Genomic DNA, 288,358 nt, shown 5'->3' on the forward strand with positions numbered 1-288,358 from the left:
ATGATTAAAAGGGGGCAGGGTAGATACCCCCTGACCCCCTAGGTTTTCTGAGGGGGGCCTAGAAGGGCCCTGAAGGGCAAAAAACGTTTTTTAAAAAAAAAAATTCGCGGGTTAAGCGCTGCATGCGTTCCCGTGTACCCTGAGCATACCACAGGGGAAAAATTTGAAAAAAATTATGTAAAATAAGAATTTGGAGTGCTTAGAAGTAGGGTAGCTCTAAAAAGAGCTGTTGTGTTATGTGGGTGATTTAAGTACCTACAAGTAGGTACTGATGCAGATTCTAAAATTCAACAGAAAGACTCTGTTCTCCTCATCTGAGAAATGTACAACGTCTCCTCTGTAGATATCTTACATGTTGTAACGCAAGTTATTGTGGTATTTGGAACGCATACTTTAGTCTCTCAGGAAAGCAGAAACAGATCCTTTTGGGACCCCCTGATAAGGTCTGGGGGGTCAGGGGCACTCTACCCTGCCCCCTTTTCACGTTCTTAACTATTACATGTCACTCTCTTCTGAAACTACACAAAATGGCGGTGATAGGGTGCATCAGAGACAGACAGTGAGAGAAAGGAGGCAGGAGATGAAGAAGAGATGTCAAATATACATTGGAGAAAATATAGTGGGAGAAGGGAAGTAAATATGAGTAAACTTACTATGTAACATAAAAATGTTGCACTCTATACTATAAGTCTCACTTTATACTACAATCACTTCGCTACTATCTCATAAATTAGAAATAAAAATGAATAATATCTCAAACAATTTTTAATTTCTAAATATTAATTTATTGTTCTAAATGTTCATAATTTAAAAGAATTTGTAACATGTCCTCATCAGGAATTTCCTCTTCAATCACATCATCAGGAATCTCCTCATGAAAAGTCTGCAATGATGATTCTTGGAACTCTATGGTCTCCAAACATTCGATAAATTCGCCGTCAAGAGACTGATCCCAAAAATCACTCATGTCATCTCCTCCAAGAGAAAATATTTCATTATTGGTGCTGTCAATATCCGGGACATTTAGAATCTCAATAAATGTAGTGGAAAATTCTAAAGAAATTTCAACGGTCTCTTCATTGTGATCCATTTTATTTTGAAATTTCTTGCTGTAAATTGCAGAAAAAAATAATCACTTTCATTTATCGTTTTTAGTAATACATAATATAAAACTAGCTTTATCAAGTATTTAGTTCTTTAAAATTAATATGCACAATTTAAAAAAATATATTATAACTATATCAGTAGAGTTAGGGCATTGTAGGGGTCAAGTTGACAAAGGTACTTCTGAGTTTTTAACAGTGAAGTTTTCTTTGGGCAGTGTATAGTATCAGGCAGGAACTTGAAATATAAAGCACTGCATGTGATGAAGCCTATCTCAATCCATAACTATAACAGAAGGACTGTAAATAACTAAGAGAAATCATTTTTCAAATTATCTTAGTGTACAACATAGTTCCCCTTACAAATTAACAACTCACCTTTTTGAAAGTAGGAGAAGAGCTAGTACTGTGTAAATCTTACACCTGAAATTGAACACCAAAAATTCCTCACAAATGTACCTCAGACAGTAGTATCACAAAATAACCGTGTTTTCCTCTCATTTTAGATATATACATAACCAATCAAACTTCATCACACACAAATTCAAAACCAAAGTAACATTTTAATTGGTTCTAAATTTCAACACTTTCAAATGTGTTTTCCTCATACAATTTTCCATAAGACATTAAGACACGGCTACAGCCCGACTGTCTGAACGGAATTACAGCAAACTTTGCAAAATTGTAGGGACTGGTACACAGAAGTGCCTTTAACATATTTGTTTAAAATTGCTCCAGTGGTTTTTATGAAATGTAACTTAAAAAAACACATATATATCTATATGCGCGCTGCGAGCGCTTACAGGTACGCGTACCGGTGAGCGCACCCGGCGTGCCACGGAAGTGCGCGAGCGGAAAGCTGATTGGCTCTCGGGAGTCTGTCAACATTCCAAACAGTCCGGAGAGTCCGCCATCTTGTGTCTCGGTAGAATCGAGACACAAGAGGTGTTAAAAAAAGGGGGGAAATGATTAAAAGGGGGTAGGGTAGACACCCCTTGACCCCCTAGGTTTTCTGAGGGGGGCCTAGAAGGACCCTGAAGGGCAATACAACTTTTTTTTGTTGTTGTAATTTTCGCGGGGTAAGCGCTGGGTGCGTTCCCATGTACGCTTCCCGGTACGCGTACCCTGACCACACAACGGGGAAAAACAGTGAAAAAAAATAGAGTAAAAAAATCATTTAGAGTGCTTAGAGGTAGGGTAGCTCTGAAAAGAGCTGTTGTGTTATGTGGGGGTTTTTTGTACCTACAAGTAGGTACCGATGCAGAGTCTAAAATTCAAGAGAAAGACTCTATTCCCCTCATCTGTAAAATGTACACCATCTCTACTATGGATGCCTTGCATGTTGTAACGCAAGTTGTGGTATGTGGAACCCATACCATAGTCTCTGAGGAAAGCAGAAATGAATTTATTCACATGTTTCCTTGCTTTCTCAATCTGTGGACCAGTTCCATTTTTGCCTTTGGAATATATTAGAATATACCAAGGCAGTTTTTGGAAAAAGTGACATCAATTGCCCAAAGATGTCCTTTAAAAGCATTTCCAGACCTACCCCAGTCAAAGTGCCCAGGTAATTTCCACCATAGTACACAATTAAGAGGTCAGGGTGTGGTAGATGCATAAAGAATTTTACCAATGGTATCAATTGGTGACATCTCAATCCTCTTTGGCCAATCCACATAATATCCACATTTGGTAAATTAAGGTTGTGAATACCTCTGTTAGCTGCATATTTTTCACTCCATTGAACAAAGCTATGACCCACAATCCAGACTTTAGGCATCTTCAATGTAGATGTGGCTGTATTCAGATGAGTTGTGGAAATGAAATGGCAGTTTGAAAGTAGGAGTTATGAAAAAAAGTGGTTGAGATTCAGTGTACTTGAAAGAGAAGAAATGATTGGTGATTTTCGAAATTCTCCACTGAAAATTAGGGTGCATGCTTTTGTTTTTTGAAATAAGTAATTCTAAAGGTTGAGAAAAAGTCATTGAAAGAAACATTGCACATGATTAGCTAGTATATTGAGAGGTGAAACACCCTTGCTGGATTCATTTGCAACATAGTATTATGAACTTTTCACCTGTGTGCTGAGTTTGGTGGGAGTTACCATGGTAACGGGCTGAATGAGCACTGGGGGGATGGGTGAATATTATGTGCGTTTGAAAGTGTTGAAATGTAGAACCAATTAAAATGTCAGTTTGGTTTTGAAATAGTGTGGGAAGAATTTTTATTGGTTAACTCCAGGGATATGTGTGGAGAATTACAGGGAATCAGGGCCATTTCTGGTTGCAGTGTTTGAGGTGCATTTCAGAGATTCTGCTTAAGAAAATCTGGTGTGTGTGACTGACACTGTTCTAAATCTTCTAAAGCATTTTTAAAGGTGAGTTATGATTCATTTAATATAGATAGACTGCTGTATGCACTATGGGGAAGATTAAGAAGCATCTTGGGCTTGTTCATTCTTGCATTGTGTCTCATGTTTCTATGTAATGCTGGCAAAAAAATAAATGGTGCATATTGGAAATATATTTTGGAAATGAGTCAGGTTTCTGCCTTGTAATGTAGTGATTATTTAAATGGGATGTGCTCTGTGTGTAAAACGATTTAATATGCTACATGTTTTTTGATGAAATGTGAGATGTGATTCATGGTGAGATGGTATGAGCACAGACACACATATTGCATGCAGACACAGACATGGTAGATTACATGTAACATCCTGGTCACGTGCCTAAGATCACACTGTGAGTCAAGCTTGATTTTAAATGAATCTGGATGAATAATTTGCTTAGTTGATGTGTTTAAAAATATGGGAATGCATGTATTCTTGAAGTCAGTTAGGCTTTAGGATATGTAGTAGTAGAGAATCATAGGCAGCATGTCTGTTAGGCCTCTTACTTCACAAATAGGCTCTAAACTGTGCAATAAAGATCCAGGGTGTGCTGTGGAAATGAAAAAGGAATGTAATGTCTTGCTTATATATATGTGGTCTGTTTTTTGCCAGTAGAGACAATGAAATAGTATGAGCAGAGACACACACATTGCATGCAGAGACAGACATGGTAGATTACATGTAACATCCTGGTCATGTGCCTAAGATCACACTGTGAGTCAAGCTTGATTTTAAATTAATCTGGATGAATAATTTGATTAGTTGATGTGTTTAAAAATATGGGAATACATGTATTCTTGAAGTCAGTTAGGCTTTAGGATATGTAGTAGTAGAGAATCTTAGGCAGCATGTCTGTTAGGCCTCTTACTTCACAAATAGGCTCTAAACTGTGCAATAAAGATGCAGGGTGTGCTGTTGAAATGAAAAAGGAATGTTATGTCTTGCTTATATATATGTGGTCTATTTTTTGTCAGTAGAGACAGTGAAATAGTATGAGCAGAGACACACATATTGCATGCAGAGACAGACATGGTAGATTACATGTAACATCCTGGTCATGTGCCTAAGATCACACTGTGAGTCAAGCTTGATTTTAAATGAATCTGGATGTATAATTTTCTTAGTTGATGTGTTTAAAACATGGGAATGCATGTATTCTAGAAGTCAGTTAGGCTTTAGGATATGTTGTAGTAGAGAATCTTAGGCAGCATGTATGTTAGGCCTCTTACTTCACAAATAGGCTCTAAGCTGTGCAATAAAGATGCAGGGTGTGCTGTTGAAATGAAAAAGGAATGGTATGTCTTGCTTATATATATGTGGTCTGTTTTTTGCCAGTAGAGACAGTGAAATAGTATGAGCAGAGATACACATATTGGATGCAGAGACAGACATGGTAGATTACATGTAACATCCTGGTCAACTGCCTAAGATCACACTGTGAGTCAAGCTTGATTTTAAATGAATCTGGGTGAATAATTTGCTTAGTTGATGTGTTTAAAAATATGGGAATACATGTATTCTTGAAGTTAGTTAGGCTTTAGGATATGTACTAGTAGAGAATCTTAGGCAGCATATCTGTTAGGCCTCTTACTTCACAAATAGGCTCTAAACTGTGCAAGAAAGATCCAAGGTGTGCTGTTGAAATGAAAAAGGAATGTTATGTCTTGCTTATATATATGTGGTCTGTTTTTTGCCAGTAGAGACAGTGAAATAGTATGAGCAGAGACACACATATTGCATGCAGAGACAGACATGGTAGATTACATGTAACATCCTGGTTATGTGCCTACGATCACACTGTGAGTCAAGCTTGATTTTAAATGAATCTGGATGAATAATTTGCTTAGTTGATGTGTTTAAAAATATGGGAATACATGTATTCTTAAAGTCAGTTAGGCTTTAGGATATGTAGAAGTAGAGAATCTTAGGCAGCATGTCTGTTAGGCCTCTTACTTCACAAATAGGCTCTAAGCTGTGTAATAAAGATGCAGGGTGTGCTGTTGAAATGAAAAATAAATGTTATGTCTTGCTTATATATATGGGGTCTGTTTTTTGCCAGTAGAGACAGTGAAATAGTATGAGCAGAGACACACATATTGGATGCAGAGACAGACATGGTAGATTACATGTAACATCCTGGTCAACTGCCTAAGATCACACTGTGAGTCAAGCATGATTTTAAATGAATCTGGATGAATAATTTGCTTAGTTGATGTGTTTAAAAATATGGGAATACATGTATTCTTGAAGTCAGTTAGGCTTTAGGATATGTTATAGTAGAGAATCTTAGGCAGCATGTCTGTTAGGCCTCTTACTTCACAAATAGGCTCTAAGCTGTGCAATAAAGATGCAGGGTGTGCTGTTGAAATGAAAAAGGAATGTTATGTCTTGCTTATATATATGTGGTCTGTTTTTTGCCAGTAGAGACCATAAAATAGTATGAGCAGAGATACACACATTGCATGCATAGACAGACATGGTAGATTACATGTAACATCCTGGTCATGTGCCTAAGATCACACTGTAAGTCAAGCTTGATTTTAAATGAATCTGGATGAATAATTTGCTTAGTTGATGTGTTTAAAAATATGGGAATACATGTATTCTTGAAGTAAGTTAGGCTTTAGGATATGTAGTAGTAGGGAATCATAGGTAGTATGTCTGTTAGGCCTCTTACTACACAAATAGGCTCTAAGCTGTGAAATAAAGATGCAGAGTGTGCTGTTGAAATGAAAAAGGAATGTTATGTCTTGCTTATATATATATGGTCTGTTTTTTGCCAGTAGAGACAGTGAAATAGTATGAGCAGAGACACACATATTGCATGCAGAGACAGACATGGTAGATTACATGTAACATCCTGGTCATGTGCCTAAGATCACACTGTGAGGCAAGCTTGATTTTAAACGAATCTGGATGAATAATTTGAATAGTTGATGTGTTTAAAAATATGGAAATACATGTATTCTTGAAGTCAGTTAGGCTTTAGGATATGTACTAGTAGGGAATCTTAGGCAGCATGTCTGTTAGGCCTCTTACTTCACAAATAGGCTCTAAGCTGTGCAATAAAGATCCAGGGTGTGCCGTTGAAATGAAAAAGGAATGTTATGTCTTGCTTATATATATATGTGGTCTGTTTTTTGCCAGTAGAGACAGTGAAATAGTATGAGCAGAGACACACATATTGCATGCAGAGACAGACATGTTAGATTACATGTAACACCCTGGTCATGTGCCTAAGATCACACTGTGAGTCAAGCTTAATTTTAAATGAATCTGGATGAATAATTTGCTTAGTTGATGTGTTTAAAAATATGGGAATACATGTATTCTTGAAGTAAGTTAGGCTTTAGGATATGTAGTAGTAGAGAATCTTAGGTAGCATGTCTGTTAGGCCTCTTACTTCACAAATAGGCTCTAAGCTGTGCAATAAAGATGCAGGGTGTGCTGTTGAAATGAAAAAAGAATGTTATGTCTTGCTTATATATATGTGGTCTGTTTTTGTCAGTAGAGACAGTGAAATAGTATGAGCCGAGACACACATATTGCATGCAGAGACAGACATGGTAGATTACATGTAACATCCTGGTCATGTGCCTAAGATCACATTGTGAGTCAAGCTTGATTTTAAATGTATCTGGATGAATAATTTGCTAAGTTGATCTGTTTAAAAATATGGGAATACATGTATTCTTGAAGTCAGTTAGGCTTTAGGATATGTACTAGTAAAGAATCTTAGGCAGCATGTCTGTTGGACCTCTTACTTCACAAATAGGTTCTAAGCTGTGCAATAAACAAGATCCAGGGTGTGCCGTTGAAATGAAAAAGGAATGTTATGTCCTGCTTATATATATGTGGTCTGTTTTTTGCCAGTAGAGACAGTGAAATAGTATGAGCAGAGACACACATATTTCATGCAGAGGCAGACATGGTAGATTACATGTAACATCCTGGTCATGTGCGTAAGATCACACTGTGAGTCAAGCTTGATTTTAAATGAATCTGGGTGAATAGTTTGCTTAGTTGATGTGTTTAAAAATATGGGAATACATGTATTCTTGAAGTCAGTTAGGCTTTAGGATATGTAGTAGTAGAGAATCTTAGGCAGCGTGTCTGTTAGGCCTCTTACTTCCCAAATAGGCTCTAAGCTGTGCAATAAAGATCCAGGGTGTGCTGTTGAAATGAAAAAGGAATGTTATGTCTTGCTTATATATATGTGGTCTGTTTTTTGCCAGTAGAGACAGTGAAATAGTATGAGCAGAGAGACACATATTGCATGCAGAGACAGACATGGTAGATTACATGTAACATCCTGGGCATGTGCCTAAGATCACACTGTGAGTCAAGCTTGATTTTAAATGAATCTGGGTGAATAATTTGCTAAGTTGATGTGTTTAAAAATATGGGAATACATGTATTCTTGAAGTCAGTTAGGCTTTAGAATATGTACTAGTAGAGAATCTTAGGCAGCATGTCTGTTGGACCTCTTACTTCACAAATAGGCTCTAAGCTGTGCAATAAACAAGATCCAGGGTGTGCCGTTGAAATGAAAAAGGAATGTTATGTCTTGCTTATATATATGTGGTCTGTTTTTGCCAGTAGAGACAGTGAAATAGTATGAGCAGAGACACACATATTGCATGCAGAGACAGACATGGTAGATTACATGTAACATCCTGGGCATGTGCCTAAGATCACACTGTGAGTCAAGCTTGATTTTAAATGAATCTGGGTGAATAATTTGCTTAGTTGATGTGTTTAAAAATATGGGAATACATGTATTCTTGCAGTCAGTTAGGCTTTAGGATATGTACTAGTAGAGAATCTTAGGCAGCATGTCTGTTAGGCCTCTTAGTTCACAAATAGGCTCTAAGCTGTGCAATAAAGATCCAGGGTGTGCTGTTGAAATGAAAAAGAAATGTTATGTCTTGCTTATATATATACGGTCTGTTTTTTGCCAATAGAGACTGTGAGATAGTATGAGCACAAAGACACATGGTGGATGCAGAGACAGACATGGTAGATTACATGTAACATCCTGGTCATGTGCCTAAGATCACACTGTGAGTCAAGCTTGATTTTATATGAATCTGGCTGAATAATTTGCTTAGTTGATGTGTTTAAAAATATGGGAATACATGTATTCTTGAAGTCAGTTAGGCTTTAGGATATGTACTAGTAGATGAGAGTTAGAGAGATGGGGCAGGCACTGAGTGAGATGCAAACTGTGAGCAGACACAGGTGACAGTATTGAAAAATGTGAAAATATAATTCCTCATTTCATACAGACACTCAGTGTGATCCTTGTAATAAAAAAGCCATACATTTTACGAAATTACACACAGAAAGAGAGAGATGGGGCATGCACAGAGTGAGATGACACACAGGCACAGAGTGAGGTGAGACACAGGCACAAAGTACCCTTTAACCTTAGAGATGCAAACTGTGAGCAGACACAGGTGACATTATTGACAAATGTGAAAATATAATCCCTTATTTCATACAGACACTCAGTGTGATCCGTGTCAAAAATGTTAAAGCCATACTTTTTACCATAAAACATTTACCAGAGTGAGATGAGACACACGCAAACAGACAAATGTCACACACAAAGAGAGAGAGATGGGGCAGGCACAGAGTGAGATGACACACAGGCACAGAGTGAGGTGAGACACAGGCACAGAGTACCCTTTAAGCTTAGAGGTGCAAACTGTGAGCAGACACAGGTGACATTATTGACAAATGTGAAAATATAATTCCTTATTTCATACAGACACTCAGTGTGATCCTTTTCAAAAATGTTAAAGCCATACTTTTTACCATAAAACATTTACCAGAGTGAGATGAGACACACGCAAACAGACAAATTACACACACAAAGAGAGAGATGGGGCAGGCACAGAGTGAGATGATACACAGGCACAGAGTTAGATGAGACACAGGCTCAGAGTGAGATGAGACACAGGCACAGAGTGAGATGAGGCACAGGCATAGAGTGAGATGAGACACGCAAAGAGAGAAATGACACACACAAAGAGAGATGGGGCAGGCACAGACTGAGATCAGACACAGGCACAGAGTGAGATGAGACACAGGCACAGAGTGACATGAGACACAGGCACAGAGTGAGATGGTGCAGACAGAGAGTGAGATTAATAATGAAACTGTACTGCACTGTTGCTGTGACACACTTGCTGTGGTATAAACTTACTTATGTTGTAAACTAATGTTTATATTGTTTACTTATTGTAATTGCTATGTAGTATGTTTGTAGTGGTCTATAATATGTTATTTTTTCTTTACCACAGATTGTAATCATCTATAGAAAGATAAAAGAACATGCCGACGAAGGAAAGACGACAAAAAATATATAAACATGATTTATGGTCCAAGAAAACACAAATAGAAGATTCATCCAAAACACAATCTTCAGTAAAAAAAAAGAATGCTCCTGGTAAGCAAACAAAGGAGTTTTTAAGGAAATTAATGAAATGTAAAAAAAAAGATGTTCTTTCAAAGAAAAAAACCCATCTCCAAATACAAAAAAAAACTGTGCCCCTCAAAAAATGTTAGACCTGTAGAAGGTGATAATATTCTCTATAGCAATAGACGGAGAAATCAATTTATTAACATTTGTAGACGAATGTTTTATAACAGAATTGTTTTAAAAGCATAGTGAAGATTGTGGATCAGGCATTTAAAATGAAAAACAAATGATATGGCTTAGTAATCAATAGAATTCGTACACTAGATAAGGTAATCAATGTTTTCAAATCAAAATGTAAGTGGAAAAGAGTAATTAATCGGACTAATTTTTGTGATTTTTTTCTGGAGAATGAAAGCATAGTTCAAGTTGTGAGCCATTTTTTAATGAAGAAAGTTACTTTCAGGATAATGATTTGGTGCATGCAGTTGACACCAGTGGTCGAGCATATGAGGTGAAGGACGGTTGTACGGTTGAAAAAGAAAAAATTGTGACTAGAAATGCAGAAGAGGTGTTAGCTGATGAAGTTTTAGGGAGATGTCCTAAGGCTCCAGTGTATACTTGGAATTGTAGTAGTATTTGTAGTGTGTGACATGATTCAATTGATTTTTTTCTCAATTTCTTACGGACATATGCTAAGAAAAGTCTAAAACAAAAGATGAAGATTTTGCAAGAGTTAGATCCTTGTATAGTGAGAGAAAAAACAGGTTTGCATGGGCATTCACTGGCTTGTCTTTCAAGAAAAGTATATCAGAGTGTTTTTCACTATTTTAGGATGTTAGCAGTGCATCATAATAAAGTGAGGAAATTAGTGAGAAGGTTGTATTATGCAAAAAGTCCAGCACTTAAGCTAAAACAGTTAAACAGTGCTCTTTTGCATGGAACTGAATTAAATGTGAAGAACTTTTGTGAAGAAATTGAGTTTTGTTACTTTGGTGAAAAAGAGGACAGTGCAGAAACTGATACAGTAATAGAAGGTAATGTGGAAGAGAATGTACAGTTTTAAAGTACAGAAACATTTGAACATGAAATTACAAAGTTTAAGGTCAATTCAAGTGAAAGGCCTATTTTTTCTTGTGCGTGTTGTCGACGAACTCATTATAAGAATCAGACTAGATTAGTTGATTTATATGTAAAAAGTGAAATGGAAAATAATGATGAGTGGAAGGATTTTGCAACTTATTTGTTGGTAGAAACGTGTTTTGATTTGGGTTCTGATCATCGTATTTGTAAATATTGTTATAATAAATTAAATGAAAACAGAATGCCTGCTAGAGCTGTTCATAATAATCTGGAGTTGGTAGACATTCCTTCTGAATTGATGGATTTAAATACCTATGAGTCTATTCTGATTCAATGTGTGCATCCTTTTCAGGCTATTGTTCGCATGGAGCCTAAGACAGGGAAATTGCCTCCTTCAGATTTACAGAGAGGATTAAAGGGAAGAGTTGTTTATTTGCCTCTAGATTTTAAGAAAAATATTGATACAATTGGTGTAGAAAAAGTAGAAGAGGAACCTCTGGTTATTCTAGTTAATGGTGTTCCAACAAAGAGTAAAAAAATCTGGCAAGAATTAGTGGATGTTAGGAAAGTCAAAAAGGCAACGTACTATTTGGTAAAAAATAATCACTACTACAAAAATTTATATGTTGGAGAAGAGGAAACAACTGTAGAAGAGGACAGTGATTTCTCAGCTGGGCAAATTGAAAAAGTTGATGTCCCTAGAAGTGAAGAAATGTATGAACATTATAGTGTTCATCCATTGCATTCCAAAGATGTAATGGGGAATGCTATTGACGTGTTTCAAATGAAAGAAGCAAAAGGAAGTCCCATTAGTGTATGGGAAGAAAGTTTGGAAGCTCGTTGTTTTCCACAGTTATTTCCAACAGGTCAAGGTGGACGATATGACGACCGACCTGTTCAAATTCCTGCATCTGAATACCGGACTTTTAGATTATATGCAGAAGATCCAAGGTTTCGTCAATGCATTCCATATTTGTTTCATCTACTGTTTGAGAGTGACTTGTCTGGACTTTCTTATGCAGTGAACCATATACTGAAAAGTGGAGTACATCTGCAAAATGTTTCGGCAAGGGACTTTATGGATAAAGTCAAACTGCAAGACAGTGTTTTGGAATCTCAGCTAATTAATCTCATGGCATGTCAGCGTGGTACTAACGAGTATTGGTACCGTCGTCATGGGGAATTGAAATGTATGCTAAGAAACTTAGGAACTCCTACATGGTTCCTCACTCTTAGCTGTGCTGAGTATGCTTGGGAAGACTTACTTCAATTTCTACGAGAGGCAAATAAAAACATTGAAAATATTGAATACAAGACACCTGGAGAACTATGCTCTTTGTATCCAGTTAATGTATGCAGGTATTTCAATCATAGGTTTGAAGCTATGATGTCTTTTATCACAAACAAAAAAAATCCTCCGCTTGGAGAGGTTTTGGATTTCTTTTGGAGAAAGGAGTATCAAGCAAGAGTTGCTCCTCACATACATATGCTGCTATGGATTAAAGATGCACCCAAATTTGGAACAGATTCGGATGAGAAAGTGATGAGTTTCATTGAACAGTATTCTACATGTGCTGTTCTGAAAAGTACGGAAGAAAACAATCTAAGACATCAAGTTTTACGCTTTCAAACCCATCGTTGTGGAAAATACTGTCGTCGAAAATACAAATCCAAGGACAAGTTCTACACAAAATGTCGTTTTGCATTTCCACGTCCAGTAACATCGAAAGGAAGAGTGAACAATTTTATGTCTTCTCTGCGACATACTGTGACAAGAAAATCACCGAAAAATACATACAACCTAAGAAGAAATGAAGAGTCCAAATACATAAATGACTACAACCCAGTCATTTTGTCCATGTGGAATGCTAACATGGATATTCAATATGTTGCTGACAACTCTATTGCTGTGGCTCGATATGTGACGTCTTACATCACAAAATCAGAAAAGACGGAACTGAAGGAAATGTTGGAGGAAATTTCACATAAAAAGAGTCTAAGTAAGAAATTATACAGTTACAGTCTGAAGATGTTGACGCATCGAGAAATTGGAGCATATGAATTTTCTGATTGGTTATCATCAGCAAGTCTATATGCCAAATCTAGAACAATCATTTGGGTGAGTCTAGGTCTTGCTGCAACACGAAACCGAGTTTTGAAATCTGTACAAGAAATAGAGTATTTGTCGGAGAAAGAACTAAACAGTACAGATATTTTGAAGACAAACATGTTGGATACATACTATCCAAATAGAAGTAGTCATCTTGAGAACGTTTGTCTCAATGAAGTTCTGCAAACCTATACTTTTAAGAGGAACATCACAGAAGATATCAATAAAGGTGTATATGCTGTAATTGGATGTGAAGGCTGTCTGGTGAAACAAAGAAAAGGCCATTTGATTAATCATCGAAAATTGAGTTGTGAATCTCCTGACAAAAGGGAATTTTACTATTTAGCTCTGTTGCAACTCTTTAAGCCATGGCGTACAGAAGAAGAACTACTTGGAGATTTTCTCAGTTATGAAGATTTGTTCAATGCAACCAAGGATACCATAGAATGTCCTGTTTTTTCAAATTATCTGCAATTGTTGAACGAGGAAATACAGCAAGAAGCTACAATTGCAGCAGAGATTGCTAGAGACAGTTCTCAAGACAGTCAGAGTTCTGCTTCATTGAGTCAGGATCCACTAGGAGGACCAATTATCCAAAATGAAGCTGCCACTGCCATGGATGAAGTGGAAAGAGCCAGGGAACAAGCTCAGGAGGATGTGGTTAACTTAGAACATTTGGAAAAAGAACTAAACGTTGAGCAGAGACAAATATATGACGAAGTCACAGAACAGATTGAGCATGGTTTATGTCATGAGAAAAAAGAATGCTCATGTACATCATGTATACCTGTCCGACTGTACGTGAGTGGAGAAGCAGGAACTGGAAAAAGTTTTCTGATTAAAGCAATTGCAACTTATCTGCAGAAAAGAACGGAGTCATCGCTGTCTTGTGTTGTTACCGCTCCAACTGGGCTGGCAGCACATAACATTAAAGGGATTACTTTATATTGTTTATTGATGCTGCCAGTAGAGCATGATAATACATTACAATACCACAAGCTATCTGGAGAAGCTTGTGGTGAAGTTTCAAGAGTCCTAAGGAAAATGAAACTTCTTATCATTGATGAGGTAAGCATGAAATCAAATGTAATGCTTGCTTTTGTGCATTTAAGAAGGCAAGAAATTCTTAAAACAGAATATGATGTGTTATTTGAAGGCAAACACATCATTGTTTTTGGAGATCTACTGCAGCTAACTCCAGTGAAAGGACAACCAGTGTTTAAAATGCTTACGCAGGAATATACCAGGAAGTGCTTAGGAAGCATGGGAAATGTTAACATATGGTTAAATTTCAAATATGCAGAACTGCTTCAAAATATGCGACAGGCAAAGGATGAAGATTACAAAAATATTCTACAAGATGTAAGAATTGGAAAAGTAAGTGAGCATGGCAAAGAAGCTTTACATGCACGATTAATTTCAAATTTGTTTCCAAACGAAAACATTCTCCCCGAGAATATTTTTAAGAAAATTCCTGAAAACAAATCTGTCATATGCTTGATGCCAACTCTGCAAGAATGTTCAATCTTCAACAACAAAATCTTAAAGTTAGAAAATCAAGAGATTGTGAAACTGGAAGCTATTGATAAAATAGAGCATGAAGGAGCAACTATTATTTTGTCAGAAAATTTGAAATCAAAATTGGATTCTTTAGAGAAGACAATATCTAAAACTGCTGGTTTGGAAAAGACTCTGTATGCATCTTTAAATTGTCATATAATTTTACGATGGAATTTAGATGTGGAAAGAGGTTTAGTAAATGGAGCAATGGGTCATGTTGTGTATTTTGTGAATTACCGAAATAGAGATGAAATTGAATTTATAAAAAATTTAATTTGATGGTATTGAAGAAGTACAACAAATCAGTCGTTGTTCTGCTCGATTTTTGCTTGTGAAAGATGTATATGTCCGCCGAAAACAGTTTCCTGTTTCTTTGGCATATGCGGTGACTATTCATAAATCTCAAGGTTTAAGTGTAGATAGTACTTTGGTGAATATTGGAAGTTCTGTGTTCAAGGATGGTATGGCATATGTTGCTTTATCTCGAGTCAGAAGTTTATCTGGATTGTACTTGATTGATTTTGATGAGACAAAGATTAGTGCAGATCTAAATTGTGTAAAAGAATATAATAGATTAAGAAGAGAGTATGCTCCAAATTTACCTCAATATCCTCTATTTGAAAAGTGTGTAGTAGGCCGAAAAAGAAGAAATGAGAAAAATTGTAGTGACGTTATAGCAAAAAGAAAATAAGTAGATGAACCAGTAATTGTAAGCAGAAAGGAAAATGATTCAGTTAAAGATGTTGTTGGAAACAGTTCTGGTGTCAACTGCTATGCTAATGTAGTGGTTAATGTTTTTTTTTTCTTCAAACCGTACAAGAACAGATTGTTGAAAATCGTGATCAAAGATTTTGTTGTTTGTTGAATTCTGTGTTTGAGAAATGTGGCAGTGATAGAACAAAAATACAAAGTGTTTCTGAAATTCAAAATGTTTTAGACATATGTTCTGGTCTAAATCAATTTTCACAGAATATTCAGCAAGATTGTCAGGAATTTCTAATGTATATGCTTGTTGTATTACAAGATGAAGGTGTAGATGTAGAAAATCTTTTTGGCCTTTCTTATGAATGGCAGCATAACTGCGACAATTGTTCCTTTTCAAGTACTACTACAATAGACACTGAAATATTTATATATTTGACTTTACCAGACTGCAAATCAGTGTCTTTTAATAATCTAGTTAGAGAAGCAAATCAAAACATGGTCTGTACTCAATGTAAATCTGCAATGCTATCAACATTATTTATACAAAGATATGTTTTTTTTGTTTTTGTTTTTTTGTTGTCCTCATACATGCCACCAGATAAACTCTAGATGGGAGCGCCTCATGCCTCTCACACTGTTGATCTTGTTACCGCCCTGAAATCAGTGTGCTATACACAGGCCTCTCCCAGAGGTAGGCTGCTTCCTTGTCCAACTCCCAACCCCTCCAATGTAGCGCCCTGGGCCTAGGAGGACAGGACCTGCAAACCTCTGGCATATTCATTGGACCACCCTTAGCTCTTCGACCAGGCCACCAGTGCCGACCAGACCCTTTCTGTACTCTCCACCTGACATACCATGTCCAGTTTGCTGACCAGCATGATATTTCTTAAACAGTCAGCGAACCTAGGTGGGGCCTTCGACTTCCATTCCCAACATATCTCTCTCCTAGCTAAGACTATGACATAGAATATAAATTGCGAAGAGAAATTGTTGATGTTATAACCTGATGGTAAGCCAAAAAACACTAGCCTAGAGGAACACGTAATAGTAGTTAATAAAACATTTTCCAGAAAGCCCACCACCTCCTCCCAATAGTCAAGAATCTCTGGGCATTCTAAGAACATGTGTCTATCGTCCACTGCCGATAGTTTACATCGAGGGCAACAGTAAATATCCAGCGTTATTTTGGATAGTTTAGCAGGGGTCCAGTATACCCTATAGGCAGTAAACAGATGATTTCTTCTCAGATTAGCCGGTTTTATTAGCCTCTGAGACATAGTAAATGAGTCTATCCAAATCTTCTACGTTTCCTCCATACTATCTGATAAGACAGTGCCCCAAAGGCTAGCCAACTCAGAGTTTAACAATCCTGTACTCTTCGTTAGTGCCCTATACCAAATCGAGACCTCTCGTTTCCAAACTCCTTCTCGGCAGACCAAATCTAGGATCTCAACATCAGGCTCTAACTCCATCGCCTGCCTTGACCACCAGGCGGAGAGTTGGTAAAACTTGAATCTTGTCAAAGACCCATCTGTCAAAGATGACAGAGAGTCCCAATCCAAAAGACCCGAGTTACCCCAGAGATCGCCCCATCTCTTCAGCCCTGCTGTTTTTAAGGGCAGAGACAGGTGATCCAGCAAGCACTCCGGGGTGCCCGGGGAATCCCAGATTGGGGCATGAGTATTACAATATGGAATCCCCAGGGCTCTCCGGATATATACCCAGTTCTTCAACGCTGTTTGAAGGATCTTAAGTCGGACTTTTTTATAAAATTTCTGGTCGCCGAATTTAAAAAGAAAAGACTCCTGGCCCAGTGGTTGATTATACAACAATGCCTGGAAGAGGCGGCCCTGTGATGAGGCATCCAATTTATTGGCTAATAGCCTAAAGCCTAAAGTTTTTAAAATGAAAAGCATGACAATATAAAAGTAAATCTGGTAGAGCCAGACCACCTATTCTCAACCCTCTCCTTAATTTCTTCCAGGCTATCCTGGGAGATTTAGAAGTCCAAATAAAAGAACCGATCTTCCCTTGAAGGCTCATAATATCTTTCTGGGAAAAGTATGACGAGATGGTATTGTATAAGAACGTTAATTTGGGAAGAATTGACATCTTGATGAGGATGACTCGTCCATAAATATTAAGTGGCAGATTTTCCCATCTTGTTAGTGTTTTAGAAATTTCTTTCGCGACTATCTGCCAACTAGATTTCGAAATATCCTTCAGCTCTTGAGTTAGCTGAATTCCCAAGTATCTCATTTTATGTTTAGCACCCTGAATAACCGAACTATTATTCCACCCCATTATTTCAGTCTTTTCCTTGTTAATTTGATAACCGGAAAACTTTCCAAATTCCTCAGCTACTTGAAATAACCTAGGAATAGCCTCCTCATGATTAGCAGTATATAGGAGGAGGTCGTCTGCATATAGAACAGTCTTAAGCTCCAGGTCCGCCATTTTAAAAGGTAAAATTATCTGATCCTCCCTGATTGCGTAAACAAAAGGTTCAATATAAATATCAAACAAAAGGGGAGACAAGGGACAGCACTGCCTAGTACCACGGGAAATTTTAAACCAATCCGACAGGCCTCCATTAACCAGGACTTTTGCTTGTGGGTTCTGATAGAGTGACGTAATACCTTCTATAAAAACAGAAGGGAAACCAAACCCCGCCATAGCGGCCCAAAGGTATGACCAGTTTACCTGGTCAAAGGCTTTGGCCGCATCGATCGCTATTATGGCCAGTGGCTGCCCATTATCCTCCGCAAAATCAATTGCTCCTATTGCCTGGAATGTTAGTTCATTTCGCTGCCTCCCCGGGATAAACCCTCTTTGATCTGGGTGAATAATTGATTTTATAATTTTTGCGAGTCGTGCAGCCAATATCCCAGAATAGACCTTCAGGTCTGAGGTCAAAAGAGAAATAGGCCTATAAGATTCTATTCTCTTCAGGTCTTTATTAGGCTTCCCTATCAGAGTAATCGTAGCTTCAGACCAAGAGGGGGGAATACTATGGCCGTGAATCAACAGATGATTAAAAAGAGTGGTAAGCACCGGTACCAACACCTCTAAACATTCTGTATATACCTCAATTGGTAGACCGTCAGGGCCTGCAGCTTTTCCAATACTCATTTTCTTGAGTTGAACTCTTACTTCCCCCTCCATAATCTCGCTTGCCAGAAAATTCCTATCGATCTCAGACATTTGAGGTAGATTCCTCCGAGACAGCCAGGCTTGGGCCTCCTCTAACTCCAAGGTCATATCTTCCTGATATAGAGCTTTCATGAACCCCCTAGCTTCCTCCCTAATGGCCCCATCCTCCATAATTGAGATTCCTGACTCCCTGTGAATTTAGATTTTAATGTTATTCCTAGACCTCTCTTCTCTAGCCTTCCATGCCAGTAGGGCCCCACATTTCTCTCCATACTCAAAATTTCTCAATTTGCTAGTCTCCCACCTTTCCTTATTAATCTTTTCATCTGCTACTTTGAGTGACAATTGTAAATCCAAAAGTTCCTTCTCTAACTCCGGAATCCTTCCCCTGTCAAAAACCGTCGCTAACTGCAGCTCAGAGTCCTTTTCTGTTATTGCTTTCAAGTCATCTAATTGTTTGTTTATGATAGATTTCCTCTTGTGTGCCATTAAGGAACTCAGCAACCCCTGTAAAAAAGCTTTGAACGATTCCCAATCAGTCTGAAGGGTAGAGGAGCCAATATTGAAAGAAAACAATTCAATAACCTTATCTTTTACTTCTACCAAAACACTGTCTTCCAGGAGCAACGTCCTATCTAATGTCCACCTCCTATCTATGGGTCTTGAACTCAATGTAATGACTAGTTCAACAACAGAGTGATCTGATATACCAACCGGAGTATGAGAGACAGAAATAAGGTCCGAAAGCAGATATTGATCTATTAGGAAATAGTCTATTCTCGAATACTGTTTATATTTTTTACTATAAAAAGAATAGACTCTAGTGGAGCCATATTTAGATCTCCATACATCCAACAAATTAAATCTTTCATAATGAATCCCAAGGCCGAGATAGATTTAGTGGGAGCTTGATACTTCACCTTAGAGGTTCTATCTAGCATATTATCAAAAACTAAGTTGAAATCACCCCCCAAGATCACAGGAGCGGAGGTCTCCAATAGAGCTGCCACCAATTTCAACAAGGGGCCAGGGTTATCATCATTAGGACCATGATACACAGCATAGGTATAATGAATACCACAAACGGAGAGGGCTGCCACAAGCCACCTACCTGTCTGATCAGTATCCCATCTTAACAGCCTTATCCCCCTATTTGCCCTGGTAATTATTGCCACCCCTCTTGAAACCCCCTTCTGTCTGGAACACAAAATTTCCTGCACCCACCCCAACTTCCCAAAAAGCATCTTACAGGCACTCAACTCTAGATGTGTTTCTTGTAGTAATATAATGTGAGTGTCTGAATTCTTTAAAAAATCGCAGACCCTAGCTTGTTTTCTCCTTTCTCCTATTCCATTCAAATTCCAAGAGAGGGATTTTATGGCTATTGACCTACTCATGGCCAGGCTCCACCTTTCTGCCCATCCCGAGTATTAAATTAAAAAAATCTTTTTTTTTCCACGTATGAGGAATTTTTTCTTTTTCTTCTACCCCCCCAGTGACCCCCCATATTCCCACCCCTGAGGAACCCCCATCATACCTGGCGATAAACCGCCTTTGGAGCCCGAGGAGGGCTACTCATGACTGAATAATCCTATTGCTCAGTAGTATAATATTGTGACTCCAAAATTATTGCATTTCAATATCTCTCTTTTTTTCCCCGTAAATTACTTCATATTTCTTTTCTCCCTTTTGTTCGTTCATTTTTTAACACTTCTCTCCTCCCCCCTCAACCCATATTTACAGCAACCACCCTAAGTGCTATCCCTAATAATCTCCAAATGTTTCACTCATATATATATATATATATAGAAAAAACACCATTCCACCCAGGGCCAGCGAACTCACGGCGAGTGCAACCGAAAAGCGGAGGTGGAACCGCTTTAAAGATCAAAACACAGGGCAAATTCAGTTCACACTCGGGGCATTAGTGGGCTTTGTCATATCCGCAGACGCGTTTCTGGCTTCTGCCTTCATCAGCGCGGAAAAGCCATTGATGATTGGCCACAGTCTTTTAAACAGTCCTGCCATTTAATAGGTGTATCCTTGGCCAATGAGTGGCCAGCAATGAGGCATCTTCATTCCCGTTGTTTCTTGCCAATCACAATGTTCATGGCGCACCCATCGTTAAAATTAAATGACAGCTGCATTTCCTGTAGTCCTGTGTCCCCTCGCCTGCCGCTCCACACCTGTGAGTGCCCCACGTATTAGAGAGACACTCCTGCTTTGTATAAGCAATGACCTCACTCGGTCGACAGCATCTGTTAGCGGCGTTTCCGTCAGCCCAGATTAACAGAAAAAAAAACATTCCACCCAGGGCCAGCCAAACTCACAGCGGGTGCAACCGAAAAGCGGACGTGGAACCGCTTTAAAGATCAATAAACACAGGGCAACTTCGGTGCACACTCGGGGCATTAGTGGGCTTTGTCATATCCGCAGACACATTTCTGGCTCCTGCCTTCATCCACTCCTCTTTCCTCAACCTCACTGCCCTTCTCTCACCCTCCCTCACCTCCCTTCCCTTATTCCACTTCCCTCACTTATCCTCATTCCCCATCCTTAACTCCCCTTACCCTCACTGTCCTCCTACAGTCACCTTTTCCCAGTTCCTCTGCTTCACTCCCCTTCCCCTTCTTTCCTTCCTTTGCTCCCTCAGTAATTCCCCTTCTCTCACTCACCTTACTCCACTTTACTCACTCCTTCTCTCATTCTCTCTGTCCTCTCACTTCATCACTCCTCTTCCCTCACTCCCTCTTTGTTACCCTCACTTCCTCTATCTCCTCACTCTCTCACGCCCCTTCACTCACTCTCCCTCGCCTTCCATCCCTCATTGTCGTGAATGCACCCTCACTCACTCCCCCTTTCCTGTCACTTACTCCCCTTTCCTTACTTCCCTTTCCTCCATTAGTTATGATAACTCACATTCCTGTAGTATCTTACTCACCTTCAGTTCATTTTTCTCTCCCTCTCTTGCTCTCTGTCACTGAATCTATCCGACTCATTATCCTCTTAGGAATTTGCTCTCCCTCTATTTTTTCTCCTCTCTCTGTTCTTCAGTATTCCTTTGTTTCTCTTTCTGTGTCCTTCACTCCTACTTTATCTCTAAGTATCTTTTTTATGACTTTTAATCTCCTGCCTTGTCTCTTGCATTTTGAAATATAAATATTAAAAATTATAAGTAATTTTTTTTCCTTTTCCACAGATATTAAATGTATTAAACATATGTCATTAAGTTTACATTACTTATAAGGTAAGTTTGACAAACAAAATTTACTTTCTCATGACTCTTTTCCTTAACCTCAGTACTCTTCTCTCACCCATCCTAACCCCCGTTCCCTTACTCCACTTTCCTTACTTATCCTCATTCCCCATGTTCACTCCCCTTCCCCTCACTCACCTCCTACACTCACCTTCTTTTAGTCCCCCTGCTTCACTTCCCTTCCCCTCTCTTCCCTTCCTTTGCTCCCTCAGTCATTCCCATTCCCTCACTCACCTTACTCCACTTAACTGACTCCTTCTCTCACTCCCACTGTCCTCTCACATCCTCACTCCCCTTCTCTCACTTTCTCTTTCTTAGCCTCACTCTCTCCATCCTCTCACTCTCTCACTCCTCTTCCGTCACGCTCACTGCCTATAACTCAGCCACACTCCCTTACTTATCTTTCTTTGCTCAGTCCCTTTTTGTCACTCTTTTCTTCACTCCCTCTATCACCTCACTCCCTCACTCCCCTTGTCTTACCCTCACTCACTTTTATCCACCCTTTTTCACCCCTCTTTACTCACGCTCTCTGCTGTTCTCTCACCCCTGTTCCCTTACTCTGGGACCTTCACTACCTCTCATTCCCCATCCTTTTCTCCCCTTCCTTTCACTTTCATCCCCCCATTCACCTTCTCTCAGTACCTATGCTTCAGTCTTCTTCCCCTCTATTCCCTTACTTCGCTCACTCACTCATTCCCCTTTCCTCACTCACCTTACTCCACTTCACTCACTATTTCTCTCACTCCCTCTGTCCTGTCACATCCTCATTCTCCTTCCCTCACTCCCTCTCTCTTAGCTTCACTACCTCCGTCCCCTCGCTCTCTCACTCCTCTTCCGTCACGCTTACTCCCTATAACTCACCTACACTCCCTCACTTACCTTTCTATGCTCCCTCATTCAGTCCCCTTCTCTCACTCTTTCCTTCACTCCCTCTGTCTCCTCACTCCCTCACTCCCCTTGTCTCACGCTCACTTGCCTTTATCCACCCTCTATTACCCCTCTTTACTCACCCTCACTGCCCTTCTCTCACTCTCCTTCACCCCCGTTCCCTTACTCCACTTCCCTCACTACCTCTCATGCCCCATTCCTTCACTCCCCTTCCCCTCTCTCCCCTCCACAACTTACCAGCTCTCAGTCACTCTACTACACTCCCCTTCTCCTTCTTTCTATCTTTTGCTCCCTCAGTAATTCCCCTTCCCCCAGTCACCTTACTCAACTTCATTCACTACTTTTCTCACTCCCTCTGTCCTCTCAGATCCTCACTCCCCTTCCCTCACTCTCTCACTCTTACTCTCTCTCCCTCCATCCCCTCACTTTGTCACTCCCCCTTCCCTCACACTCACTCCCTTTAACTCACAAACAGTCCCTTGTTTATCTTTCTATGCTCCCTTACTTAGTCTCCTTCTTTCACTCCTTCCTTTAGTACCTCTATGTCCTCACTCCCTCACTCCCCTTGTCTTATGTTCACTCGCTTTATCCACCCTCTATCACTCCTCTTTCCTCAACCTCACTGCTCTTCTCTCACTCTCCCTCACCCCCGTTCCCTTACTCCACTTCCCTCACTTATCCTCATTCCCCATCCTTAACTCCCCTTACCCTCACTGTCCTCCTACAGTCACATTTTCCCAGTTCCTCTGCTTCATTCCCCTTCCCCTTCTTTCCTTGCTTTGCTCCCTCAGTAATTCCCCTTCTTTCAGTCACCTTACTCCACTTTACTCACTCCTTCTCTCATTCCCTCTGTCCTCTCACTTCTTCACTCCTCTTCCCTCACTCCCTCTCTGTTACCCTCACTCCCATTGTCCCCTCACTCTCTCACGCCCCTTCACTCACTCTCACTCACCTTCCATCCCTCATTGTCGTGAATGCACCCTCACTCACTCCCCCTTCTCTCTCACTCACTCCCCTTTCCTTACTCCGCTTTCCTCATTTAGTTTTGCTAACTCACATTCCTTTAGTATCTTACTCACCTTCAGTTCATTTCTCTCTCCCTCTCTTCCTCTCTGTCACTGAATCTATCCACCTCATTATCCTCTTAGTAATTTGCTCACCCTCTACTTCTTTTTCCCTCTCTCTGTCCTTCACCATTCCTTTGTTTCCCTTTCTGTGTCCTTCACTCCTACTTTATCTCCGAGTACCCTTTTTTGACTTTTAATCTCCTGCCTTGAAATATATATTATAAAAATTATAACTTATTTTTTTTCCTCTTCCACAGATATTACATTTAGTAAACATATGTAATTAAGTGTACATTTCTTATAAGGTAAGTTTGACAAACAAAATTTAGTTTCTCATCACTCTTTTCCTTAACCTCACTACTCTTCTCTCACCCTCCCTCACACCGGTTCCCTTACTCCACTTCCCTCATTTATTCTCATTCCCCATGTTTACACCCCTTTCCCTCACTCCCCTCCCACACTCAACTTTTTTCAGTCCCCCTGCTTTACTTCCCTTCCACTCTTTTCCCTTCCCTCACTCACCTTACTCCACTTCACTCACTCGTTCTCTCACTCCCTCTGTCCTCTCACTTCTTCACTCCCCTTTCCTCACTCCCTCTCTCTTAGCCTCACTCTCTCTGTCCCCTCTCTCTCTTACTCCTCTTCCATCACGTTCACTTCCTTTAACTCACCCACACTCCCTCACTTACCTTTCTATGCTCCCTCACTCAGTCCCCTTCTCTCACTCTTTTCTTCATTCCCTCTGTCTCCTCACTCCCTCATTCCCCTTGTCTCACGCTCACTTGCCTTTATCTACCACTCTTTCCTCAACCTCATTGCTCTTCTCTCACCCTCCCTCAGCCCCGTTCTCTTACTCCGCTTCCCTCATTTATCCTCATTCCCCATGTTTACTCACCTTCCCCTCACTCCCCTCCCACACTCGCTTTCTTTCAGTCCCCCTTCTTCACTTCCCTTCCACTCTCTTCCCTTCCTTCGCTCATTCACTCATTTCCCTTCCCTTACTCGCATTACTCCACTTCACTCACTCCTTCTCACATTCCCTCTGTCCTCTCACTTCTTCACTGCTCTCCTCTCACTCCGTCTGTCTTACCCTCACTCCCTCTGTCCCCTCACTCTCACTTCCCTTCAATCACCCTCACTCATCTTCAAACCCTCACTGTCATCAACTCACTCTCACTCACTCCACCTTCCTTCTCCCTCACTTCCCTTGCCTTACTCTCACTACCCTTACTTTATCCTCCCTCACCCTCTTTCCCTCAATATCAATCCCCTTTTTTCACCTTGACTCATTTCTTTCCGTAACTCCCTGTCACTCTCCTTCGTTCACTCCACTTCGACTCACTCTTGTTTACAACTCACCTTTTCTCACTCTTCTTCTGTCACTTGTTCCATCTGTCACTTTCTCCCCTTCATTCACTCATTTCATTCATTCATTTATTCAGTACACATTCTCTGAAAAAAAGAATTGCAAATTATGTAAACAATATAGCTCTTTTTGGAGAATTGGAGTTAGTTCTGAAAATAACTTTTTTGTCCTTCTTTTTAAAAAAAAATTCTACTTTTTTATAACAATTTTATATTTTTTTTGTATTTTTTTCAGGGGAAAAACAAAACCAGGGTTTCCAAAACTGCTCAACAGGAGCAAAAAAAGGGGAAAAATTAGGGCTGGGGAGGGCAGCGGTGTTCCTCTCTCCTCTGAGCAATCAGTTCAATGCTCTTATCCCCATAACAGAGCAGTTCATCGCAGTCCATGCATAGAATTTTGATGCGTGCAAAGACCGGCTGCACGTTCGGGATCATTCTTCCACCTTGTCTTCCCGAAGCTGTTGCTCCACCAGTCGAGGTGCTGGCCCCACCTCTTGGTGCATTGCGTGCCAGGTCCCTGACACTCTCCCTGGAAAAGTTGTTCGGGTGTCTTCTCTGCACATGCCTAATTAAAGTGGCATTTCCAAAACTATATTTTTTATTAGGATTGCCACGTGATAAGGTGGTGCCACAAATTTTGCAGCACACCTTTGCTGCATTCACCTTTTTTTGTCCTTCGGGGAAGGTAAAACAACTTCCAAATGAAGTGTTCTTTCACTTTCCTGGTAGGAGGATCCTCAGGCAGGAATTCCTCTTCAGAATCAGAGGAAGTGTTGTGAAAATCAGCCATCTCTCCAAAATTAGATGCAGAAGCAGGCAAGAGGTGTTCTCTAAGCAATTGCAAAGAGGTAGTGAGGGATATGGGTGGGGACTTTCAATATTTGTGGAAAAAAAACTTTTATGAACCAATGAAAAGTGTTATTTTAAGGTCACATGACTTGACGCGCTTACGCTACGCGCTCCGTAGCGCTTCCGGGGGTGCTTACGCGGCATGTATGTAGGCGCTTCCGGGGGGCGCTTACATGGCCCGTCTAAAGGACGTTTTGCTAGATTTTCGGAAATGCGTTTAAAGTTAAAATATGGTTATTTAAAATCAAAAATACTACTTTTATGAGTATGCCACTGAATGTCTTGCATTATTATTTACTTTAAATACATACTTATATTTTTTTCCGCTCACGGGAATAGCGCTAATGCTACGTTTTAGGGTGCGCATACCCTAAGCCCTCCGGGGTTAAAAAATAAAAAAAATTAAAATACAGGAAAAATACATTGAATAATTAATGTTTGAAAAATATACATTATTTAAATAATTATATAAAAATCATAATAATTAATGGCAATAAAAAATACCTATTAAAAAAACCCTGAGCGCTCCGGGGTTAAAAAATAAAAAATAAAAAAAACAGCAAAAATACATTGAATAATTAATGTTTGAAAAATATACATTATTTAAATAATTATATAAAAATTATAATAATTAATAGCAATAAAAAATAGCTATTAAAAAAACGTAATAATTCACTTTAAAACCATAGGTTACAAACTCGTTATAGTTAGGAATTAGCTTTTAAAAAACCTTTGAAATTCACTGAAAAAATCATAGGTTTCACACCAGTTATAGTTAGCTGAACATTTCACTCATACAAAACCATTGAAATTCCCTAGTTATAGTTAGTTGGACTCACTATAACTCACGCGCCCGCAATCCACTGCTGATGATGTCACATATTACATCATTAATGACATGGTCAGTGACATCACTGATGACATCACTGATTACATCTCAAATGACATCACTGATGACATCACTGATGACATCATCCATGTGATAATACGATGCACCTCCTCACACTCTAATCTAACCTTTGATACACCCAGTGTTAAATACTAACTACCATTGCTGAAACCATTGACACACCAATACCAGTAACTACATACGCACTCACTGATTCCTAGGTCTACACACACATCCACTCATTCACCCATACAATCACTCATACATACAGACACTCATCAATACAACACTATCATATGCACTCATACACCTATACAGACACTCACACACTGCCACTCACCCATGGAGTTACTCACACACCTAGTCAGTCATGCAAAGAATCAATCACACTCCCATTTCCTCATCTGTACAGTTATACAGTCAACACCTAAAAAAAAAACATATAATAAAACATACTGACTCTCTTATAGAATCACTGATACAAGTACACATTGATCCATACAGCCACTCACACAATCACTGGCTCTCATGTACAGTCATTTATATATGCCAACTCTCACAAGCACTGTGTTTTACATATGTACTTACTTGGACATGTAGCACTGAGATATCCATTCACTCACCCACACAGCCATGCACACAGTCAACCACCCATACAGCTGTTTCCACATGCACTCTTGAACCCATACACCTAGTGAATCAACTGGTCACACATCTATGCACAGAGTCACACACCTCACACCCACCCACACACACACACTCAGACTCACATATTAATACTTGCACAACCAATCAATAACCCATATAGACCACTCATATAGCTATTGATCAACACATGCAGCAGCTTACACAACAACAGACATACTGATGCACACATTCAGACAGTTTAGTCACTAACCCATGCATTCAGTAAGACACATTTAATCACTCACTCATGCAGTCAGTCACGCACCAACTAAATCCTTCATCCAGACACTTATACACCCACTCATTCTTGAATATGTAAAACATATTTAAACTTTACAGAAACACAGTCACTGGATGATGTCACCAGTGATGTCACTGACCATGTCATGAATGATGTACTATGTGACATCATCAGCAGTGGATTTCGGGCGCGCGAGTTATAGTGAGTCCAACTAAATATAACATGGGAATTTCAATGGTTTTGTATGAGTGAAATGTTCAGCTAACTATAACTGGTGTGAAACCTATGTTTTTTTCAGTGAATATATGTATATATGTATAGATAGATATAGACAGATATATATAGATATATACACCTACATATATATTCACTTAAATAACCAAAGGTTACAGGGTCATTATAGTTAGGAAGTATTAGAATTAAAGAAACCATAGAAAGTCACAGAAAAAAACAAAGTTTACACAGACGTTATAGTTAGGCTCAAATTTCACTCGTACAAAACCATAGAAAACCACTATTTATAGCCCAAAGCTAACTATAACTTACGCCCCCACATATAGCATCTCTCTAACCTTTTTGTTTTTTAAATGAAATTCAAAGGTTTTTCAAATTCTATTTCCTAACTATATATTGTAACCGTTTTTTGTGGCTTTCTATGGCTTTTTTACTAGTAGTTGCATTTGTGGTGGGGAAAGAGGACAGGGCCTCTGACCATCTTTCAGGCATCCCCCTGTGTGGGACTTATTGGAGGTACCAGGAGGGCTTCTTGGCCCCCAAGGTCCCTCAGCATCCAAGAGGACTTCAACATCCAACCAGTAGTGTGTCAGGAGGCATGTTTTCAGAGTGGTGGAGAAAGGGGGCATGACCCCAAAAGACCTTTTAATAATCCCACTGAGAAGGTAACAGGAGTGGTTGTTTGCCCCCAAGGATCCTCAGCAGCCAAGGGGACTTCTTCTCCAACTAGTAGTGCACCAGGAGAACAGTTTGCAGAGCGGTAGAGAAAAGGAATGTGGATTCCAAAGACCTCTCAGCAATCTTTCTGTGTGGGACTTATTGGAGGTACAAGAAGTGGGTTAATGGCCCCCAAGGACACCCAGCATCCAAGAGGACTTCATCCCTCAACCAGTAGTGCACCAGGGGCCGCATTACAATTAGTGCACTGGGGGTACAACAGGCGTTTGTGCCCACTTTACGGGCCCCAGAGGCACTTTGGTATTATAGAAGGGAAAGCAGACGCTTCTGCGTCCCCTTCTATAATACCGATAGCACTGGCACTCTTAAGTGCCAGCGCTATCAACAGATGGTGTTCCCTCATTTACATAGATGCGTGCCCTATGCAAATGAGAGAATTCCTTTGACTGTGCACCCGCGACATGCTACAAACATGAAAGAAGCCCTCAGGATGTGCACTGGCAGTGCACCATTTAAAAGGTGGTGCACTGCCTGAGAGCAGCCCTCTGCAGGGGCTAATGGGGGTCCCATGGACCCCCCAGACATCCCCTTGCAGGCGTTACTGCATCCGCCTGCAAGGGGATCTCTAAACCCCTTTGTAAGTGCAGGCGGTTGCTTCCTGCACTGTGGAAACACAGTTCGCTGCTGCCCTGGGGGCAGAGGATTAACCATAATAGGGCGCAAACAATGCCAATACATAATACGGCACCAGGAGGTGCATTTACATAATGGTGGGGAAAGTGGGGGCGGGCCTCCCATGACCTCTCAGCAATCTCACTATGTGTAACTTACTTGAGGTAACAGGAGGGGTAGTTGGCCCCAAGGACGCTCCGATCACTTGTCAGGCTGGCTTTTAAAAAAAACATTGTTGTATTATATGGGGAGGTGAGCCACGTGGGCCACCTTCCTTGGGACCCCATTCCCAGGGTCCAGACCTTTTTGAAAAGAGAGAGATGGGTCGCATGGACCCTATCACCCGGGCCCAGACTTCATTCTGGGTGCCCTGGTCCCATCCAGATGCAAAAATAACAGTTGATGGACAAAATGCAGAACAATGTCATACATTCACCCCAGTACAGAGATCTGGGCCTAAATCCATCGTTTTTTTGCACTCCACACCACCCCAGTTCAGACATGGCCATATGCAAATCAGCCTTGACCCTGTGCCTCATGGGAACAGTCCAGCCCGAACTGCCAAGCCATGTCTTCCCTGGACCGGAATCAAGCATCCTAGGACCGGTTTCTGGCTATCAGCCGTCTTCAGCCAGGATAGCTTGACTCCAGTGGTGTGGAGAGCATGGGACTCACGTCTGAGCATACCCATCACACTTGGGGTGACAAATGCAAAAATAACAGTTAATGGACAGAATGCAGAACAATGTCATACATTCACCCCAGTACAGAGATCTGGGCCTAAATCCATCTTTTTGTTGCACTCCACACCACCCTAGGTCAGACATGGCCATATGCACATCAGCCTTGACCCTGTGCCTCATGGGAACAGTCCAGCCCGAACTGCCAAGCCATGTCTTCCCTGGACCGGAATCAAGCATCCTAGGACTGGTTTCTGGCCATCAGCCGTCTTCAGCCAGGATAGCTTTACTCCAGTGGTGTGGAGAGCAAGGGACTCACGTCTGAGCATACCCATCCCACTTGGGGTGACAAATGCAAAAATAACAGTTGATGGACAGAATGCAGAACAATGTCATACATTCACCCCAGTATAGAGATCTGGGCCTAAATCCATCGTTTTTTTGCACTCCACACCACCCCAGTTCAGACATGGCCATATGCAAATCAGCCTTGAACCTGTGCCTCATGGGAACAGTCCAGCCCGAACTGCCAAGCCATGTCTTCCCTGGACCGGAATCAAGCATCCTAGGACCGGTTTCTGGCTATCAGCCATCTTCAGCCAGGATAGCTTGACTCCAGTGGTGTGGAGAGCATGGGACTCACGTCTGAGCATACCCATCCCACTTGGGGTGACAAATGCAAAAATAACAGATGATGGACAGAATGCAGAACAATGTCATACATTCACCCCAGTACAGAGATCTGGGCCTAAATCCATCGTTTTTTTGCACTCCACACCACCCCAGTTCAGACATGGCCATATGCAAATCAGCCTTGAACCTGTGCCTCATGGGAACAGTCCAGCCCGAACTGCCAAGCCATGTCTTCCCTGGACCGGAATCAAGCATCCTAGGACCGGTTTCTGGCTATCAGCAGTCTTCAGCCAGAATAGCTTGACTCCAGTGGTGTGGAGAGCATGGGACTCACGTCTGAGCATACCCATCCAACTTGGGGTGACAAATGCAAAAATAACAGTTGATGGACAGAATGCAGAACAATGTCATACATTCACCCCAGTACAGAGATCTGGGCCTAAATCCATAGTTTTTTTGCACTCCACATCACCCCAGTTCAGACATGGCCCTATGCAAATCAGCCTTGACCCTGTGCCTCATGGGAACAGTCCAGCCCGAACTGCCAAGCCATGTCTTCCCTGGACCGGAATCAAGCATCCTAGGACCGGTTTCTGGCTATCAGCCGTCTTCAGCCAGGATATCTTGACTCCAGTGGTGTGGAGAGCATGGGACTCACGTCTGAGCATACCCATCCCACTTGGGGTGACAAATGCAAAAATAACAGTTGATGGACAGAATGCAGAACAATGTCATACATTCACCCCAGTACAGAGATCTGGGCCTAAATCCATCGTTTTTGTTGCACTCCACACCACCCCAGTTCAGACATGGCCATATGCAAATCAGCCTTGACCCTGTGCCTCATGGGAACAGTCCAGCCCGAACTGCCAAGCCATGTCTTCCCTGGACCAGAATCAAGCATCCTAGGACCGGTTTCTGGCTATCAGCCGTCTTCAGCCAGGATAGCTTGACTCCAGTGGTGTGGAGAGCATGGGACTCACGTCTGAGCATACCCATCCCACTTGGGGTGACAAATGCAAAAAGGGCACCCAGTGACTTTCGTGGGGACCGTGAGGGGAGTCTGAAGGCCATGCGGACCATTCCAGCTCCCTGCCTCCCGCCGGAGCCGGCATTGTTTTCACACATAGAGAGGAACTGGAAAGGCAGCTGCTTGTGAGTGAAAGCAATGCTGGACTTGGTGGGAGCAGTAAAGCTCTTGCAAAGCCACAGCAAACAGCTATGTTCTAGGGGTGGGAACCCTGGGTCACAGTAGGAGCTCATCCTGGGAGCTGGTGGTCCCAGGGTCATCTGTGGCTCCCCTCCTTTATTCTTCAAAGGCCATCCCCGGGGCGGTGGCAGTCCCCAGTGCTGAGAACAGGGAAGTGGTAGTGGCCAGAGCCTGGGGGGTCCCTGAGGCCCACTACAAATGTATTATAGCCCAGGGGAGGTGGTGGTCCTGGGGCCAGGGTGTGTGTGAGACACCCTCCCATAACAATGCATTAGTTGCCCAAGAGAGGCCCCCTTGATTTGTTTTTGGAAAATGGCCAGGGGAGGTGGTGGTTCCTGGGGCAATAATAAGCCCCAGGATGTGGGGCCCTCCTTTATTTTAAAAATGCACCCAGGACCTGGCCCACGCTGTGGCCAATTACTAACAAAGCACAAAAGCCTACGCTTTTTTTTATTTTTATTATTCGACGTGAGCCAGGAATCCAATGCTGCTCCTGCTGATCATTTAACAAAAAAAAGCTTCTTTGACCATGCAGGGTTCCTGTGGGACCCCCCAAAAGGCTTAGGGGTCGGAGTATTCCGAACCTCCCCCCTTTTCTTTTTATTAAATTTTTTCTGCTACATTTTTGGCTGCCAACACACCCTGGTTTGAAGTGTTGCCAGCCATTCAGATCTCAGCACAAGATCAGGAGAAGCTGCAGAACCTCCGTGTCCCTATATATACAATTGAGAATTTCTTTTAATAACTTTGCAACTACTGAATGGATTAACACCAACTCACAAAAATGCACTTCTCTTAACCAACATCTACCTTTCTGCCAAATTTGGTGTAATTCCGTTCTGCAGTTTGGACTGTATCATTTAGCACAGAAAGTACAAAGTTCCCCAAGAATGTCTAGAAACGGAGAAATAAAGGGAAAAGGGGGAAAGAGTGTGCAACCTAGAGTGGGTAGAGTCAGGGAGCGAAGGGCTCCCTTATTAGAACTCAGAGGCCTCACACACCCAGCGAGCTAGATGTCATGCTTCATCATTGGCCTCTTGCTCCTCGACAGGCTGGCGCTGCAATGCCTGACGGGCGCCACAAGGGCGCTCTTTGTCGGAGATCTTCAGTTCAAGCCAACGGTTGAGTGCATGTGAGGGGGAGAAATAAGAGTGTAGTCTAGTGGGGAATGTGAGATAAAAAAAGGTGAATCAATTCACAAAGATTTTTATTGGCGTGACTGATTCCCTTGAATAAAAGGTGGGAGGGGAGATAGAGGCTGTAACGGGCACAGGGAAACTACCTCGACCCTCAAATCAGGTCGACATGTTTCTTGCTTAATAACGCAATTCTTCAGGACCTAAAACAGTAAGTACTACACAGTGAACAATATACAAGTGAAAAAGGTGAAAAAGAAGCGATACAACCTCTCAGGGTCTGTACAGGGGCAGGCCAAGAGGTTCTGCATTGAAGGGTAAACCTATAAAAAAAGGGATATGAGAAGATTGACCACAAGGTTCATACTGGCACCATCAACTCATCCAGAGGTAGGTCACACTTAAATCTTTCTTGTGAAAATATATACACACTCCAAAGGGGGATTAAAAAGCAGAGTCCCTATCAGAAAATAGGGCCTTCGCAGGATAAATTGTAAAATTAACGACGATGGCAACAACACAAACAACTGAATATAGGCTGATGCTTACCCTAATGGAAGTCCCTAGTGGGCCTCGCAGTTTGTTCCCGTGGGGCAGCACAAGAGGGAAAGTACCCTGAGGGGGAACAATAATCAAAAAAACTAAAACACAAACACACTGGTTCAAGGTAGTTATTTAAAGGAATGAGAGGGCCAGTGTGCATGATACGGCTGTGGGAGCTCCACATTATCGGGTGGTCAGGCGGAGGCACCGCCAAAGACCGGTGCCCGACATCCGGGGCATTCAGAGCCAGGTACCAGCCCACTAGACCCCCCTGGGGTGAAGGAAGCGTGCAGTGCGGCCCCAAATATCGGTATGCACGCAACAAGGGCACGCCACCATGGCAACCGTGTCCACCGAGAGCAGTGTACCCAAGGGCTGTCGGTCCGTAACCATCGAGAAGCACATACTAGAGTGCCCCCGGCGTACAACCTCATCCCGGCCGCACGCACCCACCCAGTCCGGAGCGGGTCAGCGAGACCAGGGCATCTGCTCTAAAGACTCGCCAAACATCGTAAACACCGACTAGTGGTCCGTGTCGGCCAGTACCAACGATAAACATTAGCTCCCGTTGGGGGAAGGCATGGAGCAAGCAGTGTACTCTTACCTGTTGGCAGTGCAGCCCATGGCTTGCAAACCTACCCACACGCGAAACGCTCGAACTCAGGCGCGGAACAGCTGGTCACGGCAGTGCCGGTGTGTCAGGGTTATATGCTGTCCGACACTCCACTTCGGCGGCCAGGCGGGGAGGGCGTGGTTTGGAAAACAGGCTAACTGCGCACGCGTGGACAGAGTACACACGCATGGACCATCCCAGAGATGTATCATAGCGGCCATCTTGGAGTGGGGGAAGTAACCCTCCAGGAAAGGCAATGTTGGCAGCAATGACGTACCAGGTCAAGCAAAGAATGAGCGCACAAAGATAAGAGTGCGTTACACGCAAAATCGGAGCGTAGGTGTCAACCGGAGAATGTATAGGGATCTGGTCTGACAAGGCACGCATAGGCAAAGACTGACAATGAGGGCTAGCACTGGAAGGGATCACAGCGGCCATCTTGGAAAGGTGGAAATAGCGTACCAAATAGAGCAATGGAAATGGCACTGACGCTGCAGGGCAAGGAAAATCAAATTACACAGAATTTCGAGCGTACAGTCACCCCTAATTCAGGAGTGAGTGTAATCCAAATCATGATGGGGTAAACAGAGACGGGTCAGTGTTGATTGGTGGTGATGTCTCAGGGGTATCATCACTGTCAATCTGGAGACCCGGAAGGCGCGGGGGGGGAATTGGGGTTATGGGTTGCCAGTGGAGGGTAGTGAGGCAATCATCCCTAGTTAGTCAGGGATGCCCATGGGACCGAGTCGTTAAGGCCAAGGGTGTCTAACTGTAAGCGGTGGACCCACCGTTGCTCAATTCTGAACAGTGCTTGTTGTGTAATCGAGGGGTGTGATTCAAGTACCACCCACTTGATACTGTCAGCATGATGGTTGTGTTGCAAGTAATGATCATAAAGGCGTGTATGTGTTTTGGAACACCGGATGTTGCTCTTATGTTCCATTATCCTTAGCTTGACCTGTCTCATCGTCATGCCAACATACTGTTTACCACAGGGGCAGATGAGCATGTAGATGCAACGGAGACTGTTGCAGTTTGTATGCCTGTTTAGGTGCCAGGTGAAAGTGTCAGACAGTTTTATGTCTTTGCATTGGATTGTCTGAGGACACACAACACATCCCCCACATTGGTAGTGGCCCACCACCGGTGGTAGATTCCAGAGAGTGTTTTGACCGGTGGGGGTTCGTTTTTTGGGGCGTGTGTGGATGAGGGCATCTTTGAGATTAGATGTACGTTTGAAGGCAAAACGGGGTCGTGGGATGTCTAACTCCCCTGTGTTCAATAACCCCCAGTGCCTGTTCACAGTTTTTTTGAAGAAGGTCGAATTCTTTGTAAAGCAGGTCACACAGGTAATCAAATTGTCGTGTTCTTTTGGGTGTGTTTCTAGCAATGCCTCTCTGGGATTGTTAAGCGCCCTTTTGCGTGAGTTCCGAATGAGCTTGGTGGGGTAACCTCTATCCTGGAGTTTGTGCTGAAGTAGGACAGATTCCTTATTGTAGTTGGTACTAGTGGTACAATTTCTACGTATCCTAAGGAACTGTCCAAAGGGGAGGTTATCTTTTAGGGCCTTAGGGTGGTGGCTGCTGTATAAAAGAAGACTGTTTTTATCCGTCTCTTTTCGGTACAAGCTGGTACTCAGTCCCTCTTGGTTCAGACTGATCGTCAGGTCTAGAAAAGGTATAGTAGTGTCTGAAATCGTTCCTGTGAATTTCAGGAAAGTGTTCTGTAGATTAATCCAAGAGCAGAAGGCATCACATCTTTCACGATCCCCCGCCACAGGACAAGTATATCATCGATATACCTGCGCCAGAGAATGATATTCTCAGAAAACGGGTTGAGGTCTGATCTAATGATGTTATCCTCAAAAGTGGCCATGTAGATGCATGCTAAGCTGGGGGCAAAGGTAGAACCCATTGATGTCCCACGGATTTGGTGGTATAGCTGGGACCCATATTGGAAGAAATTCTCCGTAAGGGCTATACTAGCACAGGCCATGATGAAAGGGATGGGTGTCGGCGAAGTCCACTCTGCCATCCGGAGTGTGTCCTCCACTGCATCAAGGGTTGCCTGTTGGGAAATGTTTGTGTAGAGGGCCTCGACATCCAATGTGAGGAGGAGGTCGACGCCCTCTTCCCCCTTAATAGATTCAATCAGACATAGTACATCCCTAGTGTCCTGCAAGTAGGATGGGATTCTCTTTACCAGTGGTTGGAAGAATACATCGCAAAACTTTGAAAGGGGTTCCAAGAGTGAGCCAATGCCAGATACAATAGGCCTACCCGGGACCGGTGTTGTTCCCTTGTGTATTTTGGGTAGGGTGTAGAAGTAAGGGATGATAGGGTCAGTAGTCAGTAGAAATTCTGCCTCCTTTTTACTTATCCACTCGTTGGCCTCTCCTTCCATAATCAAACTAGTGATCATGGTAGTGAGTCTAGGAGTTGGGTCTATGGGTAGTGGCCTATAATGATTAGTGTTTGCCAGTTGTCGTTTACACTCTATATCATAAGCAGTGGCGTCCTGGATTACTGTGGCTCCCCCTTTGTCCGCCTGTTTAATGACAATCGTGTTGTCATTACCAAGGGATTTCACAGCCATGCTCTCCGCGTGGCTAAGGTTGTTGAAGCTACTCAGGTTGGGTTTAGCCTCAAGAGACTTAAGGACCGCTTTTTCAAAGACCAGAACTTCAGGAGGGACCATACCATCAGTTGGTGTGAATTTGGATGGTCTATGTAGTCCTGTGTCAATTGTTTCTTGGTCTGGTTTGTCATTGAAAAAGGAACGGAGTCGTACCTTTCTGAAGAGTTGCTTGACCTCACACATTTCCTGGAATTTATCTGGGATGGGGGTTGGGACAAAGCCCAACCCTTTATCCAGCACTCTGATCTCAACGGGTGTGAGGGCTCTAGTAGACAGATTAACTATCAGGCTCTCTTCCCTCTGGTTGTGCTCCTGGTCTCTACAGATGTTGATGCTGTCGACTGATCCTGACTGACTGTATCATTGTCTAAAGTGCCTATAGAAATTAACATGGGGAAACGTGTTTTTGGACCCACCTTTTTCTTGCCCTCCACTTGATGGATCACCCCTAAACTTTCAATACAGCAGCTGAAGTGAGTGCAAAACTACCTCAATCAGGATGAGGAGCTCTATGCACATTTGGGCTAAAACTTCAATTGTCTCCCGCTATTGAACACATTTGTTGTGTCCACCCTCTTCCCCTATGTCCTCTCACCAGGGTCTCCTCCCCTCCTCCAGCTGTTTTCACAATCAGGCAGATATCTGTTAATTTTCTGCTACTTGATATTGTCTTTTAAATGAAAATTATTTGTCCCCTTCAGAGTACAACCCACATTGTGTTGATCCTTTCTTCTTAGCAGCCTCCCTGCTATTAAGTCCAAAAGTACATACTTCATTGCAAATTCAGTTGCTGTTTTTTATAGCTTATTCTCTGGAGAGTAATTGACAAGTGGCCGTTCAGGTCACCGTTATGTTGTTATGTGCACTGTTTGCTGGCTTGAGGGCACCTCAGTTTTGGGGTCTCTTGACCAGGATGAATTCTATATATTTAGATCCAGCAATTGGGGCAGTCTGCTCAGGAATGAGCATTTATAAGTCACTTAACTTTGTACACAGTACAGATATGGGCTATGTGTAGTATGCAATACACCCAAATGTATTATAATTCATTTCATGGGCATTTGCTATGACACATTGATGAGAATAGAATGTTGTGTGTCACTTCAGCCGATTTAGGAATGAGGGTATGTCTTCGGTAATTTCTGAACTGGAGACACTTAGGAATATTCTATGATTATTTTATCATTTATAATTTATTTTCTGATGTTGATGCATTTGATCATCATTTTCACATATTGTTATTTTTCACAAAATAATTTTTAGAATTAGTCTTTCTTCTTGATTGAAATACATGCAGGCAATGCACTATAAAATGTATTCGCACAAGGGGTACTTTGTTTTTCTATGGTAAGTTGGGCACAATTCAACACTATTTTTTATGATTTGATAAAAACCAGAGTGGTCGAAACGCATTAGCTACAATATGGGCATATTTCAAACAGACCCTACCTGCCACGAGGGTCAACGCCGGGTGCTGGGTGTGCTACGCCGTTAGTCTTCTCCCGCCGCCGGTATCACCATCAAGCCGGAGCGAGGTGGGGAGGAACTACGGCTCCCAGCGACCCCTGCGTCTGAATCCAGACGCCCACTTCCTGGTCAGCGCGCCCGGAGGCGCATAAAGACTCGTGGCTCCCTCCGCATCGCGGACGCGCGCGGACAGCGCCGGGCGGAGCCCGGGCAGAGGGCGGGCCGTTTAAGGCCGTCCAAGGACGACCAGGGACGGGACGGGCCACGTCCTTAACATCATGGGTAAGCGCAAACATGTGCCATCTGAGGTAGGCGAGGTGAAAGCAAAGGTGCCCAAGTATACTACCAGCATCCTCACGTACCTGACTTCGACAGTTGACAAACTAACTACACAAATTGCAGAGTTAGAGCGTGAGCTGGGTTTGGTTACTTCACCACTGAGCCCTGATACACCAAATACTTCCACCATTAACTGCATTCCGCTGGAACCCAGGGTGCTTATTGAGTCCTGCAGACCCTCCTGGTCACAATCCCCTACTGTCCTCCCGACCCCGGCTCAATCTGAAACAGTGATACCGTCCATACCGGTGGCTACGGGTGATGTTGGAAGTACACTACAGGGTCAGTCTGGGGCTCAACGTGCAATGTATGTGACTGAGGAGGGAATCTCGTCCTTATTAGAGAAACTGTTCTCAGATAAACTTGAATCTGCCCTAATCCAGATCGCCACTGACATTACGGACACTTTGAAAGATTGTGTCAAGGACCTTTTGGCGAAATGTGAGCGCATTAATGATGTTTTAAATACCCGGGCCCTCTCTCCATCTTTACCTCCGGTGTTATGCTCAACAGCTGCGCAGGTTCCTGCCCCCAAGGTTGCTGGCCCACCTACCGCAACACCCATTATGGCTACTAGAGTGGCCATTGACAATCCTGCTTTAAACAATGGAAAAGTCGACAAGGGTATATACATTCCCCCTGCTCATCCCTGCTTTTTAACATCTTTATGGCCCCCCTTGCAGAGGTTGCGGAGTTGTTTGGCGCCCAGATCGTGTCTTATGCTGATGACACCCAGCTCTTGTTCACTCAGAATAAGAACGAGGTGTTTGATGGGACCCGCATCAGAGGCTGCTTAGAGGCAGTCTTTGATTGGTTCAGGAGGCATGGCCTGAAATGCAACTCCGATAAATCGGAGCTGCTCTTTTTCGGGTGTGTCTCCGAACCAAACTGGAAGAACTGGTGGCCTCAGGATCTTTTTCCCCCTGCCAATGCCAGTACCAAGGCTAAAAACCTTGGTATTATTGTTGACAACGAGTTGACTTTTGGACCTCAAATAGCCTGTCTTGCAGGGAAGTGCTTTGGTATCCTACGGATGCTTAGGAAATTCCTCCCTTTGGTTTCTGTGAATCATCGAAGGGTTATTGTCCAGGCATTGGTAGGGTCGCGCCTGGACTATGTTAATGTCCTTTATTTAGGTCTTCCTAAGTATCTTGTAAGAAGACTTCAGGTCGTGCAAAACTCAGCTGCTCGGGCCATTTATGGTCTACCTAGACGAGCTAGTGCTTCCAATCTGCTGAAGGAATTGCATTGGCTTCCTATAGCCAAAAGGGTGCTGTTTAAAAGCCTGACGCTTACCTATAAGGCCCTCCATGATTTGGGCCCTAGGTATATTAGAAAGCGCCTTGCTTTGTACCAACCGAGCAGAGCTCTTCGCTCCGCCTCCTTGTCTACAATGCGCGTTCCATCCATCAAACGAGCCAGACAAGGGGGGCGTTCGTTTCATTACCTGGCCCCACGTGCTTGGAATGAACTTCCAATTGCTCTTAGACAGGCCCCTAGTCTGTTGTCTTTTAGAAAGGCATTAAAAACATGGCTTTTTATTTAGGAATCGTGTTGTCTTTTATTTTCAGTTATGTTTCCTTTCCATTAAAGGTCCTCTTCGCCAAAGCGCCGGGACACTCCATTGTGAGTAGCCGTTGCGCTATAGAAGAGCCAATTAACATAACATAACATAACATAACATAACATTCCCACGCGGAAGGATGCACCTAGTGTAACCCCATTTGTTAGATCTAGAGGTACTCAGGGGGAGCGGATGGGAAGGGTGCCACCAGTAAATCTGCCTCCTGATGCTACACCTTTTGTAGCAATTCTGGTTAATGTGCCTAAACTTGCTGTTGGGGAGATAGAACATCATGCCACCCTTCTTAAACATGTAAAAAACTGGTGTAATGCGAACTGCACGGGTGAAGGCGACATCGCAAATAACATTGTGACAGGTAGAAGGGTCAACTGGGTGGGTTCAACCGTGAAAGAAGTAGCAGGAGACTGTGTAATAGTGAATTTTAAATCTAGAAATGTCTCTAGCCGCCTGTTTTGGGATAGTTCCCCTTTGGACCCAGCAGGTAAGAGTGTTCGGGCGATGCCCCTTGGTTTTTTTTATCCACGTGTTTTCAGGTCAGGTGGAGGAGATAATACTATTCCCCATCATAGTGCAAATGTGTGGGATAAAAACAAATATATTTTGCCGTTGCAAACTAGCCAATGGGTGACAACACAACCAAGGGTAGGTGGTTCGGCAAATTCTGTAAGGAACACTTCTACTACAGACTTAGTTGTTTCAAATAGGTTTGCGGCTCTAGCCAATGATATTGATATTGACTGACTAGGGCACGAACATATAAGCTTGATCGCCCCTTGTAATGAAATTGTTCCTATAAATGCTTCATGCAACACAGAATGCGCTCCTGCAGATGACCCTTTAGATTTGGCCAGGGGGAACATCAGGCTACTTTCCTGGAACATTGCGGGCCTACGGGCAAAGCAGGTGGATACACTTTGGCTACAAAAGATCAAAGAACATGACATAGTGGCCCTACAGGAAACTTGGGCAAGGGACAATGCTTTCTGGGTGGATGGCTATAAATCGCAGAGTTCCTTGGCGGGTAGGGACAGAGGGGGTCTGTTGTTTTTAGTTTCAGTCAAACTGGTAGGTACTGTTAAGGAAATCCCCAGTTTCTCACATTATTTCCAGTTGGTGGAAATCCTCCTGGCAGATAATAATAAATTAGTATTAATAAACTGCTATAATTCCATACAGGGGGGTCCCGCTAATTTTGTTCTAGAAGGATTGTCTTCTTTTTTAAATAATTATATGTCAAAACAAACCACTTTTGTTCAATTTATATTGATGGGAGATTTTAATGTTCATCTGTGTGGGCTACATTGTCATATTGAGGATGATACGGGCCCAGATCATACAACTTTGCCACATTTCGAGCATAGCCCAAAGGGTGTGGCAATGGAAAATGTGTTATCCTCCAACGACTTATTTGAACCTGGGTTTGCAGACTTGAAGGATCGTGTGGCCACATATAATGCAAGGGGGAGTGAATCGATCATCGATTACATTTTTCTGTCCCCGGGTCTCCTCCGTTATGTTTTGTTTTATAATGCCATTGTAAGTGGGTTTAGTGACCACAACCCGGTGTCGCTAGTCTTAGACGTTTCCTTTGGCCTGAGTAAAGTGGCCTTGAGGGCCACCGCTATAACAGATGTAAGGAGTAAGGACCAAGGAAGGCGTCTTAAATGGTGCAAAGTCTGCCCGGAGGACTTTTTAGGCTTAATTGAGCAAAATATGGCCATTGAACTTGCAACATGTAGGGATTTAGATAGGGGGGGGAAGGAGGTGGTTAGCGCCTTTGAGGCTATTTGTTCTCAGAGTGGAAGAAGAGTTAACAGCCAGACCAAGGAGGGGACCAGCCCCAGCTTTTGGCTGGTTCGATCATACTTGTTCCAAAGCACACTCAGCTTTGATGAAAGCCCTTAAACATTCTCCCAGAGATAAGCAACTGGTGGCTCAACTGAGGAAAAAATATGCAGTGGCGGTCAAGACCCGGAAAAAGACCATTAAAGAGGAAGCTTGGGACTCTTTGATGGATTCCACCACCCTTAAACAAAGCTCCAAATTCTGGTCCATAATTAATAACCCTTTATTTTCCCAATCAAACAATACAGACCTTGAAGTTAACATCTCTGAAGCAGAGTGGATTAAACACTTTTCTAATATTTATGGGTCAAATGATATGGTTGAGACATTTTCTATGCCTAGTTTCCCAGCCTCCATTCCCAAGCTTAAATTTAGTAAATCTGAAGTGGAGGTTGCAATTAAAGGCTCTGCTGGTAATAAAGCTCCTGGCCCAGACGGGGTTCCTCTCGATCTCTATAAACTCAACCCAGGGATGTGGGCAGAGATTTTAGTCAATGTTTTTAATTGTGTATCTGAGGGGGGATTCCCAAAAACTTGGGCCTGTTCAATAATAGTCCCTATTTTTAAAAAGGGCCAAAGAAGCGATCCTACGTGTTTCCGACCTATATCCTTGTTGGATTCCTCTATGAAGGTCTTGGGCAAAGTTCTATTGGCAAAAATTAGTAACTGGTCCATGGAAAACTCCATTTTAACAGATGCTCAATATGGGTTCCGCTCAGGTAGAGGCACAGAGGACCAATGTCTAAATCTTCACTTGTTAATCTCAAAATATTCTACGGCTAAAAAGGGGGCAATTTTTGTTGCCTTTATCGACCTGTCCACGGCATTTGATTTAGTTAACAGAGCTCGGCTGTGGAACATGCTGTTAAAACTGGGTCTTGATCCGCCTCTTGTGTACTACCTTGCTGAACTTCACAAAGACTTAAAGGCCTCGATTAGAATGGACCAAGAAGGACACCGCACAGCCTGGTTTAAATCATGCAGGGGTGTTCGGCAGGGTTGCATCCTTGCTCCCCTGCTGTTCACTCTTTATATAAACTCATTGGAGAAAAATCTTTTAACTGTCACTTTGGACACACCACGTGCAGGGGATACTCGCATTCCTGTTCTCCTGTACGCGGATGATGCCGCCTTGATAGCCCGGACACACTTAGGACTACAGAGACTTTTAAATGCTTTTAGTGAATTTATGTCTTCTCTTGACTTAGTGGTAAACAACTCCAAATCTCATGTTATGGCTTTTGGGGTTGCGAAAAATAATACCAAACCCTTCTACTCTAATGGTGAAGTTATCACTAATGTCAAAATTTTTACTTATCTTGGTGTAATTTATGATATAAAGGGCAGCTGGGTTCCCCAAATTACAGCCAAAACTAAAGCGGTTAGGAGCTCGGCAAACGCAATTTAAAGTTTCTCCAGGAGACTTGGTTGGAAGCCTACTGGTGCATTATTGAGCCTGTATAGAGCAAAAACTGTGGCAATAGCCAGGTATGGTTCAGGCTTGTGGGGCTATGTTAATAGTGAAACCATTCAAAGGGAGGAGAATAAGTTCCTTCGATCCATACTAGGGCTCCCTCAATCGACAGCCACGTTTTCTATACATCAGGAGCTTGGCCTAGGGTACATTACCGACATTTTTGCAATGGCACCTATTCTTTTATGGATTAGGACCTGGACTAATGTAAACCTAGGTCTAAATCACAAAATATTGATGGACTGTCTACATTTGGACAGATTTAAAGATATTCCTTGGCTGTCTTACATTCATAAGTGTTCTTTGGAACTCAGTCGCCCCGAGATCTTCTCCGTCCCTTTGGGTTTAAAAAAATCTGACCTTGAGTGGGTCAAGCTTAACTTCTCCAAACTGAAAAATTTGGAGAGAGAGGAATGTCAACTCACAAAGCCCACGGTCAGAGCCCACTTTCTGGCCATTACTTGCCTGGCTATACAACCGTATCTTGCCATAGTTAACATCCCTTTTCATAGGTGGCTTCTGGTAAAATTTCGTTTTGACCAGATTTATATGGTTCTTTGTGACAGCCAAGGCTGGTTTAAGCAGGAGGATGCACCTGTGTGCAACTGTGACAATTTTTCTCAGCAAGATAATATGCACCTAATGCTGTTCTGCCATTTTTATATTACGCCAAGACAGAAATACCTGGTGCCTTTATTGAAGGACAAAGCATTCCACCAGGCAAAACCTGCCCTCCTATATCTCCAAATGTTGGATTCACCTCTAGTCATGTTTAGCGTGGCTAATTATCTTGTTGCTGCTGCTAGGATTAGGAGGAGGCGACTGTAAATATATAGTAGGTGGTTCGCTTTATAGGATGGAATACATTTTTTTAACTGTTTTTTTAATTGTTTTTTAATTGTTTTTTAAATTGTGTACATCATTGCTATAACTATTTCTAAATTGTATATATTTTTGCTAATACTTTATGCATTGTACTATGAATCTGAATTGCCCTTTTATATTGATTGTAGTATGCTTTTATGATTTTTAACTAAATCGAATAAAGTGGTTTTTGACTTGACTTACAATATGTAGTGTAGTTCCTATATTCCCAATAGGATCTGCGCATTGGAATAATATATCCTGCAGCTTAGACGTAGGACTTTAGTCGACTAGGTCTCTGCCGAATATATTTGACTTAATTGTGAGAGCTAGCTAGCTCAGAGGTCACTAGAAACTTTCTCGAATAAACAAGAAGGGATTAGTCTCTGACAACCTTATAACATGACAACTTTGTTTCCCCAGAATGAAATGTATCTCTAGAGTTGCGGAAACAATAGACGGCTATTTCACTCAGTCAGATGTGCATGCTTCGTTTCAGCAGAGTTGCTTAGAAATAGAGAGACGGGCGTTTTCGATAAAAGTATTTATTGAACAGTCTTATTTCTTAAGCATAAGAAATGCACTGCTACAATTGAAATGCTAGTTAAGAAGTACAATGCATATAATACGAATAGTATTATAAAATAGTACTGTAAGAGCATGATATGGTTTCTAAGCCATAAACATAGAATACATAAAATGCATAAAATACATATAGTGATAAAATAGTGGCTAAAAGTACTCAACTGGTGCTTCTAAAATATGCCTACCCCGGTGTACCTAACCTAAGTCTAGTACGAGGGAGGAGTAAGTGTGGTGTAGCTTAAGTCTAGAAATTTTCTGCCAAGAATCTGTTCCAAGAATTCTCTAAGGTTCTAATCAGCTCCGTACCTTGCTTTTAGAATGATAGAGGTCTTTTATCTCTCTCTCAGGACTCGATCTCCCAGCAACAAGTGTAGCCTGGAAACACCGGAGCTAAATTTCTCGGCAAGAGAAAAGACAGCATCTTTTCAGTGCGTCAGTTGGAGGGTCGGCTTTCTTCGGCACTTGAAGCAGCAGGGCGTCGGGCAAGTAGTTAGTCGATATGCTCCTAAGCCACCGTGAGTTTGACTAGGCAAATGTAGGCATATTTATACTTTGAAGGTGCCGAGTTTGACGTAAGATGGGACATAATATCGTCACTAGTGCCTCAATTCCTTGAAAACTCCAGGAGTTCTTGGCTAAATTAGTGTTCAAGCAGGGGGAAGTCCCTGGCTGCTGAAGGCTGGTTTTTCCAAGAAATCGTTGTGGATTCTCGGAGTTTAGTGGAAGTAGCCATGCCGTATTTGGGCTGCACAGGCTAAGACTAAATAAGGCAATGATTCCTATGCCTATAAAAGGACTGGGTGAATTATACCTATATATGGGCATGAATCGGGAAAATTACACTAGGGTCCTAGATTCCCACATAACACCCACTCCAAGATTATTAAGTTCAATAACACCTAAGCACTGAACATATCTAAAGCAAAGGTGTTCACAATCCCACCCCAAAATACAAAAATGCATTTGAATAGGCTTGTTCACATAAAATGAATATATACTGTATGCAAAAGGTTATAGGCGTCATCTGAAATCAAGCATAAATCATGAGCATATATTCTCTCATTAAATAAGACGAAAGTACATTCATCAAATGATACCTGAAATCTGTCCCATAGCATACGATTTTAACTGTGTTTGTTTTCGAGGTTGAAACCAAATATTGTCATTTAGGAAGTTCAAACACGAAATCTTGTTCTCTAAGAATAGTTCTACTTTAAGCAGATTACCATGTGCCAAAAAGTTCTATTTTGGAAAAAGTTCAAATTAGTGGATTATTTTGAAAAATGAAGGCCAAATTGCAGAGTTCAGGGAACGCTGTGTGAAATAATCAAAAGTTATTCTCAGGAGTGTCAGGAGAAAACATCAGATCATCTAGGCTCGAAAAGAAACCGTCTACCATGGTAGGTGAAAGTTGAACCACTTCAGTTAGCAGATCGAAAGTGCAGACATGTGGATCATCGCCGTCAGCGTTTGATGCATTGGCAATGTCTGTAGTAGATGGTACCTGTATGCCTGTAGTTTCTCGCATCTCACCCTCAGTTAGACTTGCCGGTGAGACCTCAATGAATGCCGTCATCAGAATTGGCAGCCGTTGGGGGCAACCCTATGCACTATGCATGAGCCGTTACTGGACCTAGCAAAGCGTCAACATCCGATGGCAGCACTGATGGAAGTGTAAGACAAAATGTCCAACACGCATTCCTGTCCGCAAAGCACCCATCGAAGAACAGTTAAGATGCAATCTTGCCAGATTGGTCTGAACGATAGAAACCACGTTGTGTTCAGATCTCCTAAACGAGCCAAGCCAAGAATCTGTAAAATCCTTTCATGATATCTCATTGCAAGGAGGCATTGTTCCATGGTAGTTTCGGTGTTGCTGGTGACCGGACTTGCCATATCAGAGCAGAAGGAATAAAAATAGAATTCCTGCTACTAGTCCCAAGATGAGAGGCAGGCCGCCGAACACAGAGTGCACGAAATTTGGAAAAATGCCGAGGACTGCTTCAAATGGTGTTAACAGTCCCGAAAATATTGTCTTAAATACATGTACGTTGCTGCTGGTATCAGACATGTTTAAGATTTGACTTAACATTTCTGCGAAATGTACTGGGCAGTTTGTTGATAATAATGCATGTATCTCTGCAGAAGACCCTGCTACTTGCAGATCATACGTTTCTGTAGACGAGGTCAGTGGCACATTTTTTTTTTAAAAGAATGGCTTTCATTCTGCTTAAAGTATCAATTCGTATAGAAGAGATATTCAGTGAAGGCCAGAAAGCCGTCTCCCTTCCCGTGCCGTGGGTTGGGAGGCCCCATTAAGAAATCTCGCAAATCATTGCTTTCTTTAAGCCGATAAGTTTGATTGCCACCGTCCAAAAGGTGGTGGGGAAGATGGTGGTAAACAAACTGATGGATTGGGTAGAGGATAATAATGCTCTGTCCCCCTACCAGGCAGGTTTCCGACGGGCGACCAGCACGGTAGATCAAATATTTCGCTTCACCATGTTGAGGTGGGGGACGGTGTTGCTTGGCGAGGGCAGCCTATAAGTCGCTTTTGTCGACTTGCGGGCTGCATTCGACCTGGTCCCACGAAGCAGGTTATGGATAGTCTTGAGCAGAATGGGGGTCCCGCCCGAGTTGCTCACTTTGATCATGCGGTTGCACGAGTGCAACTTTGCCAAAGTCCGGTGGGGGTTGAATGGGGAATCTTCTGTTGACTTCCCGGTCGAACGGGGGGTACGACAGGGATGTGCAATGGCGCCCTTGCTCTTTTCTCTATTTATTAATGGAATTGTGGGTAGGATGCTAGGCGCAAGTGTAGATGCACCTTCGTTAGCGGGCCTCAGGGTCCCGATCCTGATGTTCGCTGACGACACTATAATATTGTCGAAAACCCCGGCTGGATTGCAGCGTGCCCTAAATATATTTGATGTCTTTTGTGGGGAGCATGGCCTTGAAGTTAATGTTGGTAAGACCAAACTGATGGCTTTTTCCCAAAGGCGTAGATCCCGCCCAAGGATATCTCTGAACAACAGTGAGCTTGAGGTAGTCAGTGTTTTCACCTATCTTGGAGTCGAGATATCTAGTAAGCCAAATTGGTCTCACCATATAGGAAAGGCGGTACTGAGGCACCAGCAGGTCTCAGGGGCTCTACTGTTAGAGCAAACAAAATCAAAGACCAAGCCCATAAAACCGGTTCTTCTTGTATATGATGCCAAAGCTATAGGGTCAGCCCTATATGGGGCAGAAGTGTGGGGTTTCGGGAGGCTTCTTCCTCTGCAAATATAAGAGAATAGGTTCTTAAGGGGAATAACGGGGCTTCCCCAGAGCGCGCCATTAATCCCGCTCGTCCTCGATCTAGGGAGTAGATCTGTTAGTGACCGAGCTCGTCTAAGACCTATTCTCTATTGGAGACGCCTGTGGACTACCCCAGAGATTCGGCATTATGCCGACGGGTTTCTAGCCCTAATTAAAGCTGATACCTTTCACAAAATACCATGGCTGAAGAAACTCAGGGCTGCTTTGGGTGAGCTTGGCCTCCCTAATCTCTGGGATAATCCATCTGGGGAAGTATTCCCAAGTAAAAACACTATTAAAACTTTGTATTGGGACTACATAGATGGAAGACTCTGGAGAAGTACAAAATTTGATACAATGGGGGGGGGAGGTTTCTGGAAATTAAAATGAGTCCTATATTAGAACTTTATTGGGACAGTATTACTGTCCCAATGGATAGGAAGTTATTCTTCCAGTTAAGGTCTGGTTCACTTCCCATGAGATCTTTGACGGGTAGATGGCGGAGCTCGAATACCTCATGCTGCCCGGCGTGTGGTGCAACCAATGAAAGTAAAGGCCACTTTTTATTTCTGTGTGAGGCATATGTTATCCCGAGAAGAGTATGGCTGGCCCCAGTTTGCCGAAACCTTGGGGTATCCAGTGGGGTTGAGGGCTTACGAATCATTTGTACCACCACTGATATGCCTATTGTGCTGGGAACATCTAAGTATCTGGGGTGGGCATGGTCCATTAGGCGGAGGGCAATATGTGCTAATCCAAATTGATATTTGTTCTAAAGATCAAACAACCTTTTATTGTTAAAGCTTGCACAATTGTTTTAAATACATTGTATGAATGAAATATTGATTTGAACAAATATGTATTTTTAAATGTACATTTGTGCTTTTATGAGTATATATCTTGAATAAAGCTTTACAAACAAAACAAAAACAAACAAGTAAAGATAAGTATTGTTTAATTTCTGGAAGTGTAGATTTCTGAAGCCACTCAAGGCACAGCTTCCCTACACTGTAAGTGATTACTATCCCTGGATGTTGTCTCTGGGAATATCTTGGATCTGGCTTATTCATTTCGAACCCCTGTGTCTTGTTCAGGAATCTATCTTGACAGTTATTTGTGTCTGTGGGCCATATTAACCATTTTTTCCAATCAGGATTAGTTCTGTTCTGTTTTAAAATATAGGGTACGTCTACCTCCTCCTCTGTAGCATTATCACTGTCAGATGTGGGTTTAGTTATAGACGGTTTATTTAAATCTTTTATCTTAGCTAGGCCAAGACAAGAAGTTTGTTGAACAGTGTCATTTAAAAAACATAATTTGTTCTGGGAAGATGCAGGTTCTAAATAAGGCTTCTATACCTTGTACCTGCCAATCTTTAGTGCCCCAGATTGTTTTTGTCTCAATGTTGTCTTTCCAAAAGTTAAAACCTAATGCAGACAATTGAGCATAAAAGTTTGCAGAATACATTTGTTTAGTATTGGTCAACATTATTTTCATTCCTGTCTTATTTATATTTTTAAAATAAAACGTTTCTGTATTGGTAACATTAAACCCTGAGAAGTACGAAAACTTTTCTTGAAATGTTTTGTAGCTGCCTTTTGGCGGCGTTGGACAATGTTCCCATCGATTGTAATGAAACACATTTCTAGGGCTTGCAGATTTATGCAAATAATGGTGACCATAATGATTAAAACAATACATTTGTTCAAAATCTGATGACCCTTCTAAGTAGTCATGTTCTGTAAATTTAGCTGACATTTCTAAATCTTTCATCATGTTGTTAACAGTCTTAAAGTCCCAATCATCAGAAAATTTACTGGGTGCGACAAAGTCACTCAAAGAAACCTTAAACTGATGTAAAATCTTCAATAATTCCACCGGACCATAGATGTCATAATCAGTTCTGTCCCATGCTATACCCCCATGTATAGGAACGGCTGTCATGTTCACTGCAGACAGGCCTCTTCATTCACAATGAGATGATTTGTAAGGTTTCAGGACCAATTTGATTTTCTTACTTGCTGTGTCCATAGTACTATATTTTCCATCAATGATCCTACCCAAACTCAACACTAGTATGAGCCAGAGCAGGAAGAAAAATATGCCTAATCCAATCCAAAATTCAACCCATGGTGAAACCAGATATGTTTTTCCCAGTAGATGAAGAAGTTCTGTTATTTTTCCTTGAAGTTTGTCTTTGCTGGCTCATCCTCAGGTTCACTGGGATCCTCAGAATAGTTATCGAAGTTGATAAAGTAGCCAGAAGCAATTGCTGGGACTGCAGCAGGATTACTTTTAATCACTGGAGCTGTTTCTTGTTTCACCTTGTTTGTATAGTCAGATGTCACATCTTTATAGACAGGCGTGTCTTGACGAACTGTTATTTGGGTTTCCAGAGGTACAAGTTCCATGGCTTTGTTGCATAGTCCTTCTTTTCTTACTGCAAGTTTATCAAAGGTGATAAGTCTTTCAGTTTGAACCTCTTGGATTGTATGTAGCAAGATTTGGTCGTCTGCTACTTCTCGGGAGTCCACTGGGCCTACTACTTATTATCGACCACATGATTGTGTTTTGACCAGGTCGATGGATACAACTCTGTTCTCCCTTTTACCAGCAAGGGGCGGTAGTAAAACTGATCTTGTTCCGTGGATGGCCAAGATAGGTACTGCTTTTCTGTAAGAAGGCCCAAATTCCTTCTTCACCACGATTCTCTCTTTGACTAGATCCCCAATCTTTGGAATCCAGACAGGCCTTGCTGGGACAGGTGTTTTTTCTTCAGTGGGCGTTTGTTTCTGTATTGTATTACTCAGACTTCTTCTTGTTTCATTTAAGTCCTGTAAACAGTCAAACGATCTTTGACATCAAAGGGTTTTTGTTCCACCACTGAAGTCTGACAATCGAGGCCTTTGATTATCATTCTAGTACCAAACAGTAGTTCATACAGAGTTACTCCACCCAGAGTATTTCTTGGCAGACTGTTAAGACTACGTTGGATACTTATTAGATGTTTGACCCACCCATCACCCGAACCTAATACCTTAGCTGTTATGGATTGCTTTATGTCATGGTTTTTTCTTTCCACTACCGCATTACCCTCAGGATGGAAGGGACTAGAATACCGCAATGCAACGCCCAAGCTAGCCATGGCCTCCTTGTAAGCTCTAGAGCTAAACGCAGGGCCCTGGTCAGAATGCGGCGTGCCAATTGCGTATGTGCCGATAAAGACTCGGAAATCCTTTATAGCAGTTCTGGCGTCAGCCGAGCGCTGGGGCCATATCCAAAAAAATCTTGTCCTAGTAGATGTGGGACTGCATTCATCCATTATGACGTTTGCAGGTAGATAGTCTAATGCAGTTTAGTAATGGTGTCTGGACTGGGCTGGCAACTCTGTAGTCAGGTATCTGGTGGCTTTCGCTGCTGCGATCTCTGTTGCAGTTGGGGCAATAAATTGCGAAGTTGTACACATCAACTTCCAGTCCCGGCCACCAGTACATCTTTTCTAATTCTATTAGAGATTTAAAGATCCCTTGATGTCTCAGACCCTCTCCCATATGTGCTTCGTGTACTAAAGCAGCTCTCCGATTCCTGTTTGGAATTACTCTGTCCCCCACTCCAGGGATTTGAGCAAAAGGAACGGAGGTTGCATCAATTATGTATGTATTACCGAGTGGATAGTTCAGAGGTAAGGCTGCATGATTTCCTTCCGTTGAGGCTTTTACTGCTAATAGCGTTTCACCATCTATTACTCTTTTCGAGCGAGTGATTGTAGCTACGGAAGACGTTTGCACAGCTGCCTTTGCGGCTTCATCAGCCAATGAATCAGTGTATGAATCACGTGAGTCTTTTGTAGTTCTTTCTACTTGTTCCCAAATCGTTTTATGCTTGATTGTGCCACCTTTTGAATTTTTAAAAACTGTTTCGAACCCAGTTCTGCAAGTGTTTGTTGTAAGATTCAATGCAGAAATACGAATCGCACACTATTAGTGTGGGGAATTCGCGATCTGTATTTTCAAGCGCCATCTTGAAAGCCTGTAGTTCAGCTCGCTGAGCTGTACAGTCTCCATGTGATTTAGTTTTAGTGACCCTAGGTCTGAATTTACCTTTGCGCCAACGACCTTTAATGATCGCGCACACAGCACTATAAGCTTGTTTACCCCCAATGGCGGGCTGTGCCGATCCGTCTGTATATAATATACAGCCATAATGTTCCAGAGGCCGAATTTCGGTCGGCAGAGGACATTCTTATTCGTATTGTAGGAATTCTTGTGTCTTCAAATAGGGGTCAAAACGTATTCAACGTCTGTTGCTGCAAGAGAGTTAACCCATTATATCCATCTCGGATGTAAAGCTTTGGCATTTGGAATGCTCGCTTTCCTCACTGCCTCCAAGGCAGGTACAGGTGTAATGATCATTATGCGTTTAACATGCGCAAGAGCAGCTCTCTCTCTTGCTGCTGCAGTTTGAACCGCTGTCAGATTTTTTTCTGTTGAAGTGAATTTCATTCCAGCTTGTGTGTACAAGTGTGATTTGTATGCAATTGGTACCTTTTCTCTTTCTTTAAAGGTCAGGTATGTGAATCCGCATTTCCCTGGGATGACACGAATCACGAGATTGCACGCATTGTTGCGTGTATCTAATTGTGTTTTTGCTAACATGTCTGTTTGTACTGAACGCAAAATTTCTGTATGTTTGTGAGTCCAATTTGTTGGTTTGAAATCAGGTTTGATTAGTTCGTGGAGAGGTTTAACCCTTCCTGCGTAATTTAGAACATAAGTTCTTCCAAAATTCAGGAAACCTAGAATTGACTGTAAGTTTTTCAGCGTCTTTGGAGGTTGGAGCAGCGCACATTTCTCAAGAAAGTTTGCTGCCAGGCTTTTGCCTTCACTAAATTGCATCCTAAGAATAGGACGTTGAGGTGGGCAATTTGTGATTTCTTAAAATTGAATTGGTACCCTACAGAAGTGAACCCAAGTATTATGGTGTTCACTCTTTTCAAGTGCACGTACGCATCATCGTCTGTAAGATATATGTCATCGACATAAGATAATGCCTCACCACTTGTAGTATTTCTGTTACTCTGGCTGAAAATAATCCTGGACTATTCTTGAATCCCTGGGGGAGACGGCAAATTTGTGTTGTGTCCCCAAAATTTAGAAAGCGGTCAAGTGCCGACTTTCTGGTGCAATGTTTTGACAGAAAAATCCATTTGAAATGTCTAATGTGGTTTTATATTTTTTGCACACAATGTTATTCATCAGTGCTGAACTATGTGAATTTTGTACTGGAAAAAGTTTTGCAACAAGAATTTAGGTGTCTGTAATCCAAAACTAGATGATATGAATTGTCTGGCTTGGAGACAGGAAACAAAGGATTGTTCATAGATGAGGTGCATGTTTCAATCACCCCTTGATATTTAAGTTGTTCTAAGATCTCCTCACTTGTTTTTTAGCTTCTTGCTTAACTGGATACTGCCTCTGAGCAGTAGGTTGATGTTTTAACTGGATTTTGTGGTGAGGAGAATTCTCATCCCATCCTACATGATTTTTATATAATGCTGGAGCTTGGGCCACAGCCCATTTCCTGGCATATGTATATTTTTTATGAATTGGAATGTGATTTGAGAAGGCTGGCATAATTATCTCTTCGCCGTGTGGGCACTCACTAACAACTGCAGGTGGCCAGTCTCAGCTAGAAGTATGTCATAACCCTTGGCAAGCTTGTCCCAAAAGAGAGCTTTTATTTTTCTAGTTATGTCTCCCTCCATCCGGAGTGTTACTTCATATAACTTGTGGGGTACACTAACCCTGGTGTCGGCAGTTTCAACTTGAATGCATTCATTCAAGTCCACTGTCTTCAAATGATCCTTCAGGATCTTGCGAACTATGGTTACTTCTGCTGCACTGTCTAGCATTGTCTGAGCCCATTCCCTGTTCTTGAGTTGTGTCCTCAGAATCCTCGGCATGTCTGATCTTTACACCTGCTACCTTCTTCTGGGTGAATTGAGTTTTCTTATTTTTTGGAATGTGCTTTTCGTCTTTGGACTTCACGCGTTCTTCTTTCTGTTCTGACCGTCCTCTTCTTTCTGATTTCTGAAAGGTACGAGAGGAACGTGTATCATTATTTTGATATCTATCAGGTTTTCTTAAAGTATCCCTATTTCTAAGGTTGTACCTCTTTTCAGAGGGCTCCCTTTGGGGAGACCTACCTCCTCGTTGAGGAGATCTTCCTCTGGACTGGGAATGCTTCTCCATAGGAAGCATTTGTTTATTGTTCTCCCTCTTCTTTTTAGGAGTAGTGAGATTACTTTTTATAAAAGTTTTTTCAGGATTCTCTGTTAGTTGTAGTTTTAGTGGTTTCCCACCCAAACTATCTCTACCTAGTTCTTCATAGGATGTTTCAATAATTCTGGTAAGCTCATATGGTTGCTCAGTAATATCTGTTTCTTTTAGTTTCTAGCGGATTGCCACTGATGCTGCTTCACCTTTAATGTTGGCTAATAGTATAGCCGAGACCTGCTTGAAATCTCTCAGTAATTTCATACCTAGATTTAAAGCCGGTTCTGGACCGCATTCATTTTGAATCTGTCTTAGAACATCTGGTATTACCGCAATGGACGGAACACCATGTGTTTTAGTGTAGATTGAAGCAAAGACTGTGCCCCAAGGTCCCAATCATCTATGTGTGGTGCAATCCCCATAGGTAAACAGATTGTCAGAATCCTGTGTTTCTCGTGAGGTGTACTATCAGGAAATACTGCCTCTATTTGAGTAATTTTTTGTGCTAACCAGAACGGAATTTGTTCTCGGTTTGCAGGTAGTTTACAAATGACTGACTGTATAGTCTGTGGTGTGATTTTATTTGTGTTCCCCTGGTGAGGGGTGTGCTGTGGAATTCTTACAGCTGGTTGGACTGTTAATGTCCACATGACATATTGAACCAATTGTCTATGTATTTTAATTAATTGTTTTAGTTGAGCTATCAATTCTGCATCTGACATCCTTTCAATGTCTGGATGTGGTGTATAGCTGGCTAGTACCGGCCATGTTGATCCTGGTCTACCTAGTGGACCGAGCCTGGTAATGTGATTTTGATGTTTTAGGGCACCTTTAAACCAGAGCTGGTGCTCTTGGTAAGTTAATGGAATTTCAACGTCCTCGAAAGGAATGTATTCCGCTGGAGGTTCCTCTGCTTTGTAGTAGTGGAACTCACGTGTTCCTGCATTAGCTGCTGGAAACTGAATCCATGAATAGAATACCTCTGTCTGTCAATACTCATGTGCCTCTATGACAAAGATTACTCTGCCACCTTTTGATGATACTCCATTATTTATGAGTCTGTAAGTTATACTTTTCCTTACACTTACCGGGAGCTGTATAGCATCCGTGTCATTTTCTAAGATAGAAGCGTCATCTAAAGCCGCTTGAGCTGCTGCTGCAGCTCTCTATTTCGGTATCACTATCCGATATTTTAGTCGGCTGAGAGTTTGCAGAACAAGTTTCAAGGAAACAAAGATTAGGTGCACAATATTTTGGAACTCTGTATCCTTCAAAGTTGAACAAACCAAAAACTAATACATAGGATTTTTCGTCCTACTCAGTTTTGGCGGATATTAACCTTTCTCCCACTCCAGATGTCTTTTGGACTGGGCAAATGTAGGCATATTTAAACTTTGAAGGTGCCAAGTTTGACGTAAGATTGGACATAATATGGTCACTAGTGCCTCAATTCCTTGAAAACTCCAGGAGTTCATGGATAAATTAGTATTCAAGCAGCGGGAAGACCCTGACTGCTGAAGGCTGGTTTTTCCAAGAAATCGTTGTGGATTCTCGGAGTTTAGTGGAAGTAGCCATGCCGTATTTGGGCTGCACAGGCTAAGACTAAATAAGGCAATGATTCCTATGCCTATATAAGGACTGGGTGAATTATACCAATATATGGGCATGAATTGGGAAAATTACACTAGGGTCCTAGATTTCCACGTAACACCCACTCCACGATTATTAAGTTCAATAACACCTAAGCACTGAACATATCTAAAGCAAAGTGTTCACAATCCCACCCCAAAATACAAAAATGCATTTGAATAGGCTTGTTCACTTAAAATGAGTATATACTGTATGCAAAAAGTTATAGGCATCATCTGAAATCAATCATTAATCAGGAGCATATATTCTCTCACTAAATAAAATGAAAGTACATTCATCAAATGATGCCGGAAATCTGTCCCATAGCATAAGTTTTTAATTGTGTTTGTTTTCGAGGTTGAAGTCAAATATTGTCATTTAGGAAGTTCAAACATGAAATCTTGTTCTCTAAGAATAGTTCTACTTTAAGCAGATTACCCTGTGCCAAAAAGTTCTATTTTGGAAAAAGTTCAAATTAGTGTATTGTTTTGAAAAATGAAGGCCGAATTGCAGAGTTCAGGGAACGCTGTGTGAAATAATTAAAAGTTATTCTCAGGAGTATCAGGAGAAAACATCAGATCATCTAGGCTCGAAAAGAAACCGTCTACCGTGGTAGGTGAAAGTGGAACCACTTCAGTTAGCAGATCAAAAGTGCAGACATGTGGATCATCACCATCAGCGTTTGATGCATTACAATGTCCATAGTAGATGGTACCTGTATGCCTGTAGTTTCTCGTATCTCACCCTCAGTTAGACTTGCCGGTGAGACCTCAATGAATGCTGTCATCAGAATTGGCAGCCGTTGGGGGCAACACGATGCATGAGCTGTTACTGGACCTAGCAAAGCATCAACATCCGATGGCAGTTCTGATGGAAGTGTAAGACAAATGTCCAACATGCATTCCTGTCCGCAAAGCAGGCATCGAAGAACAGGTAAGATGTAATCTTGCCATATTGGTCTGAACAATAGAAACCACGTTGTGTTCAGAGCTCTTAAACGAGCCAAGCCAAGAATCTGTGAAATCCTTCCACGGTATCTCATTGCAAGGAGGCATTGTTCCATGGTAGTTTTGGTGTTGCTGGTGACCGGGCTTGCCATATCGGAGCAGAAGGAATAAAAAAAGAATTACTGCTACTAGTCCCAAAATGAGAGGCAGGCCGCCAAACACAGAGTGCACGAAATATGGAAAAATGCTGAGGACTGCTTCAAATGGTGTTAACAGTCCCGAAAAAATTGTCTTAAATACATGTGCGATGCGGCTGGTATCAGACATGTTTAAGATTTGACTTAACATTTCTGCGAAATGTACTGGGCAGTTTGTTGATAATAATGCATGTATCTCTGCAGAAGACCTTGCTACTTGCAGATCATACGTTTCTCTAGACGAGGTCAGTGGCACATTTTTTTGTAAAAGAATGGCTTTCATTCTGCTTAAAGTATCAATTTGTATAGAAGAGATATTCAGTGATGGCCATAAAGCCGTCTCCCTTCCCGTCTCACTTTTTGGATACAATACTGGCATACAACAAGTGACTGTGGATGACACAGTTACGAGATAACTTTTTCCTGGCAACATGCCACAACAGCTGTGATCGTTGAGCATAACGTAGCTGCCATTAGATAGCTGCCTGAAAATCGGTACTATCGCTGTGGAGGGCGAACCGTGCAGGTGGCAAGAGAGGTTATTTGCAGAACCGTCGCAGGCTCTGTGCAAATTAATACCCTGGCACAAAAGTGTACCACTCAGTGAGTTTTTACAATTCTTACCACTAAGGAATACTTCATGTCCCCCATTCCAACATCTGTGTGTGTATGGTAAAACCCAGGTCGACTTAATGTATTCTTTACCCAACCTTTCATACAGGCCCGCTGGTACATGCTCCAGACAATACTGAAACAGGAAAGACGTCACTGGTATCGTAATGGTGCCATGAATTATCCATTCAATGACAGGCTTCTCAGAAACTTTTAATTGTAATCTTTTGAGTTTTTCAATGCTCAGCACCGTATAGTCTGCTCCTCTTTGTGCCAAAGAGATTTGTTTATCTGTAAGGTTAAATCCAGCAAACAATGACGTGGTATTGATTAGATGCCATGGCACATAGCCTGAACGCAGATTTTGCAACATCCAGCCTAGCAGCATGATAGAACGTAATTGCGACTGGCCATGTTGCAACATTAACAAGTCTTGTTCTATGATGTCAATGGCAGATGACACGATGCTGTCCAAAGAATAAATTCTGGAGGACAGAGCCGTTAACCCATTGTCCACTACAGAGAGGCTTTTCCTAAATTTATACTATCAATTTCTCGTATTCTTTCTGCAGTTTCCATTTGCGTCACTTTCCATATTTCGTTGTATGCCGCATATATTCCGGAGAATATGAAACGTTTTTTCCGTGGTTTGTGAGGCCCCATTAAGAAATCTCGCAAATCATTCCTTTCTTTAAGTAAAGATAAGTGTTGTTTAATTTCTGGAAGTGTAGATTTCTGAAGCCACTCAAGGCACAGCTTCCCTTCACTGTAAGTGATTACTATCCCTGGATGTTGTCTCTGGGAATATCTTGGATCTGGCCTATTCATTTTGAACCCCTGTGTCTTGTTCAGGAATCTATCTTGACAGTTATTTGTGTCTGTGGGCCAGATTAACCATTTTTTCCAATCAGGATTAGTTCTGTTGTGTTCTAAAATATAGGGTACGTCTACCTCCTCTTCTGTAGCATTATCACTGTCAGATGTGGGTTTAGGAATAGACGGTTTATTTAAATCTTTTATCTTAGCTAGGCCAAGACGAGAAATTTGTTGAACAGTGTCATTTAAAAACATAATTTGTTCTGGGATGATGCAGGCTCTAAATAAGGCTTCTATACCTTGTACCTGCCAATCTTTAGTGCCCCAGATTGTATTTGTCTCAATGTTGTATTTCCAAAAGTTAAAACCTAATGCAGACAATTGAGCATAACAGTTTGCAGAATAAATTTGTTTAGTATTGGTCAACATTATTTTCATTCCTGTCTTACTTATATTTTTTAAATAAAACGTTTCTGGATTGGTAACATTAAACCCTGAGAAGTACGAAAACTTTTCTTGAAATGTTTTGTGGCTGCCTTTTGGCGGCGTTGGACAATGTTCCCATTGATTGTAATGAAACACATTTCTAGGGCTTGTAGATTTATGCAAATAATGGTGACCATAATGATTAAAACAATACATTTGTTCATAATCTGATGACCCTTCTAAGTAGTCATGTTCTGTAAATTTGGCTGACATTTCTAAATCTTTCATCATGTTGTTAACAGTCTTAAAGTCCCAATCATCAGAAAATGTACTGGGTGCGACAAAGTCACTCAAAGAAACCTTAAACTGATGTGAAATCTTCAATAATTCCACCGGACAAAAGATGTCAAAATCAGTTCTGTCCTATGCTATACCCCCAGGTATAGGAACGGCTGTGATGTTCACTGCAGACAGGCCTCTTCTTTCATGATGAGATGATTTGTAAGGTTTCAGGACCAAGTTGATTTTCTTACTTGCTGTGTCGATTAGTACTATATTTTCCATCAATCATCCTTCCCAAGCTCAACACTAGTATGAGCCAGAGCAGGAGGAAAAATATACTTAACCCAATCCAAAATTCAACCCATGGTGAAACCAGATATGTTTTTCCCAGTAGATGAAGGAGTTCTGTTACTTTTTCCTTGAAGTTTGTCTTTGCTGGCTCATCCACAGGTTCACTGGGATCCTCAGAAAAGTTATCGAAGTTGATAAAGTAGCCAGAAGCAGTTCTGTAAATTGTTGGGATTGCATCAGGATTACTTGAAATCACTGGAGATGTTTCTTGTTTCACCATGTTTTTATAGTCAGATGTCACATCATTGTAGACAGGCGTGTCTTGACGAACTGTTATTTGGGTTTCCAGAGGTACAAGTTCCATGGCTTTGTTGCATAGTCCTTCTTTTCTTACTGCAGGTTTATCAACGGTGATAAGTCTTTCAGTTTGAACCTCTTGGATTGTAGCAAGATTTGGTAGTCTGCTACTTCTCGGGAGTCCACTGAGCCTAATACTTATTATCAGCCACATCATTGTGGTTTGACTAGGTCGATGGATACAACTCTGTTCTCCCTTTTACCAGCAAGGGGCGGTAGTAAAACTGATCTTGTTCCGTGGATGGCCAAGACAGGCACTGCTTTTCTGTAAGAAGGCCCAAATTCCTTCTTCACCGCAATTTGTTCTCTGATTAGATCCCCAATCTTTGGAATACAGACAGGCCTTGCTGGGACAGGTGGATTTTCTTGAGTGGGCGTTTGCTTCTGTATTGTATTACTCAGACTTCTTCTTGTTTCATTTAAGTCCTGTAAACAGTCAAACGATCTTTGACATCAGAGGGTTTTTGTTCCACCACTAAAGTCTGACAATCGAGGTCTTCGATTATCATGCTAGTACCAAACATTAGTTCATACGGTGTGACTCCACCCAGAGAATTTCTTGGCAGATTGTTAAGACTACGTTGGACACTTATTAGATGTTTGACCCACCCATCACCCGAACCTAATACCTTAGCTGTTATGGATTGCTTTATGTCACATTTTTTTCTTTCCACTACCGCATTACCCTCAGGATGGAAGGGACTAGAATACCGTAATGCAACGCCCAAGCAAGCCATGGCCTCCTTGTAAGCTCTAGAGCTAAACGCAGGACCCTGGTCAGAATGCAGCGTGCCAATTGCGTATGTGCCGATAAAGACTCGCAAATCCTTTATAACAGTTCTGGCGCCAGCCGAGCGCTGGGGCGATATCCAAATAAATCTTGTCCTAGTTGATGTGGGACTGCATTTGTCCATTTTGATGTTTGCAGGTAGATAGTCTAATGCTGTCTAGTAATGGTATCTGAACTGGGCTGGGTACTCTGTAGTCAGGTATCTGGTGGTTTTCGCTGCTGCGATCTCTGTTTCAGTTATGGCAATAAATTGCGAAGTTGTACACATCAACTCCCAGTCCCGGCCACCAGTACATCTTTTCTAATTCTATTAGAGATTTCAAGATCCCTTGATGTCTCAGACCCTCTCCCATATGTGCTTCGTGTACTAAAGCAGCTCTCCGATTCCTGTTTGGAATTACTCTGTCCCCCACTCCAGGGATTTGAGCAAAAGGAACGGAGGTTGCATCAATTATGTATGTATTACCGAGTGGATAGTTCAGAGGTAACGCTGCATGATTTCCTTCCGTTGAGGCTTTTACTGCTAATAGCGTTTCACCATCTATTACTCTTTTCGAGCAAGTGATTGTAGCTACGGAAGCCGTTTGCACGTTTGCCTGTGCAGCTTCATCAGCCAATGAATTCCCTGCAACGTGAACGCCATCACGCTGATGACTCAGTGTATGAATCACGTGAGTCTTTTGTAGTTCTTTCTGTAAAAATACTACATGTTCCCACCTTGGTTGTTTTAAATGCCTAATAAAGTTGATTATAAAAAAAAAGAACTACTTGTTCCCAAAGCGTTTTATGCTTGATTGTGCCACCTTTTGAATTTTTGAAACTGTTTCGAACCCAATTCTGCAAGTGTTTGTTGTAAGATTCAGCGCAGAAATGCGAATCGCACACTATTAGTGTGGGGAAATCACGATCGGTAGTCTCAAGCACCTTCTTGAAAGCCTGTAGTTCAGCTCGCTGAGCTGTACAGTCTCCGAGTGATTGAGTTTTAGTGATCATAGGTCTGAATTTACCTTCACGCCAATGACCTTTAACGATCGCGCACACAGCACTATAAGCTTGTTTACCCCCAATTGCGGGCTGTGCTAATTCGTCTGTATATATTATACAGCCGTAATGTTCCAGAGGCAGAATTTTGGTCGGCAGAGGACATTCGTATTCGTATTGTAGGAATTCTTGTGTCTTCAAATAGGGGTCAAAAACGTATTTAACGTCTGTTGCAGCAAGAGAGTTAACCCATTGTATCCATCTCAGATGTGAAGCTTTGGCATTTGGAATGCTCGCTTTCATCACTGCCTCTAAGGCAGGTACAGGTGTAACGATCATTATGCGTTTACCCTGCGCGAGAGCTCTCTCTTTTGCTACTGCAGTTTGAACCGCTGTCAGAATTTTTTCTGTTGAAGTGAATTTCATTGCAGCTTGTGTGTACAAGTGTGATTTGTATGCAATTGGTTCCTTTTCTCCTTCATTAAAGGTCAGGTATGTGAATCCGCATTTTACTGGGAACACACAGATCACGAGATTGCACGCATTGTTGCGTGTACCTAATTGTGTTGTTGCTAACATGTCTGTTTGTACTGAACTGAAAATTTCTGTATGTTTCTGAGTCCAATTTGTTGGTTTGAAATCAGGTTTGATTAGTTCGTAGAGAGGTTTAACCCTTTCTGCGTAATTTAGAACATAAGTTCTTCCAAAATTCAGGAAACCTAAAATTGACTGTAAGTTTTTCAGCGTCTTTGGAGGTTGGAGCAGCGCACATTTTTTAAAAAGTTTGCTGCCAGGCTTTTGCCTTCACTTGGCAACTCGCATCCTAAGAATAGGACGTTGAGTTGGGCAATTCGTGATTTCTTAAAATTGAATTTGTACCCTTCAGAAGCAAACCCAAGTATTATGGTGTTCACTCTTTTCAAGTGCACGTCCAAATCATTGTCTGTAAGATATATGTCATCGACATAAGATAATGCCTCATCATCGTACATTTGTAGAATTTCTGTTACTCTGGCTGAAAATAACCCTGGACTATTCTTGAATCCCTGGGGAGACGGCAAAATTGTCGCTGTGTTCCCAAGATTGAGAAAGCGGTCAAGTGCCGACTTTCCGGTGCAATCTTTTGACAGAAAAAACTATTTGAAATGTCTAATGTGGTTTTATATTTTTTGCGCACGATGTTATTCATCAGTGCTGCACTATGTGAATTTTGTACTGCAAAAGTTTTGCAACAAGAGTTTAGGTGTCTGTAATCCAAAACTAGACAATATGAATTGTCTGGCTTGGAGACAGGAAACAAAGGATTGTTCATAGATGAGGTGCATGTTTCAATCACCCCTTGATATTCAAGTTGCTCTAAGATCTCCCTGACTTCTTTTTTAGCTTCTTGCTTGACTGGATACTGCCTCTGAGCAGTAGGTTGATGTTTTAACTGGATTTTGTGGTGAGGAGAAACCTCATCCCATCAGACGTGATTTTTATATAATGCCGGAGCTTGGGCCACTGCCCATTTCCTGGCATATGTATATTTTTTATGAATTGGAATGTGATTTGAGAAGGCTGGCATAATTATCTCTTCGCCGTGTGGGCACTCCCTAATAACTGCAGGTGGCCAGTCTCTTTCAGCTAGAAGTATGTCATAACCCTTGGAAAGCTTGTCCCAAAAGAGAGCTTTTATTTTTCGAGTTATGTCCTCCTCCATCCGGATTGTTACTTCATAAAACTTGTGGGGTACACTAACCCTGGTGTCGGCAGTTTCAACTTGAATGCATTCATTCAAGTCCACTGTCTCCAGATGATCCTTCAGTATCTTGCGAACTATGGTTACTTCTGCTGCGCTGTCTAGCATTGTCTGACCCCATTCCCCGTTCTAGAGTTGTGTCCTCAGAATCCTCAGCATGTCTGATCTTTACACTTGCTACCTTCTTCTTGGTGAATTGAGTTTTCTTATTTTTTGGAACGTGCTGTTCGTCTTTGGACTTCACGCGTTCTTCTTTCTGTTCTGACCGTCCTCTTCTTTCTGACTTCTTCGAGGTAGGAGAGGAACGTGTATCATTATCTTGATATCTATCAGGTTTTCTTAAAGTATCCCTATTTCTGAGGTTCTTTTCAGAGGGCTCCCTTTGGGGAGACCTACCTCCTCATTGAGGAGATCTTCCTCTGGACTGGGAATGCTTCACTCAAGGAAGCATTTGTTTATTGTTCTCCCACTTCTTTTTAGGAGTAGTGAGATTATTTTTTATAAAAGTTTTTCAGGATTCTCTGTTAGTTGTGGTTTTAGTGGTTTCCCACCCAAACTATCTCTACCTAGTTCGCCATAGGATTTTCCAATAATTCTGGCAAGCTCATATGGTTGCTCAGTAATATCTGTTTCTTTTAGTTTCTTGTGGATTGCCACTGATGCTGCTTCACCTTTAATGTTGGCTAATAGTATAGCCGAAACCTGCTTGAAATCTTTCAGTCATTTCATACCTATATTTAAAGCTGGTTCTGGACCATATTCATTTTGAATCTGTCTTAGAACATCTGGTATTACCACCATGGACGGAACACCATATGTTTTAGTGTAGATTGAAGCAAAGACTGTGCCCCAAGTGTCACAATCCTCTATGTGTGGTGCAATCCCCATAGGTAAACAGATTGTCAGAATCCTGTGTTTTTCGTGAGGTTTACTATCAGGAAATACTGCCTCTATTTGAGTAATTTTTTGTGCTAACCAGAACGGAATTTGTTCTCGTTTTGCTGGTAATTTACCAATGACTGACTGTATAGTCTGTGGTGTGATTTTATTTGTGTTCCCCTGGTGAGGGGTGTGCTGTGGAATTCTTACAGCTGGTTGGACTGTTAATGTCCGCATGACATATTGAACCAATTGTCTATGTATTTTAATTAATTGTTTTAGTAGAGCTAACAATTCTGCATCTGACATCCTTTCAATGTCTGGATGTGGTGTATAGCTGGCTAGTACCGGCCATGTTGCTCCTGGTCTACCTAGGGGACTTAGCCTGGTAATGTGATTTTGATGTTTTAGGGTGCCTTTAAACCAGAGCTAATGCTCTTGGTAAGTTAATGGAATTTCAACGTCCTCGAAAGGAACATATTCCGCTGGAGGTTCCTCTGCTTTGTAGTAGTGGAACTCACGTGTTCCTGCATTAGCTGCTGGAAACTGAATCCATGAATAGAATACCTCTGTCTGTCGATACTTATGTGCCTCTATGACAAAGATTACTCTGCCACCTTTTGATGATACTCCATTATTTATGAGTTTGTAAGTTATACTTTTCCTTACACTTACCGGGAACAGTATAGCATCCGTGTAATTTTCTAAGATAGCAGCGTCACCTAAAGCCGCTTGAGTTGCTGCTGCAGCTCTCTCTATTTCGGTATCACTATCCGACATTTTAGTCGGCTGAGAGTTTGCAGAACAAGTTTCAAGGAAACAAAGATTAGGTGGATAAAAAAAAACAATATATATATATATATATATATATATATATATATATTGGGTTTTTTTATCCACCAAATCGTTCACTCGGTGCACACTTTGCACGGTTGGTGCCGGACAGTAGGGATGAACGTCCCCCTACTATTAATTAACCACCAAAAGAAAATAATGTCCGTACTCGCTCAATACAATAAATTGGGTTTATTTCACAAGAGACTCCAGAACAGTCCCCTTCACCTACGCGTTTCGACCGCAGGTCTTGTTCACAGTATTGCCACTAGTCCATTATCTCTTTCTAACTTATATAACTTCCTGTCCATTAGCATGTAATGATGCATTCTGGGTGAGGTAGTTTTTAATAACAATTGGAAACTTAAACGTTTGTTTTGCAGAAAATTCATACACAGTTTATAATTCTTAAGATCACATTAAGGCTAGTTCAAACCTTCCAATTGGTAAGACAGGATCTCTATAACCAATATTCGCCGCTTAACACGATAGGAACATCCTATCAAACCTTTGTAAGGATTTAAAACGACATATCTTCTACAAGTAATACATCCTATTGTTAAGATGTGTATACTATTCATTATAATATTTGTTAAGTGTGGGCTAAGTGCCCTAGAGATTCCTATTTTATACCAACTGGGTTATACTTATCTGTATACTTGGGATAAGTGCCCATAAAGTCTGTAATTTTGACCTTTTTGTTGAAGTTCTGGCTTTAATGGTTTTTCAAGCAATCAATTATAGTCTCAATCATGTCCCTTTCATATTCTATTCACAGGTGGACGTACATTTCTTTGTCCATATTCAATCCCCTCGGCGTCTTGGTTTGAAATCTGATAATCAGGCGTGACTCCAATCGTCTCAATTGTAGTTTTCTGTTCTCTCCTCTTTCATCTGGAGGGACGGTTGCCAAACCGCTATAGCGTGCATCTTTCCATGTTTTTCCTGTATGTTGAGACATATGTTTTGCTATAGCGTAAGGCATGTCACCATTCTGGATAGCCCTGATGTGTTCAAGAATCCTTTTGTTTAAAGGACAGGTTGTCATGCCTATATAGTTTTTTCCGCACGCACATGTCAACATGTATACCACATGCGTAGTTTTGCATGTGATGGTATCCTCAACGTTAAAGATCTTGCCTTGTGGGTCAGTCAGAGATTTAAGAGATTGCCCTATTGTGCATGCCTTACATTGATGGCATTTGTTGAAACCACTTTGCCTTGATGTCAACCAATCCTTTTTCTTTTTTAGTTGGAAATGGCCTCTCACCAGTTTGTCTTGTAATGAGGGTGGTTTCCTAAAAGTCATCAGGGGGTACTCGCCTAATTGTCCACCAATGTCAGGGTCCTTCTTGATGACATTCCAATATTTATTGAGTATTCTTCTGACGTTTTGACTCTCTTTGCTGTATGTTATGATCATCCTGATGGGTTCAGGTTGTGCTTGTGTCTTCTCTACTTCCACTTTATTGATCAAAGTTTCTGTTCTGCTCAATGCTCTGGCCTTAAGTTCGCCTTTTTTTGCATCATTATATTTGTATCCTCTTTTTAGGAATCTGTTGGCAGTTTCTTTGTACTTCCGGTTCATCTCTTTCATGTTAGAGCAGTTTCTTTTCACCCGAATGAACTCCCCATAGGGGATGCTTTTTTTCAAATTTGTGGGATGGAAGCTGTCTCCATGTAGTACACTATTCGTAGCTGTACTTTTGCGGTGGACAGTTGTTTCTATTTGTCCATTGTCCATGTAGACCTTAGTATCTAGAAAAACTATTTCCTTGTCGCTGATGTGAATCTCAGCCCCATTTCATTGTTGTTAAGTACCTCTAGATACTCAGCAAATTCCATGGCTGTTCCGTTCCAGATGAGGAACAAGTCATCGATGAAGCGGAGCCAAAGTATGACCTTAGATGTATAATGGTCATACTCCTCCCTCCAAGCTATTGTTCTTTCCCACCAACCCATTGCTAGGTTGGCGTAGCTTGGGGAAAATGAAACTCCCATGGCGGTTCCGCATCGTTGAGCATAGTATGTTTTGTTGAAGAGAAAGATGTTATTATTAAGACAAAGTTCTGTCATTTCTTTGATCATGCGCCAATGCTGTAATTCTTCAAAGGTTTTTGTTTGAAGAAAAATTCCATAGCTGTTAGACCCATATTGTGAGTTATGGAAGTGTACAAGGACACTACATCAATGGTGGCCAGTTGGTATCCTTCCACCCATGCAATATTCATCAAATTTCGTGAACAAGCCGTAATGGTGAAACGCGTCGTGATTTTTCTCTTGCCATAATAAAAGGATTTCAAGCAAGCGCTGAGTGTCCAGGTGAACTTCTTTACAGGAGAGGTGATTTGGAGTAAATTTCAAGGTCTGCCAGTGACCTACCTGGACCGCTCTTGACAGTTGCTACGCTCGTACTGGTATTGGTGGAGTGATATATATATATATATCATTCGAACTCCCGAGCTCAGCAATGAAGACCGGGCACAGACTCCAAATATTTAGTGCAGTTTATTGAAATCACAGTATGTTCGAGATATATATATATATATATTACCTACTGGCGGTCGCCAGTAGGTATATATAGTTAGGATTTTTTCTCTATGGGATTTTTGAAAATTCTATGTCTAATAACTTTGGCGTTTGTGGACGGAATTGGCTGAAATTTTCAGGAAAATGGAACATTTTGTTTCTGAGCAGCCCCTGAAAATTGGGGGGGGGTTCGTCAAGGGGGGGCCGAGAAAAAAGGGGGGTCCCAAAACGTGTTTTTAACATTGAGTTTTCCATAGGGCGGTTGGCCTCACTTTTAGCCCGAACGGCTGAATGGATTTGCACGAAACTTGGCAAAATTGTAGGGACTGGTAGCCCGATGTGCCTTTGCTAGGTCTCAATATATGTGCTCCAGTGGATTTTGAGAAATTAACGTTCAAAAAAAGATATATATCTGTAACAGCGGACCGGGCAGCGCTCCAGTTCGCGTACTTTTCGCGTTACGGAGCTTTGTGAAGCGAAGCTGATTGGTTCTCCGGCGTCTGTAAACATTCCAAACAGTCCGTAGCGGCCGCCATCTTGTCTCTCGGTAGGATCGAGAGACAAGAGGAGGCCAAAGCGAAGGGGCAAATGACCATAAGGGGGCATAGTAGATCCTCCCTGACCCCCTAGGTTTGATGTGGAGGTTTTAAAAGGGCCCCTCGGGGCAAAAAAAAAAAAATAATAATAATCGAACGGCTGAATGGATTTGCACGAAACTTGGCAAAATTGTAGGGACTGGTAGCCCGATGTGCCTTTGCTAGGTCTCAATATATGTGCTCCAGTGGATTTTGAGAAATTAACGTTCAAAAAAAGATATATATCTGTAACAGCGCTCCGCTTCGCGTACTTTTCGCGTTACGGAGCTTTGCGAAGCTGATTGGTTCTCCGGCGTCTGTAAACATTCCAAACAGTCCGTAGCGGCCGCCATCTTGTCTCTCGGTAGGATCGAGAGTCAAGAGGAGGCCAAAGCGAAGGGGCAAATGACCATAAGGGGGCATAGTAGATCCTCCTTGACCTCTTAGGTTTGATGTGGAGGTTTTAAAAGGGCCCCCGCGGGGCAAAAAAAATAAAAATAATAATAATCGAACGGCTGAATGGATTTGCACGAAAGTTTGCACGAAACTTGGCAAAATTGTAGGGACTGGTAGCCCGATGTGCCTTTGCTAGGTCTCAATATATGTGCTCCAGTGGATTTTGAGAAATTAACGTTAAAAAAAAAGATATATATCTGTAACAGCGCTCCGCTTCGCGGAGATAAAATTATCTCCCTATTACCTAGCTGTTGCTAACACCAGTTAGCGACCGCTAGTAGGAGATAGCGACCATCTTGGGCTCCACTTTGCATGTCAGTGATATTTATCACTAATGACATGCAAAGTGGGCATGCCAAGATGTTAGCGACTGGAAACAGTCGCTAACATCGCTATCTCCAAAAAGTAACACCTGCCCTGAGCAGTTCTTAGCCATGTTATCCAATGGGAGGTGGATAACATGGCTAAGAGCATTAGCTCGGTAATGCATGAATATCGCTGACTTTTCAGCGATATTAATGCATTGCGGTCGTTTTTCATCGCATTTGCGATAAACCTTGATAATAGCAAGGTTTATCTGCGATAATTTCTGGCGATGCTTAGCGGTAAAAAATTCGTTGCTAAGCATCGTTAGGGATAAATATCGCTTAACTTTGGTAATATGCCCGAACGTCTGTTAACGTTCGATTCGAAGGAAATCAGGAAGTGTTGAAAAAACATTGTCTGCGCCATCTTGCCTTTTTTCAAATGCCACACTTTTGTCGTGCACGGCAGCCATTTTAGATGCCTTGACCAGACCCACTCTCTGTACGCTGTCGATCCTTAGCATGGCTCCCCACCCTCGCAAGCATCTCCCCCAGGCACTGGTCACCCCCGCTCTCTGTCTTATGCATGGGTAATAAACCTCCCCCCATCTGCGCTGCTCTTCCCTGAGAATCACACCCTGTGCCCGCCCGACACCTCCCTTTCGCCCTATTCACTACCGCACCCTCTGACACTCCTTTTCCTCTGTGTCCAATTGTCCAGGCCGGTCCTAGGCTATCAGCTAGCCCTGCAGATGTAGTTTATGGCCCCAGCTGTAAAGAATCACCCCTCTTCAAAGGAGTTATAGTAGATCAAGGCCCACACCCGATGAGATCCGTCACAGCACACGCGTTCCTACTATCTGAAAACCATCCTGTATGGTGATTGGGGAGGGGACCGAGCCTGAAGCGGAAGATTCCAGGGATGACTCTTTGTACATCAAAGTTTTTACAATTATGTGTCACATTAAAAATATATAGCACTCCAACAAAGTAGTAAGATTATAAAACTTTAATAACTTGTAAATATATACAACAAAACAAAAACAGTAAAAACAGTTAAAAATTTTTAGGGAAAATGAAGGAAGTAGCGGTCGGCTGTGCGAATAGTCCCAACGTAGCACAACGTCCAGATTTCTGGACGGCACCCAGGTGATGTTGCCTGGGTGCCGCACTGATTTCGGTATCCGGCGTGGGGCGTCGCGGGGGGTGGGTCATCAGTAGCGGTCTGTTGTGCGAATAGTTCCAAGGCAGCAGAACGATGGCACCAAGGTGATGTCCAGTAAGTTGCCGCCCTCCGAATAACGGCGTGGGGCGCCCCGGGGGGGTAGGGGGGGGGGAGGCGGCGTGAACGGGCCTCTCCAGGTGGAGTTTCGTCTGCTGTAGTGGGGCGCCCATTTACCGTTTCAGTTGCCATTCCGTCCGCTTTTGGTCCACTGTGTCAAAAGCCGCAATTCAGCTGAGTTGCGCCCACTCTTGTGGTGCAGCGATAGGCGGCTGTCACAGGACTCTCAAAATGGCGGCAGGCTCTTTCCTTTTTGGGCCTGGTCCACTGAAATGGCCCTGGGACACCTTGGAAATCGCACGCTTGTCTGCTAGGTCTTGGACCCCATTCTCGAAAGCGTCCCCTCCGCCTTGAGGATTCAACAAAAGTTTTGGGGGCCCCCGACTCCTGCAGGCTTCTGGTGGGGAGCGGCTGCCATGATTGCTCGCGGAATGACCACGACGGAGCCACGAGATGGTGGTGCTTTCATGTTGACGCCAGCTTCAGTCTGAAACATCCAGAAACAAGGTGGGGCTTTCATCGTTTGGGGAAAAAAAAAGTTTTCATCCAATGAAAAGTGTTGTTTTTAGGTCATATGATCAAGCCTTCCATCATTAGGAAACCAAAAGTAAAATGAACCAATGAAAAGTTTTATAAACAAGTCACATGACCTGTTATGCGGCATAGGGTATAAAATGCGGAGAAAATACGTTGGCACGTGAGGCGGCGTCAGTAGCGGAACGATGTGCGAATAGGCCGAAGGCAGCACAACGCGCCAAGATCCGGATGGCACCGAGGTGGTGTCTAGTAAGTTGCCGCACTGGTGTGGCCATCCTACAATGCTGAAAGTCGGCGTGGGGCGCCCCGTTGGCCAGTGAGATGGCGTCAGTAGCACACCGATGTGCGAATGGGGCCAAAGGCAGCGCAACAATATTTTCTGAATAGAAGACACCACAAGGCGCTGAGATGCCAAGATCCGGATGGCACCGAGGTGGTGTCTAGTAAGTTGCCGCACTGGTGTGGCCATCCTACAATGGTAAAAGTCTGCGATGGGCCCCCCGTTGGCCTGTGAGATGGCGTCAGTAGCGGACCGATGTGCGAATGGGGCCAAAGGCAGCGCAACAATATTTTCCGAATAGAAGACACCACTAGGCGCTGAGATGCCAAGATCCGGATGGCACCGAGGTGGTGTCTAGTAAGTTGCCGCACTGGTGTGGCCATCCTACAATGCTGAAAGTCGGCGTGGGGCGCCCCGTTGGCCTGTGAGATGGCGTCAGTAGCGGACCGATGTGCGAATGGGGCCAAAGGCAGCGCAACAATATTTTCTGAATAGAAGACACCACAAGGCGCTGAGATGCCAAGATCCGGATGGCACCGAGGTGGTGTCTAGCAAGTTGCCGCACTGGTGTGGCCATCCTACAATGCTGAAAGTCGGCGTGGGGCGCCCCGTTGGCCTGTGAGGTGGCGTCAGTAGCGGACCGATGTGCGAATGGGGCCAAAGGCAGCGAACAATATTTTCTGAATAGAAGACACCACAAGGCGCTGAGATTCGGTTAGCACCGAGGTGGTGTCTAGCAAGCTATGCAGCTGAGTTGCGTGCGCACTTGCGGCGAATAGGTCGAAGGCAGCACAACAATGTTTTCTGAATAGGAGACACCACAAGGCGCTGAGATTCGGTTACCACCGAGGTGGTGTCTAGCAAGTTGCTGCACTGGTGTGGCCATCCTACAATACTGCTCCGAATAACGTCGTGGGGTGCCCGAAGGGGGGGGGGGAGGCGGCGTGAACGGGCCTTCCCAGGTGGAGGCTCGTCTGCTGTAGTGGGGCGCCCCTTTACCGTTTCAGTTGCCATTCAGCTGAGTTTCGGCCGCTCTTGATGCTACAGCGACAGGCGGCTGCAACAGGACTCTCAAAATGGCGGCCTGTTCTTTGGATTTGGGCCTGGTCCACTAAAATGGCCCTGGGACACCTTAGAACTCGGACGCTTGAATTTTTTTTCCTTTCCTCTACATGCAAAAAAAGGTAAATGCCCGGTACGTTACACGCTTCATCTGCCACGATGTACTCTCCAGAGGAACCGAAAAAATATATAGTTATGGTAACTATACCATGCATCGTCATATGGAGAGGTGGCACCGATTAATTATAGTGCTGCATAAAAGAGAGATTTGGAGAAGAACCCCCGACCTGCCAGTACATTCATCAAAGAAGTGGCACTGACAGCATCAGAGGCAAGGGAAACGGTCCCAAATATTTAGAAGAAGTTTGGAAAGATTAAAATGACATGTTTAGATTGTGGCAAATTAATTTCATGTGGACAGATGAGTGTTACTCTAATAAATACAGCATATGAACATCATCATAGTCGATGGTTGGTAGAGACATTTTGACTATATCCTGGACCTGCCCGTCCTCGCCCAAAATGGCGCCGGAATAAATGGGACTCGTAACTCCTTGTTGTGTACTGGTTGCAGAACCTTGAAATCACGAGATACGTATGCAGTTTTGAAGCACATGGCGGACGGGGACGAGAATAGATTGAATATTTCGACATCTCTATTGATATTAAGTTGTGATGTGTTATTGATTACTGTACTATTGAAAGTTCGAATTAACGTCACCCATGGTACTTGCCCGCAAATGTATATCTAGATAATTTTATTGTAACTGGCCCTGTCGTATTTTAATTATAAAATGTACGTCCACCGATTCCGCAACTGTTAGACACCTCAGTTCTTGCAACCTAATGGCCCGCCCGTAACGTTCCTCTACAGTGTAAATGTCTCCTCATCATATACGATTACAGTTTGCTCCGTGGCCGGCGCACGTGGTTATAGGCCCGTATTTGTATACTGACATTTTCACAATAAAGGTTTTTAAAAGAAAACATGGTAGTAGTATTTACATTGGTAACGTTTTTAATAATAGTCACTGTTTTAGAATCAGTAAAAGGCAAGTAAAATAAAGCAGACCAATTACATGAAGGGTAAAAGGTATAATACGCAGGAACGCAGTAAAGATAAATGGTCAAGGGCTATTGTGTTTTCTACTCCTGCAACATAAAGTGAACGATAAGAATCTCATATTCAAGCGTATCGGCGACTAAGACAGCAGGTCGACCCTCTTTTGCTCAACGGCTCCGTCATGGGACGAAGAAACGCCCTTTTTCTCGAAAAAAGAATATATTTTACTTGCAGGACAGTTGTAAATTTTCCGGGAAAGTACATTAGCCTGGAACATTATAACATATATGTTTAAGAAAAAATAATGTTTGGAAGTAATAAAAAGCGTAATTTTTAGGTCATATGACCAAGCCTTTCATCATTAGAATAAGAAAAGTAAAATGAACCAATGAAAAGTTTTATTAACAAGTCACATGACCTGTTATGCTTACGTTACGCGCTGCGCGTCGCGCCCCGGATCACTTCCGGATGCGCTAACGCGGCGCGTCATATGACGCATTACGCGACAACGCAGGTCCAGAATATAGTCGAAATGTCTCCACCAACCAGCGGTCGGAACACAACCCTTTTCAGCAGGCTAAATAGTTCTGTTAAATGACAACAGAAGGGACAGGCAACAAGAACCATCAGTCAAAGAGGGGAGGGCTAGTTCTTCTCTACCGGGTTACGTTGGGGCGCTACCGGAACTGATCGAATTGGTAGTCTACAGTGTTTCTGGATGTTTCAGACTGAAGCTGGGGTTAGCATGAGAGCACCACCATTTCGTAGCTCCGTCGTGGCCATTCCGCGAGCAATCATAGCAGCCGCTCTTTATCGTTATTTTGGGCGGGGTGGGTGGCGGAGTCGAGCTGTATTGCAGCCATCATGGTGTGGAGTTTAGTTCATCTCACTAGTTTCGTATTTGTCATGAGGGGTTGTTCCTAATGTTTCTATTTTAGCGAGGTCAAAAAGAGATCCCATTAGTGGCCTACTGATTTTGCTCGATTCCTTATGTTTTTTTACACGATTTTTCGTTATCTGCAAAGACTAAACAGAGTATTGCGACTCTGTGTTTGTTTGTAAATAGAGAATGAACCAAAGAGAACCAATTCTAAAACAGTAAATGCTTGGATAACAATCAATCAAATGGAGAGAGAAGCAGGCACGACGTATTACAACGGGGGCAAAGGCCTGCGTTAACTACCTTTCACTATCTGCAAAGAGAGAATACTCCTAATAGAAATGAGGGGGGGGGGGCAGCATTCAAAGCAGATCAGTGTGCATAAACACAAAAATGTTTTTACTTACCACGTATTTGACATTCGACAGCTTATGATATTTGCTATTAAAAAACCATTGAAATTCACTGAAAAAACCATAGGTTATAGACCATATATAGTTAGGAATTAGCATTTACAAAACCTTGAAAATTCACTGAAAAAACCATAGGTTATAGACCATATATAGTTAGGAATTAGCATTTACAAAACCTTGAAAATTCACTGAAAAAACCATAGGTTATAGACCATATATAGTTAGGAATTAGCATTTAAAAAACCTTATTTTACTCACACAAAACCATTGAAATTCCATATATAGTTAGTTGCACTAACTATATATCGCGCACCCGCAATCCACTGCTGATGATGTCACATATTACATCATTCATGACATGGTCAGTGACATCACTGATGACATCGGGCTTCGTCAATTTGTGCCACAAATTGACGAAGCCCGATGGCGAAACGCGTCTTGTTGCTGTGAGCGTTCCAACAATAAACATCTTGGTTGGAACCACCCCTGCGTGTGCTGCATTCCTTTTGGAGTTAATATCCTTTGGATTTTGGAGCTTTAAATATATGTATATATATATATATATATATATATATATATATATATATGTATATATATATATATATTCAATCACCTCCTGGAAATTCTGAGCATAGAGAAAGAACCAGAGGGTTTATTAGGCACAAGGAATACTACCCAACGTGTTTCGAAGTCCGCCGACTTCTTGCTCACGGGTTATATATATATAAATTCCCACCAAAGTTTGGCTGATCCCAAGCCTCCAAATCTGGTTCCCCTCTGGATGTATGCCCACTTAGGATCCTCAAACAGTGCCGAGATATTTTATTGCCTCCACTGGCTGATATTATGAACAAAGCCATGAGGGATGGCATCTTTCCCACCCAGTGGAAAAACGCGGTGGTAAAACCTCTACTAACTGAATTTACGATCTTACTGAAAAAATACAAATCCTCTATTTTAGAGGCAAAATCATCATACTTCTCCAGCAAAATTTTGGAGTCGGCTTCCAAAGCAAAAGACATCTTCGCGATTGTTAATGAGCTCTCCCTCCCTGATCGCGTCACTCTCCCCTCCATTCCTACTCAAGCTTTGTGTGATGAGCTCAATGCCTTTTTCCAGGACAAAATTTCCATGATTAAAAATAATATTCCCTCTCCCTCCTTGCCCCAGTCATTTTCACTACCTCCCGCAAACTCCCAGCAATTTAATACCTTCCCCCCCATTTCCATCACTGAATTTCACAGCCTCTTGCACAAAGTCAGTTCCGGGTCTCCCAACGACTGCTGCCCTCCTCACATTCTTAAAGAAATTTTTCTGACTTGCCCTGATCCTGCTTTGGCTCTTCTCAACACCTCATTAGCCACTGTAGTAGTCCCAGAATCCTTCAAGCAGGCTGTAGTGCTACCCATTTTAAAAAAGGCAAATGTAGACCCCTCAGTCTTGAGTAATTTCAGACCCATCTCTCTCCTTCCCTATTTGGGAAAGATTTTAGAGACTTATGTAACTCGGTGTCTGAGTACCTTCATCAAGAGCTCATCTTTCCTGGATCCCCTAAGGGCTGGCTTCCGCCCCCTCCACTCCACTGAGGCGGTTATTGCGGCAGTCATGGACACCTTAAGAACAGGAGCGGCAATAACATCTCTCAAGCCCTCGTCCTGTTGGATTTGTCGGCGGCTTTTGACACGGTCGATCACACTATATTGATCGACCGTGTCACTAATGCCGGCATCCAGGGCGTTGTTCTTGACTGGCTCCGATCCTTTCTAGACGGTCGCTCTCAGGCAGTCCACCTTTCTATCTTTTCTGCTTCTCCTTCTTCCCTCTCTTGTGGTGTCCCTCAGGGTTCGGCTCTATCTCCACTTCTTTTTAATTTATATATGCAACCCCTTATGGTCTCTCTTCGTCACTCCCACTATCTATAACTACGCAGACGATCTGCAGCTGATTTTTCCGTTGGACACTTCCTCCTCTTCCTGCACCAATTTTCAAACCACCATGTTATATATCTCTGATTGGATGGCCCACAGCCAGCTCAAGTTAAACCCATCCAAGACGGAACTCGTCCTGGTGGGTGGACCGACCAATCCGTGGGATGACAACTTTTGGCCCTCCTCTCTTGGCGCCCCTCCTTGCCCTGTCAGCTCTGTGAAAAGCCTCGGAGTTGTCATCTCTGGTGATCTATCTATGAAACCGCAGATCTCGGCAGTAACATCATCCTGCTTCTTCCATCTGCGCAGGATCCGCAAGATCTGTCGATTTCTCACCAGAGAGGCACTCATTCTAGTCATCTTGGCCTTAGTCATCTCCAGGGTTGACTTTGCAAATATCTTATATGTGTGGATTCCTGGCTACCAGCTCCAGAGACTCCAAATGATCCAGAATCAGGCTGCCCGTTTGGTGTTCCACCAGCCCAAACACCAGCATGTTTCACCTTTGCTGAGGAGCCTCCACTGGCTTCCAGTGGCCAAACGGTGCACCTTTAAACTCGGCTGTACCATCTTCAAAGCTCTCCACAATCGGGCGCCCGCCTTTATTTCTTCCAAGTTAAGGCGGTATTTACCAACTCGCCACTTGCGCTCCTCTGCCGACAATCTTCTGTGCATTCCCCACAACCATCGCAAGAAACATGGTGGTATGCGTTTTTCCTTTTTAGGCCCTTCTTTTTGGAATTCTCTCCCTGCCCCTTTTCATCACTGCCCCTCTTATGAGTTCTTTCGTAAGTCATTAAAAACGTTCCTTTTTAAAGCTGCCTTTGAGTAACCACTTACCCTTGCCCGTTGTGTTTGTCATGAGCGCCAAGAAACCGTTCGGTGTACGTGCACGTTATAAGACTTTTTAACATAACATAACATAACATACTAAAAAAGGCCTCTCTGGATCCCGCAGTTTTAAAAAATGTCCGGCCTATTTCTCTCCTCCCGGCCCCTGCAAAGATGCTTGAAGCACATCTTAATAAGCATCTTGCTGCATATATAGAGAACTCGGGTTGCCTCGACTCCTCCCAGCATGGATTCAGGAGGGAACATAGCACCGAGTCCGCCCTCACTATCATGCTAGATAACATCCGCACACGTGTTGATGGAGGTCAGACCACCCTCCTGATCCTTCTAGATCTGACGGCGGCCTTTGATACCCTATCTCCCTCAGTATTAACATCACGGCTGAGGGAGGTCGGGGTACGGGGGGCAGCCTTAGATCTACTCACTTCCTTCCTCAACCATCGAGTGCAAAGAGTAAAGCTGGGGGAGTATCTATCTCCATCCCTGCCTGTGCAATGTGGGGTCCCTCAGGGATCGGCTTTGAGTCCGACCCTATTCAACATCTACGTGACCCCACTTGCCAGGCTAATTAAATCATTTGGGATGGAGATAGTGTCTTATGCCGATGACACCCAGATCCTCGTCTCTCTCTCCCAATCAGGTGTCCCAATTGCCGCCAATTTTAGATCTTGTATGGAGGCAGTCGGGCAATGGATGATTTATAATTCATTAAAACTGAATGGAGAGAAGACGGAGGTGATGGTATTTGGAGGAAAAGAGGACGTCTGGTCATCTAGCTGGTGGCCAGATTCTTTAGGAGCTTGCCCCACCCCCACTTCTTCGGCTAAAAACCTAGGGGTCATGATTGACCCGGCTCTCTCTGGACAAACAGGTCAACCGAACCATCTCTACGTGTTGGGGCATCATTTATATTCTCAGGAGGATCAGACACTATCTATCCTTGCAGGCAAGGAAACAGATTGCTGTTGCCCTGATTGGCTTCCGGCTGGACTACTGCATTGCGCTGTATGTGGGACTGAATAAGAGTCTACTGCAGCGCTTGCAGGTAGTCCAGAATGCCACTGCTAGGTTTGTCCTAGACCTCCCCAAACGAGCCTCAGCCACAGCGGCTAGAAAGCTGCTACACTGGCTTCCTGTGGAGGACCGCATCCGCTTCAAGACCCTGTGTATGATCTATAGGGCACTAGCCAAGAACAGTCCCACCGGCATGGGATCCATTTTGTCTCGCTACACCCCCGTCAGGAACCTACGCTCCTCGAGTGGGCTTCTTCTGTCAGTCCCCCGTATTAGGAGAACTAGATGGGGGGATAGAGCTTTCTCTACCTTAGGGCCCAAGTGGTGCAACTCCCTCCCTGTCGAACTAAGATCCCTACCCACTATCCAGGCCTTTAGAAAGGCCCTTAAGACCCATCTTTTCGTACAGGCCTATGTGTAATGGATGATATGATCTGATTTGTGATATATGTTGTTAGGCGCCTTGATGCCTTCGGGTTATTGTTTTGCGCAATATAAATTTTATTTCAATTCAATTCAATTCAATTCCAAATCGACGGGCTCACGGCTGGGGTAGCCACCCCCTGTATTCTCCGCACACTGTTACCAATGTAGAACTCCTTTCATCCAAAGCGATTCAAAACAATGGAGCCGCGGCCACAAGTATTCAGTGCAAGTTTATTCTGGCATGATGTCCTACGTGTTTCGGAGTTTCAATCACTCCTTCTTCATGGGCAACAAACAGTGTTAAAGTGAAAACTAATAAAGTGTATAATCACGTGCTCATGGACATAGACAACATACTTCCTCACAGGAAATTGTCTGCGTGTTTGTCTCAATAAAGATTACATAAAAGCTAAACATAAGCATCAAGAGCGTAATAATCCTGACAGTTATGTAGCAATACATGATTTTCAATGAACAAACCACAGAGTGACATAAGCTTTGTTTTCAGACATGTTTGTATTACAACTTTCAGCGGACATGAAGCACCACTTATAAATCAAAGCCATGACTGGATGCCAGTGCATTTCAGGATCATTGTAAATGATATTGCTAAAAAATATAATTTCAAAATTGAAACTTGATACTAATTCGTCAAAAGGTGGAGGCGCGAAGCCATGACTGGCAAAAGAAAAATACGCCTGTTGGGCTGCTTAGTCTCTTGAGCCACCTGCTCGAATACTGATTGTCTTGCTAAATAGAGCAAGTGATTCGTTTGATAAGGCAAATTATTCGTTTAGTTTCCACATTAATAAACAATAGTAATATAGTCCATAAAGCCCTATATAAATCATCATGCATAATAAACTCATGGTAAATTCCAAGTTTCAAAAAAATATATATCACAAAGTCATGCAGCCCTAGTGGGCTAGTATCTAGTCGTGTGCCTATAAGACCAAGTCACACTGAATTCCATGTCGTTATGAAGCCCAAGTGGGCAATCTTGTCTATCAGTTCTGTTAGTGTGCAGAATATCCAATAGTCACCTCAATTTCTAAGGACTTGTACATATTCCTTATATCTGTAAAAAATCAGAGACGAAAAAGTGAGTTAAAAACCATTACGGTGACTAAGTGTACAAAAATTGCATTGATAACACCCGATCTAAAAAACAACATCAGTACGGATATTAAACTCTCAATACAGCTATTGGAAAACTAGGTATATAAATGAGCAGACAATTCCTCGTCCTTATTAAGTCCATTAGGGGCCATGGTATTAAATCTAATAATGAACTTAGACTCCAAACATCTTATTTCTGCTAGTCTATTTCCTCCTCTGATATTAGGAAGAATGCAATCAATCACTGCAAATTTGACCAAATTGGGATTGCTTTTGTGGAACTCTTGGAAATGTCTAGCCACTGGATAATTTTTATCATTCTTGTTGATGGCTCGCAAGTGTTCAAACACTCTTTTCTTGTCCTTGTGAATAGTACTACCAATGTAGTACTTCTCACATGGGCATTTTAGTGTGTATATGGCAAATTCAGTGTTGCAACTTGTGTGTTTTTCTATGCTGAATGGCTCTTCTTGATTATTGAACCTAATGGATTTTAAATTGCTGCTGTATTTACAGGCTTTGCACTGATTGCAAATGTAAAACCCTTTAACATCATTCAATCTTTTGTGACTTTGGATTACATTACTGCATAGATGGTCACGTAAAGATCTGGGTTTGCGGAAGGTTAAAGATGGAGATTGTCCCACATGTTCCCTAAGGTCCTCATCGGTTTTTAGCACCTCCCAAAATTTCTTCAAGCTCTTTCTGACTTGCCAAGCATGAGTATTATACTTGGTAATGAATCTGATCGGTGCATTGGTTTCAAACTCATCATTGTTTTTTTTGGGACACATGAGGTCGTTGCGTTTAAGAGTGTCAATTTTATTACTTGATTCCCTGACAAGTTTGTCACTGTATCGTCTGGCCAAAAATATTTCTGTCATAATCAATTTTTCAGATTCATATTTGTCGTCAGTACTACAGTACCTGCGTGCACGCAAGAACTCCCCGTAGGGGATACGGCGTATTAAACTCTTAGGATGACAACTGTTTGCGTGCAGCAAACTATTGCCTGCTGTCGTTTTCCGATACAGGGAACTGCAGATTTTGTTATTTATGATCTCTAGTTTACAGATATGTAAACTTGAGATTCAAATCATTAGCGTTGAGGGGTTGACAACAATTCATGTGCCTGTTTTTCTGTACCTTTCCATATACAGAAAATATCGTCTATGCACCTGAGCCAGAGGACGGCGTGGTCTATGTACTGTTGGGATTTGTACATAACCTGCTCCTCCCACCAGTCGAGGTAAAGACCTGCAAAACTGGGGGCAAAACAGGTTCCCATCGCCGTCCCCTGGATCTGTTGGTAGATGACTTTATCGAAAAGGAAAAAATTGTTAACTAGACATAGTTGAACCATGTCTAGTAACATTTCGGTGTGAAGAAATGAAGAGAGCGATCTTTGTTTAAAAAATGTACGACAAGCTTGGATTCCTAACTCTTGAGGAATGCATGTGTATAAGCTGCATACATCTAAACCTATGAGTAGATAGTCTTCATTCCATGTGATTTGATCAATATGTCTTAAAAAATCACCAGTATCTTTTACAAACAAAGGAATAGCTTGAACAAAGGGTTGCATGAAAAAATCAACATACTTGGAAGTATTTTCAAGAGCGCTGCCAGATAAGGAGACTATCGGTCTCCCTGGTGGTTTAGTGGCATTCTTACGGAGTTTGGGGAGCAAGTACAGCACCGGTAACTTAGGATTTAAAAATTAGTATTCATCCTTACTTAAGAGGCCTTTCGACTTCCACCCTACCAATTGATTGGAAATCAAAGTCACGGTCATACTCATTTTTAGAAGATATCCGATATCTTTTATTATCCGACATTAAAAGATATCGGATATCTTCTAAAAAACATTCTAATTTAAAATCCATTAGGTTCAATAATCAAGGAAAGCCATTCAGCATGGAAAAACACACAAGTTGCAACACTGAATTTGCCATATACACACTAAAATGCCCATGTGAGAAGTACTACATTGGCGTTTTCTGCTTTCTGTTTGTGTGACCAAGGGCAAGTGGTGCCCAAAACGCGTGACTAGGAAGCAAGAATAAAAATGTAAACTTGCCTGCAGTTCCAGTGGCTCGTCATTCTTTTTCGTCACAGAAGCAGTGGGAACCAAGTGCTGCGAGTATACGAGGGATCGTGTGGAGTATATATATATACTAGCAGCCCGTCCCGATGTTGTCCGGGTATGAATTGCTGCCGGCTCCTGTAGGATTTCGTTTTGATAGCATTTCTTATCTGTGGCAGGCCTGTGAAACGCTCCGATTCACAGTGCACTGCTGATGCACTTAAGAGTGCACGTTCAATAGTGTGTGAACTCGAGTTTCCCTACTTTATTTTTCCTTGCAATATTATATAGCGCGAACTAGACAACATGGCATGAGCACAATTTACATCACAGAAGAACACATTCATTTGTGGTAGGCACGGGGAGACAAAGCGATTTGCCTGGAATCACAGGATGTTGAGCTGATTCGAACGTAGCTCCCCAACTCTAAAGTTCACAATTCTAGAACTTGTGGTGGGAGGTGTGTCTAAAAGTGTATGTCGGTGCTGGCCATCAATGAGAGAGACCTGTGCATTTTTCAAATCGCTGGTGAAAAAATATGAGTATGTTGCTGGAGATGTGGCCCGCCGTGCCACCAATGTACTAACTGGGGTAGGGTAAACACCCATTATTCCGCAACTTTCTTTCGCCTTATCCATCACTCCGCATACTTTCTTTTTTTTTTTTTTTTGTTCAGCTTGAGACCAAAGTTTGTTAACTGTCATACAAACCCCCCAAAAAATATTATGGCATCCTTAAAGAATATAAAGAATAAGCATATTTACAGTATAAACAATATGCAACATAGCAAACAGAACAGAGTCAACAAATTCATGGCGTTCAGTTATGCAACCAATGTGTAAATGGAGCCCATATTTTCAACCCCCTCTCTCTCCTCCTCTTCCCCCCTCTTTGAAACACCGGTGATTCCAAATACTGAAGAGCAAGAATCCTTGCTCTCGAATTAAAAAAAGTTGGGGCACTCCGCATACTTTCATTACGAAAGTACCATGACTCCGCAATGTCATTATAACGCATGGCATTACATTTTATATGCTTTTACCACGCATACATTTACAACGAAATCCGTTGTAAATGCATGAATGATAGAAGCATGTTTTTTTTTAATGTTTGGATAAAGTAAGTATGGGTATAGGGGTATATGTTTTGGGGTACTGAGGCATATGTTTTAGGGTGTTTGGGTATTTTAAGGGTTCAGATATAGTTTTGGGTTATGGGGTACAGGGGTAGTTTTAGGGTTTAGGGATAGGTATGGGTTTTGGGGTACAGGGGTATTTTTAGAGTTCAGGGCTAGGTTTGGGTTTTGGGGTATAGGGGTATTTTTAGGGTTCAGGGGTAGGTTTGGATTTTGGGGTACAGGGGTATGTTAAGGGTTCAGGGCTAGGTTTGGGTTTTGGGGTACAGGGGTATTTTTAGGGTTCAGGGCTAGGTTTGGGTTTTGGGGTACAGGGGTATTTTAAGGTTCAGGGGTAGGTTTGGGTTTTGGGGTACAGGGTTATTTTTATGGTTCAGGGCTAGGTTTGGGTTTGGGGGTACAGGGGTATTTTTAGGGTTCAGGGGTAGGTTTGGGTTTTGGGGTACGAGGAATTTTAAGGGTTCAGGGCTAGGTTTGGGTTTTGGGGTACAGGGGTATTTTAGGGTTCAGGGATTTGTGTTTTGGGGTACAGGGGTATTTTTAGGGTTCAGGGCTAGGTTTGGGTTTTGGGGTACAGGGGTATTTTTAGGGTTCAGGGGTAGGTTTGGGTTTTGAGGTACAGGGGTATTTATAGGGTTCAGGGCTGGGTTTGGGTTTTGGGGTACAGGGGTATTTTTAGGGTTAAGATGGGTTAGTGTTTAAGGGTGTTGGGATATTTTAAGGAGTAAGGGTAAGTGATGTCATTTGAGATGTCATCAGTGATGTCACTGACCATGTCATGAATTATCTAATATGTGACATCATCAGCAGTGGATTGCGGGTGCGCGAAATATAGTTAGTACAACTAACTATATAGGAGCAATTTCAATGGTTTTGTATAAGTAAAATTTCCAGCTAACTATACCACCACTAAAACTTATAGTTTTTTGAGTGAATTTCAAAGGTTTTTTAAAAGCTAATTCCTAACTATATAACTTCTGAAACCTATGGTTTTTTCAGTGAATTTCAAAGGTTTTTTAAATGCTAATTCCTAACTATATAAGGCCTGAAACCTATGTTTTTTTCAGTGAATATATGTATATATATATATATATATATATATATATATATATATATATATATATATATATACTAGCAGCCCGTCCGGACGTTGTCCGGGAGCAACAGGCTTCCCCGGCCCCCACCCGCCCCGACATTGTCCAGCAGCCCGGCCCCCGCCCGGCCCGTCGCCCGCCTGCCCCGACCCCCGCCTTCCCCGACATGGGCCCCTTACCTCAGCCGCCACTCCTCCCGCCTGTCCGCTGCTGATATACTGCTTTAAATATGTCTGTTCTTCTTTAAAGAGGTGTACAGCTGACCAATCCGTTCTACAGAGTGTACATTGGCTGGGAAAGCTTACATCATAGCTATTGTTTTTGGCCTAGAGGTGTGTTAATGATTGCTGTTTCGCCATAAAAACACGGGATCATTCTCTTTTCTCCTGCAACCCGGGCCCCCGCCCAGCCCGTCCCCCGCCTGCCCCGACATGGGTCCCCTTACCTCGGCCGCCGCTCCTAACGGCTGTCCGCTGGTCACACCGCCGCTGGCCTGTCCGCTGCTCCTCACATCAGCGCTCCTCCCCCGCGCCATGTCCGCCGCTCCTCGTCGCGCTCCTGGACGCCGCTCCTCCCCGCGCTCCTGACGTGAGCACACACGTCGCGGCCGGCGCTACTTCGGAGGGACAACTTTTTTTTTACTGTAAATTTTTTAAATAACGTTTTTTTTTGTAATTTATATAGCCTATAACCATCTACACACCCTGACGATTCCAACGGTGTATCGGGTGTGTGGATTGGCGCTGTGGTTCCCGAGTTTACCCGCCTCAAAGGCTGAAAGTTCTTCCTTTATAATAGTAGTATAGATATATATATATATATATATATATATATATATATATATATATATATATATATATATATATATATATATTACCTACTGGCTGTCACCAGTAGGTAGTTATAGTTAGGACCTATTATCCATAGGAAAAGCATTTTTTGATTTGCCAATAACTTTGATGCCGTGTAGCGAATCTTCGTGAAATTGTCAAAACTGCTCCTGTCCTGAAAGTTTCGGGGTGATTTGTCAAGCGGGCCGAGAACAGAGGGGGGTCCCAAAGCACGTTTTCCCCATGTTAATTTCCATAGGAATTTTTGGAACAGGTTACAGCCTGAACTGCTGAATGGAATTACTCCAAACTGGGCAAAAAGGTAGCTCTTGGTTCAGAAAGCGCCATTTTATTAAATGGTATAAATCCATTCAGTAGTCCCTGAGTAATTAAAAAAAGAAAGGTTTTGATATCTGAGCACCGAGGAGGAGTTGTGACTCCTCCTGAGCACGTGCTGACTTCTGATTGGCTGCCAACACTCCAAACCAGGAAGTGTTGGCAGCCATCTTGTGAATCAGTAACCAAGTCACAAGAAAACAGTGATAAAAACATTAAAAAACATGAAAAGGGGGCAGGATAGAAACACAGGGTTCCCCAGGGCTCAGAAAACATTTTTTCTAAAGATCTACAGAATTCGTGCTGGGTGGGCAAATCCTACAGAGAAAATTTTAAAAACCAAAGCGCGGGCTCCCACGATTCATTATTGTTAAGCCCATGGGTGGGCCAGGTCCGGGGAGCATGCCCAAATGTTATAGAAGCCGCGTTTGCAGCGTGGTGTAAAAAGTGGCATGTCCTCGGAACACCTCTCTGCAACGCAGCTCTGTGGCGCTTACTGGAGGGAGCTGGTGGGCTAGTTGGCCCCCAGGGACCCTCAGGATTCAAGGGGACTTAATCCCCATTCACTCATTCACTGTATGGGTGAATGAGTGGATGTGTGTGTAGACCTAAGAATCAGTGACTGGGTATGTAGTAACTGGTATTGGTGTGTTTATGGTTTCGAAAAGGTTAGTCTGTATTTTAGAGTAGGTGTATCAAAGCTTGTATTAGATTGTGAGGAGGTGCACAGATTATCATGTGTATGATGTCATCAGTGATGTCATTTGAGATGTCATCAGTGATGTCACTGGCCATGTCATGAATGATGTAACATGTGACGTCATCAGCAGTGCATTGCAGGGGCACGAGTTTTAGTTAGCTCAACTAACTATAACGGCTGAATTTCTCTGGTTTTGTATGAGTTAAATATCCAACTAACTGTAACGTCTCTGAAACCTGTGGTTTTTTCAGTAAACACACATATATATGTACATATATATATACACATACATACATACATATAACATAGATGTACGTGTGTAAATATTTATATGTATAGATATATGTATAATTGTATGTATGTATATATATATATATATATATTTATTTAGATAGATAGACAGATATGTACACTGAAAAAACAAAGGTTAAAGGTACTATTTTAAACAATCAAAACCACTTAAATTCACCATTTATCATTATCTCAAGTAACCTTAACTTGTGGCCTGTAGTAACTATAACTTGCATCTCACCATGCACAGTGTTGCTATCAATGATGTCAGTATTGCTAGCAATGATGTCATGGAACATGTCATGAGTGATGTAATAGGTGAGGTAATGAACAGTGCATGAAGAGGACATGAGCTATGGTTCCTTGAGATAACTATAACTGGTTCATTCAAATGGTTTTGATCTTTTAAAACAGTACACCTAACTATAACGCCCTTGAACCTTTGTTTTTATTTGTGCATTTCTACATATAACTCTCACTTTACTTTGATTTTTTTCAGTAAATTTCTATCTTTATTAATGTGTCTGAGATTAGTTTGGTCAATAAACATTTCAATAAAGCATTTACAGTTGAAAAAAGCATTAAACAGGTGTCAGTACTTTTTAACACTTCTCAGCCCACATAATTCAAACATAGAACGAACCTCAAGGAATTCTTGCATTCGGAAATGGAAAACCAAAAGCTCCAGCTATAGAAATTCTTAAAAATATGAATAACTTTTCCTGGTGTCATATTTTGTAGGTCAAGGGAAACATAGGGTTATTTTTAAAACAATATTTGTGGGTGGGCTGCTGCACTTCCTGCAGCTCCATAAAATACTTAAAAAACATGTGATGCCCTTTCTCAGATTGGGAGGTTTCACCAGCAACAACATATATGTAAATTAGCCCAGGAATGTCCTTAAGGGATGCTTTTTGCTAGGAGCAATGAATAATAAATGAGAAGTTCCGGACGCTCATTTAATATTCACTATTTAATCTTTTTGTTTATTATGTCTTGGTCCACCTCAGAATATTCACAGATTTCATTTTCATTGGGGGTTTTGGAGGGAGCCCCAGGATCTCCATTGCCCACCGGGGTCCCTGCAAGTGGCCCCATTTCATGGGGCTGTGCATGAACTGGTATCACTTATTGGTTTTTTTGTTTTTTATCTACCTTTTTATGTTGGAGGCTGCAGAGGAGGACCTTGGACCCCACAGCTCCACCGGTTCACCTGCCAGCACCCATCCCAGGTGCAGTGGGAGCCACCATTGCTCCCCCGGACAGCAGCAGCTTTTCTTTTTGCCTCGACCATGAAGGAGCAATTCTGTTTCCCTGCCCATGAGAGTGCAAGCTGGGAGAAACTATTATGCTCCCACCCAACAAGAGCAGCTTTCTGCTCCCACCAGGTGGAAGCCCATGTATCTTCTGTGCCACTACTTTCACAGGCAGAGAAGCTATTGTGTTCCGGGGGATGGGTCCCCAGATTACCATGACGGAGCCAGCCCCGGGTATTGGGTCCCAGGGTTGGCTCCTCCATTAGGGCAGAGGAGCATCGCCTCACTGCTTTCTCGCAGTGCGAGAAGCAGAAACATAAAATAGTATTTTAAAAAGCAGAACGGTTTTCCATGGTTGGGGATGGGTGGATTGGGTGACTTGTCCAGTGCTGTGGTACCTGACTGTTTGGTCGGCCCTCTGGGGCAGACCAAACCAGTCATGCCCGGTCTTCATTTTCTCTATGTAGGCTGCATGCAGCCTACATAGAGAAAATGGCCTCCCTACAGGTGCCCGGCTGGGCGCCGTCTGCAACAATCACAATGCTACCTTTGCAGCGCTGTGCTTGACTTAGGGGAGAGGAGGGAGGATGCCTGCTTTATGTTCTCCTGAAGCAGCAGGAAAACTTGGGACCCGGCCGGAAGTGGAGGCAGCGCGAGACCGGGTGAGGTACGTGTTTAAAAAATGTTTTAATACCCACCACTCCCACACCCTCCGGCTCAAACCCCCGTGCGATCCCCCCACCCACCCACCTGCAAGTCGTGCGAGCCACGTCTGTTGGGTCCGAAGGTCCATAGTATGATTTGTGGGGTTGCGCTCAGTTTGATAGAAGGTATCTATTTGCACTCAGTTTGATACAAGGTATCCATTTACATTACTCATGTTCACTAGAGGGAGACACTTTTTCCAAATCAAGGGTGATAGAAATGCGTGATTTCTGTGAAGCCATTGATTTTTATTGCATACTGAGGGTTAAAGTCTAACAGAACTTTGAGCCTTCAAAGCCTCCATGCACGTACGAGCTGATATATTTATTTGAAATTAAACGGTTTACACAGCTACTCAAATCACATTCTGTAGTAAAGATCCACGGGAATCTCCCATACTGTTTGTCCTAAATCTTGCGTTTTAGGGGACTTAAAAAGCAGAGAAAAATAGAAAGGAAAATGGACCAAAAAATTGCAACCTTTACTTTCTTAAGTTGCTTAAAATATGGCTGTCGGTGTCGCTGGGTGTTACATTTGTTATTTATTAATGTGGTTATTTATACAAAACCTTTTCAGAGATGCCTTGCAACCCGTGCAGGCATTTTCACAATTTACATCTGCATTAGCAGCTATTGCAAATCATCCAGATACCATAAATGTTTCAGTTTTATATTTAACCAGTGCTTTCCTTTCCTCATCCTCCAGTCCAGGTTCACGCAAAGTCCAAAACATTCTGTCATTGCACATTATAACTATTTAGACACGTAGATTAAACCTTTTTACCCAACTTATTCTGAAAGTTTTTAGCAAAGAATTATCCACTGGGAAGAGTGCGCTGCCGATGGCAAGGCCGTTCACAGAATCAATGCCAGACCGTCTTCAAAAGAGGTTCACACTGTCCCAGCACTACCACCATCATAAAGCTCCATTGTCACTGCCCTACGGATCCTGGAGTAACTGATAGTCGACGGTGCAATATATCCGAGCGTGAGGAATTACTTCATCCTCACGAGCTGCAATCTCCGGATGAAACAAAACAAATTCTGTTTGTTCTTGTGGATTTTGCAGTTCCACTGGGCCTGCACCATCAGAATCCTCGGGCTACTCATAAGGAGAGCTTATAAATGCTTTAACTATCAGGAAACTCTCTCCCCTGTCGTCCATTACACTTCTGATCAAGAATCAAGTTATAATTTGCAATTTGATGAACACGTGTAGAGCAGTAGACGAAGGTGCATTTCAGTATTATGTGTATCAGCTGCTGCATTTCTAGAATATTGGCTGTTGAAAACTTGCTGACCTGCCACAATACTCTGTCCATCATTTACGCTGTGACAGTTACGCATGACGACCAATAAATATAGTACATCATCAAAAAACACATGCTAGCAATTTTTGCGTGTACCATTCCGGCCAGAGGGCCCAAGTATCACCTGTAAACAGAGTTGTAACTATCATCAGTGCAGCAAGTGCAGTAGCACCAGAACCCAGGGGAGTGAGGGGCACACTGCAGTCTAGAGTATGGCTGCATTTTAGAACCCAGCCAAGAGGCAAGGGGCACATGAATCCATTACCCCCTGCTCACCTATCCAGCTGAACCTACACAGGATTATAAGGTAAATTCTGATCACCTCACCTGTTGCCTGATTTAGAGTTTAGTGAACGGGTTACTCTATCACAAGTGTAACAAACATTCTGTCTGCCCCATTGCAAGGGCATGTTATGCTATGGCACATGTAATAAGACGGAATTTCTGAAGCATAAAAACAAACTATATGAAATTATATTGGGTTGTTATGCGCATCTTCCCGGTACAGTTACACTAAAAGCTGTTGCAGTTTATCGCAGTGAGAGATTCGCAAAAAAGGGGCAGGTGCAATGAAGGATTAGCTCTGGGGACAGTGTAGCGCCCAGACACTTAAATACCAGTACTGTGATGTGGAGAAGAGTGTGAGGATGCTTGTATTAAACATGGATGGTAACTTTTACATACATTTTATCGCACAAACATTTTGGAGTGCAGTACAGGTTCTTAGTGCAGGGGACCTCTGCGGTCATTGATGATGAGGTAACCGCTTCGCTTGGGGTTACGGTAGAGTTGCTGCTCATGCTACGAGTTTACAAACTTTAAAATATGATCACTACTTTAATTCCCGGAAATAGGCATCTCACAAATGTGATGATACATAGTATACACTCGAAATACCGTTTGTACATTTGGCCTTTTGGGCAGCATGACAGTGCCTGAAAGCAAACAGTTCAAATATCCGGTCTTGAATGAAATGTTTCCTCCATTTTGTTCAAATGTGGGTGCACTAAAGGGAAACACTTTCTTGATTCACCTCTTCAAGATGGTTTGCTAAGATTAGACTCAGAACGTTTAGGTTTGGTGGAGATGGACTACCAGGGTTGGAATATTGCTGTTGCAAAGCGGGAGGTGTATGGGCACTCTTTGAGGTGTAGTCATTGAAATGAGCTGTTCTGACTTGATTGAATCGTTTGAGGAACACATTGGAAAATTCAAGATTAAAAACACCCAGGGGCCAATTGCTAGTGAATACCTTTACCATAATTTTTATTTTTTAAACGTGAATGCCACTTGCTTTTACTACTGCTTAGCCACCTATCTTAGAAACAAGCTTCAAATTTGCGAAATGATGTTGCAAATTGATACTGGCTTTTAGATATTCAAGCAGTAGCATTATTAGGAATGTGGCAGATTAGTTTGTGGGTTGGCATTGTATAAAATATCCCTAATCAGTGGCACCCTCAAACGTCCAGTCATTTGCGATTTGTTTTTGAGGTTCAATATGGTTTCTTGCTGGTTATAGAGCACAACATGGTTATAGCAAGAATAGAGATTGAGTGCATAGAGGTCCACTTGTACCTCCAATTGCTCTAGCTATGGTGGTGAACGTGGTGAGGTCAGTTAGGGACCAGGATGGATGTCTTCAAACCAGCTACCTGAGAGTCTTTCAGCTCTGGTCCAATCTTTGCATGACCTCAGGAAGAATCCAGAGGCCATGCTGTCTTTCAAATACTTGAGTTAGGCATGTCATTTAGGCTGGTCTGGTGGTGGATAGGAGTGTAGGGTACTAGTGACTTGGCATTTCAGAATACTCAAGGAGGTCGGGGTTGTTGTAGTGCATGGATTTAACTGAGCACTAGTGGATGGTGGTCAGCCATTATTGCAAAAGTATAACCCAATGTCTTCTCCATTAATTTCCGTTAATTCCTTCTCATCCCAAACCCTATTCTACTGCAAAATTCTCCAAATAACCCTTTCTAGACTTTTCCTCTACTCCTCTTTGCATTATCGCATACCTCTTTTACTATTGAGATCTCTCAAACATGCATTTCAAAGTCCTTCCTTCTGATTCTTCTCCCCTCCACCTCCCTTTTACTCATCCCAAACCTCCTAATGCTATGAACTCCCTAAAAAAAAAACCAAAAAACTTTCTTTTCTATCCCTTCACTATCCTTTTCAATCCAACTAACATACTAACATGTCCACCGCTCAAGTTAATTTAACATTTCACAATACTAATTCCCATTAATCCTGTTTGGGTTCAGGAGTAGAATGATAGATCCCAAAAAAGTGCTTTGACTACTCATCAGGGGTAGCAAACACTATATAAATGCAAACCCTTCCCTTTTCTATCCGTCTTCTATCCTTTTTCAATCCAAATAACAAACTCACATGTCCACCGCTCAAATTAATTTCTAATCTCCCTATACAAATCATTTTTGGGTTCAGGAGTAGCGTGCTACTCGCTGAAAAAGTGCTTTGATGCCTCGTATGGGGTAGTAACGCAATATAAATAGAATTACAATCACATTTGAGATGCAGTGCCAGTTTCCAAACACTAAATCAGGCAGTATGTTTTTGGAAAAGGCCATTTCAAAATGACTAAATCATGTAACAAAGTAATCTAGGCCATAATGCTTCATGTAGTATCACTAAGTCCACTGACCTAATCTTCTAAACAATCCTTTCCTCTCTCATATCTAGGCAAGGATAATAAATGCAGCGGACTTCTGAGTCTCTAATGTTTTCTCTGAAAATTACAATTTTGATTTCAGAAAGTGGATTTTTTTATTGTTAGGCGCAGAGAAACTCATCTTATGAACATTGGAAATTAAATGACAGACCACTAATGTGAGGAGGAAAGGTTTTGCTTTCCTATGCAAGGCAGAAATATAAGAATTTATCTGCATCAGCTAAAATGGAATATCAGAAATTACTATGCATGCTTTTACCACACAAGTAATACAATACATTGACCTTTACAATGCATTGTGTTACTTTGTGGAACTTTAGTTCACAATTTTTTGATTTTATATATGTGTGTGAGTGTCTGTGTGGAGGGGTGGGTTTGTGTGTTTGTAATATATATGTAAAACCCAATGGCAGTCATCACTGGGTAATTATAGTTAAGACCATGTTTCCACAGGAAATGTATTTGTTTTGTTTACTAATAACTTTGGTGCAGTTTGATGAAGCTGTATATAACCTTTCCAATCAAATCTGTGCTGTAGAGTGGTGTGTCATACAGTGATGTGTTGTAGAGTGTCTTAGAGTGGAGGTGTGTGGAGTGGAGTGGCATACAGTGGAGTGGCATGCCGTAAAGAGGAGTGGCTTGCTGTAGAGTGGAGTGTTGTGTCCTAGAGTGCAGAAGCATGTTGTGCAGTGGCGCGGAGTGATTTAGAGTGGAGTATCATAGAGTGGAGTGGTGGGTTCTCCAGTGAACTGCCACGTTGTAGAATAGAGTGGTGTATTCTAGAGTATAATGGAGTGGGTGTTGTCTAGTGACATAATTTTCTTTTTAACTTTCAATAGGCATTGCAGTACCTCCTAGATAGTGGTATAAGGGTGAGTAACTGCATATGTGAAAGGTAGTATAGGTGAGTGTTGGAGTATATGAGTGACTGTATGTGTGAGTGCGTGCTTGTGCCACTGACTGTATAGGTGAGTATAGTATCTTTGTGAATAAGTGAGTGGGTGTATACAGAACTGTATATTTGGGCAAGTGGCTGTGTGATTGACTCTATGGGTGAGTGAGCAGGTGTGTGAGTAGCTCTATGGGTGACTGACAGAGTGTGAGTGGCTGTATGTGTCAATGAGAGGATATATGAGTGGATGTATTAGTGAGTGGGTTGGGTTATGAGTGGCTGTATAGGTGACTGAGTAGATGTGTGTGTAAACCTATGAATCAGTGAGTAGGTATATAAGTACTGGTATGGGTGTGTCAATGGTTTTGAGAATGGCAGTGTGTAACTTGGAGTGGCTGTATGAAAGATTGTATTTGGGTGTGAGTGGGTGTGTCAGAGATTCTGTGGATGAAGTAATCAGTGATGCCATCAGTAATGTTGTTTGAGATGTCATCAGTGATGTCACTGACCTTGTCATGAGTGATTTAATATGTGAGGTCATAAGCAGTGCATTGCGGGGGCGTGAGCTATAGTTTGCTCAGCTAACTATACCTGCTGAATTTCTCTGGTTTTGTATGAGTGAAATGTAAACCTAACTGTAACATCCCTGTAACCTTTGTTTTTTTCAGTGAATTTCCAAGGTTTATTTAATTCTATTTCCTATCTATAACATCCTTGTAACCTATGTTTTTTTCAATGAATTTCCAAGGATTTCAAAAGCTAAGTCCTAACTATAACATGCTAGTAACCTTTGGTTTTTCAGTGAATTTCGAGGGTATTTGTTACACTATTTCCCAACTATAACGTCCCTGTATTTTCTTTTCTTTAATTAGATATTGAGGTCCACCACTTATTGTTGTATTTGTCATCTTTTTATTTAAAAAGTACATTAATCATCCTATTTCAAGATATTTTACATTTTTGTGATGATGTTGTGATTGCCAAGGACACACCGTGAATACCTTGTGTTTTTGAAAAAGTGTAAAACACAAATATAGACATAATTTAAACAACGTTTCAGTGTAGCTGTTTAGTAAGATACTGATTTAACTTTCCCTTGTCGAAAAAGCTAGATCAAAAATGCATTTTCCTTCTTCAAAACAACACTGGAACCTGTGACTGCATATAGCACTGTATCAGTAAGTCTCTCATTCACTGTATAAGTATTTCCGTGGAGCTATGATTGGTTGCATCAGTTTATCAATAGTTTTGTAACAAACTGTGTGACTGTCTCAGTGCATCTATGGCTGGGTGCATCAGTGTCTCAATGGGACTGTGATTGTTTGCATGAGTCTCTCAGTCCATCTGCGAGTAAGTGCATGAGTGCCTTTGTGCATTTGAAAGAAAGTATATGACTGTCCGACTGGATCTGTGAGTGGATACATCAGTGTTTAAGTGGGTGTCTGAGTGGGTGAGTAGCTGGGTGCATGACTGTCTGAGTGGGTATGTGAGTGAGTGAATGAGTCTCTCAGTGGGTCAGTGACTGGGAGTGTGAGTGTTTGAGTGATTCTTTGAGTGGGTGCATTGGTCTCTGAGTGGGTGTGTGAGTCTTTGAGTATATATCAATGACTGGGTGCATACTTCTCTCAGTGGGTCTGTGAGTGGGTGTGTGATTGATTGTATGGGTTTGTGAGTATCTGAGTGGGTCTGTGAGTGGATGTACAAGTGTCTGAGTGGATCTGTGAGTGTGTGTATGACTGTCTCAATGGGTCTGTGGGTGAGAGCATAAGTCTCTGAGTGAATGGGTGCATCCATGAGTCTCTGAGTGGGTCTTTGACTAGGAGGGTGAGTGTCTTGGTGGCTCTGTGAGTAGATGCATCTGAGTGGATGAGAGAGTGGGTGTGTGTATATCTGAGTGAGTCTGTGAGTGGATGTGTGAGTGGGTCTGTGAGTACATATATGAGTGGGTCTGTAAGTGGGTTGCATGTGTGCCCAGGTAGGTCTGTGAGTGGGTGTAAGAGTCTCTAAGTGGATATGAAACAGTGTGCATGAGTCTATGAGTGGGTCTCTAAGTAGGTGCCTGAGTCTCTAAGTGGGTCTGTACATGGGTGCATCACTCTCCGAGTAAGTCTGTACGTGGGTGCATGAGTATCTGAGGGGGTATGTGAATTGGTGTATAAGTGTCAGAGTGAGTTTTTGAGTGCATACATGAGTTTGTGACAGTGACCGGCGAGTGTGTACAAATATATATTTGTTTATATTTCCACCAATATTCACTGTGTCACAGTGATATTTGCAATATCCCTGTGATGGTAACCAGAAGTGATGCTGGCGGTCGCGTCATCGTCGTGAATATCGCGCGTGATTAAAATAATCAATTTTGAACACCTAACCTGTGTCATTAATTCCCCAATTTATCAAACATGGGGTTAGAGTATTTCCACCCTGACCCCCTTATCTTAGCTTTTACATAAATGTTCAGCCACAGGAACTGCTGCTAGACAATAAAATGGCATGCACAACTTTCTTTTCAGCTAGCATCCAGCCAATCAGAGCATTCCGGCAGGCACATGCTTTTGCAAATAACCTCAAACACATCGCGATGTAACCCTGATCACTGTGAAACCGCTGCAACTTTATGTTCAGGTTGTTTTCAGCCAATAAGAGCATTCCCACTGGTGCTTGCGTTTGCAGTTCACCTCAAACAAGTCGCAATTTAACTGTGATCAACGCAAAACAGCTGTGAAATAACCCCAGCCAGAGATATCACTATGTTCATAAAAACTACTGAACAGATTTGCACCAAATAACAAAAATCACAATCTGCTCAACAACATCTACGTTTCTGCCAAATTCCATTCAGCGGTTCAGACTGTAGGTTCAACAATGCGTTCCTATAGGAATTACCAATACAAACATACCCCTATTTTGTGCCCCTATTTCTCAGTCCCCACTGCACGGATCACCCTTAAACCTTTCATGACATAAAGAACCTACATTGCCACTTTTTGAGATAACTTCATGAAGATTGGTCAAACGGTGCCAAAGTTATATGCAAGTAAAAAAGTGCTTTTCCTATAAAAACTGGGTTCTAACTATAACTACCTACTGTCAACCGCCAGTAGGTAATACATACATATGTATTATATATGCTACATGCATCAAGCGCTCACCCACGACACCTGGTGAATAGCATACCTTACGGTGAAATGCTTAGAATAAAAAGGGTTTGCAGTACACCAGAAGAACTAGTAACTGCTCAACAAAAAAGCAAAGAGAGATTTTTAGACAGAGGCTATTCCCACCAAATAGTGAATAGAGCCATTGCTAAGACAGAAACCTTTGTAAGAAATGCTTTACTGGCCAAAAGTAACAGAAAGGATTAGGTGAAGAATCCTAATGAGGAAGCAAGAATAGGGGACGATCACAGTTTCCGGTTAATAATAGGTTTCAGCAAACAGCATAAAGAACTTCATAAAATCATCCAAGGGAGCTGGCCTATACTCCTCAATGACCCAGTATTAGGACCCCTGCTACCGCAGAGGGCGTCCATTACTTACAGCAGGGCTCCCTCTATGAGAGATTGTCTGGTGGTATCAGATCCTGAAATTATATCCAATCCTGCCTGGTACCAGAATCTAAAAGGGTTTAGAAAATGCAAAACCTGTAAGGCATGTATCCACGGAACTAACACTACGACATATTCTAGCCCTTTCAGGATTAAACCTTATACAATAATGAAAATGTTAACATGTAAAACAGAATACGCAGTGTACGTCCTAACATGCCCATGTGGGCTAATATATGTGGGCAGTACAACGTTACAAGCCAATGTGCGAATACTCCAACACCTCCGCGCAATTACCAATATGGACAACACCTATCCGGTGGCAAGACATTTTAAGGACTGCCACGGATCAAACAACAAAGGGTTGTCATATTATTTAATTGATACAATCTCCCCAAGCAGACGCGGAGGTAACAGAGAAAGTAAATTACGAAAGTTGGAGACTAGATATATTTTACTATTGGATTCAAAACAGCCACGAGGCTTGAACACAACAGAGGATATGTACACGTGTTTAGAGTAATTACATGTTAACTTTACAAATAAGACTATACTTGGATGTCTAAACGTGATGAAATGAGGATAATATGAACCATTTGTCTAAAGAAACAGCTGTATTTTTTACAAAACAGATATCTTGTAAATATAATTAATTTTTAATAAGGATTTTTTAATATTTATTTATATTTTAAATAAGATATTTATTTCACATATGAATACACTGTAAGAAATTATTCAGTGTAGATGGTCGAATCAATATATGTATTAAACAGGAACCTGTAAAAGCTGGGACATTAGACTATCATGGAATTTTATTCCTCTGCCGTGTTAATCTGATCAGAGTGGCCAAAATGAAAACTAACAGAGTAATCTGAGATGTAAACCATGATATGGGTTTACACAACGAGTCAGGCGATATATACAACGATATTTTGAAAACACTGTACTAATTAAAGTATATGAAAGGTCTTAACAAAATATATATAAAAAAACTTGAATGCACAATGGGTTCGTGAGAACTTAAGAGTCAAAAACATCGAGTTTTAAACACAACAAAAAATATGTATTTTATTTTTCACATATCACTTTAAGCACTTACTACAATTATTTTCAAAAACAATGTTCCGATTTCTTTCACAATTAGAAATGTGTTGATGTATTTTACAAAAACACCATTATGTGCAATAACAGTGTGACCTAACTTAACACTGTATGACCCCTATCACAATTTACTATTATAGTATAAACACAGTTTGATAGATTATCAATATTCCAAATGTGTGAGAAGCCTAGGATCAGTATTTTACTGTGTGAAACATTGATGCTGATTGAAAATTGAACCAGTACCTAAGCTAAAGGCATTTTATATTTTGCAGGGTCATGTGTTATAATGTATTTTACTGTTATATGTATACTTATTTATTTATTTATGGCAAATTTTGCACATAAATAATGTTAAGTTTTGCACACCGCATTGTGGAGAAAGACACGCAAAAGTATGTTTTCCATTGCAATTGAAAATGTTACTCACGTGATACACCTGAAAATGCACTGCCACTTTAAATGTTTCCCAACTGCATAACGAATTGTCGAGTGAACAAGTGGCAAAAGCCGCGAAACGCATCTCTGACCTTTTGGGCAATAAATAATTGAGGCTCTAAGACTGGGTCCGTGTCCTGTTTTGTTGGCGGCATAGCGTGACTGACTACGCGGTGGCTGAGTCGACAGGATTCCCGTGATATATATATATATAGGTTTTTTTTTCACTGGAAAAAATCATACTTGTCAGGGATGTTATAGATAGTTGGACATTTCACTCGTACAAAACCAGAGAAATGTGGTCTTTATAGTTAGTTGAGCTAACTATAACTCACGACCCCCAATGCACTGCTGGTGATGTCACTTATTACATAGCACATGACATGGTCAGTGACATCACTGATGACATGTGGGTATATGACCCACCTTTTAGTGTCTTACTCCTCTCCTGGAATATTGGCATATTTTGGTATCCTTTCTCTGGAGGATTTTTCATAGTGTTTCTGCACTGTTTGCATTGTGTTCTGAACAACTGTAGTGCCCTACATGTTTGCGAAGGCTCACTTCCTCTCCTCGAGCTGCAGATGCCTCCTCCTCCCTCCAGCTTGTTGTCTTGTGCTTTACATCTATACAACCACATTCATTCAGCTTCAGCGTCTATCGTTGCTTACAGCTTGTTTATTAAGGTATTTTGTACAGAATCACAGGGTATTGAGCCAACGTCAAGACTTGCTTTCCTAATGCCCAAGTCAATGTGTGTTTCTTTGGTGCCAGCGTGTATCCCTTACTAAGCGTGTTGACCCCCTTTCGTTTCTTCATATGCAATTGATTTATTTTTTTATGTCCTTTGGTTCGTGTATCAGCATGGCAAACGCTGAAAACACGCCTCTGATGCACTACTGCTTGGGAGATGAAGTCCCCTTGCCTCCTGAGGGCCTCAGAACTAAAGTGTACTTCTTCCATCAACCAGAGGTGCATCTGGAGGTGCGTTTGTAGAGTAGTAAAAAAAATGGGTGTGTGGCCTCCAACAACCTCTTAGCTATCCAGCAGTGTGGAACTTACTGGAGGCAACAGGAGGGGTAGTTGGCCCCTAAGGACCCTCAGGAATAAAGTGGGCTTCATCCCGCAACCAATAGTGCACCAGGAGGAGTGTTTGTAGAATGGTGGAAAAAGGGGGCCTGGCGTCCGACGACCTCTCAACAATCCCACTGTGTAGGACTTACTGGAGGTAACAGGAGGGGTAGTTGGCACCCAAGAACCGTCTGGAGCCAAGTGGATTCCCCAGCCAGCAGTGAACCAGAAGGTGAATTTGCAGAGTGGTGGAGAAAGGGGGCATAGCCTCCATAGAAACCTCAGGAATCCCATTGTGTGGGCCTTACTTGGTCGCCAGATGATGTCATCAGTAATGTCATCAGTGGTGTCCTTTGAGATATCATCAGTGATGTCACTGACCACATCATGAGTGATGTAATTGTGAGGTCATTGCTGGGGCGCCAGTTATAGTTAGTTCAACTACCTATAAGTGCTGAAGCAAACAGCACTCCTGGACATAGCAGGAGCCAGCCTGCCACGAGCAACAGCTGATGCGCCTTACGTGGGCGCTGCCGGAATGGGTGAGCCCGGATTGAAGGTCGTAATATGGTGAATGGAACTGCAAGGTAGCTGTCTGTGAATATGCCTGTGAACAAGGACAATGAGTCCGAAACCGGTCAGGCTGGATGAACTTTGATTCGAAGCCAGTTGCTGTTATCCGTTTCTGGCCTCCATAAAGAGAGGAATACTCACCTGTTTGAGCGTTCTCCCTGCAGGGCAACCTTTTTCTTTCCAAATTAAGCGGCCGGTCCAGTCGTGAGAACGCTCTGCCACGAGCAACAGTGAATCTGATGTGCCTTACGTGGGCGCGGCCGGAATGGGTGAGCCCGGATTGAAGGTCGTAACATGGTAAATGGAACAGCATACCGGGACTTTGAACCACTCCACTGGGGGAAGCGATGTTTTAAATTAATGTTTGAAGTCAAGGCAGTACCCGTTTAAGATGGATTGGACGTTGCAGTACTGCTGATACCATAATGCACTTGCACTAAAGCCTACAGGGGGCGGGACTGATCAAGATTAAAAGCAGGTGTGCCGCAAGGTAGCTGTCTGTGAATATGCCTGTGAACAAGGACGAGGAGTCCGAAACCGGTCAGGCTGGATGAACTTTGATTTGAAGCCAGTTGCTGTTATCCGTTTCTGGCCTCAATAAAGAGAGGAATACTAACCTGTTTGAGCGTTCTCACTGCTGGGCAACCTTTTTCTTTCCAAATTAAGCGGCCGGTCCGGTCACGAGAACGCTCTGCCACGAGCAACAGTGGATCTGATGCGTCTTAGGTGGGCGCGGCCGGAATGGGTGAGCCCGGATTGAAGGTCGTAATATGGTGAATGGAACAGCATACCGGGACTTTGAACCACTCTACTGGGGGATGCGATGTTTTAAATTAATGTTTGAAGTCACGGCAGTACCCGTTTAAGATGGATTGGACGTTGCAGTACTGCTGATACCATAATGCACTTGCACTAAAGCCCAATGGGGGCGGGACTGATCAAGATTAAAAGCAGGTGTGCTGCAAGGTAGCTGTCTGTGAATATGCCTGTGAACAAGGGCGAGGAGTCCGAAACCAGTCAGGCTGGATGAACTTTGATTTGAAGCCGGTTGCTGTTATCCGTTTCTGGCCTTAATAAAGAGAAGAATACTCACCTGTTTGAGCGTTCTCCCTGCAGGGCAACCTTTTTCTTTCCATGTATATATATATATATATATATATATATATATATATATATATATATATACATTACCTACTGGCGGTCGCCAGTAGGAAGTTATAGTTAGGATTGGCTACCATAGGAAATCCGCAACATTCTATTGGGAATAACTCTGCCGCCGCTTGAGGAATTTGTGTGTAATTTTCCAAAGTTTTGGCCAGCTCCGCTCCGCTCCTTCCCTGGAAGTTTCGGGGGGATTAGTGAAGTGGGGGCTGAGAAAAAAGGGGGGTCCCAAAACGTGTTTTCCCCATGTTAATTTCCATAGGACGGTCTGACAAGTCTACAGCCCGAACCGCTGAACGGAATTACGCCAAACTTGGCAAAATTGTAGGGACTGGTACGCAGATGTGCCTTTGCTATATTAGGTGAAAATTGCTCCAGTGTTTTTTTTTTTTAATTAACTTCAAAAACACATATATATCTATAGGTGCGCTCCGAGCGCTCACAGGTGCGCGTACCAGGGAGCGCACCTGGCGCACTACGGGAGTGCGCGAGCGGAAAGCTGATTGGCTGTCGGGTGTTTGTCAACATTCTAAACAGTCCGGAGAGTCCGCCATCTTGTGTCTCGGTAGAATCGAGACACAAGAGGTGAAAAAGAAAGGGGAAAATAACTAAAAGGGGGCAGAGTAGACACCCCCTGACCCCCTAGGTTTTCTGAGGGGGGCCTAGAAGGACCTTGAAGGGCAAAAAAACTTTTTGAGCACCCTGAGCGCACCACGGGGAAAAACAGTGTAAAAAAATTGAGTAAAAAAATAATGTAGAGTGTTTAGAGGTAAGATAGCTCTGAAAAGAGCTGTTGTGTTAAGTGGGTGTTTTTTGTACCTACAAGTAGGTACCAATGCAGAGTCTTATATTCAAGAGGAAAACTCTATTCCCCTCATCTGGAAAATGCACACCATCTCTCCTATAGATGTCTTGCATGTTGTAACGCAAGTTGTTGTGGTAAATGGAACCCATACCATAGTCTCTCAAGTAAGCAGAAACAGATTTATTTACATGTTTCCTTGCTTTCTCAATCTGTGGACAAAATTGGTTGGACCAGTTCCATTTTTGCCTTTGGCATATATTAGAAAATACCAAGGCAGTTTTTGGAAAAAGTGACATCAATTGCCCAAAGATGTCCTTTAAAAGCATTTCCAGACCTACCCCAGTCAAAGTGCCCAAGTCATTTCCACCACAGTGCACAATTATAAGGTCAGAGTATGGTAAATGCATAAAGGATTTTACCAATGGTATCAATTGGTGACTCCTCAATCCTCTCTGTCCAATCGTTTCAATGTCCACATTTGGTAAATCAAGATTGTAAATACCTCTGTTAGCTGCGTAATTTTGACTCCAGTAGACAAAGCTATGACCCACAAACCAGACTTTTGTCATTTTGAAGATAGATGTGCTTCTAGTCAGATGAGTTGTGGAAATGAAATGGCAGTTTGATTATGAAAAAAAGTGCTTGGGAATCAGTGCAGTTGAATAACCAGAAATGATTGGTGCTTTGTTAAAAATCTCCACTGAAAATTAGGGTGCATGCTTTTTTTTTTGTAAGAAGTCATTTCAATGGTTGAGAAAAATTCATTTAAAGAAACATTGCATTTCATTAGCTAGTAGATTGAGAGGTCAAACAGCCTTGAAGGATTGTTTTGCAACTTAGTATGATGAACTTGTGAACTGTGTGCTGGTTTAAGAGGGAGTTACCATGGTTACAGGGTAAATGAGCACTGGGGAGATGGGTGAATGTTATGTGAGTTTCAAAGGCTTGAAATGTGCAACAAATTAAAATGTGCAGTTTGGTTTTGAATTTGTGTGGGAACAGTTTTTATTGGCTATGTACAAGATATGGGTCTGAAATGAGAAATAATCTGTGCCATTATTGAAAGGCTCCAGTGAAGGAAGCATTGTTCAGATATTCTGCTTAAGTATATCTGTTGACTGTGACTGACACTGTTTGACATCTTCCAAAGCATTTTTAAAGGTGAGTAATGATTCTTTTAAAAGGATAGAGAGCTTAAAGATTTTTGACAAGTATCACAGTGAGTGTCTGTTTGAATTAGGGAATTATATTTTTACCTTTTTCCATAATGTTAGCTGTGTGTTTATAAGGTAGACTTATTTATACATTGTTTTTTATGCTTGGATTCAATGCTGGTTTAGAAATTGTGTAATGGTTTCATTGGACTTGTAAATATGCTCCTTTTTTTAAGCGTTTTGTGCAACTTTTAGCATGGATGGAAGCAGTGTATGTATGGAGAGGGATAGGAATAGCAGATAGAAAACCATATGAAATGGTGTGGGAGATGCATAAAGTATTTCAGTAATGGTTTCAATTGAGATGGAATGTAAGATAAAGAGGTGCATATTTACAAGACTCTTGCACAATTTTTGACATGGGTGCAAGCAGAAAATGCATGCAGAATAATAAAATATGCACCCAGACAAGAATATGAAATGCCGTGAGAGATGTTTAAAGCTTTTTTTAAATGGCATAAATTGAGATAGAATATACAAAAAAAGAGAAGCATATTTACAAGCTGCGTGCGAAATCTTTGACATAGCTGTGTGTTTAGAAGGTAGACTTCTTTATAAATTGTTTTTTATGCTTGGATTCAATGCTGGTTTAGAAATTGTGTAATGGTTTCATTGGACTTGTAAATATGCTCCTTTTTTTAAGCGTTTTGTGCAACTTTTAGCATGGGTGGAAGCAGTGAATGTATGGAGAGGGATAGGAATAGCAGGTAGAAAACCATATGTAATGGTGTGGGAGATGCATAAAGTATTTCAGTAATGGTTTCAATTGAGATGGAATATAAGATAAAGAGGTGCATATTTACAAGACTCTTGCGCAATTTTTGACATGGGTGCCAGCAGAAAATGCATGCAGAATAATACAATATGCACCCAGACAAGAATATGAAATGCCGTGAGAGATGTTTAAAGTTTTTTTTTAATTGAGATAGAATATACCTAGATGCGTCACTTTGTAAATATGACTTAACAAGGTGCATTTTTTACACCACTGGTGCGTCACAAAAAGTGACGCACCGGCGGCATAAAAGTGACGCATGGCCTCATAAAAAGAGGCCTTCAGTCTTCTACTCATGCGTCATATTTAATATATGACGCATTATGTCGCAAGGAGTTACAGATACGTCAGTATTTCTGATGTATCTGTAAGCGCAAAAGTGATGTATTGCTGGAGTGTGTCACAAAAGTGATGCAACTCCAGCAATGCATCTTTTCACATGGGGCCAGCCCCATGTGAAAGGGCCTGCGTCAGTCTTACGCCTGCTGTAGTGTGTTTATCTAGGTACCTATATTGATACTCCTATTTCTGACCCTTGTCCGGTTATTAATTCACTAGTGTCCATACAACGGCACAGAAACCCGTCTTCAGATTAGGTCATAGCGCATGCTGTCACATTAAGCAAGCACTATCCCTTCAGCCCCCTAGAGAAGCACACCGAGTTCTCAAAACAAATCAAACCTCCAACAGACCTGGGAAATCCCCGCGACCATTGTTTTGATTTCGCTCGAGAACTCCTGCAAAGAATGTAAGAACGACCAGTCCTTATGACATTCTTGCTGACGTCTTATGTCCATCCTTACGTCAAACACGGCACCTTTCAGGTATAAATATACCGACGTTGCCCTAAGCTAAGACACGGTGGTGATGAGCTTGGAGCAGCGCTACTTGCCGGAGAGCCCAGCTGAAACAGAAAACCCCACGGACGCTGCACCTCCCTTTTGACGCGCTGAGAGAGACGCTGCCTTTTCTCCTGCCGAGAAATCCAGCCTCTGGCGTTTCCAGCCGCCCTCGCGGGTAACTGGGATATCGAGTCCTGAGACAGAGATACCAACCCTCCAGCCTTCCAAATCCCAGGTACGGAACTGACTAACCCCTTACAGAGAATTCTTGAATCAGATTCTTGGCAAAGCAAACTTAACTTAAACTGCTACTTACTTACTCCCTCCCAAGTATTAGACTTAGGTCAGGTACACCGGGGTAGGCGTAGTTAGAAGCACCAGTTGAGTACAATTAGTCAATGTGGTTATGTATGTATATCTTTTATCCATTTTAGTATCATATGGCTAAGAAACCATATAAATGCTTTTACAGTATTATTTTATAATTCTGTTTTTACTGTATGCACTTTACAGTATTGCAATAATAGCGATTCATTTCTCTTGTATGAGAAAAGAGACTGATCAATAAATAACATCTTTTATTGAACCACGCCCATCTCTTATTTCTCTACAAACTGGTGAAACTAAGAATGCACGTACTGACTGAGTAAAATAAGTTGTCTTTTGTTTTCACACGACTCTGGAGATATACTCTTGATTAGGGGAGAGCAAAGTTGTCATGTTCTATGGTTGTCAGAAACTAAATCCCTTCTTGTCTATCCAGGGAGGTTAAACTCCTCCTTGCCTATTCGAGAAAGTTTCTAGTGAACTCTGAGCTAGCTGGCACACATAACTTTATGTCTAATATCGTCAGTAGAAGACCTAGTTAACCACAGTCCTACGTCTATACTATTGAAGATATTATTCCAATGCGCAGAGCCTATTGGGAAAATAGGAACTACACTACATGGCGCCCAACGGTTTGGATAGGCGATAAATCTAACGCAAGACATTAGAGTAACTCAGTCATGCTTTTTCACACAGACCCTTTTTCCCATAAAACTCCAAAGACGTCTGGAGTGGGTGAAAGGTTAAATCCGCCAAACTTAGTAGGAGGAGACTCCTATGTATGGTTTTTGGTTTATTCAACGTTGAAGGATACAGTGTTCAAAATATTGTGCATCTAATCTTTGTTTCCTTGAAAACCTGATCTGCAACAAAAACCCTTCTTGACAGTAAAATGTCAGAAACTGAAGAAGATAGGGAGGCAGCTAGAATAGCAGCTCAACTCCTAGAGGAATCAGAAAAGGGGGTGGTGATGAACAGAGTGCCTGAATTAAGCAGACCACTCTTACCCAGTCCAAAGATCAGGGCTTGATCCATCACCGTTTTTTAGCTCACTGCACCATCCCAGCTCAGAACTTGGCTATATGCAAATTAGTCTGTTCCTGTCCCAGTGCATGATGGGAACAGGGCAAACCAAACTACCAAGCCAATTCTTGTACTGGGAAGGAAACAAGCTTCCGGGGACCGGTTTCTGCCATTTCAGGCGTCGTCGGCCCGGCTTGCTTGAATCCTGATGGTGCAATGAGCAAGGGACTCACATCTGAGTATGCCCTTCCACGCTTATGGTGGACAAAATGATTCAGAAAAGGGGTGGTGATGAACAGAGTGCCTGAATTAAGCAGACCACTCTTACCCAGTCCAAAGATCAGGGCTTGATCCATCACCGTTTTTTAGTTCACTGCACCATCCCAGCTCAGAACTTGGCTATATGCAAATTAGTCTGTTCCTGTCCCAGTGCATGATGGGAACAGGGCAAACCAAACTACCAAGCCAATTCTTGTACTGGGAAGGAAACAAGCTTCCGGGGACCGGTTTCTGCCATTTCAGGCGTCGTCGGCCCGGCTTGCTTGAATCCTGATGGTGCAATGAGCAAGGGACTCACATCTGAGTATGCCCTTCCACGCTTATGGTGGACAAAATGATTCAGAAAAGGGGGTGGTGATGAACAGAGTGCCTGAATTAAGCAGACAACTCTTACCCAGTCCAAAGATCAGGGCTTGATCCATCACCTAGAGGAAGACACAAGTCTCCTGCAAACTGACCCGGGTGAAATACTCATCCCGGTCAGCATAAGAAAAACTATAACTTTAAAACTTATAGAAAATGGACTGACACCAAGAGGTGGTACAGTCATATTCGTAATTGAGGCACACGAATATCGGCAGACAGAGGTATTCTATTCATGGATACATTTTCCAGCAGCAAACGCTGTAACAAAGGAGTTCCATTATTACAAGATAGAGGAACCTCCGGATGAGTACACCCCTTTCGAGGAGGTGGAAATACCACTCAAATACCAAGAGCACCTGCTCTTGTTTTAAGGCGCCATAAAACATAATGATCACATCACCAGGCTCGGTCCACTAGGTAGACCAGGAGCATCGTGGCCGGTTCTAGCCGGATACACACCACATCCAGACATTGAAAAAATGTCAGTAACAGAACTTTTAACACAATTAAAACAACTGATTAAAATACACAGACAACTAGTCCAATATGTAATGCGGACTTCAACAGTCCAACCAGCTATTAAAATTCCACAGCTGACCCCTCATCAGGGGAACACAAATAAAATCACACCACAGAACATACAGTCCTGTCTAGGTAAAATACCCATTAAAAGGGAACAAATTCCATTCTGGTTAGCACAAAAAATCACTCAAATAGAGGCGGTATTTCCAGATACCACACCTGTGGAGAAACACAGAATTCTGACTATCTGTCTCCCAATGGGGATCGCACCACATGTGGAGGACTGTGACACTTGGGGTACAGTCTTTGCTTCCATTTACACAAAAACACATGGTGTTCCGTCCATGGCGGTAATACCAGAAGTGCTAAAACAGATTCAAAATGAATACGGTCCAGAACCTGCTTTAACTCTGGGTATGAAATTACTGAAAGACTTCAAGCAGGTCTCGGCAATATTACTAGCAAACATAAAAGGGGAAGCAGCAAATGTGGCGATCCGCCAAAGATTGAAGGAAACAGATATAGCAGACCAACCATTTGAACTTGCCAGAATCATAGAAAAATCCTATGAAGAACTAGGAAGAGATAGTTTGGGTGGGAAACCAGTGAAACCCCAACTAATAGAAAATCCTGAAAAGGTATTTATTAAAAATAATCTAAACACTTCAAAAAAGAACTGGGATGGAAATAAACAATCCACTCCCAAAGAAAAAAGATTCCAGTCCAGATGAAGGTCTCCTTGGCGGAGAGAAAGATCTCTGGACCAAGGACACAAGTCTCCCCAGAGGGAGCCCTCTGAGAGAAAATACAACCCTAGAAATAGGGATAATTTGAAGAAACCTGATAGATGTCAAGATATTGATACACGTCCCTCTCGATCTTTTCAGACTTCCTCGCAGAAATCGGAAAGAAGAGGACGGTCAGAACACAGGGAAGAGCTCGTCAAGTCCAAAGACAAAGAACCTGCTCATCAAAGTAAAAAGTTACAATTTCCAAAGAAGAAGGTAGCCAGCATTAAAATAATAAAACATGCCGAGGATCCTGAGGACTCAGCTGAAAAACGGAGAGTGGGCTCAGACAATGCTAGACAGCGCAGCAGAAGTGAGCATAGCTCGCAAGATCCTGATGAATCATCTGGAGACAGTGGACACGAATGAATACATTCAAGTAGAAACTGCAGATACCAGAGTTAGCAAACCTCATAAAATATATGAAATAACCTTACGTATAGAGGGAGATAAGACTAGGAAAATAAGGGGTCTATTTTGGGATAATCTGTCCAAGGGCTATGACATCCTTCTAGCTGAAAAAGACTGGCCACCAGAGTTTGTCAGGGAGTGCCCTCATGGCGAAGAAATGATTATGCCTGCCTTCTCAAATCATATTCCAATTCATAAAAAATATACACTTGCAAGAAAGTGGGTAGTAGCCCAGGCTCCTGCATTATATAAAAATCATGTGGGATGGGATGAGGACTCTCCTCCTCACAAAATACAGTTAAAATCTCAACCAACTGCACAGAGGCAGTACCCAATTAAGCAAGAAGCTAAAAAACAGGTCAGGGAGATCTTAGATCAACTTGAATACCAGGGGGTGATTGAAACATGCACCTCACAAATGAACAATCCTTTGTTTCCTGTCTCCAAACCAGATGATTCATATCGTCTAGTTTTGGACTACAGACACCTTAACTCATGCTGCAAAACGTTTGCAGTACAAAACTCACACAGTGCCGCACTAATGAATAGCATAGTGCGCAAAAAATACAAAACAACATTAGACATCTCTAATGGATTCTTTTGTCAAAATATAGCACCTGAAAGCAGATATTTGACCGCTTTCTCAATAAATGGCTCGCAGAAAATTTCTGTCGTTTGCCCCAAGGGTTCAAGAACAGCCCAGGATTATTCTCAGCGAGAGTAACAGAATTACTACAAATATATGATGAGGCATTATCTTATGTCGATGACATCTATCTAACAGACGATGACTTGGATACTCACTTGAAAAGAGTGAACACCATAATACTTGGGTTCGCAGCAGAGGGTTACAAATTCAACTTCAAGAAGTCAAGAATTGCCCATCTGACTGTCCTATTCTTAGGATATGAATTATCAAGTGAAGGCAAAAGCCTGGCTGACGATTTCCTAGAGAAATGTGCTGTAATCCAAGCACCTAGAACACTGAAAAACTTACAATCAATTCTAGGTTTCCTGAATTTCGGAAGAACTTACATTATAAAAGAATCAACTGGACTCAAAAACACACAGAAATTTTGAGATCTTTACAAACAGACATGTTAGTTAAAATAAAACTGCAAACACGCGATAACACACGCAACCTCGTGATTCGAGTCATCCCAGGAAGATGCGGATTCACATACCTAACCTCTAATGAGGGAGAAACGGTACCAATAGCTTACAGATCGCATTTGTACACAAAAGTTGAAATGAAATTCAGCCCAACGGAAAAAAATTCTAACCGCGGTACAGACTGCTGTAGCGAAAGAAAAAAGCCCTGGCACAAGGTAAACGAATAATCATCGTGACACCAATACCAGCCCTGGAGGCGGTAACAAAGGCAAGCATTCCAAATGCTAAAGCACTACATCCGAGATGGATACAGTGGGCTAATTCCCTTGCTGCAACAGACGTGGTATACGAATTTGACCCTAATTTAAAAACACAAGAATTTCTCCAATATGAATTCGAATGTCCTCTGCCGACTGAAATCCTGCCTCTAGAACGCTACGGCTGTATAATATATACGGACGGATCAGCACAGCCCGCAGTTGGGGGTAAACAAGCTTACAGTGCTGCGTGCGCGATTGTTAAAGGTCGCTGGCACGAAGGAAAATTTAAACCACTGGTCACTAAAACGCAATCTTTAGGAGATTGTACAGCTCAGCGAGCTGAACTACTAGCATTTAAGATGGCGCTTGAAAATACCAATCGCGAATTCCCCACACTCATAGTGTGCGATTCATATTATTGCGTTCAGTCTTACAATGAATACTTGCAGATCTGGGTTCAGAACGGTTTTAAAGATGCAAAAGGTGGCACAATCAAGCATAAAACGCTTTGGGAACAAATAGTTCTTTTACAAAAAGAACTACAAAAGACTCACGTGATACATACACTGAGTCATCAACGTGATGGCATTCACGTTGCAGGGAATTCATTGGCTGACGAGGCCGCGAAGGCAGCTGTGCAAACGGCTTCGTAGCTGCCATCACTCGGTCAAAAACAAAAATAGACAGCGAAATATTACAGGCTGTCTGCGCTACGGTAAAAAATGCGATAGAAACACTCCCGAAAGGCTTTCCAGTAAAATACTCATACATAACTGATGCTAATAACGTTCCATTTGCTCGAATCCCTGGAGTGGGGGATAGGGCAATTCCGAACATGGAACATAGGTTAGGACTCATTATAGCGGCACACGAAGGGCTTGCTTCTGTACATGCTGGCGTTTCAGCCACAGTATCATTATTAAAACAAAGATACTGGTGGCCACGAATGAGGAGACAAACTAGGAACTATGTTCTAGAATGTGAAATATGTCAAAGAATGAAGGTATCAACAGTGAAACGACCAGCCCAGACGCCCCTTCTAATCTCAGATAAACCATTAGCCTGTGTTTACCTGGACCACTGCGGTCCCTTACAAAGGGACGGCAACTATAAATATATCATGGTCACAGTGGATTCATGCACGAGATTCATATGGATGTGGCCCCAGCGATCGGCTGACGCCAGAACTGTTATAAAAGATTTGCGAGTCTTTATCGGCACATACGCAATTGGCATGCTACATTCTGACCAGGGTCCTGCGTTTAGCTCTCGGGCTTACAAGGAGGCCATGACCAGCATGGGCATTGCATTGTGGTACTCTTGTCCCTTTCATCCTGAGGGAAACGGAATTGTGGAAAGAAAAAAACGTGACATAAAGCAATCTATAACAGCTAAGGTATTAGGTTCAGGAGCTGGGTGGGTCACACATTTAATAAGTGTCCAACGCAGTCTTAATAATCTGCCAAGAAATTCTCTGAGAGGTCTCAGTCCGTACGAACTATTGTTTGGGACTAGAATGCTAATCCAGGACCTTGATAGTCAAACTTCAGTGGTTAAAGAAATATGCTTTGATATCAAAGATCGTTTGGCTATTTTACAGGACTTAAACAAAAAGAGAAAAGACCTGAGCAACATAAAGTTGTAGCAACAGCCAACAGCCACTGAAGAGAAACCACCTGTCCCAGCAAGGCCTGTCTGGATTCCAAAAATCGGGGATCTGGTCAGGGAAAAGATCGCGGTGAAGAAGGAATTTGGGCCTTCTTACAGAAAAGCAGTTCCTGTCTTGTCTGTCAACGGGACAAGATCAGTAATACTACCGCCCCTTGCTGGTAAAAAGGAGAACCGAGTTGTATCCATCGACCTGGTTAAACCACAATCATGTGGCCAATAACAAGTAGTAGGCCAAGTGGACTCCCAAGAAGTAGTAGAACACCAAAGTTTGCTACAAACACAGAGGTTCAAACTGAAAGACTAATCACAATTGATACACCTACAGTAAAACAACAAGGACTATGCAACAAAGCCATGGAACTTAAACCTCTTGAAACCCAAATTAAAATCTTAAATCAAGAAACACCAGTCTATAATGATGTAACCACAGACTATGCTAATGAAACAAAGAAAATTCCCAAAACGAAAAGGAATCCAGAAGCAATTGAAACAATTGACAGAACAGCATCAGGCTACTTCATCAACTTCGATGATTTTTCTGAGGATCCAAGTGAACCTGAGGAACAGCCAACAACAAACACTTTTAAAGACAAAGCAAAGGAACTCTTTCATCAACTACAAGAAACCTATCTGATTTCTCCATGGATTGAACTTTGGGTGGCACTAGGAGTATTCATCCTCATACTTTGGCTCATCATGGTACTATGCTTGGGACATTTCATTGAGGGAAAATATGTTACAATGGACACAGCAAGTCAGAACATCAACTTGGTCCTGAAACCACACAAGTCTTCACACATAGAGAAAAGAGAACTTTCTACAGTAAACTTCACAGCCAATCCTATACCCGGTGGGGTAGCATGGGACAAAACTGATTATGAAATCTATGGTCCGGTTGAGCTTCTGAAGTATCCTCATCAATTTAAGATTTCATTAAGTGACTTTGTAAAACCAAGCACATTTGCTGATGATTGGGACTTTGAAAGTATTAATAATATGATGTCTGATCTAGTAATGTCAGCTAAATTTACAGAACATGATTATTTGCAAGGTTCATCTAATTACGATCAAATGTTTTGTTATAACCATTATGGTAACCATTATCTGCATAAATCTACTCAACCTAGAAATGTTTTAAAATGTAACCAATCGGAACATTGTGCAACTCCACCAAAAGGCAGTTCAAAGACATATTTTGATAAAGATTCATACTTTTCAGGGTTCAACACAAGTAATGCAGAATCATTTTATTTCAAATTGTTAAATAAGACAGGAGTGAAAACCATGCTTACAAACACAAAATTAATATATTCAGACTCATTCTTTGAAAAAATGAATACATTTGGTTTTGATTTCTGGAACAATAACATTGAAACGAAAACGATCTGGGGCACAAAAGATTGGCAAGTGCAAGGTATTGAATCATTATTTAGAGCCTGCATGATCCCAGAACAAATTATATTTTTGAATGATACAATTCAACAGACATCCTGTCTTGGCCTAGCCAAGATTAAAGACTTAAATAAACCGTCTATTCCAAAACCAACACCTACCAGTAATAGCACTACGGAGGTTGAGATAGACGTATCCCATATTTTAAAACAAAACAGAACACATGCTGATTGGAAAAAATGGTTGATCTGGCCCACAGACACAAATAACTGTCAAGACAGATTCCTGAACAAAATACAGGGGTTCACATTGACCAGGCCAGACCCAAGATACTCCCAGAGACAACATCCAGGGATTGTAACTACTTATAGTGTGGGAAAACTCTGCCTTCAATGGCTACATACATCCACACTGTCAGAAATTAAGCAACACTTAACTTTACTTAAAGAAGGTGCTGACTTGCGTGATTTCATCATGGGACCACGCAAACAGCGTCTAAAACGTTTCATAGCGGCCTCTATATATGCAGCTTACAACGAAGCTTGGAAAGTAACTCAAATTGAGACAGCAGAGAAAATACGGGAAATTGACCGTGTTAATATGGAAAAATCACTTTCTGTTGTAGACAATGGGTTAATGACTCTGTCTTCCAGAATATATTCACTGGACAGTATTGTATCTTCTGCAATCGATATAATAGAACAAGACTTACTGATGTTGCAACACGGTCAGTCTCAATTACGTTCTATTGTACAGCTTGGCTGGACGTTACAAAATCTGCGTTCAGGCTATGTGCCTTGGCGTTTAATCAACACAACGTCACTATTTAATATCTTTAACCTTACTTATAAACAAATCAGTTTGGCACAAAAGGGTGCTGACTATACAATTCTGAGCATTGCAAAACTTGAGAGATTACCATTGACAATGTCAGAACGACCTGTCATTGAATGGATAATACATGGGATAATAAATATTCCGATAACAACTTTCCAGTTTCAATACTGCCAAAAATATATACAGGCAGGCCAGTATGAAAGGTTGGGTAAAGGATACATTAAATCCACATGGAACTTGCCCTATACACACACATGTGTCACTAATAACGGACAGAGTGTATTTCTTAGTGGTAATAATTGTGAAAGATCGCTAAGTGGCATACTTCTGTGTCAGGGTATTAGTTTGCATGGGGCCTGTGAAGGGACTTCAAGTAACCTTTCATGTCACCAGTTAGGCACACCTGCAACACAAATAGAACCATTCTTTAGAAGACTTTCGAACGGGAGTTACATTCTAATTGTAGATCACAGATGTTGTGGCTTGCTGCCAGGAAAACCTTATCTCATAAGCGTGACTTCCAGGGTCATGTGCTGTGAAAGAGTATTGTTCCCGAATGATGCTCCAGACAGGGAGGGAAGGTTATGGCCCAGTTTAAATATCTTCTATTCGAATTGATACTTTAAGCAGAATGAAGACTGTGCTCCTACAGACGCCAACCCAGTTGACGTCATCAAAAGAAACGTATGATCTCCAAGTTGCAAGGACAATGGCAGAGATTCATTCAATGTTATCAACAAATAGCCCCCTACACTTCGCAGAAATGTTGAACGAAATCTTAAATATTTCTGATACAAGTGGTATCGCCAGTGTATTTAAGACAGTTTTTTCAGGCGCTTTAACACCATTCAAAGCGATCCTGGGTATTTTTCCAAATTTCGTCCATTCCATCTTTGGTGGACTTCGTCTCCTGTTGGGACTCGTAGCAGGCATTTTATTCTTGCTACTCTTGCTTAGTTATGGCAAGCCATGTCACAGACAAGACTCCAGCTACAATGGAAGAAACGATCCTACCTATCCGCTACCGGGACCGCATAACTAAAGTCCTTGGCTTAGCCCGGCTTGAGATCTGAATATGACCTGGTTTCTTTCATTCAGACCCATCTGGCAGAATTGTGTTATGCCTGTATTAAGGTGCATGCTATGCGGCGAAGAATGCGTGTTAGACACCTGTCTTACACTACAATCAGACGTACCATTGGATGCAGATACTTTGTTGGGTCCGGTAAAGGCTCATGCATTGTGCTGTCCCCAGCGGCTACCTATCCTGATGACGGCATTCGTGGAAACTTCACCACTGCGATTGAAGGGTAGTGAAGTACAAGATGAAAGCAGCATCGACCAGGTACGACCTTTTGTAAGCAGTTCTGATCAAACCATCAGTGAAAGCAATCATGCGCGTGACTGCATGGTAGCGACATTTTCTAACCTAGTCGAACTCTCACCTGAAGCTGTAGACTGTTTTTTCGAGAATCTATCTGAAATGATGTTTTCACCGGAACAGAGAGAATGATTTTAAACAAACTTGCACACGGCGTTCCCTGAACTCTGAATTTGGCCTTCAGTCTTTTGAAAACAAAGTGACTGTGAACTATTTTTTCTCTTCTCCCCTGAAGAGCAAAAACTTTTTTTCCAAAATTCCAAAATATTTACCTTTTTGGCACTTATCTTCTGCTTAAAGTAAAACTATTCTTAGAGAACAGAACTTCTATTCTTAGGAATACTAGAGTAATTACATTACCTCAACCTCTAGTTTATATTCAATACATTGTGTTTATATGTGATGAGATGGTCTCGCAATTTTTCTTCTGTATCAAGAGCCATTTCATGTGTAATTTCGCAAATCGTTCATGCTGATATAAAATGTGCATCTCCTTATTGAATGATTATACTGCTTGAATGCATACAGTACCTATACTCATTTCGTGCGTTTTGCATACGCCATTCTTCAAAACAACAAAAAAATGTATATGTTTTTTGGGGTGGTCCGGTATACAAATGCACTGTTAGTTATGCTTACTATTGCTTAGGTTAGTAAATATGTACATAATTTCGTGGAGTGGGTGTAGTGTGTTTATCTAGGTACCTATATTGATACTCCTATTTCTGACCCTTGTCCGGTTATTAATTCACTAGTGTCCATACAACGGCACAGAAACCCGTCTTCAGATGAGGTCATAGCGCATGCTGTCACATTAAGCAAGCACTATCCCTTCAGCCCCCTAGAGAAGCACACTGAGTTCTCAAAACAAATCAAACCTCCAACAGACCTGGGAAATCCCCGCGACCATTGTTTTGATTTCGCTCGAGAACTCCTGCAAAGAATGTAAGAACGACCAGTCCTTATGACATTCTTGCTGACGTCTTATGTCCATCCTTACGTCAAACACGGCACCTTTCAGGTATAAATATACCGACGTTGCCCTAAGCTAAGACACGGTGGTGACGAGCTTGGAGCAGCGCTACTTGCCGGAGAGCCCAGCTGAAACAGAAAAGCCCACGGACGCTGCCCCTCCCTTTTGACGCGCTGAGAGAGACGCTGCCTTTTCTCCTGCGGAGAAATCCAGCCTCCGGCGTTTCCAGCCGCCCTCGCGGGTAACTGGGATATCGAGTCCTGAGACAGAGATACCAACCCTCCAGCCTTCCAAATCCCAGGTACGGAACTGACTAACCCCTTACAGAGAATTCTTGAATCAGATTCTTGGCAAAGCAAACTTAACTTAAACTGCTACTTACTTACTCCCTCCCAAGTATTAGGCTTAGGTCAGGTACACCGGGGTAGGCGTAGTTAGAAGCACCAGTTGAGTACGATTAGTCAATGCATATATGTATGTATATCTTTTATCCATTTTAGTATCATATGGCTAAGAAACCATATAAATGCTTTTACAGTATTATTTTATAATTCTGTTTTTACTGTATGCACTTTACTTAACTATAAGTATTGCAATAATAGCGATTCATTTCTCTTGTATGAGAAAAGAGACTGATCAATAAATAACATCTTTTATTGAACCACGCCCATCTCTTATTTCTCTACAAACTGGTGAAACTAAGAATGCACGTACTGACTGAGTAAAATAAGTTGTCTTTTGTTTTCACACGACTCTGGAGATATACTCTTGATTAGGGGAGAGCAAAGTTGTCATGTTCTATGGTTGTCAGAAACTAAATCCCTTCTTGTCTATCCAGGGAGGTTAAACTCCTCCTTGCCTATTCGAGAAAGTTTCTAGTGAACTCTGAGCTAGCTGGCACAGATAACTTTAAGTCTAATATCGTCAGTAGAAGACCTAGTTAACCACAGTCCTACGTCTATACTATTGAAGATATTATTCCAATGCGCAGAGCCTATTTGGAAAATAGGAACTACACTACACTGCTGTGAGGCAGGTGCAAGATTTTGACGCAACGGTGTCCTAAAAGTGACGCAGTGAAATCTCATAGATTTCACTGCGTCACTTCTACAACCCTTTCTTGCGTCAATACGCCCCCTTTGCATACATTACACCTGGTGCAGGTATAATGTGGCGCAGGGGTTTACAAAGTGACGCATCTACCTAGATGCATCACTTTGTAAATATGACTCAACAAGGTGCATTTTTTACACCACTGGTGCGTCACAAAAAGTGACGCACCGGTGGCGTAAAAGTGACGCATGGCCTCATAAATGAGGCCTTCAGTCTTCTACTCTTACTTTTTCTTTCACTTTCTCTGTTTCTTCACTGCCTTACTCACCTTGTCTCACACTCAATTGTCTTTATCCAGTCTGTATCTCCACTCTTTCCTAAACATCACTGCTTTTTTCCTACCCTTCCACACCACTGTTCTTTTACTACATGTTCTTCACTTATCCACATTCCCCATGTTCACTCTGCTTTTCCTCACTCTCCTTCCCCACACTCACCTTCTTTCAGTCCCCCGACTTCACTTCCCTTCCCCTCTCGTCCCTTTCTTTGATTTCTCACTCATTTTCTTCTCTTCTCTCACTGCACTCCACTTCAGTTACTCTTTTTCATTTTTTTAAGAATACAGCACTTTGATGAGAATTGGAGATAGTTCTAAAAAGAACTTTTTTATTTCTTCTTTTTTCTTTTTTTTAACAAAAACAAAAACAGGGAATGGGAAACTGCTCAACAGGAGCAAAAAAAAAATCTAAATTAGGACTGGGGACGGCAGCGGTGGTTGTCTAATGCTCGAACCATGAGCATAACACTTTGTCCCCGTAACAAAGTAGCTGATCACATGTTTTGCATTTAATTACAGCTTGATTAAAAGCAGGCTGAATATTGGGGATCAGCTCTTCTGGTCGCCCCCTCACCGAAGTAGTTGGTCCTCCGGTGGAAGTAGAGGCACCATCCCTGGGAGCCTCTCGTGCCAGAGCCCTGACACTCTCCCGGGCACAGTTCTGGGGTGCCTCCTCTCGACGTGCCGGATCATGGTGGAGTTTCAAAATTAATATTTTTTGGTGGGGTCACCCCGTGACAGGACAGTGTGACAAATCCTGCCTTCCACCTTTGGAGCATTTACTTTTTTTTGATCATCTGGAATAGAAAAAAACTTCCATATGAAGTGTTCTTTTATCCTGGGCTGAGGAACCTCTTCATCAATAAATCCCTCTGTGTCATCTTCGCTGCTGGATGCTCTGGCAGCCATGGTAATCCAAGAAAGATTCGAGATCAAAAAGACAGGTCTTGCAGTCACAAAAGTGAAAGAAGAAGTGAAGGAAATGGGTGGGGATTTCATTGTTTGTAAAAAAAACTGTTAACAACCAATGAAAAGAGTTATTTTAAGGTCACATGACTTGACGCACTTACGCTGCGCGCACCGGAGTGCTTCCGGGGGCGCTTACGCGGCGCGAACGTAGGCGCTTCCGGGGGCGCTTACGCGGAGCGCCTGAGTGACGTTTTGGTAGCTTTACGGAAATGCAAAATCGTTTTCATTTCGTAAATCAAAAATACTGCTTTTATAAGTATGGTACTGAATGTCTTGCATTATTATTTAGTTTTCATACATATTTTATTTTAAGAACGCAGAAATAGCGCTCTCGGTGCGCTCTCGGGAGAGCTTACCGGTGCGGGCACGCTGAGCGCACCAGGAAAAAAAAAAAAAAAAAATATGTGCATTGAACTAATAATTCTTTTTTTTTTTAAATATAATTAATTGTTGTAAAAAACAGCTAATAAAAAAAAAATATCGCAGGTTACAAAGTCGATATACAAAGGAATTAGCTTTTAAAAAAACTATGAAATTCACTGAAAAAACCATAGGTTTCACAAACGTTATAGATAGGAATTAGTTTTTAAAAAACCTTTGAAATTCACTAAAAAAACCACAGGTTTCACAATCGTTATAGTTAGGAATTTTCATTTAAAAAACCTTTGAAATTCACTGAAAAAACCATAGGTTTCACACTCGTTATAGTTAGGAATTAGCATTTAAAAAACCTTAGAAATTCACTGAAAAAAACATAGGTTTCACACCAGTTATAGTTAGCTGAACATTTTACTCATACAAAACCATTGAAATTCCCACGTTATAGTTAGTTGGACTCACTATAACTCGCGCGCCCGCAATCCACTGCTGATGATGTCACATATTACATCATTCATGACATGGTCAGTAACATCACTGATGACATCACTGATGACATCTCAAATGACATCACTGATGACATCACTGATGACATCATCCAGTGTCTATGTGTTTCTGTAAAGTTTAAATTTATTTTACATATTGAAGAATGAGTGGATGTATGAGTGTCTGGATGAAGGATTTAGTAGATGCGTGACTGACTGTATGAGTGACTGATTAAATGTGTCTTACTGAATGCATGGGTTACTGACTAAAGTGTCTGAATGTGTGCATCATTATGTCTGTTGTTGTGTAAGTTGCTGCATGTGTTGATCAGTAGCTATATGAGTGGCTATATGTGTTATTGATTTGTTGCCCAAGTATTTGTATGTGAGGGTGAGTGTGTGTGGAGGTGGCTGGGAGGTGTGTGACTCTGTGCATAGATGTGTGAGCAGTTGATTCACTTGGTGTATGAGTTCAAGAGTGCATGTGGAAACAGCTGTATAGGCGGTTGACTGTGTGCATGGGTGTGTTGGTGAGTGAATGGATATCTCTGTGCTACATGTCCAAGTAAGTACATATGTAAAACCCAGTGCATGTGAGAGTTGGCATATATACATGACTTTACATGATAGCCTGTGATTGCATAAGTGACTTATCTATCAATGTGTACTTGTATAAGTGATTGTAAAAGAGAGTAAGTATGTGTTAGTCTATGTTTAAATAAGTAAGGTTTTGTGTGTATAACTGTATAGATGAGGAAATAGGAGTGTGTTTGATTGTTTACATAACTGACTAGGTGTGTGAGTAACTCCATGGATGAGTGGCAGTGTATAGGTGTATGAGTTCATATGATAGTGTTGTATTGATGAGTGACTGTATGTATAAGTGATTGTATGGGTGAATGAGTGGATGTGTGTGTAGACCTACGAATCAGTGAGTGCTTATGTGGTAACTGGTATTGCTGTGTTAATGGTTTCAGGAATGGTAGTTTGTATTTAACACTGGGTGTATCAAAGGTTAGATTAGAGTGTGAGGAGGTGTATTGTATTATCACATGGATGATGTCATCAGTGATGTCATCAGTGATGTCACTGACCATGTCATGAATGATGTAATATGTGACATCATCAGCAGTGGATTGCGGGCGCGCGAGTTATAGTGAGTCCAACTAACTATAACGTGGGAATTTCAATGATTTTGTATGAGTAAAATGTTCAGCTAACTATAACTGGTGTGAAACCTATGGTTTTTTCAGTGAATTTCTAAGGTTTTTTAAATGCTAATTCCTAACTATAACAAGTGTGAAACCTATGGTTTTTTCAGTGAATATATATATATATATATACACATGTACATATATATGTGTGTGTGTGTGCATGTTTAACATTAAAATAAGTGTTTATTTACATTTGTTCAACAAATAAGTTAATTTAATTTAACATTAGTTCCTATGATTGTTGACCTCATTTTCTGTGGAAGGACGTTGCAGTACCAGTGGTTGGTCATGTGTGGTTGAGGACTTACTCCATCTCCGAGCAGGAGTGCATTTGCTACTGTGTTGAATCTTTTTCGGCTGTAGTAACTATGGGAGTGCAGTTTGTGATTAGCAGTGGGCTTACTTTTTTATGAGCGGGGGCATGCCCCTCCCTACATCTCTTCTTAACTCTCTCTAAACCCCTCCTTACTCCCTCCTTGATGCCTCCCATTTGGTAGTAAGCATTCCCCATTTTGCAGCCATTCTTCCCATCCCTCCCACATGTACCACAAAATCATATACCTAGGTGTGCGGAGATCTCTGCAGTTCGGAAGATGATCTTAGCACATAGAAATTGGAGAGGTGGTGGCAGAGACCTCCACATGTACATTAGGGAGTAGCATTTTGTATAACGTTAGTAGTACTATTGCAGTGCTACTAATTTAATAGAAAATCAGTTTGCGAATAAGCCCCATAACCTTTACAGTAGTCACAGTAGGATCTATATAGTTATTACTTTTCTCCTAAAAAAGCATATTCAGTGCACTACCCTATATCACACCTATACCTCTATACCTCTATCAATATCTTTAATCTACATATACTTACTTCATTTAAGCATCTATATACTTTCCATGTACTTATGGATCTATATATTTATTACTTTCTTCTAATTCAGCATATCCGATGTACTACCCTATTTATCACCCTATGCCTCTCTCAATATATCTTCTACCTCAACTCTGACTCATCTCAAACCTCTTTCTACTACTCTTTCCCATGCACTACACTATTTCTCATCCTATACCTCGATCAATATATCCTCTATACCCACTCTCTCATTCAACCCAAACCCCATACCACTTCTATGATCACAAAAATAACCCTTTCTAGACTCTCCGCCACACTAACCCCTCCTAGCATCATCTGACACCTCTTTTACTATACCGAACCCTCATAACAAGCCTTTAAGCTCCTTCCTCTGACTCTTCCACTCCACATCCCTTTTTTACTCCCAAGCCTCCTCCTACTGCTATGACCTCCCGAAAATAAGTCTAAATTCTTCACTCTTTTATTCCTCCACTATCCTTTTCAATAAAAATAACAGACTAACATGTCTAGATCTAAAAATTCATATTCACCACTAATCCTTTATGGGCTTCAGAGTAGCGTGCTACTTGTCGAAAAAGTGCTTCAACACCTCATCAGGGGTAGCAAGCACTATATAAATGCAAATCTTTTTTCGTTGTCTATCCCTCCACTACCCTTCTCTAGCCCAAAACCTGAATAACATATCCACCACTCAAATTGCTTTCATATTTCACTATACTAATTCAACACTAATCCTTTATGGGTGCAGGAGTGGCGTGCTACTCGCCCAAACAATTCTTCAACACCCCATCAGGGGGTAACAAGCGCTATATAAATGCAAACCTTTTTGCCTCTTCTATCCCTCCGCTATCCTTCTCAATCCAAATTACTGACTAATATCCACCACTCAAGTTACTTTCATATTTCACTATACTAATTCACCACTAATCCTTTATGGTTTCAGAGTAGCGTGCGACTCACTGAAAAAAAGCTTTAACACCACATCAGGGGTAATAAGCGCTATATAAATGCAAACCTTTTTCCCTCTTCTATCCCTCCACTATCCTTCTGAATCCAAATAACTAACCTGTCCACCACTCAAATGACTTTCATATTTCACTATACTAATTCAACACGAATCCTTTATGTGTTCCGGAGTAGCGTGATACTTGCCAAAAAAGCGTTTCATGCCTCGTCAGGGGTAGTAAGAGCAATATAAATGCAATTACAATACAATTGTGATATGACATCATCTGTTGACTTTGCTGAACTATTGCATCTCCTTTAAATATATCTAAATACCTGAACTTACTCTCTATGCATCCTTTATTGAGGACATCGAGCTCAAAAGAAATGTAACTGATTACTTTGATGAACAATTATGACCTACGGGTTGGAGATTGTGTCAAATCTTGCCCCTACTTTAATATTGGTTTGACTTTTATCACCTGCCCTCTTGTAGCTGCCGCACAGTTCTATTACGGATGGCCATGCTTCCCATGTTTTACTTTTGCCTGGCTGGCATCCAGGTCTTCCATTTGTGCCGTCGTGCAAAAATGAATCGGGGTACTAACTACCTTTTTGGGCTCAATGGCATCTTTGTTTCCATTGCATTTAGTGTCATCCTTCCAGGATTTATTCAGTATGCTGTAGTTTGTTTTATTCCATTCATGCCTATATGCATTGGCTACCTATGTACCGGGATCGAGTTTACATATAGATATATTTAGTGCAGAATTCTGTATGTTGCTTTACTACAGTGTTTTTGCTACTGAATAATTTGCTGATTCGCCTCTTTTTTGTTAAATGTTCTGATCTAAACCACATAATAGAGAAGTAACATTTAGGCAAGTATCAACATAAGGATGTGCAAGATGTTGTTCTATTTGCATAATGTAAAACTCGGGCACGCATATGTTACAGATTGCTGCACAGTTGCCACAAGAAAAACATTTCTCAGAAGAGAATCAGCATTTCAGAGTCCCATTCGAACATAAACTGTGAAATCTTTTACAAACATAATAAATATTGTGCCAAACCGTTTTCACAGTGGCACCGAATTGCAGGAAGTAGTACTTTCCACCATCTGCCATTCCTGAAGTTGCCATACGGATTCGACATATATTATGAATGTATTGTTTAAGCTCTTTTATTTGGTTACCTGATGCCATACTATTTTCTAAACACAGTATTCTACACAGACGCGCTGATTCACAAAGGCAGGTAAGAATAGGTATATGAGGCTAATTATACACGCTATTTCGCTTTGCACCAGCTCCTTCTAATATAAGTCTGCCTTTTATGTCTGCTCTGAAAGCCACATGTGTAATACTGTGTGTGCTTCCCTCTTCCTGTGGAATTCTTTGTTTAATGTTGTGATCAATAGGCACAGTTGTGCACCATGCTGTTTAAATTGAAGCATAACTCACCACTCGCTCTGCAGACTTGTGGTGATTTATTACACGCGCCACCCGTAAGCTGTGTATCTGATGCAGTGGCCCGTGATCTAGTGTTCTAGGTTCTTGGTAGAATGTTGAGTTTGAAAGTTGGAGACAGTTGTATGTTGGTGCTGCTACGAATCAGACTTAATAAAAACACCGCTCCATGAATTTTTCGTGTCTCTTTCTTACATACCACTTAAAAAAGTCTCTCTTTTAAAGCGTGGTCTACTTTCCATACTCCAAAATGACTTTGTGAATAGGCGCCAGGACATGAAACAAAGTTCATTCACTGTGCATTCATAATTTAATTTTCCCAATGCATCGTACCTCGAAATCCCCCCAGCGCAGCCCCACCGCTGTTCCCTGCACGGACCGTGGCTGCTAATAGAGAGTTGGACGTTTCGTTGCCACTATACAAAGGCATAAGAGAGTATGCAAAAAAAAGTACTCCTCTAATACTACTACCTGTAATGCTTTGTGCTTTGTCGTAAATGCTTTATGAATAGTCCGATTAGACATTATTTGTTTTAAACTTTTTGCTACAATGTATATTTGAAAGTAAAATAAACGTGTTGAAAAATGTTATGCTTTTTTAAACACTAATAGGGCCATATGTATCAAGCCGTTTTTGAATCGCAAAGGCCGTTTTGCATGTTTTGGGATGTATGAAACATTAAAATAAGGAATTACAAAGTTGTGCGATTCCTTATTGTGCCATAGCATTTAGGGAATCGCAATTTTGCGATTCCTTAAATGCTATGTATGTAGCATTTTTGGCTAGCAAAATATGGTTAAGAATTCGCAAATTACCACCAACTTTTAGTTGATGGTAACTTGCGAATTCTTCCAAAAATGCATATTTTGGCATGTTTTAAGGTGGCATGTGATGCACACAAATGCCCATAGGTCATGTATGTGCGCCATATGCACAACACATGTACGTTTCAGGGGTGCAGCAGGGTGTCTTTGAGACACCCCTGCACCCTTGAAATAATTCTCAAATTGCGATTAGCAAATTGCGAATTCGCAATTTGAGAATTATTTCGCAATCATTCCTATGGGCCTCCTGGCCCATAGGAATGCATTGGAAATTATTCCTTAATTGCGAATTCGCAAATAAGGAATATTAAGGATTCGCTAAAAAATAGCGATTTTTTTCATACATACCATTTTGCAATTCCTTAATAGCGATTCCTTAAAATTCGCTATTTAGGAAATGCAAAATAGTTTGTTGATACATATGGCCCAAAAGGCCTGATTTAGATCTTTGCAGGACTATCACAGTCTCACAGCAGCAGCAGTCCCAAGTACTCTGTCAAGCTGATGGCGGTCCGCCCGCCCTATTTAGATGTTGCGGCAATAGATAGGAGACCGCCGTGCTTGCAGTTTTCTCTGCTGGCTAGTAGTACTCCATCGCCGTCATGTCAATGGGATTGTGCCAAGCCTATCCAGATGTTCCTGTTGTGCTGACAGTGTCCTGGTGGTGGAGTCCTGATGGAGTGAGGCCATGGTGGTGTGGAGGCAGCCAATTATTTTTATCACACATGTGTTGGGAATCTGACGAAATGTACATGTAGGTAATATGTCCTGTCAATTATTTTACAAATAGCATTGCACACTAAAAACATACACCCACTATTGAATGTACACCAACACTCACCATTAAAGCCTCCTTTAGATTCCAGAGACAATGGGGTGGCTGAGCGTTGTGGTCAAGTAACAGCAGCACAGAAAGAACCTGGACAATGGCTTTCAAGATGGATTTGGTGGAGGGACCCAAAAAAAGTGAATTTTCACCTCTTTTTCATCAATTCCACCAGCTTGCTCTTGGAGGTTTCCCACTACAATTGCCTCAATGGAAAGGCACATTATAATCTGGATGGCCGGAATCTAGGCGGGACTCCCTCCGGCAGCACTTCTGCCTCTGATGCCGTTGAAGTGGGAAAAAGATTCTGGCAGAGGCCCGGCACTAACAGTAAAATCTAACCCATCTAATAAATGAACTAGAATGCTGGCCCAAAGAGCCACATCTTGAGAAGATTCTTGAAGAGCAAAATGACCCCGATGCCATGGAGTTGTAGTGGAAGAGCATTCTACTCTCTGGCAGTCAGATAAAGAAAGGAGCTGCAACCCAATTTTTCCTTCTAAATTGAGATATGACCACCAGCAAGGATTTAGAGAACCGAAGTGGCCTAACCGGTTGATATGGAATTAATCTGTTGGACAGGTACTGAGGGCTTTTAGAATAAAAAGTTCTATGAGTTAAACTAGGGATATGCACCTCACCTGTTCATTCACAGGCAGCCAGTGCAGGCGTTTTAGAGCTGGCTGGATGTGAGCTCTCTTGTGGAGATGCAGCATGAGTTAAGCAGAGGCATTCTGCACTGGCTGCAATCTCTTAAGGAGGTAGGCAGGCAGCCCCAGTAGAGTAAATTGGCATTGTCCAACCTAGAGGCGGTCAAAGCCTGGATCACTATTTCTTGCTGCGCAAGGAGAAGCAAATACAGATTTGTTCTTAAAAGGCCAAAAAAGAGATCTACTACCCTTGCTACCTGAGGAGCAAAAGACGTGGTGTCCTCAAATTTCACCCACAAATTATGCACTACCGTGGCCAGGGAGGAGGGGCATCCTGTGGGCAAATGCTATTGTATCAGGTGAGGGGGGAGACCTGAAGAGCAAGATTTCGGTTGTGCTGGCATTGCATTGGAGGCTACTGTCATGCATCCATTGGAACACAGTGGTCATACATGCCTTAAAATTACTCAATGCATTGGGGTTCTCATGGTCTAAAGTCAGGAGAAAAACAATTTGTATGTCAGGCAATTCTATCAGAGTTGCCAATGGGGTTATATACACATCAAACAGTGTAGGGTTAAATGTGGTCCCTTGAGGAACTCCAAAGCTCAATTGCTTGGATTCTGAGGCAAAAGGGATCATTCAAATTGATTTAGATCTCTCCGCCAAGTAGGAACACAACCACGCCAAGGCTGATCCACCAATGCCTAGAATGTGGCATGCAAGACTGTATCAAAAGTTTCAGATATGTCTAGAAGAACCAGTGTAACCTGCTTTTCCTGATCGGCTAACCTGATTGTGTCTGCCACCTCCAACAAAGCTGTCATGGTGCTGAAGCCCAGGTAGAAGCCCGACTGAAGAGAACGGAGTATCTTATTCTGCTCTAAAAAGGTAGAAAGCTGTTTGTTGATAAGCTTCTCCAATATCTTAGCGAAGGCTGGAAGCAGAGAGATAGGGCGATAGTTGATAAGAATGGATTTATCGGCCGATTGTTTCTTTAGAAGTGGAATTGGCTTAGCTTGTTTCCAGCCATTAGGCACTGGGACTAGTCGAATCAACTGATTTAGAAGATGATTTAGAAACGGATTGACAGCGGCACAGTTGGAAACCAAGATATGAGGAGGACAAGGGTCATCCGGTGACCCAGTTTGGCAAGATCTTAGGGTGTGGGCAGAGTCATCCAGCGAGATGGAACCAAATTCCGGCAACAACTGGCCATCGAGTGGCATTGAGACTTCCTACTGAACTGGGGAGCTATGATTACTCATGAGGACATTGTTAGTAAGATGTAAAGAGTACACAAGGGTTTTAATTTTGGTGTCAAAAATGTTGAAAGTTGTGTGCAAAGTTTGAGAGAAGGTGTTAAGGGCTGAAACAGAGCATCTGGATGGGTCAATTCCCTTACAATTTTAAATGCATTACCAGGTTTGTTATATGATGAGTCTATCTGAGCTGTGAGAAATTCAGATTGAGCTTTTTTAATTTCTCTATGATAATTATATTCTATGATATTGATTTATCAGTAAGGAGGTACTGCTGCCTCCAGCTTCTTTCCAATTTCTTGCAAGTTTTCCACAATTCCTTAAGTTTCTCATTAAACCAAGGAGCTGAATGCCATTTTATAGAGGATTTGGCCTCTATGGGTTTCATGGGAGCAATGGGCAAGCCATCGTCCTCCATGTCACCACTCATTTGAGGACCAGTGGGGTAACTAAACTTGAGGGGGCGCCCCTGCAAAGTACATGGAGGGTCCCCCTTCCGGCTCATTCAGGAGCTCTCAGGCCAGCATACTTTGCTGAAGGGGCTCCCTGGAGCTGGGGCCCCAGCGCACTGTGGGGGCCTTTGTTTCGCCCCTGATGAGGACGATGCAAATTCAGAGAGGCACTGAACTCATCTGAAGAGACACAAGCTCAATGTCAGAATGTGTCCCGAGAAGCCCAGGGGCCATGATTCAGATCTATTCAATAGAACCTTTTTCTATGGCTGCTCGGCTATTTATATTATTAGTCTTAGGCATAGTTCATATAAACGTGTCATTCAGTGTCTCGTGTGGACTGGGTCTCCAGGTGACCCACAGCAATACAGAGCAGTGCCACCCCACAATGTCCAATGTCCTGTGTGCAACAATGCTGGACTTCGATGTAGGGTATGTCGGGGTTCATTGTCATGCCTCATCTCCCCCTCGCAGTTGATCCACTTGGTCTGGTTTGACATTTGCTTCCCTGGGCTCTATCATTAGAATCCCATTGCGTGGCAGCTCTGTATCCACTTTCCAACCCGTCCCATGCATTTTCATGGTATGAAAAAAGTGTGCCTGCCCCATTGCACCACTCTTTGGTTTTCTGGAAACAGGAGCATGTACTTAATAGTCATTGTTCATAATAATCCAATGCTAAGAAAGATTTTCTCGGGCCTGCAGTTTTCACGTATAATTGGGAACCTTCTAATGGATTGATGTTAAACCTAGGATCTCCATGTTGCTTAGTCTATTGAAGAATGCATTCTCTGTTTTGTAACTGAGGGCTCATTTATGAGTTTTTGATGCTGGGCAGTGCAGGAAGTCACTTTGCTGTGCTACCCTGCATCAAAAGAAAACCGCATAAATGGGCTGTAACTATGAGATATTGTGCATTCCTGTCCTCTTCCACTGTGCTGACACCGTTTTGGCTGCCTTGCACCAATGCAGGCACCCTTGTACCATGGTGCAAGAGTGTCTGCATTGTATGAATGCTTGTTTTTGTGCAAGAGGGAACACCTTCCTGCATAAACACAATCAATGGAGATGTTTTCCTTCTTCTATGTAATTCAAAGAGGAAATAATGATAAGAAACAAAGTGAATTCTCTACATTGCAATCCCTGGATGGGGGAGGGGGGCATCAGCTTTTGAAGCTGTCCTAGGTTTATGTGATTTTATAGATATGGAGCTGCATCAATATCCATGGGTGTTGCATGGGAAAACCCACTGCAACGCTCCTTGACGCAGAAAAAGGCAAGGCAGCGACTTGCGCTGCTTTGTCTTACTCCAGATCTATGAGGCCATGTAAAGTCATTCAGGGTGGCTTTGCGTCACCTCATAGATATGATTAAACGGCCTGTGATGTTGGAGCATCAAAAAAGTGACACTATAGTGGTGCAGGTCCCTTGTAAATGAGGCCCTGTGTATTTTAGTTATTATTGCACTTGGCGATGCCCCCAGAGGCAGATGGGAGGGGGATGCACAATGAGCTCTTTCTACCACAAAGATCACAGATAATATATTATCCCATTACATCACTGAGGTACTTTTCAAGGATAAATTCTGGGTTGTCCCCTTCTAGCTACACTGGGAAGTCGGCAAAATTAAGATTCCCCATCCTCAATCAGCCTTCGACATCTTTCGGCCTGTCATCAAAGATTTTTCCCAATCAGCAAGGGTAGGGACTTTGGCTTGAAGCTCCTTCACCTCTTTAGCAGATCATCTTCTCCTCAGTCTCTACAGTGTGTGTTTATCGACCTTACAAGGTCTGTTCGCAAAAGGTACACTTCTGTGGAGATGGTATCTATTATTTGTTCTAAAGCTTGCTTGGAGTATACAATGGCAGCCAGAATTTCTATTCCCTAAATGCTCCTGTGCTTCTGACAGGTATTGATCATTACCATTGACTGCCTTTTGCATGGCTACCTGTCCTGCTCCAATATATTGATCTATTTGTGTATTCTGAGATGCTTTGGTGGGCTTATCATGCCCCATAGTGTCACCAGTGTGAGCCCACTGGATCTAAGTTGTTCAAGTTCATTCTGTGGTACTACTGTTATTGTCAAGGTGGGGATTACATTTCACCCTATATCTTCCATAGGAATCGGTTTCAGCTTTTTAATGGAGTTTGATCACATTATCTAACAACAGAGGGGGAGCCTCTGGGACTATTTAGGGTCTTCCTGTATTCCCAAAGGCCCCTGAGTTCTCCCCATTATCTATGAGCCATTTGGCAGTGTGCAGAACCCTTCCAAATAGCTTAGTTAACAATGTATGTGTCACAAGGTGAGCCTTTGTCTAGAGTGTCATGGTAGGGGAAAAACAATGGATTTTAATGAGGTCTAAATGATTGCTGATGGCTGAGATCAATTCAAGCATTCCATCCATCAACATGTTGTTGTTACAGCTTATGTCCTAAATGACATACATGGGTCCAGCTCATTGTGCCATAGGACACATGCTATAACTCAATTTTGAAACCGAAGTAGGTTGAAACCAGTCTGGGACTGCTTGTGATGATGGGAGCCTTGCCTGGCAGTTCAGGACATACTGTTTACACACCAACAGGAGTAGGGAGCAATACAATTAAAATATTTCGTGGTGGCATGTGCTGTGTGCATAAATACTACCCTCACTCACACTGATAGTGTGACTTGCTTTATCATAAGGCTACTGCAAAACACCCTGGTGCAGCCAATGCCTGGGGCGGAGCAATAGAGAAGGGGAAGAAAATACAACACAAAAGGGGAACAATGCAAAAATAGTGCCTGGGAACGTCAGAAGTGAAAGTGCAGTGCGGTGTAGATTAAAACTAACTCGGAGGTGCCGCTGTGCCTAAAACGTTATTCCTGGGTCCACCGGCCAGGGTTAAAATCGTGAAGGATGGTGGTGGTATGGGAGATATAATGCGCTCCTTACGCCCTTCCTTACTGCCAGGTAGTCAACATGTTTCAGCGCTTTCTTATAATTAATGCCTTCTCATTATATCTAGGTGGGAACACCAGGCTTTCAGTGGCTGGTCAGCACTCACTGGATCATGTGATCAAGCCGGTGGGGAGCACAGGATTCTTAAGTATGTTTTGGGTGCTTGCGGAGCCTCCGTTCAAGACATGTTGCCGACCATCTTGTTTAGGCACGCCTATTCTAACAAAACATTGTGACTGGATTATGGAAGTTGGTGATCAATTTTCCAGAGTTAAGCATTCTATGACCATTTCTGAGTAAGGACTATTGTTGTGTTCTATAATGAATGAGGGCTGTGTGATGTTCCTGCAGCCCTGATTTATACTGGGATATTATGCAAAGTTATGGATTGAAATGTACTATATTCTGTCCTCTCTGATAACTTTCCAGTGATAAGTCTACCAGGGAGATGACTGTCATGTGAAGTGGAAAGTGAAAATATTCCATAGTTACTGTAATACTCTTTTGGCGTGTTCTATCCAAGCATTTGACTACTGCGTCCTATGACTTTTCCTTAGTTTTCCTTGAACTGAAATATAAAAGTGCACCCACAAAGCACTTATCTATTGCAGACAGGCTAAGGAAGGAAACAATGCATCATACTCCTATATACATTTTGAGGCATATAAATACTAAGGTTAAGATCAAGCTAAGGCCCTGATTTATTAAAGGTTTGTACTGGCGCTCAGTGGTGGCTGATGCCTTTTTAAAGTAGTAGGTGATCAGGTGGGCACTCCAGAAGGCCCTTAGGCGCAACCAGCGGCAACACTTCTCATCTTAACCCTCCTGAATCCTTCCTCCTGTAGATTTGATAGGATTTCCCAGTTTGGATTGAGACATTTATCTGTCCTGCTGTTCCATAGCTGCACATTTATTGGGGGTCCCCCATTTAAAATACCCATGCACACTTATCTCGTGAGCAGTAGCTCAGGAAAGCACCCCTTTAAAAAAGGATGCATGGGGTACCTACGTAGCTCATTGACTCGAATGCCAGCTGCATCGCCCAGGTAGATCTGTGTGCAAACTAAGGGCTCGAGGTTGAAATCCTGACAGGGCTCTCCCTCCCTCCCAAGTGAATAAATGGACTAATAACATACTAGGCAGGATTCGACATGAGAGAGTCACTCAAGCAGGGCCAGAGATCCCTTACAATATATACAAAGCCACTACTTTGAGCTCTCGTCGTCAGGGAAGAGAAAACGAGTGGCTGCATAGCAGTAATTTTAACAGCAATCATGCTGATTTGAAATTAGCAGATCAATGTATTACATTGCTGTGGAAACTGGAAGATGGCATTGTGAGGTTTGCTGAGAGTGAAGATAACTTCTAGCATGGTGGTTAGCTCGTGCAGAATCAGCAGCACACAGCCTAAAGCGAGAGCCCATGCTCCGGTTCAGGCACACAACTTGCTGTTTGTTGTCTTTGGGAGCCGTAATGCAAGGGTCAGGAGAGCAAGGTGCTGGTGGCGGTGACTTTAAAGGGTAAGCAGAATGTCAGAATGTTGCCGTTCATTTTAATTTGGAAAATGGGGTTATAAATTAGGAATTGTAGTAGTGGCAGCATGCTCTCGACTGTGATGCAAGGTTGGAATGGGGCAGGAAAAGGCTGCCCGGGCACTGGCAGACAGCACTGTTGCTTAGCACATATGTGGCAAATGTGAAAATAAACATGTAAACCGAAATGCACACAATCACACACATACATATATTCTCACAGTATCAACCTTTTCTGCTGGGCCGTAAATAATCACAGTAAACAGTTGTCAGCAGGCAGCGAGCGCACGTTGGCACCAAGCCAGGGAATTTGCCTTTTAGTGTGCCTACAACGTGCAAATCACCCCACTTATTGAAATTCAATCCCCTCCCAACAATCCTGTACCACAGAACAACAAAACACGGATTGTTGATCATCCACGGCATAGTCCTTTATTTTCACCTTTAAGGTACTCATTATTAATTTGATCATTAACTTGATCATTTATTCAAGCATAAGTGAAAACACACATTGTTCTCTACTGAACTTCGGAATGGCCAGAAGATGCAAGCATATTCAAAAGGTTACGTTAAGCAAAAGATTGTATTTACATTATGGACGTTGCATTACCATCAAGACATGCAAATTGGGTTGACCCCCCCCCCCGTGCTCGCTGTGCCAACTTGCACTGGCCCCTGAGTACCACCCCGGGCATCCGTCAACATTGATGTATCACATTAACCATCAGTAATTTTGTGTTATTAGTAACTTTTTCTGCCCTTCACCCCAGAGTTATGACCACCAGGGCACCGCATAACACCTTGGCCCCACTGGGGTTCCTGAACACAGGGTACCCCCGAAGTTTCTTAACACACAGGCATCTTGGGTAGGGCTGGAGAGTCCAGGACCACCAGCAGGTCAGTCCCCCCTCCCGCCAGCATGGAGCCCTATTGAATGCTCGGCCTGTCCCAAGGGTCATTCAGTCCATATAAAAAGAGTCCACATCTCAGTATCCCTGGCAATTTTGATGTCAGGGACCCAGCCACAGGGCGAGGAGCTCAATGACGCCCTCCCTCTCCTATAGTTTGACTGTACGACACCTCTGCAATGGCCCCTAAAATTGTATGGAAAAATAGTTCGTGTCACTTGCTAGACAAATGCACCCCATCCTTCAGATATAACTCTACTTTGGATACCTGAATCACATTGTGCCTGATCGCATGCAGTCCAGAGCCAGCCAATATCTCAGTGCCCACATGATTCAATTTCTTTACCGGGCCATTCACCGCTTGCACTGGTGTGCCCTTGGGCCACACCCGATATGGTATTACCTCAGATCAAAGCATGACAGTAGCCGGCAAAAAAATCCTTACTTGAGAAAGCTCAGGAATAGTGCCTCCTTAACTCCCCTTTCGCCTGAGGGCATCATGTCATTATCCCTTGTATGGATAATAATTACTTTCGGGATGGCAACAACACTGATTTCCAACACCCCTCCGCAAGTGGTCAAACAGCTCGCTTAACCGCTAGCCCCAATGCCTACTCATTGGTGCTGGAAGCCCATTGCCAACTGTACCCTCTCTAATTCCGATCCACGGTAATACTGTGCTGCTCTGCGCACCAAAGAATGGTGCCACCAGTATACCTGTATCTGTGGCCGCCAGATGACTGTAGAGAAAAACAAAGAAAAAAAAGGGGGGAAAGATTACTAATCGTCGTTGAGAGAAGGAGAAGTGATGAATTATCCACCCTCCCTACTTAAGCCAGATGAGGCCTCACTTAATGCTCAAAGCAAGATGACTTCCACGTGCCTACCCTTTTTGTTGCATCCAGTGGTAGACCCATTGAGACTGCGGTTGTGGCTGCCCCAATGCGAAAGGAATGGGAAGTGGACTGCGACGTCTCTTTGCCCAAAAAGGTCAAACTGCACTTACTGAAGCGTGTGAACTTGAATCTGGTCAGCGGGAAGCCATCTGCATGTAACAACAGTCTGGAGTCCCCACACTCCGGTTGCATATGAAGGAATGCCTGCATCAGTGCCACCGGACATTAAGTGGTGCCCATAGCTGCACACATGCACACCCATGCTCCCTTCCCCAATGGGCCTATCTAAGATCTCCCTACTCTGACCTGAAGAATGTTCTCTGATACGATGACATCAGATAAGTTGACTCCCACCTATGTCCCCCCTCGATGAAGATATTAGTTCAGTAATTCTGAATGCCCCAAAGAAAGCAAGTGAATATGCTAAGCTGACAGGCTCACTTCATATGGTAATGAGCAAAATAAGGGACAATCTATCCGCATCAATAGGCCTCCTACTGTCCTTAGCCCCGGGGATAAACGTTCCCATCCTTTCACTGCCCTTCACACCCTGGGATCCCTAGTTGGGTCAGCAATCCCTTCCAGCCATGCAAAGAAGGCAATCGCAGACAACTGCCGCTGAACCAGTGATAATGACTTCTCATTCCCTTTTTGTTTAACCAAAAACTGGAAAACTCCCTGTGGTGAAAATCGCTTGTCAACTCCAAGTGAACAGAACAACGACATTTACACCTGAAATGAATTCTCATACATACGCTTAGTCTTGGGGGCTAGGGAAGCATCTTTCAGATTGGGTCAGATTGGGAAAACCAACATCTTGCTGTCTGCTTGTGGGCATTGCGCCCAGAATTCTGTCAACTTTGAACAAGACAGGGTGTCAGCTACTGCATTGTCTACTCCTGGCACATGCTTAGCAATAAAATACACGTTGCATTCTAGGAAGCAGCAGATGAGCTCTTTACTTAAGTGAAGCGTCAACAAGCATTTGGCACTCTGGTTATTGAGTGCCATCACTGCCGACATGCTGTCTGATAAAAACTCAATACTCTTGTTAGGCAAAATGGGCTCCCAAAGGTGTAGTGCGATGATGATAGGAAATAGCTCCAAATGTCACACTGCACATCAGCCCAAATGACCTCCATTTTATGGGCCAGTGTTTCATGCACCATCTTGTGCCCAACAGTGCACCAAACCTGCTGCATCTGTATAGAGAGCAAGCTGTGTATTGCATTGGACTGGTTGTTGCCAAAGCAGAGTTCCATTGATTTTGGCTAAGAACCCTTTCCAGGTGCTCAAATCTTCTTTCACTTCTGAAGACAGTCTGGTGTGGTGATGTTTTGCCTGTAGCCCAGCCATTGCCCTGACAGTGTTCCTAGAGAACACCCTGCCCATAGGTATCACCCTGAGAGCAAAATTTAACTGCCCTACCACACCTGTAATTCATGCAAGGTAACCTTCTAGGCAGCTAGACATTCTTCAATGGAAGCCCTGAATGCCAACACTATCTTCTGTGGGAGCCTGCACACCCCAGCTAAAGTATCTATCTCAATGCCCCAGGAAAGTCATGCACGTAGCAGGATTCATCTTTTCCACCACCAAGGGAACCCCTAAGGACTTAGCCAACTGTTGGAAACCCTGCAGGGCCTTCCCACATGCCAGTGAGCCAGAGGGACCCAGGAATAGAATGTCATCCAAATAATGTAGCACATCCTGAGAAGACACCCGATCTTTCACTGTCCACTCCAAGAAATGACTAAATGACGTGAACACAGATAGGCGATAGAACAACTCATTGGCATACAAAGATCAACAAAGAAACTCCCCTCAAATGTAAAACCCAGCAAGGGAGTGTCATCTGGATGTACTGGCAAGAGGCGGAAGGTGGCTTCTACATCAGATTTGGGCATCAAGACGCCCTTACCCAATCTCTGCGGCTTGTGAATTGCTGTGTCAAATGCAGTGTAATGCACAGTGCAAGGCCCTGGATCGAGCTTGTTGTTGACTGAAGACCCCGGCGGAGAGGAAAGGTTGTGAATGAGGCGGTTCTTCCCTGTTGCTTTCTTAGGAACCAACCCCAATGGAGAACACACAAGAACTTGTCGTGGGATTTCTCTAAAGGGGCCAGCCACTCTTCCCGCATGAACGTCTTTCATGATTTTTTCCCTAACGATCTCTGAATTGCGTAGCACTGACAGCTGGTTACTGGGGGGTACTGTAGTAGGGGGGCACTGGATGGACTGTGGAATCCATATTCGAATCAATAAAACAACAGGTGAGCATCATGCCAAGAATTGTATCTGCCAAGAAGGTGAGCAAGTAAATGCAATTGAATGGGAGTAGGTACTTTTCCATGCTGACTGAAGTTAGCGACTTTTGGGAGAGTGCTGATCCCTTGACTTTCCCAGCTTCTCGAAGCACTTGCTCTCCGGGTGACCCTGAGTCCCACAGATGTAGCATAGGTGTTTGAATTTGCAGGCGGACCATCTACTGCATTATTTTTTGTTATACTGCCAACATGCCTGCTTCTTGTCCTGTGGTGTTGGAATTACTGTCAGGGCTGCTACTGTTTGTGGTACTGGACCAGGAATAGCCACACTACTACTGGGATGGGCTTGTGATGTGGAGGTGATGACAAGAGGTGATTGTGCCACCTCACCCAATTACACCCACACCTGAGCCGCCCCACTACCATGTTGTGCTTTCAGATGTATGGGGTTTGTATGGGGTTTATCCACTGGGATGAACCCCCGCAGCCACACCAACCTGTGACATTGTGACCTCGTAGGAGTGTGTGGCGGAACTTGTTGCAGGTTGTGTCGTGTTGAGAGGCATCCCCAGACTGTGCAGGCCCCCCATTCTGTGCTTCAGAAGCAGGCACCCTACTCATCTGCTCAATTTGTCCCCCACTCGCTACTTGCACCAGTGTGCCTGGAGTTTGGTATTTGCCTAGAGCCACCAGGGACCGATCGGCTCTCACCACCTCACCAGGCAGGACCGCCTGCGCTTGTGTGCCCCCGTTAATGGGTTCCTGGATGGCTTGCTTGTATCGAGCTGGTACTTTTCTCTGCGGCTTAGGTAAGGGGGCAGCCTGTTGAGACCACTCTTCTGGATATTGCAACAACTTCTGAAGGGCCCAATCTATTCCGCATGTCTTTACCACCTTCCACAGTTCGCTGAGCAACCGAAGCTCATCCTGAGTGGCTGGTGCATCCTTGGCAACCCGGGCATACTTTTTGAGCCATATTGGAAATAGAAGTCCATGTACCAACAAATGAGCTGTGTGGGATGGAAAGAAACATCATTTAGAAAAGTACTAACAATCCATTCGAACTTTGGTAACCCTCCCCCTTGCATTCAAGCCCAATGTACTCCTCATTATTATTTAGATGTACAGGCTTAACTCTGCAATAGTACCCCTCATCACTGTTTTGGTGTAACTTCAAAAATACTCCAGTTCAGAATTTTTGTCACACAAACGTAGAGCCAACCCGAGTACCAGCTATAGTACGCATTCACATATTCATGTATTGAACCATCAGGCTCGAACATGCTTTCCCAACTCTGAAGTCAGTCTTTAGCTCTAGCCCTTTTGCCACAACATCGCTCACTCCTCCCAAGCGGTAGGTGTCCGGTAGAGTGTTTATTCCCTATGGATCCACGCTGACGCCATTTGTACGCCTCCGCCATGTGTTTAACTGGAGCCCCTTCAAATAGATACAACGGCGGTGAATCGGCCACTCACCCTTTATCGTTCTTTTTTACTCACCCGCTGTCTGATCCAGCTGAACTGGGGCTCTACACCCTGCCGGGCAGAACGAAGTAGCTTCTATTGCCCAGTGTGCATAAGTTTGAGCACCACCTCAAGCACCCGGCAAGATACAGACGGATCTGGGGAATCAGAAACCCCTCATGCTCCCGGGCTGCCGAGCATCTCTCCTGCGACAACAACCCGGCTTCCCTGCTTAGCGGATGGCCATTTAGACCGTCTGGCCACCCCTGCTCTCCTCGGCATCTCTAGCCTTATCGGGTTCACACATGATTATATGCAAGCTGCTCTGTGGTGATACTCACCCCCCCGCTGGCAGCACATGCACGATGACCATACCATAACACACAACAGGAATAAGGTACCTGGGATACTCACCACCAAGTTGCCCTATAACACCATTACCTGCCGCTGCAACTACCACAAGCGAATGCCAATAAATAACCGGGGCACAGGGGATACTCACCACCCTTGTACACCTGATTAACTTAAACAACCAATATGAAGCACGATAAATCCTTGCTGCCACATGCACATACCGAAAATACCCAGGGCACGTGGGATACTTACTACCCCGATGCACCATATTAAGCAAGCAAAGATAAAACCACGTTAACCCATGCTACCACATGCAACCACCGAAAGTACCCACATAAGTTGGCAGGGTATGCTCAGACTTGAGTCCCTTGCTCACTTTGCCACTGGAGTCAAGCAAGCCCGGCTGAAAACGGCTGTAATGCTAGAAACCGGTCCTGGGAAGCTTGATTCCGGGCCAGGGAAGACATGGCTTGGCAGTTCGGGCTGGACTGTTCCCATGAGTCACAGGGTCAGACTGATTTGCATATGGCCATGTCTGAACTGGGGTGGCGGAGTGAGCTAAAGAACGGTGATGGATTAAACCCAGATCAGTTGACTGGGGGTGAGTGTTTGTATTGTCAACGCTCCGTCCATCACCACCTTTGGTTTATCTTTGTTCGCCCTAAGTTGGCAGGGTATACTCAGACGTGAGTCCCTTGCTCACTTTGCCACTGGATTCAAGCAAGCGGGGCTGAAGACGGCTGTAATGCCAGAAACCGGTCCTCGGAAGCTTGTTTCCGGTCCAGGGAAGGCATGGCTTGGCAGTTCGGGCTGGGCTGTTCCCATGAGGCACAGGGTCAGACTGATTTGCATATAGCCATGTCTGAACTGGGGTGGCAGAGTGGACTAAAGAACGGTGATGGATCAAACCCAGATCTTTTGACTTGGTGTCACTGTTTGATTGTTTCAGATGCTCCGTCCACCACCACCCCCTTTTTGTACCACTTTGTTCGCCATAAGTTGGCAGGGTATGCTCAGACGTGAGTCAATTGCTCACTTTGCCACTGGATTCAAGCAAGCCGGGCTGAAGACGGCTGAAATGCCAGAAACCGGTCCTCGGAAGCTTGTTTCTGGTCCAGGGAAGGCATGGCTTGGCAGTTCGGGCTGGACTGTTCCCATGAGGCACAGGGTCAGACTGATTTGCATATGGCCATGTCTGAACTGGGGTGGCAGAGTGGGCTAAAGAACGGTGATGGATTAAACCCAGATCTGTTGACTGGGTGTGAGTGCTTGATTGGTTCAGATGCTCCGTCCATCACCACCCCCTTTTGTACCACTATGTGTCCAAGGGAAACAGCTTGAAAGCACATGTATTCCCATGGAGTGCCTGAAAACAAAGACAAAAATAGCTCTGCAAATCCGGAGCAGCGTAAGGAGAAATGTACTTGGTCCATGCGCTATGGGAGGACCAAACACAAGAAGAGGGCATGGCGCCCACATGCCATGACAAATGCCATCAAAGAAAATGAGAGCGATTCTCAAGTTTACCAATGGATGGAGATGGGCTGCATGTATGTCCACAGATAGAACACAAAACGTCTCTTCGAGATAGCGCTGCGCTGTGGAGCAGAGTCCTAAAAAGGAGTGTGACCTTGTATAATTCAACTGTTGCTCAGGTAAAGCACTCCTAGCCCTTTGAATCGAGTTTGCGCTATATACAACTCAAAAAAAAAAATCACTTATAAATCCAGTCAAGTTACTGCTTGTTTTGAGACGGCAATCCCACCCACCCCATTCACACCCCCACCCACCCTCGAAAAAACTGATTTTGTATGCGGCAGGAACCAAAAAGTACATTGTTTAGTTCTACAGAATGACCCTGAAAAGGAACATGAAGGGGTGCTTAGTATAAAAAAACATGCACAGGGCAAGTGAATGTTTTTTTTCTTCAAAATTGTTTAAAAGAAAAGGGGTTGGAAAAGGCTGACTAAGGCGTTTTCCCTTAATTGCTAAAGACAACAAATAAAAAATTAAAAAATGAATGGGGGAGCGGCTTAGAAGAGGTTTGCTACTAAGCTACTGCAGTGATGACCCCTTTTGATTTGTGAGTGTACTGTAGTGTCTTTTCGGGGGGCGGCATAGAAGACATCAATTTCGCATGGTTGATGGGTGCAAGCAGAGGAATGTTCCCCATGGGGGTGGTAGTGGGACGTGAACATTGGTTTCAGATATCAGGACAAAGGAATGAGGTCTTGCAGGTGTCAAGCAGGAGCTCGACTCTTACCCATGGTATTGGTGCAGACACGACCCCTACGTGGAGTAATGGGGCCTCAACACATATTGTTGTCCCACTATACTTTATGACAGCGGAGTGTATAGGTTTGGATCACGCAGCACTAGTTGGGTGGGCTAACATCTGCAATGAGCAAACCTTGTGTCGCAAAAGTGCGACTGTGGCTTTACAAGTCTGCCCTTTTGTAATAACTATGCGGACAGTGTTAGAAGTGGGCGGGAACGGAAGGGCATGGCGTGCCCCTACTTTTAAAAATCATGTTAGTCCGTTCCCCTATGTTGGACAGGCCACATGAAGGGCCGCTCTCCCCCGGCCCAACCAGGCCCGAACCAGCCACGCAAGTACCACACACCACCATTGCACGTCCACCGTCCCCGCAGGGACCCCTACACTCGAACCTGTTGACCGCGTAGGCCGACCCACTACCGGCCTGCGCGCCCATCCTGGGCGCCATCTTGGACACTCCACCACGAGGCCGCCTGGCCCCCGATCGACCTCAACCCTGGGCCTGGCCAGGCCTCAGACATTCCGGCACCAACATCCACCCAGGAGGTGAGCAGGCTACTTGGTCAGTCAATGGGAGCAAGAGGTGTCGATGGCTCTCCCCCGCCAAGTACCGCTCGCCCATCGCCTCCCCGGGCGCTGGCTCCACCCCCCTGCTGGGTGTCTGAACCCCCTCATCCCGGACCTCCCGACCTCCAAGTGCGAGGGTCCGGACATCAAAGCACACCAGCCCTATAACTGGGGCAGCTCCAGAGCAGGACGGGAGTTGTATCTTGGAGTCGAGAGACGCAAAGAAGAACTCATCCTTGACGGACTACTGGCGCTGCCGTAGCTCTGTCTTGTGCACCTTCGTCTTGCCTGCTGGCGCTGCCGCGGCTTTTGGAACTACCCTATCCTTCATCGTCGTCGGGACCTGCTGGCGTGGCCGCGGACCGTTTGTAACCACCACCTTCATCGGGACCTGCTGGCTCTGCCGCGGACCGTCGTCTTCCTTCATCCATCTCGGGCCCTGCTGGCTCCGCCGCGGCCCGTTCATCTACACCACCGAGCTCGAGGATTGAGAGCTATTTCCATCTCTTTGGTAACAAGACTGTCCCGCTACCCTTTTCCCAAACAGAGACCAGAATAGAGGGGACCCCTGAGTCCAGACCTCCTTGTACCATTCTACCGTACTTGAAGAATTGCCTATAAAGTATCGTTGAACTTTATCATTGTGTGGTGTCCGTCTGTGGGGGGGGGAGTTACTTGTCTGTACGATTCACGGGAGACGGCTCTCCCCGGAGACCTCTCCCCTTATCCTCGGCCGACCCTCCCGGTCCGTCTAACATTGGTGGCCAGCGACGGGATCCGAATCACCGCATAAACCGTACAGAGAGTAGCTCACCCCACGGCGAATCACGATGTCAACTAAAGACAGCGGATCAACGGAGAAATTCCAGATGGAGAAATTGGACGAGTACAGCCATCGTGAACTTAAACAGTTCTGTATCGAATTAGGTATCGCTACCACCGGACTAAATACCAAAGATGACTTTAAGCAGGCCCTGGAATCTTGGGCAGAAACCGGGGCTGCCGGAACCCCCGATCAAGACGTCGCAGCACAAACCCCCATGGCCCCTGAAGAACGAAGAACGGGTCTCTCGCCAGACGAGATCCAGGAACGAGAAAGAACCCGACTACACGAGCTGGAAATGGCCCGGCTCAAAATGGACGTTGAACTAAAGTTGGCCGAACAGAAAATCAACTTAGAGCACCTGCGTCTCCGAGAAGAAAGAGAGGAGAAACAGAGACAAAGGGAGCTCGAGGAAAAGAAACTGGCATATGAACATGAGCGGAAATTAGCTGAAATCGACATACGCAAACAGAATAAAGAGGCAGGGGTGCCCGAGCAACCCCACACTCCAGGGGCAACAGAGAAGAAGGTACACATCCCCAAGGATGTCGTTCGAGAATACTTCCGAGAGGACGACATCCAGCAATGGTTTAAGGCCTATGAAATCGCTATGACTGCACACCGGATCGATAGAAGCGATTGGGGGGCCGGTCTGTGGGGGAGATTCCTCAATGAGGGCCGCGACGCCCTGCTGCAACTCCCGGACCACCAGATGACCTCCTATGACCATATGAAAGCTGCACTCCTCACCCGCTATGGCCTCACACCCGAGATGTACCGTCAGAGGTTCCGAGACTGCACCCGCATCCCAGGTACAACTTGGGTGGACTATGTCAATTACTTTAGCCGAGCCTTCGAGGGCTGGATCAAAGGAAGCAAGGTCACAACCTACGAACAACTGTTCAATCTTATGGTATGGGAGCATCTGTCGAACAATTGCTTCATTGAACTTCGCCAGCACCTCCTCGACAGCAAGTTAACAGATCCCCGGCAGCTCGCAGCCGAAGCAGACCGGTGGGAGATCACCAGAGTGAGTCGAAATGGGTCCTCCGAACAGAACCGGAACAACAATGGTCAGCACCGTCCCCGAGGAGGTGGAGGCCAAGGACGCGGAAGAAGCAACGCTCCGGTCACCCCCACTACCAGCCCCACCCCCCCGGCCAACCGGGGCAGCACCCCAGCGCGACCGGGACATCGAGCCAATGTTACCTGCCATCGATGCCAACGAGTCGGACACTATGCAAACGACCCAAACTGCCCCCAGTACCAGAGCCCAAGACCCCGCCAAGTAGCCGCTGCTGCTCTGGGGGAGGAACAGATCTCAGAGGAACAAGAAGAATATGAACAGGAACACCAAGAATGGGAGCCAGCCGCCATGGCTCTCGCCTGCCTAGGGGGGAGAGACATGGTCCCGCGGGTCCCCCTACCCGCTAATACCCAGAAGTACAGCCAATGGGTGGGCATCAATGGACGCCGGGCTGAAGCCCTTCGTGACACTGGGGCCAGTGTAACAGCCGTCCGCTGTCACCTGGTGACCCCCGAACAATACTTACCAAACATTCTCTGCCCTGTACGTTCAGCCGATAACTCAGAAAGTCTGTGTCGGATGGCCTGCGTCCCCTTCGAATGGGGAGGGGTCTCCGGCATGTTGAAGGTGACGGTCCGAGATGATGCCCCCGTAGACTGCCTCCTGGGTAATGACCTGGAAAGCTCTCCATGGGCAGCAGTCGAACGAAAAGAGCACCTGGGGATGCTGGGCGTCCCGGACTGGGCGTGCGTCACCACCCGGTCCATGACCGCCCGTGCCAACACCCGCCCAGAGGAACTCGAATGGCCGGCGCCACCGCCTCCGGTCGCCCCCGCCGAAACCACCGACCGTGACGTCCCCCCCGAACCAGCTCAACCTCCAGACCTCGCTAACCTCGACCAGTGGCCTCAAGAGGGGGGGCCCACGCAAGAACAATTTCGCCAAGAACAAAAGACCTGTCCCTCCCTCGAGGGACTCCGCCAGCAAGCGCTAGCCCAAAGCGCAGGGGATACCTCCGGAACTCACTGGGTCTACTGGGACAATGATCTGCTGTACAGTGAGCAAAGAATCGCGGAGCTGGGGGCCAGCCGAGTCCTAGTGGTACCCCTCCGTTTTAGAGACTTTCTGCTAAACCTGGCCCACGATGTCCCCCTGGCAGGACACTTGGGTCAAGACAAAACCTATAGCCGCCTGGTGACCCACTTCTTCTGGCCCAAAATGAGGGACAATGTACACCAGCATTGCCGATCTTGCCCCACGTGCCAAGCCAGTGGGAAGAGCGGCCGCAAACTGAAAGCCCCCCTGCAACCTTTTCCCGTGGTCACCACCCCGTTCGAGAGGGTCGGAATCGATATCGTAGGGCCCCTGGACCCGCGCACAAAACAAGGCCATCGATTCATCCTGGTGCTAGTGGACCACGCCACCCGCTACCCGGAGGCTGTTCCCCTGCGGACTGTGACAGCCCCGGTAGTCGGCCGGGCTCTGATGGGGATCTTCTCCCGGGTAGGCTTCCCCCGGGAGGTCGTCAGTGACAGAGGCACGAACTTTATTTCGAAATATATGAAATCTCTCTGGCAACAGTGCGGGGTTACCTACCGGTTCACGACCCCCTATCACCCTCAAGGAAACGGCCTCGTTGAGCGGTTCAACCGCACGCTCAAAGGGATGATCGGGGGGTTGGACGAGCCCCTCCGTCGCCAGTGGGATGTGCTGCTGCCGTGCCTCCTCTTCGCATATCGAGAGGTTCCCCAGAAGTCCCTGGGCTTCAGCCCATTTGAACTGCTATATGGACACCCCGTGCGCGGGCCGCTCAGCCTAGTTAAGGAAGGCTGGGAGATGCCCCCTCTAAAGAACCCACCAGATGTTTTCCGCTACCTCCTAACACTCCGCAACCAGACCCGGCGATTCCGAGAACTAGCAAAAGCCAACCTAGAGGCCAGTCAAGAGGACATGAAAAGGTGGTATGACCGGAATGCCTCCTCCATCGAATTTGAACCTGGGCAACAGGTAGAGCACCTCCACCACCTCCGAGCAGTGCTGCACGCCCTTCAGCAAGCTGGCCTCACGATCAAGGCCAGCAAATGTCAAATTGGGCAAGGGTCTGTAACCTACCTCGGGCACCAGGTGGGAAGCGGCCTGGTGGCCCCTCTGCAGCTAAAAATTGCCGCCATCCAGTCCTGGCAGCCCCCCATTACCCAGACCGAGGTACGAGCCTTCCTGGGCCTCACGGGCTATTACCGAAGGTTCGTGAAAGACTATGGTACTATCGTGAGGCCCCTCACAGAGCTCACGTCAAAAAATCAGCCCCAGAAAGTCAACTGGACCCCAGAGTGTCAAGCTGCATTTGAACAATTGAAAGCCGCCATGTGCTCCGCCCCTGTGCTCCAGGCCCCCGACTACAGCCGGGAGTTCATCGTCCAGACGGATGCCTCCGACCATGGCATTGGGGCAGTCCTGTCTCAAGTGAACACCGAAGGCCGTGATCAGCCGGTGGCCTTCATCAGCCGGCGACTCCTACCACAGGAACAACGCTGGAGCACCATAGAGAGGGAGGCCTTCGCGGTGGTATGGGCCCTCAAGAAGCTCCGGCCCTACCTTTTTGGCACACCCTTTCGGGTACAGACCGACCACCGACCCCTGCAGTGGCTGATGCAGATGCGGGGGGAAAACCCGAAGTTACTACGCTGGTCCATCTCCCTACAAGGGATGGACTTCACAGTTGAACATCGGCCTGGGCCAGATCACGCCAACGCAGATGGCCTGTCCCGGTTCTTCCGCCTCGACGAGAAGAGTCCCCAAGAGAATGGGTAACTCTCCCCGCCTTCAGCTGGGGGGGACGCATGTTGGACAGGCCACATGAAGGGCCGCTCTCCCCCGGCCCAACCAGGCCCGAACCAGCCACGCAAGTACCACACACCACCATTGCACGTCCACCGTCCCCGCAGGGACCCCTACACTCGAACCTGTTGACCGCGTAGGCCGACCCACTACCGGCCTGCGCGCCCATCCTGGGCGCCATCTTGGACACTCCACCACGAGGCCGCCTGGCCCCCGATCGACCTCAACCCTGGGCCTGGCCAGGCCTCAGACATTCCGGCACCAACATCCACCCAGGAGGTGAGCAGGCTACTTGGTCAGTCAATGGGAGCAAGAGGTGTCGATGGCTCTCCCCCGCCAAGTACCGCTCGCCCATCGCCTCCCCGGGCGCTGGCTCCACCCCCCTGCTGGGTGTCTGAACCCCCTCATCCCGGACCTCCCGACCTCCAAGTGCGAGGGTCCGGACATCAAAGCACACCAGCCCTATAACTGGGGCAGCTCCAGAGCAGGACGGGAGTTGTATCTTGGAGTCGAGAGACGCAAAGAAGAACTCATCCTTGACGGACTACTGGCGCTGCCGTAGCTCTGTCTTGTGCACCTTCGTCTTGCCTGCTGGCGCTGCCGCGGCTTTTGGAACTACCCTATCCTTCATCGTCGTCGGGACCTGCTGGCGTGGCCGCGGACCGTTTGTAACCACCACCTTCATCGGGACCTGCTGGCTCTGCCGCGGACCGTCGTCTTCCTTCATCCATCTCGGGCCCTGCTGGCTCCGCCGCGGCCCGTTCATCTACACCACCGAGCTCGAGGATTGAGAGCTATTTCCATCTCTTTGGTAACAAGACTGTCCCGCTACCCTTTTCCCAAACAGAGACCAGAATAGAGGGGACCCCTGAGTCCAGACCTCCTTGTACCATTCTACCGTACTTGAAGAATTGCCTATAAAGTATCGTTGAACTTTATCATTGTGTGGTGTCCGTCTGTGGGGGGGGGAGTTACTTGTCTGTACGATTCACGGGAGACGGCTCTCCCCGGAGACCTCTCCCCTTATCCTCGGCCGACCCTCCCGGTCCGTCTAACACCCTACTTCTTGGTTTTGAAAAAGCGTACCGGGGCTGTAGGGTTTAAAATGACACATGTGTGGCGCAAGGTACATATTGAGGAAGGCCTCTGCAGTGCGCCCGACCTCCTTACCTTCCCCTCTGTGTCTTGGGGCCTGCAAAGGGACAGTGAAAGGGCCATCAGTGTAGCACAACGTGAAAACGGCTATCTCTGATGGCCCTGCTGCTGCCGTGAGCCCGTGATTCACACCTCATTTGTGAGGAGGCTGCCTGCCTGCCCCAACTGTGACCTGTGACAATGGTCACATCAGGATACAAGCAGACCGACGGACACCACCTGGGGGACTTTGTGACATAGGCGTCGGCAGGGAGGGGCAACTTGCTCCCCTGGATCGCCGGTCCGTCCGGTGCGGGGTGCACTGGGGGTGACATGGACAGTGTTGCCAGATTGGCCTGTTTCCCACCCAAGGAATTATTCGAAGGGTGGTGGTGCAATTGCTGAAAATTTAATCAACCATGTTCTCTGTGCAAAGCAGCAAGATCTAATGGCCTGTAGTAATGCTAATAAGTGAAGTTTAATCTGCTCGGGTCCGTTTAGTAAACTTAATTTGAAGAAAAGTAATTTTAATAAAGGGGGGCATACAGAAGTAGCCACTAAGCCTGCTGCCAGTTCCCAGGTGTGCTGTCCTGGCACGGGCTTTCAACATGTAGTCTGTGAGTTCAAGCGCCGGTCATGTACTCCACTATTTGTGTGATCTTGAACAACTTAACGTCTCACTGGGCCCGGCTGACGCTACACTCTTAGCAAATAACACTGATGTTTCTTCGTGTCACCGGCAGAAAACACAAATTAACTTTTGTACACTTCCTAATGTGCCCCACAATGCTAATGTGCCTGGTACTTACATAATAATTGTCCAAATAATGATGGTGTCAGCCACGTAGACCAGCACTTTGTTGTTTTTTCCTCGTCCACACAATGTGTAACATAAGAAAAACACAATATAAGTGTTCGCAGTTAGAGTGTTCGATTTTGGTTTAAACGTCTGTCATCATCATTGTGTGTGTTATACCTCGCTTGTTTTAAATGACTGATTTAATTGAATTAAATGTTTAAGGGAAAATAAGCATTTTGCTAAAATAAGCTGTATCTTTCAATTGTAGATTTTGCAATGTGCATGAGTTAAAACTTGTCCCATGTCAGATCTTTTATTTCAGAATCATTTTGTACTGCTTCTGCAGTGCACTTTTATCAAGGGTGTTGCAGAGCAAAGCACAACTTTGCCAATGTGCCTCATCCCTGTCTTGCCCTTTCATTGTAGTTGCCAGGTCGTCTGCTGTGGCGCCTGACAAGATTGTTCTCTTCCCCCTATGGGTTTCTTTGTTTATTTAAGCTATTTGTTTTATTAGATTTTTTATTTATTATTTATTTAATATTTGTACTCAATCATGTAGGAGGATGGTGATGAAGTTAAAATGTTGCCCCCCCCCGGAAAGATTTCTGCGGACGCCTATAAATCTGCTCTTTAAAATTCATACTTGTCAATAGGTCTGATTCAGGCGGGAGACGCCCAACCTTTAAAGCCAAAACCGGCTTTATTTCAGCTGCCTGCCGCCTCTGCTTCAACGAAATTAAATTGGGGAAATCCATTCTTCCGGTTATTTTAAACAAATCTCCCTCTTTACTCTTCTAAAATGTTGGCATGTATGAAAATGCCACAATGCTCCACCGAAGGGCATCTATCCCGATCTGCCACTGCTCTCTGTGCTGATGGTAGTAGGGGCCCGACATTGCTGTCCCTGCCTATCTCAATCCAGACATGCAGCTTAACCTGCAATTACAGTACCGAGGCTCTGCTGATGCGCCTCAAGTCTTATTATTAGGTTCTTTTATCGCTGATGTACCGCAGTTCCGACCCCCAGTCAGCCTTGCTGCTCTCACATTTGGGCCCTCCCGCCTCCTCCAGTGCACCCCAGTGGTGACCTATTATTCCACTCCCAGGGCCCATACACTGCTTCACCCGTGTGATTCAGCCCTGGCTTGAAGCGTCCATCATGTGTTTCTGTACACTGCTCTGCCAAAGCACCTCCGTCCTGACCCACAGTACTGGGACCCACGGGCAGCAAGGACAAGCATGCTCGGTGCGAGGCCTACCCACAGCTCTATGAGTGCTCCTCAGTACTAGTCTGCTAGTTGCCAACAGGTGCAACAACAATGTCGCGTCTCGTTAATTATAAATATATGTGCAAACGCGATGCTTTCACTTTCGCTCGCGCGCACCACTTTCGAAGCCGGGCTTGTATTAAATGCAGCTTATGATTATGTTAATGTATATAGTGTGCCTCGTTAATTGCACAAAGTGGCTTGGGAAACATAGGGTGCATTACGAATTTAGAAGTACCTAAATATGTCCATATGTGGGTGCACACAAGTAAAAACACGTATACATGCATGAAGAAATACAAGCATGAGTATTGAAATGAATGCATGTCTACACAGATAGCGCTTTAAGTGCATCGCTACTCATAATATCACTTTAAGGGCGTCGCTACTCAAGGAGACGTTGCCCATAGACACCATAAATGCCCATTCTTCAGGTGGTGTGCCCTGTGGGTGCCCCTTTAAACCCAGGGACTGAGACAAGGGGTAAGCTGTCTAGAGCAGAGTGATCTATTGTATGTGACCTTTTCTTTCCTGTTTCTGGTTGTAAGCAGTGTCCTGTTTCTTAAAATATCCTTTCTTTGAGCCTTTGAGATGTCCCTTAAATGACACTTTCCAAGTGTATATGACGCAGTCAGTGTGATGTCTCATAATTGACCCCTTTCCAGTAAATTGGGCTATCCTCAAAAGAAGAAGTCTGGGCACTTATTAAACATTTTAATACAAGTAATAATGTCTTCAAATCTGACCCGATTCAATTTTGTTCAAAGATGCTCAAGAGAAAATCACTTTTAAAGCTGACAAATGTTTGAAAATGTTTTTTTGCTTTGTAGTCCTGGGACAATATCAACAAGCATTGGCATAGCCACTAGGTCTCGCCTTTGGGACCTTATAAGTATTTAGTTTTGCAGCACAATATCCTTGGTGCAACAACATCAAGTGTTGCATGGCTAAACACTTATAAGGTCCCAAAGGCGAGACCTAATAGCTATGCCAATGCTTGTTCTATCTTGCACTCCCTCTTCAACATTCAGTATCACATTCTCACTCTCACTTAGTCTCACTTTTTCCTACTCTGATTACCTCATTCTAATTTACAGTTTCACTTACTCTACATGACGTGACTTATTCTCACTCACTTTCTCTCACGTTCATCCACATCCACTCTTTCACTCATGCTCAAGTTACATTCAGGCACTCAATCATTTGCACCCACATTTACTTACTCACACTTATTCTTCTTTGCAGGACACTTCAATACATATTTGCTATACTATGTTTGAGCAGCCAGTTGGCTGACATGAATATGAAGGAGCCCTTGTGGGTTTCCGTGAGTCTGATCAGATTGTCTTGAAGAGTTCCTTTGTTTTCTGAGCCCTGCTTAACACATATATACAGTAAGAGCCCTATATTCATGTCCTCAATGCTTGAGACACAAAAATACTCATTGTTCAGAAATCAATGAGAGTAAAAGCGTTAAGGTAACATGTCGTTCCTCCTTATATTTTGCATGCTTTACATAATCCTGCATTCTCTATGAGTGTTTGCTTATTCCAGAATGTTGTTACTTTTTTTCAGGCAGGGCATAATTTGAAATGAGTCGCATCCATGTGTTTTTATAATGGGGCAGAATTGGGTTGTAGCTGAAGACAGTGCGAGTTTTATTCAGTGGAGCAGAAGGGTGTTCGGTGGGGATAGGATGTGGCACTATGGCCAGAGCTACCAAATTTGGAACTGGGGAACCTGGTTCAGCCTTCATGCCTAGTACATCAGACCACTCCTGAGGGAGCACATTCCCAAGATAGACCTTAGAAGGCCCCACTAGACCTAAGAAGCTCTGGTCTCTTAGCACCAGCAGGTGAACCCTACCAGTGGACAGTGTTGGTTAACCTTGAAGCCCTGTCAACCACAATCCATACTGAAGTTCACCTCCAGTCTTGCGGACAGGCCTACAAAGCAGCACACCCTAGAGCAGCAGTAACTTTGTCACAGAGGTCACAGGACCCTTGAGGCCAGTCCACCTCACCCATTGGTGCCTCCATAGGCCTTGTTCCAGTAGTACTAATGTAACTCACCAGGGATTTGCAATGCAGGATTTGCATGCACACCAGACAAAGGAGCATGTTTTCAAGGGCCTTGCGTCATGCTTGCACCTTGCAATGTGGTACATGCACAATGCAAAGCTCCAAGTCATGTTTTAAAAGCCACGTAAAGCCAATTTGCAAGTCTTTAAACAACTTCATAGATATTGAGTAGTGCAACGCAGTACAAATGCTAAAAAATCAGCCCCCAGTAACAAAACCAGCAGAACTGGGCAACATAATGACTCATTCTTAAAAACACATAAATCACGGCAGAGTTCCTTGTAAACCCAGTAGTTTTCCTGTAGTAGTAAAAAACAAAGTTTATTTAGACAATAGTCTATAAACCATACACAAGACAATGGATCCACTTTAGCAATGGAAATTTTACATCATAATTCATTTTAACATTCTATATACATTTAATACCATAAAAACACTAAATTGACATTCTCCGTATTTTAAAATCTTAATGTCTTAAAATTTCCCAACTTCCTTGGATGCCTCCATTACAGCTTCTCTTGTTGCTTTCAAAAATTTCCCCACCGCAATTGTTATATCTAAAAACGACATTTCTGTAAGGAGAGCAACCGCCTCCGATCGTGAGTTGACCTTGTATTTAAAAAATATTGGACGTAAAAACATTTTTCGCACTGTTAAAATCAATGTACAGTCCAATAGTATATGTAAAATGTCATTCTTTACACCTAGGCCACATTTACAAATACCATCAGGTTGGATCAGGGCTACTTTTAATTTACTATCGATCATCCATGGGTTTAAGCCCACCCGAACCTTCATAATTCCGAACCTTAACCATTTACTGGGTAGCACATCCAAATATGGAAACCGGACCTCCTTTTCCCATTCATTCCTTACCCAGTTCACTGATTTTTTTAGCTTCAGGTACTCCAGGTCTTGTGATCTGGAATGTTTGTGCCCTTGGTCCCTAAGCATTTTCTTAGTAAAAACTAAATCCAATGATGGTTGTTCGAGGGTCAACTTTAATTGCGCAGTTACTAGCTGAAGGGTTTTCCTCACTTCCCGTGCCCAATATAAGCTACTTGCTTGTATTTCCTTTCTGCACCCAATTGACACCTTCTGTTCATCACCGGGCATCTGGCGGTTCCAAAACCTTAGCAATGACATTTGTGCCTTTACCTCCCATGCTGTCAATCCTACCTCCAATCTAATTGCTTGCAACATGGAACCGTTCGGTAGGGACAACAACATTTTAATTATCTTTCCTTCCTCCCGGTCCCACCCCCTTTTACCACTCAGATAGAGCACTTCAGCACCATATAGAACTTGTGGGGGTATCATAGCTTCATATGCTTTTAGTAACGGTCTGTGTGACATGTCACCAAAATCCTTATTAAATTTTTTCAATCCACAGACCGATGAGAACGCCTTTGAAATTTGTGCCGCCACGTGGGTATTCCACTTTAATGCACTGTCAAACCAGAGGCCTAGATATTTATATTCACTTACTATCTCTAATTTGTCTGAACCTAAAAACCATTTAAAATGTTTTACCCTCTTCCCAAAACATAAGATCTTTGTTTTCTCCATATTTACCATTAGAAACTTTTTATCACAATATGTTTTAAAAGCGTTTAATTTCCTTTGGAGGCCCATTTCAGTTTGGTCCACGATCACTAGATCATCAGCATATAAAAGGCATGCAACTTTATTACTATTCATGCGCGGGCTCGCACTCTTATCAAATTCCAAAACCATAGGAAGATCTGCTAGGAAGATTGAAAAGAGCAAGGGTGCCAAGACGCACCCTTGTCTCAAGCCATTCTTTACAGGAATTTTCTGCGTTAATGAGCCCTTTGAATCTCTAATGACCTGGGCCCAATTGTCACTATGTAATTCTTTTAGAATATTTAATATGCCCTCCGGCAATGCATAGTTTTCTAGCACTTCCCAAAGGCTACTTCTATCTACTGAATCAAAGGCCGCTCGGAAGTCGACGAAACAGCAACATAATTTGCCGTTTTGTTCCGTCGATTTCCTAGCTAAAGCCCACAGGGCAAAACAGTGATCAATCGTGGAGTGGCCTTCTTTAAACCCACCCTGTTCCACTGGCACGATTGACCGAAGTTCCGCCCACGCTTTTAGCTTACCGAGTATCATCTTAGCAAAAATCTTTTCTCCTATATCTAGTAGGTTAATTAGCCTGTAGTTCTTAGGGGCATATACATCCCCTTTCTTATGCAGTGGCCTTAATATTGCACCCTTCCAGTTTGCAGGTACTACCCCTTGCTCTAGTATTAACGTAAACATTTTTGAGAAGAATTCCGCCCACCGAGCTGGTTTGAATTTAATATCAGGGCAGGCATATCATCCGGGCCCGCCGCTCTTGTTAAATTTAAAGTCCTAATTATCCTAAGGACATTTATTACTGAACAATCATGTTTGAGATCCTCTACTAGATTTCTCCACGACTTTGGTGCCAAATTATCATACAACCTCCCAGGGGCATACAATTTCTGAATGTACTCAGCCCATGCATCTTCCTCCACTACACAGGTCATTGGGGCAATCAAAGGTTCCCTAGCTGATTGTATTAGCTTCCAGAATTGCCATAGGTTCTTAGTTTCAATGGTTTCCAATAATTTGCCCCAGCATGATTCTTTATAGATCCTTTTTACATTGCGGATTAACATATTATATTCTCTTTTTATTTTTACTAATTTTTCCGCCTTTGCTCGTGTAAATTGTTTACGTAGGCTACGCTCTTCTCTCCTAATTTCTCTTTTTTTCATTAAACAATCCTGATTAAACCATGTTCCCTTCTTACTTTGGGTATTTCCTTTCTTGTTCTGGTCATTTGCACGGGGCCTTAATTCTATACTTATACTTTCCACTACTTGTTTTATTTTTTCCACAAACCAGAATAGGTCTTGGCCCTTCAAACTGCCTAACTGAATCTTGTGTTGCAGGCTTGCTAACTTCTCAATAGATTTTTCAGATAACCTAGTGGTCATCCGCTTCGGATACTCTGTCTCTTGCCAGATAACTCTATCACAAACTATATGTTGTGCTATTCCCAATTCTAGCTTTATTAAATTATGATCACTACATTCCATGGGATTAATGCTAAAATCTTTCACTAACTCGAAATTCCATGCCGGCATAAATACATAGTCTATTGGGCAATTATGTGCCCCATATTTAAAGGTTTTCTTTGCCGGGCGGTCTTGGACTATCCTTCCATTTAGACAAAAGAAACTTTTATTTGATAAATAGTTACCCAATTCCACCGCATCTGCAGTAGTTTTCCTGCAACAATAAAAGTCTCCCACACAGCTCCCACGGTTTTTGGCGCATTCACAGATTTACAAGGACTTGTAATCCTGGGAATGCGTCAAAATATTGCGCTGCCCCAGGGGAGGCATAACTAGGAGAAATATCTTTATTTCTCCTTGTTTTTTCCTCTTTCAAAGTGTGCTTTATTCTGCAGCACACATAGAATGAGGAAAAAGCCTCTCAATATTATTTTTGTACAGGAAGGTGCCCCTTCCTGCATAAAAACAATCCTGCATGCAAAGGAGGCACCCTTGCACTATGGGGCAAGGGTGCCTGCTTTGACGCTAGGCTGTCGAAATGGCGCCAGCGCAGGGGGAAAAGACAGAAATGCACCATATTGGATAAATACTGTGCATTCTTGCCCTCTACCTGTGATACAGGGCAGTGCAGCAAAGTAACTTGCTGTGCTGCCCTGCGCCACTATTGCCATAAATATGTCCCTAAGCTCACAAACTTCATGGTATTTCTGCTTCATACACAATCCCTTTTAGCATGTGCTACCTGCTTGGGGGCCACTGCAATTATGCAGCAATGGAGGACAACATTATGTTGCAGTGTTGACTAAATTATGCAGCAAAAAAAGACTGCAGGTTATGTAGTACATTTTCTGATACTTTATTATTTTGACAATTTTACACATACTAACAGTCTCTGGAAAGCTTTCACCTCATTAATCCCAGTGTAACATGCAAATGCAGCGGTGAAAAAGGTGACCAGTAAACCTTTGCACACAGCCTTCCACTTCACAGCTACACAATTCACGTTCTTTAGTAACTTTTGATCCGTTTGAGCTACAAACAATTTTTTTGATAAAACCATCAGATTATCCGGCAGATGTATCATGTGGAAAAATACGGCAGAGCTATAATTATGTGGAAAACATCTGCAAACTAGGATATTTTACCATTCATATTTGAACATCTAATGCTGGCCTTGTGCATGCTGCGTGAAGCACATAAAAAACACATACGACTACAACTTTGCTTTGCTCAAGTGTATAATCTTAGATACCTTAATTGCATGCTTACAGAGACATGGTTTTACTGATGAGTATTTAAAAATACATTTGGTTCAGCTTGTAACAGATGGGGCTTCCAACATGATAGGTAGGAAATCCGGTGTGGCAACTCTTCTGAAACTGAAATATCCACAGTTGAGTGTATGGCACTGTGCTAACCTCAATCTGGAGCTTGCTGTGGGTGATATTTGTTAAGAAGTCACAGGCATTTTTCAGCTCAAAGTTTTTTGGATAAACTTTATACCACCTACCATGCCTTTCCCCCAAAAATCAGAGAGAACTTGGGGAATGTGCTCTGGAGGTAGAAGTAAGACTTCTGGCAATTGGAAAGGTGCATGATGTACGTTGGGTGTCCTCAAGTGAAATATCTGTGAGAACTGTTTGGAATAACTACAAAGCACTTAGTAAACATTTCATGAAATCTTCCAAAGACTCAAAGAGGATTGACATTGAGCAGAGGAAATATGCTGGTTTAAACAGTTTATTAACCTCCCTGGTGTTTTGTTGAAAATATGGGCATATTATATGATGCTCTCACATAATTGGGTGACCTATTCAGAAGGCTGCAGCAGCGTGATATGACCGATCAGTCAATACAGATGCAGATGCAGATTTTAGTGTTTGAATCAATGGCGATTCGCCTGGGCCCTTTGCTACAACGGCATTAAATGCTGCTGAACGGATGCAGTTTGATGGTGTAGGACTGCAACAGAATAAAGGCTGTGTTAGCATCAATAGGGCACAGTTCTTTCGGAGCTTAGCAAATAACCTGCGAAAAAGGATGAAAATGTCTAATGCATCAAATGTTTCTAGATGCACAACCACAAACAATGACCAAATCGAATACAAAGAGTTAGTACACAGAATGAAACTCCTACAACCAGTTAATTGGCCAGATCCAGTAGACATCTTATACGGTGAGGGAGAAGTACAAAACCTTCGTAGCAGGTTGCATGTATTTGATAATAGGCAGTACATCCTTCGTTTCAGAGAGTACAAACAAAATAAAAATTGCATCCCTGAAAGCCTGAAACCATTAGTGCACATTATAAACACATTTTGTACCTCAACTGCTGAATGTGAACGGGGCTTTAGTGTAATGAATCATGTGCTCACACCACTGTGGAACAGAATATCAATCAATCGTCTGTCTTCTATATTGTTCATAAAAATCGTGGGGTCTCCTGTCATAGAATTTAAACCTGAATTTTATGTTCAGAAATGGTTAGAAAAAGGGAGGAGAAGTGCCAATGAAAGAAACTGCATGGCTCGGAGACAAATGGCTTATGATTCCACTTATAAGCGTATTTGGAATATTCTGTGATTGGAAACGTCCCACATTGTAAATGAATTAAATATAAACAACTTGTATATTAAACTTCAAATAAACATGTTTATCGATTGTTTGAATTAAATAACGTTATAAGCTGTAACTGGTCAGTGAAATGCCAAATGCACAAAAAATTGGTATGTTTTGCTATTTTTAGCCACACCTCTGACTCCGCCCACATATCCAATCCTCTGCTTATTCCCGCCCCCTGAGTCTCCGCCTACAGTTCCCCTACTTTTTTGTCCCCACTTCGACCACTGTATGCGGAGCAATGGAGAAGGCTGAAAAACTACTGCATTGAAATGCCAACAGTCTATTCAGTCGCTTTCCTTTACCTTTTCAATTTTTTTCAGCAATTGCTATTTATTTTAAGGATTAATTATGCCGTATTTATAGAATGTTGTATTGGGGAGCACTGGGTTTCATTTCCATTGATGTCTTGTTGGCTGTGGCTATTCTTAACAGCTATTCTTAGCAGAGCTAAGTAAATAAATATAGGTACCCAATAACATTGCTTCATATCCAGCTCTTATAATTCTCTGCTGCAGCTTCTCTTCCAAGGTCATCATAAAGAGTCTGGCGCTGCATTAAGTGTGGCAGATTCACTTAGATTGTTTATTTGATGCTGAATAAAATAACGACGCCTAATTTATTAAGCCATCTGAGCCATTTTAAAGCAACAATCGTGAAATGAAAAATGTTTCTCCTTGTAACATTAGGTAAACGCTATTATTTATCAAAAACAACACATAATTCACTGTGTAACACTTTGTGCATTTGATCTTATTAACACAGATAATGGTCATTGGTATTAAGCATGTAAATCTTTGATTTAGCTGACTGCATTGCATATCAGATGTTATTTATGTGGATGAAATTAAGTCTCTAATTTCCTTAAAAGGAAACCTGTGAGCCCACGAATATATGAATGTAGGGTACATCTTCAAAGTAAGGCACATTTCGTGTTTTATATATTTTGGGTTTTATCCACTAAGGCGCATATGTGGTAAACATAAGTTTAAGACCAAATACATCTGTTTTACCCCTGCCAGAAATTCACAGAGGGATTCCGGCCAGGTCTAATCCCCTTTACATGTGCAAAGATCTCTAAAACTAGTTCTCCTTACCCATCAATCCCACCTAAGGGATGGGAAAATTACTAGTCAATGGCGTGGCTAGCCTTGCAATTTTTTGAATGCCCACAAACGTGTACCTTTGTTAGCATACATATATATTTGTCTGTACTCACGCACTCCTCTCAGTACCCTTTCCTTCCTGGAAAGAGTTGGATTTTTACTCCTGATGCTGTAAATTCCTTTACAAGGTGGGAAGTGGAATTGATCAGGGCCAGCTCCTCCACTAGGGCGGAGGAGCATCTCGCCACTGCTTTCTCGCAGGTTGAGAAGCAGAAACATAAAATGGCAATAACTACCATTTAAAGTTTCTGCTTCTCGCACTGCAGGAAAGCGGTAGAGTGTGGTTGCGGGCGGGTGGGTAGTGTTGCTCTGTGAGCGGGGCTAAGCAAGGGAGGCAGGCACTGGTTTGGTCAGCCTTCTGGGGCTGACCAAACCAGTCATGGACACTCTGCCCTTCTCCATGCAGGCCGCAATGCAGCCTACATGGAGAACATGGCTGGGCCATTAGCCCCTGGCTGGGCGGCAGCCCGAGCAATCACGTTGGCTTAGGGGTGGGACTGGGAACCTGACTGCCTGCTTTCTGTTCCTGCTGGAGGCAGTAGAGCAGGAGAGGAGTAGAAACGACGCGGGACCCGGCTGGCTGGAAGATACGTTTTAAAATGTTTTATTATTATATTAAACCAACCCATGTGAGCCCCCGCCCTCCACCCGCGAGTCATTCTGGCAGCGTCTGGAATTGATTACCCTCAGATTTGGTGCAGGTGTAAAGGAAGGGGTTTCTCCACAGCGAAAATTATTTTCCCTGCGAAAAAAAAGATGCATTTGAACAGAGGATTCTATTTTCATAATGAGGATTTCTCCATTATGGAGACCTCCGCACAGTGGGAATAGGAGCACAATTGGAAAGTCATATCACCTTTCCTTTTTTTCTGATTCTTTTGAATTTTTAGCCATAAGTTTACTTCATAATAACAACTTAAGATACAAAAAAAAGGGAAACATCTCATATCACATGTTTAGACATACATAACCTAAGAGGGAGCGACTAAATGTGAAATAAGAAAACAATATCATTAATTAAAGCTTAGATAGATAGAAAAAAGAATGCCAAACAAGCCGGGATATCAGACAGCATTACATTTCAATAATAAATTCCATTGGAGACTTGCACATATCTTTTTACATTTAAGCCATGATCGTGGACCTCGAGCTTTAGCAACAGCTAGTTCCATTTCATATATTTGCCTAAGTAAAACCCAAAATTCATTAATACTTGGACTTGTATTTTGAATCCACACTCTAGCAATACATAATCGTGCACAAATTATAAAAATAGAAATGTCTCTTATAGCTGCCCATATCTCTTATAGCCCCTAATACTATTTCCTTCTTGCCAATCTGGACATTGTGCCCTGTCACCATTACAAGTGCTAAAGTTACCTCCGCCCAAAATGAATTAAAACTTGGACATGTCACAAACATGTGCCTTAGGTCTGCAGCATATGTTTGGCATTTGGGACACTGTGGTTTGACCAGTGATTGAGTAGTAGCCCATTTAGATATACGTTCAGGAGTGTAGTATAACATAAATATTGTCCAATGTTGTTGGAGTTTCAAATTAACTGATGTAATTGCTGTATCTATGGATTCCAGCAAACCCTGTACTTTCTCCTTACTTATCTGAGTTTGAAAAATCCTACTAAGTTTCTCTGAGGTGCATTGTCCTCAGCAGCTGCTAACAGCTTGTTATACACCTTGCCAATAGTTCCTTGGCCATCAGTCATAAACAGTGTTTCCACTACTTCTGGGGTATTTGTCAGCTCTAAATTCCTATGGCTCCGAGCGAAATATTCTCTTATTTGCAAATATTGAAAAAATGTATTCTTTTGCAAACCAAACTCCTCTTTCAAACCTGCAAAGGATCAAAACCCCAGTTTATCAAAAAGTTGACCCAATTGCAAGACACCCGTACTTCGCCAATTTTTGCCGATAGCATCATGAAATATATCGGGCATAATGGAATTACCCCATAGTTTCATGTATGAGTGAAACGCTGGAACTGAGTACTCCTTACAGATATCCTGCCATGTCCTAGTGATGTCCCTTATTATCTTGAACTTGACCTGTTTGTAGTAGTTCGGGTCTGCCGTTTTATAAAGAAGGAATCCAGTATTGGGTCCACAGGCCAGTTGATATGAAAGCCGTACAGAATTATTATCTGGCCCATCAAGTAGACTTCGAATACGACCAGTGAAAGCCGCCCAAAAAGAAAGTTTAAAATCTGGAAGCTTAAAACCCCCATGCTTATAAGATAATTTAATGTACCAAAGAGCTCTTCTTGCACGTATGTAGCCCCAAATAAAACTGCCTACTACACTTTCTAGCCGCTTGAAAAATATATACGGGACTCTTAAAGGAATTGTCCGATCCAAATCCCAAAATTTCGGTAAAATATTCATTTTAATTATCTTATACCTCCCGTAGATGCTAAGTGGGAGTCAATGCCATTTACAGAGATGGGCCGTAATAGTTTTAAGCAGTGGCTCGTAGTTTAAGGAGACCACTTCTTCCACTCGACTGCTTTAGCATATTCCCAAGTAAACTACCTTTGTTGTAATTCCTAGCTCTTGCGTGGACATGACAGACTGCTAATTTAAGATAGTCTGGGTTTTATTCACATTTAGTTTATAGCCTGAAAACGAGCCAAAACGTTGTGCTTCTTGCTTGATTTCGATTATAGCCTCATCTGGATTGGAAGAAAAAATGGCAATGTCGTCTGCATACGCAGTTAATTTAAGTTCCATGCCACTAAGCACAACCGGGTCAATCCTTGCATTTTGCAGCAAGTGTCTTATAGAGGGCTCAATATATGATGCGAACAATAGCGGGGATAACGGACAGCCCTGCTGCGTACTCCTTCTGATAGCAAAGTGAGTCAAAGTATGACCATTCAGCTTTAGCACTGCTATAGGGTTGTTATACATTTTTTGAACAGCAGAGATGAACCTTTGACCCAGGCCGAATGATGACATAATCGACCATAGTGCTCCCCATGCAACTCGGTCAAAGGCCTTCTCCGCATCCAACATCATCATCCCCATTTGCTGATTAGTTGACCAGCTAAATCAAATGCAGAAATTACTGTGTTCATATACGCTGCTGTGTCTCTACCGGGGACAAATCCATGTTGCTATTCTGATACTAACTGATGTATTATTGGGGCCAGACAGGAAGCTAAAATGTTTGAAAATATTTTTGCGTCAGCATTATTCAGTGAGATTGGGCGATACAATCCCATTTCCTATTCTGGTTTCTCTTTTTCAGGGAATATATGATATTAGTAATCTTCCAAGTAGACAGAACATCCTCCCCGTTCATAATATTATTAAACAGTGTAGAAAAAACTGGTGCCAAAATGTCTTTAAAGCGTTTATAAAATTAAAGCGGGATAGTATCTTCACCAACCGCCTTACCATTTGGTAAAGAGCCCTAGCTCAACGTCCCCAAGTCCAACATCTCGTTGTAACCACTCAGAGTCTATCAGATTCAAAACCGGCGACTCAAATTCTTGGATAAAATCCATAGTTGCTTGTGTATTAGTAAGCGCTGGCTCATCATATAAATCATCATAAAAAAGTATAAATTGTTCAACTATGTCTTCTGATCTTATATGGATTAACATCATTTGAGAATGGGGTGTCATCTCGCCCCACCCAGTCGCACTGCTGATTATGCCACCTTGGCAATACAATATTCATCCACTTTACTCAATGTACTCCTTGTATTCCAAACTTATTTCACTTTTCTCCAAATATGAATCCACTCGTGGAGTGTTAATGCTATTTCCCAAATTTCTAATGTTACACCTATGTCCATCCGGACCTTTGGAAAGAACACGGCTGAAGCAAAATTCATTTCTGGCAGCGTTTATTCGTAATTACCCAATGCATTTTGAGCTTAATGCCCTTCTTCAGGGATCACTGTAAATTATAAAAACCACAATGAATAATTGTTGTTATACCAGACATTAAATATCTTTTATGCTGTCTCATTTGTAAACAATTCTAAAAACCATTGTGTTAGAAAACATTTATACATTTTTATAATGAATCACTGCTCTCCACTAGGTAACTGGTTTTCCCTTCTTTGCACAACGTGCAAATGTCGTATCTAAATGCCTGCTTCACTCAATATCCATTATCTTCATGATTCACATACAATGTTATTCCATTCCTCCATCCTGGCCGTATATTGCATTGCCTAATTCGTTCCCCCGTTCACTCTACCTCCACCCCACATCTCTCTCCTTCCAAATCACGAACAGTTAGTGACGTAAAACGTCCCTATTTTGTATCTCTTATGTGTCTTTTACCCTCATTGCTTAAACTTTCCCTTACTCAGAAATATAGCTTTTGTCTGCTATCTCCATTAAACTTTAACTACATTGTGCTCTCAATTTAACCTCTTACCCCCAGATTATCTTGCGTTCATTTCCGTACCTGCCATGGAGTTAAAAACATCCATCCTGACTATTCCTTTCGCCGAGGCATTGTGCGCCCCGCTGTTACTTACTGATTTAACCCGTCCTGCTGAACCACCCAATTGGCCCGCTAGTTTAAATTTCCCGCCATGGTGGCGCCCTGATTCAATGCACCTGAGGCTTATTGGTTCAAAAACTCAATTTCCCATAATTCACTATTTTTAAATTCAACCACAAAGTCATCCCCCCTTTGATTGTTTTGATACATGATCTAGCTCTTTGATCAGCAATTTGTGTGGCTAACAGACGTCCTATTCTTTCTCCATATTCATACTGCTTAGCCTTATATTTATGATATCTAGTAGCTACTTTGTCCACCAGGCCACGTTTAAGTTTAGCATCACCGGATTGTGGTCCGATGTGATCTTTGGACATACTTCTATAGTTGCTTTGTAACATAGCATTTGTAATGTAACATAGCATTTGTACCGCGCTGCAGTCACTCCAAGGAGCATCAAGGCGCCAGATACTGATTCAGAGATGAAGGAAACAGGTAGGGAGTGGATGGAAACTCACCCAACTGTTACACTAGTGCTCTAACGCAGGAGTCCTGTAGCTTGAAAATCCAGGTTTTCAGTCCCTTCCTGAAGTCTTTTTCCTTGTCTAGGGCACGAAGAGCGGGGGGGAGAGTGTTCCACGCTTTTGCTCCGAGTACTGGTAGGGATTTGCCACCTCTCGTGCTGAGCCTGAACCTAGGTACTGACAGGAGATTGGAGCTAGATGAACGGAGATTGCGAGAGGGATGGTATCTGGCGAATCTCTGCTGTAGGTATTTTGGTCCCAGAGCATGGGTGGCTCTAAAGGTGATAATCAGTATTTTGAATAGGACTCTCTTGTTAATTGGGAGCCAATGTAGAGTATTTAATGCAGATGATGCAGAAGATTTCTTCGGCCATTTAAGGACTAACCTAGCTGCGGCATTCTGCACCATTTGAAGTTTATGTGTGGTGGTTTTTGTAGTACCTGCATATAGACTATTACAATAGTCTATCCGCGACGTCACCAAAGCGACTGTTACCGTCTTCCTAGCCTCTAGAGGAAGGAGGTCGAAAAACTTCCTGAGTCCTTTAATAATGGCAAAGCAGTTACCTGCCACTTTCAAGGCTTGCTGCTTGAAAGAGAGATTGCTGTCAAATGTAATCCCTAGGTTTCGTGCCGATTGAGTTGTGTTCGGTGGTATAAATGGTGGTAAAAATCATATCTATTCGGGAGTAATGTGTATGCGGGAATGAGTAAAATGTCAACTCCGGATCTATTGGGTTTAACTTCCTCCAAGCATCATCCAGCTGATGCAAATGCAGGAGTTCCAGCATTGCCACCCTAGTCCTGCCCATTCTGGCCCGTTGTGCTGTATTATTGGTGTCAATCTTTTTATCAATTATACAATTAAAATCACCCATTACTATCACGTCACCGTCCCATTCCAACAATTCACAACATATAAAGTGAATAACCTCCGGACAATCCGTATTTGGACAATAAACCACACATATCGTATATTTACCCCCCCTATTAAGCACTTGGGCAATTGCCCATCTACCTTTTGAATCGGCTAGTGTGCGTATTACTGTTGCTCTACAGTTTTTTTACTTTAATATAGCTACCCCTCGAATAGCGACTACCTGTGACGTGCATTCTACTATATCAAAGCCTAGCTGTTTTAGCTACGATCTATCCTTAAAAGCTAGGTGTGTCTCTGTAAGTCCCAGTATATGGGGTTTAAATGTGCGAAGCTCCTCCATTACTAACCGTCATTTCCTGGCCTGGTTGAGCCCAGCTACATTCCAACACATATATTTAAAGTCAGACATTATCTCTTCATTATATCTTCACTACAGCTGCTTCCTCCTATATTTCGTAATCCTATCCCTTTTGTGCTTCTTAAAGTTAATCTATCTAAATAAAGTAAGACGTGCCTATTTAACCCCCCTTGCCTACCCAACCACCCCCACCCTTCTGACTTCTCCCCCCAGTTGGCCTATAACAGCCTAGTGCCCTTCTCTGCCTACCAGAGTGCCTACCATCCAACCTTCCTAACCCCACCCTGTGCCTACCAGAAGGAATCGCCCCCTGCCTCTGCTGTCTGCACTAACAGCTTAGTAAGGCGCCTCTCCCTTCCCTGAACCCCCCCCCCCCCAGTCCCTACCCCCTCTGCACTCTAATGAAAAATACTAATGTATGACAGCAAGTACAGATTTAAAGATCGCTAATAAAAGTATAGTATGAGTAACAGAGCAAGCAAAGCAAGCATGACCAAGTAGCATTAGTAAGCATTCAAATGTTCAGTTCATCTCTAGTACCCATGCCGTAGATTCTTTACTTCATATGACCTTTCCAAGAATCTACATGGGAAAACAGTGTATGGTGTAACTCTCCATGTGGATTCCTGGGAGAGTTTGTGAATCACAGAAAGTTGTGAATAAACCCTTGCACAAAGAAGAAAACCTGCAAATGTATATCTACTTCTTTCTTTGTGAGTCGAGTACCTTGTTTTCTTGTATTTAACATGTATCATATGACACACTAGGCAAAGCAACACATAGCGCAGTTAATTGTTTATTTCTTTTAACTTTTTTCACAAATGTGGATGATGAAAATATGAACAATATTTTAAACATGTTAAAAAGCACTGGGACACAATTAAATAAATAGAAAGTTGGAGTCAAGAGATGGCCAAGCCTAAAAATATGGATGAAGAGACAAGGTTGAATGAACCGAGTAAGAGATTCACAGTTGCATACAATAAATAGCCTAATGTCATATATTTTTTTAAAACCAGATTATATGACTCAATACTTTAACATGTTGCTTTCCTTTTATTGTAAGCGTTTTATACTCCAATGACTTATATAACAATAAGGTGTATACATGTGCAATCATGTTTTGTTTAAAATTGGACTATAATCCTAAAAAGACACTTGAGAAGAGAGTGACTGTGGAGTACCGGAGATGATCGCAAAAGTTAACTACACTTTTTATGATGACAAACTGAGATTGCTTCCCCATTTCATGAACGGATGTATGACGTTACAACGCATACTTTTACCACGCATACCTTTACAACGCGGTTTTTACCACGCATACCATTTCAACGCATAGCGCTTAGAGGTGCTGGATAGTGGTAAGTATAATTTTCTATTCCAACTCCAGTCCCCGTGGACACTAGGGAAGGTGTTGGATAGAAAATTAAACGTATTCCCTATCCTAGAGCGCCCCCCAGCGCAATGCGGTGTAATGGTATGCGTGGTAATACCTGCGTTGTAATGGTAGTGCGTTGTAAAAATTTCGTTGTAAACGTTACATACCTTCATGAACCCATCTTCATGAAAACTATGAACGATTCTCTTGTAAATCAACTGAATTATAATTGTTATCATAATCAAAAGAAGGTGTAAACTACTCACGCCCTAAATATTTTTCATTGAACATCCCTAAACTCTCAGCATATTTTCGTAGCTATGTTATTTTTAGCTTGCTCAGAGCTTGACATACTTTTTATCATAATATTTGTCTTGTAATGTAAAGATTTACATAGCTGAATGCCAGGACGGCTCAAATAGTAACCCCAATTTCCAGCATGTCTCTCTGGCAATCAGTCTGCATACCCCAATCCAATTGCTGGTGTATAATAATTAGTTTTTATGCATTAAACTTTATGAGACCAGTAGGGGCCTTTTCCGCTCAGATCCTACATTTCTCACACTGAGCAGGAGGCAATGCTTCTATTTGGTCATGAGGAAAAACACAGAGTATGAAACATTGAGTGATTCTGATTCTGTTGGCACAGAACTTGTACAGAGTGAATCTGCAAGTAGATGTCTGCTTACTTTGCAACAGAAAATGGGAAATCCTTCTCTGGATATTATTTTGTGAGCATTAGAAATATTAGATAATTTAGCACTTACAACTTATCTCAGCTTACATTCAAATGAAGAAACTCTTATTACTCCTAAGGCATCATTAATAGGGATGGGTGATAAACTCCGCTCCTCTGCCGGAATTTTGTGTAGTTTTGCCCACTCTGTGCTCCGCTTGGAGCATGGAGTTCCAGAATACCTCCGCCAACCATCGCATGGCAGAGGTTTTTTTTTTTTGCACACAGCTTACCAATGCTAAATTAGCTTGGGCAAGCCAGAAAATCGAGCGCTACAATGCCTCCTGGCAAGATTTCTCAACGTGGGTGGTCACAGCAGGTCTCTGCCGTTCACATTGAGAAAGCTGCCGCTCGAGTAGAAAATCTACTCAAGCCGCGAAAAGAAGCAGCGACCTCTGGCATGCTACTTGGTGCCATTTGCCCTGATTTTACAGCGCCAAACAAGCTACTGGCACTAAAAGTCAGCGTGAGCAGTGCAACGTGCTGAATTCTGCCACTTGCAGAACTCTGCAGAGTCTCGCTGAGTTTTTATGTAACCCTCAGAATTCCACAGAGTGAAACTCCACGAGTTCCACCCACCTCTAATCATTATTTTCCAAACCATGCTCTCAAAACTTTACAGTGCACAAACCACAAGTATGTTACACAGATCATTTTCTCTCTCTCCACCAGTCATCATTCCACTACATCCTCCCTCTGTCATGGTCTCAGCAATATTGCCTCCTGGATGCATGATAACAAGCTAAAATTGAATGGAGGGAAAACTGAACTTCTCCTATTTGGCAACAATTCCGCCTCATGGGGACCCTCTCACTGGTCTGCTCAAATGGGCACCCCTCCTAACCCTTCGAAAACAGCTCACAACCTGGGGATAATATTTGATGACCAGTTGTCCATGAGGCAGTATGCCATTAGAGTCTCTTCCATTTGCATAACCATCCTCAAATGGTTGAAGAAAATCACCTGGATGCTTCCTTTGGACACCCAGAAAACCGTGGTCCAGGCGTTAATAACATCTCGCCTGGACTATGGCAATGTTCTTTTTCTGGGAGCGGGCAAAGAGGTAATCCGTAAATTACAAACGGTCCAGAACATGGCAGTTGGTCTATTGTGTAAATTACCCTACAAGTCTCCCATGTCTCTGCACCGTCGTAGCCTCCATTGGCTATGCATTGACAGTCGCTGTAAATTCAAGGCTCTTTGTCTTATACATAGAATGAATACTGGCAAGGCCCCTCAGTATTTGAGATCTCTAATTCATCCGTACCTTCCCTCCCGCACTCTTCGGTCATCCAATCAACATAAACTTCAGATTCCTAGGACGAGGAGAGCCAGAATGGGTGGTCGATCTTTTGCTTTTTTGGCACCATCCCTGTGGAACTCTCTTCCGTTGTCTATTTGGATTGAACCCAACTATCTAAAGTTCCGCAGAGATGTAAAAACCTGGCTATTCGATCAATAATTTATGCGACTGTACACCTCTCTTGCTGGTTTAGCGCCGGGAAACCTCCGGGTAGCTGTGCGCTCTATAAAATTAAATATAAATAAATAAATAAATAAATAAATGTTAATATGCACTACAGCCTATTACACATGTAGAGTTATGAAACATATAGAAACATCATCCTAACATACAGTAGCTTTTTCTAGCCAATGCCAATATAAATAATAAAAAGCAGTGGAATTATATTCTCATTGGCTGCACTACATCAGTTTCTCCAAGTCAGTGAGGTTTAGTTTCCATTTCTTTCAGACTGGGTCCCAAAAAATGTACTAACTCATTACCTCCTCGTCAGTCTTCCTCGCCACATGACTAACGCAGTGAGCTTCAGCTCCACACCAGAACCCTCCAAAGCAAAAGTTAGCCTCCCATGCCTCCCATCCCTTCCCAATATGGCCGACCCATACACCTCATGACCACTATAAGAGGCGGGCCGTGCCAACCCCAAAGCCTGTTTTTAATGTTCTGCGCAAGTCTCTCCAGATGCGTCAGGTAAGTGGTGCCTGCTTTAGCAGGTGTGTGGGTTTCGGGTGGCGCTCCTGCTCTAGCGGACCCTAGGACCTTGGAATCTGTTTCCCCCCCTTTTTTCTCCCGGTATGTTCTTTTCGAGCCGGTTAGGCTCTGCTCTAGCGGGCCGTGGGTTTACTGGGATGGTGGGGGGCGGGTGTTTTTTTGCTGGGACCCTTCTGCGACTATGCTTGCTTGCGTTGCGTCGCTGTTGCTGGGGTCTTTATTTTTTACAATATGCCCGGTTTTTGCCGCCTGCCTGCCTTACTTTATTGGCTTTGCAGCGGGCGGTGGCTTTTCATGCCGGTGTTTTGTTTTTGCTGGCCGCCTTCCTTTATTGGCTTTGCAGCGGGCGGTGGCTCGGTCTCCTTTCTCCCCTTTTCTGTGGGGGGGTACGGCCATCTACTAGTGGGCTTATATGTTGTGCGGGCTCCCTGTGTGCATAGGGTGGGCGACGGCCTTTGTGGTGCAATCTTTTCCCCGCCTACTTCCATTTCAGCGCTACGGCAGCGGGGTTTGTCCTACCTTCGATGGATTCCCCGACAGGATCCCTGCTCCTGCCTGCTCCTTGGGCGCTGCGGCAGGGCTGCGCCGTTCCTGCTGTGAACATTTATTATTTTTCACGGCTTCACTGTTTGGGGCTCTGTCAGTCTGTCTCGGCTCTCGCGGGAGTGTGTGTCGTCCCCCTGGGGGCAGGGTTGGGTGGTGCTCGACCTGCACAGGTGTTGCCGGTCTGCTTCTTGCAGCTGGCCCGCCTCTTCCTGTCTGCATTTAAGGTCCGCTGTTTTCATTCCTCGTTGTGGTCTCCGGTGGGCTGCTGCTGTTATTTTGTGATAGTGCTTACGCTTTGTTGTCCGGCTCATGGAGCAAGTGGATGCCCCTGTGGGGGAGGGCTCGTCCTCCCAGGCTCCTGCTGAGGCTGTCTGCCTTCAGTCCATTCAGGACATGATTCAGGCTGCGGTGGCTGCTGCCTTTGCGCAGCACGCTGGGGGTCAGGGTCCCTCTTCTCCGAAGCGCCCTCGCTTGGACCCCGCTCTGAGTTCTGACACTGAGGGGGAAGAGGAGGATCTCCGGGGGCGCTATATCCAGGGTCAAGAATTGCGGGACGTGCTTCTTCACATTAAATAGAACTTGGCTTTTCCGGCTCCAGCTGCTGAGGAACTCTCGGAGGACTTCTTCTTGCAGTACCAGCGTAAGGAGCCGGATTCTCTGCCTCTTCATTCCTCCGTCAGGAAGGTTTTGGAGGGGGAATGGATGGAGGTTGGTAAGCAGGCCTTTCCGAGGTATCTGGCGAAGCGCTGCTCCATCCAGGACTTTGCAAAGGATTTTCCTTCCTCGGTGAAGGTGGACTCTCTGATGGTGGGGCTTTCCTCGCAGGGTTCCATCATTTCCTAGGATGCCTCTCCCTCGGACCCTGTTGACAGACGGGTGGAGGCCGCGGCTAAGCGGACTTACTCGGCGGCCAATTTTTCCATTCGTGCCTCTGCCTACCTGTCTTACACTGTGCAATCCTTGTTGAAGGACTTCCAGTCCCTGGCGGAGCTGTTGGACCAAGGGGCGAATGTGGTCCCTACCCTGGCTTTGATGGAGCAACAGACTCGGCTCCTGTCAGACATCTCCTTCGACACCTTGGGTGCTTCGGCCGCAGCTGGTGGCGCTGCTATTCAAGCCCGGGGGCGGATCTGGTTGTGCAACTGGAAGGCAGAGGCTGCCCAGAATGGCCTTACTAATGAAGATCCCTTTTCTGGACCAAAGCTCTTTGGGTCGTCTCTTGAGGACATGGTCAAGAAATCGGCTGAGGACCGGAAGCTGCTGGCTCCCCTCAGGTCTTCCAAGGCTCGCTTTCCAGGTCACAAGAGGGCGTTTTCTACCTCATCCACGCCCAGAGGCGGGGCGCCCTTTCAAGGCAGGGGTCGCGGCGGGGTGCCCCCTTCTTCTCCAAATCCTGGTCTTAGCCTGCCGCCTCCACCTCTGCCCCCAAGTCCTGACTATCTCCGGTCCCCTCCGGATGGGCTCCCGGTGGGCGGTCGGCTCCGCCACTTCCTTCCGGCGTGGGAGTCATCTGTCTTGGACCTTTGGGCTCTTCGGATTGTCCGAGAAGGTCTCTCCATCTCCTTCAGTTCCCCTCCTCCGGACGCCTTCCACGCTAATTGCTGCCTTCCTCCCCGGTCAAGCGGGAGGCCTTGCTCGCCGGCATCCAGGACCTGCTCATGAAGGGGGCCATCCGGCCAGTTCCTCCGTCTCAGAGGGGTCTCGGTGTGTATTCCATTCTGTTCCTGGTAAGGAAAGCGTCAGGGGATTTTCGGCCTGTCTTAGACTTAAAGCGGGTGAATTCTTTCATTCCTCACACTAAATTCAAGATGCTTTCTCTGCAGGAGGTTCTGCCGCTGCTGGTCCAGGGGGAGGTGGTGGCCTCTCTGGACCTGTTGGATGCCTACCTTCATGTGCCTGTCCACCTGTCTTCTCAGCCTTTTCTCCGCTTCTGCATGGGGGACTGCCACTACCAATTCCAGGTACTCCCTTTTGGTTTCTCATCTGCTCCGAGGGTGTTCACCAAGATTCTGGCTCCCTTGGTTGGCATTCTTCACCGGGAGGGGATCAGGGTGTTTCCATACCTGGATGACTGGTTAATTTCTGCTTCTTCTTTTTCAAAGGGGAGGCTGCACGTCCAGAGGGTCTGCGAGGTCCTTTCTGCCCACTGTTTCCTGATTAACCTGCGGAAGTCACACTTGGATCCCTCCCAGGACTTGGTCTTCATTGGGGGCCGTTTGGACATGCGTCTTGGGAAGGTGTTCTTACCTCTGGAACGCCGCAATGTCTTGTGGCGGGATCTGAGGGCTCTTCTGGGGAGGAATTCTGCTCCTATGCGTCGGTGGTTGAGAGTTCAGGGGTTAATGTCTGCCACCATCAATGTTCTCCCCTGGGCTCGCCTGCACCTGTACCCCTTGGTCAATCACCTGCTGTCTCTGTGGGGCCCCTGCTCTGAGGACTACGAGATTCCGGTTCTGGTGTCTCACCAGATACGGCCCAACCTGGGCTGGTGGCTTGTGGCTTCCCATCTATCAGAGGGTCTCCCCTTCCTGGTCTCCCCGTCCCGGGTGGTCACGACCGATGCCAGTCACCTCGGCTGGGGGCGAACTTGGGGTCACAGTCGGTTCAGTGTTAATGGGGTCCTCTTCTGTCCCACTGCTCCTCCAACTTCCGCGAAATGAAGGAGGTCCTGCTAGCCTGCCGGGCATTTGCTCCCTCTCTCCAGGATCATCATGTTTTTGGTTTGGACGGACAACCAGGTGGTGCGGTGTTACATCAACCACCAGGGGAGTTGCCTGGTGCGCTCCCTGTGGTTGTGGTCGCAGGAACTATTGTCCTGGGCGGAGGGGGCTGTCTTGTCTCTCAGGGCTGTCTATCTTCCGGGGTCGGAGAACGTAGTGGCGGACCATCTCAGTTGAGTGTTCCCTCCCTTGAGTGCCCTCTCCCTGACTCCTTTTATCTTTCGGAATCTGGTGTCCCGATTTGGCCTTCCTCAGGTGGACCTGTTTGCGGAGTTGGGCAATGCCTCCTGACTCGCTTCTGCACTCTCCATCCGTGTCCGGGGGTTTGGAGGGTGGATGCTCTGTCTTTCCCTTGGCCCAGGGATCTCCTGTATGCCTTTCCCCCCTATCCCTTGATTCCTCGGGTCATCTGCAAAGTCCGCTTGGACCGGGCCTTCCTGCTCTTGGTGATTGCCGGTTAGGTTCGCTGCTCCTGGTATCCTCTCCTGCGCAAACTGGCGGTTCAGGAGTGTTGGCCGATTCCAGATCACCCGTTCGTCTTGCGGGGTCCTCCTCTCCCGGGGGCAGTGTTGCGCCGGCTCCCTCTGCAGGCTTGGCTGTTGAGCGGGTGACCTTGTTGGCCCAGGGGTGTTCCCCGGGGGTTGTTGCTGTATTTCAGGGTTCCCGGTGGTCTTTGACCTTGATGTCCTATTCCCATCACTGGTCCTCCTTTTCCCGTTGGTGCGGCCTGCTGGGTTCTGATCCCGTGTCAGTGGACCCCATGAAGGTTCTGGATTTCCTGGCGGAAGGTTTTTCTCTGGGGTTGGCTACCTCCACTCTGAGGGCTTAGTGGGCTGCCCTGCATGTCTTCCGCAGTCCGGATCTAGATCGGATGGATTCCTTGGCGGCTCGCTTGTTGTGGAGCTGTTCTCTGCGGCGGCCTCGGGCTGTGTGCCTGGCACCTCCTTGGGACCTTCCCATGGTCCTGCGGGCTCTGCAGGGTCCTCCCTTTGCACCACTTCAGTCGGTGGATCCTAGGTTCCTCACCTTCAAGGTGGTTTTCTTAGTCGCCATTGTCTCGGCTGGCCGTATGGGCGAGCTGGGGTCCTTCCTTCGGTCTCCTCCCTTCTTGAGGGTCTTGCAGCGCTATCTGGTCCTGCGCCATGATCCCCGTTTTCTGCCTAAGATTCCCTCCCTGGCCAACTGCTCTTGTGAGGTGTCCTTGCCTTCCTTCTCCCCGGCGGGGGATGTCTCCCAGTCCTTGCTGGATGTCCGTCGTGCGGTAGAGATTTACTTGGCCCGCACGTCCAGTTTTTGTCAGTGTGACAGTTTGTTTGTGACCTTTGGACCGGTGCGTTATGGTCACAAGCCTTCGGTGTCTACTCTGAGTCACTGGGTTCTGATCCCCCGGGGGTGGTCCAGGGTCGTTCCACCCGGAGCGTCTCTGTGTCTTGGGCCTCTTTTAAGGGTGTGTCCACGGAAGATATCTGCCGGGCTGCAACGTGGTCATCTCCCCACATGTTTATGGAACACTATTGGGTGGTCCTGGGGGGCTCTCCTCCTGGGGATTTTGCAGGGGCTGTTCTGAGTGCTGATTCTGCCTCTCCTTGATTGTACCTTGTTTGGACTATGTTGTGGTTCTGTTGTTTCTTTTCACAATGGATTAAACATTGTTTTGGTTACCTGTTTCCGCCTTGGTGGTGGTTTCTTGTGTACCATGATGCCTTCCTGGCTTGGGTATGTGCTCACTGCGTTAGTCATGTGGGGAGGAATACTGACGAGGAGGTAATGCCCCGATTACTTACCGGTAATCTTCATTACTCTCAGTTAGTCTTCCTCGCCACATGAGTCCCCATTCCTCCCTCCCTGTCTGGCTATCGGCTTCATGGTGTGGCTTGGTAGTTTCAGGCTTTGGGGTTGGGCTGGCCCACCTCTTATAGTGGTCATGAGGTGTATGGGTCGGCCATATTGGGAAGGGCTGGGAGGCATGGGAGGCTAACTTTTGCTTTGGAGGGTTCTGGTGTGGAGCTGAAGCTCACTGCGTTAGTCATGTGGCGAGGAAGACTAATTCGGAGTAATGAAGATTAACGGTAAGTAATCGGGGCAAGTACTTGTGATGTGCCTCATTCTTGTTAGATTGCTCGTCCCTTTCTACAGTGGTCATTGCAAAGTTTAAACAGCTTTTGGTCTTCACTAAGTAGATGTGAAGAAAATGCTTCAAATGTCTGCTGTGGCACTTTATTTAATTCTTAGTGGCTCGTGAAGGTGATTCAGCGGGTGGGAGGCGGAATTCGTTTGGTCGGCAGCGCCAATCTCAGCTGATGTTCTGGTGAGTTTTAGCTCACTTGTATCTCATACACATTGTTGCTTGGTCTTCAATAATGGTTGATGGAAGAGCAGCTTGTGTGGTCTCCATCAAGCCTCTCAGATGCACGTCAGCATTCTCTAGCACAATGTGTTACTACTCCAACTTCAGTATCCATGCACAGAATGAGACACGTTGGGTCACTAAATCTTATGGAGCAATCGCATGTTTACCAGCTGATACAATGCCAAGTTTTGCATGAGGAGACACAAGTCATTACAAAGCCACATACTTTTCCTCTGGCAGATCACGTTCCATGTTAAAGCTGGGATGAAAACTTTGCATTCATAAAGTTGACTGTTGGGTAAAAAGCATGCCTCAGCCTTTTTTTCTGCGGTTCCTGCTCCTCTCTGGAAGTTCAGGTGAGTGTGACCCAGAGAGCTGTCAAGATCAGGCAATAGGTGGTTTATTTAATTGGTGCACGTCTTTATTGAAATGAACCTTCCTCCTCTCATAACTGTACCAACCTCAGATGCATTTTTTTGGCTTACTATTGGGAAGTGCGACGCTCTTCCGTGGAAAGCGCATTTGGCTTAGATTTTCATACAAATGAACAGTGGACCAACATATCATATTTTACAACAATGAAGGCTCAAGGCTGAATGCACTATCAGCACTTTTGCATTGAATATGTATATTCTATCTTGTTTCCATTGATATTTCTGGTCTTGCTCATATGTCTCTGCGATACTGCACCTGTGCATTAGTCGTACACTTGTTTTACTGCCCATAGATCTTTTGGCGGAAGCCATTGACATGTTAAGGATACGTATCTGTCTTCGAACATGTTTATGGGTAAAGAAGGTTCAGGCCAGATTCATCAGACTGGTTTTATTAGTGTCATGGTGCTGCACGTGAACTTTCTACTGATACCATGCAGGCATGAATCTTCAAACTAATTCAACTACTCTGATTAATGTGGCATAAACGACCTCGAAACAAATTTTCTTACAACAATCTAGAAGTATCTGAACATAAAACTGGCTTCGAGATGTATTGAGCAATTCAGAAAATACCTAACGAATTCTAAGGTAACAACATACCATTTAAATAGTAAAATCAAATAAAACAAAAATGAGACGTGGACGTATAAAATATTAAACTGATATGATAAAATTAAATGAAACCAACATGTGGAAATTGAAACCCAGAATATAACATGTAACTAATAAAAGCAAATAAAACACAATTCTGAAATGGATGGCTGCGGTAATATTAATTACTAAGAACATGTTAAGGATTAGTAGTTCTTCAATTCTTCAAGGAAACAAGTGATCTCTGTGCTCATGAACAAGATTCATTCAGGAATAGCACGCGTGCTAGTTGCAGGCTCGCCAGCACGAACTCTACTCTGACACACAGTAAATATGGTAAATGTTTCCCTTCGACCACAAGGACAATTATCTAAAGCGATTTGCAGTGTGGACTCAGATATATTATTCTTTGTTGTGCAGGATTTCGAAGAGCGCTTGCCTCTTCAACAAACGTGCTCATGTCTTAAGCACATGTTATGCTGATTGTACTGCGGCTGACTTCTTTATAGAGAAGGTTTTATGTCTGTCTTTGGAGCCAAATGTCCACATAAATATTGTGTTCAATATTGGGCTCCTCTCATTAGATTTCGAGGCTTAAAAAATGATTTACATTGTGCTATATCACAGCAGATAATCTAAATCTAGCGCGGGTCAAAGAGGGGTTGAATTATGTCAAATGTCATGCTGACCACTAATCTTGTACGTGTAGACAAATGCATTTTCCCCCTGTGCATATGTTGAAGGTTTGACATGGAACTGGCCCTTCTTGACTTTGGTTGGGTACCCCTGGGACAAAGGCATTCTTTAATGTGAAGTCCATATAGGGGTGTTTTGGTATGGATGTCTTCGCGAACTTCCTTTCTTCTACACTAAGCCTGGACAAGCTAGCACAGAAATCCTCTACATTATCTGAAAGTGTCATTGTTTCAGGGAGTTTTTTGAGCCTGCCAAACTTTTAAGACGTTTGGTATTTAAAGTCCAGGAAACTAATTTGCTAGGATACAATCGGACCCAGCTTCCCAGTAGACATCGGGAGGTTAGCATAGATGAAATTGACTGATTGCCGTTACTGTTATTTAGTTGATACTGATATGCTAAGCTGCCAGGCCCACATGGTCGCCGACTGGCTGCCGCCCCCCTCCCTCAAACTCACCACGCCAAACCCAGGACACAGGCTCATGAAACATGGTTAACTTTTGGAAGGCGGGGGGTCACGAAACCCCCCGGCCGTATTTATTAAGATATAAGATCATAAAAAATTTGAATTGCATGATAAACGTTTTATACAAAAATCATCAAGACATTAGATACAATGTTGTCAACAAATGTGAAAGCCTAACCTTAACAGAGACTCTAATACATTTTGTTTCCTAACCGAATCTAACATCCTCATCTAGATTTTTGTATATTACATTTCTGGCCATATGGCAAGGTCGCTAACCGGTGTCAGGTCCTACAAGCTGCGCCTTACCTAGCGATGTGCGCATGCGTAGCCAGGCCCGTTAAATTACCCGGTCCACGCCGTGAACTCCATTTACCCACTAAAGGAGGGCCCTTACTCTGCGCCATCCGGTGACGTCATGAGTATGCGCGCGCGGGGTGGCTACCAGCCAAAGGAAAGCGTGACTACTCCAACCCGCGACCCTTTGAAGCACCAGTTACCTTGCCCCTGAAGTTCTAGGAGGTGCCAATGGCCCCTCCCCCTGGGCGGGAACCTCCATGGGATGATGCCCGCCCCCTCAGACCTTAAAAATTAGCTGCTCACCGGTCATGACCTTACTGCCACAGGCCAGCATTGTTAACCGACGATCTGGCCTCCCCTATTCAAGAATTCACCCAGGAGCGTGTTCACCCAGCAAATCCTTCCAACCAAGCCCAGAGATTATTAGACCACAGGACATTCCCTGCCTCCGTTAAATGGACCCCATCCTTCAGGTAGAACCTTTCGCCCCAGATACACCCATGTGGAATTGTCTGCAACCGGGGGGCTCGAAATAGTTTGTCCAACTGAGTGTTGATCCTCTTTACCGAGTGATTCAAAGCCCTGACCGAGTCCCCCCCTTGCCACTGCCACCGAGGAATAAGTTGCGACCACACTACTGTGCAACCCGGGCAAGTCTTGGCCACCCACCCCGCAGTGGAGATGATCTCCTCAATAAGGATGCGCCTCCCTAGTTTTGCCAGGTCATTCTCCCCTAAGTGAAGTATCACCACTGACGGGGTGGTGAGCTGCTGAGCTAAAAGTCCCTGGAAAAAACCCCTAAACTGGCTGAGGCACAGACCCCCTCTCCCAAAGAATGAGATAACACACCTCTTACGCGCCGCCCCTTCCTTACGGTCTCCTGAAAGAAAAACGCGTTCGGCACGCCTCACATAAGAGTGTCCCATAATCCAGATAACCTTTGTCCTGTGTTCTTCATGTTGCTTGTGCTGTGATGGTGCCGATCGCTGACGCCCGGCGGCGAGTTCCTCCCCTGCGTCACAGGTTTGAGAAACTGCAAAACCAAAACATACCAAGCGTGAGCACCAACTTGTTACAACATGTCAATTCGTATATAACGTTTATAACACTCAGATGTCCATCTCCCAATACTCTTCACATTTTCAGCTGAGAGACCCCTCAACGCTGCTTCAGTTGCCGCCCCTATCCTAAAGGAGTGGGTGCCAAATTCTTTGGGATCCAAACCTGCCTGCCTGACTGTTAACTCCAGGACTCTCCTAAACTGGTACCTAGTTAATGGTGTCCCATCAGCGTGACACAACAGTGCACCCCCCGCCGTGCCCCCCCGCTGCCTGTGGAAAATCTCTACGTGAGAGACCGGGCAGCAAGGGTTGACCCGGGCCCGGTGGAGCACTATGGTGTGACCCCGAGATTCCTGATCTGTTTTGGACCTCTGAATTGTCACCCACATAGTATCCTCTCTGATCTTGACACTAGACCACTGCAGGCCGCCCAGCTTATCCTTTTTTGATCCTGCCACCAATTCACCAATCCTCAGGGCCCCATAGAAAGCCAGGGAAAATGCAGCCTTGAACAAAAGGACCTCCCACTGTGAGCTACAGACCTCGTGCAATGCTCCCAGTAATGCTGCCAACCGAGCCAATCCTATGGGCCTTCTCGCATCTACAGAGTGTCCCTGTAACTGGCGCCATCCCCTCAAAGCCTTGCGCACTATAAAGGTATTCGTGGGGTCTCGCATGCCCTTAGCCTGCGCAAAGAAGGAGAAAGCTGCCCTATGCCTGCTTGCCGCTGCCACTGTGCGTCCTTCCGTGTGCATCCATTCTAAATAGGCCTCAAAACTGGCCTCCTGTGCCCACTTAGCTTCCCATTCCTGACCCAAGAAAACACAGTAAGACAAAAACGCCCCTTCGTATGCTGTCCTGGTCCTGGGGGCTAAGCTAGCAACAACGAGGTCCTGTAATCTGGGGCACCAATCTGCCAAAGTACTGCCGGGAAGTGTGCTGGCGAGGGGTCTGCTGCAGGAAGGTGTTCCCTGAAGACCTGCATTTTAAAACGAGAAAGGGAATCGGCTGCATTGTTGAGGATGCCTGGGACATGCTTGGCTCTGAAAACTACATTCCACTTTAAGCATTGCAGCACAATCTCTTTTATCAGACGTAGTATAAACGGACAGCGAGCCCCCTGTTGGTTTATACATTCCACCAATGTCATGTTATCGGACCAAAACACCACTGATTGGTTACATAGGTGTTCTGGCCAGACCTTTAAAGCCACCCATACTGGGAAAAGTTCTAGGAAGCCAATGTTGGTGGTCAGACCCCATGCTCTCCATTCCTCCGGCCACCGCTGGGCGACCCATTTGTTCCCAAGGATGGCACCAAAGCCCACACTCCCAGCAGCGTCTGTCCACAGGCCTAACTCTGCTGATGTAGCAGGGGGACCTGACCACACTACCCTGCCATTAAAGTCCTCCAGGAATGCCATCCATATATGCATATCCTGGCACACCTCAGATGACAGCCTAGTGCGGTGATGTTTCTCCCGCAATCCCTTCATAGCCTGGGCAATAGAGCGTGAGAATGGGCGGGCCATAGGGATGACCCGCAGTGCAAAGTTCAGTTGCCCGACTACTTCCTGCAGCTGCTGCAAGGAAACCTTGCTCTTACTTAGGCATTGACGCAGAGCAGCCCTAAACTTAGACACCTTGTCCCTGGGTAACCTGAAGCATCCCTCAACAGAGTCAATTTCGATACCAAGGAATTCCAAGCAAGTGGCTGGTCCAACCGTCTTACCCAGTGCCAGTGGGACCCCAAAAGCCCGCATGAGCACGCAAAATTCCTGCAATGCCCAAGCACACTCCTGAGAGTCCGCCGCACCTAAGAAAAGGAAGTCATCCAAGTAATGCATGACCTGCTGGTGCCCGTCGCCTGTCTCATAGCCCATTCTAGGAATGAGCTAAATGTCTCAAAGTATGCACATGATATGGAGCAGCCCATGGGCATACATTTGTCCATGTAAAACTTGCCCTCAAAAGTGAAACCTAAGAGGTGGTGGTCCAACGGATGTACTGGGAGAAGACGGAAAGCAGATTCAATGTCAGACTTTGCCATTAATGCCCCTCTACCCAGAGCACGCAATAAATCAACCGCCTGGTCAAATGAGGCATACTTCACACTACAAATCCCTTCATCAATCGCATCATTCAAGGATGCCCCCCTCGGGGCCGACAGGTTGTGGATCAGTCTAAACTGGCCTCTCTCTTTTTTGGGTACTACTCCCAGAGGAGAACACACAAAATTGGGGACAGGCACCTCCTGGAAGGGGCCAGCTATCCTGCCTAGCGACAGTTCTTTGGAAATCTTAGCGGCCACCACCTCTGGATTCTGTGCTACTGAAAGTTGATTTCTGCAGTGTGGGCTACCCGAGTAACCCATTGCTGGGATCCTAAAACCTTGAGAAAAACCTTCCTGAAGTAGAGTGGCCGCTGTGCCATCAGGGTATCTATTCAACCAAGGGATCATTGCAAAAATGTCTATTGGCGTTGGGGGGGCCGGCTGGACTGAATTACTCTGGCTTCCCCCTTCCCCTGTGACCGTGGTTACCCTGCTTGTTCCTACACGTTGTCTCGGGGTGGGACGGGTGACCACAGATTGCACATGCATGTCTAAATCTACAGGTGCCCTGAGGCCTTGTGCAGGAGCGTTTATTAAAGTCCCAACATACTCTTTTTCTCTCTGACCCCCCCCCTATTCTTCCCGGGGACCTCACTCCCCTGGTTTGACCGAAAGGGGTGTTGGGGTCTGGCGGAGAACACCCTGACAGCACTGGTAGCCTGTGTAGGGGCTGTGTCCCCTGAGAACTGCTTGTGCCATGACATAGAATCCACCCTGTCCCACGTTAATGATGTATCAAACTCTTTGGCCTTCCTGAAATTAACATCGTACTCCTTCCAGGCATCCCCGGTATACTGATCGCTCCACCCCACAATCCTACTCATGTAGCAAGACATAGCTGCCTGCACATTTGGGGGGCGCTCGGCCGTGATAGCGGAAAGGACGGCAAACGCCCTGATCCAATTCTTCACGGTCTCTTCTACCTTGAACCTGGAGCACTGTGACCTCCATTCACTTGAATGCATCCATTCCTTTAATAACTTAGCCTGTTCCATCTCCCTATTGTCTAATAACAAGGAAAAAATGTAGACATACTTTCCCGCCCAAATCAATTCCTTCACTGCCTGAGACACATGTTGGCCCAAGTTTTCACTCCTGGATGGCACTACGCCGTCCCCCAAGAGGGGCAGCGCCACCTCCTTACCATTTACGGGCACCTGTGCCGATGGCACACTATCACCGTTCGGCTGGGCGGGACTGGAACCTGCAAATGAAGAAGATACGGGCACCGCAGTACTATCAGCCGCCGTTGCAGCCTTAATCTTCTCTACCAATTTAATCGCTTCCGCCGCATGATCAGATGAGGCAAGACACACACCCCCTTTACGCAGCCAAGGCAATAAGGCCGCTATCTGGGATTCCAACTCAACCGGGACTGGGTCCGGGTTACCAGCTGGCACATTTGGGACCCCAGGAGGAATATCTGATGGACCTGGCGTATTAGGCAATGGGGCCGGTGACGATGGCCCACCCGGGACTGGTACCGGTCCCACGGGCACAGGTGGGGTAGGCGCTGCAGGTGGGGCCGGAGCTGCAGGGGGAACCGGTGCCACAGGCGCTGGGATCGCTGGCAGAGGTGCAAGTGGAACTGGTATCGCGGGTACAGGCACAGTCGGGACCGGTACTAAAGGTACAGGGGCAGGGGTACTGAACCTCGGCTTTTTAGCCCTGGATTTCTTGGGTGGGGTAACGAAATCCCCCCTCGGCAAGGGTGCCGTTCTCTCCCGCACTGGCCTACCAGATGGGCCCGGGGGATCTGCAAATCTGTCATTCATGCGGGCCTCTAGTTCATCAACCTTCCCCAACTTTTTATTAATTTGAGCCATTTCACGCATCATGGCCTGCATCATCGCCTCCATGCTAGACCCCCTTTTACCACCCCTTTGCCCTGGCATGATTCGCACGCCACTGCCCTACACTCCTTATGTTGACAGACCGTGCGCCTTGTACCTTCACCAGCTGGAGGATGTACAGGGGGCTGTAAGCACCATGCAACAGCAACCGCAACGCCCCGGCTTATCCGGTTTGTCAGGGGTGAGTAAACTCTAACGTAGACCCACCCGGCGGCAACTAGAAGCTATGGACTGCTAGCCCCCCGCTCTCCTCTTACCGATAAATCCTGCGTGCACCCATCCGGTATTGGATCAGCAACGACGTCTTATGTCCCCTTCTGTGAGCGAATTGCACCAATAATGTCGTTAAATGCCTGGAATAGAAGATTGTATCAATACCGTGGAATATAAGGCAGGAGCAGATTTATGAACACCAAGATTGAAATTATTGGAGGCTTGAACCCCCCCCTGTTAACTTTTTTGTGATTTCAAAAACACCAAATTTGTTGGATCATCAAATTGCACAATAACACTCACTTAAGCCAAGAACAGTTATGATAAAATAAATAACCCCTTCTTTGTAATGTCGATTCACTGATTTACACAAAATTGCCCACTTTCATTAAGGGTCTCCCATCCAGGTCCTGCCCTGGTCGACCCTGCTTTGCTTCCTCCCCGTGTAAACTGCACCAAACCCAGCTCGATTGTGACACTAAGCGCGGAGAAAAACAAAGCGCAAATGGGGTATTTTTAAAACCAAACGGTAATCCTTCCCGCGCCGCTGTGAAGGCGGGAAATCCCTCATACTGCCCAAAACAAAGGAATTGTTACACCGCCGATACCGCCCGGGTCCGCGTGTGTACCCAAGCGCCGGTCTCTTCTAAAATAAACTACCGGCTGGCTCACAGGTCCCCGATGCGGCGCCCACCCCCGCAAAATACCTCTTCTCGGACCGACTAATAAATTGCTCTCCGACCCGCTCCCCAGCCGCTCCGTGTCACGGTGACCTCAGCTCCAGCGCGATGCCTCGGATGGACTCCGCTCGCGATGCTGCCACGAAGCGCGTGTAACTCGGCAGCCCTGGAACCAGCTCCCGGATCGTGAAGCCTGCAAAACAAATCGAGAAAATTAACAAAAACAAGAGGCCCCCGAGCGCGGGGCACGACAGGTTGCGTGGGAGCGTCCAGTAACAAGAGGGTCTCCTGGGCGCTCCCTGCCTCTATATTCCTAAGGGGCCCGGGGGGGGGGCAGCTACGCCCCCCACCCGGCCCCTCCTGCGGCCCGCCCCCCTGACCCGGAAGTCCTATGATGACATCCGGGTCAGGGAGGGCGCCACCCAATCGGTGCTGAGGCGCGCCCAGAAGGGCACGCCCCCACCACCGAGAGGCCTGGAGAGGGGGGCGGTCACCGCGCCGCCATGCGTGCGGGGGGGGCAAGAGCCCCCCCTTTTCATTTGATTTACGCACGATTAATGTAAGGGTTTTAACAGAAGGACTGCATTTGACATTTTGTGATGACTGATGTGCATCATGTGTAGAGGAAGTCAGGTTCGGGTCAAGAGAAGAGGGTTGCACGCCTGGTAAGAAATGCTGTACCATAATGAGGGTAGTAGGCACTGGCTGTGTGAAGTAATACGTCTGGACGGATTCCTTGGTACTATTACCAAACTCCTGCACAATGTACTGTATAGTATTGTACAAGGTGCACAGTTGCAGCAATTGTTTTGGTTTTTCTCTCAAGGGTGCAGGCATTGTATCACAAGATTATGAACTAATGATCATTTAACAGAAATATTCATTTCTACATATCATTTGAATAAATATTGACCAATTTGAGGTAATAATACAACATCTACATCCAACAAGGGATATTTTTGTAATTAAAATTAGGTCACAATCTTTACGTCAATTATATTCTGACATACAACCCTGGGACGAGTCATATTTTTTTCAGTGACTCAGTAAACTTTCTGGAACTAATGGAGGATGTTTTTGCTGCTGTGAGGAACGTTGTAGAAAATAGACTTCAGGATGGTGTGAGCAGGTATATTTGCAATTTATTAAAATGATTGTCCATTGCATTCTCAAGTTTACTCTCTGACCCTGCTGCAGCTTATTGATTAAATGCATGGCATCTGATTGAGGGAAGAGAGCATCTTAATATTAATAGCTACATTTTCACTGATGTTGTGTGTGGCGATGGCCACTGGTAACTGCTGCTCCTCTTGTCTCTCAATTTAAAACTAAATACACAAATGCAAAAGATTCAGAGACCTAGTCATTTTGTAGTACGTTTGAAAGTACTCCAATAGCACTGACGTACTACAACATGTTATCCAATAACCTACATGCAGATATCTATGCTTGTGCCAAGATCTCTTTCCTAACTGCAGGGATCTCTGCATACCTAGGTGTATAGTTAAGTGGTAAATGTAAGAGGGACAGGGGGAGTGGCTGGAAAATGGCAAATACTACTAAATGTGGTGCATTAATTAGGGAGTAAGGAGGGATTTAGGGATGCTTAGGTAGGGTGTAGCAAGGGGCATGTACCCACCAACAAAATAGAAGCTTCTTGTTGTTCATAAAGTGCAGTTACATAGTTAAAACAGCCCAAAAGACCCAAAACAGCAGTAAATTCTCTATTACTTACCGGTAATCTTCATTACTCCTGGTCCCGTTGTCCTCGTCCCATTCATTTCTAAGAGGAGATAACCATCTCCCGACAGTCAGTCAGTCAAAATTGCTTTATTGGATCAATTAAAATCATAAAAGCATACAAAGATACGCAATATTCCAAAAAGATAAAATCTATAAAATTCCATAAGCAATGAGCAATAAAATTCAGGGCTAAATATATCATGTTAATGTTGTACAGTGTAACAGAAGAATCTACTACACAAATGAATAAAACAATTTTAAAGCACCAGTCAATAGAGAAACAAAAGTTTCATACATATTAGAACAGCCACATAAGGGGTAATTTTCTTTTGCTTCTTGCTCTCACTGCTGCAGCTAAAAAACTGGCAATGTTAAAAATTTCCCAAGGGCTGTTCAGCATCTGCAGGTACACTAAGGCTGGTCGAACCTGCAAGAAGCCCTTATTTTTTAAAATTGGGAAAATAAAACGCTTCCGTTACTCAAGTAATGATCGCAAAACATAACAAAGTGCATGGTGTCTTGCCTTGAAAAACTATCACAAGAACAGGGGTCCAAGTCCTCTAGCCTGCTCCAACCCAGGGGCTCAGCCAACAAATAATTTAAACGGTTAAACCACAGCCTGGTCAATGAAAAACGATGTCTAGGTTTAGTGACTACGTCCAGGTAGGTCACCATCATGATGGAAGTTTTTAAAATCTGATGGGCTCGTACTGTGGGCTTTGATAGTTCAGCAACCTCTCTTTCTGTGGTTGCAAGGCAAAAAATGCTGTGTTTCACCAACCCACATCCTTGTTACATAGATTTTCTGGGTTAATAAAAACCTCGGCGCGACCTAGCTTCCTTGTAATGTTTTTCATGTAATTAAGCCATGGAATCCTACTGGCCCTACCCAATGACATAAAATCCCTAATGATCTTGCGATTTAGCTCCAGTTCTGGGTTACACCATATAGAGATCCACTTGATAAAAGGGGACATTTTAATTACATTGGTCACATAGCCAATACCCAGTTCCTCATATATAATATACGACTATGTAGACTGAGGAACTGAAAGCAGGCTTCCTAAAAAATTATTTTCTACAATTTGGCTCTCTGGGCAATTTGTGAACGCCCATATGTCAGAGCCATAACACGCAATAGCTATACACTTAGCTTTATAAATATTTAACATTGCCTTCATTGGTTTAGCACCTAACCTTCATGTGAAGTGAAATATCGAACCTGTGGAGGGGGCCATGGCTAATCTTTTTGCCCTCCTCTGTGCAACCCAAGAGCATCTCAAATAAGACGGCAAGATTTGGAAATGAGGCGACCCCGCTTATTTCATTCCCGTCACACAAGACGTCTTGATTTTACTGGACTTTTCTAACAGACTCATAGCGTGTGATTTGGAAAAGTTGATGTTTAAGTCCAGTGCGCCCATAAAATCAGCGAACAACGATAACTGATGTTGAAGCCCCATGGCAGTGCGTGCCAATAAGGCAGCATCATCTGTGTAGAGCAGGGCTGGAATCAGTCGATCCCCCACACGGGGAATATCCTGAGCAGCGCCACACAATACCAGGTCTAGATTGTTAATATAGAGGGTAAATAGCAGAGGAGCCAGGATACAGCCCTGTCTTACCTCTCTCGTCACATCTATCTTCTGTGTCAGATTGCCGATTTGGTAGAATCTTACTGCAGCCGAAAGATCCCTAAGCAAGTCTGACAAAAAGTACACAATATTTTTGTCCATACCCATTTCTAGTAACAGAGCCCACAGATTGGATCTATTTACTTGGTCAAACGCCGAGGATAGATCCATAAACGCAATGTGGAGGGATCCTTTTTTGGCTATGGTGTACTTTCCTATTATAAGATACAGATTAAGACACTGATGGAGGATGCTTCTGCCTTTCCTAAAACCGTATTGGATGTCGGACAATATACCACGTTCCTCAGTCCATTCGCTTAATTAGTTTAGCACGACCCCTCCGATCACCTTAACCGTGGAATCATTCAGGGATATAGGCCTGTAAAACCCTGGATCCTCTTGATTACCCTTTTTAAAAACTGGGACTATAGTTGATCTGGACCAGGATTTAGGCATTCCATTTTGACATGCCTTGTTCAAAACGTTGACCAGTAACTTTGCCCATAGAAGAACATCTGTTTTAAAGAGCTCAGCCGGGACCCCGTCCGGGCCGGGAGCTTTTTTGCCTGTCATGTGGGTAATGGCCACAGCCACTTCTTGTACTGAAAAAAGCAAACTGTATTCAGATGTCAGACACAATTGCCCTGTGTTCCTCCTGTCATTGCGACTATCATAGATATGATTAAAATGGTTAAACCAGAGTTCTTCTGAGGTGTTACACTCAACAACATTGCTCTCAAGGCCAGAGAAAAGGGGCCTATTTACTATTTCCCAGAATGTTGAGCTGTTCTTGATTATGTCAACAGACAGCAGGTCTTCCCATGCTTCTTGTTTGATTTCCAATGTGCGTGTATGCCTGGCCTGATTATACTTCGTCCTTGCCCTTATTATTAAATTTCCATCCCGTGGTTTCTGTTTCAGGGCAAATATTAATTTCTGATGGGCGGAGGTGCATTTATGATCGAACCACCTCTCTGCTTTAATAATACCACTTTTGTTAGGCAAGGTGAGGGCACTGGCTACATGCTTGCATATCCTCTCAAAAGCTGTGGCAATCACCACACCCCCGTGTGAACTATCTTGGCAGATAGCTATCTCGTTCCCTATGGTGTTTAATAGAACATGTAAAAAAAAGTCTGGCACCACTTTGGCCCATTTCAGTCTACAGCTTTGGTCCTTGGTCTTAATCACGGAAACCCTGTTTCTTAAATCAACTCTTTCTGTAATTTTTAAACAGTCCTTTAGACTGATACAAATAGGATTGTGGTCACTATAAGAGGACCACCTTGCGGTATAATCCAGGACCATGGGAATCATAGTAGTGTTAACAAATATAAAATCAATAGTGGAAAACAAACTCCTGCCTTTGAAAGAAGGGACGCTAACTTCTGCTTCTGATGTATTTGGCAATGCCAGCCCAAAGTCTGCTATCATTTCCTTTATAAGTCCCCCTTGTGGCGAATGTTCAAAATGAATATCTGAATTGCCCCCTAGCCCCAGTTCATCAAAAACCTGACACTTTTTGTAGTACAAATGAATGTTAAAATCAGCAAGTAAAATAATTAGAGACTGATTCATTTCCTTCTCCCTATATTGATCCAAAAAGCGATTAAGACTGGATAATGTTCATTTACAGAGACCTTCTGAAATTAATTATAAAAATTGAGAACCAATATTTTCTGGGCTTTCAGGGGACTGATCTCGACCGCTAAACAGTTTTCTGTCCCTGTATCCGATTTGCGGTGGCTACCCTTCACTTTTACTGAAATCATCGTTAATAGACCTCCCCTAGCAGGACCAGCAGCCGATGTTTCAGCCGCCTCATTATAGGTGGTATACCCATAAACCAAAAACTATTTTCAGAGTCCCATGTTTACTGAAAGCCCAATATATCATTTTCCTTTAACGGGGTAGTCCACCCAGGATCGTCTTTCTTTGCTTTAAGACCAGCTACGTTCCAACTTAGAATATTCAAGATATCTGCCCCCTTTACCATTGCCGTTATCGAAATGCTCTGGCTAGTGATAGGCTGACTCAGGGACGTCTGACCCAGTGAGTCATTATGACTGATTAGTCAATCATCGATATCTAACTGACCGAGTGAGGCAAATCTATTGGCCAGATCTAACACAACACCCCGGGATCTCAAGTCAAGAGCTTTACCTAGTATGGGAAGGGTTATATGATCTTGATTTTGGGACTGAGTAAAAGTATATTTCTCTTTTAGCTGATGTGTATTTTTCTGCCCAATGTGTGTCCTTTCAGGATTTACTGTGGGATTCCTCCATCGCGATGTAAAACTCTCAGTTATGTTACTCATGGGTGGGCGGAAAAAAAACCTCAGGGGAAGTACTCTAATCTTGCCAATTCCCGGCGTGCCAAACTCTTTAAACAATGATTTTGCTACATTAATCTGATTAAAATTGACAAAAATACAGTCTCCCTCAAATGACTTTACTCCCTGTCCCACCCACCCCACCCGTCTCGCCATAATGATGAGTGATGCAGCTTTAGCCCCTTCCTCAGAAAACCTTGAGCACCAGTGCTTGACCTTACGAATTAGGTCATCTGGGGATTAGGTCACGTTAATTTTTAAATAAGGGGCCCCTACTAACAAAGTAGATAAGTCAGTAGCCTCTCGGGGTAAGTGGAGTCTGTATTTGTTTTCTTGTACATTTAGGGATTGATTGGGCTGCACGTTACTAACAGTGACTGATGGCTGTATACACCTTGATTGTGGCCCAATAAAATTACGAGGGATTTCAGAGAGGGGTTTGTCAATTTTAATGGCCATATCATTGGGGTCTAAGCTAGAGCTCCCAGCATTTGCAATCTGACTTTGAGCCCTAGTGTTCGACTCTACTTCAAATGAGCCTGGGACAACTTGGGCCATCTTCCTCTGCGCAATGTCAACATGCATCCCCTCTATAAAGCACTTTATTTTATTAAAATGCTCGTCTAGAGGATAATTTGGTTAACATCGGCTCCAAAGCATTTTTAAAAGTGTTCAGCAAGTCTGTTTTAAGTGCCCCCATAACAGTCTCAAGATATGATTGAGCAGGTTTATCCACAGTGATAGGGAAGTTGGCTTCAGACCGATCGTTACTCCCTTCCAGGCCCGGATTCTTCAATGTTTATACCCTGTTTCACACCTTTTCTACGTTTTCTTTTTTGGTATAGTCCTCATTTCAGCAGTTGAAGTGGTTCCTCTCTCCCCTTCATCATGAACTAGTCCGGGACCCTGTTCCTCTGGCTGGGTAGCGAAAGTCCCTGTGACGGTATTTTTCCCACTCTCCACAAAATCAGTGATGCAATTGACATCACTAAGTGAGTTAGTAATAGTACTGTGTGGCTCCTTATCTATTTCTAGTACTCCCCCTATGCCCAGCTGCTCCTCAACAACATGTATTTCCTCATTTATGACCCCCACAGCTGTCGTCAGATAAGAAATTATGGAGGCACAGTTCCTGGGCATTTTCGCTTTTACTTTCCCCCCTCTGAATTGGCAGTAGTTTTCGCTTACCCATGTTGGAGTTCAGGTGTTCGGGAGCTGGCCCAGTCCAGTCTCTGCCAGGTGCGGATGGGTACAGACGTGCCCGCCCTTGGCCCGGCTTTGCCAGCGCGCGTCCCGCGCTGCGGGAGCACGCAAGGGTTTTTACCACACCTCTAGGCGCACAGGGATCGTGTTGGCCGCAGCGCCGGCCGCAAATGAGGCTAGGACTAGAAGTCCTGGTCCTGGCCCTCCGCTGCAGAGAACAAATCGGGCGTCCCGTGCTGCGGGAGCCCGCAAGGGTTTTTACTGCATCTCTAGGCTCACAGGGATCGCGTTGGCGGCAGCACCGGCTGAAAATGAGGCTAGGACTGGAAGTCCTGGTCCTGGCCCCCCGCTGCAGAAAACAAATCGGGCGTCCCGCGCTCCGGGTGCCCGCAACGGTTTTTACTGCACCTCCAGGCGCACAGGGATCGCGTTAGCGGCAGCGCCGGCCGCAAATGAGGCTGGGACTGGAAGCCTTGGTCCTGGCCCCCACTGCAGAGAACAAATCGGGCATCCCGACAGAAAAAGATCAGAAGAAGGCTGGGACACTAACCCCACCCCTCCCAATGGGAGTACATAAGGGGTACTTACCCAGCATTCCTCCTGAACAGCCAAGTCCACAAAGAAGGCTGGCTGTATGAATGGGATGAGGACAATAGGACCAGGAGTAATGAAGATTACCGTTAAGTAATAGAGCATTACCTCCAGGTCCCTTATGTCCTCATCCCATTCATTTCTAATTGGAGAATAGCAAAGCAGAAAAGCTGGCCTTCCCAAACAAACCAGAAGCCGACCAAGGAAACCAAACCAAGATAGCCACCGCAGGAAGCAAAAGGCAGAACTGGCGAAAACCCCAGGCAGAGCACACAGACAAGAGGGAGCCCCCCAAAGCCGGGACGCACCCAACAAAACAACGGGAGATTAGCCAGAAGACCAGTCCGACAACCCACAGAGGCCAACCAGCCCACAGCAGGAATACCCCACGGCCAACCATAGAAGGGGGGAGAGCACGGACCCACAAACCAATCGAGGCAAGAAAGAACAAAACAGCAAGGAGGCCACCCAAAGAGGAACAAACCCCTAGATGCCAACCCACCAGGCCCCAAGAGTCAGAAGGGAGCAGACCCAGCAGGGACCAGAACCCCATAGGACAAAAACCGGACCAGGAAACAAGGCACCAAGGGAACCAGAACCGCCAGGAAGCCCGAACAGCATGAACTGACAAGGGCAACCAACCAGAACAATGGAACCCTAGGAAACAAAGAAGAAAAGGGAACAAGAGGAACACATGAACCCAAGAACACAGCCCCAGCAGACACCCCAACTGTAAACCGGTGAACCCTGAGCAGGAAGCCACAGCCCGAAGAAGGCACACCCCAAACCACAGAAAAGGAGAGCAACGGAATGGGCAAATGACCCAGATAACACAAGACCAGAGCAAGGGAACCCCAAGGGAGCCAACACCAGCAGCAGACAAGCCCAACTAGAGACAAGCCAGGCAGAGACGGCCCCAAACAGCCCAAGCAGAAAGCAGAGACAAAAAACACAGCAAAGGGACTAGCCACCCTACAGGCTGGAAAAACACCAGCAAAGAAGAGGCAGGCCACACAAGGAACCTCCAACACAGCCCCAGCAAGCAGGCCAGGAACGCAGCAAGAGCACACCCAGGCAACTCCGAGCAGGTCCAGCCAAACAGAAACCAGCAAACCAGCCAAGAACCAGAGCCAACAGGGAGGAACGCCGAAGGTAAGAGGCAAGCACAAGGAGTCACCGCCGAAGGTCATGCAGAAACAGCTGCAGGCCAACCGACCAAAAGATACCGAAACATGGCCCCCGGAACAACACTTAGGACAGGGAAAAGCTGAGGCACAACCCCGGCCAAAAAGAAACACCAGAAAGGGCAGGGACGAGCACCCCCCTCCACAGTGAACCAAGCCAGAGGAGAACACCGCAGGCCAGAAGAAACCCAGCGGAGGCCAACAGAACCTGGAAAACCAACCAGGCAACAAACAATGCCCACCCAGAAGCACCACTGACACCAGACAAGACCAGAGGAAGCAGGGAGGAAAAGCCGAAGACAGAGGCACAGCCACCAGCCAAAAGGCCAAACAAAAGACACCCACGTGGAAACAAGAAGCAACCCAGGCCCCAGAGCAGGCAAAGCGACCAGAACCCCACGCAGCAGCGGAGACCACAGAGGGTCGACTAGGGCCCCCAAAGCACACAGGCAAGGGGGCAGACCCAGAAAGGAGGCCAGATCAGCACCACAGTGCCCATCAGCAGCCCCGGGAATCAGAAAAGAGGATCCAACCCCAAACAGAAAATCAGGCGGACAACCCCAACCATGAGAGAAGCCGCCCCCCGGGGAGCAAAGGCCACAGGCAAAACACCGGTGGCCAGGACCAGCAACCCAGAGGCACAGGACACATCCAAGGAACCCCAGCAACCCACCCAAACGTAAGGGCCAGCAGACAACCAGGGCAAAAATGCAGCATAAACTAGTGCGTCAAGAAGAGCCAGGCCAAAGCGCAGGCAAAATGATATGGAACGGAAGCACGAGAGCCAGGACAGCAGCAGGATGCCGGAGACAACAAGCAGCGCCACAGCCACACAGGCACATCCTCCAGGAAAAGCAATGGGCAGAGACCCATCGAAGCCAACAAGAGGAACTGGGGCCCAGTGCACCACCACAGAGACACAGGGAACACAAATGCCAGGACAAGGCGCAGAGCAGAAGAGACCAGGCACCCACAGACCAGCAACACCAGGGGGCCAGATGAAAAAAACACCGGACTATAGCCAGGAAAAGACAACAAGGCCACAGCACGAAGACAGCACGCCAACAATGGACAGCCGCCAAAAAGAACAGGGCCACAGAAGTGGAGAAACACGGGATACAAAAGGAGAGGTACCCATAAACAAGTACCCCCCACCCCTGCAACGAAAAACACATAGTGGAACAACCACGCAAGGCAGCCCAGCGAGAGACCAGCCCGCAGTGTGAGCAAGGAACAAGCTCCATCACACAAACCAATAACCAGCCGGCCAGGGGGACAAACAACCCTGGCCTAGGGCCCAGAAGATGGAACGCGATCGCCCCATTCAGCCCAGGTGCAGGCGAACGGGAGGCACACTCCAGCGAGCCTGAAAAAACACCAGCAGGAACGAAACTGCATGAAACCTGCCCACACACAGAACAAGAACAAAGCAAGCGAGGGACAGGCGAGGCCACCATAAAGGAAACACACCACAGCAACGGACCCAGACCCAACGTCGAACTGAGGGAGCCCCACAGACCGGCATAAGATGAAAACAGGGACAAGGAGCCGAGCCCCGGCAACGTCTCCCCGGAGCAACCAGGCCTGGGCAGAGCACAACACATCCCAAAGCACCCCTTACCCAGGAGTGACAGCCGAGGAAAGCGCAGGAACACGAACACCCAACAGAACGTGTTAAAAGGAAACCCACCACTACGGGCATCTAAAGAAGCGCTAAAACCACAACAGCGCAGCGCAACACGCCCGGCGACAGCGGTCCACCCACACGAACCCTAATGACAGCCAAGACCTGCAGCAACACGAGCCCGAAAGAACAGCAAACTGAATCCATGCCAGTACGAAATGGGCAAAGCAGATCACAAGGACCCAGTCTGGAATGCAACAGGTGCCCCAAGCAGCAGCACAGACCGTGAAGAAGCTGGCAGCAGCACACCCCCAACCAGCTTAACTGAAGATACACACAACCCAGAGAAAAGCAGCAACACAGCCAGAGGCCAGGGGGGGCAAAAAGAAAACAGCATGCTGCGCAAAATGAAACCCTGCTGGCAGACAGAACCCACGACAGCAGGAGACAGCACCCAAAGGAACCGAAACCCAAACACCGGCCCCGGAAGTACATGAGGGTGTAGACCCAGCCAGGGCTCAGACCCGGGAAAGCAGAGCACAGAAGCCGTGCAACCCACAGAACCAACTGGCGGGCACCTGTAGGCCCATTGGAATTCCGCCCCATGAACTCCAAAAGGCTCCAGCCGGAGCCAAGACAAAGGGGAAACGAGACGCATGCAGCGCTGGCAGACCGTAGCCCATCACAAACCTGCTGGTGCTGCCTGGAGCCCACTTATACATTCAAATTGTCAGCCAAGTCCTGTCGCGGCCTGGTACTGAGGTGGAGTGGCCGCTGCATTTTCTTCTGCCTCAGGATTAAGGGGTCCCGTGATATGATCTTCTGCCTCTTCATTCCTAATATTTGCCACTCAGTTTGCGGGGAGTGTGATCTGCACGGCAATATGCTGGGTCCTCAACTCTTCAGTCACTCCAGTTACTTCTTTTGTGGCCCTTCACTGATGCACTCTGCCTATGTACCAACCTGCTGCAGTAACCCTGGACACAGTGTTTCCTCTTTCACTATGACATGGGTGCTTTTTGCTTAGGGCACAACTAATCATAACCATTCCAAACTCCAATTTGACAAGTGCCAGTCAAGGATACAAGGTACTCTGTTAACAGTGGGTTTGAGCTCTATTGACAGCAAGATGGATTCATACCCAGATAGAATTCAAGAATGAGCAGATAGACAGGACTCTAGGCTTACTCAGGCTGAGGCACTTATTGCTGAACTGGAAAACTCTAAACAGGAGCTGGACCATGGTCTGAGAGAATCGGTATACGAGCTCCAGCCTATTAAGGTCAAAAATGAAGATCTTGAGGACTCCTCTCATCGTAATAATGTCAGAATTTGAGGGGTGCCTGAATCTTCTGGGGATCCAACAAGGGAAACTCATCTGGGCACTCTGTTTGATTGCAGTCACTTCTCAGAAGTCTTCATTGTGGAATGGGCACACCATGCACTCACTCCCAACCCTAAAGCTGGTCAGAACCTCCGACCCATTGTCACCTGCTTACTGAATTACAGAGACTGTGTTCTGATTCTATGGCTCAATAGAAATAACCTGGATCTTCAATATGAGGGCCCCAAAATTGCCTTTTATGCACACTTCACCCCTGCTCTACAGGGAGCTTGTCACTCTTTCCAAAAAGTAAAGAAGCACCTCCTCTTGCGTGGGGTTCAGTACTCATGCACTTTCCAGCTAGCCTCTGTATCAAACACAGCGGCAAACCCCACTACTTCCTGCAACCTGCCTCTGCCTTAGAATTAATTGAGCAACACGTCCCTGCTAACAGGGCTAGATCCTTGATCATTCCTGCCCTGCCTGCTCTCAGGGCAGGGAGCAATGTGATACTTTCATACTCAGCGACAACTAATTGACTATCACTTTGCATTGTCTTAACTCTTGTTGTCCCTTGCATTTCTATCTAGACACTCTGAACATGTTACTGTTGACTGCTTCCTGATTTCACTCACAGCGATGCACCCCAGTGTGACTCCAATGGCTGGCTCCCTTGCCCGATTAGGGCACCAGTGGCTCAAGTACTGTTGAGAACTTCGTAAATATCTATCCTACATTATTTCTCTGGTCTAAGCTGTGCTCTCTATGTGTCCCCTGCATAGAGCACATCACTTGCCCTGGGGTCTAGTGCTCCCTTAGCTAGGTGTTCCTACTTTCCTTTCCCCCCTCCCCCTGTTTAATGGCCATGTTGGGGATTTTGCCTCTCTGGTGGGTGACGGTTATCTAAAGAAAACATTCTGTTTTCCAAACTAGAAGTTGAAGTTAAGCCCAAGAGTGACAGATAGACTCTTTTTGTTTATTCGATTGGAAGACGAGCCCTGTTTGTCTTTCTCCTCTACCTCCCCCCTTTTGATTTATATGTATATCGCAGACCACACCAACTCATGTCAGAGTACAGCAGGCTTTAGCCCATATGTACATGTTGGTTCATGTCTGTGTATGTTGATGTTCTCGTCTCCACTAGATGCACCTGATGGAACATTACACGTGACTTGCAACAATTGTTTACATACTCTTTCTTGTGCCTGTTTGCGGATTACCCATACCCCTTCCACGTGAGAGAGGGTTGGGAAGAGTCTTCTCCCTCAGAAAGGTCTACTAACCATGGGTGATATCTTTGTAGATAATGTGTAACTGTCACAGCAAGGCTTCTGCACCCACTCTGGCATCTCGCTGCCAGGATGGGTGCACTCCCTGCGGCAAGGCATGGGTGGGAGGCATCAATGCGGTATAAGCGCCCCAGTAAGACCTGGGCATTCTGCTGCTCCCAAGTTAAGAACGCTTCTTCCAATTATAAACATAAGTTGATACATTCTAAATTCTTGCATGAATACTATCACACAACGGATAGAATTGCACAATTCAGTGACGCCTCCATTACTAAATGCTGTAGGTGATGGGCTGGTAGGCACATACTTTATGCACATGGCATGGCTCTGCTCTGGTCTTAATTCATTCTGGCATGGTATCTTTCCTTCTGTATCTGAAATTCTCGACATATCTCTTCCTCCATCCCCTTAGCTTGCTCTGTGAGGTGACACATCAGCACTACCGCCTCCTGCCGGTTCCTCACTTCCATACTATGTGTGCTAGTGAAGCAATGTATTGCGGGGGTGTGGATGCAACATACTCTATTGCTATGTTCACGTTGTTTGAAGGATGCAGCTTAATGTCGAGACATGGTTGACCAGTATGTTGATATTAATCACCCTATGTCTCGTCCTTTAGATATATGAGCCCGTTTCAGGGCATTCTGTCTCCACACTGCGGACTCCTCACTTTTTTCGCAACTGGAAAGTAATGTAGTTTCGTCACTTTAAGTCACCCCCAGCTTTCTTCCTTTTTTACTGTCTTTCCTGACCTATGCGATCTTACTCAATGCGCTGTACTGTACTGTATCCCACATATCTATGCGTGCTTTTAATCTTTTACCATTCATTTGTATTTTGTATTGCATTAAATTTCAATTTTTTTTTTAAATCAGCTTGTGAAGAATTCTGTTTGCGGGCTTCTGAGATCCAGTAAGGAGATAACAAGACGACCCAGGGAAAGCTAAATTGCCTCATCCAAAGAAGAATTTAATGGGAAAGTAGCTAAAACTGGTTTGGTAATTGAAGAAACTGGAATTTCAGATGTGATGGTGTATCGATAACAGAGTGAAAATTATTGCAAGTTATTCCTCATTTATCACCATCAGATTGTGAAGGCAGGTAGTTGGGCATTGGCCAAGGGCTGGTGCCTGAGGGTTACCCGTGGGCTAGTTTTTGTTACCTCATTAAACCTGCCCACAGAGCTTTACTGTCTCTTCCCCACCCGGCCACTGTAATGTGGAGCCAGCATCATGGGCAGGAAGGCTCGGAGGGGGTAGCTTGCAGCAAGATCAGTATTCTGGCCCCTGCAGACTTTAGCTTGACCCCTGTTTAGCCGGGGCAGATGTCCTGAAGCAGTGTCTCACTTCCCTGCTGTGCTGTTAAACTGAGGCGCCTAGTTGGGATCAGGTTATGCCTCCGTTGGGCCATTATCACCTCAGCTCCCCTGGAGCAGCAGCTGCTCTGTGCTTTACTTCACCCCTCCCCTGCCAGGCTATCAAGGGGAGGGGTAATGAGAGTAAGCCAAGGGGCCCCCTGGGTGCCTGTTGTTGGCACCTCAGTGCCAGAGTCTTTCAGGCCTTAGTTGAGGGGGTGTACGTTTGCATCGGCCTCGCTGTGAGGCAGATTTCAGAGAGAAAACTTGAGAGGATGTAATGTTAGGGTAAGAGCTGCTGAATTTTTAAATAGGTTTGAGTCACAGCCTCAGCCAAACATCCTGTGATTCTGGGAAATTGACTTAATTGCCCAAGACCTAAAATAAAAATTCATTTGATTTTCTGTATTGTGACTGGTACTCATATAATCGCTGCCCATGGGCCAAGTTTATGCTAAAACTACAACAAAAAAGGATCTGTTTGCTTAGGTTTTAAGAGTCTGCAAAGGCTAGAATGATAAAAGAGGTTTCTTTAAACAATAATAAAAATGTTCCTCTTCCTTCTTGACATGGCTTTTCTACCTTTGTTTAGTTTTTAACCATCTGTCATGGATCATTAAAGCAGGTTTAAACCACATTTTAAACTCAGTTCAGCTTATGTTTATTGTTTAAAGTACATATTGATCAATGGAGAAAATACCAGCATTAGGTGATTTTCTTCATTTTCCTATGACCAGGGCATTAAAATACCAGTAATGCTGGTTAAAAAAGTGGCAGGTGGCAAACATATGTATTATCAATAAGGACTAGCCTATTTGTGAAGTGACTCAGAACTGTATGTAAAGGGGCAAACCATTTGGTTTGATCATGAAGCCCTCACCCACCAACCTTGTTGGTGGCATGCTTCATCATCGGGCCCACCCACTGACACCGAATGTGTCCCGGGTGTGCTTCGAAGTCTGGATACAGTGGAGCAGGTATATTGCTGAGTGTGCAGTGTGGTAACGTGAAAATGAATTTAAAAGCTATACAGTGGTCCCAGTACCAGAGGGTGATCAATACTTTAATCACTGGGCCTCTGTTAGCATTAAAGCATAGAGGATAGACCGCCCTGGCTGAGTCACGCGCAGGCAGCGCGTGTGCGGGAATCTAGTGTCTCAATGCGGAGTTCGCGCAGTAAAGGCGTGGCTGAAACATGTAGACCACACCTGGATGCAGGAGGCCCTAATAAATACTCCTATACATCCATCAGCCTTTTTTAATGCTAACAGAGGCCCAGTGATTAAAGTATTGATTACCTTCGGGCACTGGGACCACTGTATAGCTTTTAATTTTCACTTTCACGTCACTAACTGCTCTGCTGTATCCAGGCGTCGAAGCACACCCGGGACACATTCGGTGTCACTGGGTGGGCCCGATGATGAAGCATGCCACCAACTAGGTTGGTGGGTGAGGGTTTCATGATCAAACCAAATGGTTTGCCCCTTAACATACAGTTCTGAGTCACTTCACGAATAGGCTAGTCCTTATTGATAATACATATAATCCCTGGGGATACAGACTATCTACCTAGTCCTCTCTCTCTCTTTTGATAAACGGCCAGGTGGCAAACATAGCCACATCAGAAATTGTGACCTTTGGGTCACTTTATTTCACCTCACTCACCCAGTCAAAATGTAGTGCTTCTAGCTTTCACCAATGTTTCTGGCTCTATACACTGTAAAATATGTAATTTATAGAACATTGCTCTAAAAATGAGCCCACCGAGACTAGCCAAATGCTGTTTTATAAATGGGTGAAATCCGGGAATGTGGGCCACTTTTTTAAGTGGTGCCTGGGCCGAATTGTGATCCCAATCTGACCCTATCATGTATTCACTCAGGGCCTCAAAACCCACGAGTAACACGGTAGAGTAACATAGCTATCACATACAAGTAATACCACTGCATGCAGAACAGGCAGAAGAAAACTACCTACCACTTCTGGCAGCCAGCAGTGGATTTTAAATGAGGAAAACAGCATTTAATTTGCCCAATGGGACCTTAGTCTAGTTGAAGTGGTAGCTCTTTGATATATCAGGATACATGCAGCCAAAAAGGAAAAAAAAACATTTTTTTACTGTGCTCAGTACTCAGAACTCCAGCATTGAAAAGAAGAACACATTGAAAGCTGCAGTTGAGCTTCCTCCAGAGGTACCTGTATCCTCTTTATAAGCAGTACACCGTAAAGGAAACATACAATGATAATAACTTTATTATCATTTTATGTTTCCTTTGTGGGTGGGTGGGGCTGCTCTGCTCTCGGAGCAGGGCAGGGGAGGAGTGGTTTGCCCATTTCTAAGTGCTCAATGACTGTTTTGATGGCCCTCTTGGGCCGCCCAAACCGGTCTTGCACACTTTCGCAGTTCTCCATGTAGGCTGCATTACAGCCTGCATGGAGAACATGCCCAGGCCCCTGTCCTCTGGTTGAGCATCGAACCAGGATACTCAAAACCAATCACAATGTTGCATTGCAGGGTTGTGAATGGTCAGGGGAGCCTGGCGGTGCTTCCTGTGCCTCAGTCCTACGAGGAGAGAAGGAGCAGAGAGGCGTGATGCGGCGCAGCAAGGTAAGTGTGTATTATTTATTTATTTTATTTTTTACCTTGTGCACCATTTCTCCCACATCACCCCCCCCCCCCTTCACTGGCCCTCACCCACCCAGCCACCAGCAAACCATGCCGGCCGCCACAATGTGTCCAAAATAAGAAAGACTTAGGAGGAGATGTAGTCTAGTCACTAAGAAAACAAGTTTGGAACCTGCAAACCTTGGTTTGAATAATGGCCTCCATGCCAGACTGTAAATCCTGGGATTCTAGACTAATAATGTAATCTCATGGGACCTAAAGCTGTAAATATGTTATATATAACTGAGAAATTCAAAGTCATAAACTCCAGTTTCATTTAATTTATTTATTTATTTGGTGTTTTATATAGCGTGAACATGACCCTAAGGAGGGTATCAGAGCGCTTTACATTTACATATCTTTGAATTTAGAACAACACAAATGCTATGCAGAATTAGTAAAAACAATCAGTGTACATCAAGTTGTTAGAAACAGTTATGCTACAAAGTCATAAGTAATTGTACAATAATTTGAGAAGAAACAATTGTGCTTTAACAATGAAATATACAAGATCCAAATGAGGTTAATGGTCAATGTGTAGTAACAAGTGTATAAACAAGAAAGAACACTGATAATGTCAAGTCTGCTGAACTTATGGAATGAATTTGCTCATTAAAAGGGATTTTGCTTCATTTTTTAAAGCAGAGAGGGACAAAATTATTCTAATGTATAGGGGAGAGTGTTCCATATTCTTGGTGCTGCACCAGAGAAAGCTTGGTTATAAGTTCTTTTCTTTCGGAAGAGGACTGATTTCAGTAATAGATCTCCATGTCTCCGGGAAACTCAACATCCACCTGATAGTGTGATTTTCTGGGCAAGGTACATTGGTGTTTTGTAGTGTATCGCTTTGTGAGTGATACATACCATTTTTAGTTCAATTCTTGCTTCGTGAGGCAGCCAGTTCAGCGCTTTCAGATGAGGTGTGATGTGGTCGAATTTTCTAGAGCCGTTATGAGTCTTATAACTTAATTAAGATAGGCTTTTAGTGGTGCTATTGAAATCTTGGGAAGCCTGTACTCGAGCCTTGAAATGACTCGTGCCTGGAATGCTGTTTTAAGGTCTGAGTTATTTATGAAAGTATTCAGTTTTCTGAGGTAGCTTAAATGGAAACAGGTGTTTCTTGCCATTGTGTTATTATGTGTTAGCATGTTCAGGTTTTTGTCTAGCATAATTCCCAGGGATTTGGTTGAATCTACTATCTTCTGAGTACAGGTTAGCGCTGTGATCAGTTTTGTCCACTCCGAGATATTTGTAGTACTTTTCTGGGGGAAATCAGCAGGAATTCAGTTTTATGCGGGTTAAGCTTGCGGTGATTACTAGTTACCCACTGGACTGTTCTCTTTAGGTTCATGATACCGATCTCTTCTGTCAATGTGATCTTGATGTAAAGCTGTGTATCATCTGCGTACATATGGACGGAGATGTTTGATTGCTGTAGGATTTCTGTGAGTGGCTCTATGTACAGATTGAATAGAACAGGGATAGTGTTGAGCCCTGAGGTACACCAATAACATTTCTGGATGATGCAGATAGTGTTTGGTTCACTATGAAGTTTTGCGATCTGTTCTCCAAGAACGAACTAAACCACTTTAGGATGGTACCCTATAAGCTCATCCTTATTTTCAGGCGATCTAGAATTTTAGCATGGTTTACAGTGTCAAATGCTGATGAAAGGTTGAGCAGGATTAGGAGACAGGTTTCGTTGCGGTTCAGGGCAAGTAGAGCGACATCCACGATGTTCAGAATTGCTTTTTCTGTACTGTGGTTTGGTCTAAATCCAGATTGGAAGTCATTCAGCAGTTTGAATTCAGAGATATGTTGACTTAGTTGTTGCTGTACACATTTCCCAGGACTTTGGCTAGCATGGGAATGTTAGTTACTAGTCTAAAGTTGTCCAGGTCTGAGGGGTTCTCTGTTGTGTTTTTAAGATTGGCGTGATTTGCCCTGTTTCTAGGCAGTCCGGTAGTGAGCCTTGCGATAGCGAAGTGTTAATAATCTTTGTCCATGAGGGGAAGAGCAAATGGTTTATTGTTGACCAACAATTTGCAGGTTGAGGCTCATTAAAGTGATTGGTTTTATGGTCGAGATAATCTTAGCAATATCTATGTCAATGAAAGGCTTGAATTCAGACCATGAAGCATTATTTTTAGGCCTTTCTAGAGCTTGGTGATCTTGAGGCTTAGCTGGGGAGCACTTTTTGCTCAAAGGGCATTCACCTAACCTTTTAAGCTCCACCTCCATCAATTTGGCTGTAAAGAAGGAGGAGAATTATTTGCTGCTTATGTTCGATTTTGTAGTTGTTGGTGGATATTTGGCCATTTTGTTGGATTGATTTTTTAGCAGTTCGAAGAGATTCCTCGGTCTGTTTTGTGCATTATCCAGTTCTTATCTAAAGCAGTCTTTTTTTGATGTTATAATGCTTTTATTGTAGGTCTTTCTGGCCTGTCTTAGTTGGATTAAATAGGGTGACGAAGGGTGTTGTTGCCATTTCCGCTCTGTGAGTCTGAGTGATCGTCTTTCTTCATTGAGGGATCCGTTAAAACCAGGGCTGTTTATCTTTGTCAGGGACTCTTTTGAGTTTTAATGGGGCTATGTCCTCTATTAAGCTCGCCATTATCTTGTTGTAACAATCTGTGAGGTCACTGACACCTGCCAGGTTATTAGGAGGTTGCAGTTCTTTTTCACAGTGTGCTGCGAGATTTTCCATAATGAGCCCTCTGGTGTCACAAAGCAATTTTCTAGGTTTTATCGATTGAGAGCAGGTTTGCATTTTTATGTGGGGTATTTGGAAGGTAATGAATTGATGATCAAACCAGTCGCATGGGATGGTCTTGATTTTATCGACAGCTTTTTCTTTAGAGATGATCCAGTGTAAGGTAGAACCTTTAGAGTGGATTGGTAGATGGCATTCTAGGTAGGCTTTGAGTAGATTGATCTGATTGTCGGTATGATCCTCCCAGGGAAGATTGAAGACTCTTAAGAAAATATAATTGAAATGGGGAGTAGAGTTTTCTGTGATAATTTCTATCAGCTGGTCTATGTACTTCATGTACATAATATTATATTGTCTTCAAAAGACCCTCCTTCCTTTGCTCCCCAGATGAGTTCACACTTTTTAAATCCACTACATATAAAACCGAAACACACAGAAGCTACTTTATCACATTCAAAATGTATTCGGAACACAGTGCCAAAATGTCAGGAGGGAAATAGGGCCTGTGACCAAAACCACTTCAGCCTGGCAATGTGCCTGCAACAACCTTACCTCCTTCAATATAATGGTCAAGGGCATCGAGGACACTCTCTTTATCTCCAATGATCACCCACTCTTTTCTTGAAAGGCTCACAGTAGGTCCTTAAAATATAGTATGTACCTTTGACAAAAATATAAGGTCTTTGAGTTGAACTTTTTGCCCGCTTGACACCATTTGGGTATTACAGAGTAGCACTGCATAGGAAGGAAATAAGAAAAGACAATGGCAACCTTTAGCATAAACTTTGCATAAAATGAGGATACATATTGCTTTATGCCCCCAAGATTTCATAAAAAACAAAAGAGGATCCATACAATGTAACAAAAACAAATAACAAGCCTTGAAATTTCACTCCAAGCACATGTACTTCAGCATCATACTGGCGCTGACGTCTTTCGAACTGATCATAATAACTTCTTAGATTTCCGTGTGAAAATATTTGCTTACTCCAAATCGTACATAAATAGTAGCACATACTAAGAGTAAACATTTCCATGTCAGGAAACATTTATGGAAGGATTAAGATGTGCCACGTGCTACAGATACACTACTTTTAACAATTGTAATTCATATGTTTTAAAACAAAAAAATGAAAATGCATTTTTTAACTCTCAAAAATAAAATATCACTCATATCTAATATTGAAATAACAGTAAAAATAACCATATTTTTTACTTAAACATACCCATATCAACACCAGCGTAACTTTAACCTTAAACCTCGAGCACGACAGCAACAATAATCATGATGACAATTCTTACCATAACCGTACCTCAAAACAAAACGTACCCTTGTAACGTAATGTCCCAATTGCTTTAAAATTTTAAATCAAGCCTTTTCCTACTTCTGTATTTCAAACTGTTATATTTCAAACTCCCTTTCTGCAATCTTTGCCAAATACACTAAAACATGCTTTATTTGCAGCTATTCACAGAGATAAATTCGTCATTAACATAAGTTCATTGCTGAATTTACCTGTTTTAAGTCTTCCAGGAATTCATAAATGGATTTCAGGAAGCTGACTTCCTGGAAAGCTTGTATCACTTTAGTGTGGACAAGGTGGTATGAGGTGACTTTAATTTAATTATACAATAACAACAGAAGGGAGCCACTACAGTGCTTAGCCTTACTTGACACATTGATGAATTTGGGCCATGGTGAACATGAGCATGTAAAAATGGCGTTAAGAAATGCCATTTTTACGTGCTCACATTCTTAAGTTGCCTTTTTTCTCTAAACACAGTGACATTTGACACACATTCATTTGCGTGCACACACAGGATAACATTTCTCAAACTCTGTTTGCTTACAATACCACTTCATAGGCACTCTATCAGAAAATCTTGAAGATGTGTACATGGGCTAAGTTCAGCACAGACGATGTTATTTGTTTTTGGATGCTTAGTGACAGACGTATCACCGTAAAATAAATAATAGAGGCCTGACTGGGACTTCGGCATGGCAACATGGAGGATGTTATTATATTTATGACTATAAAGTCCCCTGACTGGGACTTCGGCATGGCAACATGGAAGATGTTAGTATATTTATGACATCAAGCTTTTGTTTATTCAGAAGAGCATTCCTCTGGCACTGAGACGTTGGTCCATGCCGGAATTCCAGCTCAAGTAATTCCTGTTACAACTCGCAAGGGTTGCTGTCCAACTCTACACCAAGACGGGCAGCTTACTGACATTAACCCATAGTTAATGGGGAGCTATACCACCCAATAGGGATTTGGCAGATTCACTCCCCTTAGACATCATAGGTTAGGATGCAATAGGTAAGAGCACATTATATTACAGTACTTGTATGCAAGCATATATTCTCTGTAATAAGCAAAATGGTTATACTATTCATATTTTTTACCATTTACTCAAGAATCACAATAAATATTGAAACCGCATGCAGTGTATTTCTTGTATGTTTCTATGGGTGTGTTAAGTAATTAAGCGAAAGAATTCTAGATCTGTTACCACAACTTCCTTGGGGAGTCAGGGTTGTCATGTTTTGAGGTTGCATATCTATTGGTTACTCTGTATGTTAAGGAGTACAGATGGTGCACTGTGAGCTAGCAGGACTATAGGCCAACATACCCTGAGGGGCGCTCAGAATCAGTCCTGCATCAGTCCAATTACATTGTCCATTAAATGCACAGTTTTACTTGAGAAAGTATAAGCCGTATGACAATCTCTTTGTACCATCCCAAGGGGGTCACCCTATTGGATTAAAAGGACTCTTACCCATTGGAATTCCAAGTGGCATACTTCATCATAGACTCCTCATTCACATATCTTGTGTATCTGCACAGGCTCAACCTTGTTAGATTAGGAAGCTGTTTTGTTATTGAGTGTGATCCTAGATTTAAAGTAGTCTAGGGTATCCTGAGGGCTACTTTTATTTTCAAAGGGCACCATGACGAAGTTAAAAACAGGTGGGGATGCACTAAGGAAATTAGTATCCTCTGTATCCCTGAGTCAACATGTTTTCAGTCATCATACCGATGACTCACCAGGCTAGTTGGCTTTCATTAGGGCCTTTCAAGGATCCCTTTAGTGTCCAATTTGTGTGCATTCATTTATGAAACTTCCATTCACCATGCTCCTTCATGCTATACATACCAACCCATTTGTTCCCTATGTTCGTATTTTTTTATTAGTGCCCTATTTAGAACTCCATGAGGGTAAGGATGCAGGTTATGTTATGTTATAAAATTTGTAAAGCGCATAGCTGCCCCAGCAAAGGGGCGTCCCGGCGCTAATCCTGAACAAACACAACTAAGAACAGAAAGGACACAGTTATTTTAAGGGAAAAGATGGGTCTTAATGGCTTTCCTAAACTGATACAACTCATTTATTTCTCTAATATGGGCTGGTAGAGTGTTCCATAACTTTGCTGCTAAAAAGCAGAAGGAATGTCCACCGGCTCTACTTCTCTTGAACCGAGGGATCTTAACCAGATTCTGCCCAGCTGAATGTAGGGCTCGCGTAGGCACATACATCTTCAACAAAGGCATTAGCATTTTAGGGGTTGATTGTTTTAGGATTTTAAATGAGGTACACAAGACATTAAACTGTATCCACTGGACTACTGGAAGCCAGTGAAGTTTCCGAATAGTTTTGGAGGTAGAACTGAAACGAGGCAGGCCTATTAAGGCTCTAGCAGCCACATTTTGAATGCGTTGCAGGCGGGCAGTTTCCGCTTTATTGGCACCAAGAAGCAGAGAGGAGGCATAGTCCAATCTGGATAGCACCGTAGATTGAACAATTAGTTGTCTGGTAGCAGGATCAAAAAATGTCAAAACTGCTTTACAAATTTTATAACATAACATTAATGGAGTGTGGACCTTGTAGTCAAACTTTCTCAAAATGTTTCTTCCCAGCTGTGAACTGATTTGCTTCTTCCTTCCCCTGCATCTTTTTAATATAATTATGCCTCAAGGCGTTGGAAAACCTTTCTCTCTAACTCAGGTGGTAGCAGAATATCACCCAGGAGGCAAAATAACAAAACAGATTAAATTAGTGTACTTGGTCCTTGGAGAATTACACAACTAAAGAAGGAGTTTTTTCCCAAAGCACCACTTTAACACATGCATTAACTACATACTGACATCTCTGTCTCCTAGCAATGATCTTAACGGTGCTGAAATTTTGGGCCAAGATGCCTGTCTCAGACCATGCTCCAGTGACAGTGCACCTGAAACTTCCATTCAAAAAGACAGCTCTGGGCGGGTGGTACTTTAATGGGATATATGACGGTACAACGCGTACCGTCACAACGCATACCTTTACAACGCGGCCGTGACAACGCAAGTCGTTACCACGACTTGCGTTGGGGGGGCGCGGATTTCGAATAGTTTAATTTACTATTCTAACACCAGTCCCCGTGGACCCTAGGGAAGGTGTTAGGATAGTAAATTAACTATTTTTAGACCTTGAGCGCCCTCCAGCGCAAGTCGTGGTAACGACTTGCGTTGTCACAGCCGCGGTGTAAAGGTACCGCGTTGTGAAAACATCGTTTTAAACGAGGTTTACCCTTTAATGTTGCTATCTGCAGTGATCCATCTACCCTACAAGAGTTGAGTCAGATGATGGCAGAGTACTTTGTGGGCAATATGTGAAGGGGCAGGAGAAGCAGGCGTGTGCATTCCAGTGAAACTTCTCATGAAGGAAAATAATGAATATAGCAGCAAAAAGACTCAAGAAGAGCATATAAGAAGTTGAAATAGGTAAGGGCTCAACCAGCATTACTACAGACTAACAGAGGAGAAAGATTGTTGTTGTTGTTGTTGTATCACTTTATTTCGGCTAATACAGCCATAAAAGCAGGGAGTACAAAAAAAAACATTTAGAACAACTATCTACAATGTGTTATAGCAGCAATTAGTCACATAATCAGATTACAATAAATGAAAAAAAGGGCAGTCAACGATTAGTTCATTACAAGATTTTACAATACCATATTAAAATCACGATCTCATTTAATAATTTATGTAAAACAAATATTATTTGTACTAAAAGCCAGATATAAAACCTTTAAAACACATAAAAAATATAAAAACAATCCTTTCTATGATAACTTGTGTAGAGTGGAGAAAGCTAAGGTCCCCAATGTTACATTACAGCTTGTAACCAAGCCGTTTTCTAATTAAATACACATTGAATAGAAACCTGCTTATTCAAAACACAAACAGTTGAGAGGTGTTGGACTTAATTATACGTTCTGCTTCTTTATAGGATCTAACCCCCATGTTTTTTACAGAGGGGTCTGATCCAGCGGTCTCTAGGTAACTTATAGACCAGGCAAAAGAACATTAGATGGACGTCATCTTCTTTTGCATTTTGAGAGCAGAGAATACAAAAGCCACTATCATTTTTGCCCCCCCACCCACAATGTGTTATAGCAGCAATTAGTCACATAATCAGATTACAATAAATGAAAAAAAGGGCAGTCAACGATTAGTTCATTACAAGATTTTACAATACCATATTAAAATCACGATCTCATTTAATAATTTATGTAAAACAAATATTATTTGTACTAAAAGCCAGATATAAAACCTTTAAAACACATTAAAAATATAAAAACAATCCTTTCTATGATAACTTGTGTAGAGTGGAGAAAGCTAAGGTCCCCAATGTTACATTACAGCTTGTAACCAAGCCGTTTTCTAATTAAATACACATTGAATAGAAACCTGCTTATTCAAAACACAAACCGTTGAGAGGTGTTGGACTTAATTATACGTTCTGCTTCTTTATAGGATCTAACCCCCATGTGTTTTACAGAGGGGTCTGATCCAGCGGTCTCTAGGTAACTTATAGACCAGGCAAAAGAACATTAGATGGACGTCATCTTCTTTTGCATTTTGAGAGCAGAGAATACAAAAGCCACTATCATTTTTGCCCCCCCACCCACGAGTATTTGCATTCGTCTGGAGCACCCCATATCTAAATTGCAAATATAGTGTTTTCGCTAGTGGTGGTTCTATCTCGTCCATAAAAGGTTAAAATCCAGCATTGTCCTTTACATTCAGGAATTTCAGAGTTAGTGTGCCAATGGATGAACTATGAAGTAGCTCACCATTCACATAAGACCAAAAAGCGGACTTTAGAAGTTTTTTGCATGGGGGTGTCATATTTTGAGGATCTTCCCAATAATGGGATAACCCCAACCTAGTACACCAAAGAGAAATATGTTTTAACCATGCAATTTTCTTGTACTCATCGATCTGAATAACTTCCAACAGACCACTTTTGTAATTACTCAGCTCCGGAGTAATCCAGAGCCTTACCCAGTACAACAAAGGCCTTAAAATACCATGATAATCTGTCCGTTTAAGGTCAATATCCAGAAACACTGGAACTAAGGGAGTTCTAGTTGGAATTTTCAACAACCTGCGTATAAAGTGATTCTCTTCCCGTTCAAAATTGCTTTTACAACAATGGCCCCAAACCTCAGCACCATAAAGTGCCCGCTGATTGGGCCCTTGCCTTAAATACTATAAGTGCCGGCGTAACTGCTTTGGAATAACTTGCGCCGTGTACTTTTAGTATAGGCATCGAATTTTGTTTAAAGGACAATTTACTTTTTACCAGATGCTCCTTCCACGAAAGGGCACTGTCCAACATAATACCCAAGTAATTAAAACTTTCAACATGCTCCAGTTTCCGATTATTTAAAGCCACATTCTTCAAAGATTGTTGATATGAGCCAAACAAGTTAGCTGGAAAAAGCAGCTAGATGGACAAAAAACTGGCAGTCAAACTGCATGGCAAACAAACTATTTATTCCTTCAAGGGGTATTGTTGGATATTGCCTCCCAGACAGCACATGCGGGCATTTTCTATTACTGGTTTATTGATTAATATGCCCCAATCCTTGAATTGTTCACTCTTTTGTAGAATGTTCCGAACATCGAAATTTCTTAGGCAGTCGGTTAGTGTAGATTTTTTTCCCACTGTTATTTAAATTGCATTTAAATTTAAATGAGAGTAGGTGTGCCGTAGTGAGGAAGGATAGAGAAGGTATGTTGTGTGATGTAAAATGTTAGATATGTGTAATATGTTACATGCCCCTTTTGTGTTGAATTCTGGAGTGATTATCAGGGTTGAGAGTGCCGATGTTCGATGTTCCACATTTGCGCCCTTCCCTGGGGGCATGTCTAACTGTTTGACGGGCCTTTCGTTTGTTTTGGTATGTCGAGGTTCAGGACAATTGACTGCTGACCAGTGCTAAAGTGATAATGCTTTCTGTGTAAATTGCTTGGGTAATTGTTTTTGCCATGATTGGCATATTTGATTTACTCGTAAGTCCCTAGTACAGTGCACCATGTGTGCCCAGAGCCTGTAAATCAAATGTCACCAGTGCGCCTGCAGCACTGATTGTGCCACCCAAATAAGTAGCCCTGCAAACATGTCTCAGACCTGCCTCTGTAGTGTCTGTGAGTGCAGTTTTAAAGTGCCATTTCAACCTGGCAAGTACAATCACTTGCCAGGCCCAAACCTTCCCTTTTACTATATGTAAGTCACCCCTACGGTATGCCCAAGGCAGCCCCATGGGCAGGGTGCAGAGTATTTAATAAAAAGGCAGACATATACTGGTGTGTCTTACATGTCCTAATAGTGAAATACAGCTAATTTTGCTTTTCACCAATGCAAGGCCTACATCTCCCATTGGGGTAACATGGGGAGTGCCTTGAAATATCTTTTAAGCATCATTTCCAATTGGGAGCAGATAGAGATTTGGAGTTTGGGGCCTCTGAACTCACAATTTAAAAATACATCTTTTGGTGAAGTTGTTTTTTCAATGGTGTGTTTGAAAATGACACTTTTAGAAAGTGAAACAAGAAAAAAGAATGCAACCGTCTTGCACTCAATAAACTCAATAATCATACATTCAACCATTAAACAATTTAAAGAGAGAGAGCAGTTGCGTGCATCTGGAAAAAGGCTCTGCTAGCCTCTGTCAGTACAAGTAAGAAATATGCCAGATAGTTATCTGGCAATCCCAATGCACTGCGTCAAGTCACTCAAAATGAGTGTACTACATAAGTTATTCGGTTCAATTCTATTATTTGTACATTTATAGTCCTGATACAAGTTTAAACATGCATGTATCTTAAAATGACACATAAACTGGAGAGTTTCAAGTTGAGTTTCTTTATGTTTAATTCATCAAACACTGGATAACTGTTGCATTTCACATAATCCAGATTTTATGTTCCAAGAACAATTCACTGAATGTTCTGCTTTAACAATCCCAATGCGTTTCGGGCAGAAAAACAGTCGCCCTTCATCGGGGATCTAGGGAAATAACACAGTGTATACATAGTATAAATTAATATAAGCAGCAGACATATAGTCAAATTTTTTGAAAGCAAAAGAAATTAGTCGATCTAAGGCCAGGCTCATAACCAGAATAAGAAAAAGAGTAAAATGAAATTTGTCCAACCCAAATTAGCTGCACAAACTAAGCCGTTATTTAAAGATAGGAACTGAATCAATAAGTGTGAAAAGGAGTGAAAAGTGATGGAATGCTTTACATCGTGTCGTGCAAGTAAGGGTGCTTTACATAGTGTCATTCAAGTGAAGGTACTATATAAGTGATTTGTGACATAGCAGAGTGTGCCACATACCGTTTGGAGCAAGGTCGTTCAGTTACAGTAATACGAGCGGAGATTTCACGGAGGCAACTGCTAAGGGAATAGAAAGTGCTGTTAGCAATGCTCGATACTGAGTTTAATAAATTGGAAAAGGTCATAGTAATCAACGCGTGGGCTTACCAACGGCTGTCTGTATGATGAGAACGTATTCATTATCAGCGCAGAGTAGTCTAGAAAAAACGCGGAAGGAGGAATAAGCAATAGTACAAAATCCGAAAGAAAAAATCGCGAAGGGTGAAAAACAAGTGAGAAGGTGAACAGGCTTACCGATGTGGCGTGATCAAAGGTGCTCGCAATAGTGGGAACCAGTAGTGTGCCGTGTCGGTGTGGTGAGATCATAAGAACGCGACAGATAGTGATGGAAATGGAAAACAGACTAAGTGCGAAATATTCAGAGTGAATGGCAGCCATGTTGGATAGGATTTATTAAACAAAGTTACAATCAGGAAATGAAAAAAGTATGAAACATGGCGTTCAAAGCGTGTATCATTAAAGATGTCGAAAACAGGAGAGTTCCAGCATAATAAATATAACTGTACAATACGAAGTTTACAAATGAAATCAGTTGCGATACAAAGTTCAATATACAAATAGATCAATTACAGTACAGAGTTCAGTATGCAGGTTAATACTGCAAACACCAATTATCTCAAGGTTTAATCTCTAAGAAACATAAAAGAAAAAATCGATGCAATACATGATGTGCTAAGCAGGTGTATTTTTACAAAAAGCAAGCAAGTTCAAATTTATCATTAAGACCTAGAGGGGTGAGAGACTGAAGAAACCAAATCCAATATGTTTCACGCTGTGACAAAAATCTGTTATTGTCGCGGTCAGAACGAAGTTCAATTACTTCAAGGACACCACATTTAAATTGAGCAATGTTGTGTCTGGCAGTGCGCCAATGCAAGGCTATTGGCGAGGTTGTTGTCTGTGTCCGAATTCTACTTTTGTGTTCAGTAATGCGTATTCGTAAGGCTCTTTCAGTTTTGCCCACATAAAATAAGTCACAAGGACATTTAATGAAATAAACAAGATGATGGCTGTTACATGTTGCATTAAATCTCAATGGAATTGGTTTGCCTGATCTAGGATGGTTAAGAACTTTTCCGGTGATGATGTTATTACAATTGGAACAGTTCATGCATGTTTGCATGCCTCTTAAAGACGTGGTGGGTCTGGGTGCTCGGTTTAGAATTTCTTTGAGATTGTTAGAGCGTTTAAACGCAAACATGGGAAATTCCGTAAACAGCCCTTTGAAATCGGGCTCCAACTGTAGTAATGACCAGCTGTCATATATTATGGCTTTTATGCGTTTAGATTGAGTAGAGTAAGTGGAAACGAAAACTTCTCTTTTAAGGGAGTCGGATTTCGTTGTCTTCATTAATAGATCAGTTCGTTTATGAGCAGAAGCTCGTTGGGCTGCTTGTTCAATAATTGTGTCCGGGTAACCTCTGTCTTTGTATTTTTGTTTGAATTGATCAATGGTCTGCAGACCAGTTTGCTCATCAGAGTGAATGTGTTTAATGCGCAAAAATTGGGAGAAAGGCAAGTGGCGCTTGAGTGACCAGGGATCAAAGCTCTGAAATGCCAGAGCGTTATTACGGTCAGTAGTCTTAGTGAACAGTGATGTTTCAAGTTGACCATTGTGTAACGTGATCAGTACATCAAGGAAAGGTATGTTGATAGCTTCTATTTGATGAGTGAATTGAATGCGTGGATTAACGGTATTCAACTCTAGAATATTGTTCATCAAGGTAGATCGTGCCCCTTGCCAAATGATGAGAATGTCATCAATGTATCGCTTGAATACTAACAAGTGATCGGTCCAGTGTGAATGGGTCAGGATGTTTTCGGCCTCAAATTTCATCATAAAGATGTTAGCGTAGCTGGGGGCTCCAGAAAAACCCATGGAGGTACCATTGGATTGTGAAAAGAAACTGTCCTTCCATTGAAAATAGCTGTGGTATAGACAATAGAGTAGGATCTCAAGAAGGAATATGCGGTTAGCTCGTACCTCATCAGTTTTAAGTAAAGCCCATTCGATGGCTACAGTGCCCTCTAAATGGGGTATGGAGGTGTACAGTGACACATCGTCTACTGTACACAACCATATCTCAGAGTCTGATGGTATGTGAATGTCGTTCAGAATGTTTAGCAGGTGTGTGGTATCCTGTACATAGGTTGAGCTTGACTGGACAATAGGTTGCAAACATTTATCCAGATAACGATCCAAAGTGTCATGAAGGGAACCGCATCCTGATACAATAAGCCTTAAGGGAGGGTCACTGAGGGATTTGTGAATTTTGGGTAACATGTATAAGTGTGGTCTGCGAGGAAATTTGGTGAATAAAAAATCTCTGGTTTTCTGATTGATCCATTTCATGTCCATAGCTTTAGTGAGAACAGTGTCTAGAATTTTCAAAAATTCATTGGTAGGATCGGCTGGTAATGGGAGATATGTGGACATATCTTCCAACATTTCCTCAATTTTTTGATCATATTTGTTGCGGTCCATGATCACTAAAGCACCACCTTTGTCAGCTCTTGTGAAATGTAATGAACTATCAGCCTGTAGTGAGCGTAATGCATCTTTTTCACTTTTAGACAGGCTGGTACTAGTGTGTGAAAATGGGGGTAGCTTAGTCAAATCCTGTTTAACTATAGACTCAAACATGTCGATAGCTTTGTGTGAGACTGGTGATAAGAAAGTGCTTTTTGGCTTAAATTATTGATACTCAGGACACTCAGGGCTAGATTCTGTGGTAGCAATAGTAGAGAAAAAATACCGAAGTCTACGTTTTCGGGTAAATTTAAATAGTTCTACTTGGCAGTCAAGATTCCTGGCCTGATTGGTGGGTACAAAGGAATAGCCTTTGTTCAAAACTTCAAGTTGGGTGGATGTCAATTGTCTAGATGAAATATTAACAACTAATGTTTCTTTTTTCTGCCTGGCTTTCCTGTATCTGTGACCTCGGTGGGTTTTTGCGGGACAGTTGATAAAGGTGGTTCGTTGGCACCTGGGCTTTTGGCTAAAAAAGCCTTTGAAGAAGTGGGATCTACATTTCTAGGATCGCTCGTGGAAGGTAAAGGAACCGGTGGGCGAGACATTTGAGTGTCGGTAACCGAGGCGACACTCTCTTCAGACGAGGTATTGCCAGTTTTTTTCTGCCAGGTTCTCCTTTGGGCATAGACTTCAGCCCACAAGTAAACTTCATCGAGCTTGTAGTCGATGGTGTCACAACGGAATTTTCTGATCTTTCGTTCGTGAAGGTCTGTAGCATAGGAATCGAGTTTAGTGTTAATGTCCTCGAGGGTTGATGACCATGAATCAGCTTCCAAACGTGCTGATAATGCTGCTTGTAATCTTTAATCTCAGTCTCTAAGCCAGTAAGCACTTGGGATAATTCTTCAACTATAAGGAGAACCAAATCTAAGGAACACTTATTAAGGATGGAGTACCATCTTTCCATGAATTTTTTATTCATTTTAAATAACATTGGTTTGATGGCTAAGCGTAGTCCCCAAGGGATTCTGCTGAATCTGTGATATTGGATGAGCGTAGTGGCGTGCAGACGTTGATTTATTTCACGTCTCATAAGGTATTCGAGTTGTTTAATCTGTGCTGGACTGGGCCTGAAGTGACATAACATTTTCTCACTTCTTTAATAAGCTCATAAATGTCTGCTGCGTCTGCAGCTGTGTAGACTTTAGTTTTAGCTTTATTATCTGTCAAATGAGCAATGTCATCAAAAGATGCCATAATGTTTCAAAGTAACAATAATGCGGGGTGGTGCAAATGTGGTTGCGGAGCAGACAAATTCGAACTTGTCATCGCCCTTATGGATCAATTCTTGGACCTCTTCATCCCCCCCTTCCTTGCTATTTCACTGGGATACTTTCATTTGCCCCCTCATCCTGTCCCGTTCCCTTCCTAACACTCCCTGAAGCAGGGTAGATGGCCTGGCCTTGGATTTTGTTGATCTACTGGACCCTATTGGTTTGTTGACTCGCTTTCTGTTTCTCTATTTTTGCGTTTCCTCTTTATACTATTCTCCATGGCCACCCCTTCCAGTCCTGATCCTCATCCCATCCTCTGTCATTTCCCCCCCCTCCACTCCCGTGGTACCATAGTACCTGTCTCGGTTTGTAATAAGCTAATAATAAAAGTAATTATATCATTATGTTTTTTTCTCTTCGCACCATTCTTTCATCTAACAGCTGTAACATGTGTAAATATTCAAACCTCATATAAAGCGCTCTGATACCTACGGGTCTAGCCAGCGCTAAATCAAATTAATAAGTAAATCACTTCCCCTGACAGTAAGGAACAGATGCATCACATCCCCTGGGAGTAAGAAACTGATGCATCGCTTTGCTTTTCAGGCACCTCAACTCCCCTGCGCCTTGCACCGTCTTTGAATTTTAACGCATCCAAGGTACTTGTGCTAAAAGTGGCGCATCCAAAGATTGCTATGGACTACATTTGCTTAACCTTTGAAAAGTGATGTCTTTGCTTGTGTATGTTGGATTTTTGTTGGGTTGGTCTTGTTTTATTCAGATAAATATTAAAGATTTTTTTAAACTGGTGTGGACTCCTTTTGTAGTATTTTCACTGTGTTACTGTGGGTGTATGTACAAATGCTTTTCACATTGCCTCTGAGATAATCCTGACTGCTCTCTGTCAAGCTGCCAAGGGGGTGAGCAGGGGTTACCTTAGCTGTGTGACTTTCTTAACCTGACTAGAGTGAATGTCCCTACTTGGACAGGGTGCAAACCACTGCCAGCTAACGACCCTATTTCTAACACTGGAGAATCAACATTTATTGTTACACTTCTAAGGACTGCAGAGCTAGATGCATCCTTTGTCTAGAACATAATGCAGACCAAAAAAAATGTAGAACAGTCCTAGTGGTTTATAACGTGATGCATTAAAGCATTATGTGCAGACTAATGCAGTCACCCACACAGCAGTGGAAGATGTGTCTAGCAATGTTGCTATTCTATAATCATTCTAGCATGGACTATTGAATATTTTCATATGTGTTTTAGACTAAAGGCATGCAACATTTGTTCTTCCTAGCTCCATGTGTTTCTCACAAAAACTACAAAAAATATGTGAAGGTCACAAAGTTGAAAATAATTGGGTCTTTTGTGTAACAATCAGTACTTTCACAAGTATTTTGCATGGGAACACAATTTAGATGCAATCAAAGTATGCACTCTTATGAAAATGTTGCCAGTTACTGGCGCACCATGATTTCAGAGTACTCCCAAGAAAAATCAAATCAATGAATGTACTCATATGGAAACTGTCCTATAATACCTGTGCAATAAAGTTTCAGAGTAATATGAGGAAAGACTTAGAGCCAGATGCACTAAGTATCGATTCATAAAAAAAGGATATAAATTGCACATCTACTTTTTGCAAATCAATTTAGGTTTTGCAAACTGACCTGTGTATTTATAGTTTGGTTCCCAAAATCCCTATTCACAGTGGCTGGCTATCCAATCTACCTCATGAATATTAATAAGATAGGTCACAAATTACAACTTACTTCGATTGGAGGCTATCACAGGAATGGTGGCTTGCTAGTGTCAGAACACTACCATGTCTGTGAAGTCTGTGATCACCTAAATAAAGTAAACCTTTTTTTAAAATGCATCCAGTTTTCTTTACTGGACATGGGGCTGCATTTAAAGAGAAAAGCTCTTTACTTTTTCAAGGTTTAATTGTTGGCAGTGGTCCCGTTGACCACTGCCTAATTTCCCAAAAAGACGTTTTAACATTCACAAATAGGAATGTGTCCCCCAGGGTCTCAGAAACAATTTTGAGAATGAGCTACCACCTCCTTTGAGGGGTTGCTTACTTTTCAATGGTTTGCAACTGGAATTTAGTTGCCAGCCATTGACTGATGCAAAATATCAGTGTGAATGGGACTCCCTAAAACAAGCACCTTCAAAGTTTCAATTTCTAAACCCATTTTGCATTCCCTAACTATTATCCATTCATAAAGTCATTTTGCCATCACAAACACTCTACTTCTTAGAATCTTAGGGTTTGCAACTGCAAAATGACTTCCTGGATCTGGCCATAAGTAAGATATGCCTTCCTCGTTCCAGTTCTTACATCATGAGGCAACCACGTCTCACACACGCAAGGAATTTATGCATCCTATTTATACATGTATTATTTTAAAACATCTACTAGGCAAGAGGAAAAGGCCACCTGTCTCCGCCCTATACTTTTCACATTAAAAGAGGCACACATTTATTTCTTCCAGTTTTTTATCTGTGGTATCATGGGATGACAAGGTCACTTGTCTCTATCATTCAGATAAGATTTTTGTTGTTTCTTAAACTTGTACTAATGAATATCGACAACAAAAATATTGAGATACAGCCACATTGATTCAAAAATATGAATAAAACCTAATTGTCTTCGAATAGCAAAACACCAATATAAAATTCAAAACTATTGACAGCACTATTATCAACTATTAACAAAATATGGAAAAACACAATATAGATACTTGAAATATTTACCTTCAACTTTACGAAAACACAAACTATTGCCATGTAAAGTATTGAGAACTGAAATGTTGATAACGTAATCAAAATATATACATATTATTAAGTTAATCCATACAAAATATTACACATATTAAAAGAAATAGAACAAAAAAATAATGTCTACACCTAAATTAGTATTTTCCATGCAAAGAAAACGCCAAAGAAAACACAATCAACACATATCGAATATTATTCAAACAAAAACAGTTAACAATTGAGACAACCATGCAATTAACAAAGCACTATAAACAGAAGAAATGTCAGTATTGAGTCTGCACCCTAAACCAGTGAGATAGACGCATGTCATGTTATCCAAAAATGAAAGTATATCAACTACAAAAAAGTAAGTAAAAACAATGTAACCCCTTTGAATCTGTGTAAGCAAAGAAACTAAACTTTTGTCGAACATTTAAAAAATAATGAGATACAAATCCTCTGTTCTTTTTCATATTTCTACTACTTAAAAAAGTGAGGAAACATTATCTAAAGAAGTTAAGCCAAAAAGAGAGCCCTAACCTGCATATTTCCAAATTGTGACTATTAGGGATATTTGCAAGGAAATGCCGGAGCATAATGTTTCGCAGCAACACCATGCTACGACATTTTCATAACACAAGGATGCACACGATTTGCAAAAATATTGCGCACCCCTGCATTTCCCCAAGCGCTGGCACTAAAAGAACTGCCTAGCGCCAGCACAGGTACCCTTGTGCCATGTTGCAAGAGTGCCTGTGCTGCAGGGGTGATTGTTTCTGTGCAGGAAGGGACAACTTCCTGCACATAAACAATCAATAATGGCAATTTGCTCTTTCTATGTGCTGCACAAATGCAGCACACATAGAAAGAGCAAAAAACGAAGAAAAATTAGTTGTTTCTCCTTGTATCACCATTCTAAGACCAGGTATTGCCTGGCTTAGTTTTTGGTTCTGCCCCAACCTTGTAAATCTGGGGCAGCATCAAAAAGTAATGGATGCTGCAGAGGAATGCCCGATGGGGTTAGGGGCTTGTAAATATGCCCCTAAGTTTCATATATTTTATTGCCCTTCTTTATCATAGATGGTATAGTTCATTTCAGAAGAGTGAAGAGTTCAGGAATATGCACCACTGGGTGAATAGCACCCTTCTGATGAATCTTTTTTGATAAAATGACCCCTACAAAGAATGACAAAGGTTTAGGTTCTAAAATGAAAGGCAGAGTGCAATCAAAGGCCCAAATTTAGGAGGTTTTACTTTAGGGCAGCACTGCAGGCCTCCCTGCTGGGCTGCCCTACGGTAAAAGGACAGGAATGCGCCGTATCTATGAGATATGACGCATTCCTGTCCTTTTCCCCTGTGCCGGCGCACAATGGGCAGCTGTGCGCCAAAGCCGGCACCTTTGCACCATGGTTCAAGGGTGCCTGCATTGGGAGAATGATTGTTTTTGTTATGGAAGGGAAAACTTCCTACACAAAAACAATCACAAGAAGCTTTTTCTTTTTCTATGTGTGCTCTAAAATGCAGCACAAATAGAACAAGGAAAAAGGGGGAGAATAAAGATATTTCTCCTCGTTGTGACTCCCTTACGCGTATGTTTTTGGTGCTGCCTCAGATTTATGATTTCTAATAAATCTGGGGCAGTGTCACTATGCCATGATGTAGCTGGGAATGCCCCCAGCAACACTTATTGCACGCCCCGTTAACACAGAAAACTGCATTAAGGGGACAATATTTACGAGGCAGCATTAAGCCTAAACAAAGTGGCTTAGTGCTGCCTTGTAACTATGGATCAGGCTCCTGCGCGATGGAACATCACAAAAAGTGATGTTCCGACAGCGCAAGGGGCCTCAGAAATGAGGCCCTTAATGTCTTAGATTAGGAGCCTTGGTAAAGACATCTATAAGTCTTTGGAAGGCATTGCAAGACTGAATTCTTAGCACCAATGATTAGGTACTACTTTATGGGTCAGTCTTGAGTGTATAAAAATGTGTATAAAAATTTTGAGAACCATTGAAATCTAGACAATTAGAGGTGGTGGCCAGTTTCTGATGGCTTTCACTTTCTCTTGATCAATATGAAAACCTTCTTGTGAGATGTGAGATCGGAAAACAAAACACTTGTGGACCTTTACATTTTTTTGTTTGGCAAAGAGGGAATGTTATTGTAACATTCTCAGAAATTCTTTTACTAGTTGTCAATAATCTTTGAGGTTTTCCAAAAATACTAAAATGCCATTGAGATAGAAAATTATATATGCAACAATCTCCAACATTCCTACTCTGGCTAAGCCCTCAGAGAAATGAGTACGCACCCAGCTTTGTAGCCACATTGATTAATTCCGCTTGCTGGATCAATTCCAATCAGGCTTCCGTAGGGTCATAGCATGGCATCTGCTCTTCCTCACATTATTGACGATGCTCTACGAATGCTAGACTCAAATAATTCATGCCTTCTAATCCTCCTTGACCTATTGTCAGCTTTTGAAATGGTTAAACATGATACCCTTCTTAAGCTACTGGAGGTCAGGATGGGGCTATCAGGGACTGTGCAAATTGGTTCTCCTCATTCCTTCACAACAGAACACAAAGACTTAAGGTGAATCAGGCTCTTTCAAATCCCGCTCCACTCACTCTGGGGGTCGCACAGCGGTCCTCGCTCTCACCCACCCTCTTCAACATGTTCATAGAGCCTCTAACTGAACTCTTGAAATTATCCAACATTCATCGCCACATGTATGCTGATGACACCCAACTGTACCTGAAAGTTTCCTCCCCGGAGGACATACGGTCCCTCAACTCAACTCTTCAAGAAAGAAAAAGCTGGTTGACTCTCAATCACTTTAAACTAAACGCCCTCAAAACATAATTTCTCCTTATCGCCCTAGCCAATCACTCCCCAGACATCGAAAAATGGATGCATCAACTCACAGCTCTTGACTGCACTCCAAACAACATTGATTCTGTGAGCTCACTGGGTATATTGCTAGACAAACATCTGAACATGCAAAAGCACATCAGTGCTCTCACTAAAGGTGCGAATCTCCAACTGAGAATCTTGTGGAAAATAAAACAGTTCCCACCTCATAACGACTTCAAAACTGCGGTGCAAGCCCTAGTGATTTCTAAACTGGATTATGGTAGTGCTACCCTCTGTGGCCTTCATAGAGTGAAGGCAGAGCTACTTAGGGCCTCTCTCAACTCCGCTGCAAGGCTCATTAAAGGCTTCAAACACTATCATCACAACACCCCTGAGTTGAAATCTCTTAATTTCTTAATTTGCTCCCATATGAAGCAAGGATTCATCTGAAAATTGCCTGCATGATGCAGTAAAGCTTTACACTTCAACACCTCTATATTGCACAAAAACATGAGCTTTCTGGGGGCTCTCATTCCCCTAGCATTTTCGGGTATTGCACCAAGAATTTGGAACTCCATGCTACCTTTAATAAGACTTAATAATTCCACAGCTTCCTTCAAAAAGGAAGTCAAAGAGTTACTGATGAAGACATTTTTGGGCTAGCTTCCAATCACATTAAAATGCATTGGCTTTCTTTTTTACCCTTTAGATCTGTTATATTTATCATGATCTGTTTTGTTTGTTTTGTTTTCTGATTGTGTTATGATTACCACAAGGTGTTCCTGCTGAACTGCCAAGATGTGAAGCGCTCTGTTACCCTTATGTGGTCTTGTTCGCGCTATATAAAACTCTTTAAATTAAATAAAATAATTAACATTTGCAAGGTATATCTAGAAAATTTTAATTTAATTTTAATTTAGACAGTGCTGCAACACTACAGGGATGTTACATAACCCACAGGGCATTACAAGATATTTGAATTGTTCATATCTGGTGTTAAAGGGAGGATCTCTTTCGCCTCCCTGCCAAATTCTTACCAGATTATAATTTCCTCAAAGATCATCCTTTGAGAAAATCGTGGCTGATTTGATCTGTCACAGTAGAGCAGAAATTTGAGGATGTGGCTATATTTTCCAAAACGTGATTGCATAGTGTTCTCTATAAACAATGCACTGCCTAAATTCTCCTTCTGGTTGGAAAAAAAGGTGCTTCTGCTATCTTATATATGTAATGTATATTTCCTGTACATAGTCTGCAGCACAATGTCTTCTTGTAACATTATGGCTTAGATTTTCCTATTGAGGATATAGGCACCCAGAACTAAATCAATAGGGCTGTCCTATGAACAATGGGCTGGTATCTGACTTGCTCCTTTTTTGCAGAAAATGTCTTGAAACTCTTTACTGGCCTTGGATACAACAGACTGTGGTTTCTATATCTGGGTTGCATGGCATTTTAAAGGAAGTACCTGACTCAGACCAAGTCTGGAGAAAGAATGATTATTTGGTCTCAGCTATGAGAAGGTGATTGTGTCTCCCAGTCAATAAACGGTGGATTTCCAAAAATAATAGCAAGGCTGGAGTCTTAATAAGTCCAACTTTAGTGATTTCAAAAGCTCCTCTATCCATTCCCTGCAAATGTGTTTCACAGCTCACTTCTCCAGTTCACAAAGGTTTTAAACAATATATATATATATATATATATATATATATATATATATATATATATATATATATATTTATTGCCATTTTCAAAAGATAAAATTGAAATACAGTAAACAACTAGCCAGCATGCTAGCAATCCATGGTCAGGAGTAAAGCTGCACATAAAGAACATTACAAGTGTTGTACAATATGTGCCTATCCCACTAATAATAGACAGAAACATGCAAATGATCACTACATTGCAATACCAATCAAGAAATAAGCATATGGGGAACATGGCCACAAGTCCAGGGCAGCATCTTGTATCGTATGCACTGCAGGTGAGTTAACTGTAAAGAAAAACAGCAACAACATTTCACACAGGCCCAACAATCGACTCCGTATTCTTCGAGGTGTCCCCATCTGACCCCTGCCTCTTCTGGGCCCAAGTGATGAATGGTTCCCAAAGGTCCGTAGGTCTTAAAGTGGGGGGCATTAGTTACCAGAATGTGGTTAGTTGGGAGTGACCATACTTTACGTCCCTGATCCACTCCTTAATGGAAGGCACCCTCTTCCTCCCCCAGTGCACGGCAACTTGGCGCTTGGCAAACCGGAGAAGCAAACCATGCAGTTTACGTATCTTAATGGATGTGTCTTTGTCATAGCTCAGCAAACCCAACAGGGGAGTGGGGGTCACAGATGCACCAATGATCTGGTTGATCAGTGTAAAGACTGTCAACCAGAATGTCGTTAGACTCAGACAATCCCATGCCATGTGTAGGAAAGGCGCAGGAGTAAACACACAGCGCCAACAGCTTTCATCTTCCCTCAACCCCATACGGTGCAGGCCTATAGGTGTCTTGTAAAATCGGTGGAGGATTTGAAGTGTATTAGGCGAAGCCTGTAATTGGGGGATAACTCATTGAGCTGGCGGCAGCAATACGACCACTGGACCTCAGTGAGTGGAACAGGGAGATCATAATTCCACCCCTGTAATGCCCTAGGCTTCACCAAAGGCGCTGTGTTTTGCATGTGTGTATAAAGTCGTGTGACAAGTTTATGGGCGAAGGTGAGCTTAACAGATTTTCTAACGCTAACAGAGATGGTGGGGGTACCAGGAAGCTGTCATGCAGGGAGCGACAGATGGCCTGGAGCTTATGATATAGGAACATTTCAGCAAAGAGCACTGTTTGTCCCTCTTCTGCAACTGGAGTGGGGGGTTAAAAATGTGTTCCCCGGGTATAGGTCTGCGGATGTGCGTAGGGTCAACTTTTGTGCCACTGTTCGGCTAATTCCATCCTTTATATTAAGTAGCATATGATTGTGTGCTAGCGGTATAGAAGGGGCATATTATATGGGAGCGCCCGCCCTCTTATGCAATTCATCCCACACCCAGCGTAGGGTCTCCGTGGTGTATATGCCGTCTCGGGCGGCGGTATGGTTGGTACAGAGCCACACTGAGCGGAACAGGTACTACTGCGTCAGTCTCCACGGCTACGTGAGTTTGGAAAGGTGTTGGGTGAGCCCAGTGGTGGAGGAATTGAGCCTGGGCACACCAGGCATAGAGTTGCATATCTGGGGCACTCATCCCACCCTGGCTCAGTGGAAGTGTCAGCAAATCCCAGGATTCTCGAGCCAGCCCGCCCGCCCAAACCAGAGAAACATCAGTGATCTTAGGGACTTAAAGAAGCCATGTGTAAGGAGGATCGGGATGTTGGCAAATATGTACAGAAATGTTGGCAATACTACCATTTTAGCTAGGGCATTTTTCCCTGCCAGGGATAACAGGAGTCTAGCCCACAATGCGACCATCTCCTCCAACCTGGTAATGGCAGGTCTGTAATTCAAATTCCGCACCTGATCTAAGCCAAATGCCCAGGTATTTAATCCATTTTAAAGGAAACTCAGAGATCACCGGATTAGTGGTGTCCATCAAGGGAAATGCCACGAACTTAGACCAATTGATGGAGATACCAGACAATCCTCCGAATCTAATGAACTCTGTCAGAAGGGGGTCCAGGTTTACCGCGGGGTCAATTGTGTATAAGGTGTCGCATCAGCATATAACGAGATGAGGAGGCATCTGGTACTAAACCCAATGCCCCTGGCTGTGTAGTGCTGTCTGATACGCGCAGCTAGATGCTCCATCGCAATCGCGAAAAGCAAAGGGGACAAAGGGAATCCCTGCCTTGTGCCTCGCGAAATAGGGAAAGGCTACAAAATAAGGCCATTTACTTGGATCCGAGCCGTTGGCTTAATATATAACAAATGGATAAAATTAATAAAAAGTGGGCTAAACCCCATGCGCCAAGAATAGCGAACAAATACGGCCATTTAAGCGTATCGTACGCTTTGGTAGCATCAAGAAAAACTGCAGCAGCTTGTACGGCTGGATGAAGGTAGTGTAGTACCGAAAATACAGTCCTAAGGTTATGAGAGGTAGACCACCCAGGAATGAATCCCGATTGATCGGGCTGCAGCCTATTGGCTATCAATTTGGTCAGAATTTTAACATCCACATTTATTAATGACAATAGCCTATATGAGTCAAGTTCAGTCTCAGGCTTCCCGGGTTTCAACAAAGTGATTATGATTGACTCACGCATGGTTGGTAGTAAAATACCAGTCATTTGAGCTTCCTTATATAGCGCTATCAAATGCGGCACTAGTTCTTTCAGGTAGGCTTTATAGAAGGTGGATGTGAGGCCATCAGACCCGGGGGCCTTGTCTAAAGGTAAGCTATTAATGACCTGAGAAACATCTTCTACAGTGAACGGGAAGTCCAAATATTCTCTGTGCCTTTGGCTGATCCAGAGTAGCTCTAGGGAATCAAGGAAGGACTGCATTCCCTCTGGGCATGTCTCTTGAGAAGCAGTAAAGAGTCTAGAATAGAATGAGTAGAATTCGTCCAGGATACTCGCCTGTCCCCTAATGGCAGCTCCATGTGTGCTAGTTAGTTCGGGTATGTAAGCGGTAGATCGCGGGGCTCAGATCATACTTGCCAACGTTCTTCCTGGCCTCTCACCCTCTCCATATCCCCCGCCTCTGCGTATTTCCCAAGGAACTTAACCTCATGCTGCCCTTCCACCTCAACGTCGAGCAGTCTGGCCTTTATGAGGGCTAACGTGGCAGAGTCGTCGGAGGAATAAAATTGTGTTTCTAGTCCCTGATTTGTGCTCCAAGGTGGCAAGTGAACCCTGAATGGCTTTTAATACCCCAGCTTGGCGAGCGATACACTTACCCCTAATGACCACCTTAAATGCCTCCCAGAGGGAGGACTCAGTGTCCACCGACCCGGAATTGAGGGTGAAATAGTCAGTGATATCTGTTCTTATTTCTTCCTTAAAAGCCTCATCTAAGAGAGCATGTTGTGATAACCGCTAAGAGAACAGGTGTTGCAAAAGACATGGGGCATGATCCGACAGGGATCTAGGGAGATGAGATATCCCCTTGGTCCAGGTGGCAACATCGGAAGACACGAGCCAGAAATCCAATCTGGACCAGGCACCATGATGCTCAGAAAAACAGGTACCACCCCTAACCCCAGGGTGCCTACATCACCGGATGTTGATTAAATCTCCATCTGAAATGATGACGTTCAGTGCTGCGCTAGCCAAAGGGTGCAGGGCCCGGACGACCCCCCTCCTGTCCAAGTCATCATCCAATACTGCATTGAAATCCCCCCCAGATAATAGTGTTGCAGCCGGTTGCCTTAACTCTAGCCCAGATATCATGAAAGAAGCTAGGGCAGTCCACATTAGGGCCGTATAATGCGACTATCGCAACTGGGGCTTCATCCAATGTGCCCAGGATGATAATGAATCTACCTTCGGGATCCCTGTGTAGTTCCCCTTCCCTCCAATCCAAGCCCCGTCTGATCAACACCGACACTCCTCAGGAGTAGTTGGAATATATGGAGGAGTACACGTGGCTCCATCGGTTATGCTTCAGCCTAAGGGAAGGCACGATATTAGGGGGGTTGTCCTGCAGTACACATTAGTCAATATTATGACGCAACTGGTAGGCATGCACAAGCCTGGATTTTCTACCATCATTCAATCCCCTAATGTTCCATGTTAAAACATTCAAACCGGTGTCATGGTGCTAGCTGTAATAGGTGTAAGAAAGCAGTGGGACAAGGGCAGTGCAGCATAATCTTAGGTCTCCTGGTGCAGACAGACAAGCAGCAAAGAGTCATACTGGCTAAAAGCATAACAACAACCCCAGCCCCCCACCCACTCCAATCCCCCAATCAGGTTGTAGATAAGCCTCCCGTGAGAACGGAAAGAAACATTGAGCACAAGGGAGGCCTCCCATAGGGGTGCAGGACCATCGGCGCACTCCCCTGCCAAGGCAGGGTGGCCAAGATACTGCAGAGAGCTAAACCAATCGCAGGAGAAAAATACAAATATACCATCCACGTAGCATTAGGACCTAACTGCAGTCCAGATAGCTCTGTCCAACCTGGTGTGTCCCAACTCTGTCGGACATGCTGTAGGGTCCTCTCAGTTCGCTGAGCAGGCCTCCGCTAAGTTAGATCACTCACACCCAGCCCAGGGGAGCAAGCCAAAAGGAAGAAACTTAACATGGGGGCTTGTGATGTATCAGTCAGGAGCCAACAAAGAAAGGATCCCACATAGGTCTCATAACATCGAACACAAGACTAAACAACCAGATCATGGAATATGGCATAACTGGATAGCTGTAAATCATTGTCACTTAGCTGGGTTTCTGCCGAGTCCGCCGACCTGAATCCATGTTTAGACTGCTTACCGCCGATGTGTTTTGCAAATTTGAGGGTGGATTTGGCACCTGTAAAGAAGTGTGTGGAGCCATCATATGTAATCTTAAGCTTGGCTGAATACAACAATGAGTAGGGGACCTTGGCCTACAGCAGGATCCACTTCGCAGCCAGAAATTCGCATCTCGCGGTCTGCACCGTTGGTGTAAAGTCAGGGTAAAAGGAAATTTCGTTACCCTTCTGTGTGATTTTCCCCTTCTTACGTGCCAGATGCAGAATAAGGTCGTGGTCTTGATAATTAAGGATCCGGGCCAGGATGGACAGAGGTGGAGCTCTGACCGGTGGTTTAGGGCCCAAAGCACGGTGCGCTCTCTTGACAGCAAAGACAACAGAGAGATGAGTGTCAAACAGCTCCCGAAGTAGATCAACCAGATAGGTCTCCATGTTGACAAGAGTCGTGGTTTCCTGTATTCCTGTGATACGCAAGTTGTTGCGGCAGACCTTAGCTCCAAAACTTCGTTTTTAGCGCAGATCAGCCCCAACACTCTATCCATCTGCAAAAGTTGCTCTTTTGTTTCCACTTGAAATTCGTGAAAGTCAGAATTTTTATTTTCAAGTATGTCAAGTCTATGTTTGTGAGTCCCAAACCTGGGTCTTGACAGCATCCAGTTGGGTAGTGAGCACTTCAAGCTTGGTGTCAATATTACGCAGGATGGACCGCGTTTCAAGAATCAGTGTGCGGAGATCTTTCCCTCGATCCTAAGTCTGCAGCTCCACAGGTCTCTCCGCGCCAGCTTCCGATTCCGTAAGTCTAGTTGTCCTCCGCTGGTCGAAGTTTAACTTTGACTGCTTTGCATCTTGTTTACCCATATCTCGTGCTGATGTCACTAGTCACAGCAGCAGGTGACTCACCCACGGCCCACTCTCTCGTACGTTGCAGCCTTTATCAAGTAATCATGGGTCAATGTACAGTCCTGACCCACAGGGAAACATAGGTAATCCACCAGCACCACGACCAGCAAGCGGATGCACACGTAGAAATCGGCACACACTCCAGATGAAGACTGCCCATCAGCGGATTTCCAATCGAATTGACCTTGGTGGCGCCAAGAAGGTTCACCCTGAGCATCCTCCCATCGCGATCTGCATGTTTTCGGCACTTCTGCCAGGCACTCCACCCCAAGGCCCTCCTCTCAAATTGGCCACCATGTGGGGCCCAGGCCCACAGGGTCAAGATATTGTGTGCAGCACAACCAGGGGCAAGGTGCACATTGATTGGGGTCCCTCGAAGGCGTTGGTAAGTATTGGCGCCCATGGACAGAGAGGGTCTGATCACCGACCCAAGGCACGCCGTCAAAGCTCACCAAGCAGAGCCTCCATGCGGTCTGGCTACAAGATGGAACCTACAGATCACGGGGCACCACATCACACTTTCGCCAACCCCCCTCACCTTGAGAATTTTACCAGCGCGTAGGAGGCACACAGCACAGCACAGCTCCGCGGCAGGATCTGGTGCTGCCTCCGGGACCACAAGAGCGAAGGGAGCTGCTCACAGTCACCTCGGCTGCCCCACACCAGCTGCCGCGGGGTGGATTACAAGGTCTGGTCGCCCTCGCAGTGTCAGAATGTGCTCCCGTCGCCAGCCTCCTCTTTGCAGAGCACACAACTCGGCTCCAGATCGGAACACAAAGATGCAAGTCACAGCAATCGACTCCTAAGGTATTCCGCTGTCGGTGGGTGGATGTTTATCTCGGCATGAGCTCTGCTGATGTGAGGATAAAAGCAGGATTGTTTCTCGGCTGGCAGAGCTCACTCACAGAGCGGCCATTCCACAGCTCGCCAGGCCACGCCCCTCCCAGATCACAAAGGTTAGTCACAATTGGTTCAGGATTCTCCTTTCGTTATTTTGAAAAACACTTCTACAGGTGGAAAGTTCAATGCATGCAGAATCCAGGTGTTCCACAATCAATTAATAAAGAGTGGTTACTGGTCATTTCACTAGCATTTTTAAAGTATACTTCACAGATTGCAGAGACCTTCGGGTGTAGTGAGAACCTGACTGATCTTCAGACGAGTCCTGGTGTTTTCCTTCGGTTGAGGGCATTCACTGACAAAATGCTCGGCCTTTGTGGAGTAACCACAGAGGCCCAAGTTTCGGTGATGATTCTTTTCTTCCAAACATAGTATTCTATGGATATATCACTACTGTATGGGTTTGTCAGACGATCTTCCTTCTTCCTTGAGTGTCTCTGACTTTGTTCTGCGTCTATTTACAGGGTGAGGTCAATTACTTCAGAGGTAGCTGTGGGTCTACTGATCACAAAAGACAATGCTTCCTTTAACCCTTCTCGAACGTCTTGAGAAAATACAGCAGCTACTGACTCATTCGTCCATGCAGCTTCAGAAACAATTTTTTGGAAGAAACTGATGAATGCTACTGAATCATCTTTGCCTTGATATTGGGCAAGTAAATCTTCATGCACAGCATTTTTATTGTTTCTTTAAAAAAATTGCTGAATAAAATATAAACATATTTCAATCAATCAATCAATCAGGTGTTTGTTAAGCATGACTACTCACCCGTAAGGGTCTCAATGCGCTGGTGGGGGGGGGGGGGTGCAGGTTCCGGTCCATCAAGGAGGGGGTCTGTTGAAGAGCTAGGTCTCGAGGTTTCTCGCGAAGATGGGGAGCGATGTTGTCTGTCTGAGGTGGAGCGGAAGGGCGTTCCATGCTCTGGCCGCGAGGAAGGAGAAGGAGCGGCCTCCTGATCTGGTCTTTCTGCTGCAGGGGACCATGACGTAGGAGAGCTGGGCTAATTGTAGGGTCCTTTGAGGTGCGTAGAATTTGAGTCAGCTGTTCAGGTATGCTGGTCCGGTGTCGTGGAGGGCCTTGGGTGCGTGGAAGGCCTTGGGTGCGTGGGTGAGAATCTTGAAGGTGATTCTAGTCTCGATAGGGAGTCAGTGGAGTGTGCGCAGGTGCTGGGAGATGTGGCAGTGTCTTGGCAGGTTGAGGACCAGTCTTGCAGGGGCGTTCTGGATGTTTTGTAGCTTGCGGGTGAGGTTTTTGTTTATTCTGGCGTAGAGTGCATTGCAGTAGTTGAGTCTGCTGATTATGAGGGCGTGAGTGACAGTCTTTTTGTGCTTGAGGGGGATCCATTTGAAGGTCTTACATAGGAGGCGGAGTATGTGGAAGCAGGAGGATGCGACTGAGTTTATCTGGTGGTCCATTTTGAGCTCGGAGTCCAGGTTGAATCCAAGGTTGCGTGCGTGGCTCGTGGTGGTGGATGGGCTTCCAAGGGCAGGGGGCCACCAGGTGTCATTTCAGGCGTTGGGGTTTGGGCCCATGATGAGTACTTCTGTCGGGGCTGAGTTGTGGGCAGCTGCTTTTCATCCATTTGGCGAAGGCTTCCATGCCTTTTTGAAAGTTGTGTCTGGCAGTGTTGGGTTTGATGGATAAGGAGTGGATGAGTTGGGTGTCGTCTGCGTATGACACAATGTTAAGTCCATAGGTTCTGCAGATGGGGGCGAGCGGTGCCAAGTAGACGTTGAAGAGCATGGGGCTGAGGGAGGACCCATGGGGAACTCTGCAGGTGGTTGGTGTAGGGTCTGAGAGAAAAGGGGGAGTCTGACCCACTGTGTTTTGCTGGAGAGGAAGGAGTGGATCCAGTTGAGGGCCTTGTCCCGGAGTCCTGCGGCGTGGAGTCTGCGTAGTAGTGTGTGGTGAGAGACTGTCTGGAACGCCGCTGAGAGGGCGAGGAGGATGAGGGCTACTCTTTCTCCTCTGTCCAGCAGGGAGCAGATGTCGTCTGTTGCAGCGAGGAAGGTGGTTTCTGTGCTATGGTTTTTTCTGAAGCCGGTTTGAGAGAAGTCAAGGATGTTCTGCTCTTCGATGAAGATGGCGAGCTAGCTGTTGATGGCTTTCTCAATTACTTTCACTGGGGGATTGGAGCAGGGAGATGTGTCTGTAGTTCATGAGGTCGGTGGGGTCTGCCAAGGGCTTCTTCAGGAGGGGGTTGATCTCAGCATGTTTCCAGTCATCAGGGAATGAGGTGTTCGTCACGGAGTGGTTGATTGTGTAGCGGAGCATGGGTGCAATGGTGTCGGCGGCTCTGTTGAAGATGTGGTGGGGGCCCCAGCGTGGATTGACTTCATTTTTTTCAGTGTGTCTTTGGTGGTAAGGGCTGTCCAGTTGTCAATCGTTGGCTTCAGGGTGTCGTGGGTGGCTGGTGAGGGTTCAGTGTGTTGTTTGTCTTCGTCAAAGTTGTCGTAGATGTTCATGATTTTGTGGTGGAAGAAGGTGCTGAGTTTGTTGCAAAGGTCTTGTGAGGGAGGGATGTCAGTAGACTCACTAGTGGGTTGGGCGAACTCCAAGATGATGCTGAAGTCTTCTTTGCTGTTGTGCGTGTGTGTAGAAATTCTGTCTTCAATCACTTTTTTTTCTTGTTTTTCTGATGAGTTGGTGGTGGGCGTGGTGGCGGATCTGAAGTCTTTGTGTGGGTCTCTGTGGTTTTGGAGATCCTCCAGGCCTTTTTGAGGCAGCGGCACATGCGTCTGGACTTTCGAAGTTCGGTAGTAAACCATCTGGCTTTCTTGGCGTGAGTGTTGTTGATTTTCTTGAGGGGCTATGGTGTTGGTGTTGTCGGAGATCCATCTGTGCAGGGCTCGGGCAGCGGTGTTGGGGTCGTGGTCATCCGTAATGGTTAAGGTGGAGTTGCTGAGTGAGGAGGTGAGCTGGTTGTCAGTGATTTTGATCCAGTTTCTTTGTGGGAGCAGGTGCTGGTTCTCATGGAAGGTGGGTGTTCTGAAGGTGAAGTGGACGCATTGGTGGTCTGGCAATGGGAGTTCAGTGGTGTGGATGAAAGTGATGGAGTTTCCGGTTGTGAAGAAGGGGTAGAGGGTGTGTCCTGCTATGTGCATGGGCTCAGTCACGATCTGGTGGAGTCAAATGTTGTGTTGGTTGTCCAGGAGAGATGTGGTGGATGCGATGGCATGCGGAGAGAAGTTGTCTGTGATGGAGTTGGTGAATTGTCCATGGGGTTCAAGGGGTCGGAAGATGAGGGTTCCCCATAGGGTGGTGGTAGGGCTGAACAGTATCTTGAAGTGAAGGTGTTCCATGAGGTCTGTGGGCTCGTCGGGGCGAGATCAGGCGGAGGGTGGGTTTGTGGATGATGGCGATTCCCCCTACCGGGAGAGTGGGGCAGTCCTTCCTGGAGATCTTGGGGAATGGTGATGGTGATGTCCTGTCCCGAGGTGGTGTTGGTCCAGATTTCGGTGAAGAATGCTACCACCGGGGTGGTGCTGTTGAGGCAGTCCCAGATTTCGGCGGCATGTTTGTGGAGTGATCGGACATTGAGGAGGATGCATTGCAGGGTCTTCTGTTCGGGTGTGTTCTTGCGGGAGGGTTGCGCTGGGTCAGTGTTCCTGGCGGTGTTGTAGGTGGGCCGCAGCGGTGACAGCTGAAGGGTCCGTGGGTGTCGGCTTGCGATGCTAGCTTTCAGTTGTTGTTGCGGCCTGGATTGAATGCATGGAGTGCCACTGGGTCATAGCATTGGCAGTTCCGAGATCCAGGGTTCCTGGCGCTGGTCGTGGTCGGGTCACGGTCAGGTTGCGGTCGGGTCACAGACTGTCAAGAACTCTCCTCTCTCTTCCAGCGTTATTGCCATTTCCTTTACTGCACCCTTCAAAAGAAAGAAATGTCTAAATACCCGCGTTGGTGGCGTTTGGGGGTCAGTTGGATAACCTCCTTGTGATCCATTTTACTTGGATTGCGATGTTCCCATCATTTGCCAAGGATTCCATTTATGAGCACCTTCAAGCGAAGTGCGTGGTCTAGTTGTTCTGGCTCGAGACACTCCAGTGTCTCCAACGTTCGTGCGCTAGCTCCGCTCAGCGCACTTCAACTGTAACGCCACGACTGACAATTGGAATTCTCTCAGCGTTCCTGTTTTTAAAAGAAAAGGGCACAATAGAAGTTCAAGTCGTCGAGTTCCAATGTTTCAGGGAAGTAGTTGATGCTACTTAGTGTTTTCTGTTTAAACTCTATGACAAAGGTGATTCTTTTCTACAGCGCTTGTCCGTCAATGAAGCAGTAGAATATTCATTGGACCGCGTCGTGGCAGTTTCATTCACGCAGCATCTTCTGAAGGAGTTCTCATTTGAAGGTCGTGAGTTTTGGAGAAGTTTTTGGGTCAGAGCTTCAGTGAAGAGAAGCCGACTCAAAAGTCATTTCAAGTAAGAGTTTTTTTTCTTTGATAATTCTTTGAGTAGTACAGCGTATCAAGTGACTTGTCAACTTGAGGAGAGCACGAACTACAGTTTCTTCCTTCTTTGCCAGTTGCGTATCATTTCTAAGCAAGAGGGGTCGCATGGAGATACTTCCTTAAAAGACTGAAAAAACACTTTGATAACTGTGAGGAAACTTCCCAAAAGACCAAGGAAATGAATATAAGACCGAAGTTCTTACAGTCAATCAAAATTGTAAATAACTGACGAAACTATACAGAGAGGGGCATATCTTAGATTGACACAGGTAAGAGATATTAGGTTAAATAATAATATTATAGCGTTCTAGAGTAGAGTAGGGAGGAGTAATTCTTGTGCTATTTGTCTTGTAGGTCTGAAAATCTAGATCCAGAAGTAGACCAGTGACCTGAGGCAGTCTCTCTTGTTTTGTCCTCCCACTTCCCCTTTCCCCCAGGCTGGAATCAGAATCAGTGACTATTTACTGACACTGGCTACGGTCGGAGGGAGTTGGCGAATTAGACATCTGCTCAAAAAGGAGATCGTCATCATTGTTCTGACACAGACGGGCACAGATGGGCTTGCCTTTGGCACGCCAGTGGAGTGGCCGCATAGCGGCCGCCATTAATTAGGGGTCGGGGAGGGCTGGACAGCTGGGAGGCTAGAGCAGGGAGGGGAACTGGAACGGGCTGGTCGCGTTGGAGGGAGGGGCCATGGAGGCAGCAGCGGTGGGAAAAAAGGGGGAGATGAGGACAAAAGAGCAAGAAAAGTGAAAAGTGAAATAAAGAGAGAAAGTGCAAACAGTAGAAAGGGTGAAACGGAGCAGAAAGCAGAGAGAAAGTAAAGAAAAAGCCTGAAGGGTGAAGAAGCTAGAGGGTGACACGGAGCAGAAGGAGAGGATGAGGGGGGCAGAAAGCAGAAAAAGGAGGGCCTCGAACACCAGCACTACGGGAGTGCAGGGGCTCACAGAGGGCCTCACTTAATGGTGGAGCTGCGAGGGTGGGAGAGCAATTTCACTGACAGTGCCACACACTTTTATTGAATATTAATGGAGTACCCCATGCCAAAACTTCCTTTTCTTAAATAGGACAACATAAATGTGACCTTCGATTAATCTGATACAAAATGTTGAGGTTTTGTGAGAAAGTGTAAATTGGATTGAGCAATAAAGGCCTGGAAACTGGGTGGCTCTCCAGAAAAATGTTTAGGTGATAGAAAGCTAATGTAACATTAGAGGATTATGCAACATTGAAACACACTTCAGTATCCAAGGACACTGCTAGACATAAGGACAATATCATCCAGCTTCCTCCTATGAGAGAGGTGGTAGCAGGTTCAATCGCCTAAATAGGATCAATCTTTCTTGTCGAGCGACCTCAAAATCACCTTGGATTTTGCTTCTAGCTCATTCCATTTCTGCAGGGAACTGATCTCACACCTTATTCTTGCAAACTATGAAGACCAAGGAGTGGGGTGTGCATAGCTCAAACCAATCCCTCTTTCTTCCCCATTCATAGGGGGCAAAGAGGGTGAGTAGAGGGAGAAAGAGTGACAGCCCTGCAAGCTTTTATTATGGCATTACATCTTTGAACACATGCAGGAATAGAAGGGTTTCCACCTATTTCTGAGAGATTTGGGTTAAGTGAGGGAACAACACAATGGTGAAAGAAATATACATCAACAAGTAACAGAATTGACCCGGAGTAAACAATCAGAAGGCTAGAATACTGGGAGTCCTGCTAAGAAACCAAACTCAGATGGAAGAATAACTGCAGTCCTGAGAAAAAATTAGGAGGAGTGAGGGAAAGGAGCAAGCATAGTGCACAACAGGTATCATAAATCCTACAACTCAAGTCACACATGAACAGAGGGAAATGAAGAAGGGAATATAATAAAGGTGAGGGCAGGGATAAGGCTGTGTGTGAAGCATAAAGCGAGAGTCACAATAACCAATGTTGCAAAACAGTTTATTACTGCACTAGTGAGTTCTTATATGCCCTGTCTGACCCTTCTTTAGCAGACTGTGGCTGGGTCAGTGGAAAGTAATTGTGTAGCACGCATTCTTTATTTTCCACTGCCCTCTCTTCTATCTTCACCATGTTTGGTATTTAGCTGGCCTATTGTGCCCTAACCTGTCTTGTAAGCTGATGCTTCTCAGCCAGTTCAATGCAGGTGTTATGACTAGGGTGGACTCAACGTCAATATGTTCTGGCTGCTGCCTGCCATCAGTCCGGCAAATCCTCCTCCCCGCCAATCCTGACCTTGGTGCAAGAGTGAGAAAAAGGCTTCTGGACGTTCCAGCATCTGGTTAGGTTCTGTCAGAGATTCATGGATTCTCCAATAACCCCCTTCAGCTGCAGATCATGTTGATGAATCGCATTGCTGAGCCTACCGGAAGACACTGACAGAGACTGGCTGAGTGTTCAGGGAGATGCAGGCTTTCCCTTTTTCTGGTCCCTCGGCCAGCCTTCACTTTCATCCTGTGGTAAATCATATGCTGGCTCATTAGACCCAACATCAGAGATCTACAAACTCATGCTTCCAATTGCTATCCTTACCCATCAGGATCTCCCGTGGTGGTTGGTCCCATCCAACATTTGCAGGGGAATCTCTCTGGACCATATGCTCTCAGCAATCATAACAACGGATGCCGGAGGCTCAGGGTGGAGAGCCACGCTGAAGGATTACTTGATAAAGGGTTTGTCATGTAGCTCCTGAATATCCTTATATCGTGTTAAGTTAGCATAGGTACATTTGAGGTTTAAACGCCATTTTCCTTTCTTGCAACTTCTGCACACGACACTTAATTGTTGACTTAGCTTTCAACCTAGTAGTTTGTCGTGGTTTATGTGAGAATAATATGTTATTGCTCTGATATCAGCTTTGCTTAATAAACTATGTCTGCACGAAGAGTGCTGAAGTTTCAGGAACAACACGATATGGAATTGTTATGAGGTCTGATCTCCACGCCTTCATAGTCATAACACAAGTGCAGCCTTTGCCAACTCTGGCTTCAGGCGGGATTGATATTGCTTTGCATGAGGCACATAGAACACACTTGATGCGGTGCACATGCAGAGAGAGCTGGTGTATGCTGATGTGATTCCTTCATGCTAGGACACTAAGGTATGGGCCCGCCCTAAAACAACCCAAAGAGACCTTCTTAGCTAATAATATAATATATGTGTTAGGGAGGGTGAGATATAAGTGTTGTTAACTCTTATTCATTACAGTATGTTAACATGCTGTCACCATTCGCTTTTTATGTCTTAGTAACTATGCTGGTAATTTTGCTACTGATAATAAGTATACTTGTATTATCTAAGATACTGCGCCTGAGAAGACGGCATTAGTAAATAAAGATTTCAAATGCACATGTGTCTTCTTTACTCCATGTTCTGGTTTGTAATGATAATATAACGAAAGAGTGTTCATGAGTTCCACGTATCCTGAGGTACTGTAAGTTCATGTTCTGTTTTGTCTAAACATTGGGAGTTTGTTATGACCAATGAGACACTGTAGCTAGCTCGGTAAGGGGTTTGTTGGGTACTTAGGTGAATTTTGGGTCACCCTAATTCTCCGAGGTTCCAATCCTCTGTGCACAGTTCTGTGTGAGAACAGAAACCCTGCGACATGGCGCCCAACGGTTTCGGTGGTCTTTTATCATGACACTCGATTACTTTACCTAAGGATATCACTCCCGAGCTCGTTGACTGTGAAAGTTGGGGTAAGACTTTTGCGGCTGTTTATGCGAGGTGTTTCGGCACCCCATCTATGGCTGTACTGCCTACGATCATAAAACGTGTTCAGGATGATCACGGTCCAGAGGCAGCGGTTGAATTGGGTATGCGCCTGTGTGGTTCGTTTGTGATCTCATACTCTCCAACGTCAAGGGAGATGCTGTGAACTTCCAGGTTTTTAATGCACTGGCAGCGTTACCCGATGCCGAAAAGCCCCGCCAGTTGGCGAAGATTGTGGTGGCCGCTTATAAAACTATCGGTCGCACAAGTAAGGGTTTAAAGTACTTCACGGTTAAGGAGAAGAAACAACCACAAGTGCAATCTGCTGCGGCAGATGTACAACCAAAGTCCAAAAAACAAAATTGGCCTCAGAAACAGAAACAGGGGAAGCAACAGCAGCAAACTCAAGAATCATATCCTGCAACACAAGTCCCTGCGCCAGCTGAGAAAGTTTATGATTTACGCGATCGCGCGATGATTAGATCACCTGATCGATTTCAGGTTTCTGATCAACGCTCTCCTCGTTCCTTTCAGGACTCTTCGGCCCCGAAGACCGGTGGAGGAGGAGGCGGACGGGGACGTGGTGGCCAACAAGGACGTGGCCAGCCCCGCCAGACAGAAGGCGCTTGGAAGCAGGAGGATTCTAAGCCAAAGAGACCGCAGTTTGCGAAAAAGAAAGTCGCAGCCTTAACAGCGCATCGATATGCCACAGATAGTGAGAACGCGGCTTCGGAATCTGACGTGGGCTCTGACCTTGCTGGACAGCGCGGCGGAGATAACCATAGTCAGAGAGGCGCTGCGTCCACTACTGAGGGTGACAGCGACTGATGTCTACGTTGTGATAGAAACAGCGGATACGAGACTTGCTCCCCCTGAAAGACTTTATGAAATTGTCCTGTTAATTGAAGGTGACATACAGCGTACCGTTAAAGGTGTATTTTGGGAAAATCTGTCTTCTACATATGATATTTTGCTTTCGGAGGCTGACTGGCCCCCACCTTTTGTGCTCGCGGCGCCGCGAGGGGAGGAGGTAATCCTCCCCAGTTTCGCGAACACTGTCTCGAAAGAGCATGCGCAGCATTTTGCAGAAGAGTGGGCTCGGGCTCTCGCACCGGCTCTGTACCGTAACCAATGTGGTTGGGATAAATTGTCGCCTTGCCACGAAATTCCGTTGCGGTCTCAGCCGCAGCCTCAACCTCAATATCCCATTCGGCGTGAAGCTAAATCTTCCGTCGCGGAAATCCTTGAACAATTGGAATATCAGGGAGTTATTGAAACGTGTGTGTCACCGATGAATAATCCCCTTTTTACTGTGAACAGACCTGACGGATCATATCGTTTGGTTTTGGATTACCGGCATTTAAACTCGCATTGCCGTAACTGTGCAGTACAGAATACTCACGGCTCTGCCCTTGTGGATAGTCTCGTGCGAAAGCGTTTCAAGACAACGCTTGACATATCCAACGGTTTTTATGCCCACAGATTGGACAGCTTTAGCTCCCAATGGACCAGTTTTACGAGCGCTGGAGTTCAAAAACAATTCCGGCGTCTTCCAATGGGCTATAAGAATAGTCCTGGTATATTTACCGCTCGCATTGTCTCTATTCTGGAGGCACTCGACCCGGATGCTTGTTCGTATGTGGATGACATATATCTCACAGACGACGATATTTGGGAGCATCTGTGTCGTGTAAATTCTGTTATTTGTAACTTCGCTGACATGGGTTACAAATTTAACTTTGCAAAATCGCACATTGCTGAACACACAGTGTTGTTTTTGGGCTATGAGCTCAACAATGAAGGTAGAGGTTTGGCTCCTCACTTCTTAGAGAAGTGCGCACAGTTGCGCGCTCCTACAACACTGAAGAAATTACAGTCCTTGCTGGGTTTCTTAAATTTCGGGAGAACATACATTCCGGAATATGCCCAGCGTATCAAGCCATTGTATGCTTTGATACAACCAACTTTTTCAAAATCATGCTGGCTGCCTGAGCATTCAGCCATTTTGCAATCCTTGCAGGCTGATCTGCTCGCTTCTAAATATTTACTGACTCGTGATAACCACACCAACCTGGTGATCAGAATAATTCCTGGGACAGTGGGTTTCACGTACCTCACTTTTAATGAAGGAGACACAGTACCAATTGCTTACAAGTCACACTTGTACACTTCGGCTGAATTGCGGTTTCCCACTGTGGAAAAGGTTTTAACTGCTGTACAGATGGCGATTCTTAAGGAACGAGCACTGTCACATGGGAAACGCATGCTGGTTGTAACACCCTGTCCTCATTTGGAGGCAGTCACGAAAGCCAGTGTACCAAATTCAAAAGCTTTGCACCCTCGGTGGATTCAATGGGCTGCGTCCTTGACGTCCACTGATGTCACGTTTATTTTTGACGCCTCATTACGGTCGCAGGAGTTCTTGCAGTATGAATTCGTTCATCCTGCTCCTCTGTCTATGCGGCCTTTGGAGGACTTCCATTGCATCATTTACACTGACGGTTCGGCGCAGGTTGCGCATGGCTCTAAACATGCCTACGTTTCCGCATGCGCCATTGTGGTCGGTGCTATGTTGGACGATGAGTTCATTTCCAGTGAAGTGCACACCTTGCCCCTGGGAGACTGCACCGCACAATTGGCAGAGCTTCGTGCTCTTTTACTAGCGTTGGAGTACGCAGATCCGAGTGTTACTACACTCGTTGTAAGTGATTCTTACTACTGTGTCCAGTCTTACAATGAAAACTTGTTCTTTTGGATTCAGAATGATTTTCGTGATTCCAAGGGTAGCACAATAAAACATAAATTGATCTGGGTTCGAGTGGCAGAGCTTAAGGCTATGTTGCCACTCGTTTATGTGATTCATACTCTCGGTCATCAGCGCGTGGGAGTTCACGCTGTTGGCAATTGGCTTGCTGATGAAGCGGCGAAATCAGCAGTATCTACATACTTAGTTGCAGCGGTTACTAGGTCCAAAACCAAGATTGATAGCGACATCTTGGCGGCAGTTGCTGCCTCTGAGAAGGGAAGTAAACATCCTGCGGGATTCCCTTCGAAGTACAAATACCACTTAAGTCCCGAAAAGGTTCCTTTTGTGACAATTCCTGACGTTGGGGAACGGCTGATTCCCAACTCGGATCGCAGAGCAGACTTGATTACAGCGGCACATGAAGGTGTGGCGTCTGCGCATGCGGGCGTCTCGGCCACTGTAACTCAATTACAACAACGTTTCTGGTGGCGGGGACTATACAAACAGACACGTGATTATGTCCTTCTTTGTGACATATGCCAGCAGATTAAACCTTCGACTGCTACGCGTCCGCCACAGACTCGGTTGTACATTTCTAATAAACCGCTGGGTTGTGTTTATTTAGATCACTGCGGTCCTTTTTCATCTGATACTGCGTATAAGTACATCTTAGTAGCAGTTGACTCATGCACACGCTTTGTGTGGGTATGGCCACATCGCAGCGCTGATTCACGGACTGTCATTAGAGATTTGCGTGTCTTTATAGGGATTTTTGCCTGTGGTACCTTCCATTCGGATCAGGGTCCGGCTTTCGCCTCTAAGGCGTATAAGGATGCCATGACTTCGTTGGGGGTCCAAGTCAAGTTTTCGTCTCCCTACAGACCTGAGGGTAACAGTGTAGTTGAGCGAATGAACCGTGATTTAAAGCAATCTTTGACAGCCCGAGTTATAGGCACTGGCAGAAACTGGCTGGCTCACCTCTATGGCGTGCAGCGTGCTCTTAATAATCTCCCTAGAAGGTCTCTGGGTGGGCGGACCCCATACGAAATGCTCTTTGGCATCAAGATGTACGTCCCTGACTTTGACAGTCTAGACTGTGTGGTTCGCGCCACTTCCTTTGACGCAGATGAACATTGCAATGTTTTACAGAATCTACAAAAGACCAGAGACAGTCTTGCAAAGGAACATTTGCCCTCCACGTCGGATGATGCGTTGCAGATCCCGGTAGTCGGCTGGCTACCCCAGGTTGGCGAACTGGTTCGAGAGAAGATCGATAACAAGAAAGAATTTGGTCCTTCCTATCGAGCTCCAGTTCCTGTCCTTGGAGTGAAGGGCACAAGAACAGTCATTTTACCACCACTTCCTGGTCGTAAGGAAAACAGGTTTATTTCAATTGACAATGTCAAGATACACAGAGTGGCCGATTCTTCTTAGCATGACACCGGCTGTTTCCTGTCCTTCCATTGTGAGAAATTCAGTTATGCCCACTGCTTCTAATATTGAACCTGAAGTGGCCATCGAATTACCTGCTCTTTCCAGTCCTTTATTAAATAATTTACCCGGAACTAACATTGATGAGATAGACTATGCCTACCCCACTGATTTGTCCATACCTGACCTGCAAGCACGTATAGCCACGGAATCCAGATTTTCTTTTGACTCTGTTTCCCTTGCCTCAAAGAAACCATCTCGTTTTGCAGTTTATGCTAGCTTGTTTAAAAAACATTTTTTGATACCACCTTGGACATACATTTGGCTGATCCTTTTTTCAGTTTACCTTTTTATGTCAATTGGTTTTGTGTTTTATTTTTTTCGAATCATGAATGGACACTATGTCGAGGAGAGGACTTGCATTACTCATCTGAATGGAACTTTGGCCCCGCTTTCCTCGTCCCATTCTACACACAGATTTAAAAGAGACTTGACTTTGGTTAACATCACAGCATGGCCTGTCCTTGATGGAATCGTGTGGGATGCAGTTCGGTTTCAGATTCATGGCCCAACGGAAGTCGTTAATGTCCCAAATGTACTTAGAGTGAATATGGGGGATGTGGTGAAACAAAACATTCGTTCTGATGACTGGGATGTCAATGCTGTAGAAAGTTTATTTTCTGATTTGCAGTACTATGCTGCATTTGATGCTGAGGATTTATATTTAGAATCTGCTAATTATGGTGAATTATTCTGTTACCAACATTATGGCAATCACTTCTTACACAAAACATCATCCAGAAGGGATACTGTTAGCTTTACTCAGTGGGAACATTGCCCAGCGCCTCATCAGGGGAGTTCTGAAACATTTCTGAAAAAGTATACTTACTTCACTGACTTTAATCAGTCCAATCCCGAGTCCTTTTATTTTAAGTTTCAAAAAATGCCAATGTCCAAGGTTAGACTTACCGATACTAAATTGTTGTATTCGAAGGCCTTCCTTGATCAATTAGTTACTGGAGGCTATGAGTTATGGAAGGATACAATAGACCTTAAATCAGTTTGGGGTTCAAGGGCCTGGCAGGTACAAGGCACTGAGGCTTTGCACCGTGCATGTCTCATCCCGAATCATATGTTGTTTCTAAATGAAACGATTTCCCAGACCACATGCTTTGGATTGGCTACTTCTAAAGAATTAAACGCTCCTTCTTTCCCGGAGTTGGAGGAATATGATGGTTGGAGTAATTTTACTCAGTTGTCCATTAGAGAATTACAGACTCTACTTCTTAATTCCTCCTTTAACATTTCCAGTATGAATCCTAAGGGTTGGCTGCTTTGGCACCGTAGTGCTGATTCTTGTCAACATAGATTTTTGAATTTAACTGAGGGTTTTACAACTGTTAGATCTGATCCCCGGTTTAACTTGGGTCATACTGTCACCTCTTATTCTGTAGGCAAATTGTGTCAAACTTGGCTGAAACATTCAACTTTACCTGCGGTTGAGAATCACCTATCTAAACTAAATGCAGACGTGGACTTGAATGATTTCATTAAAGGCCCGGCTAGTGGCAGGTCAAAAAGGTGGTTATATGGGGTTTACAATGAAATTTGGAAACTTTCACAAATAGAGGCTGCTACACGCCTTAGGGCTATTGATCAAGCGAATCTTGAGAAAGTGCTTGCAGTTGTTGACAATAGCATTAATGTGCTTTCCTCTAGAATTTACACATTGGATAATATTGTGTCGTCAGTTGTCGATATTGTGCATGATGAAGTGTCAGTATTATACCATGGTCAGAATCAATTACGATCAATCATGCAGTTTGCATGGACCCTTCAAACTCTAAAAATGGGTAAAGTTCCCTGGGGGTACATGAACGTGTCTTCTTTATTTGCACCGTTTAATTTGACTGACAAACAACGCTTGCTTTCAATGCGTGATGCTTCCTTTTCTATGTAACATATTGAAAGGTTGGAATCTTTACCTTTTTCCGTGGCAGAAGCCACTGCTGCAACGTGGCTTATCCACGGTTTGATAACGCTGCCATTTGCATTATATAAATTTTCAAATTGTATGAAATATGTGCCCATAGGTCGTTATGAACCTTTAGGTAGCGGCTGCCTCCATGAAGTCTGGTTGCTTCCATACACATACAGATGTTTTAAGGATGACCAGGAAGTTTATCTGACTGGGGAGGAGTGTACTGAGACGCCGGATCATTCTTTAATGTGTAGACACATACAGTTACACGGTTCATGCAATAGGGACCGACCGAATATGGCTTGCGTTTTGCAAGGCACGCCAGTTCCTGCTATCATCCCCACGTTTAAATTATTAGAGAATGGTAGTTATTTAATGCTCAATAATGAGGACTGTTGTGGGTTAATTAAAGGTATAGCTTTCATCGTAACAGTAAGTGAGCGGGTTATTTGCTGCAGAAATGTGCTTTATCCTCCCACACGTGAACATAGGGAGTCTTCCATCTGGCCACTGATACCAACCTTGGGAGCAGAATTCAGCGGCATGGCAAGAATAAGGGCTCTTTTGTCCCAGAAAGAGGTGGCCTTGAGCTCGCCCCGTGAAACTTTTGTGCTTCACATTGCAAACACCCGTACAGAGGTTCAGGCTCTTTTGAATACTGATTTGCCTTTGCATTTCGGAGCGATGGTTCGTACTATCTTTAACGCATCCTCCACGAAAGGCCTAGCTCATTTTTTTAAAGTTGTTAGCAGTGGTCTCGTGACTTCCTTTGAAAAGATTTTTGGAGTCATCCCTGCTTTCTTCCATTCTATTTTTTCATCCTTGTTTGGAGGGTTCCCATTTTTACTTGCATTAGCAGCTGGCGCTCTAGTGGTTTTCTGTCTTTTTAAATATGGATGTCCTTCCTGTGCAAGACCCAGCGCAACAGCTACTGACGCAGTTTCGCAGCCGCATGCTTGAATATTATGGCACACTGCCGTTGGCGACATTGAGCACGGCATATGGATTATCTTTTCGATTCTCCTATTTCACCTGTGTCCAGCCTGTATTTCACTGCCTGACCTGTGATTTCCATTGGGCCATTGATTTGTGTCTCTGCGGACCGGTTTCTCCTGACGTCGATTTTAATCAGCTGATGAGTCCTATCATTGCTCACGAGTTGGTTTGTTCTGACGAGAGGATTATGGCCTTAGCAGTGGCACATGGACTAATTGGTCCCTGGGATATATTGTCGGCAGCACGGAATTTCTTGGAACTAAGTTTTCTTGAAAACCCACGAGCTGTCCTCTGATGGTTATAGAGGATCCGGTGCTGGGAGAACACGTATGTTCTTTTCAACTTTTAAATTGGATGGCTGAACTGTTTTCGGATGAGGACAGTGATTTCCTATTGGAGGCTGTTGCTACTTACTTTGCATATACAGTTTTGTCATAGACACTGCCTCGAATTGACATGCTGATCAATAGCATTTCATTGATTTTATTGACTTATTTGTCACATTTTTTATTATTTCCTTGCCTATTGGCTTGAGCCACGTTATATTTTTGGGCTATTTTTTAGCATTAATTTTTAATGTTTAGTTTCGGATCATGCTCGTTTACTGTTGAGTTCTGCTCTCATGGGATGGCACTTCTGTTATCATATTTAGTCCGTTCTCGGATCATGGGGGGGTGTCATGTAGCTCCTGAATATCCTTATATCGTGTTAAGTTAGCATAGGTACATTTGAGGTTTAAACGCCATTTTCCTTTCTTGCAACTTCTGCACACGACACTTAATTGTTGACTTAGCTTTCAACCTAGTAGTTTGCCGTGGTTTATGTGAGAATAATATGTTATTGCTCTGATATCAGCTTTGCTTAATAAACTATGTCTGCACGAAGAGTGCTGAAGTTTCAGGAACAACACGATATGGAATTGTTATGAGGTCTGATCTCCACGCCTTCATAGTCATAACACAAGTGCAGCCTTTGCCAACTCTGGCTTCAGGCGGGATTGATATTGCTTTGCATGAGGCACATAGAACACACTTGATGCGGTGCACATGCAGAGAGAGCTGGTGTATGCTGATGTGATTCCTTCATGCTAGGACACTAAGGTATGGGCCCGCCCTAAAACAACCCAAAGAGACCTTCTTAGCTAATAATATAATATATGTGTTAGGGAGGGTGAGATATAAGTGTTGTTAACTCTTATTCATTACAGTATGTTAACATGCTGTCACCATTCGCTTTTTATGTCTTAGTAACTATGCTGGTAATTTTGCTACTGATAATAAGTATACTTGTATTATCTAAGATACTGCGCCTGAGAAGACGGCATTAGTAAATAAAGATTTCAAATGCACATGTGTCTTCTTTACTCCATGTTCTGGTTTGTAATGATAATATAACGAAAGAGTGTTCATGAGTTCCACGTATCCTGAGGTACTGTAAGTTCATGTTCTGGTTTGTCTAAACATTGGGAGTTTGTTATGACCAATGAGACACTGTAGCTAGCTCGGTAAGGGGTTTGTTGGGTACTTAGGTGAATTTTGGGTCACCCTAATTCTCCGAGGTTCCAATCCTCTGTGCACAGTTCTGTGTGAGAACAGAAACCCTGCGACAGGTTTTTGTTTAAGGAAAGAGCTACAGACCTCCAACTCTAAGGAATTAGCAGCAGTCTATAAGGCTTGTCTCTCCTCAGATTTAGAGGCACACATTCTCAAACCATGCCAACAACCAGGTGACTCTGGCCTGCATCAACCATCCATGAGGGATCAGAGTTCTGAACTTGAATTATATTGCAAGACTGGTTAGATCACGTGGGGAGTCTCGGCTAGACACTACTTTTATTCCACTGGGCATTTCCCCAGTGGGTTGGAACCCTTGGAGGTCGACTTTGAAAACCTCGGGCTGCTACTGGCACCTTTGTGATTTTCCCCAGCTCCCAGAGCTTAACTGCAGCAGGAATAGAGGGGCTTGCATGCCCCTAGTTTACATCACCCCTAAGGCATTGATCTGTCTTAAAGTACTTTAGCCTCGAGTGATGAAGAAAAAAGCCAATTTAAAGCATGACTGCAGCAACAAAAGCAAGTACTCGCAATGGCGAAATCATATTTAGTGCAAATAAGCATATCCAACTAAAGAAAATGAAATGACGCCAAACTGGGGCATTCAAAGGGCCTTGGTTGTAGGGCAATTTGGCTGGGAACTCAAGCTGAAATGGAGCCTAAAACGTAAACACTTGCTAATGTCTTGCCAAGGGGTGAAAAAAACATTCTTCGACCATGGAAGCGACTAGAGACCTCACAAATTGGAAGATGCTTGGACTCCTTTGGACTTTTAATGGCGCAATGCAAAGTCCCTTAAAACCATAAAATGTTAAATCCACAATCGGCCGAATGCTGGTGCAGCCGCTCGGAAAACAATATTATAAATGAAAGCATTCCCAAGAAATTCTGCATCGTGATGTTTATATCAAATAATATTTCTACTATGTGCATCCACTTGTAAATACCTTCTTATAAAATCGATCGTGTTGTGTGGAAATACTTAAGCTAAATGGGAAAATGGGTGCTTCAGATTCTAATTGTCATTTTTTTTAATTAAAAAAACTACATGCAAATTACATGCACACGGTTTATGACATTGCAATCTCACAAGCTGCGCTCATTAATATGGTAATGTTTGCATTTTAATGGTCTCTGGAGATGTCTTGTTGAAACAGTTTTATTAGAAAAATCTCAAATCTAGCACATCCCAAACCCAAGGCTTACCCACGGAAACTATTTTCAAAAGTGACAGCAATGAGTATTTTTTATATTATGCAACAAATGAGCAAATGCTTTTTGCAAGTGATGGATGGCATTGCAGACAAAGTGTATGCGCAGGACTATTCTGACAGAATCTGAATGTATTGATAAGACAGCATTGGACATCATACAGTATTCGTATGCAGACATCTGGAAAGGGGTACGTATTTGCCGTGGCTTGCCGGCCTTAGGTATGAGCTGTAAGTTGTAGGAGCAAACGGTCTTTATTTAGAGCAATTAAAATTCGACCGTACCCCTCTCTCAAAGTGCAATTACCAAGGCTCGGCTGCTACAACTAATTGCTCTTGCCGGGGACATTGGTGAGGAGCCAATGATTTTGATGGGTTGCGGATTATCATTTTTACTCAGCTACAAGAGGAAAAAAATCATTTACAAAATCCCATGTGTAATTAGCAGCACTCGTGATTAATTGTCTTGCAAAATTAGCTCCACTGTTGCTTTTATTTTACTGCTTCCAATATTAATTAATGTTAACTCCTTCCTTCAGATTTGGCTCCTGAATATGCAACGTAGGCTCTGAAAAATTAGGCTGGGCTTCCGTACACATTAGCATGCTCGGAGCTTTGATTTCAGGAATTATTCTGACTTAAAAGATCACACTTTGGTCGTAAATATTTTTTTATAGGAGGGCAAACAAAGTATCAATGCATTATGGGAAGGCATTCAACCGCTAACTGAAAGCAAATTGTTTAAATAATGATTAATTCCCTGATGCTTTTTGTGAAACATTAGCGAATTTGCAAACCTCTGCATGCTCCCGTGCCCAAGTGCTCTTCATTGACACGCAGTTAATATATATTCCCTGATCATTAAAAGTGTTATGATGTGGTAAACATGAAGAGTGGGTTCACAAAATTCAGCTTTTATAAGCAACAATAGATTTGTATACGAAAGATGTCGGGGTGTGACTGCTGCATTTCCGCCTAGCTGTTTGCCAGATCTGGTAGCTGCCTTTCACCTCATAAATCTAGCGGGCAATAGAACTAAAAAAAAAATACTCGACAGTTTTATTTCTGAAACATTAAGGATGGATAGATGGGAGGCTCTTGCAGCAGTCATTCCTGTATATGCTTGAGACAAAGTCGTGATTTGCGAAATATCTGCTACAAAGTCGTTTCTCTTTTTAAAATGCAAAAAAAGAAAAAAAATATGGTCTCAAGCCAAGTTTTAGAACATTATTTATTCTTTTGTTTTATATGGCCTGAACGAGCCAGAGTGCCGTTATTGGGCTGTCTCAGAGCTCTTAGAGACCCAATAAGATTACAGAAATACAATGAAAAAATAGGGGAATTCATAAAATGCGGATGGTCACTGCAAGCTGGGGAAAGTTGCACTAAAACAGCCCATAATCTTTTTTTTATTTTTTATAACAGACCCAAAACAAGCTTCACTCTCTACAACGATTGAGGTTGAATGTAGTTAGTGAGCGTCACCCTTTCACGCCACTCTCAAGAATTTATTTCATAACACAATACCAAAATCATTATTGTACTTTATTTTTTGGTGTTGCACCCTTAAGGAACCTTTTGGCCAAAGCAGCAATTAAACTAGTCTTGCCTGTGTCCAGCATATTCCGTTGAGCTTAAAATCAGGCCAATTTAATAATAACTTTCTTTCGGCCAATTTGACCTCAAAAGCACATATAAAATAACATACAATTCATTTACTTTAAAATCAAGATAGATAAAAAAGGGGAGAAGATCGGGTACACACAGTATAAGCGATTAGTTAAGATATTATGACCTAGAGCAGTGTAAAATACAGTGTAATCTATGGTAGCGGCTCAATGAGTGGGCGGTCTATTCATGTAGATTGCTATATCAATCAGAGATGGGACAATATTGACAATTCAAAATGCGTGTGCAAAATATCTGAACAGGTCTCCAGTCTAAATTTCAGAGATCAGAGCTTTATCTTCACCGCTGTAAGCGGTCAATTCTCAGCAACAACAATCCAGTATGTCAATGAATTCGAAATACAAATAAGTGACATCATTAAAATAGTTCTCAAATGAACAATAAAACAGATAATTCCTTTAAAATTACTTCATTTGACAACTGTTGTACAAGAATGTAGACCTCATTTATTAGGTTGGTTTTAAAAATTGCGAGTGCACCACATATAAAATAAGAAACCTGCTACCAAATAGACTATGGGGAGGCTAGTATCGTGTTTTAGTATCCTAAAAGCTTCAGAACAGCGCTCGGTACCTAGGTTTCTGCATATCTGGACCAGCCACCGTTTTCTCGCTTTGTGGTATCCGGGGCAGCAAAAGAAGACATTAAAATCTGATTCTGTGGAACAGTCACGGGCCGGCCACCCCAGAGTTTGCTAGCCTGCCCATTTATTTGTAAAGAAGCGGAGTGGCAAAACCCTGAATCCAAACTGCAGGTAAAGCTTTCTAGCAGTTGCCGGCTTGATGTCATTCAGTGCCGCCTCTAAGCTATACCAATACTTAGTTTCTAAGAAAACTGCAGTTAGCTTGCCTACTAAAGAATTACTCTGAAGTTGGGCCAAATTAAACTCCTAATAACAGTCCTTTAGCTCTTTCCTGGACACTGTGGCACATGCCTTTTCTGGGTCAGCCCAGAGATTGCCCCGTCCCAGATTCTCTGAAATGTGTTGAATGTAAGAGAGCCAGGGTAGTTTACCCACCCCGGTTGGCTAATTACCTCTCTTAGTTTGTCCCTGTATTCTAAGCGTTCTGGGGTAACCCACAGACGTCGCCAGAATGAAAGGGGTCTAAGATTAACTTCTTTAGCAATAGCCCTTACTACTAGGTCCAATCGGAGCAGCCTGAGTGGGGTGCTCCGTGGGAGGCCAAACAGTTGCCTGAGAAAGGTGTTTTCTGTCTGCATGAGACTGTCAGAACAACAGTGACCCTACATTTCTGCTCCATACAGCGTCGCTCCCCGGGCTTGGGCCTTGTATATTTCTATTGCTGGGCTCACAGGTTTATGGCTGGATTTTCAAAAGACCTTCGTTAGGACCCTTGATATTTGTGCTAGTTTCAAGGTTGATTTTTTCATTTGAGCCCCCAGTCCATTGTTTCTGTGATAGTTATGCAGAGATAATCAAAAGCAGATACTCTAGGGGTTTACCATTTGAACTTGGATTTGGTTGGGTACTTTTGGCTGAGTTAAACACCATGGATTTTGTTTTTTTAAGGTTAATCTCAAGTCCTCTTTCTCTGCAAAAGGCATCAAATCTATTAAGTACCCTCTGCATCCCCATGGGTGACTTTGATAATAATAAGGAATCATCGGCAAACATCACAGCTGGAATTTTGTGTGATGCCAGCTTGGGGACGTCCAGATCTTTCTCACTGAATAAAAAATCAAGTAACCTGTTTATAAACAGGCTGAAAAGAGTTGGGGCAAGGACACATCCCTGGTGGACACCTCTGCCTACATGAATGGGGGGCGTAAGTTTTCCTTCCATGTCAAATCTAATTTGAGTTTAATTTCTCTCATGTAACCACTTCATGATTTGGCACTGGTATATCGGGACCCCCATCTCACGGAGGACTGCCCACATTTTGTCTCTTGGGACCAGGTCAAACGCAGATTTTAGGTCTACAAATATTGGGTAGGGGCTGCCACCCTCGAAACACACGATCTTCCAGTGTAATATTTGTAGCCTGAGGTTCTATTCCACTGTGGACATTTTTTCTCTGAACTCTGCCTGGAGAGGACTACGCATCTTATGGTCCTCAATCCAGTTCTGCAACCGGAACAGCAACCCCTGTTCGAAGATTTTTGGGCTGATATCTATGAGGCTTATAGGCCTATAATTTGTGGGTATTGGCGGGGAACCCTTTTTATATATAGGAAATATTTCCGCTCCGGCCCAGCTAGCAGGAATCTTCATGCCTTGAAAAATGGCATTGAATAAAACCCAAAGGTATGGTGCCCAAATAGTGGGTTCGCTGCAGAATAAATCCCCTGGGATCTTGTTTAATCCTGGCGCTTTGCCCGGTGCTATTTTGCAAAGAGCACCCGTTATCTCTTTGAGTGTTATTGTTGGGGTGTCGTCCATGGTCCTGGGGGTGAACATTGATGCAATCAGGCAATCAACTGATGGAGAGTGGCCTTTATGGGCTGCGTCATCCACTGTCTCTGCCCTTGAGTTGGGAGACTCAAAATGGTCCCTCCACACGTCTGCCTCTAGGTTTGGCTCTATTATCAATTTAGCCTCAAATTTACCTGAATGACCACCTTCCAAATGTCCTCATATCAAAGGTGCCCAGGGAGCTTCTCAAGGTGTCCCACTTATCTCTTTCTGACCCTTTTCTTGCCTCACTGACACTGGTCTTGTAGGCCACTCTGTTCATTTTAATTAAAGGATGGTCCTTAGCCTTGATAAATGTAATCCGGCTGTTTTAGTCTTTTGTCATTAGTCATAATACCAGGGTTGAGGAGGTTTCCTATTGAGCCTGATGTTTTTTTTGGGAAAAAAGAAGTCGACCGTGGTTGACGTTAGCCTAGTATGATCCAGGGCAACCATTTGGAGATCAATTCTGGTGCCGTTAGTGGGGACAGATTTGGTTGCAGTCAAGAGGACCGGAAAAATGGCTTCATACAGGGAGCCTAGCCTTTCTTGTGACTGGTTTATGTCTGCCCAACGTAGTCTCTTCCTGCAGTTGGTTAGAGACAGCCTGTCATCGATTGGGGTGTGTGCCCCTGTGGCACTCCCCGGGTTTAACTCAAATAATTCTAGAACAAGGCCTTTATGGTCACTATTGTGCCACGTCATGACCTTGAAGTCGGATACCCTGTGCCAAGATTTTGAGTCAATTAAAATGTAAATCTAGTAAAGAGCCTCGCCCATTTCTAATGAAAGTAAATTTATTGGATGTGTCAGACTTTGTTCATCCATTACATGCCCATAGAGAATATTTTAGAGCAAGGCAATTCTTCTGGATCAACAGAGGGGACCAGATTTTGTACTGGGGGACAAATAGCCTCCGGGATAGCCCAATACTTATCTTCTTTGCAGGGAGTGTCCTTGGGCATGCCTTCTAATGGCTCAAACTGGCAATTAAATCCCCTCCTATAATCACCATATGATTGTCTGAGATGGTGGCTAGGAAGAACATTAGTTCCTCAAGTGTTTTTGACTCCTGGCCCTGACTGACTGGTCTTGGGTACACATTTATTAGGGCTATAGTGGTCTTAGCGGGAAGTGAAGGAAGACACACAGAATATCATTTGAAGATGTTTCTATCTGTTTGGCTGTACAGCCTAAGTGAACTCCAACCTCAGTATTTCATAAATGTGAGGTGAATACCTCAATCTTGATTGGCAGCTAGGTCATACAATAGCTTCATGTTTACACATTACCAGTGATAGGAATTTCACATCAGTTCTACGACAATGTTCTTCCAAGTACAAGCCTCTTAATAATGTTTGTTACTAATTCACTTATTTACAAACACATGCAGTCTCTCTGAAATATTTCTGATATGCATTCCAAGGGTTTGAGTATAGAAGACGTGAAGGGAAGCACGCCTTTCCGAAATGAACTCAAATTATATTAGTTACAATACGCTAAATTATCAAGCAAAAGTATTTCACTTTTTAAGAGGTAAATAACTGTTCTTCCTCTGTTCTTTAAGATCAGCATGTCAGGGAAACATATTGTTGGTGATAAGCTAACATCTCTAGTTTTGTTTGCCAGGTGCCTGGGCACCATCTCTATGAGGTTAAACATGTGCCTTGCTGCACCTGTAGAATAAGATGCTGTTTAATGGAGTTAATGACTGTAAAAAAAGCATTTTGACCACTCTCGATGTTGTTGGGCAGGTCGTCAAATGGCTTTTGTCAGAGTTGGGTGATAATTTGTGAGAGTGGTGACAATTTCTTTGGTGACTTGCAAGAGGTTTGCATTGTTTGAAGCAGTGTATTGTTTATGTCTGTTCTAATTGTCGTTTTGTGAAAAATATTAAGCTTAGCCTACCTTGGTGTCAGATAAACCTTTTATGCACAAGGCAGAATTTAGGGTGTGGGGTAGATACACAAACGCAAACGGAATATAAAACATCTAGCTACAGATCACAAGAGTCTATGTATTAGGAACTGGCAAAAGCTTCCTTTTTTTCTATCTCTCACCTGAGCAACACTCTAAAAGGAGAAATGTATCACATTTTAAGCCCTGTGAGCATTTGAACTCAGTTGGTTGTACTTCTCCAAATTAAAAAAAAACAGAAGTGAAACTAACAGCGTGACAACCAGGCATCTTAACTTGTGACCCCTCCCTCATTTTACTGGTGTGCACATTGCTGAATAAAAGCTTAGACCTGCTAACTGCCACTTGCAATCTTCAATATAAACATCTCGCTTATTATGAAAAGGCACACGCCGCTGAGATCTGTCACAATTCAGTGGTCTTCCCTCACTCCCACAAACTCCAAACTCTTTAGGACCTTTCTACGTTTTACAGATTTTGAGCACCCTCTTTCCATCAACAGTAACTGCATTAATGAGGATTTTAGGCACACTTGTAGGCCACTGAAAGGTGTTCCCTTATAGTTCTTCTTTTCATTTATTGTGAAGATGCTATTTACGAACAAAGTTCCAGAAAACGTCCATCATTATTTATTAACAGCTCCTCAGAAAGGGTGCTTTAAGTTTTCTTGAAACTGGTCTCCATTACTGGCATATGCCGAAACGCATCGTACCGTGACTGCAACCAAGGGCAGTTACCTTGGCCGCGATATGCGTGTGTGTGAAGGAGCCATTCTTTCTGGTCATCTCCTGTCTGGAGAGCCTTTCCCCTACTGAGATATCCTGTCCAATGCCCATTGCAACTGCTGTCAAGTGACTCTTGTTTCCCCCACCTACTGTCTCTTGTAAACTCTTGGGGACACGTCAGATTTCTTAGTTAAATGGTAGAAAACAATGTATATGCTGATAGCAGGTGACCATATAGACGTAGAGGAAGTGTCTTCCCTTCTAAGGGCAAATGATCATTTCAAATACCATGGCAATGTGACAATCGTCATAATGATTTTTTTTCATTTGGTGCACGCAGACATTCTGTTCGCCCTAACAAGAAGTGGAGATGGCTACTACGCTTTTATTCGGCTTTGTACGGGTGGGAGATGGAACAGATCTGTCCGATTGTAAACCCAGATTTTTTAATTGAATGCATTAACACAATGTGTGCATAGGCCGTGCGATTATAATACATGCTGGTGCACTGTTTGTATTTTGAACCTGCGAGGGCTTTATCTTATATATAGTGTGATAAATCTGTCGGACTAAACTCTTACAATGTCCTTCGCAAACATCTTTGTCCTCTCATCAAAGCTCACCCATCCATCCATCTATCCATTCATTCAGCCATCCATCCACCCATCTATCCATTCATTCAGCCATCCATCCATATATTCATCCATTTAAGTGGGATTACTCTCCGTAGTCCCCTCCAGGTTCTTCTTTTGAGATTCAAAAAGCTGCGCACATGCGTTGCACATGCCTGTCATAAAGTGTCCTAAAGTTGTCACACAAGTGAATTGTCACATAGGTGCCCTTGAGGACAACCTATGCCTCATGTTCACTGTTGGGCTAAATGGTTGGTTTTAGGGTCTGTAACTATTTGCTGCTGATACAATGACAGTGGGATATGCCAAGTATTAACTCCTCAAAGTAAATGGACAGATGGATCTGCTAATCTGCTTCACATAACACTCAGAATACTTTAAAAGAACTTTAAAGAATATGCATCCGTAAACTCTCTCCTTTGTTAAACATTCAAAATGATACTAGGACTTCATGGGGAGATGCTCTTAAAGGATGAGGAGCTGTAGCACTAGTCTTCCACAGGCCTCCCTTGTGAAGTGTTTTTTAGATACATATTGTTCATACTGACTGCTGAGACATGGTTAGATAAGTCCTTATCGGCCTCAGATTCCTCCAAATTAAAATCAAGTTTGATCTGCGTTCTTACATCAAAAAAAGCCAATTTTTGTTGGCTCTTAGGGCTCAGTGCACTTTACTGCCATTAAAGTGCTTGCGCTCTTTTCTTTAAATATGGTAAAATTGGCTTACACTGAATCGGCAAATTTAATTTACTTGTAAGTTCCTAGAAATGTGGGACTGTAAATTAAATGATGCTAGTGGATCTGCAACACTTATTGTGCCACCCACGTAAGTAGCTTATTTAAACATGTGTCAAGGCCAGGGCCTGTCATTGCAGTCTGCCTGTGCAGTTGTAAAACTGCCTTTTTGACCTGGCAAAAGGAACCTTTTGCCAGGCCTAAAAATATTCCCTTTTACCACATATGTCACCAGGATGTTACAACTAGTGCAAGCCCTTCCATAAGGCAGGGTGCAGTATGCAGAGTGCAGTGTATTTAAATGGTTTGGCATATACTTTTAAGTTTTATATGTCCCGGAATAGGCGAACCTGAATTGCTACCCTTCTTCTTCGTCTGCTCCTTGACTTTTTCACAATCCCATGATGACTTCAGTGATGTACAGGCAACATTGATGGAAGCACCCACACTCTGAAAAGTGTTCCAGTGCCACTGGCCTGTGTGCCTTTGTGTGAATTGTTCATGCTTTCTGGCTAGGGTGAAATGTGAGACATGTTCATGCCTTCTAGCAGTGGCAGCCTGGGTGCTTATGTGTGACATTTCCATGTTTTCTGGCCTGGGTGCTTATGTGTGATATTTTCATGCTTTCTGGCCTGCGTGCTTGTGTGCTATTTCCATGGTTTCTGGCCTCAGTGACCTGGAGCCTCATGTGTCACATTTCCATGCTTAGTGGCCTGGGTGCCTATGTGTGACTTTTCCATGCTTTCTGGCCTGGTTTGACCAGGCCTGGGTCAGTCCCTAGGTGCTTATGTGTGACATTTCCACAGTTTCAGGCCTCAGTTGCCTGTGTGCTCATGTGTGACATCATATGTCAGTGCTTAATGTGTGACAACGTGAGTGACAATTTAGTGAAAATACAAAAAAGAATATCAGAATGTAGTTTTTATGCTGTAAAGTTATGACGTGATAACAGTCTTAAAAAAACAAAAAGCCTAAAACGCATAGCACTTTTTGTTGAAAAGACGAGAGTGGCCCAAAGGGAAGCAATGTATGTAATTTCACTGTTTTACACCTACCCAGGGAGGAATCTGTAGGTTGTGATTTCCCTCTGTACTGTGCTGTTTCTGAGCATGTCCTAGGGAGTGGTCTCTTCTTCAGTTGTGATCTTATTCTGTTTCACACCATTCCTCAGTCTTACTCTGTTCAATGAATGAGTTTCTCCTTCTGTTGCGATTTTAGCGTCTATAGAGTTTCTCTGAGTCTGTCCTGGCAAACACTCTCTTGAAGAGTTATGAGCACTCAACATTGTGCAGTTGATTCGTGAAACATTATCCCACACTATAGTATGCTATTTCTTAAACTGCACTGGAGAGAAGCCTCTTACTCTGTCTTGGATACCACCACTCCCATGCGATCTCACATGATGTGCAGTCTCCCAACAAATTCTGAGGAGCACTCAGAAAAATAATTTCAGGCTATGTTGATACTTTTGTGGACCCCAGCCTCACACATGTGCAGATAGACTGATAGAAATAAGCAAACAGAAGGCACTGACATAATTATTAATGATGACACCAACAAAAGTAATTATAGTGTTAATGATAATACATCCCAATGAAAACATGCATGACTGAAAGGGAGCCAATTATTGACAATTCTTGAGTTGGAATTATTTACATGTTTGAAATTCATAACATGTGTCTGCAAGAGAATGAGTGGTCCTATCTTTACCACGTTATAGCTGCCTGAATCAATGGGATTCCCTGTTTAGGAAATGAAATTGTGCAAATCGTGCTCTACGCACACGTGACACAACAGTTTCTGTATACCATATAACCAAGCTCCATGCATTAGGTGTGGGATGTCTTGTTTTAAATTTATCAGTTTGCATCCACTTTGAAAACCCTCTTGTCTACCATTTTAGATTTTCACTATGGATATCAAAGGTGCTGGGAAGAGAGGATGAGCTGAGAAAGAACATGAAAAAAAGAAGAAAACGCAAGAAGCAAGCCGCTACAAAAAAGTGACTGATATTTTTACTCCCAAAAAAGATTTGATTTCTTTTGAAGGCGGCAGCACGTCCACCAGTCTCAGTACTGAAGGTGCTGAAAAAACTGCTGAAGGCCAAAGAACTGAAATAAGCAGTGAAGGCACTGTAACTCAGGCATATAGAAGATTACATTGAATTAGAAAGTGATGTAGATTCCAAAAGAGAATTGTCAAGAGGACTCTGTAGTTGAGAAATCAGCATGCGCTGATGTGACTTTAACTCCTGCAGCTTTAGGAAAGAGGAAAGTGCACAAGAAAGAAGGAGCTGAGAAAGAATTTGAAAAGAAGAAAAAATGCAAGAGAAAGAAGCAAGCCCTTACAAAAAAGTGACTGATATTTTTACTCCCAAAAAAGATGTGATTTCTTTAGAAGGTGACAGAACGTCCACCAGCCTCAGTGCTGAAGGTGCTGAACAAACTGCTGAAGCCCAAAGCATTGAAATGAGTAGTGATTCCACAGTGAAGGAGGCAGCTCCCAAGTGTTTAGAAGGTGACATTGAAATAGTAAGTGGGGAAGATTCCTAATAGAAGTGTCAAGAAGAAGACCCCATAGTTGAGAAATCAGCATGTGCTGATGTGACTTTGATTTATCCAGCAGAGGACCAATGGTTTTTGAGACCAACATCTGAAAATTTGAATGCCTTTTTTAACTTTCATCCCTGTCAACCTGATGGTCTACTTTGGAATGCTAAAAGATTATATCAGCAAAAAAATGGTAAACCAAGGCAGTGGTTGACTTATTCACATAAAGCCGAAACCTTTTTCTGTGTGGTATGTCTAGCTTTTAGCAAACAGACAGATAGAAGTGCTTTCATTGATGGCTGTTCTGATGAAAGGTACATGTATCAAAGAATCGATGAGCACGAAGACAGCATCCTTCATCACAGTACTTCGGAATCCTTCGTGATGCGATCAAGAAACATAGAAATATGTATCTTTTTAAAAAGCACACAACTGCAAAACAAGAGGAAGTCAAGCGAAAACGTGCCATTTTAGAAAGAGTAGTGGAAACAATGAAAGTGATTGACAAAAGAGGCCTAAGCTATCGAACAACTACAGAAGCTAGCTACACCTTAGAAGATGAAACATTGGATCACGGACATTTTTTGGAACTTCTTCAGTATCTTAAAAAATGTGATCCATTATTGAAAAGCCATCTTGAGGATGTCATTGAAAAGAGTAAAAAACATCATGAGGTTGCAAAGAGTGGTAAAGGGCGTGGCAATTTGGTTACCCTGATTTAAAAAATAACTGTAAACTCTCTCATAGATATTATTTCCTCATTAATAAAAGAGGGTATTGCTGAAGAAATCAGGGAAGCCGAAATATTCTCAATACAGCTGGATACATCACAGGACATAAATGTTGTAGACCAGTGCTCTATTATAGTCAGATATGTGACTGATGTTGTCCATGAATGTCTTGTGTCTCTTGTTAATTGCACAATGACAACTGGAAAGGCATTGTGTGAGCTAGTTTGCACTGCACTTGAATCCATGAACATTAGCATTGCAAATTGTGTTGGTAACTCAACAGATGGAGCCTCCAATATGCAAGGACAGTATAATGGGTTCACAGCATGGCTGAGTAAAAAAGCACCTGATCAGTGTGGTGCTACACGCATTGCTCAACTTTGTTATAACTGATGTCACTAAAACTTCTGTATCTGCTATATCACTGTTTGGGATGTTAAATTCTTGTGCCATATTTCTGAGAGATTCATACCTTCAAATGAACGTGTGGTGTGACAAAAGTATTGAAGCACGGATTCGGTCCATCTCTATAATTGAAGAAACAAGATGTTGGGCCAAAGATGTAGCACTCAAAAAAATCTTGGGTCTAACAATGACCCAAGCAAATCTGTGTAAATTGAGGCTCTTCAAAACTATGGAAGAGATATCCTCATCAGATAACATCAATGATGATATCAGATACAAAGCCATTTCATTTCTAAAGTCACTAGTTACATTTGACACCATTTTGACTGCACATATGCATCTGTTTATTTTTCAAAATACCACTCCTTTATCGCTGTACTTGCAAACACAAGGTCTTGACGTACTGCAGGCATATCGAATGGTGACTAAAACCATTGACTCCCTACAGCAACAGGGTCGGTATTTCAGCAGCATAATGGATGCTACAAATACATTCATCAATTGGGCAAAAGAAAAATTGATTTAGTGTGATAGCGAAATTTTGATACAAGTTGACTTCCCAGAGGTTCGAGTACGCAGGAAGAAGATGATGCCCGGCGAAACTGCGACTGATGAACCCATCAGGTCAGCTACTGATAAATACAGGATAGAAGTTTATAATGCGGCAATGGACAAACTTGTTACCAGTTTGCAAAGTCGTTTCACAACTTATGGCCAGTTGTTTGCAGATTTGGCATGCCTGGACCCCAGAAACTTTACAGACATCCAACAGAACTTTCCCCAAAATGCTCTTTAACAACTAAGTGGCTTGTTAACTAGATTTGATCCAGAAGCATCTGTTGAAAAATTGCAGCATAAGTTGCTTGATTTTGCATTTAACTGGAGCAGACTAAAACTCAGTATTGAGGAAGAGTACAGTATCATCCAAGAAGTTGAAGATGAGCAAGACTTAGACACCCATTATCTCAACTTTGATGATGAGATAGTACAGTACGCTAATGTTGGGCACAAAAAGTATAAGTGCAAGACTTGCAAGGACTGTATTGCTTGCTGCTATAGTTTATTATTGCGTTATAACCTGTGCAGTAAAGCCTACTCTTCTCTCTTTAATGCCTATAAGTTGGCATTGACTCTTTCCTCCTCTTAGGTGGCTTGTGAAAGATCTTTTTCTAAGCTCAAGTACATCTTGAATAGGTTGTGTAATTCTCTCTCTCAGTCACGTTTGGAAGCCTTTATGCTTATGTCTGTGGAAAAAGAAGCTTTAATGCGAATAAGCAATGAGAAAATCATTGATCTTTTTGCCTTCAAAAGCAAATTGATGCAAGGGATGTTAACACTTTCAAATGTGAGCTCAAGTTACCACATTTCTAAGCTGACCACTTCTAATAAAATATTTTCTTTGATGGTTGCACTCTGGACATGAAAAGCACTTGACTTTTGCACGTTATCGTCAACATTTTAAGGGCAATTTATAAATATCAAATAATGCAGTGCAATAACCAGAGTTGACCTCCTTGCGTTGGCTCTCTTTGAGCCTACTTTGCACCACCCACACACCTTTGTACCATAGTGAAAGGCTGTGAGCATTATGTTTAGCATTGGTTTTGAACTGAAACAACAAGTAATATCACTCCACTACAAAATCCTATGCTTAGGACAACTTTAAAATGTTTATGGACTGTATTTATGCTGTACCTTAGAGCATACATGCATTCTTGGAAAACATTAAGAAGCCAAGGAGGTGTCAGCTTTTGTCTTAAATCCAGGTCTACCTTTGTTAGTAGGTAGGGATTAACATCAAAACTCATGGGTGGTTGCTTGGGGACTGGCTCCCACATCTCATCTGTGAAACACCCTCTTGACACAAATTAATGCAAAGTGCAATTGAATATAACACTTGTTTGAGAAGAAGTGCGTTATTACGTTTTACAGTATATCATATTAAGGATTTGCTACTACAGGCAGATCATGTTAGCTGTTTACAATGTCAAAATGCCCACAATCATAATGTTGTGCACTGTTGCACTTTCCATAAGATGCTTTATTTTAGCACTGTTTACAAAACTCAGGATATAAAAATCATGTAATGTTTTGCACATTGTCTTGTACACTTTTTACTTTGAACCTTTGCACAATTGTTTGAAGTTAAGTGTGTTTTTAAATGTCTTCATGCTTTTTTATTTGAAGAATAAATTGGTTATATTGAGATTCATGTTTCATGCTCGACATTTCATTTTTTAGTGTTCTCTGTAGGAATGTCTGTGATTTATGACTGGGTATCCTGGTGCTCTATAAGGTAATCATTTACTATGCTTTAAAAGTGTCAAGACCGCTCTGGCCATAGTAAAAATGGACAAGACAAAATACAAGAAAACCCTCCAGAGAAAAGCACCTTTAAAACACAGACGTTGGAAACGACAACATGTGGTGTCCGTTTCTTTTCTTAAACAATGCTTGTCCAGCATAGGCGCTCCTGATCAGAAAATGGTGGGCGCTCTGCGCCGCGGCGGAGTCAGAGGTTACCGCTCTAGTGTCTGAGGCATCGCTGCTTCAGCGGTAAGGCGCGCGCTCTGAATTTCAACTGCGCACTTCAACTGTAGTCTGACAGCAGCAGCAGCGTCTTTCCAGTCTTCGTCGTTTCACTTCAGAATATCCAGGTTAAAGTGTCTACAATTATCGCATGCGCAACGAGGGAATCAAAGTAAGAGAACTCCTAGCCAAGGGTTTAGTTGGCAAACATTTTTCTTGTGGAATATTCAAAGTCACCGTGAATGTTGCTTGGTGAACTTTTCCTGCAATAATTCCGTCCTCAGTTTTCAAGTCACTGGTTCTTTTATTAACTGAAGTTTTCGTATTCATGGCATAGCGAGTTCAAATACCCATTTCATTCTTAGCGAGTGGTTCAACTCCTATAACCTCAGCAAGTTATTCTCAGGTAGACTTTCTCTTACCCTTCATGACAAGGAACAAATTAAATAGAGTTTGATTGAAAGACTTTATTCAGTTGAAGGAAATTATAAACGCCACCAGAATCTGTGACAGGTATTAAGGAATTTAATTCTTGTGTAAATTTAGTTTGGAAAGTATAGATATATGTTAATGCTAATTGTGTTATATATTACAGTACCACAGATTCTGAATAATCACAGCAATATTGGGAGAGCAGCATTAGCCTTTGGTTCTTGGGGTAAGATTTAAAATTTAAAATGCAAGGTTGAGTATGTGCATAAAATTCTGGTTGTGGTGTAGTACATGTGTTTTTTCCTACAGGGCGCTACCACAAGCCTGACGGAACCAGCAGAAGTACCACATCCAAAAACAAAGGCTGTCTCTCTCTCTTTTGTTATTTTCTCCACTACCCCTTTCCCTTCTGCTTCTGGGATTGCCTCATCATTTATTGTTGGGCGGTCACTGAGGTGGAGGGGCGTTGGGATCAGCATCGGCTCCTGTGGATTACAGGCATCTTGACAGATTGAAGTGCCTTTGTTCCACCTGAGTCGATATGGCTGAAGGGTTGGACCTGAAGTCGTTAGCAGGGGTATTAGAGGGATTACAAAATCAGTTATCACAGTCCGCAGAGGAGAATAGAGCCCTTAGGGATGAAATAAAACGCTCCCAGCATGAAACTCATCAAGTCAAATTACAGATGGAAAGGTTCATGGCGGAGTCTACCCCTCTGCCCAGGTTTAGTTCTATTAGCAGCTCAGCTACTGAAGCCGCTACTCAGGTCATACATTCAGTGGCTCCTGTGGTTCCCCTGGCTAATCCGGAAAGGTTTAGTGGGGACCCTAATAAGGCTCAAATCTTTCTTACCCAATGTTCGTTACATTTCTTATGTAGGTCAGTGGTGTTTAAAGAAGAGCATGTTCGGGTCGCTTTCATGCTGTCGTATATGAGTGGTGATGCCGCTGCCTGGTCTATGCCCTTGATCACTCGAAATGACCCTGCATTATACAACTTTGAGTTATTTAAAAAGGAGTTCCTGAGAATCTTTGATCGAAGAACTGCCAATCAGGCGACGGATAATGAACTCTTGGATATTAAGCAAGGGAATCGCGACCTCATTGCTTACATAGCTCATTTTAATCGATTGATTGTAGAGACCGACTGGCCTAATGAGAAACGCTCTGCAATATTCTATCGAGGCCTCAAGGATGAACTAAAAGACGCCTTGGCGCAAATTCCTAAAAGACCCCAAGAGATATCAGAGTTAATTGATCTGGTTCTACAAATGGATCATCGATTGTATGAAAGACGATCAGAGAAGAGAAAAGATTTCAAACCATACATTCCTCGCTTAGATCAGATGAAAACCGAAAGTACCAAACCTGATGCAGGTACCGCTGACGAACCAATGCAAATAGGATCCATAAGAGGGCCACTGTCCAAAGAGGAGAAGGAGAAGCGAAGAAATAATCAGCTGTGTATGTACTGTGGTGCATCAGGACATTTCGTGAAAGAGTGTCCTAAAAAAACCAAAATTCAGTGCAGGTTTAAAAGACCGATCCCACCAGTAGAGGGAGTTGCCCTGGCGGGATGTAACAAAGAGTCAACTCGAGAACAGCAACAATTGATCAACACCTTGCAGTCATCGGCTCCCCATCTCACTGTTTCTTTTACAGTGAAATTTGGGTCACATGAGATTAAAGGAGTTTCAGTAATGATTGACTCGGGAGCTACTGGGAACTTCTGCGATTTGGGTTATGCCAAAGAAATGGCCATTAACTTTATTAAGAAGAGAAATCCTGAAGTTGTGAAGGCGGTTGATGGTACAAATCTTACCTCTGGTCCGATTGTTGAAGAAACAGAGACTTTGGAATTGATGGGATTGCACGGGCATCGGGAATTTATAAGATTTAATCTGATAGATGCCCCGCAATTTCAATTGATTTTGGGATTGCCATGGTTGACTGAACACAATCCCACTATTGATTGGGAACGGCGTACTGTGACCATGAGCTCGGAATATTGCCAGTCAAACTGTTTTTCTGGAGTTAAATCTAAGATGGCGGAATCCCCAGTTGCAACCCTTACTCAGTTTAGCACTAACATCTGCGTAGTTGAAACCCAATCCATTCCAAAAGAGTACCATGATCTGGTTGATGTATTCGATAAAAGGAATGCAGAAAGATTACCCCCTCACAGAGAATATGACTGCAAAATAGAACTGGAACCGGGAGCGACATTGCCATGCAGTCGTATCTACGCATTGACTGAAAATGAAAACCTATATCTAAAAGAATATTTGGAAGAATATCAAAAAATTGGGTTCATAAGGCCATCCCAATCACCAGTGTCCTCGCCTCTTTTTTCCGGCCAAAGAAGGATGGAACTCTTCGAACATGTATTGATTATAGGGCCTTGAATCAGGTTACGGTGAAGAACAGATATCCACTGCCTTTAATTTCACAACTTTTAGATCAAGTTAAGGGGGCCAAAATCTATACCAAACTCGACCTTCGTGGAGCGTACCATCTGGTGAGGGTTGCAGAGGGAGACGAATGGAAGACAGCATTCAGAACTAAGTATGGGCTGTTCGAATATCAGGTGATGCCTTATGGACTGAGTAATGCCCCAGCAGCCTTTCAGCACTTTGTAAATGATGTCTTACGAGAATTCTTGGATCGGGTAGCCGTAGTATACATAGACGACATTTTGATCTTCTCCAATTGCATCGAAGAACATGTCGTACATGTCAGAGCTGTTCTGAAGCGGTTGCTTGAGAATCAACTGTACGTAAAGCTAGAAAAGTGCTCATTTCATGCTGAACGAGTGGAATTTTTGGGGTTTGTTCTGTCAGCAGATGGTGTGGAGATGGATGATTCCAAGGTCCAGCCCATTCAAGATTGGACCTCGCCGAAAAGTGTAAAAGAGATACAAAGCTTCATCGGCTTCGCCAACTTCTATCGACGGTTCATACCCAACTTTTCAGATAAAGTTTCGCCTATAACTCAACTGCTAAAAAAAGGGAAGAAGTTTGATTGGTCTCAGGAAGCGGAAAAGGCGTTTCAAACTCTAAAGAAGGCTTTTGTGACTGCTCCGGTCTTAATGCATCCAGACTCGGAGCAAGAATTTTTTGTTGAAACTGATGCTTCAGATTTTGCTACAGGTGGAATATTGTCACAAAGAGACAAACTTAGCGGGCAACTCCATCCTGTGGCTTATCGATCTAGGAAATTATCAGAACCAGAATGTAATTATTCAATTGCCGACAAGGAATTGCTAGCAGTCAAAGAGGCCTTTCAGGATTGGCGTCACTATTTGTTGGGAGCAAAACATTGTGTGACTGTGTTTACCGACCATAGAAATCTACAATTTTTGAAATCAGCAAAAACGCTCACGCCTAGACAATTAAGATGGTCTTTATATTTTTCAGAATTTGACTTCGTGATCACCTATAAACCCGGAGCACAAAATGGCAAAGCTGATGCTTTATCTAGGTGAATGCTTCTATAGAAACTAGACCTCCAATTCCAGAACCTATTATTCCTTTGAGCAAAATAATCGGAGCAATCCATCTACAAGAGTTCACGGAAGATATCCTGAAAAATCACGCTAATGATCTGAAGGATTGGGCGGATTCTGATGAAAAGAAAATGGTGAAAGATGGTCTGCCATTCTATGAAAACAAATTGTTCTTGCCTACTAAGGAGATGCAAGAAAAGGCCATAAGAAGTTGTCATGACGATCGCCTAGCAGGTCATCGAGGAGTCAAGAAAACCCTGGAGTTGGTCAACAGGCATTTCTGGTGGCAAGGCATGGCGGCTCAGATAGGACTGTATATGTCGACCTGTGAACTGTGTATAAAGGGTAAACCTAGTCGTAGAGCCCCTCAGGGTTTGTTGCACCCACTGCCTAATCCCCCACATCCCTGGCACACTGTGACATTGGATTTGATAGTTGATCTTCCAGCTAGTTTGGGTAATACTGTCATTCTAGTGCTGATTGACTCATTTTCCAAAATGGGACATTTCATTCCATTAAAATCTGTGCCCACAGCCCCGCAGTTAGTGCAGATATTTAATCAACATATAGTACGTGTGCATGGAATTCCAAAGGTCATTATCTCTGACAGAGGGTCACAGTTTGTATCAAAATTCTGGAAAAAATTTATGCATAGCTTAGGAGTGGACACACGATACTCGACCAGTTTCCATCCTGAAACAGATGGCCAAACAGAGAGAGTAAACCAGGAATTGGAGCAATATCTTAGGCTCTATCTGCTGGAACAGGAGGGCAACTGGTCGGATCTGTTGTGGACAGCGGAATTTGCATACAACAATGCGGTGCACGATTCCACTGGTTATTCTCCATTCTACCTAAATTCAGGCAGGCACCCAAATATGGTTGTAGGTAGAACAGATGATAAGGTCCCAGAAATCACTAAAGTCATGTCAGAATTGAGAGCGTCTTACAATCAGGCTCAGGAGAACTTGAGTAAGGCTAAAGAGTCATATAAGAAACAGGCAGACAAGAAAAGAAGAGTAGGGCCAGTTTTTGCAGTGGGTGATCAGGTATGGCCATCTACTAAACATTTAAAGTTAAAGGGAAATAGGAAGTTTCAGCCAAGATTTATAGGTCCGTTTAAGGTCTCCAAAATCATCAATTCAGTGGCTGTGAAACTAAAGCTCCCTAAAACCTTAAAAATCCACTCAACGTTTCATGTTTCACTATTAAAAAAGAACCCAGAAAATGCCAGGCTCAGAAACACCCCCTCACCTATTAGGTTGGAGTCAGGAGATGAATTTGAAGTCAGCAGAATTCTGGATTCCAAAATAGTCAAAAAGAGACTGTATTACTTGGTGGAATGGAAAGGTTTCGGTCCAGAAGAAAGAACTTGGGAACCATCCACAAATGTACATGCTCAGAGATTGATCAACAGTTACCACAAGGCATATCCAAAGAAACCCAAGTTGGGGGAACCCATTTTGGAGGGAGGTACTGTCAAGACCGCTCTGGCCATAGTAAAAATGGACAAGACAAAATACAAGAAAACCCTCCAGAGAAAAGCACCTTTAAAACACAGACGTTGGAAACGACAACATGTGGTGTCCGTTTCTTTTCTTAAACAATGCTTGTCCAGCATAGGCGCTCCTGATCAGAAAATGGTGGGCGCTCTGCGCCGCGGCGGAGTCAGAGGTTACCGCTCTAGTGTCTGAGGCATCGCTGCTTCAGCGGTAAGGCGCGCGCTCTGAATTTCAACTGCGCACTTCAACTGTAGTCTGACAGCAGCAGCAGCGTCTTTCCAGTCTTCGTCGTTTCACTTCAGAATATCCAGGTTAAAGTGTCTACAATTATCGCATGCGCAACGAGGGAATCAAAGTAAGAGAACTCCTAGCCAAGGGTTTAGTTGGCAAACATTTTTCTTGTGGAATATTCAAAGTCACCGTGAATGTTGCTTGGTGAACTTTTCCTGCAATAATTCCGTCCTCAGTTTTCAAGTCACTGGTTCTTTTATTAACTGAAGTTTTCCTATTCATGTCATAGCGAGTTCAAATACCCATTTCATTCTTAGCGAGTGGTTCAACTCCTATAACCTCAGCAAGTTATTCTCAGGTAGACTTTCTCTTACCCTTCATGACAAGGAACAAATTAAATAGAGTTTGATTGAAAGACTTTATTCAGTTGAAGGAAATTATAAACGCCACCAGAATCTGTGACAGGTATTAAGGAATTTAATTCTTGTGTAAATTTAGTTTGGAAAAGTATAGATATATGTTAATGCTAATTGTGTTATATATTACAGTACCACAGATTCTGAATAATCACAGCAATTTTGGGAGAGCAGCATTAGCCTTTGGTTCTTGGGGTAAGATTTAAAATTTAAAATGCAAGGTTGAGTATGTGCATAAAATTCTGGTTGTGGTGTAGTACATGTGTTTTTTCCTACAGGGCGCTACCACAAGCCTGACGGAACCAGCAGAAGTACCACATCCAAAAACAAAGGCTGTCTCTCTCTCTTTTGTTATTTTCTCCACTACCCCTTTCCCTTCTGCTTCTGGGATTGCCTCATCATTTATTGTTGGGCGGTCACTGAGGTGGAGGGGTGTTGGGATCAGCATCGGCTCCTGTGGATTACAGGCATCTTGACAAAAAGTGAATCCAATCTAATATGTAATGAAAAAGGTGTTGAAAAATGCTTTGTTTTGGCCTTTCTGTCTCCCGAATTTTCTTGGGGGGGAGAAATTTAACCCCCCAATCTCCCCCTAGTAGTGGTTGCTCACTGCTCTTGCTCGCTACACACCATGTGGGGGTTGGTCCCACTTTTACTTTGTTCTCTCTGATTCACTACTTGTGTCTATTTTTGATAATCTCTGAAAGAATGTCTGTGGTTACATATGACTGGGTGGGTAACCTGATGTCATCTTTAAGGTCATCACTACTATTTACTGTGCTTTGAAATTTGATACAATTTGAATATATAATGAAAAATGTGCTTTTGGTCTGTCGTTTTAAAAAAAACCCTAGTAGTGTTCGGGCTCGCACGCTGCGCTCGCTCACTACGCGCCAGACGGGGCTGGTCTGGCAAAATTTTCCAGGGCTGCTTTCAGTTCCCAGTCCGGCCCTGCACCCATGTGCTTAATCCACTCGAGGGTCTCCCTTTTCCACCTGATACTGCGGGAATGTTATAGGTGGCTAAGCCCAATTTTGAGATGTCCCCTCTTGCCCACGTCTCCTGGAACATACAGATCTCATATTGGTCAATAAAATAGCTCTATTCGGGGTTATCTATCTTGGTGTTTAAACTGGCTACATTCCAGGATAAGACTCGCAGCCTTGGACGATCCGGAGAGTTGGACAAGGTCCCGCAAAAACCCAGAATCAGCTTTCGTGACAGTCCCACTAATTAATAGAGGGGATTGGTTGCTGTTCAAGATCATGGTATGTCACTCTTTTTTATTTCCTGAGGAGCCGCTCATGCTCTCACAGGTTTCTCCTTCTCCTAGTATCGAGCAGTGCCCTACATCCTCCTTGGGTTGAACGATTTCAACCTGAGACTCGCCCAGTTGTGCGTCGGGACCTATGGCCTGGATCTCGAGTCAATCTACTCCATCTAGACTGCTAAATCTATTTGCTGTGGGAATATTGTAGATTGGTTGTCTAGGCCAATGGTGATCCAAAGCAGCTTTTTTGTAGCTTTGATTTTCGGGTAAAAATAACCCAATGGAAGGGCTCTAATAGTGCCCATTTGTCACCCATCATCTCTATTTAAAATTTCTTGGTCAACGCGAGGGTTTGTCCTTACTATAGCCCTTACTTGGATTTGCAGATCCACCACTACATTGGTGACCCAAACTGACTGGTTGATGACCGTTTCAATACTGTTTGCTGTTCCTTCCATCCCAGTATTTCTATCATCCATCTTCTCTCCCATAACCTTCTTCCTTTTTATCACTGTTTTCACTTGTGTTTTGGGTCTCCCTTTTGTAGCAGGCTGTATGTGTGATTCCACCCTGGATTGTTCAGAATTGGTTGCTTCGACTATAGGTGTTTGGCTCCTGGAAGTATTATTTGGCAGGGCTCCTGAAGCTCCTGCGAGGTGTCTAAATCTACCAGAGGGAATTCCAGATTAGGAGTTAGTGATAATCATCTCTCTGTCTGCTCAATTGGAGTTGCCACCACTCCTTATGCCTTTTCTAGCATCCTGTCTATAGAGGTCGGTTGGGCTTTGGTTTTTGACTTAGGAGGTGCCTGTTGTTTCTTTTTGGCACACATACGTTTGCCCATTATCCTTCGATTTTGCAACTTATATTATGTACGAAGGATAATTTTGTACAGGGAAAACAGATTGGAAGACAGCAAGCGCAAGAAGCAAATTGCGCAAGTGCTCGGGCGCAAAGCGCAGAGTGTGGGGCGCGAGTACAAATTTGCAAAACACAGAGTGCAAGAGCACAGAAAGCAAAGTGCGAGTGCGGGAGTGCAGGAAAATGCAGGAAAATGCAGGCTACAGTATGAATCTACACAGGATTGGCAGAAGTGCCAGATAAGAGTGTCTATGGTAAGGAGGTCTGCCTACATACCAGTCACTGAGGGCATTCAATACTATAGTAAAATTAATTCAATTCAAATTTAAAATCTAAAATCTTATAATAATAGGGACCTTTCCAGAGAGAGAATACACCAAAGCTCTGGTCGCTACCGGGTGACTGAAGACCTTAAAATCCATTAAAGGTCCTATATGGCTAAAATACCCGAGAAACTAAAATATAGATATGCAGTCAAATGCTTGGCCGTTGACTCTCAAAATATAATTAAAAACAAAACATAATTTAACAGTTTCTTTTAGTCCACCCTGCAGAAGAATACCCCCTCTAATTGGGCAGTCTGTGCAGTTTTTGACAATAGTAGGGAGGTAATAGCCGCAAGGGCAAATGACTGTGAGAACGGGAAATGGAGAATTACGGGTTAAGTCTCACCGCCTTGCCCTCCGGATGTTTACAGGACCTGTTCCATTGCCAAGGTCCATGAGTCTTGTAGCCCGATAAGACAGCCAAGGGGGCTGGCCCAGCCCAGCCTCTTCTAGTCACTGACGGGCGCAGACGGGTCCGCCCTTGCCCACGCACGTCCCATGCTGCGGGAGCCGCGCTTTCAATTTAAGTACCTCCGGGCGCAGGAACCGTCATCAGCGCCTCCGGGCGTGACGTGGAGCAGGCTGGGGATTGGTGTCCCTTGCGGCAGATGGTGGCGGACCCGGCAGTGATGGTGAGTGAGTCCTGTGCTGCGGGAGCCGCAATTTCAATTTAAGTGCCTCCGAGCACAGGAACCAATGTCAACGCCTCCGGGCGCAAAGTGGAGCAGGCTGGGGATTGGAGTACCCTGTGGCAGATAGCGGCGGCCCCAGCAGTGATGTGAGCGGCTCCCAAGCTACAGGAGCCGCAATTTTGATTTAAGTATCTCCGGGTGCAGGAACTGTCGTCATCACCTCTGGGCGTGAAGTGGAGCAGGATGGGGACTGGTGTCCCCTGTGGCAGATGGTGGCAGCCCCAGCAGTGATGTTGAGCGGCTCCCTTTCTGCCTCCAGTATTTGTAGCCCACTGGGGAAATGCCAGGTGGAATGAAACATCAGTCCAGCCCTGAGATTAGTGCAGTATACATTTCACACTTGACATCTGCCTACAGACGCTTTTTAAGCAGAGTCTTACCTCTCAAGCTCCCAAACGTGAAAGATTAGCAGGACAAACTCTAGCCGAGTTACTGCTCCATTTAACACCACACATTGTATTTATGAGTACATAAAGATATACTAGAGTGGCACTACTTCATGTACTCTTCAATGCCTTAATGAATTGGCCCCATCCTTTCAGCTATCACTGGGGGTTCCTCCATGGGAGCCGAGGAGCACCGCCCACACCGCTGCAGAAAGCTGGAAAAATTAAATGGTGATAAAAGGATTTTATTAATATGTTATTTTCCCGGCTTTCTGGTGAATGGAGAAGGCAGGGCGAGGTCAGTGCATCTTTGCTGCTGATTGGCAGCAATGATGAGTGGCCCCTTCAGTATGAATTGCACATGTTGGTCGGCCAGCTACATTGCTATGACTGAACCGACATGCACAATTCAACCTCTCCAACCATTGTAGAGCAAGCTCAAGCCTTCAGTGCTCTTCGGAGCACTGGGGCAGCCTGCTCCAGCCAATCCAGATGCTTCCCTCATGCATTGGATAAGGAGCTGTGGCACCTCATGCTGGAGGAGTCTGTAGCCAGCCCGGAGAACACCGAGGGCATGCTGCAGGCTAAGACGGTAATTGAAACTTTTTTCATTTTTAAATGTAAATGTTTATTTGTACGTCAACCCAACATTTTTGTGGGTCACCAACCACCACTGTAAAGTATAGATGAGTATGATTTTTTTCATATGTGCCAAGAGAGTGACCATCAAAAAAGGAACTCACCTAAACATTAATTTAGAGTTAGCTTAAATATTATGGGGCCAATTCAGAAAGACATTCTTGAGTGCATGAAGTAGTACAACATGAGTACTAATTCATGTAGATTTGAATGTCTCTGTGTTAAGGTATTGAGGCCCTGATTTGACTACCATTTACCTCTCCAATTCTAAAATAAGCACAATACTTTAACCCTCCTTCATACTGTTAATGGCCGTAATAGTCACATAAAATATTCTTTCTGATTGCCTACTTCTGGATTTACTTCTGAAAAGTGGAGGTGGAACAACAATTTTAACAAAATAGATATATTCATTCATGACAAACAGATAAGTGTTTGAATAGGTTGGTTTAAGAGGTAGGTGGAGTCTATCATGAAAGTATAGTCTCCAGCTTGTGGATCAGAATGAGTGTGATACTTTCCCATAGAAAAATGCATTGGGAAAGTATGTAAAGTTAGTGAATGACCAGTTGAATTTTTTAATGTTCAGTTTAAACCACATATATTTTAGGGCTTTTAATTTTGGGCCTGTACTAAGCATAGTCGGTTGAAGCTGTAGAGTTAGTATTTCAAACTAACATAGTGCATTGCATGGTTTAATTAAAAAATGTTTGCCAGCCCATGGGGTATTACAGATTCTCATGAACTAATTAAAATCAGCTATAATTTATATGTGTTTGCTTTTGCTTTAAAAAAAATAGATTGCTGTTTTGTTCAGTGATAACATCATCTTCAAGAATAATGAGGACACAAGAGGAGACGTCATAATTTATACCAGAGAAAAATAACCATTAGTGATTATTTATTTATGCTTTTGTTATGATACAATATGCCTCCTTTCAATTGTTTCAAAGTGTTCTACCTCATCTAATAAGTTAAAGGACATTGTCCCTCTTCAGTAATCCGTACTCACTACCACCATCTTAGTAGGCATTTAAGTAAAATTTCGAATAGTAAGCTTTTTACTGAGTTTCCTGTATCATAGTTAGAGGGAGTTGCTCTCAAAGTCTGGGTCGGGTTATTTCAGAGGCCTTTGAAATCTTCAGATCCACCTCTGTTTTAGCTTCTTATAAGTTTGTTTGGTGATGCAGAGACAAGTAACCTGTTGTAAGTTCCTAACGTGGGAGTCATTCCTTTTGTTTCCATTTCAGGATCACTAGGTCTACCCAAATAGTATGAATATTCTGATGTACAGTGACTGATGGCCCTGTGGCAGATGGTCAAAGGTTGCCTCCTCTAAATGGGACAGGAGAACCATGAGTTGGCTGGGCTAGCATCCACCACTTTTTGGCAGATGGCATGCATCCATCACACTCTAAGAACCTCCTTAGAGAGATAAGTAGGGGAATTACCTTTGGTCACAACTTGATGGCTATTGCTATGGCTGTCATGACCCAAGGAAAATAAGTTGCATACAGATCTGATGAGACTAGGGTTCTGACAAGCATGCTGGTCTGGAAAGGGGATGCAAGGTTTCATTTGAGAACAAGTTATTGTTCAGAAGAGCCCTTCTTTAAAGGATACTTGTTATACTTTTATGTGTGGCCATATATTGTTTCTACTGTAAAGGTTTTTTATATTCATCTTCAGTTCTCTCTGTGGCTTCGTGAAATTGGTCACAAAGGTTGGATAGCCACGTCCAAACCATAGCAGGGAATACAGAATATTGAAGAGTAATCCTTTTTATGCTTTGCCTTAATTTGTATACTGTTCAAATATTTTAATATTTGTATTTCTCAGTTTTTTTGTTTATAAAAATACCAATAAATATAATTCACAGAAAATACCTAAAATTAATTTAGTTATTTTTAGAAATGCAGAATCTTTACCATTGTATACCATAAATTGCAGTCGTTCCTTTGATCTGTTTATATGCTGAGTCAACCTAGTCAAGGAGAAAGTTTAAAAATCAATGTGCCATTAGACAACAAGGTAAAGAAATGTGTAGCCAGATTCTACTGTAACCATAAATAAAATGAATCAAAGGTGACAATACGCTAATGTATAAGTTGCTGTGATACAAAGTACACATGGCAAAAACCTTTTCAAGAATATGCTGACAGTAGAGCACAACTATAACCCACAAATAGCCCTTTCAGGGACAAACTGAGGTATAATTTTTAAACTTACAGCTTTGTCTCTCTAGTTCATTCATTAAAGAAAATTCACAATAAAATGGGAGGGTTGAAGAAATGTGTGTCAAGTTACAGGAACACTTGATGTCAAATATTCAATCCATACACTTAAAGTGTTTTGAAGATGGCTTCTGATGATAAATCATGTTTTTTGAAATTGTCCTCATATGATAACCATAATTGACACTCATATTCAAGAAATAGGGCAATAGTTGGAACAGCCCTTAAGAGTGCCTGTTACTTAGACACACTGAAGAAGAAATATGGTAAACTCCATAAAGCATGAAGGTCATAAACATTTTCATAGGAGTTGCATTGTGCACATTTTTCACTAAATTTAATTAGAGCGTTAATATGCTCTTTTTTCTGCGTGCCTCCCCACACTTTAGCAATGTATAATTCTTTCTTTTACACAATTACCATAATAGCAGTGTTGATCAATCCAAGCTTGACCAAGAGCCCTTAAAAATGGCCACCAGCAAGGTTAAAGTCCCAGGAATCATTGACACAATATCGAAAACAACAATATTTTGATACAAGAAGAGTGTGTCAAAAATATCGATGTCAAAGATATAATTTGCCTACTCTTATATAATTCTTGTTTTTAATATATACAATTATTTTGTATGTTTTGGAATGATTTTAGTGTGGAAAGGTATTTATATGCAACGTTTATGTACTTACAATTATATGAATAGGGAAACAATATCTATGACATCGATATTTTTGACAGATCTTTTTGTATCACAATATTGTTTTCATTATTGTGTCACAACTTGTGCAGGTGACCACTGCCACCATGTTAGTAAACATATATATATATATATTCCTCTTGAAAACACAAATATTGCATGCTCTCAGGAATGCAAGACTCTGTATATGTAAATGTTCACTGTCGTGTTTAATTCACAACGCGTTTCACTTCCTTAGAAGCTTGATCACATGAATGTAGCAACCAATGTGGGAAACATATATTGGCAAAAGGTCATGAGCATAAACATGGGACTTGCAGACAGAGTTTGGCAGACATCTTGAAACAGTGTGAAATACTGGTATGGACATACAATACACAGGCACTGAGTTATCCAAATGCAAAGCCGATCTCATACAAAGCACAATGAATCGCGAATACGACGCAGTGTACCATATAAATATCACTATGATACTGCTGTAGTCATTTAACATAAAGTAAAACTTGAAATGATACAGTCCTAACCTAGACACTATACAAATTCTGGTGCCAATATTCCAAGTGGAAAAAGAGGCATCGTGAGTGACAAGAGTGTCAAGGCAAAGGCTAGGAGTGCGTGTTCATGTTTGTAAGTGAAAGCCGTTGTGTATCAATAAAGTTTTCAGCGCCGGTGGTTGCCAAGGCGACAGAGCACGAGTCAGAAATCGACAGCGGCGTGTGTGTCGTAGAACATGATTTTGTGCGTTAATGTGTCTGCAGGTGCAGGTGGATCGTGACCTCCATTGCGGTATGTTAAAAGTGGCCACTAACGTAAAATTGATGCCCGGGACATCGGGTTGAGTGTTGGTGTGTCCTGACCCTGTTTATGTGTCTGCCTGCACCGGTGATGTGTGACGTCATCTAAGGGAAGTTGGTATACCCCTGATAGGTGCCATGGTGGCATAGGGAGGGCTGATATGAGATGCTGGCATGGCTATGTCATGGACGATAGACTAATCCCTGAGAACGTCACCGCATACAAAACCCCAAAGCAAATAGTGGTACATACCCAACTCAGTGCAGTGTAAAAGACACACAATTCACCAAATATGCATAGATCTTTCAACGTCCAGTTAGAAAATAATCCATTGGGAAGTGCCTGAGAAAAGTCCATCGGGACACACAATTGCACACAAATGCGAAAATGCATAGATTGTTCACTGCAAATCAATAGCAAGTGCATTAGAAAAATCTAGCGGGACATTAAGTCCAATTGTCAGAGTTCATGACAAAATGCACAAAACACGTTACCAACATGTACTGATGTGACGATGTGATCTTGTAACCAGTGAGGCTAAAAAAGGGTAGGTGGTCTGTGCTGGTGAATACTGGTGAGTGGGCCCCTTCCTTTCCTCCTGTAAACCAAGAAAACAGAAAAAGAAAAAGTGATTAAAAACAGGATCCTCTGACCCTGTAACAGTACATATGTAACTGTGACAAGAAATTGATTCATAAATGTTAACACAGTGAATAAGATATACGTCACTTAATGGTGGAAGGAAAAGGAGGAGAACGTAGTTCAGACAAGATAAGGAGATAGAGTGTAATATCGAGCAAAGAAAGAAAGAGACTAACGGATGTTGTCAGTGATGGATGACTGTTGAGTGAGGCAGGAGCCTACTACACAGACATGGTTATTCTTTCAGGTGTACTGACAGTTCCTCTTCCTAGTTCAGACCTCCTAGGTTCTTCTTTTGGAAGTCTATAATGTACCTAGACTCTTTCTGTCATAGAGTGAGAGCCATATTGCCACCTCTGGGATGTTTGGCAATGTGTTCCAAAATCAGATAACTCATTTCTTTTGTATTGGTGAAATGTTTGTCCCTGAAATACCTAGCCACAGGATATTTGGGATCAAATTTGTAATGGCCCTGCTGTGTTCCAAAATGCACTTTTTTGCCATGCATGTGGTGCTGCCAATATAGCACAGGTTGCAAGTGCACTCTATGGCATATATGACGGAGGTGGTGCTGCTTTTTAGGAATTGGGTTAACTCCTTCCTGACACCATTGTAAGTGACACGTTTGCGAGATATGCTGTTATTGCAAGCCTTACAATGGCCGCAAGGATAAAAACCCTTGAGGGCATGTTGGTTGCTCTGAGGGTAGATGGTAATGTCACTGTGTACCAACATGTATCTAACGTTTCTATCCCTTCTATACGTAATGCTTGGTCTGTCAGGAATGCTGTTTCCTAAGACATTGTCACTTTGAAGTATTCCCCAATTTTTGGTCACAATCTTTTTGATGGTGTCAGCGTCAGAGTTGAATGTCATGATCATTCTGGCTTGATTTTCTTCACTGTCAGTGTCATGTTCAGGTTTGTCTGTGATGGTCACTGATCTATCTACCATGTTGGCTCTGTCACGGGCCTTCTTCAATACCCATTTGGGATAACTGCGTTCCATGAAGCGTCCTATGATGTTAGTGCTCTCACACTGATAGGCTGCTTCTGTGTTGCAGTTCCTCTTTGCCCTCAGCAATTCCCCATAAAGGATGCTCCACTTGAGGGTATCAGGATGACTGCTGAGGGCATGTAGGCCTGTGGTAGATTTTCTGAAAAGGGATGTGCGTACACTCTTATTGTGGACTTCGAGTTTGACGTCCAGATATTCTGCCTCCGTGTTACTGATCTTCCCACTCAACATGATGTTGCAGGCATTCATGTTGAGTTTCTGGATAAAGTTCAATGCCTGAACTCCTGACTCTCTCCATACAATGAACAAATCATCGATGTAACAAAGTGACATCAACACATGTTCCCAGTCAGTTTGAAGGTCCAGCCGGGATCTTACGTCTGCTTCCCAACAACCCATGAAAAGGTTAACAAGGCTGGGAGCGAAGCAAGATCGCATGGCCGTACCAGTCACCTGACGGAACAAACAGCCGTTGAACATAAGGATGTTGTTAGTCAGGTTTTCAGGTTTTAAAGTCTTTATTTCGATTTAAAAGAATCATAAAAGACAATTTTACAGGCAATAATTAATTGAATAACATTTTAAATACACATACATTAAAAAAGGCAAATTAGCATTAAAAAAATGAATTAAACAATTTATAGACAATCCTGAATTAAATTCCCTAATACAAATTTCCCCAGATAAAATGGGATTACAGGTACATTTTTACTATCCAAGTTTAGGCTACTGTTTTGTCCTGAGTATCCACGCCCAACCCAAATATTTGGCAATACACACTGTGATGATTTCCTGAGTGTTACTTTTTAATACATAGATTGCCTCTTCTGACTTTCTTATGGGCAGACTCTGAAAAAGTGGTTTTAGCCATTTGGTCCTTGGTGCGTGGTATTTGGGGCAAGCGAACAAAAAATGACCCTCTGTTTCTTTCTGACCCGGACACCATTTACATTGGTCCGTAATACTAGAGGACCAATTTTTCGTGAAGGTATTCAATGGCAAAGTGCCCACCCGAAACTGGTGGAAAAGTTTCCTGTCTAAGGATTTAGAGACCGTATCCCAGTAGTGTTCACGTGTGGGGTCCAACTTAAAACAAAGAAACCTACCAGTGAGACTAGCAGAACATGATGCATTTATTCTATTCAGGCGAAGCGTGGACCAGTACAATTCCTTAAATGCCTGTTTAGTTGGAAAAGTGCTAACTGCTGGGGAAAACCAAAGATGCTCTAGGCCCATGTCCGTCAGGATTGATTTGACCGTTTGAAACCAGGGGATTTTTTCCGATCCACTGATTGCCCTTACTTCTACTGCCCCATTTACAAATAAGGTGAGGTCGGGCGAGGTCCATAAACGCCTCCAGAAGGCAACCAGTCTGAATCTGGCCAACTCGTTAATTGGGGGGCATCCCATATCCAAACAGAGGGGGATTGATGGGGACGACTGTGGCAAACCAACCAGATTGCGAAGAAACTTGCACTGTGTTTTAAACAGGCCCTGCAAATCCATATGACCCCACAAGTCCGCACCATATAGGATTGCAGGGTTGATTTTGGCATCGTAGATTTTGAGGGCAGGTGTGACCCGCTTGGTTATGGTTTTCCTTTGCTCACTCAGTAGACAGCCTGTAAGTCGTGCAAGTTTAAGGTTTTGGGCCTCAACTTGTGTTTTCCATTTCAGGCGACTGTCTAGCATTACCCCCAAGTATGTCATATTCTCGACTTGGTCCAACTTGACCCCTCCCATACTAACTGTGCTTCGGACGGTGCGGTTCTTACTTAAGACCATAAATTTGGTTTTCCCGACGTTCACCTTAAGGTCGCTGATGACACAGAACTCCTCAAAGCGGTCCAGAGCCCGCTGTAGGCCGCTACGTGTTCTGGAGAGGAGTAAGGTGTCATCAGCAAAGATGAGCATTGGGAATCGCTGTCCTGCCAGCATGGGAGCATCGGTTGGGGTCGATTGAAAGAATTTTACAACTTGGTCAATAAACAAAAGGAAAAGGGTTGGGGCCAAAACACAGCCCTGGCGGACACCACGGGTGACTGGGAAGAGTTCTGTCACCTGGCCATGGGCACCCCATCTTACCCTAGCAAAATTGTCCTTATGCATTTTGATTATCAAATCAAGCAATTCCGTTGGCATCCCTAGAGACTTCAGGACTCCCCACATTTTCTCCCTCGGTACAAGATCGAATGCGGACTTCAGATCGATGAACGCAGCAAAGATGGTACCGCCGCCAAGCAGCACCACCTTCCAGTAGATCAAACAAAATCTGAACACCTGGTCGATGGTGCTGGTTCCCGATCTGAAGCCCGCCTGCATTGGGGATAGGATGTCCTCCATCTCAATCCATCCTTGGACCCTACCCAGGACCATGCGAGCGATAAGTTTTTGTATACAGTCAATAAGACTAATCGGGCGATAATTACCCGGACTAGACCTATTGCCCTTTTTATAAATCGGCAGGATCTCCGCCCCCTTCCATGATTTAGGTATGCCTGCACCTGCAGCAATGGAATTTGCCACCATGGCGATATATGGTACCCACAGGGCAGGGTTAGCTTTAAAGAGGTCAGCGGGTATAAGATCCATACCTGGCGCTTTCCCTCGCGTGGTACAGTGTAATGCAAGCTCGACCTCGCCTTCTGTAAAAGTGATGGTCTCGCTCAGAGTGTTAGGGTAGGGAATCTTTTCAAAAGTACTGGATGGCGTAGGGTTAACAGCACGGAACTGAGTTGCATAAAAGGTAACCCATTCATTGGGGGGTACATGGTTTGTTGGGATACGACCATCCGCATCCTTCCCCCACTTAACTATCTCCCAAAATTTGATGGGATTGCTAGACATGGAGGCTATCAGGAGGTCGGACCAGTGTTTATCCTCCCACTCCCTTTTAGCCTCCCCTTGTGCTTTCCTATAGGATGACCTGGCGGCTCTCACCAACCCGGCATTCCGGGACTTAACAGCATTAACTAAGGCTGTATGTGCTTCCCTGCATTTTTTATTATACCATTTGCTAGGGCGAATAGGTACCAGGTTTTTTCCCTGTCGGAGAGGTTGTGAAAGGAGAATTTTTAGGTCCTCGAAACAACGATTATGGAGACTTAAAATATGATCAGCTGCTCTGGTTTTGTCCCCCAAGTCAACGTGAGTCAGCATTTCATTGAGAGTACTGTTAGCCACACTAATAATCTTGTTTCTCAGAAGGTCGTCCCCCTCAATTTTGGACCATTTAACCCTCTTCCTATCATTCGTTAAGTAGGCCTCCCCCGTCTGTGAGATACCAGGTTCCTCTAATCTTACTAGCCCTGGCACCTTTAATTGGAGAATCAGGGGATTGTGGTCACTTTCAGGGCGGGGAATTACCTCCATATCCAGCATCAGAGACCAATCTGCTACTTTTAGTAGAATGTAATCAATGCGGCTTCTTCTCAGCCCGTTGTCAAAAGTACAGCTGGCTCCCTGGTCTGATTTAGTTCGACCATTACAGGCCCTGAAGCCACTGTTAAGACAAAAGGCCGTCCAATTTACCGCAGCCTCTGTGGCGGGTACTGATTTTACAGACGTCAGCTCAGGTATACCCCATGCTGTGTCCTCCGCAGAGCCCCAGCAATCCCCAGGGTCTAGTAGAGGTTCAAAGCAGCAATTTAGGTCCCCTGCAATCAAGATGACATTGGAACAATCGAGGGCTGCCAAAGCAGATTCTAGTACCCCCAACAATGGTGGCGTACGTCCGCCTGGCAGGCCTCGTGCGTATATATTTACCAATATCAGGTCCTGGTGACCATTCCTTCGCAATCTAACAATCAGGATGTCCGGATTAGGTACACTTATCTCCGTGAGACAATAGCCCAAGGATTGTCGCACCCAGATCAGTAACCCCCCGCAGGCTCGCCCTTTGGTGTTCCCAGTAGCACTTTGGGTAGCTGCTTTATAAAAGTTTACATAGCCCTGCTTATAGACTGTGTCCACAGACCAGGTTTCCTGGAGTAGTATGACATCAAATTTATCCATGAACTCAAGCCAGTCACTAGAGTGGACGCGGTTTTTAATCCCAGCAATGTTCCAGGACGCTATGGCCAGAGTTTCTGATGTAACAGCAGAGGGGGCCACCACTGCAGGGACTACATGCGAATCCTGACCCGTCCCAGCTTTCAATCCATTTGCTGACCCCCCCATGAGGCCATAATCAGCCAACTGCAGAAAGGATCCCCCTTCCCTTGAAGGTGGTGAATTTTTCCCTGGTGAAGGTGGGGCCCTTTCCCCCTCCTCTACCATGACTGTAAATTGAGTAGGCACCAGGCCCTGCCTCTTACCCCCTTCCCCAGAGTCGACTTTATCTACAGATTCCGAGGTTTGGGGTGGTTTACGGAGTCAATCAATTGCCTCCAGATCGGACAGGGGACCAAAGCGGTTGAATAAAGGTGGAAAGATTGGTAGGTGTAGTGTCCTGGGGTTATTCATAACAATGGATCGTCCCTGTCTCGGGGCTTTTTGGGAGAGAGCCTGTCGTTGTGGATAGAAATAAGAAAGGTCAAGGGTTTGGACGTCCCCCTGTCTGGCAAACCTGGCTTCACGGCAAATTGTGTCCACCACCCATGGGTCCCTAAACGATATTAAAATACAATCACCCTCCAAGTCCTTAGGACTCTGGCCCACCCAGTCGACCCTCCTTACAAATAAGATTTCTGTTGGCGAAGATGGGGGCAAAGGTCTATTTTTGTTCAGCCAAAAAGTAACCTTATTTCGTAGGTCTTCATGGGTCTCCCTGTTACCCGATGGCAATGGGGCAACGCCAGTCAGCACCATAGTATAAGGTGTTGCCTCTATGGGGATGTCAACCCGCGGCGTGGGATGTCTGGAATGCTTCCTTGCCAGGGGATTTGGGGCATTTTGGGGATTAATACGGGGCCTGTGGGGTGGGAAACTCTGAGTGGTGGGATTGGGTTTTACCTGAGCGGGTAATTTAGTTGGTTGCTGTCTAGTGGGTGTTTTGTTCGTAGGCTTTGGCTTTTGAGGGTGATGGGGAGCAGCCTTTAGTACCTTGTTTGGAGAATTTTTATGGGCACTCCCTTTATTTAAGCTAGGGTTATCCGTTGCTAGTCCTGATGGATTATGATTGTTATTAGCTAGGCTCGGTGAAATCAAGATTGTTTTTGGGGCCAGAGATGGATGGATATGTTTGGCCAAACCAGAATCTATGTCCGATAAGGACAATAGTATTGCAGAGTTCGCATTAACTACGGCCTCTAAAGAATTTATTTGCGATAACATTAATCTAGTCCTCTCCAAAACAGGTGATAGGAGGTTTTTCATTAAGACCTCCATCTTTGCCAGCAGGGATTCATCACTGCTCAGACATGTTGGACAGGGGTTTGAGGAACCTAGAGAAACAAGGGAGGGGCATAGAGTGTTAGGCAGTGTATTTGTGCATTGAGTTCCACTTGGGTGCCCTGTGCCTGGTTTACGAATACCAACGGGATCTTTTAATTTCGGCATCTTGCATTCTCTCCCTCCCTTGTAACTGGAGTCTTGTTTTCTTTTCCTAGAACCCTTGTTTATGTCTTTAGAATCTGTGTGGACTGGTGTATTAGAATCTGCTTTGGATATATCAGGGATTGAATCAGCCGAGTCAAAACTTAAATTAGTCGAATAGCTATCCTGAGTATCATTTTCTCCTGTTACTTCAGGGTCATCCAGGGGATGTTTGGGGAAAAGTGTGGTGTGATCAGGAGGATTAAGTTCCTCGCTATCCATATGGACAATAGCTTCCGTGGTGTCTAGGTGCATGCAATTAAAAGCTGCGTGTGTGTGAGCTGGTGGTACGGGGCTAGGAACCTTGGCCAGTCTACCTATAGAAGAGCGTTTTCCACTAACTAGATCTAAGGAAAGACGCTTTTCCACCATTGCAATTTCTTTTTCCAGGATGCCCGAGGCTCGCGTAATGAAAGCGTCTAGTGGGCCAGAAACCACACCAGTTGGGGTTTGGATTTGAACATTACGTGTTTTACCGGATCTCAAAACCATGATATCGGAATACGTCCCAGCTTCTATAGGAAAACCTAATAACAATCTTTATACAGATGTAATGAAAAACTGGATAGGCTGGATAGGCCACCCTGATGGACGATACCAATATACAGGAACCCAAAACCCCCACCTGGTACACTTCAACCAATCTTACTATAACCACACGGCGGACCAGAGCTTTTGGGCCGGGGGCCGTCCTCTGCCGTCCTCGAACGGCCTCAAACGGCCCGCTCTTTGCCCGGTCTTCGCCCCGGTCGCTCCCGTGCGCGCTCCCGCGCGGCGTTTGGTGTCCGTATTTGTATGTTCTAAGTCAATGGGCGGGGTTGGAGGAGGTGGGGCGGGGTGGTCAGGGAGAGCGGGGCCAGGTGGTGCGGCCGTTTACACCGGGACTCTTGGGAGAATGAGTCCCGGGTTCCGCTCGCAGCCCTGCAGCCTTTCAGCCCCCACCGAAGCGCCAACCAACGAGAGAGGTCCGAAGCGGGACCCGCGAAGCGGGTACCGCGAGCCGTAGACAGGGAGCCTTCCCAAGCAGCAAACAGCAGCAACACACACCAGGTATTCCACGAGTGTCCCACGCAGTGCAGGGTCCTTCCCTCTTTTCTGTTGGAGGAGGTGGGGCGGGGCGGTCAGGGAGAGCGGGGCCAGGTGGTGCGGCCGTTTACACCGGGACTCTTGGGAGAATGAGTCCCGGGTTCCGCTCGCAGCCCTGCAGCCTTTCAGCCCCCACCGAAGCGCCAACCAACGAGAGAGGTCCGAAGCGGGACCCGCGAAGCGGGTACCGCGAGCCGTAGACAGGGAGCCTTCCCAAGCAGCAAACAGCAGCAACACACACCAGGTATTCCACGAGTGTCCCACGCAGTGCAGGGTCCTTCCCTCTTTTCTGTTGGAGGAGGTGGGGCGGGGCGGTCAGGGAGAGCGGGGCCAGGTGGTGCGGCCGTTTACACCGGGACTCTTGGGAGAATGAGTCCCGGGTTCCGCTCGCAGCCCTGCAGCCTTTCAGCCCCCACCGAAGCGCCAACCAACGAGAGAGGTCCGAAGCGGGACCCGCGAAGCGGGTACCGCGAGCCGTAGACAGGGAGCCTTCCCAAGCAGCAAACAGCAGCAACACACACCAGGTATTCCACGAGTGTCCCACGCAGTGCAGGGTCCTTCCCTCTTTTCTGTTGGAGGAGGTGGGGCGGGGCGGTCAGGGAGAGCGGGGCCAGGTGGTGCGGCCGTTTACACCGGGACTCTTGGGAGAATGAGTCCCGGGTTCCGCTCGCAGCCCTGCAGCCTTTCAGCCCCCACCGAAGCGCCAACCAACGAGAGAGGTCCGAAGCGGGACCCGCGAAGCGGGTACCGCGAGCCGTAGACAGGGAGCCGTAGACAGGGAGCCTTCCCAAGCAGCAAACAGCAGCAACACACACCAGGTATTCCACGAGAGTCAAACAGTACTCTGTCATCTCCAACAGCATGCGAGTATGTTCACGAAATCTGACCGGTCTGGTACTCAAGAAGTAACCGCATGCCTCAAGCCCCTGTTGGTGATTGATGATGGTGTATAGACTTTGGACATCTAGAGTAATGAGCAATAGATCGTCATTCCAACTGAGATTCTTGATCATATTGAGGAAGCCTTTGGTGTCCCTGATGTAACTGGGAAGGTTTACCACATAGTCCCTCAAGAAATTATCATTATATTTCGAGACATGTTCAGCTACACTGCCTCTAGATGACACTATGGGGCATCCTGGGGGTCTGATGGGATTTTTGTGTATCTTTGGGAGGAGGTATAGTGCTGGGAGAACATGATAATCCCTCTTGAGGTAACAGTATTCCTCCCAGGTGAGAATACCTTGGTCTTTCCACCTGGTCAGGAGGTCCCAAATGGTCGTAATACTGTTGTTGTAGTATCTGTCCGTGGTGATTGGTTCATAGAATTTGCCATCGTTAAGTTGTCTGACTGCCTCTTCTATGTACAGCTCCCGATCAAGGATGACAATGTTTCCACCCTTTTCCGCGGGCCGGATGACAATGCTGTCATCCTCCATGAGAGCTTTAAGTGCCTGTCTCTGTGTATATGTAAGATTGGTATTACTTTTGGTGTAGTGTCTACTTTTTCTCTGTCTGGAATCATTCAGGGCTTTGCTGACATATTTGTGGAATGTGTCAATGTTGTTGTGAGGTAACATGGGAATAAAGCTAGACTTGGGTTTGAAATTAGTGACAGATAAAGCATCAGTGATGATGTCAAGTTCGGCAAGCAACTGTATAGTAGTGATATCTTGGTCTGTGTTAGTATCAATGTGGCCTAATTCAAACATGGTATCTAAAACCTCAACATCGCCAATATTGAAATTATAGTAGGGTTTGTCGGTTTCCCTGTTGGTCTCTAATCCCCTATCATTGCCTTTGATCTTGTGCCATTTTTTGAGCTTGAGTTTTCTCACATATTTGAAAAGAACTATTCTAGTACTAGCATAGTTTGAGGAATAAGAAGGACAGAAAGAAAGTCCTAGACAGAGTCCTTTTCTCTACATTGTTCAAGTGTCTTGTGGAAAGATTAATAGTGGTTTTATTAACCGTTGCATCGTCCATCAGTAGGCTCTTCTGGCGGGTTTCCTGTTATTTCCCATGACGCCATGTCCCCTCCCTCTTCTTCCATCGTTGCCGTATTCTTGTCCATCAATTTCTGTGTTTCCTCTTCCTATGCCCCGTTCCCTCTGGCCTCTTGTCTTTGGTATAGGTGTTTCCCTTGTTGTATGTCTGCCTCGTCTCAATGTCCAGTACTCGTCTAAAAAAGTCAGTTGATGAGTGGTACATTTGTCAGCTCTAGTGCTGTGAGTAGATACATCAGACTCACTTTCGTTTGTACTGGCAACTTCAGTGTGTAATGATTCTGCGGTTGTGTTTGCATTTGCCACTTCACTTGGTCCGTGTTTGTACAGATGGTCATACTTGTGGCTGAAGGCCAATATTCTCCCACTGTCATAGTCACTGTAGTCCCGATTGAGCTTCCTTTGCTTCCGTACCATAATATCTTCTTCGTGCTTCCTGAGACGGTCTATGATGGCTGTTAGGGACTTATTTAGTGTCTCTGATTCCATATTTTTGTTGAGGTCATCCATTAGTTCTTTTATCTCTTCCAGTAAAGCATTACGGTCCAGCCATGCGTACTTGATCAAGATCTCCAGCATCCTCCTGGAGCTCTGGGCTGAATTAGTTGACCATTCCTCCAACATGTGGGGATTCGGTTTCTCATAAGTAGGGGTGGTGAAAATTCTAAGTCCCCTGAGCACCTTGTCCTGGTCCACATAGTTTTACAGTGAGGTCGCTTCCCACCACTTTGAAATTTCTCGTACTTTCTTAGTTTCTCCTCAATAGATTCTCCCTGGATGGAAATGTCCTTCGTGGTCACCGTAGGCCCTACTTTTATGGTAAATAAGGCTTGTGCCGCAGATCTCTGTTCCTCATCTTCCTCCATGTTTCTCTGCTGTGGTGAACAGAGTTAAGGAGTACAGAGTCCACCAAACCCCCTGTCAATGTCAGGTTCCCTCTGCCGTCCGACACTGCTCAGATGGCAACCAAAGTGTTGCAACCAGGCACGGTTATAACTGCAACGTATGGAGAGGTGGGGTTGGGTGTATAGAATGCTGGTTAATATGCCCGCTTTCTTTGATGTATAAGCAGTGGTATGCAGGGCGTGTCACGCACCACAGTGTGCCGGTTACTCCCTGCTGCCCTGGGAGTTAGGAAACGACGTCCAGCCGTCATTGGGCGTCCCACACTACTCACACTAGGGATGGAAGAGAACCTAACACCCGCCTACCTCGCATCAGTGCCTCAGATAAAGTTGACCCTTCCTCGTTCCTCTCGTAATATGCTGTTGTGGCCGGTCCAAGCGTAGTCCTCAATTAAGATCCAACAGAATTCAACTCCTTCTAGACTCCTGCGGACCCGTGGAGGGTGACGTGCACGCCGGCGGAGCACACCGGCTTGGAAATTCCTCTTGAAAACACAAATAGCTCACGCTATCAGGAATGCAAGACTCTGTATATGTAAATGTTCACCGCCGTGTTTAATTCACAACGTGCTTCACTTCCTTAGAAGCTTGATCACCTGAATGTAGCAACCAATGTGGGAAACATATATTGGCAAAAGGTCATGAGCATAAACATGGGACTTGCAGACAGAGTTTGGCAGACATCTTGAAACAGTGTGAAATACTGGTATGGACATGCAATACACAGGCAAGAGTTATCCAAATACAAAGTAGATCTCATACATGGCACAATGAATCGCGAATACGACGCGATGCACCATATAAAATCACCATGATACTGCTCTAGTCATTTAACGTAAAGTAAAACTTGAAATGATACAGTCCTAACCTGGACACTATACAAATTCTTTCACCAATATTCCAAGTGGAAAAAGAGGCATTGTGTGCAACAAGAGTATCAAGGCAAAGGCTAGGAGTGCATGTTCATGTTTGTAAGTGAAAGCCGTTGTGCATCAATAAAGTTTTCAGTGCCGGTGGTTGCCAAGGCAACAGGACATAAGTCAGAAATCGACAGCAGCGTGTGTGTCATAGAACATGATCCTGTGTAGTAATGTGTCTGCAAGTGCAGGTGGATTGTGACATCCATTGCAGTATGTTAAAAGTGGCCACTGACTTAAAATTCATGCCCGGGACATCGGGTTGGGTGATGGTGTGTCCCGACCCTGTGTATGTGTCTGCCTGCACCGGTGATGTGTGACGTCACCTAAGAGAAGTCAGTATACCCCTGATAGGTGCCATGGTGGGCTGATATGAGATGCCAGCATGGCTATGTCATGGAAGATGGACTGCCCCCTGAGAAGGTAACCACATACAAATCCCCAAAGCAAATAGTGGTACATACCCAACTCAGTGCAGTGTAAAAGACACACAATTCACCATATATGCATAGATCTTTCAACGTCCAGGTAGACAATAATCCATTGGCAAGGGCCTGGGAAAAGTCCATCGGGACACACAATTAGACACGAATGCGAAAATGCATAGATTGTTCAATGCAAATCAATAGCAAGTGCCTTAGAAAAATCTAGCGGGACATAAATTCCAATTGTCAGAGTTCCTGACAAAGTGCACAAAACACGTTACCAACTTGTAGTAATGCTCACTCAGTATTGCGTGGTCAGTTTTAATCCAACAAGACGCATTTCGGCCAACGCGGCAGCCGTGCTCACATGTACAAATTCTAATAAAACGGACAGTGTTTAAATGAAAAAGAAACATAGAGAAGAGACATAAGAATATTGTGAACAACACAGTGTAAACCTGGATGCCAACATAGAGTGAGGGATATCATGCAACAAACGTGATAGTACACAGGAAAATACAACGCAGTACTAAAAGGCTAGGCAGAATGCGGCAGCCAGATCAAAACAAATGTTAAACATACTAATCAAGTATGCATAGCTTGACAGAGAATTCTTGCTGAAAGAAATAGCAGCCATAAAAGCAGAATTAGATGGACGTTCTGAAAAAGATTTTATTAACAAATTTCTCACCGTCATGAAAGTATGTATAACAAAATATAAGAGGATATAAAGCATGGATGCAAACCAAACTACAACGTGTCTATGATGAGTATGACTGTGGCAGAATTTGAACCTTTACCTGCAAGTATGATGAAGAAATGGAGAAGATAGCATAACATTAACCTCAACAACCAATGACACAGTACTACTGTTTGACACCAGCAGCATCACTGGAAACGTCACAGATACCTCAACAGGATGCAACACATCAGGAAGTGAGAGGAGCTGTAGATACGCAAATCTTTTAGATTAATACAGACTCTTGAGGAGGGGCTGACAGACTCTGAGGGGTTCAACTACATAAACGAACAGAGGCAGAGGCCCCACAACAAGAAACAGAGGAAT

Source organism: Lissotriton helveticus, chromosome 3_1 (genome assembly GCF_964261635.1).
Source record: "Lissotriton helveticus chromosome 3_1, aLisHel1.1, whole genome shotgun sequence".
In the NCBI taxonomy this organism is placed as follows: Eukaryota; Metazoa; Chordata; class Amphibia; order Caudata; family Salamandridae; genus Lissotriton; species Lissotriton helveticus.